This window comes from Rhinolophus sinicus, chromosome 18 (assembly GCF_057876585.1).
Source record: "Rhinolophus sinicus isolate RSI-liver-muscle chromosome 18, RSI-T2T, whole genome shotgun sequence".
Lineage (NCBI taxonomy): Eukaryota > Metazoa > Chordata > Mammalia > Chiroptera > Rhinolophidae > Rhinolophus > Rhinolophus sinicus.
In genome coordinates this window covers 95978378-96266735 of record NC_142518.1, presented here as the reverse complement: position 1 = coordinate 96266735, position 288358 = coordinate 95978378, and the positions used below count along the sequence as shown (strand labels likewise).

At 38.8% G+C, this 288358-nt stretch overlaps 5 protein-coding genes, 1 long non-coding RNA gene and 1 pseudogene across 13 annotated transcripts; 3 read left to right on the top strand and 4 right to left on the bottom strand.

The window, feature by feature from the left end:
• The first annotated feature begins 1019 nt into the window (after positions 1 to 1019).
• PLAC1 (placenta associated 1) lies at positions 1020 to 2788 on the top strand. Its single transcript, XM_019717441.3, is given in 3 exon segments — positions 1020 to 1055; positions 2118 to 2679; positions 2682 to 2788. Coding segments are annotated over 3 exon segments (705 nt in total).
• Positions 2789 to 19440: 16652 nt separating this feature from the next.
• Positions 19441 to 22491, top strand: LOC109437928 (uncharacterized). 2 transcript variants are annotated; one of them, XR_002136316.3, is made up of 4 exons: positions 19441 to 20041; positions 21034 to 21141; positions 21224 to 21483; positions 21898 to 22491. It is a non-coding gene; the product is annotated as an uncharacterized LOC109437928 (long non-coding RNA). The 2 variants fall into 2 exon arrangements; XR_012493531.2 differs by having other exon boundaries at positions 19444 to 20041; positions 21224 to 22491.
• Positions 22492 to 51473: 28982 nt separating this feature from the next.
• On the bottom strand, positions 51474 to 93748 carry HPRT1 (hypoxanthine phosphoribosyltransferase 1). The gene is made up of 9 exons (XM_074324209.2): positions 93544 to 93748; positions 70793 to 70899; positions 68756 to 68939; positions 60522 to 60587; positions 57341 to 57358; positions 54549 to 54631; positions 52970 to 53016; positions 52722 to 52798; positions 51474 to 52194 (listed from the first exon to the last, which is right to left on the bottom strand). The coding sequence occupies exons 1-9, from the start codon at positions 93568 to 93570 to the stop codon at positions 52147 to 52149; spliced, it is 657 nt and encodes a 218-aa protein (XP_074180310.1). The 5' UTR covers positions 93571 to 93748; the 3' UTR covers positions 51474 to 52146.
• A 20235-nt stretch (positions 93749 to 113983) lies between these two features.
• Positions 113984 to 159712, bottom strand: PHF6 (PHD finger protein 6). Of its 5 annotated transcripts, none has more exons than XM_074324320.2 (11): positions 158714 to 159712; positions 155929 to 156021; positions 154587 to 154770; positions 154273 to 154374; positions 140554 to 140687; positions 140234 to 140277; positions 130362 to 130531; positions 129867 to 130010; positions 128770 to 128874; positions 126129 to 126262; positions 113984 to 117552 (listed from the first exon to the last, which is right to left on the bottom strand). In XM_074324320.2, exons 3-11 carry the CDS (start codon positions 154722 to 154724, stop codon positions 117423 to 117425), a joined length of 1101 nt encoding a protein of 366 aa, XP_074180421.1. In that variant the 5' UTR covers positions 154725 to 154770; positions 155929 to 156021; positions 158714 to 159712; the 3' UTR covers positions 113984 to 117422. The 5 variants fall into 5 exon arrangements, with proteins under 5 accessions (XP_074180421.1, XP_074180418.1, XP_074180419.1 ...); XM_074324317.2 differs by lacking the exon at positions 155929 to 156021 and having other exon boundaries at positions 113984 to 117100; positions 117423 to 117552; positions 158714 to 159708; XM_074324318.2 differs by lacking the exon at positions 155929 to 156021 and having other exon boundaries at positions 113984 to 116417; positions 117423 to 117552; positions 158714 to 159708.
• Positions 159713 to 178552: 18840 nt separating this feature from the next.
• Positions 178553 to 275015, bottom strand: CCDC160 (coiled-coil domain containing 160). Of its 3 annotated transcripts, XR_016020019.1 has the most exons (4): positions 274756 to 275015; positions 273608 to 273662; positions 257344 to 257429; positions 218502 to 218677 (listed from the first exon to the last, which is right to left on the bottom strand). XR_016020019.1 is itself a non-coding variant. In XM_088795204.1 (3 exons), the coding sequence occupies exons 1-2, from the start codon at positions 274996 to 274998 to the stop codon at positions 273630 to 273632; spliced, it is 276 nt and encodes a 91-aa protein (XP_088651330.1). In that variant the 5' UTR covers positions 274999 to 275015; the 3' UTR covers positions 178553 to 178992; positions 273608 to 273629. The 3 variants fall into 3 exon arrangements, 2 of the variants coding, with proteins under 2 accessions (XP_088651330.1, XP_019573011.2); XM_088795204.1 differs by lacking the exons at positions 218502 to 218677; positions 257344 to 257429 and adding an exon at positions 178553 to 178992; XM_019717452.3 differs by lacking the exons at positions 218502 to 218677; positions 257344 to 257429 and adding an exon at positions 266787 to 268244 and having other exon boundaries at positions 274756 to 275012.
• On the bottom strand, positions 189401 to 190662 carry LOC148754677 (non-histone chromosomal protein HMG-14). The gene has a single exon (XM_088794948.1). The coding sequence runs from the start codon at positions 190529 to 190531 to the stop codon at positions 190226 to 190228; it is 306 nt and encodes a 101-aa protein (XP_088651074.1). The 5' UTR covers positions 190532 to 190662; the 3' UTR covers positions 189401 to 190225.
• Positions 247698 to 255236, top strand: LOC109437917 (E3 ubiquitin-protein ligase KCMF1 pseudogene; annotated as a pseudogene).
• Positions 275016 to 288358: the final 13343 nt, after the last annotated feature.

The window sequence follows — 288358 nt, the reverse complement described above, 5'->3', positions numbered from 1 at the left end:
CAATAGTGCAGTAGTGATGGAGGCATTATCTCAGCTTCCAAAAGGAACCTCAGCAAATGTCTTGTTTCATTCCCTAGCAAGTGCTTTGTTTATTTAACTGTTCAGTCATCATCCAGGACCAGCTGGCATCAGAATTTACTTGGTTTGTTGTTGTTGTTTTATCTTATTTGTGTTGTTTTTTGGAGGGGTAAGAGGGTCGGGGGGGGATTGTGTGTTGCTTCTGTTTTTGCTTTGTGTAAAGCAAAGGAGCAGTCCCAGGAAAGACATTTCAGAATGAAATAAAGGGAAAGTAAGGAACCTGGGTGGAACCCTTAGCTTCTCTTTACACCCCAACACCCCGGAGAGAATGAGGGGTCATTAATGAGAGAATGAGAGATAGCGTGAGACTGATCTGTACCAAACAGATCAAGTGGCTGACTTAGAAACAAAGCATTTCATGCAGGCCAGTGCACTTTTCTAGTGGGCTCGTATGCCATGGTTTCCATTAAAGAATGCAGCAGATTCATCAATATCAAAGAAAGAGAAAGAGCTGCATTTTTGCAACTGGGGAAAGGAAGAGGAAAGGAAAGTCTTGGAATGCTTTTCAGCACAGTTTTGTGCACATAGTAGGCACTCAATATTAGTCGAAAATGAATTCATTTATGCAAGGCTTACTTAACTCAGAAGGGAACAAAAGTAAAACCCTTACACATATATATCCAATTCCTTTGAAATGCTAGGCACTTTTCTATTTGATTTATGTCATTTTCACTTTTAAAATGAAAGCTGAGTTGGACAATATTTGACGATACTGCTCTTCCTTCTTCATTTGTCACCTCCTTCTGATGTTGTGTTTTAGACACTTGTTCTTAGCATTACTCTCTTTTCTCCCCACTGCTCTGCCTGTCATTCTTTAGGAGGTAAGAAGGCAATAGGACTAGGAGGTGGCCACAGAGCTTCCTACTGAAAAAGAAATGAAAAGCTAGTGAAAATAAAAGAAGAATGTAAAACAAAGTATGTGATTCAATGAGGTGCCAACCATGGCCACAAAGGATTTTTTAGAAAACCACTATGCTGTACACCTGAAACTAATATAAAATAATATTGAATGTCAACTGTAATTTTTAAAAAAAATAGTCACAGGGATATAAAGTACAGCAAAAAAGAAAATACCATGTCAATCAATGTGTAAAATGCAAAGCCAAGTCCCGCTCTCTCTAAGATGTTTGAGTAGTTTCATGTATAATATGTATCAAAAATATAAAGTTAAAAACCTATATGCTTTTGTTTCTGTAATTTCACTATTTTACAAGGTGTCCCACTTGATATATCAGGGAATCTATTGATGATAATGGCTTATGATGCTACTGCTAGAGTTTTTGAAGGCTTCATTTGATCATTTTAAGGGAACCACTCAGCAAAGTTTCAATATTTGGTTGTCAGGAATAAACCACAGTTTCTTCTTAGGTATTTATTTAATTAAATTTGTTGCTCAATTAAAAAAAATGCCATAAGGAGGTGTTCATTAGTATGGCATATGGGAAGACACTGGGGCCCTTAAGGAGGGAAGTACTGCCAGCTTGAATTAAACTGTATCTCCTGTCTCCTTATTTAACATTTGGCATGAAAACTGTTTTTGTTTCCTTTTTTGTTGGGGTTACACACAAAAGGATGCCACTCTTGACCAGTATAGACTCTCATTCTACATATGAGGGATGTGTTTTATACCAAAACAGCACAGGAAAGTCACTTAAAGAAGCCATTGTCATCCATAAACATGTGAGTTCCAACAATGAAATTAAAATTCAGTTCTCTCTCACAAGAATGTTTTCCTTTCCCTTTTCTCAGCTTTACTGAGATATAATTGACAAATAAAAGTGCAAGATATTTAAAGTGCACAGCATGATGATTTGACCTATACATACATTGTGAAAGGATTTCCCTCATGAAGTTAATTAACACATCACATATTTACCTTTTTTGGTGAGAACATGTAAGTTCTATTCTCTTAATCTTTTTTTTTTTTTTTTTTTTTTTGATGCTTTAGGAATGGCCTCTTGTTTTTTCAAAAAATTATCATGTTTGAACTTTTGATAGAAAATAAGATGATTTGCCTTTTGTGTTTTTGTGTACTCCAGAAATCCACACCAGACAGCTTCCTGTTTCCTGAGAGTTATTACCTGATCAGCTACAGGAATGAAAGATTCGGGCTGATAAGAAGGGTGGTCATCTTCACCTCTGTGTTTTCAGCCTGTTCTGGGCAAAATCCAATGACTGTACTATGCTCCATGGACTGATTCATGGTCAAGGTACAGCCCTCCATGTTGAACAATGATGTATATGTTCACTTTCATGAGTTACACTTGGGCCTGGGTTGCCATGCCAACCATGTTCAGCCACATATGTACCAGTTCACCCACCACATTACCGAATGTGGCATCATGGCCAAGGCTGTCCTTCAGGACATGGTCATTTACAGCACCGAGATACACTATGCTTCAAAGGGTACCTCATCTAAGCACATGATCCCAGTGTCATGCAGTGCCCCCCAGCACTCCCTGTGGCTCACTACTCCCTACTCCATGAAAGTAGCCAGCGAGATAAGGACCACAACCCAGGATGGTGAGACATGCTACAATGTGTCTACCTTGTCACAGTCCAGTCAAAGTCCCAAATGTGATTGTCCACCTTGTGTCTTCCACATCACCAAGCAGAGCCTCAGGAGGGCCCTTTTTCTCAGCCATCTTTCTTTGTGGATACTTTTGAGGATTGCTCTCTTCACTCAGATGATCTGATTGAGTCCATGTGAACCCCACTTTGGGGTCTCCTGTAGAGGCTCCAGAAATACAATTAGTACATAGTATTTACTAACTTCAGGCAAATAAGTGCTCTTGTGGCCCTATTATGAGTGCTTTTAGGAAAGGGCAGCCCATGGTAACTTCATGAAAAAGTCTTTAATATTTTTGCATCTTTTAAAAAGCAAAAATAAAATTCTGATGGCATAAAAATATCAGTTTGGCATTTTTTTATTTAATAAACATATATATATATGTTTATTTGGCATGGCAACCCAGGCCCAAGTGTAACTCATGAAAGTGAACATATACATCATTGTTCAACATGGAGGGCTGTACCTTGACCATGAATCAGTCCATGGAGCATAGTACAGTCATTGGATTTTGCCCAGAACAGGCTGAAAACACAGAGGTGAAGATGACCACCCTTCTTATCAGCCCGAATCTTTCATTCCTGTAGCTGATCAGGTAATAACTCTCAGGAAACAGGAAGCTGTCTGGTGTGGATTTCTGGAGTACACAAAAACACAAAAGGCAAATCATCTTATTTTCTATCAAAAGTTCAAACATGATAATTTTTTGAAAAAACAAGAGGCCATTCCTAAAGCATCAAAAAAAAAAAAAAAAGATTAAGATATATATATATATCTTTTACTATGGGCCAGCCAATCTTCTAAGTGCTTTTGAAACATTAGTGCCTAGTCTTTCTTCTCTAGGATAACTTATCTCTCCTTTAAGGTTCCCACACTGAATCCCTATGTCTGTATCTTCATTTCACTTATACTTTGCAGCATTCAAATGAGTTCTTAGCTACACATCTTCTTAGTTTGATCTATGGCTGTAGCACTTTTCATCCATGGAAGGCATAGGTTGCACTAGTGATTGATAAGCCACCAACGGTTCTAAGAATCACTCAAGTCACATCCTACTAACTAGTTGGTAAGCTCCTAAGACCAAGGGCTGGAGCTTATACTTTAGTCACAGACTGAGAGTTCTTTGAACGGAGTTTTGTTCCCCAACTGATGTAATCAGAAAATTTTCACCCAAGTTTGGCTATCTATTGTTTTCTCAAAGACTTGGAAGGGAAAGGTTAAGTAAATTTATTCAACAAATAGGCATTGAATGCTACTACATTCTAGGTGTTGTTCTAGGCACTAAGGATATGGCACTGAATAGAAACTAAGGGTCAAAGAACCTGAGGTCACATAGCTAGTAAACAAATAAATAAGTAAATAAAGATAAATTTAGATAGCAACAAATACAATGAAAAACTTAAAACAAGGAGATATGAGAGAATTTGGAGAAGGAGTTGGAGCAGTCAGAGAAGGCCTTTGAGGACTTGTCATTTGAATTGAGTCTTGAATGTGAAGAAAGACCCAGCTGTGGGATGATCTAAGAGAGAACATTCCAGATAGTAGAAACATCTCATTTAATCCTCACTACAACCCTGAGAAAAGTCCTCTAATTAAATCCATTTTACAAATGAGGAACTGAGGCACAGAATGATTAAGAAACTTGCCCAAGGCCACGCCTCTATTAAGAAGCAGACAATATTAGCACAATATACATGATCATGTATACACGAAGTGTTTCAGTAGATTAGTAGACATTAGAAATTCAGTAATTGTCTTAATGCATTTGGACAGCTATAACAGGGTACGATAGACTGGGTGGCCTATAAACAACCGAAATTTATTTCTCATAGTTCTGGGGGCTGGAAATTCTAGATCAGGGTGCCACTATCATCAGGTTCTGGTGAGGGCCATCCTCTGGGTTTCAGACTGCTACCTTCTGGTTGTGGAAAGAGAGCTAGAGAGCTCTCTGGGGTCCCTTTTACAAGGGTACTAATCCCATTCTTGAGGGCTCTGCCCTCATGGCCTAGTCATCTTCCAAAGGCCCCCACCTCCTAATACCATCACATTGGGGGTGAGGATTTCAACACATGAATTTGGGGGGGAGGACACCTAACATTTAGTCCATTGGCATGGTGGTTAAAGAAACACAACTGTTCATTTAAAAATCTGCTCATTATTGAGGAAAACCAGATAATAATCCTTGAAAACAGTGTATTCATTTAGCAAACACTTACTGAGGTTGTCCTATGTACCAGGCATTATGTTAATGCTGAATATGCAATGATGAACAAGACTAACAGAGTCTAATCAGGAGACAAGTAAAGAAGCCTACGGACCAAGAGGCTATTCCAGTCCAGGGAATGCGTCTGCCCCCCCCCAAAAAAAAAACCCAAAAAACAACATGAGGATCTGGGCTGTGACCATTAGAGAAACCACAAGTAGTTTAGTCCAATACAATGGGTCGGGGCGGGGCAGGGGAAGGGCTGCAGTTACGGGTGGTAAGAGATAGGGCTAGAGAAGTAGCACTACACAAGACTATATGCAATAAAACTAGCACTTCCTCCCATCCTCTCTTCAGAAGCTTACAGATTATTAAACAGTAAAACACATGTAACTTAGCAAACAATCAATACTAGACACATTAGACCTGACACTCAATATTCAAGGCACAGTTAGGAAAAGAAGAAGACACACCAAAGGAGACAGAAGAGAAGTGATCAAGAATGAAAGGAGAAGTATGGCTCATGGCATCTATGGAGGAGATTTGGGTGGGCTATATTTTTCAGTGCAACAGATAAGTCAAGATGCAGTAAGCCTAGTCACCATGGAATTGGGAGTTTTTGAACTAGACCTTAAATGAGAGATAGAATTTCATCAGGTGAAGATGTAGGGGAAGGGCGGGCAGTGGAAGCAGCAAGAACAAAAATGCAAAGCAACATTGTGGTCAAGAATCATATTTTGCCTGGGTAAACATCTCAGTATGATTGGGCATAATTTTTCAGAATTCAGGAATAATCTGCATTTATTGACTTGGACAAGTCATCACTTCATAAAAGTGTATTTCAACCATTTCAGTTGCATGTTTGATCTTCTCCACTTGATTGTATGCTTCTTAAACATGGGAGACACTCTCCTATGTGTTTGCGTGTTTGTTTTGCCTTTCTCTTACATAGTACTTAATAAAGGTACTCAGTCCTGACTGACTGACTGGTACTGAGAAAGGGCCTGGGAGTTCATAAGCATAGGAACCATTCAAAAGATGGGAAGACAGAAATGCCTTAAGAAAAAACTGCATTTTGAATTGACTAACTTATTTACCTTTGAAATGGCGTTCTAAAAGTGTATTTTCCTCCCCTATTGCAGTAATGTTCATTCCATTTTTAAGGTGACATGATTTATAAAAGTCTACTACATAATGTGAATCATGTTTGTGATAAGAATAAGAATTGCCATCAAAAGAAATGAGAATTTTCACCTTTCTTTCAATATCTGGGAAAGCGAAAAGTGTCTGAAACCATTTGTTATGATAATTGCTTGTCAGATATTTAAAAATTAGACCCATAATGAAAATTTTCACCCATAAAAGGAGACTCAAAGGAACATTTAAATTTTATTCCTATAACCTGAAAACAACAAACAAGATAAAAAATAAAAATTGTGTAAAGTTCAGGACAAAAGTTTTTTTTATCCCTAATTTTAACCAATAGACCATTTTGGAGATGTACGTACCCCCATCTCTCCATTGCTCCACCAATAATGAAAGCCTGGTTAGGCATTAAAGTAAACAGAATGCTGTTCACACACACACACACACACACACACGCATACGGGCACACACACCATGTTTATAAGAAACACATTATCAAGGGACAAGTGTTTATTATAAAGAGAAAGCTAACTTTCACAGAAACATCCTTTAATTTTTTTTCTCTTTTCTTTAGTGTTAATCTCTACGATTGATCTTAATGATATCCTGTTTAGATTGTAATTATAGCTGTTTATTCCCAAAAAAGAGAGAAAGGGGGGGGGGTGTTGTGATTTTTCTGCAACTTTTTCAGAGGAAAACAAATGATTTGGTCAGACTTCACCTTATAATCTTAGGTTGGTTATATAGTTACAAAACCTTCTGTATTAGTTATCTATTGCTGAAAACAAATTACCCTAAAACAACAACCATTTATTATCTCACAGTTTCTGTGAGTCAGAAATCTGGACGCGGCTTAGCTGAGTGCCTCTGGCTCAGGGTCTCTCAGGAGCTGCAGTCAAGCTGTGGGTGTGGCTGCAGTCATCTCAAGGCTCAACTGGAAGAATCCGCTTCCACACTCACTCAAGGGGTTGTTGGCAGGAGGCCTCAGAGCCTCTCTGTGGGCGTCTCCGTAGGCTGGCTGAGTTTCCTCATGATATGGAAGATAGTGGTGATGATTATGATGATGATAATTATAGAAAGAGAGGAAGGGAAGGGAAGGAAGGGAAAGGAAGGGGAGGGGAGGGGAGGGGAGGGGAGGGGAGGGGAGGGGAGGGGAGGGGAGGGGAGGGGAGGGGAGGGGAGGGGAGGGGAGGGGAGGGAAGAGACAGAGCCCAAGTTAGAAGTCACTGGCTTTTTGTAACCCCATCTTAGTGATGTCTCATCATTTCTGCCATATTCTATTTGTTAAAGTGAGTCTCTAGGTCCAGCTCACACATAATGGGAGGGGATTGCACAAGGGTGGGAATACTTAGGAGACTATTGTAGTGGGGACCTTCAATCTGATCCTACTGGCAAACTCCACAAACACAACATTCTTCAATTTATTTGTGTAAATACAATTAATGGCAAGGCACAGACTGAGTGGAAAAATACATGATACAAGATACTGTCACTGCCATACCCTTGCCTCAGTCAGTTCTATTTTCCTTTTCCAGGGAAAATAAGTCCTACAGGCTCCAAGTTACAGGACTGACTGATTGGTGAAAGGCATTCCAGAGGAAGCTCCCATTTATTTTTATAAGAAGACATTACTCTGCCATAAAAGAAAGAATGAAGTCTTACTGTTTGCGACAACATGGATGGACCTAGAGGGTAATATGCTGAGTGAAATAAGTCAGACTGAGAAAGACAAATACCATATGATCTCACTTATATGTGGAATCTGAAGAACAGAATAAACGACCAAACAAAACAGAAATAGACTCAGAGATACAGAGAACAAACTGATGGTTGCTAGATGGGAGGGGGTTGGGGGATGGAGGAGAAGGTGGAGGGATTAAGTACAAATTGATAATTACAGGAGAGTCATAGGGATGTAAAGTACAGTATGGGGAATATAGTCAATAATATTGTAAAAACTATGTATAGTGACAGATGGGTACTAGACTAGTTTGGGAGGGTCACTTCGTAAATTATATAAATGTCTAACCATTATGCTCTACACCTGAAACTAATATAAAATAATATTGAATGTCAACTTTAATTTTTAAAAATAGTCACAGAGATATAAAATATAGCATAGGGAATATAGTCAATAATATTGTAATAGCTATAAATAGTGTCAGAACAGTAATAGATTTATTGGAGTTATAACTTTGTGAGGCATGTAAATGTCTAATCACTATATTGTTTTCTACACCTGAAACTAATAAAATAAAAAGAGGACATTGATGCAAACATTTAAAGCCAAAGGTAAAAAGTGTAAAACTTAAATTAAATAATATAAATGATGATATTGGGTAGAGGCTCTAATGTTGTTCCTAATGTTACCCATATTAGTGATAATATAAACTCTTTCAACAGTCCTCTCATGTAGTTAATTCAGATCAGGCCAACAATCTTCTAATTCAGAGTGGGGGTGGGAAGGTGGGGAAATCTATATCATATATACATGTATGTGCATGTCTATATATGCACATACGTTTATGTATATATGTATAATATATGCCATTATTATCCAGTTTCTAAGAACAACTGGAGGAGAGTCTTGCTCATTGATTTATATATGAATATTAATACAATGCTTCTATCACTTGCTACTTCCGTTTTTTGCTTCTTGTCCAATTCACAACCACCTGGCTTGGCCATTGATGAAGTTCCTGTGACTTACCTGAAGGGTAATGCATGAAATCAAAGTAGCTCACAGAATTATTAAACAGCAGTAGCTGAGAGGGGCTAACTGGGTCTGAGCAGGTGGTGGGATTGTAGGAAGTTTCATAAACAGGTTTCCAGAAGTGAAGTGACAGGCTTGTTCTTCCCAATGAGGCTTTGTTGGCATTCATTTGTAGATATTCTCTGACAGGCGGGAGGGGTGGGGGGAAATTGCTCTGAGTCAGAGAAGTAAATGCTAATACCAGTTTTCAAACGTAAAGGAACACAAAAATAATAATAATCCCTGCCAGCTGTCTAGAAATGTACCACTCGAAGGCACTTATATTCTACAGTTACTAGGAGGAATATTTAAATTGCCCAAGTTATTTTCAATGTTATTTTAACTTTGTCACACACACCCTATTATATAAACACCATGCTAATGTAAATTATTCACCTTTTAAAGTTACTTCAAAATTTTTGACTTTTAGCCAAATACCTATTTCTATCAAGAATTCTCTTGAGTTGTAAGTCTACAACTTAAACACCCACACATATTTAAAAGTTTATTTTCCAAGTAATGCCCATAGAATATTTATTCTGTTTTCCAAGTTGCATTTACATGACAAATTACTAAAAAACAGCCAGTGTGGGGAGAGAAGGGACAAATCCTAAAGCAGTAGCAAGACTGGTTTTTTTGAGGTTAGAAAAATCCCAGCCCTCCCCACTCCCAAGGGTGGGTCAAGTTAGGAACAAATTGACCCAAAAGTAAGCCTCAATGTCATTCCTACACCAACTCCTTGTAATAATTTACAGTCTGCAATCAAAATGAAATAACCTTTGCAAAAATCTGGCTTTTGATGATCCAAGCTACAAATTAACTCTCATTTTCATTTCATATTTCATCTGCTTAATTTGTGCTCCACTAATGTAGAGAAATCACACACTTCTGATTATATTCAGATGCACTTAAGCTCTAAAGATGTTGTGATATTTGGGTTACTGCAACTATGGGGAATATTTAAATTGCCCAAGTTGCTTTCAATGTTGTTTTAACTTCATGAAAATATTTAATGACAATTTTTTAAGCTGTCCATGAAAAATAACATTCTCCAGTTTGAAGCCCTGCCACCACCCAAAAACAGTTAGCCTCAGTAAAGGTGTGTATTCTCATTCCTCTGTTCCATCAAATCAACACATGATGTTAAGTTTCTGGATTCTTTTGATGAATTTTTTTGCCTGATATTTACTGGTATTTTAAAACATTTTTATGAGTAATTTAACGGGAAGTTGATTAGCTTTAAAGTCCAGTCAAGTCCTAGTGTGCTGTGTGCATGTGTAGGTGTGTGAGAGAGGAAGGAGGGCGGAAAGGAGGAAGGAGAGACGGGAGAGCAGGGGAGAGAGAGAGAGAGAGAGAGAGAGAGAGAGAGAGAGAGAGAGAGAGAGAGAGAGAGAGAGAGAGAGAGAGAGAGAGAGAAATAGAGAAATAGCTGCTAACAAAAAGAAGTCCAGCACATCACCTGATACACAATAGGCATACAGTAAGTAGTATTTTTCCATCCTCTCTCTTCCCTAGTAAGAAAACTCACTGCTGTGTGGCATGGAGGATAGGATATTCTGGTTGTTCAGATCTTCATAGGTTTACCACAGTTCATAGTTCAGAATTACTATGTAAGCCAAGTGAATCTGTTGCAAACATTGTTTCCATTACATCAGCCCCTATTCAAGGCCCTTTAAAGTCTCCACACCATCTTGTAACTAACATCAAAACTCCTCTGTCTACTTCCATGCCCCCACATAATCTATTTGTCCTAGATTGGATAGAACCTATCTGTTCAGCTCAGTCTCCAACTAACTCCTGAACAGATAGCAACTGTCCAGCTAGCTGTATCTCTTTTCAGCTCGCCTCTATCTCAGGGCCTCTGAAACACAGTTTCTCCCATTCTAGTCAAATTCCACCTCCCCTTCAAGGACTGGCTTGAAACTTAAAAGTATGAAATGATGGTGATAGTTTTTCAGGAGAAATTTATAGCACTGAATAGCTAATTTAAAAATAAATTAATCCCATATTATTACAAAAGATGTTTCAAATGTCATCTCGGACCGACTTGCTAAGCCACCATGTCAGCGCTGGGTTAAACAATCCTTGGCACCAAGAGCACCAAAGAGCACCTAAAGCAACTATTGAGGATGTTGGCCATAATTTTTACCACCAGCGCAACATCTTCTTACTCCCACAATTTCCTCTTTTCTCTTCTCAGGTGTGCATTTATTTGACAAAAATGTATTAAACACCAGCTGCTGCAAGTTATTGTGCAAAATGCTAAGAAGATACCCATAAATAGACATGCCCCTACCCTCTGGGAGCTTACTGTCTGCTAGGAAGAAACTCGGAATAACTAGCTGTATGAAAGGGCTGTGATGGGACAAGACAGGGGCAGTTCATTCCAACTCTGAGGTTATCTGAGAAGGCTTCAAGGAGGAGGTGGCATTTGGGCTGGGGAGGAGGAAATGGAAGGAACAAACATCCCCTTCGTGGAAGCATGAAGAAGGTGTGGCTGGAGGGTGGAAGTGCAACTGGAGGGGCAGATTGGAGCCAGGTTGGAGAGGGTCTGGAAGGCCACATTCAGGAGTCCAGTTGTTTGGTTTTAGTTGTTTTTCGTTGTGTGTTTTTTCTGACAAGGATTAATATGATCGGAATTGGGTTTTCAGAGCAGAACTCAGGGACCAGTAGAAAAGGGGTAAAACTCCACTTGGAAATGAGTGGGAAGCCTGAGAAGTTTACGTTATGACCTAGTGGCGGCAAGTTGAGGGTTTGAACTAGGATACACATAGTAGAAATGGAGGGGAAGGCTTGGTTTTCTTTTTCTATTTTCATATTTTTTCTCTCTCTTGTTTTCACTAGTCCCTGCCTGTGGCCTAGCCATTCCCTAGGGACTCTGAGCTAAAGAAGCTGCTGAGCCCTGGGGTTTAGGGCAAATGCAAACATTGAAAACTGGGTCTGGATCTCCATTTCCTGCCAATGGATGTGGCCACTCTGGTCATTAGCTACTGCAAAATCCCACCTGATTTTAAAACAAAGAACTATTTTAAGAGAAAGGATGTAAAAGAAATAGCATTTTCCACCAGTCCTAGAAACTCTACCTATGAAGTTTTATTTTTAAAAATGCAAACAGTTATGTTTAGAGGTAAGAAGAACTGCGAGTGAGTTCTAGACAGTTCAGTGTTTACAGCTTTCATGTAACTGCTTCAGTTATACATATTGACTTTTCCTCCTTCCCTATTTCAACTAAGTATTTCATGGTTTGGAAAACACATCTTGGTTTTAAACAAAGATAGCACCCTTATCACCCTTCAATTTCCTGTTCCTTCCTCCTCTCTCTACCCAGCAAGATACTATTTGCCCCCAGGAGCGTTTTGACTTTATGTGGCAAGATCCTAAAAGTGATGTCATTCAGACTTGGCAGGGCTCTGTGCTTTTTATATATGGAGCAACCAACTATCCACTATCCACATGCACTTCAGCCTCCTGAACTCGATTCTGTTTGATGTTGACATTGATTTATACTGGGTTTTCTTCTTTCTTTTTCGTCAATAGGTAAGGCTCAAGAAAAGTGCTAGGAGCATTAAAGTTAGAAACTGATATCAGAATGTTTCTGGTAAAAACAAGTGACCAAATCTAGCCTAGGATTACTCTTGAACTCTCCTGTTCTTGCACACAGGAGATGGGGTTTCCGTCTCCATGCCCGTCATTACACTGCTCTGTCAGTTCACACTCTGTGCAAAGTACAGCAAGTCATGCTTGCTTAAGGGATGGTGACACTGTAGGGCCAACACAGTGTAGAGACTGAGGCCACTATGCCCCTGCATTGTGGCTTTCCTTCTCACAAAGGTCTGATCATTTCTGTCCTCTGACACAGTCTGTGATTTAATGGGCAAGAAGCCAGAAATAATTAAGACAATAATAGTATACACCCAACAAGAAAAACATGCTGTGTTTAAAGAAATCCTAGCAGTATTGAAGGCAGTGATTCTTCATCTTTAAGGAGAGAAAAGAGACCTCGAAATCAAAAGCAACAGCCATCAAGGACTTACTAAGTTCCTCATTGGCAGAAAGGAAAAATTTACTAATTCATTCTACTTTTTCCTGGTGAGATCATGGGGGTGGGAAAGTTAAGATTTGAAATTTTTTTCCCAAAGTTCCAAGTTTTGCAAAGAATTCTTTTTATCATAACTAATTTCATAACGTAAAATAAAAACTACCAAAGGGCACTATCTCTTTTTGTTTAATCTGACAGTAGGGCAAGCATTATTCTATTACTGCTCACTGCTAGCCTTTTCTTGAACTCTGAAAAAAATATTTTACAAATAACACAGTAGAAGCTTCATAACACGATTCCAGTTGTTTTCTTTCTGTTAAATCTGTAACTCTATCCTGATTTTATCTCTGTGAAGACTTCTGGATATTTACAACCTAAGGAGAGTCTTGTTTCCTTAATTCAAGGCCTTCATGAAAAACATAATCATAAAAGGCATTTCTGACTAATTATTTCTTATGAAGGTAATTTCTGAATATTTCATGGGGGGGAAAAACGAAGAAAAAATGTGTGCTATTTTCCTGAAAATACCCGTTTTGAGACTACTTCAGAAATGACAGAAAACAATGAATGGTGTCCATTTCCTTTCGGGTTCCCTGCTGCCCAGTGAGAAGTTGCCTGACTACCAGTGGGAGGGCCTCCCTGACACCCGCTGGTGAGCTGTGGCCGGTTGTAGAATGACTTTCTAAGCACTTCTTGGGGCAATTTAAGTCTTGCGAGAGTTTTGTCAAGTTGGGAAGGGCCTTACTAAACTGAGAAGCCGTTTGCAGAATCAGGGTTCACTTCAGAGGTCCTAAAAAAAAAAAAAAAAAAAAAAGCCTAAGAAAATCCTTGAGACATCGTAGTTGAAAAATATTTGAAGATTGTTCACTTGAGTAAATACTTAAGCCTTCCCTCCCTTACTTTCTTCGGCCTGTAGCCATATTACTCACCCTCAAAGAATTCATCAATATTCAACTGGCTCTCTAATTTGCTGATGTAGCAAAAAGAGTTTAATAAAGAAAGCTGTTGCAATTTTTCTTCAGAGGACATGCCACAAACTCGACTTTTATCTTATAGTGCTGGAATTTTCTGCCCTTCTGCTAATCTAGATAGGGAAATGAATGCTTACAAGCAGTTAAACCAACCCAAGGAAATTTACCCACGAAACCGAGACTTAAATGCCCGGGAAAGTCTTGCACCCCAAGGACACTGGAGCTTATAAGTGATCTATCTGAGGATTTAGAATCTTGTTCAGTCACGTCTGACAGCAGGGCAAAATTTTAGCCCTGTCCACGAAGAGTAGTGAAGAAGACTTTAATAGGGAAATTGTAGTTTAGGAATAGGTTTTGTAGCGTCCACCGAAGCCGTACGTTTTAAAACCTTTCCTGCAGTTTTAAAACCTTTCCTGAAAATCAAATTCTTGGTCTGTAAACTCTTTTTGGTTAATTTTTAAAAACAGCTTTGCAGACCCTTAAGACCTTACTGTCCCTCCCCCACCCACCTCTAAAAAAAACAAAAACAAATAAACAAACAAACAAACAAAACTCAGGCACCAGCGAAAGGCCACGCAACATTTGCAACGCCTTGGGTCTGCGAGATCGCCCTTGCAAAAAAATTAAGATTTTATATCAGATCTACAGAAACATCACAGTAAAATGTATGCGAGAGTTAAGTAGCTCAAGAAACTGGAGCGCGGAGCAGCACCGCGGAATTCATGGCTTTATTTTTGTATACTGATTTCTGGTGTGTGTGTGTGTGTGTGTGTGTGTGTGTGTGTGTGTGTGTGTGTGTGTGTTGCTACTTGCTTTTGGCACCTGATTTTTTTCCCCAGCGCCCGCGACGGTTCTCCATTACCCGGGCCCAGGGAGCAGGCCGCGACAACCTCGACCTCCCTCGGGGAGAGCGGGGGACACGGGCTGCGGTGGCGGCTTCAGGCGCGCGGCTCAGTTCCGCGCGGCCAACCGTTGTCCCCACTCGTCTGCGGAGCAAGCGGCCAGCACTGTTGAGCTGGCTGAGTCGGAGTCGGACCCCGGGTGACTGGAAGCTTCCAGGACAGCCCCCTCCCAGGGCTAGCGCGCTAGGCAGCTCCTCCTGAGCGCTGTGCGCCTGGCTGCCCACCTGCCCCGAGGCCACCACCGCCCACACCCTCGGGCCCCTCCTGGCCAGAGTCCAGTGCCCAGGGCTGTGGCCGCTGCAGGCTAGTACTGCCTATTGCTATTCCCGTCCAGCACCCACTTGCTTTGAGCCCTGCTTGCTCGCAGATTTGTCCCACCCGGGACAGGGAGAGAGAAAGCAGCCGCGCTTGTTTTCTTAAACAGCGTTCAGGCGCTATTTTTATTATGATATTTTGCAAATATACAGGAAAGTTGAAAGAATAGTACAAGGAATGTCCGTTCCCACCCCCACCTGGATGGAACAACTGTAACATATTGCAACACTTGCTTCCCCCTTCTCTCTCAGAATGTGTGTTAACTTTATCATTTGAAAACTGAGGACATCATGACATTTCACTTCTACACGCATCTTCTAAGTAGAAGGACGTCCTCCTACTTACCGTCAATACCATTCACACACTTAAGAAAATGAACTCTCCGTCCCTAACAGCCTCTAGCATCCAGACTAAGGGCTCAGTTTCCTCCTGTTTCCTCACGTCAATCTTAAAATCAATTTCCCTTCTTGGACTGGTACATGTGTAGACAATTGTTCCCTCCCTCCGTGCTGTTCCCCAAAGCGGACGGACAGCAAGTAAGGGGCTCGTCTTGTCCCAGGGGCCTCTGTCCCTGTGAGCCTGGCAGGATGGCGTGGGCAGGGGAATCCCGACAAGTCTGGACTCAAAACACTTAGGGAGAGCGTTGCACTCACGCGGTCCGGGGGCCTCGGGATCCTCCCCCAAACCCTTTCAGGCACCCCCGGGAAGCACAGCGCAAGGGGCTTTGCTCAGCCACCTTGCGCCCTTCTGGCAGCTCAGAGGGCACCGCGAGGGGAACCGGTGGGCGCGGGGTAACGTGGGTCCTGTTGGTCTCTGGGTGCGTGCTGCGCTAGCTACCTCGTGTCTTATAAGGGCTTTGCCATTTTCCATTCTCTCTTTTTTTCCTCCCTGAGCCCCTGCTGTTCATCTTTGGATCGGCTATTTGGGGCGCCCTGTGCCCTTCTCAGTCCTTCCCGGCTTTGGGCCAAGGCCGTGGCGTCGAGCGCCTGCACAACCCCCCTTCCTTACTGCTCCCTCTCTTCCCCTCCCCCCTTCCGCCCCCGGGCCCCGGAGAAGCTCCGGGAACGGGAGGCGGGGGGAGTACGAGCACCGCGTAGCCACGCCCCCGGAGCCGGCTTTTTCTAGGGCCGGTCTCGGAGCCTCTCCACTGGCTGCCCCGCTTGCTTCCCTGGGTGCGCACAGCTCCAGCCCCGCGCTCCGCTCCGCCTTCGCCACACCGCTCTCCGAGCTTCGGCTGCAGCCAGCCGGAGAGCTCGCCTTTCTCGCCGCCACCCCGGATCCGGGTTCCCGACTCCCGGCTCCCTGAGCCCGGCTCTTGTTCCTTGCTCCTGGTGCCGGGCTCATTGCGCCCCGCGATCTCGCCGTCTCGCAAATCCCGGCCCTGCTCCCCGCCCAGGCCCGCTCTCTTGCTATCTGTGCCCCCCCCCCCACCACCACACACACACCCTTCCTTCCTCCCTCTCTCGCTTGCTTGCTTGCACGTTCGCTAGCTCTCAGACGCGGCGAAGCAGCTTCGCAGGAAAATCCCAGAAACCTTTGCAAAAAGCTGACAATGAAATTTAAGAAGTTCTTCGATTTCGGCGCCATTTTCGAGTGGATCGAGAGGTGACATACGATTTTTTTAAAAAAAAGGGACTTGTTGTTTGGCGTTTTTCTCCTCTAGTAACTTGGGTTAGGGCACACTGAAAAAAATCTGGTGACAAGGCTGAAAAAGTTTTGTGTTGCTTTGGGGTTGTAAAGCACGTTTGGGGGCCGGGGTGCGGGCGAAACAGACCTTGAAAGTGTTTCGCACATGAGTGCGGCTGGGAAAATTCTTAGGAAACGGGCTGGAAAAAAGCTAACATGGAGGGGCGGGGAGGGAAAACTGAGTAAGGGGCAGCGACCGACTGTCAGCCTCACCAGAGTCGGTTGCGACTGGTTTTGACAGACTGTAAATGGACTTTTTGTGGTTCTTCTTTCCAAGCCATAAAATGTGTCTTGGAAATAAATGTTTGATTGATTTTGCATTGTCTTTTCCCAATTAAAACTTTCAAGGTTGTTTAGTTTTCCCCGTAGGAAACTTGACATTGGGAAAGTTTGGCACGAGTGCGCCCAGAGAAGGTACATCATTCGTTTCCGAGGTGGGAAAGGAGGCATCTGTAAAATTAAGACGAAACGTTGTAAAATCTGAACGGAGGAAGAGCCGTATTCTTTGGCTCTTAAATGATTTGGCCAAACATTTCAGCTCAGAAGGGGGGGGGGCTGTGGGCAATTCGAAAGTATTGATTCTTTGTCTATTGTATCAGCGACTGACCCTCTCCTAAAGTGACAAGATGCCTCTTTGTAATCTTTTTTCGTAAGTAAATTTCAGTCAAAGGGGAAATCTGTAGACTAGGGGAACGAGGTGGCTTCTTACGAATGTAAGTCGTTGTGCTGTCATGGGAAAGAAGAAAGGGATTAAGTGAAGTGTACAAATGAATTCGATTCCAGTGAGCAGAGTTTGCAGGAAGGGACCTTCGCCTTTTACAACCATTGCTTTTTCAAATGAACTTTTGTTTTCTAAGTAGTCAATTAAGGAAAAGTTAAATTTGGGATGACTTAAACATCTGATGTGATGATTCAGATTAGTGTGGAACTTAAATTTTTAAATGGGAGAATGTTTGGGGATTTTAAAGTATAAGTGTGCATTTGCTAAACATCTTTTTTTTTTTTTTCTTTTTAAGGGCAACCAAGGACGTTTTTCTCCATTAATCCCAAAAGTCAATGTAAAAGTTGTAAATAGCATAGCCAAACAAGATGGAATTTAGGGAAAATTTTATGTCTCAATTTAGGGAGTGGGGTTGTTATTATTATTAATAACTTTGTTTACCATGACATAAATAGGGTATTTGGTAACACTGGATTGCCGTCTGGTGTGATGAATTTTGTGCTTAGTCTCATTAAATACTCTACACATTTCATTAGGTAATAAATAGGATACAACATCACTGTACAGGATTTGAAATATCGACATAATTTTTAAGCAGACTTCGATGCTTTAAGTGTCTATTACTTATATTGAAATGCATTTTAACTTTCAAAACCATTAGAGTTTTGTGCTGGTTTTGTTGTTTTAACTTTCAGGTTTGTGATTGAGGGTTACAGAGTAGTTTCTTCTGTGCTTAATTGACTATTTCGTTTAAACAGTGGGGGAGGATGCATGTAACTTATTGCTAATGTGTGTACATTTTAAAAAGGAAAAAGTGGTATCTAATTAGTTAATCATTAAGGAATATGCACAGTGCCAGCCATTTCAGGACATGAAAGAGTTTTTGTGGAGCTGCTTGAGACAGGAAGGACTGATTTGACATGAAGTATTTAAAGGTTTTGATTGATGTTTTGGTAGGTGACATTGAAAAGTATGAATTATAAATAAGTTTGAGTGACCAGTTTCATATGTAAACAGCCAGGTATTTCATCTAAGGCCAGTTATCTCTCATTCTTTTAAAACCTTTAAAAATAACTCAAAGGAGGGTGTTTGCTGTAAGAATGAAGCACTGGTGGGTTAAAGAGGACATCTGATGCTTGGATGGATGGATCTGTATTTCCCAGCTGTGGTGTATGTTAGAATCAGCCGAAGCTGCCAGAGAGGTTTTGGTGATCTTCAAGTCAATAAATGAAAAGTTGTTATCATGTTGTTAATGGAGACATTGAATGACACTTAGGATTTCTAATATACAGCAGGAAGAAGTTTCACTAAGACTTTGAAGCTTGCAAGAGTGACCCAGGTGTTGCCAAAATGCCTCAATTTATTTTATCTTATTATTACTTTCAGAGATAAGATTCTTTCCCACTCTCATTCCTACATACCACCTCTGCTTTTCACCTCTACACTTTTCCAAGATTCATCCTCTGGGAAAAGAAATTGAGAGTCACACCCTTCACTCCAACTGTGAATCCTGGAAATCAAACGCTGAAGTTCTAAAAAAGTATGTCTATTTGGAACGAAGGGTCTTCGTCATAGGTTTTGCTGTTTTCCTTGCCAGTGGGCGGGGCGGGACGAGGCTGCTTTTTAGTCACCCTGTCTTTCTGAACCTGCAGGCACCCCAGAGCGATCCACCTTCGTTGACTCCGAGGGGATACAGCAGCAATTCATGTTTTGAAGTGCTTTAAAAGGTTCAAAACGTGAGGCGCTGCTATACCCCCTCGCGGGGAAGTTGGAAGGTGGGGTTCTGCTGGACGCGTGTTCCTGCGAGGTGCCAGCCCAAGGCCAGCTCAGCAGCAGGTACGTGGGCGGGGGCGTCGGTCTCTCTTCTTTGATGGGTGCCCTTCCCCGCCCACGAGGTACCGCCAGAGTGGGGCGAGGCCGCCACTGCTCTGCGGGGCCTTGGGGTGGTGCGGGGACCGAGCGCCGGCGGTGCGCGCCCAGGAGGGACGCGGTGCCTGCACTCAGCCGTGCCCTAGCAGCGGGAACACTACTGCAGTGAGTGATCGGTGCTCTGGAGTATTGTTTCTGCTGCCCGGGCAAGGCTGGGACTCTCGCACAGGCTCATCCACCAGGTAAGTCCTAGTACAGCGTCCGCAGTGTCCGCCCTGGGAGCTGCTAGAGCCAGGTTAGCGCTTTGTCCTCCATCAAACGTTTGCTCGTCTTTGAATATGTATATTGTGTAAATGATAGATGCTTCCTTTTAGCACCCCTTTCCCTGCCCTAGAAAAATTTAGGCGATTGAAAAAAAAAATCCCTGCCTGATCACTTAGAATGCCACCCACACGACAAAAAACGAAGAAAGACTACATTCAGGCCCCAACAATTAAATGGGGGCGGGGGGATTGGGAAAAGAGTAAGGGGGGAAAGGTAGAGGTGACCCGCTGCAAGCAGTCCCCAGGCCGTTCTACGGCTCCTGGTAAATGGCCTCACGTCCTGAGCGTGTAAAGGACTTTGGAGTACAGGAAAGATGAAAGTTTCTGGCCCCGCCCCTTCCCGTCCCCCTAGCTGTGTTGCGGGGAGCTGCAGTCGAGTTCCGACGACGGGAGGATCCGGCGAAGTCGGTGACTACCAGGCGGCGTAGGAAGGCGCTGATCTGCGGGATCTGAGTCCTGCAGGGAGGGTGAGGGACCCCACAGGGTGGCTCCAGAAAGAGGCTCTGCGTTTCTTGCTGCTTCTTGCCCTCTCCCGCAAAACCTGGTCCTGAAATTCCACTCTGGAGGCGCTGTCCCAAGGCCACCTTGGTCTCCCCGGGGGCCTCACGGAAGGGATTGCCCTACTGACAAGGCACTGGCTTGACAGTTCTGGAGAAAATGGCAGCCCCTCGGCTATCGACTCAGGGGTTCTTCGTGCCTCCAAAAGTCTGGACATTGTTGCTAATTAGTGCTGCACATCTGTCGACCTCTAAAGCCACCTCCGCCCCTCCCTGAGGGTCCCAGTCGGCTAGGAGCTTGACAGCCGGCCTAGAAAAGAAAGAGCTCATTCTATGGTTGAGTGTTCCCTTTGCCTGTGAAAATCACTTAGATATTTGTTTTTGACCTGGGGAATCGGGAGGTAGAGGGCTTTTAGAAAAGACAAAGGGCAGTGTGGAACATTTACACGCTTTATGTCCTCTTAAGAGAAAGAAACCTCTCTCGGGTCTGGATGGGCTGCTTGGAACTGATCCTCCCGGGGGCTGGGAGTGGGGCCCCCAGAAGGACTCCCGTCCGGGGAGGACGGAGGGTACAGGGGCCCGAGCTGGGAGTAGGGTTCAGCCGCCTGCTTTCCCAGACTTCGTTGCGCCCTGGACAGGCGCCGGGCGGTTTGGGGCCTTTCCGTCCGGCCGCGGACCCTCAGGCTCCCTGGGGCCCCGCGACTCGGAGACCTTGACCCGGCCGGGCTTCCAGCGGCCGCTGTCCGCTCGCCGCAGCCACGATCCCCAGGCCGAGAAGCCCTGAAATGGGCTCCCGCCACTACCCCCGCCCCCGCCCCCCGACGGCCCAGGGCCCCTCGGGCCCTCAATCCTCAGGCCTGGCGGGCGAACAGGTTCCCGCCCCCGCTTGTCTCTGCACTTGGGGAGGCACCTCGAGGCTGTCCTCCTGCCTCTCATCAGCTTCCCTTCTCTTTTTCTCCCAGCTCTGTACCGATCCCCCTCGAGCCAGAAAGAGGCCCGGTGACACAGCCCTCCGGTAGGACCAGGCCCGCGCCATCCGGCTCCCTCCTTTGGGAGCCTGCAGAACCCAGGTGAGAGACCCGGAGGGTTGGGGACCACAAGGGGTGGAGGGCGAGTAACAAGTGACCCTGACTAAGGCACTTTGCCTTCCAGAAGCGCAGTGGCCCTTTGCCCAGGGCCCCCAAGAGGCATCAAGATTGAGGGCGACCACACAGGCCTCTGACTGCGTGGTGCCCTTTCTGACTTAAAATAGTCATCTTACACCATTCACACGGTCGAAGTTGCAGTGTGCCTAGATTTTCCTTCAAGGACAAAAATGTGAATAAAGCAATATTTCAGCCAAACATTTCTGTGTCAATTAAGAAGACGGCAATTCGTTCCAGACTATAAATTCTCTTTAACAACTCTCTAAGGTATTCTTTAAAATTGTTTTTCAACATTGCTAAATGTGCATCATAATGTGTGGGAGACTTTTGTAAAGTGAATCAATTTACAGTCAGCTGATTAATTGATCCAATGTTACCACCTTAAAGTAGGCACCTTCCCATTGTTTTCTCATTTTTTTTCCCAACACATGTTATTTGTTAGTGAGGAAGCTGTGTGCATACGGCATTGTAATAAGTTTATTAGACAGGCGTGGCCCTTAAACTAGGAAAAGCTTAGTCTAGCTCTGAATTTAAAACTCAACATTTCTATAAGTTGTGGGACAACATATACAGGTTGCTTTTATAAGCTAGAATCGAACATTAAAAAAACAAACACAGGAATATTTTTTTAAGGCATCCAACATCTCTGGTTAGCAGTACTGACTTTTTTTTCCAACAAAGGAACTCTACTTCAATACTCTTGACCCGGATCTGGACACAGAAGACTCCTGTTTCAAGAAAATACAATCATCTCTCAAAGTCTGTAATTTATATGCATTTTTAACTCGCTAGGTATTGAAAACCACCCAAGTGTCCCACAACATGGGGTAAAATATAATCAATCACTCAGTGTAATATTATACATCCTTTTAAAATTTTATTGGAAAATGTTTTATGATCTGTAACTCGAAATAACCCTCTCCCACCATTTCTTTCTCCCTGCTGCTCCCCCATACCCATGCTTCTTTGTTCCAATTGGCATGTAAACTTATTTTTCCCACCAAATGAGTCAGTCACGATGGGAACAGCAATTGATTTGAACAGATGTGTGTCAATGTTACTTGGGAAACTGGATGCCAATAACCAGGGCCACAAAAAAGGCAGTGGTTGCAACTCCGTAAAAATTTATGTGTGTATACAGACAAGGGCTAATGTGGAACCCAAAACAGGAAAATAGTTGGATATACTCCAGTGCTGGGAGATTGAATGATTGTATTCTGCTTTTGATTTCCGTTAATACAGGCAACTGTCCAATTAAAAAGACCTAATAAGGATTTTGCAGTGCAAATTATTTTGCGAATTGTTTTAAAACACCATACCTATCAAGGCAGATGGGGTAGCAGGGGGCCCAGTTTGTTCCCTCCACCCCACCACCCCACCCCCGTCCTGGACTACAGAGCTCAGGGAAACATTTGGAGAAAACCTGATCCTACACAGGTGGGAGTTAACATCCAGGCAACTCTCCTGAGAGAGTGTGCAAGATGAAAATAAAAATAGGTTCCAAAAGCATTTTTTGGAAGATCAACGAAAAATGATTGACAGACATTAAAGACTTGACTTAGGGGCTACATCCAAGTTGGCACACATTTTTAGAGCTCTGTTTTCCCACTGGCCTGCAGTGTAACATCCTCATAACCCTAAAACTTTATATATGCATTTGTATTTAGAATGATTACATTATTCTTAACTGAAAAACAGTACATATACACCATTATAGCAAATGTGCATCTCACCGCTACCCTACACCCCACGCATCCTGCCCTTTAGTTACTTACTGCTCAGTAAATGAACAAAGATCTGCTAGCTCTTTCCCAATATTTCACCTATCTGCCACCTTTGCCTTCCTCCCCCGCTCCATAATTGATCTCTTTGGCAAGTTCAAAAAGGCTTAGACCCCTGTGGGGGTAGTAAATTGAGCCATTAGGGAGGAGCCCTGAGAAGACTTCCATTTCCGGTGCTTGCTTAAGCTCTGGTTCACTCCCCTTACACTAGAGAGCTCTAAACCTGAGCAGTGCTGGGAGTTTGGAAGGTAGCCCTAGGAGCCCAGAACCAAGGTACTGAGAGTCTTGATTGTTTTGAAGTGTGGTTCTCCCAAGGCAGCTCCGTCACCTGTCCCCCATCCCCACCCCCACTTGCTCCCCAGACCAGACTGTTATCCCAAGAGCAGACCTTTCAAAGTCCTGGCCACAAAAACCACAATAATCAGAATCATAGTAATTCCAACATCTTTCTTTTGTATCATTCTTTTACATGCTTTCCCAAATACGTTCACATTTTCCACTTGCAACAACCTCGAGAGATCAATAGGATAAGGCAGTCAAAAAAAAAATTACAGACAAGAAAACGGGGGCTTCTGGAGGTTAAGGATTTATTTGTCTGAGGCTAGTTTGGGGCCTCTTCCTCCAGACCTCATGCTGGAGGAACTGACTGCACAGTAGTGACTAGAGCAGGAAATGGAGGTGAATTAGTTTGGTTATAAAAATTCGAGGTGAAACTGATTAGTTTTATGATGAGCTTTTGCCAACACACTGGACACTTCCTGGGTGAGGCCCAAGACTGGCCCCAGAATGACTAAATAGTGACTGTAAATTATCCAGCTGTGTTCAAGTAGACATGCACAAGCCAAAACAAAACAAAAAAAAACCCCAACATGATTTAACTGATTTAACTTCATTTAAAATCTGGCCCATATTCGATACTTTCTATAATTTCACCTAAATGGAATGTCTAACCATAGGAGTTAATTTAATTTAGTCACTCACTCAATGGAACCTTTTTCAGCCATTACGAATAATAATTATAAAGACTATATAAAAACCTGGAAAATTTAAAAAATCAGGGACAAAAAAATCACACGGACACCGTGATTGAAAAGTGGGTCTGTATAGGAGCAGAAACTGGGAAGAACATGCAACAAACATACTTATTGCTTAAAGTGGTGGGGTTCTAGATGAAGTTCTTTCTCTACTTTTCCATGTAATTTTGTTATGCCATGTTTTTTGTTACATTGTCAAACATAATTCTCTAAAAAGTCTTTAGGGGTCATGGGCAAAACAGAAATTTTGGGTCAAGGATGCATAGACCTCAGACATCTCGGGGATCATCGTGTCACGAGAGACCACTGTGCACTTGTGACAGATTGATAACTGAAAGGTCTGGGAGCCACTTATCTTCATAGCAGTACAACTGGTAAGTATTACAAGACAAATGGATGACACGATCAGGAGAAAAGTGGGCCCTGAGCAAGGAAGAAAGTGGTTGCCACGGTGGAAGGAGGGGGACCAGTTGTGTTTTAATAGTTTAATGGGAGGTGGGAGTCAGACTTTGTGTCTTTCACTGTTATTTTAAGTTTCCTTTTAATGAGTTTAATGCATTAGATTTTATATTCACACTAGAATGCTAAATAATTTATGCTCAAACAAACAACAACTGGAAAATCATTAGCTATAAGTATTGCAGACAGGGTTATCTTTAATATATTGAGTTCATTTAAGTGGTCAAGAAAAAACAAAAACTACATGACCAAAACATCACAGAAAAAGCATACATAAAAATGCTCATTTCGGTAGTTTAAGGATGGAAATTAGGAACATCTTGAATGGCCAACAACAAAGGATTGGGTAAATAAAATATGGTGCCTGTAATAAGTGATATGAGAATGTGCTCCTGATGAAATAATTTGGTGACAAAAGAAATGTGCAAATGTTTTGCACTGTTTCCATCGATGCAATCTAAGTATATAGGACGCAGCTTTGTTTCAATATACAGGTAAAAGGCTGGGAGGATATATATATATATATATATATATATATATATATATATATATATATAATCTTAATAATGGTTGGTTACCTCTGAGTTGTGGAATATTAAGTGATCAAAGAAAGATGCTAAACTGTTTTTGCGATGTGTTCCTAATATGTAATATAAATGTATTGGGAACATTTTGCATTCATAGTTTTGTATCAATGATATGGAAAGACGACTTAGAGGAAGTACACCAAAAGTCTACCACAGAAAGATGCTAAACTGTTTTTGCGATGTGTTCCTAATATGTAGTATAAATATATTGGGAGCATTTTGCATGCATGGTTTTGTATCAATGTACAGATAATAGGTTGGAGGAAGTAAACCAAAAATCTTATAATGGTTATTTGTGGGTCATGATAAGATAAAGTGATAAAAGTAAGGTGCAAAATTCTTTTTGCAGTGCATTCCTAAATGTGTAATGTAAGTGTGTTGGGAACATTTTTCATCCATAGTTTTGTATCAATATTTAGAGAAAAGGCTAGGAGGAAATATACCAACATTTAATAGTAGTTATTTCTGGGTTCTAATATTATAGATACCTGGTTTTCTCTTTATACTTTTATGTATTTTCCAAGTAATGCTTGTATAAACAACAAAATGTATTACTTTTATAGCAATAATAAAATGCTTTATTTTTTTAAAAGTTTTTTCTTTTTGTTTATTAAAGTCATGGCTTCCTGATCTGGAGATGGGGATATGGAGAAAGACTTACTATTTGGGCAGCAGTGGGCCTAGAATACATTTTCAAACCTGTCTGGGCAAACCCTACACAGCTTCGGTTGGCTCTGTAGTGCAAATGTGTGTTATCATTTACTCTTGGCAAAGGAAAGAGGAAGTGTAATTGAAAAATATAACCATGACAGGGGTGGCCAGTTAGCTAAGTTGGTTAGAGTGTGGTGTTGGTAGCACCAAGTTTGCTGGTTCAATCCCCGCATGGGCCACTGTGAGCTGTGCCCTCCTTAAAAAAAAAAAAAGCGCATGATTAATAAAAGATTTTAAGAATCATATATATATATATATATATATATATATATATATATATATAAAACCATGACAGAGTAATAATAGTAATATTGCTAAACAGACTGCTTGCTATCTCCTGTCCAATCAAAGTAACACTTTAAGAAGTACAGAAAGTTGAAGAAGGCTTCTTTTCCTCTAGAAGCAATTCAGGACGGTGGGGCTTGGATGCTTGCCCAGGGCCTTAAGACCTGTTGGCCAGTTTGGGACATGCCTGAGTCAGGAAAACATCTTACAGAAAGTCTAATTCCACTTAGCTAACTTTCTGCAGATGCAGATAAAGCCCCCTGCATGTCCCCACCAATTCTGCTGAGCTCCATGACAACCCTGGTGTTGGAGAACACATGTGACACCCGAATTTAGGCTTCATGTTCTGGAAACATACCAGGCCCATGGCCTAAGAGTGACACTGACCAAGGCTTTGAACGTTCCTCAGTTGCACTGATTTGATTGGAGACACCACATTAGAAGAGGACCTAGGGTACTTCCCATTCTTTTAGAAGCACTCTGGGGAAACTTACCCCCGCCCCCAAGAATTTTTTGCACTCTGTAGCAAGTCCATATTACTGAACGTTACTTCAAAATATGTCCATCCTATTCTTGAAAGCAGAAGCTGTAAGCTGTGAGGCAAAAATATACTTTGAGGACATTCTTCTAATGTCTTGATGATGCCCTTCCTTGTTCGGCTTAAGAATGAAAAATCATACAACCAAACTTGTCCTTTTCCAAAATGTGTGCTCCTCTTTAAGTCTTTCATAAGCATTTTTGTCCGCCGCATTCTATCAATCAGAACCCATTCTCTGGGTGCTTAGCTCTGTGCTACTCACTTGTGGGGAGACGAGAGGACTGGAGAGAAGTGGGGGTTAAAGTGATATTAAGCCAGAGAAGCCTTGAACACAAGAAACCTTTCCTCTGTCTGCTACTGGGTACAGAGCTGGGATCAGCTGAAGCTTTGACCTTCTTCTGAGCCAGGTTGGACCACACAGAGAAAATGTGCTTTGCTCAGCCGAATTAGGTAATGTCCTCCTTTTCCCTAAGCTTCACTCTGGTGCCTGCTAGGCAGAGTAGGGAAAAGGGAAGAGTGTGGGAGGGTTTCTGTTCCAGAGAGAGAGAGAGAGAGAGAGAGAGAGAGAGAGAGAGAGAGAGAGAGAGAGGGAGGGAGGGAGGGAGGGAGGGAGGGAGGGAGAGAGAGAGAGAGAGAGATTGATTTAATATAAGCACTGACTTAAACTCTTCATTTACCAGTGAAAAAAGCCCCGGGCCCTGAATTTCTTAACCAATAGAGTGTCCTAGAATTTGGCTAGTACAGAGAGCACGCCTCCTAGTTGAGAAAATGCCAAGAGGGGATGGGGGATGGGAGTGGGGGCGGGCGCAGAAGGAGCTGGAAGCTGACCTTTGCTAACTAACAGGGTCAATGCAATCCCTCATTTTACAGAAGAGGAAACTAAGTGGCAGGGAGAGGAAATAACTTGCAGAGAGGTCGTGCAGAGAATTGGTGACGTTGGAAATTGAATCTTGATCTTCAGGGCTCTTTCCACTGTAACACACTGTGTCTAAAGGAGAGAGGGAGTGACCCAGATGCTCTAAAGGATGTGGGACTTGATGAGCCCTTTGATGGTGGGTGGGGCCAGAAGAGGCAGAGAGGACAGGGGAGGACATTCCAGGCAGAGGAGAATGGATGTGGCATAACACCAGGGCAGTCAGGAGACAGGTCTGGAGGAAATCATTAAGGTCAAGTGTGGCTTCTCAATGTGGGCTATGCAGACCCTTCAGGGTATAAGACAGTGTCCCAAGAGGTGCAAAAAAACACAGAATACTGATGGCACAACTTCCTAGAGCACAGATTTGATTCAATAGCGAGTCTTTTAAAGCATTATTTTTCTGTTAAAACAAGTATAGGTTCAAAAAGATAAAACTGAGACCTCAAAACCATTTCAAGTTTGTTGCAGTTCCCTGCAGGATGTCCCAACTCCCACCCCACTCTTGTTCCGAGGGAGTATTTATGCATTGTTTCTAGACATTTGGCTTTTTGTGTGTTTGTTTCTCCTGCCAGTACCAGGGACCTTGACTTCTGATAACAGCTCTTTCCTTTGGTGAACTGCTCCTACTTCACCCGTCACAGTAAACTAGAGCCTGCCACCAGGCGCATGACCCAGGTCAGGCCAATTGTTTCCCATGCCCCTTTCCACATTGATTGTAGTAGAGAAAGCTTGTGTGACCCTAGCCTAACCAATGAGAGTAATTCCCTGGGACTTATTTTTAAATCATTAATGGAGACAGTCTCTCTTTCTTCTGCAGTTTCTAAGCCTGGAGCTGTATGTGGCTTTGCCCTCACTCACTTGCTCTACCATGTCCATCACCTGGAGGAAGGCCAGCTTCAGCAGTAGAGCATGAGAACAGCATGCACACAGAAACACATGGGAGGTAGGAAGGGAAGTGGAAATAGATGAGAGAGAGAGAGAGAGAGAGAGAGAGAGAGAGAGAGAGAGAGAGAAATGAAAATGCTTGAGTCCCTGGACCTAGGTGGTTCTGAGGCCAGCTCCACTCTTGTCCCTCTCAGTTACCAGAACACATATTGTCCCTTATTTGTTTAAGCTGGTTTCATTTATTCATTTAACAAAAACTTATCGAGTGCTTTCAGGTGTCTGGCACCATTTTAGGGTCTGAAAATGGAGCTGTAGACAAAGAGGCAATGACCCTGCCCTCCTGGAGTTTACACTCTAGACTGAGTTGTGCTTCTGTCACTTGCAACTGAAACAGTGCTGCCTACGAGGTCATGGAAGACTTTACATGCTAGGCTAAGGACCAGAGAGAGTCTATACTATAAACAACGGGGAATCTTTGAAAATTTTTGAGCAGAGGAATCACATGATCTTTCACAGAAGTCTAGGTTTGAAGGAGGCCAGGTTGGAAAAAGTCACTATGGAAAGGTAGGAGTGGCTAGGACTTTGATTTGCTCCATTTTGAAATACCCTCATAAAGAGGATGTTATACCTAAATCAAGGCTCCTGGAATGAAACTCAACTTTGAAGGAAAACAAAGTGCTTCCAGGAAGTGCTGCAGGGCCAGCTTTTCTGGCGTTCCCCCACTCTCCTTGATTGGTTGGTTCAGCTTTCCCTGGCCTGTTCCATTTCCCTGCCCTTTGCCCATGTGCTGCCCAGATGTCTACCTGCATGCGGAGAGCATATGTCACTGACTAGAACATGTTAGCTGAAGAGAAGGCCCATAGGCTCTCCCACCTAGGGTGCCCTCTCCCTGCCCCAAACTGCTGCACCTTTAAGACCCCATTCCAAGTGCTTCCTTCTCTGGAGGACTTCCTCCACCGCCCCCAAACATGCTGAACCTCCTTTGAACTCCTGCCACACCCATGTCCAAGCACTTGCTATAGTAGATTTTGATTTTTTTCAGGTGTGACTCCTGCAATTCAGTACGAAACTAAATGAAGGCAAGAACCAGGCTCCCTTTCACCACCTCCTACATGGAGGTTAGCCCCGAGCTTGACATAGCAGAGGGGATGCTCAACCCGGTTTGGTTGATGAGACTGATTGTGGAAATGGCTTAGGGATAAGGAAATCCAAAGTTCTTTTTCTGGGGACAGTCCTGGTTTAGGCCTATTGTCTTATTAGTAGCATCCTCTTTCACTCTCAAAAGTGCCCCATGATAAAACATATTGTCATCTACTCATCTGGAGGGTACCAAAGGGGCTGTTGCCACAGCCAAGTTGAAGTGGCTCCTGACACAGGACAAAATATGTATGAAATCAGAACAGCACTGTATTGCAATTCCATGCTCTGTCACTTGGAACTGAACATGCTCCTTCTAGAGCTCCGGAAAGTCTTGCCTGCTTCACTGCATCTGGCTCCCACACGCTCTCTAGCACATGAGACATTAAAGCCACAGTCCAGCCTGTCACAAGATTGAGATATTGCCTCCATTTATTTCACGCCATGGGTGTGTAAAATAGCACTGTTACGCCCCACAAAGACTGGAAAGGCACACAGGCCCAGTGCAGGACCAGAAAGAATTCAAAGGCAATCATAAACAAACCGCAAGCCCAGCAGATAGGGCAAACTGCTGCTTGATGATTCTTTTCAGCCCTTAGCTTGTGAAAGTCGGCCTCACAGGGGCAACCATAAGGAGAAAACACCCTCAGCCCATCACCCTCCCATTTTCTTCTCTACCTCTGTCTGGCCAGTCACGGCTTTATCCTGCCACTGCTCCTAGCATTCAAATTGGGTCATGCTCTTTGTCTAGGATACTCATATTCTTCAGAGTGGAGCGCCTGCAAGATAAGCAAGTCTCTCTTCGATGGATTAAAGATGGCCAAAAATTCTTTGACATTTCCCCCACTGGGCTATGGGGTCTATGTCCTCGCCCCTCTAACCTGGGCTGGCCTCAGTGACGTGCTGCACCATGTGGTAGAAGTGGTCTTGCAGCTTCCACTCGGGCCCCTTGTCGCCTTGAGCTTCCAAGTAGGAGTTCAGCTACTCTGAGAAAGTCGTACTAGAAAAACCATGGAGAAGTGCCACAGAGAGGCCCTGAGACTCCAGTAAGAAGAGAAAGAGATGCCAGGCAGCCCCTAACTGTTCCAGCTTCCAGCCATCAGATCATCCCAGCTGAGTCCCTGGATATCACAAGTCATCTCTGCCAAATCAGATTCTTGAGCAAAATAAATGATCGTTGTTGTTTCAAGAGACTAAGTTTTGGGGTGGTTGTTATGTAGCAATCAATAAGCGGGACACTCCCTCTTGCTGATACTGATTTATCACTTCTTGTAGCATAAGTCTGATGTGCTGTTAAGCTCTAGAACCAAAAGTGAGGATGGGAAAGGACACAGCAGGTGAAGGGAATGGAGAACCCGGTACTGCTGTACTCTTAGTGCAGTAACATATGAGCACTACTGATCATCGGTGAGGGGATGGTTACATGGTAAAGGGGAAAACTTAAAAAAAAATTACTACTGTGTGTTTATTTCTAGTTTCCTTTCATTTATGGAAAGTGAAAATGGTTTTGTGTTTAACATAGTGAAATCAAATTATACTTAAAAATAAATTTATGTCACACCCATTAGGATGTCTTCTCTTAAAAAGAAAACAGAAAATAAGTGTTGGCAAGGAAATGGAGAAATTGGAACCCTTCAGTTTCTTGTAAAATGGTACAGCTGCTGTGGAAAACCACATGTCACTTCCTCAAAAAATTAAACATAGAATTACCATCTGATCCAGCAATGCCACTTCTCGTTATATACACAAAGGAATTAAAAGCAGAGATTCAAATAGATACTTGTACACCAGTATTCATTGCAGCATTCTTCATAATAGCCAAAAGGTGAAAACAACCCAAATGTCCACTGACAGATGAATGAATAAAGAAAAGGAGGGCTATCCATACAATGGAATATTATTCAGCCTTACAAGGAAGGAAACTGACACACGCTACCACATGGATGAACCTTGAGAACATACTAAGTGAAAGAAGCCAGTCACAGCAGGACAAATATTGTGTGATTCCACTAATAAGAGTTATATCACATAGGTCAGACTCACAGAGACATTAATTCTGGGAGCTATTTGTGATGTTTAATCACCCACAAGCATTATGATCCACCAGTGAGAGTCCTGAGTTTTATTGGGGGTTGGTTCCTGCACAGGGGAAGCATCCCTGGCACAGCACAGCCAGTAAGAGACGAGGTGACTCCAAGAGATGGGGAGGTCAGACGGTTTCGGAAGGTTTAACAACCAGGCATCTGCACTGTCCCTGGGGGAGAGCTGGGACAGCCCGGAGGGGCCCAAGGGTTCTCGCCTCCCCCAAAAGGAGAAGACAGCATGCGCAGGCCCAGAGGACGCCCGGGTAAGTCCCTCCACGTGGCCTCAGGGATGGCAGAGCGGCGTGTTACAGGCCTGAGCCAGGTTGGGCAGAGTCTGGGGTAGAAGGGCCAATAGCCCTGACCCAAGACTGACAGGCATGCGATCTCCCAAGGGTCTTTAAACCTCCACGCCCTGATGCACTAGGTACCTGGACTATGAGCGTGGGAGGCCGGGGTGCGGGGGTGGGGAGGGGGCGGGGAACGAGAGAAGGCGGGCGCCAGAAGGGCGCCACCTGGATGCCCACCTGCCTGCAGCCAGCCCCCTGGACACAAACCTCAGCGGTGGGGGAGGCGTACATGTGGAGGGGCTGCCTGGCATGGGGTGTCTGGGCCCAAAAGGGTTAAGGCAGGCATCAATATGAGGTGGGGATGAATTATAGATCTATTCTTAGTAACACAACACAGCTGAAGATGGGCGTTATTTGCCAAACCCAAATCAGAACGATTAAGTGAAAGTCTAAATGAATAACTCTACCACCCTCATCCCAAAACTCCTCTCCCCACTGAGCTCCCCTAGTGCTGGCAACCTGGTTTATATCTCCCGGAAAGGAGACTGGATTTTACTCTATGTACTAGACACCTCTGGTACCTCTTTTCCCTTCCCTTTGGACCAACTCTGATTTCAGCTGCATACCTGCACCTTTTGTAAAAGATCAGGCTGACCTCATGCTAGTAGCCTTTGACCTTCAGGAAACATAAGGTCTCTTTCTGCTTTCAGTTTCAAGGCTGTATCTGATGCTGAATGCTATGGTCTGAACATTTGTGTGTCCCCACCCCACCCCTCCATTCATGTGTTGAAACTTAACCCCTAAGGTGATGATATTTGGAGATGGGACCTTAGGGAGGTGGTTAGGTAATGAGGGTGGAGCCATCATAAATAGGGCCAGTGCCCTTATGAAAGAGGCTCCAGAAAGATCCTTTGCCCCTTCTGCCATATGAGGATACAGCAAAATGATGACAGCCTATGAACCAGGAAGCGAGTTGTCACCAGACACCAAATCTGACAGTGCCATGACCCTGGACTTCTAGCATCCAGAACTGTGAGAAATAAATTTCTGTTGTTGAAAAGCCACTCAGTGTGTGGTATTTTGTTATAGCAGCCTGAATGGAATAAGACACGGTAAGAGCCAACCTGGCTCATTTTTAAGAGCAGCCTGTAAATGTGGTCAATTAACACCCCAGGGTTAACCCTCAACTGATGGGGAGATGGGAGCTGGTGTTTAAATGCTCTAGCTTCCTGTTCTTCAGTGGTCAATTCTGGGCGGCCTCTGAATGTTTTTAAGGAGGCCCCCAGTGGAATAAAACCCAGGTTTCCCACAGGGATGACCTTAATAATGCACTTTTATATTGGCTTTTCCTCTTTCCCTGTGTCACTCTCTTAGCTTTCTAGCTCCAAATTTCCAGGATCAACTCCGGAATAAAATACCTGCTCTCAAAACCTTTTCTCAGTTTCTCTTTTTAAAAAGATTTTTATTAAAAAGTATATAGCTATCATACATTATATTAGTTTCAGGTGGACACCATAGTTATTCAACATTTATATACCTAAAGAAGTGATTACCATGGTTAAGTCCAGCAACCATCTGACACTGTCCCATGCTATCACAATATTATTGACTATATTCCCTATGCTGTATGTTACATCCCCGTGACTTATTTGTTTTATAACTGGAAATTTGGACCTCTTATTGCCCGTCACATTCCCCCTTTTTTATTTTTCAATTATAGTTTACATTCAATATTATTTTATATTAATTTCAGGTGTACAGCATAGTAGTTAGACATTTATATAACTTAAGAAGTGATCCCGATGAATTTAATACTTACCTGGCACTATATACATAGTTAGCATATTATTGACCATATTCCCTATGCTTTACTTTACATCCCCATAATTTTGTGACCACCAATTTGTACTTCTTAATCCCTTCATGTTTTTCATGCTGACCCCCAACACTCCTCCCATTTATCACCCTGATAATTCTAGTACCCATCTAACACCATGTTCTGATTTTATTACAATATCATTGACTCTATTCCTTATGCTATACCTTACATCTCCATGGCTACTTTGTAACAACCAATATGTACTTCTTAATCCCTTCCCCTTCCCTAACCACCCTGACATCTGGCAACCATCAAAATGTTATCTGTATCTATGAGTTTGTTTCTGTTTTGTTTGTTCCTTTTGTTCTTTAGATTCCACATATAAGTGAAATCACATTGCATCTGTCTTTCTCTGTCTGACATACTCCACTCAGCACAATACCCTCGAGGTCCATCCATGCCGCTGCAGATGGCAAGAACCCATTCTCTTCCCTGGCCAAGCAATATTCCATCAAATATACGTACCATTCATCCATTTACCCATTCATCCATTGAGGAACACCCAGGCTGCCTCCACATCTTGGCCATTGTAACAATGCTGCAATGAATATACAGATACACATGTCCCCTCGAAATAGCATTTTGGATAAATACCTAGGAGTGGGATTACTGGGTCCTTTGTCTCGTTATAGCCTTTGTTTTAACATCTACTTTTTCTGGTATAAGTATTGCTACTTCAGCTTTTGTTTGTTTCCCTTCTCATGAAATACCTTTCTCTATCCCTTTATTTTCCGTCTATGTGTGTCTTTCAATCAGAAGTGAGTCTCTTGCAGGCAGGATAGTAAGAGTCTTGTTTTCTTATCCATTCAGCCACCCTATCTTTTTATTGGAGCATTTGGTCCATTTACATTGAAAGAAATTGTTGATATGTAGTTACTGCCATTTTATTACTCATATTTTCTTATCTTTTTTTTTTTGGTCTTAAAGAAGTCCCTCTAATATTCCTTGTAATACCGGTTGGTGGTGATGAACTCCTTTAGCTTTTTCTTGTCTGAGAAGCTCTTTATCTCTCCTTCAATTTTAAATGATAGCATTGCTGGGTAGGGTAATAGGTCCTGGCTTTTCATCACTTTGAATATTTCCTGCCAATCCCTTCTGGCCTGCAAAGTTTCTGTTGAGAAATCAGCTGACAGTCTTATGGGGGCCCCCTTGTAGATAACTAACTGCTTTTCTCTTGCTGCTTTTAAGATTCTGTCTTTAACCTTTGCCATTTTAATTAGGATGTGTCTTGGTGTGGGCCTCTTTGGGTTCATCTTGTTTGGTACTCTCTGCACTTGCTGGGTTTGTAGGTCTATTTCCTTCACCACTTTGGTGAAGTTTTCCATCATTATTTCTTCAAATAGGTTTTCAATTCCCTGTTCCCTCTCCTCTCCTTCTGGTACCCCTATGATGTGAATGTTGTTACAGTTATTGTTGTTCCAGAGGTCCATTAAACTATCCTCATTAAAAATTTTATTTTTTTTCTTTTTGCTGTTCCAATTGGGTGTTTTCTACTTTGCCTTCCAAATGGCTTATTCAGTCCTCTGCTTAATCTAGTCTGCTGGTGATTCCTTCTAGTGCATTCTTCATTTCAGTTATTCGATTCATTTCTGACTGGTTTCTTTTTATGGTTTCTATGTCCATTTTAATGCTTGCTATCTCTTTGTTGAAGTTCTCACTAAGTTCCTAGAGCATCCTTATAACCATTGCTTTGTACTCTGTATCTGATAGGCTGCTTGCCTCCATTTTATTTGGTTCTTTTTTTGGAGTTTTCTCCTGTTTTTTAATTTGCGATGTATTTCTTTGTCTCATTTTGCCTGCCTCTCTGTGTTTGTTTCTATGTATTAGGTAGATCTGCTACATCTCCTAATCTTGCTGGGTGGCCTTATATAGTAGGTGCCCTGTGAGGCCGTGGCACAGTCTTCCTGGTCATCTGTGCTGTGTACTCAGGAGTGTCCCTTGTGTGGGTTGTGTGTGCCCCCCTGTTATAGTTGAGCCTTGATTTTTATTGGCACATCAGTGGGTGGGATTGACCCTCAGGATGACTGGCTGCAGTGTCTGGCCAAACCCACAGGTTACCGACTGCTATACAGAGGGCTTACCCCGCTTCCCCTCTGTGGGCTCTGTTGCATGTTGAGACCCCCCTTCGTGTGTGCCACTTACGGGGCTAATTGAGTGGTGCTCTGTTATGGTCTGAAGCCAACATCCAAATATGTTTGTTCTGGGGCCTCTCGGGAGGGACTCTGGTGCAGGCCCAGGTCAGCCACTGCCTATGACCAGCTGGGGACTACCTAGTAGAGCTATAAAACAATCCACCATTGGTCACTGCGTGTGCTGGACCTGGAGGCACATCGGAGAGGCCATGTTGCAAATCTCAGTGTATATTTTTGAGGGAACCCAAGTTAAGATACTCTCCACGTGGAGAGGCCATAATGAAATGTCTGTGTCCTGGTGCAATCATTCTAGAGTGAAGCCAGGGGACAGGCCCCACCCATGCTACAGAGCTTCCAGTGAGCATTTGAGTGTCTCAGCCCTAAATATAGATCAAGGCCCAGGGCTGGGACTAGAGTGAGGCAAGTGAGGTGCCCAGGGTGCAAAATTTAAGGAGGCACTTATTCTCAAGTGCTGACCCTGAACTTGCATGAGGCTGAGAACTGAGCCCCTCCCTGGGTTTCTTGTTTGCCTCACCCTAGTTCTGGCTTTGGCCAAGATATTAGTAAAAGTCCTCTAAGATTAAAACAAACAAATACTAAAAGAAACGCAAATGAAAATAACGCACAGCAGAAAACCACTTTAAGAAACCAACAGTATCCTCAGAGACATAAGTTAATGTATGTACTCATCAAGAAGAAAAAAAGGAACATTTAAAGTACAAGAAAAAGTTCATGGAAATTAAAACGCTAGGACATGACTCAGAGAATAGAACAAAAAGGCAAAGAGCAGGAAAATAGGACAGAAAAGAGAAAGGATATTAGGAAAATAGGTAGAAAAGTACATTAGAGGATTGTCCCAGGAGAAAAATAGTAGGTGCTCTAGAAAGAGAAAAAAAATTGAGCTAATATTATCAAATAAATAATACTTGAAAATGTAGAGTTAAAGGACATGAATTTCCAGTTTGGAAGAATACACCACATGCCCAGCACAGTGAATGAAAAAAGCCCACATAAAGTTACTTCATCATGAAAATTTCAAATACAAGAATAAAGAGAAGATTCTCAGTGCTTTCAGGAGAAAAATATCGATTAGGTGCAATGGATCAAAGATCAGAATGGCTTTGGATTTTTCAAGAGAAATACTGGCAACTAGAATAAGGAAGCAATGCCTTCAATGTTCTGAAAGAAAATTAACATCTAATCTCAAATCTATATCCAGTCAAACCAACAATTAAGTGTGAGGATAGAATTTAAACATTTTCAGACATGCAAGATCTCAAAAAATTACTGCTTATGCATCCTTTCTCAGGAAGCTACTGGAGGATGTATGCCATGAAAATGAGGAAGAGAGACTTCAGCTTCTGTAAAAGGCATACTAGGTAATTTGGACCAACATCCTTGCTGAAGACATCAAAGAAGGTGGATAAAATAATTTTAGAATAACCTTAAAAGCATAAAATACTTAACAAGATAATAAGAAAGTAGTAAGCCAAGATCCAGAAGCGGACAATAACCCAGAGAGATGAGACTAGCTATTTGGGTCACTTTGGCTCAGGGAGATTTTTCCAATCAGGAAGAGGAAGCGGAGAGACTGAGTACTTCTAGTGGTCTCCCAGGGACAGGGAACAAAAGTCAGAGTCCAGGGTCAGTTCAAAACAAAAACTCTGGTAAACCATTGCCTGCCTTGGACTGTCACCCTGAAAAGCTGTGCCCTAGGAGTAAGGATGACTTGGAAGTAAATCAGCTGTCATATGCATTGCAGCCTGTCTTACATCCATCTGAGTAACCCAGAAAATGTCATACCTAAAATTGTATTAAGTTTCTTTCAGATAGCTAGTAGCCCCAGGCACCTGAGGAATATAAACCAAAATCTTCTTTGGAAGAATATAGCAATATCCTAGGCTTCGAATTATTGCTTTAAAATCTACTGTCCAACATATAATCAAAGTTGATCAAATACAAAAAGGATTTAAGACACTATGAGCAAGAACCAGTAGAAATAACAGCCAATAGAAATAAGTGCAGAACTCCAAATACCAGGATTTTCAATCACGGTTGTGAAACAATAATGCTTGTTTATTTCAACAAGAAAATGCCAAGCTTTACAATTGTGGCAGGGAGCTGAAAACTATAAAATGAGACATAAAAGATTTGAAAGAAAAAAAAAAGAAATTGAAACATGAGAGTAAACCTAATAAAAGGAAGATACGGGATCCATCAAATAGGGTATACAACACAGGGAAAATAGAAAGAAAATTCCCAAGACGACAGTGAAAGGAGGATGTCAGGATGAAACCTGCGCACTAGACTTCGAGAGCTATCAGTTCAGATTGGAGCAGGGTATGGAAGGCCTCAAGAAGGTTATTTTCCTGGGGGTAAAAGTGGAACTGATAGATTAGCTAATGTGTTTCACATATGAAAAACGGGTTTAAAAGTTGTTTTACAAAGTTATTGGATGTTATGAAAAATATTAACCAAGGATTTGAAGAAACTCAAGAAGGGGGGCCAAGAGAAACAAAATATTGTACAAGAAAGGATGTGTAATCATAGTAGACTACCTCACTAAGCAGTGAACAATATTTGCATAGTCATAATAATGAAAACAACAAAGAATTAAATAAAATTCGTCAAAATTTCATTGGCAGGACAGAGGGAGCATAACTCTGTGTGTGTGTGTGTGTGTGTGTGTGTGTGTGTGTGTGTTAAGAATGTAATCCTCATCTTTATAGTAGATGGTCAATGGAAAATATTTAAAATTGTAAAAGCAGGAATTAGCAGCCTAAGCACAGCATTTCTATTCATTTGCAAATCTAATTTCTCACATAACTTCTCCTTTGATACATGGATTATTTAGAAATGTGCTGATTTACTAATATTTGGTAATTTCCTGCCTTCTTTAAGGTTAATACAATATTTTTTAGTAATACATGTTGCTTCCTCTATTGTCTTCTTAGCTATACCTCTTTATGTTATTTTTTTGGCAGTTGCTCTAGGGTTAACAATATGCATCCTGAACTTATAGAGTCTATTTAGAGTCAATATTATATCTCACACTTTATGCCTCAAACATCAAACTTCCATTTATTGACTACCTACCCCATGTTATTGGAAATGGATCCCCAGTGGAAACTGAGGTTAAGAGCCTTCCTCAAACTCCATGGGCAGGGAGGAAGCGAAGGTGAACACGGGAATCCAATTCTGTCAGTAGACACGTTGGCTTCTCAGGTAATAGCCTGGAAATGTGTGTGACACACGAAACTAAGCAAAAAAGAAAAGAATACATTTGTGGTCATATATAAAGTATGATTATAGTTAAGGTAAGAAACACTCTGTACTTATGATTGTGTTTGGATGACTTACTTCCTAGCTTTCTCTATTTTCTCCATTTTTAAAAATCAGAGACATTAAAAACCATGGGAGTACAAATTGAGATTTTCTTCTTGATGTAATCAGATTGAGAAATAATTGAAAAGAGAAAAAAATCAGAGCATTAGCTTCATTTAAAAAATTCCATTCTTCTTTCTGTTTTAGCTACAATAAAAACAGTTCTATTTTTTCTGATTATGTACATTTAGATATATACATAAATGTTCAAGAACCAAACAACCTAATTAAAAAATGAAGTTAGGACTTGAATAGACATTTCTCCAAAGAAGATATACAAATAGCCATGAAGCACATGAAAAGATGCTCAACATCACTAGTCATTAGGGAAATGCAAACTAAAGCCACAATGAGATAGCACTTCATACCCATCAGGATGGCCATTATCAAGGAAACAGACAATAACAAGTGTTGGTGAAGATGTGGAAATATTGGAACCTTTGTGCACTGCTGGTGGGAATGTAAAATGGTAAAATATGGAAAACTCTATGGCGGTATCGCAAAAAAATAAACTTATAATTATCATATGACCCACCATTTCCACTTCTGAATATATACCCCAAAGAGTGGAAAGCAGGGATGCAAACAGATACGTGTACACCCATGTTCATAGCAGCATTATTCACAATAGCCAAAAGGTGGAAGCAATCATGTATCAATTTGCTTGAGATGCCATAACAAACTACTACAGACTGAGTGACTTCAACAACAGAAATTAATTTTCTCACAGCTCTGGAGGCTGGACGTTCAAGATCAAGATGCCAACAGGGTTGGTTTCTCCTGAGATCTCTTTCCTTGGCTTGTAGATGGCCACCATCTTGCTGTGTCCTCATTAGGCCTTTTTGTGTATCCTCAGTGTCTCTTCCTCTTCTTAAAAGTACACCAGTCCTATAGAACTAGGGCCCCATCCTTATGACTTCATTTAAACTTCATTACCTCTTCACAGGTCCTATCTCCAAATATACTCAGATTTGGGGGTTAGGGTTTCAACATATGAATTTGGGGAAGGACACAATTCAGTCCATAGCACCAAATGTACATCAATGGATAAATGGCTAAACAAAATGTGGTATATACATACAATAGAATATTATACAGCCTTAAAAAGGAAATTCTGACAAATGTTACATAAGGATGAACCTTGCAGACATTATGCTAAGTGAAATAAGCCAGTCGCAGGAGGACAAATTTTGGATGATTCAACTTATATGAGACACGTAGGGTAGTGAAATTCATAGACAGAAAATAGAATGGTGGTTGCCAGGAGTTGGAGGGAAGGGTTACTGGGAAACTATTTTTAAATGAAGTTTCAGTTTTGGAAGATGAAGAAGTTCTGGAGATGGATGATGGTGATGGTTGCACAACAGTGTGAATGTACTTAATGCAAGTGAATCATACACTTAAAAATGGTTAAAATAGTAAGTTTTGTTATGTATGTTACCACAATAAAAAGTATAAGAACCTCCCTGAGATAATAATTAAAATTTTAGAGAATAATTTTTTCATGCATTTTTCTACATTTAGGTATACAGTTTTTTTGTCTTTTTGTCCTTGTAGAAGTCCTATTCATTAATTCAAAATATTTTTAGTAGAAGATATTTCAAACATAAAGTACAGAGAATAATAACACAGATGCCCATGTAACCACCATACAGCTTTAACAAATTTTAACATTTTCTCATGCTTGCTTGAGACCTTTTGTATGTCTTACTATAATATTAAGTACCTATATTATATATTTAATGTGGATATAAAATTAAAATGCACTGGAGAACCCACCACAACACCCAAACTCAGAACAAGGCCCTTACTGATGGATACGTTTGACTCTTCTTGTCTTCTTCCTCATCTCATTCCCCTGCCTCTTCCTACCTGCACCTCCCTATCCCCCAAAACACTGTCCTGGCTTTTGTTTATTCCCTTGCTTAAAAAACAAACAAACAATAACTTGTCACATATGTATATACCTTTGTTATGGCCTTTATTACTGCCTGAAAAACTACCTCAAAACTTAGTGAGTTAGCAAACATGGCTCTGCGAGCAGAGCAGCTTGGGAGCATGCGGGCTGCAGCCCTGGGGCCTGGGGGAGAGAGCCATCTGGATACTGTGCAGCGGCCCCAATCTGCTCGTGGTGGGTAAAGTCACAGAGAAACATGAATGGATGACAACAGAAAATGGTATTGGAACAGTGTGAGTCAGCAATTTTGCACAGGATGCTTTGGGAGATGTTGGTTTACTGCAGTTTGCCTGAAGTTGGGACAAAATTGAAGATGAGTTTGGTGCTTTGGAAAGTGTGAAAGCTGCTAGTGAACTCTATTCTTCTCTATCAGAAGTAACTGAAATTAATGCAGCTCTTGCAGAAAATCCAGGACTTGTCAACAAATCTTGTTTTGAAGATGGTTAGCTGATGAAAATGACACTGAGTAACCCCTCAGAACCAGATGAACTAATGAGGGACGAAGTGTATGAGAAATACAGAAATTCCACTGACGAGTGAAAATGGATCTCCCCTCTAAATAGACTAGTATGAAGCAAACAAACAAACAGAAAAACTTAGTGACTTAAAACATCAACCATGAATTGTATCTCATAATTCTGAGGATCAGGAATTCAGGCAGGGTTCAGCTGGGTCACTCACAGAATTCTGTTTTGCGTAGCAGGTGGGCTGGTCTGCAAGGTCCACGTGGGCTCCACTCAAGTCTGGAGCCTTTGTGGGAATTGGTAGAAGACTGAGAAAGTTGGGACTGTTACTGGGGCCTAGCCTCAAGAATGACCAACTCAGAGTAGTCAAACCTCTCCTAAGACCTGTAAGGCTTCTTATGACTTAGTCTCGGAAGTCCTGAAATGTCACTTCTGCTGCAATCTATTGGTCAAGTAAGACTCTAAGGCCAGACTAGATCCAAGGGTAGTGGAATTTGCTCTCCCTCTTAACGGGAGGATTAGAAAAGAATTGCTGGCCATCTTTAATCTCTCATGACCCCTAGACAATGTTTTTGAATATTCTTTTTAATGCCCAGTGGTGGCAGGGGCCCTTCTTGCACATGCTGAGCATTCCACAGCAAATGCCACCTTCTCATTTAGGTTTATGCTGATATCTTGTTTTTCATCCTTTCTTTAGAAAAAGTTTTTATTATGGAAAATTTCAAACATATAAAAAGGTAGAATAGTATCATGAACTCGATACCCACCACCCAGTTTCAATAATTATCAACTCATGGCCAATCTTGCAGCCATATCCCCGCTATTTCTCCCCATTCTTGTATTCTTTTGAAACAAATCCCAGACATCAGCCATTTTCATCTGTAAATAATTTAGTATGTATTTCCAAAACATAGGACTTAAAAAAAACACACAACCACAATATATTATTCCACGTCTTAAAAACCACAGTAATTCCTTGATATCAATGTATATTTAAGCCAGTGTTCAAATTCCAGTTGTCTCTAAGTGTCATAAATGTGTATTTTAGTTTGTTTATTTGGACTGGGATCCAAATGAGGTCCATACATCAGTACTAGTTGATATTTAAGTCTCTTTTAAATCTATAGGTTCCTCTATGTCTTTATTACTTGTAATTTATTTGTTGAGCAAACCAGGTTGTTTGTCCTATAGACAGTTGATAGCATCTTCGATTCAGTGAAACACAGAAATAATTTTGGTTTATTAAACCTAAAAATGTTTCCACGTCTCCCATTTTTCACTTAACAAGCACAATACTCCACTTTCTTGAGACCACAGAGGTTATTGTTTATTGCCCCCCACCCCCCAGCACCAATTCCCTGCTTCTTCCTTCTTCACTGAATCTGGATTTTGTTCAATGTGTCCCAAGGGAAATGGACTCTAACCTTAGCTCCTGAAGTGGACCTGACTGGTCGAAGGGCAATCGCATCCCCAACTGCCAGTGACTAGTTAAGAAATGGCCATTTGAGAGCATTCTGGCTAGGGAGATGAGATTTTTCACGACACTGAAGAGAGAGGTTACACAGAAAGCCTTTCTCAAGGAAGCCTGTACTCAGGTAACTACTGGCAGCCCTCACCTGATGCAAGGAGGACCGGCCTTAGGATGAAACTGGCACTATGGACAGCCTAGTACAGCACAGCACAGCAATGGGATGGAAACCATGTGGGGCCTTGGTAGCAATAATGCAGCACAGGATCAAACTGACCAGGCCTGAGCTACCTGTAGACTTCCCAATTATCTCTAGTCAATAAACGTCCTTGTTTAAGCCAGTTTGAGCTGGGCAATCTGAATGGGAGCCTAAAATAACTGATACAAAGGTCCTTAAGATGGCCCCAATATACCTGTCTGGCTTTTCTCCAATCACTCTCCTCCACGTCTCTCTGCCACACCCAAATTAGACTCACCATTTCCCACACTGGCGTGTGATTTTTTTTTCTTTACTTATACCTTTGCCGAAGCAGACATTTTGCCTGAAATACTCCCCCGCAGCCTTCCTTCCTCTATGCTACCTGTCCAAACCTTTCTCATCCTCCAAAGTCCCATTTTAAATGCTGTTTCTCTTTGAAGCTTCTCCCAGAATGTCTCCTGCCTCCTCCCCACCCTTCTGAGTTCCCTCCTGGAATTCCCATTACATTAGGTGTGCCCTCCTCTCCTAGCACTGAAGGAAGTCTAGCCTTGCATTAGCATCACGTGTATACTTGACCCCCTCTCCCCTACTAGACCTTAAGACCCTCGAGGGCAGGGACAATTGGCATTCATCTTATCCCCGAAGCACCTAGCACAGAGCCTGAGACACAGGAAGGCCCCATAATTACCTACTGAATGGAACAGCACCAATGATGAATGTTAATCTATGGGACCCCAGACAATTGTTTTCTATGAAAGCTCTGTGACCTTTTAAAGAAGCTGTTGTGTCTTCAAATTTACAAGTAGCACATGTAAATGTATTTGATAAAGGGGAGGGTGGAATTAACTGACGGTGATGTCTTCCCCCAGGTTCCAACCAAAGGCCAGGTGGCCCTCTGTGGGCTTTGTTTAACAATACCTGGGTGACTGCAACAAGGATCCCAACAGCTAACAGAATGTATTCAGGTGACTTTAGAAGTGCCCAGTTTTAGGAAGACCCAGACTGAGGAGGAACCAGACAATTTTAATAAAGGGGTGGTTTGAACACTGGCTCTGGCGTCAGACAGAGCCCGGTTTGAATACTGGTTATGTTCCAGATATGTCACCCTGAACAAGCTCGTTATGCATTCGGGGGCTCAACTCCCTCATGTAAGAAAACAGGGGTAGTAATAGTACCTACCTCAAGGGGTTGCTGTGAACTTGGAATGAAGCAAAGTGCCCATTTGTAGAACGCGCTCAGTAAAGATGTAACTGCTGTTAAAAACAAAGAAGATGACACTCATAGGGCGGTTGGGAAGAGGAGTGGAAAATAGGGGTAGTGGGAACGGGACAGTGGGAATGAGGAGGGAACAAAATATCTCAGAGTAGACCTTTTTATATAGCTCTAACTCTTGGGATGTTTCACCATAGTAACTAACTAATTACAACTAGGACATGGGAGCCAGGGGCCTAAATAGAATACAAAAACTAACAAAAGAATCAAAATGCATTACAGATGAATAACACTGCCACACTGAAAGGGATAGAGAAAAAAATAAGTAATAAGGCTTATGACAAAAAGATCTATCTGCAAATACTAGATAGACTCTATTTAATAAACGTGTTATAGGTATATGTGAGTACTTGATACTAGGGTTGAACAAATAAGTGAATAGAACCACATTCTTGATGTCAAAGACAAAACTTAAGAAATAAAGAAATGGGGAAGGCTAGTGAGAATCCTGTGGTGTGGATTAGAGTGGAAAATCAGTATGTATATTTGTGTATGTATACAGATAAGATACAGAAATAGATATAGATGTGTGCGTGTATGAATTAGAATGCTAGATTATATTGCCTATTTCTGCCCATTGGGAGGACCTACAAGCAAGGACACCCCCATAAGCACAACTAATGCCCAGATCCTGGTTTCTAATACCATTCTTTTTTTTTTCCCTAAACTTTTATTTACTTTTTTAAATAAACTTTTATTTATTTTAAATGTGATTTTCCAGGACCCATTAGCTCCAACTCAAGTAGTTGTTTCAATCTAGATGTGGAGGGCACAGCTCACAGTGGCCCATGTGGGGATCAAACCGGCGACCTTGTTGTTAAGAGCACTGCGCTCTAACCAACTGAACTAACCGGCCACCCCTCTAATACCATTCTTCAGTACAGGAATCAGGGCGCCTTGGAGTAATAGCTGTTTACAGATCAGGGCAGGGCAAATACAACGTGAATCTGTAATGTCCTGTGGTGCCAGGAAATCCGGAAGTGCTTGGAAAAGCATGGGAGCATGACAAGAGGACACCAGAGCTGTGGGAAGATGCCGGGCAAGTGTTTCAGAGGAAGCCATGTGCCATATAATGGAAACTTTGTATGTTCAGAGCTCTCAAACACTGTCATAATGAAAGGAATGGAAAAAAAGGCTAGGAAAGGAAGTTCCATTGAAAAGCTACCAAGTTTGAAAGTCACTTCAGTCATGAATAATAATGAGGGGGCTCGTTACGAAGTGCACCCATATTGTGTAAAGAGAAAACTTGAAACTTAATTTGGCAGTTTTTATCAGTTAATGCTTGAAGTTACAAATAATAATGAAAAACCATTAAAAAATCATTACCCTTTCAAGTGGTTTGAAGTATCTATAAAATTCACATTTAAAAATGGCAAAGAGTACACATAATCCTTCATGCCAGGAAGTTATTTTGTCTGAAGCTGCCCATGGGATCGTAAAATAAGCCAGCAGAAAAATGTGAAGATCACATTGGAGGAACTTGGTAATTATCTTTGAAAATGCTTCCTAATGCCAGAGGAAGACAGTTTACATTCTTAAAGATCAGCTGTAACCTCAAAGAGCTGTTTAATGTACAAGTCATTCAGAATTATTACCTTCAATGAACTTAATATTTTCCTCTATGCTCTCAGTGTATTAGTTTCCACACAAGAGCTGGGCACTAAAGGTTAAGTTGCAATGAACTAAGAGGGCAGGTTCTGGAATAAGATTTCCTGGGTTCAAATTCTTCACTTGCCACTTGTAGCTGTGTGATTCTGGGCAAATTATGCAACCTCTCTTGGCCTACATTTCCTCATGCGTTAAAATTTGGATGATTTAAAAACAGAAAAAGAAAACTCACCTCACTGGGGTTATCATAAGGATTCAAAAGTGCTTAGTACAGTTCCACTACATATGGTAACAATTCAATAAATGTTAGCTATTATTAATAAAGAGTGGTTTCTTTGTTCAACCTCAAAAATGTAAGATTTGCTTCTAATTGTAGGTAATTCAGATGTAATTTTAAAATATTTTGCTTTTTAACTTTCTATCATTTATCCAATAAATATTTATTGAGCACTATAATTTGCCAAGCGCTCTTGTAGGTGCTGGGGATCTAGCAGTGAACAAGACTGGCAAGGTCCTGCTTTCATGGAGCTGACGGCCTACTGGGGGAGACAGATGGTAAGTAGAGGAGTCAAGGAAAAGATCCGTTTGGCAGGTGCTTATAAGGGAACAGCTCTGCCACGGACATCTCCACATAGGCCACACAGACAAGGTCAAGTGCAGCCTGACCCAAGTTTCAGAGGAATGCCCTGTGACCCTCCCAGGAACATGGTAAGGTAAGCAGCCTTGTGAGGAGCTGCCCCAAAACTGTTTGTCACCCACCTCCGGATCTTGTGGGGGCCGCTATGAGGCAGTTTCTCAACCACCCCCTGCTTCCGGTAAGGCCTCGGACTTTCTACCTTGCCTCCGCACTTAGTAGAGCTGCAGGCTATAAAATCCTTTAGCTGGAGTACGGAGCCAGCTCTTCCCCCACAGGGCAACCCACTGCTTGTGTCATCTGTCCTCTCTGGTTTGGTGTCATTCTGTGGGACTGACATCATGATCCTGCTTATGCTAAGTAATAAACTATGTGTATTCACTTGGGCTTTCTGGTTTCCTTCCCAGCCGAATCGATGGCAGAGTGACAAATCCAACCTAGTAGCTGCCATAGCTGCCATTTAGGGACTGCTTGACCACTTGATAGTGCTAAGGACCACGAGAAAACTAACACAGAGGTAATATAATGGAGAATGACTTTGAGGCAGCTAGATAGGGAGATTGGGAAGGGTTCACCACGGTGATACGTGAGCCAGCCAGGTTTACCTGGGGATTTGAGTGATAGGCAGAAGGGACAGCAGTTACAGGGGCCCTAAAGCCAAGGGGGGATTGGCGGGCTCTAGGAACTGAAAGAACAGCAGTGTGGGTGAAGTGAGCAAGGCAGAAGCGTAAATGAAGTAGACAAGTGGGCAGTGACTAGTTTATACATGGGCCAAAAGAGAGCTTGAGTTTTCCAATGTTAAGCAAGCATGTGATATAATCTGAAATACACTTTACAAAGATCATTTAAAAAAGAGTCAAAAAAGATGAGTCTAACTGCAGTGTGGGGGCTGAACAGGAATGGGGCAAGAGCAGAGGCAGGGAGAGCAGCTGGGAGGCTTGGGCAGCTCTAGCGAAGCTGGTGGCAGACAGAGAAGGGGAGTGATTCTGGGGCTCGTGGTGCAGCGGCAGCCAGGGTGCTGGGAACTGAGAGGCAGGGAAGAGTCAATTACCCGCCATTGTAAGGACTTGGGCTTTCACTCCCAAATGGGGAGCCACGGGAAGGATCTGAGCCAAAGAGTGACTCAATCTGACTAATGTTTTAGTTAGCACCACTTTGAGAGATCCTAAAGTGATCTGTGTCAGTCAGGGGATGGAGGACAAGGACGGAGATCAGGTGGGAGGCGACTGCAATCCAGAAAAGAAATGCTGGCCAATTTGTCCATGGCAACCTGCCCTCCACTAATGTGGCAATGGAACCTCTGGGATGGTCTCTTCCGTGAAATGTGCTGTGAATAAATAAAAATAATGTACATAAAGCACTTAGCACAGAATCTGACACATTAAATGTATTAAATAGTGGTTATTAGTGGCATTGCCAATTTTATTCCTGAAGCCCCTGTACCTACTTATAGAACAGCTCTTAGAGGTTCTTGTGCCTTTAAAAATGCAAATAAAATCTTTTCACTCCCTACTTAAAATCCCTCAGTGCCTTCCCACTGGAATGCAGAAATTCCATACCCCTTGCCACAGTCTAACAAATTGTCCACAGTCTGGCCCTGGCCTTCCTCTCCAGTCTTAGGTCCTACCATTCTCCTGCATCGTAGACACACTATCCTTCCTTCTCTCCCTCCTACACCTGAGGTGTTTTGTCAGAACAAAAAATAACAGGGCTGCTGTCCCAGAGGAACTGCTTTGCACATCTTATGCCTCAAATCTTTGGAATGTTAAAACAGGGCAAAATAACCTTTGGACTGAGCCTAAAGCAAACTTGTGCCCCAAAGAACTGTTTGCAAAGATAACAAGAAAGCAGATATGACTACAGAACTGATGACTACCAGACTGAAAATTAAAAACACTGTTTAGAATTAACATCACTATGTTTATGTTGTCTGTACCTATAGAAATGCCTTCCTTTGATTGATGTAATCGTTTGATGTATTCATTTCCCTTCCCTTTCTCATAAATACCCCTTGTCTTTGTCTCCTAATCGGAACATTACTTGCTTGGGCTTCTGCCTGAATCACTGCTTCCCAAATAGATACTCTTTGATCTCAAATAAATGTTCTTTGCCCCTCTCACTTTAAAATGCCTTTTATTTTTAGGTTAACCATCACCATCTCAGCACCTTTTACATTTGCTATTCCTACTGCAAGGAATTCTCTACTCCCAGCTCTTCATGGGGCTGATTTCCTTTCCATTCAAAGAGCAACCAAGACCTTCCCTAAATACCTATGGTGCTTACTTATCCCCCAGTCCCCAGCACGCTGCTGTTTTAGATCCACCAGTCTGCCTGCCACTATTTGAAATTATCTTGTTTACTGTCCATTTGCCCAGAATGAATGAAATCTTGCCTAGAATGAAATCTTCATGAACCCAAGAACCTTGCCTGTCTTCCCCAGTACCTGGCACACACAGGGTGCTCAGCGCTTTTCTAGAATCTCAAATGCGGGGAAGGACATCAACTGATTAACTTTCTAAACTAATGAATTAGAGCAATAGCCCGGATTATCTATAAGTCTTTTTATACATGGAATTAAAACAGGGACCTACCTACATTTACAGGTATGATATACATATAATATTTTGACCATTCACAGTACAGGAACACACGATAGGTTCAACACATATGAATTTTTCAGGTCACTAAAACTTACCTCTTCTTTAAGCACCAACATTTCCTTGGATGGTAATATTCCTAAAAGAGATTCTATGCTTTCCTATCTCCTAAAACCACACCACTTATTATACAGGGCTGTAATGAAAGTGCAACCCTTAGGGATTACTGAGGTGTGACATTCATGGCCATTTGCTCCTAAATGTCTAAATGGCCCCAGGAGGCTACAGCTTTTTTCTTGTTAATATTTTTTCTCTACCTTGACTGGCTGTTACTTTGAAAATTACAGCTGTTCCTGTCAGTATCTCCCTTCCCCCATCTTATAAATGGACTATGTCTGTTGAAAATTGGTTAAACAAATAAAATTATTAGAATTGTATGCCCCCAAAGCAGGGTAGGTAAGGTCTGCGGAGAATTCTGAGAAAAGTGAATGAGCTTTAGGAGATTCCTTCCTGGCTGTTATCTGGGTTTCTTTTAGGGTTTGCCAAAAAGCAAAAACATTACTTAACCACAAACTAAAGAGTTTTGGTGAATCAGAAGGAGAAACAGTTCAGCTTCCTCGTGATATTGTAGCAAGAATCAGACAGATTTTGAGTTAAATCTCTGCCACTTACTACCCATGCACCTAACTTCTCAAAACATTTTTTTAGCAGCAATTAATGTTTATGGAGCATTTGGTATGTCCCGGGCCACTGTCCTATTTTACCTGTGCTATCTCATCTAAGCCTGTGAAGGAGACATCATTATCCCCATTAGTCAGTTGAGTAAACTAGTTCCAAAGTTAAGTAACTTGATGTCACATAGCTAATAAGCAAAGGTCAGGACAGTCTAACCCAGAGGTCTAGCTCTTCATTCAGTCAACAACAATCTGGGCTCCTACTATCTTTGAGGTACTAGGTAAACACACATCAGTGAACAAGACAGATGAAAATTCTTGTCCTCCTTATGGAGCTTACATTCTAAGATGTGGAGGGGGGACAGTGAACGATAAATGTAAATGATACAGCATGTTATTAGGTTACACCACTCAAAATTGCCAATAGCCAACTATTTTTACCTACAAAAATGGGCATTTCATATTGTTTAACCTAATAGAAGGTGGTAAGTGCAACTGCAAAGAGGAGGGTAAGGAGGCTGAGCCACCGGAGGCAGGCTGCAGTAAACAGGGAGGTTGCCGGGGAGACCTGAGGGAGGTGACAGGTGGGGGGAGAGGAATGAGGAGTCCTCTAGGATTCTACACTCACACTGGTAACTGACACGCACCTCAACCTCACAGCGCATTATGAAGATCAAATGAGACAACAAAAGTGAAAGAGTTTCGTAAACCAGGAAGTTCTAGGACTATAACAAATTATTATTTAAAGTTCCCTACTTTGCTGCTGGGGATTACAGCAAACTTTTTAAGGCATAAATAGAGCTAGAGGCTCACAAGAATTGCCAGTCCATTCCCTACCTGGGGCAGAGAATCAGTTAAGAGTTTTTCTCTGGTTTGAAACTTTTCCTCCTGCCCCCAGAAAACAAAAGGTTTTGTTGTGATAGTTTTTTAGTCAACCAAGTATTATCTACACAAAGAAAGCAACAGTGCATGTTGCTGAAAACAAATTGTTGCAATGCAGATGAGACAGCAATCTCGACAATTTCCAACAGAGTCCCAAGAGAAAGCCATGTTATTTTAGCATGGTAAAATGTAATAAAGTCTATCATGTGTCCGAAATTTAATGTCTCTGAAGTAGGTAAAAATTTCCCTAGCTCCACTAACCCATTCTACCAAATAATCATTATTTGCTGTGCTTGGTAAGGATTACAATTAAACTAGCTACTAAAACTTAATAGACAAGGAAAAGGTAACCAAAAGAAAACTACACTAGGTTAATTTGTAGAGAAATGATAAGTATGCATAGTTTCTTTTAAAGAGACAGTCTTTATTCTAAGGATTTTTACATTGAAGAATTCAAAAAGTGGTAAAATTTTTTGGAATTTATTGAATGGCATTTAAAAGGAACTGTTAACAAAGGTTCACCAGAAATAAACTGAACAAGCAGGAAAATATAGTTAATAATACTGAAATACTACTAAAAAGAATTCCAGAACATATGTTTTATCTGACATAACAATATCTCTTAGAAGCTGTTATTGATATGAAAACTGACTGCTTCTTACTTTTCTAAACACACAGTGGTATAATTAACAATATTCAATCACTTCTGTTCTTTCCTGAATATATAAAAATTAAAATACCAATTAAAAAACTAATATATCTTCTCTTTAAATGTTTCTTACAGATAATTTCAATATTTTCATTTAATAGTGGTGTAGTTTAAGACATTTTTCATCCACAAGTCAAACAACAATCCACCCTAAAGGGAACTGATAGTCTATAGGTTCATAGTGCAAATAAAGAGTTCAGGAATGCAGCAACTGACATTTCTAAAATACAAAACAGATAAAATTCTTAGAAGATACATGCAATAAGCTCTTATTAAGCAGCTGGCCACAGAACTAGAATGTTTGGTAACTTTACTGGTGATTTCAATGGAACTCCAAATGTTTCCAAACTCAACTTGAACTCTCATCTCAGGCTTTGTATTTTGCTTTTCCAGTTTCACTAATAACACACACATGCTAAAAAATAAAAATCCAGAAAATCACATTAGAAACGTGTATTCTGAGAAAAGTAAGAACAGCACTTTGCATATCTTATATAAATAGTATTATGCTGCAGGATTTTTTACTAAACAAACAGAGGTTTGTGCAATCTTCCTAATCTTCCTCACTCATGTTCATAAATGCATTCTCAGGACTCCCGACTCCAGAGTAGGAGGCAGGTATTTGAAGAAGAGTGAACTATAAGACTTAAACTAGTTCTTTTATTTCTTACTTAGGACCACATCTATCGTCTAAAGTAATAACAGGACAGTTAGTGTATATTAAAGCTGCTCAACTGTTTCAGCCAGCAAGACGTGTCACCCTAGCCTGGCCAAGTGCCAACTCTAAGGACGTCTGTACTTGACTACAGCTTTATGTGACTAATGGGAACGATCAGTCTGTTCAAATTATGAGGTGCTGGAAAAAGAAAACAATTCTTCTCTTTTGTGAATTTTTTATATGTGTTCTGAAAAATGAGAGTGAGAAAAAGAAGCTTTACTTACATTCAAATCCCTGAAGTATTCATTATAGTCAAGGGCATATCCTACAACAAACTTGTCTGGAATTTCAAATCCAACAACTAAAAAGAATCATAATTCATCATTTAGATACAGAAAACACCACTTTCAAATCAAATACTTGCAAATGTGCCTTCTCTACAAATAGTCTCTCAAATAACTCTAAGCCATTTCACATAAAAGCTGTTTGGATTAAGGATGGTTAAATAATTGACAGAAAGTAGTTTACTTACAGTCTGGTCTATATCCAACACTTCGAGGGGTCCTTTTTACCAGCAAACTGTTAATTACAAAATGTGACATGTGACATATAGAGACACTGCAGGGCATTACAAAAGAGAACATCAATGTTCCGAAACAGGGTTTCATCTGCATTTAGCATACTATGGTCAGTTTTAACATACCCCAAGACAATGAAGTGGAGAGCTACATAAATCAATCACAGAGCTCACTGGGCAGGGGCAGCAAGGAGTTCACACTACAGACAAGGCCCTTGATTGATCTCTACCTGGAACACGATGGACTGTTCTGAGAGCTGCATCCTGACTACCCACGCACCCACTGAAGGACAGTTAATCAGGAAGATGAATGGAGGGGAGTGCCAATGAGCAAAGAAAAGATAAAGGCTCTCAGTGCAGAATCCCTGGAAACACAATCCTAAGCCACAGAGGGTGTGGGAGAGGTGAACATCACCTTTCAAGACTTCCAACACTTGATTTACAAAGAGGAACTTTAGGCTAAAAAGTAACTAGCTGCTAAAGGAGCTAGTATTTATTTTTGAGAGCAAAAACTACAGGTAGGCTGAATCAACTTTAATAAAAGCTAATTTCGTAACTCAGATGCTGTCTACTGAAATATTTATAGCCATTAAAAAAGCTATAGATGGTGCCTTGAAAGTTTTTATATATGTTAAAGGCATTCCCAATAAAACTTATGATTTCATACCTTCCTAGATAAATATTTTTAAAGAGCTGAAAAGGACCTAAAGTAATTCTCAAGTTCAGCTGCACATTAGAATCAACTTGAGAACTTTGAAAAAACAAAACAAAACTCAAGATACCCAGGCCACACCCCTAACCAATGATATCAGAATCGCTGGGGGTGGGACACAGACATAGGTTGTTTTTTTGTTTGTTTGTTGTTGTTTTTTTAAAACTCCCAGGTAATTCCAACATACAGCCGAAGTTGAGAACCACTGGCCTAAGCCTTAGCCTCCAAGGGGTCATCTAATCAAGTCCCCCGTGATTCTCTTCCAGTAATTAGATAGAGGAGAGGATATGGTTGGACTCAATTTCCATTTAGAAAGAGAAAAAAAACCAAACCACTCAAGTAAAACCTGTTTCTTTACCTACACTCACGCAGGAACACTCCAGAAAAGGTATCATCAAACTTAGTGGAAGTTATACTAAGAGGTCAGGGGAACTTGTCACCTCATATGCCTATAGATCGGAATGTTTAATAAAGCTCCATCTGTAAGACATGATTGTAACTCGTGTTTTAAGCAATTTCAATACTTTAAATGGGTAACCACTCCAGAGAAGATACACAAGTATTCAGTAAGCAGATGAAAAGAATCTCAAGATTATCAGTCATGAGAGAAATGCAAGATTATTTACAAAGGATACTAGTGAGTCTTATTTGAGATTACATGACTTTTTGAAGATAAAACGACCACTGAGAACCTTTACCCTTACAAAGAAGCAATTACTCAATCCTCTTTCAAATGAAGAAAATACCCTATGACAAAATGTTTTACACACACACACACACACACACACACACACACACACACACACAGAGGCACACACATACCTTGCAACCTTGACCATCTTTGGATTATGCTGCTTGACCAGGGAAAGCAAAGTTTGCATTGTTTTACCAGTGTCAATTATATCCTTTAGAAAAAGACATTTAAATGGTAAATAAAACCATCACAGCTTTAAATTCAGTCATTACACAAACAAAATATTCACACTACACGAATAACTGGAATAATGCCACTTTTTTTTCAGTGCAGTAATTCTCACCACAATTCATACACTAGATATTCTAGAATCTGTGAATCTAGCTCTCAGCAGAATCCAATCCTTAGGACTGGATTTCACAGGCACCAAGAGGTCAGTGACAACTAATTTAAATATAAATATAAATATAAATAAAATATGCAAGTGTGTACATGCATGTTTATTAGAGACTTCTGATATTGCCCTTCATTATAAAAAGTATTTTACATTTTTTCATAAATTGAAGATTGGGATACTCTCCCACCGCAACTCTCAGATGCAGGTAGTTGATAGACCACACCTTGAGAAACCCTGCTTTATACCATCTTAAAAGTATCCAAATTAATAAGGTTTGACTATATAAAATGTCTTTACATGAAAGTTAATCTTAGTTATTTAATCAAAAATAGGACACTATTCAAAACAAACCCATCTCTAATTGGGAAAATATATCTTAAACCATAATCCTAATGCTCTTTAATGAAAATACTCTCTACAGATGGTATAAAGCAGTACTTCACAAAGTGGGGTCTGTGAGTCATCAGAAACATCGGGGCTGGCTATGGAAGGCAGTGTGGAGATTCCTCAAAAACTTACGAATAGAGTTACCCTATGACCCAGCAATCCCTCTCTTGGGTATCTACCCAAAAAATTTGAAAACATTTATCCATAAAGATACATGTGCTCCAATGTTCATTGCAGCTTTGTTTACGGTGGCCAAGACATGGAAACAACCAAAATGTCCTTCGATAGATGATTGGATAAAGAAGTTGTGGTATATATACACAATGGAATACTATTCGGCGGTAAGAAAAGATGATATAGGAACATTTGTGACAACATGGATGGATCTTGATATTATAATGCTAAGCGACATGAGTCAGACAGAAAAAGTAGAGAACCATATGAATTTACTGATATGTGGTATATAAAACTGAAAATAACAAAAGAACAACAAAAACAAATGAAGAAACAAAAACTCATAGACATAGACAATAGTTTAGTGGTTACCAGAGGGTAAGGGGGGTGGGGGGCTGGGAGATGAGGGTAAGGGGGATCAAATATATGGTGATGGAAGGAGAACTGACTCTGGGTGGTGAACACACAATGGGATTTATAGATGATGTAATACAGAATTGTACACCTCAAATCTATGTAACTTTGCTAACACTTATCACACCAATAAACTTTAATCAAAAAAAAGAAAAAAACATCGGGGTTGGAGATCTGTGAAAAATGCAGATTTCTGGGTTATGGTGGACAGAATTCTGATGGCCTCCCAAACACTCCTGCCCCCTGGTGTACACACCAGGAATAATTCCCTCCAGCTGAGTGTGAAGAGGAAACTGCGAAAATGATGGGATGGTCACTCCTCTGATTAGGTTATATTGTACAAGGTAACGGCAACCCCTGGCCAGGAGCCAGCAAGAAAACAGGGCCTCAGTCCTGCAACCACAGGAACTAAATTCTAACAACAACCTGAATGAACCTGGAAGAGGACGACCATAAGCCACAGATGAGATAGGAGCCCCAGCCTTGATTCAGCATGGTGAGACCTGGAGTAGAGGCCCCAGCTAACCTGTACTTGGGCTCCCACCCCAAGGAAACTGACATAATAAATGTGTACTGTCTTATGCTGTTAAGTTTGTGGGAATTTGTTAGGTAGCATTATCCTGGACAAAACAAATCAATCTGAAGTGGAATGACTGAATCTACATTTTAAGAAAGCAATAGCCTATTCCCAGGGATCTTCATGTACACAAATCCTTTGAAAAGAGTGTTATTAATTTTTTAATCTATCAGCTGAAGTTTCCAAAAACCTTAAAAACAACAACAAAAATGAATTGGGGGTTACTGTTGTTCTTAAACCTTAAGCCATTTTACATAAAAGAATGCGATCTCATTCCATTGGTGGGAGTATAAAGCATACAACCACTTTGGTAAGTAATTTGGTAGTAATAGTAGAATTGAAAACGTACAAATTCTACAACCCAGTTATTCTACCTCTGAGTGCCTGTATCTAGAAGAAACTCACACACTTGCACATAGGGACACGAAAGGGATGCTCTTAGCAGCCCTGTTGTAGTAGGAAAAATTGGAAGCAAACTCCCTATTTGCAGGGCAATAAATTGGTTGATTGTTATACTGCAACGCTATGGTGGCATTTTAACTAACTCCGTATGTGTTAACACGAATAACCTCAAAATCAATTTTGAGTGAAAATAACAAGTTGCAACAGAGAATATGCATAGTGTGGCACTATACACATTTTTAAATCACAAAACATATTTTGTATATGGATATATAAATGCAATAGAAGTATAAAAACCACACATGGGAATAATATACATCAACTTTAAAGGAAAGAAAAAATTTTCAAGACAGAAAAGAGAGGGGTAAGAAATATACAACAATTTTTCCATTAGCCAGTAAAAATAAATTACAAAGTATTTTTAACAAAAAAACCGATCTCACTCCCTTATAACACAAGCCCACCATTAAAATTGATGAAGAGGAATTTCTTTTCCTAGCTTACCTTTAGGACTCTGCATACTAAGTTAGAAAATCATAAACACTATATTAAAACTATGTAGAACTTACTTCAACAATCAAGACATTCTAGAAGAAAAAGAGAAATGGAAATCAGTACAATGAATCAGACAGTGTTTCTAATTAGAACTCAAATCACATCATAACAAACTCTAAGGAATTTTTGTTTTAATATACTTGAATTTACTACATCAAACCTTGTTTTAAACAAGTGGGCCATCTGTTGGGATTTGGAACTCTTTAATACAAAATTTTCAAAGCAATGGAATCTTTAAAAATAAAATTTGACCTACATATTCATTTTTTAAAAGTTTTATTCCTTTAAAGGAAGTCTAATCTTGGGCAAGTCATGAAATTTCTCTGAGCCTCAGTTTCCCATGTGTAAAATGAGGGACTTTAGTCTAATGTGTCTTTCAACTCTAAAATTCAAGAACTATAATTTGGACAATAACTCTAAAATCATGCATTTAACTTACCATATGGAATCCAGTTCAAAACCCAATTTCTCATTAGGCTGAAACTGATATGCATTTTCTGGATGTGTTCATATTCTTGGACTAAAGAAAGATACCAATCTTTGATTCCTTCCACCATAAACCCTTACCCCAATTTCTACCTCTCAGAATTTTATAGCTGGAAGAATCCATAGAGCAAATACCATCTAACAATTACCTCCATGGTAGAGAAATGTCCTATCTATTCTTGTGCTAGTTATAGGAATAAGGTAGGATTCACATACTGGTTTCAATCATTGTGAAAAGAACATTCATGCTATATTATTTATTTGTAGTTCTCATTTCTCTGTCACATACCTATAGCATCAGAATTTTAATGTTCTATGTATTCTTCTAAGTCAGTGGTTAGGAAAGTAAGGCACACAAGATCCACTGGGTTGCAAGCAAGAAATATCAGAACTATTTTAAAAATCTCACTTTATATAATCTACAATTTTACATGTATTTTACAATATACATATTACTACCATGGTTCATACATATATAATTTATTCCTGTCTTCACATCACAACTAATTTCTCTCTTTCTAAAGATACTACAGTCTAAATCTTTAGTAAAATTGAATGTAATCAATTGATACAAATAACTGTTTCACTGCCTACTATGTGGTTCTTTCTCAACATTTTCTCTACCCTAGCTAGCACATCTGAAGAATAACATTTTTCCATCAGTAACTGTGGCTCCCTGTTGCAGCGATTTGCACCATGGGGTGGAGGTATAGTTTGAAAACAGCACTGACTTATGAGAGCGAGAAACTGGATTCTAGTCTTTGCTCTAATACTAAGTAGCTGCATATCTTGATTAAGTCACAATCATAGACTTTTGGTGGTGTAAATATTTAATGTGTCTAGACTTTTAGTTTATACAAATCAAAGTCTAGAGACATTAAACATTTGTCCAATACAAAATTATAGTATCTAGAGTATGATCTCAATACAGTTTAAAAAATAAAATGAGAACTGCTACCATTATTGAGAGCGTATTTGATGTGAAATAGCTACATCCTTAATAAATGAAAAAAATTGAGGCTCAGAGGTTAATCAATGGACATGCCTAAAGTCACAAAAATAGCCAAGTGGTAAAGATTTTACGAGGTGCTTTCAGGGTCCAAAGCCCATATTCTCATCCACTAACTGCAAAAGGGTGGGGATACTTATATACGTATGTACGAGGTGTGCTCAAAAAACAACTTCATCTAATTTGTGTCTTGATTTTTTTACACAATTGTGATTTACTGTGACTATCATAAAAAGAAAGTTATTTTAGAAACAAAGACCTTTTAAGATCACAGAGCTACACTGTGGGACAGAGCTGTTAGGTGGAAAAGGCAAGGTCATATAAAATCATGGAAGGTAAAGGCTAGGCCCCCTCACAGCACTAAAAGCTGACTGTAGGAGTAAGGCTTTCAACTGACTTCTAAATATGGGCAAAGCATGCCGAAAGGGAAGAACAGGTCTGGCAGTGGTATGCAGGATGGACAAGGAGAGGAAAGAATCAGCGGATTATCATTTCTCCTTTGAAGTTTTCCAAAGATGTTGAGAAAGACATTAGTTTGGCATGACCCTGACATGAGACCACAGAAATTGACACGAGTGCTGTATACTGAAGTTTTCTTATAGATACTCAAGTAAGCTATAAACATTAAACGTAAAAGCCAGAGGAAGCAAAGAGCTTTGGAGTCTGAGAAATCTATCTACGTTCAAACTCAAGCTCTACCACTTACTGGCAGTGTGACTTTGGACAAGTCCTTTAATCTTGCTGAGTCTTACTCTCCTGATCTGTAAAATGGGGATAATAATATCTACCTCACAGAATTGTTGTGAAACTTTCATGAAATTATGCCTTTATATTTGGCACAGAGTCTCTAAGTAAAAAGGTAACTGGCAGCTTAAAAAGTGTAGCATCCCATCATTTGTCACTAGTTATTCAAAAATCATTTCATTGTACCAGAAGAATAATATTCAAATAGCTTCATATCTTTATCAGTTCAGCCAGTTGTCTATACTGGAAGAATTTTGATGTGTTTAAAAAACTCTTTTTGAGCTTTCTTAAAATAATAGTATGTTTTTACTTTGTGTTCTAACTACCAGAAACTGCTGTAAGAACTCTATGTGTATTATTTCACTTAATCCTCTTAACTCCATGAGGTGGCTGCCATTATCATCCCCACTTTACATATGGGGGACAGAGAGGTTAAATAACCTGCCCAAGGTCACATAGTTAGGAAGTACTGAGCCAGGCTTTGAATCAAAGCTGTCCAGCTCCAGCACCCACACTTCCTGCCACTACATTATACTGCTCCTCTATCTTTTAAGAAACTATGTGTAAGTCTACTTTTAAAAAGAAGACTATCTTTTCATATATATATATATATATGTATATATATACATATATATGTATACACACACACACACACACACACACACACACACATATATAGTTTCAATATATGTATATATTGAAGGATCCCAAATTAGATCCCCACAGAGGCAGACAGCAGTACTTGGACTTTTAAACTTAATGTTGGATTCTGCTGACTCTTGGCTATACGACCTACAGAAAGATACCTAACCTACATTGCTTCCAAGAGTTAAATAACCCTTGTTTATGTGCTTAAATAACTATGTAAACTGCCTCTTAGTGACTGATTGACAGCACAGTGTTACTAATTGACTCTTGGTACGAAGGGCTCTTTTCTTCCCCTTCAAAGTACATACCTTTCCAGTTAAAGTTGAGAGATCATCTCCACCGATTACTTTTATGTCCCCTGTTGACTGGTCATTCTGGTAAAAAAAAAAAAAAAAAAAAAAAAAAAAAAAAAAAATATATATATATATATATATATATATATATATATATATAAACATTTAGGTACATCCTTGTGTGTACATGTACACATTTCATATTATCAAATAGGAACTAGAAGATTTAAGAAGTTAGCTATCTAATGTCACAGCATTATGATATTCTAAATGATATAAATTGTAAGAATTATGTTTCTAGATATGAATGACTAGATAGTTTTCAACTACAGATTAGTAAAAATTAAAAAGTCCTAATTAGCCATTATTGATTTGATGCTTTTAAGCGTCCTAAAAATAGGGTGTATCCATTTTTAAGCTGGCAGTATTATAGCAGTCACCCATCTTCAGTCACAGTAATTTCTGAACCATGAGGGAAGTTATTAGCATGACAGGTATCTGGTTCTGGCCCTGGACCATTCCTATGAGTCAAGCAAGTGGTAGGGCAAGTTGTCTATATCATACTCAACCCCAAAGATATTTCCCTGAAAAGTGTAGGCCAAGCCCTGGTCATCTTCAGCAGGGTCTGGAAAACCAGATCTGATAAGCAGTCCTTTAAGGCATACCTCTGAGGCTCCCAGTTTTCTGATACCAGAGAATCCACTAGAAACCTTTACAGAAGTTTCAAAGGGGAATGCTCCACACACACTGTAGTTGGTGGTGATAATGATCATAATTTGGCTGTACTGGATTCAAGACAGAAAACTGGGGTGAAAGAGCAGGAGAACAAAAGAGCTTAGACTTGCCCTACACGAGAGCAAACCATATCAAAGCTACAGCAATTACAACAGTGCTGTACCAGTACAGTAAAAGACAAAGAGATCAAGGAACAAAATAGAGCACAGAAACAGACCCAGAAATATATGAGGATTTAGTATATGATAAAGATGGTATTTCAAGTCAGTAAGAAGATTATTCAATAAATATGTTTGATCAACTAGTTATGTTCTTGGGGAAAATATAAAGTATGATCCCTACCTCACAGCATACACAAAAATAAATTCCAGATGGATAAAAATCTAAATGTGAAAAATAAAGCCATAAGCAGCAGAATGGATGAAACAGAATATTTTCACATTCTTAGAAAGGGTAAAAACTGAGGCATGACATGAACCCAAACTGAAACAAAAGATCTGTAACAAACATTCCCATTATACATTGGGCTCCAACAATAAGAAGCCAATAGGAAAATGGAGAACAAAGACAAATAGACAATTCACAGAAGAGAAGACCATAACATATAAAATATCTAGTTGAGAAACAAATATTAAAACAATGTGATTCTATCGTTCACTCATTCATACTGGCAAAACTTAAGCCTGACGCTATATGTTGGCAAAAGTGAGAGAAAACAAGCACTCTTGTTGGTGAGAGTACCAATTTATATTGGTATAACCTCTTTTGAAAATGATATAGCAATACTTATTAAAATTGTAAACATTCATGCAATTTGCCCCAGCACTCCCACTTCCAGGAATCGATGCTACAAAAATACTCACAAGCATGCAAAGGTACATACAAGGATATTCACTGTATCAACTGTTTATGAAAAAGAAATACTGGAGACAACCAACATTTCTATTAACAGGGAACTATATATAAGTTAAGTCCATCCACACAAAGTAATATCATGCAGCTGCAGAAAAGAACCTTACAATCTATCCACACTGATATGGAACAATGGTAATTAAAAACACCAAGTAGTAGAGCAATGTATTGCCTATGAAACCACTTTTGTTCAGCATTTTTAAAAAGTTTGTAATACCAATTACCTCTGAATAGTGAAAATGGGGATAACAAAACTTTTTACTGCTATATACTTCTATTTTTGTCATATGCTTCTATATACCTGTCCATCTTTTATGGAGTGTTATAATTTTTGAAAAATACAAATGGGCCAATACTGTTTAGTGTTGCAACTAAACATAACATGTAAATATGACTTTTGATATTAAAAACATCTTGCATGTTACTTCTCATCTTAAGGAAATTATGCACACCCTTTATTTGAACTAACTTAAAATCCAGAGTTTCAAATACAGAGAACTGATTAATAGCAAAAAAATTGTACAAAACCTGAAGTTTTCAATGAGAGTGACTCATACTAAAAGATTTACACTGTAAATCAAGTCAAATAGTGACATCTTCTGTAGAAATTTGGTATTACAATCCAACTCCAATTGACCCACTTTTACAGAGGAAAGGAGTCAAGATCTGAGAACTGAGACATGGAAAAACCTGTGATAGAAAGGCTAGAGTGATAGGGTAAGAGATAAGAGAACTCCAAGCATTCAAGAAACTACTGCTCCACTAGCATCCAAATCTTCATATTCCTGTTTGCCCTAAGGTTTTCAGCTTAAATCAAACCTCTTCTGGAGCTTTTTTCATGGAAACGTTTAAACGGAGGCTAACAAAGAAGATTCATTTAAGAAAAGGTTATAGTCCACTGTGCTAGAATACAGGTAATAATTGTCCAAATTACATACAAATGGCATCCATGGATCTATTACCCCACCAGAAGAATTTCCCTCCCTCCCTCGCTCTCCTCCTGTCTAGAACAAGCTTCCCATTGTATCCCTGCTTCGTTACATTACTGAGTGACTCTTACATGCCTCATTTTGAGATGATGCGACTGGCACGGGAGAGGGGAGTCCCCCTCCCCAGCCCGGAATTGCTCTTCCTTCTTCTCTACCAACCATCCCATGTCCTCAATCCTCCCAGCCAGAGAACACAAGCTATCCTTAACTCAGTGTCGCTGTCAACTAACACAAAATTCCCAGAGAAGCCATTCAGGTCTACAAATACATAACCTTTAGCACCTGTGTTTCTGTTTTGTCTGCCTTTCTTGAGTCCAGGTGAAAAAAATGAAAAGGGAAATAGAAAGGAACTGTGTTTATTCCTAGCTGTGTATCACTAGGAATTTTGAAAATCTCTAGGTTGCAACAAGAACTGTAGCTTGGTACAACAAAAGAGGAGAGAAAGCTGTGTGAAAACACATAATGAAGGAGTTGGCAAAAGAACTGCTGGAACAAACAGGATGACACCATAAGGAGAAGATGCAGAGAGGCCAATCACCAAGGCTGGGGACCCAAGAGGGTAAGAGTAGGAGTATTAGTGAGGCAGCAATCTGGGCTTAGCATTTAGTGGCTTAGCATTATGCAGCTTGCTTTGTGCAGTGAACTTCAGAGCATTTTTTCAGGACCCTAGAATCGAGTTATTGGGAAAAAGTCATTCCCTCTACATCTAGCTAGGCCACAAGTCCACCACACTCAATCACGTTTTCTCTTCACATCATAATCTCAACCATCCTTTGTCCTTTAACTGTTTTCCTGTATCCTGATCAAATATCAACAAAAGTGAGCAGTAGAATCATATACTTTTAGAGGCAGACAGCACCTCATATGGAAAATGGCAGATATCTGATTTTCTAAAATGACATGGAAAAAAAGTCTGGAAGGATATGTGCCCAGATAGTAAATGAATTTATTTAACTGCATTTTATGAGTTCTTTTAAAAGAACACATTGATTTAAAAAAAAAGCTATTATAAGTTTAAAAAATATGCCGATGAAGCAGAGCCTTTATCGATCAGCTAATCCTGTACTATCCAATACACTAGCCACTAGGCACATGTGGCAATTACCTAAAATTAAATAAAATTAAAAATTCAGTTCCTCTGCTGCACAAGACATATTTCAAGTACTCAACAGCCATATGTGGCTAGTGGCTCTGTAGTAGACAGCACAGATATAGAATATTTCTAATCACCACAGAAAGTTCTATAGCACTGCTCTAATCAAACCAAAGATACCACTTAGCACAATATAATTCTAGAAAAGATTGACAAGTTAGTACTGATACCTAATATCTGGTATTTTCAAGTATAACGTCTTCAAACCTCCCGAAGTTATTGTATCCTATTCTTATGCTTTTCATTCCATGTCTGGTTTGGGACCAGGATCTGATAAAACAAACATGTTCAATAGAACCACTTTTTGTGACCTAAGATAGAACCTTCCATACAACAGGTGATCAATATGTGTTTGCTGAGTGAATTGATCACAATTTTCTTAATTTGTTACAAAATTTGTGGTTTCACAGGGCCAAACTACACCACCACCTTTTTATGTTCTAAAAATCACCTTCCTGGCAAGGACTACATCAAAGTGAAAATGCACAGGAAAGGGCTAGAAAGTGTACTTCTGACCCTAGTTCTGTTAGTTTTCTTATACCAGATAGTATACATCCCCCTTCCTGCCAATTTAAACTAAACAAATTATTTCCGCCACCCATGTCTATGGTCTTAATTCAATAAGTAGGAGAAAGTTATAAATCACTTCACTAGATTTATATACCATAAGTAGACACACAGATTTACAGAAGATAAGCTTTAGATTATCTAGTGTCAACATCAAAGTGGTACACTTACATTTAACTTCAACTGTTCTGGAGGAAAAAGCATACCTCAAAACAATTGACTAAACACAGAGAAAAAGGTCAGACTGAAAGCTACTGACCTCTTCTTATAAGAGACGCTTTAAGAAACTACTGCAATATTTTCTATTTTTCTTCAACAAGCTCACTCAAATAGCCACCTTCTTACAAATTACAAATTACTATAAAGTAATTTGCATCTTTAATATATTAAACAGATAACCTAATCAAGCTACCAATCAAGCAACTTTTAAGATCAACACGGTAAGTTATAGCTTTATGAACCTTAACTGCGACTGAGGGGAAAATTCCTTAATTGGCAAAATAAATTGTTTGCATGCAAAATTTCTGACCAGTAGAGAATGAAAAAACAACAGGAAGCCCGTATTAGAGAATCCAAGTCAGTTAAAGGTTCTTCCAAATAAGACTCCTGACTTCTGCACAGAGTTAAAGTCTGGGTTCAAATGAAAGACCTATACAATCTTAGGCAAGTCATTCATCCCTGTGCACCTCATTCGCAAATGTACATGAAGATAATAATTCATAACTCAAAAATCAGGCTAATTTTCCCTTTGCTTAAGGCCCACACAAAAATACTCCTACAAGACCCCCCCCCCCCAGCTTGTTGGAGTACCGCGCTCCTAATGTCCGTTCGGCCAGTGAGCTGCGCCCTCTACAGCTAAGATTGTGAACAACAGCTATTCCTGGAGCTGGGCTGCCGTGAACAGCCCAGTGTGAGCCCATGTGCGACTGGTGGCCAGCAGCCAGCGAGAGCTGCCGTGAGCGGCCCACCAACGACCGGTGACCGACCGCCTCAACCGGGGGGAGCACAAGGCTCACAACACCAGCATGGTCCAGGGAGCTGTGTCCTAAACAACTAGACTGAGAAACAACGGCTTGAACCGGAGTGGCGGGGGGAGGAGGCAGAAGAATGGGGGGAAAAATACTCCCACAAAAAATTTACTTGTCTGACTTTTCCTCCTGAGGCTTCATTATTTTTTAAAAACTATTTTAGTAAAACATTACTACAAAATTGAACTCACAATAGAGAAATACATTTGAATACCTATCAATTGCTTCATTTTTCAGTTTTAGGGACAGAAAAGGTCATTGAATATATTGTACTACATTTCCTTGTTCTAAGATGCACATTCACATTTTAATACCTCTGATATTGACATATTACAACTGATCACAACTTACAACTATAATTGACAGTGTCTTCTTTATTAGCAGTACAAAACATAGTGGTCTTAAAATCAGTGGTACCTTAGATTTAATGAAATATGGTATTTGGAATCCCTAGGCAATTTCCTATGTAGGCACTAAGCAAATAAAATCCTGCCTAGCTACTATGATTAAGAGTAGGTAAACTACAATACGTATGTGTATGTATTCATGGACAGAAAATCTTTAAAATATTGTAAATAAAAGTGGTAGTGGAATTTAGGATGACTTAATTCCTTTAATAATTTTCTTTGGTTGTATGTTTTTTATAATTAATGTGTATTTTTAAATCAGAAAAACACCATTTTTATGATGAAGAAAAACTAGACAGGGTGTGTTGTCACTGCTATGGCTCTTTATACATTCCAATAACATTTAATAGTTCATGGAGCATTTCTTTATGATTAGTACAGATCAGTCAACGTTTAAATCACTATTTCAAACCGGTCAAGATCAGCATGTAAAACTATATTAACATCAATGCTACTGATACTGCAAGCAATTTTAAATTTCCATTTTATGACTTTATCAAAGTAAGTTGCCTGGTTTTTTATATGCATGTGTGACTATGTTTCATGACAAGCTGAACCATTAAAGTTTATGGATGGTTTTTAAAATTTCTATTGTTTAGCAATAAATCTATGCAGAATTTCACATAAAAGTTATTATTTTTCTCTACATGAAAATTAACCTAAAAATTTGGTTTGCTTATGTTTAAGATTGCACACTTTTTATCAGTTGAGTTCAGCTTAACCAATCTCTAAGATCTAAAACTAGTAAGAAAAAAATACTAAAAGTAGAAAATGGAATTAAAATGTCAAAGTGCTCCTTTGCTTCAAATTGCTCTTACAACTATAAAATACCTTTTTAAAAGAAAATATTAAAGTTCCTTCATTTGTTTTTATTAGTTTTCTTTTCAAAGAAAGAACATTCTGCCCAAATTCCCAGAGGAATGAAGTATCAATCATAAAGCAACAAGATTTATTTTTATGTGTGTGGGAGGAGTGCTTAAGAGGATCAAAAAGAGAAATCAGGGAGCGGCCAGTTAGCTCAGTTGGTTAGAGCGCAGTGTTCTTAACAAGGTGTTCTTAATAAGGTTGCCAGTTTGATCTCCACATGGGCCACTGTGAGAAGCGCCTTCCACAACAAGATTGAAACAACAACTTGACTTGGAGCTGATGGGTCCTGAAAAAACACACTTTAATAAATAAAAGTTTTTTAAAAAAGAGAGAAACCATACCATGGATTGTAAATACATGTTTTGACTCTAAGCAACAATATATTAAAAACTGGGCAGCTATACTATTAGTAGCTATACTGACTAAAATTAAAACTTAGTATAAACCAGTGAAGGAAGGAAGGAAGGAAGGGTTGATTGGAGGAAGGGAGGATCGGAGGAAGGGAGGATGGGAAGAAAGGAGGAAAGAAGGAAGGGAGGAAAGAAATGAACTTCTGTTGAGTAAAAATTCAAATTTTGTATTTAAACAAGTCTTTACTTCAAACAAGTCTTTGACAAGTTAAAAGGAGCTTATGACTATGAAATAATGTCATGATGTATGAACATAAATAGTTTTAACTGGATGGGGAAAATGTCAATAATACTAAAATGGTTGTCCAATCACCCTCTAGACTGATGAAAATGTGAAAGAAATCAAAGACTTGGGTCAAATAGATGATTAACGAGAGAATGAAGGTTGAAAGTTAAATGTAGATAAGTGGTCTTATTCTCAATGAAAATGTAAACATAAGGAAAGTTTCTACAAAGATGCACTACAATACTGATTCATGAAATGGCAAAAATTGGGCATTTATTCTAACCTTTGAAGAAGCAAGGAGAAATCCTATTTTTAAGGAAAACAGTAACTCACAGAAACTACACCACCAACTTGCAACCACAAACAAAGCACGAGTATGAAGTAACAAAAATCAAACATTCACATGATCAAAGAAATTCTGGATGATGAAATTCATGTGTAAAGAGCACACTGATTTTGGTTCATCCCAGTGTCAATATTCTGAAGCATTTGAGATCGTGGTGATACAGACAGAGTGACTGTGAATCAAAAGTGGTTTCTTCAACGTGCCAATGCTCTCGCTCCACATGTGCTTTTTAAGAAATAATTATTGACCCACTTTATTAATCAGACCTAGCTCCAAATGCCTTTACTACACCCCTGCAAACCAATCTAGCTCCAGAGAAGATATCTGCCAGTAAGTATAATAAAAAAAGTATCGCTCAAGTCCAGACAGCAATTCTTAAAAGGGGTTTAAAAAGAACAAAAACCAACCTTTAAAATAAGTATATAACCTCCAAGGTGACTAGTTTAAAAGAGACAATATTCACTTGGATATAAAGTACTGGTGAATATATTTAAAAACATCACCGTAACCAAGTGAAATGTACATGTAGTATAGCTTGCAGAACTTCAAAAACATACAGGAAAACCTATAGCCACCATATTTTTAAAAACATATATTAAATATACTTACACAGTAGCTCTTCAGTCTGATAAAATCTACAGTCATAGGAATGGATCGATCACTATTTCTGTTCAGTACTTTGATGTAATCCAGCAGGTCAGCAAAGAATTTGTAGCCCCCCTTGAGCACGCAGAGGGCTACGATGTGATGGCCTCCCATTTCCTTCATCACATCTCGAGCAAGCCGTTCGGTCCTACAGAAATAAAATCAGGAATTTAATAGACATTAATTTGTATTATAATAGAAATACATTTAAACTTTGTAACAAACATCACTTACATATTAAAACTTCCACGAAACACGTCCTTTGCCCCCATGAATTATATCTTTGCTTCAGAAAGCACAGATAAAAATTTCAAAAACCTTCAAAAGCTAGGTACACTGTAACAGCCATCATAAATTTTTTAAATGAAATTTAAAGTAAGATACCATGTTATATGTAAGATTGCAAAATTCTGATTTAATGAAATTTCCCTGATAACATGAGATATGATAAAAAAAAAATATGGTGAATGCTGCTGCCAAGTGCCATCCAAAGGAAAGGCAGGGGATCTTCAACACGGGAAGCAGTGCGTGGAATCTTAGTGACAGTGTGTGACAAGTTTCAACTTGTTTGATGCACTCAGTTGGGTGTGAGCTAAGGTTGGGAGAAGGTATGTTTTAAAGTGTGCCGTAAGTCATCCTCCATCGTGACAATGCTCCGTGTCACACATGGCTTCTGGTATATGGCAATTCCTGTCAAATGAAAACATTACAGTGTGTCCTCATCCCCTTATTCACCAGATCTGGTATCGTGCGACTTCTGGCTCTTCCCCAAAGTCAAAATGACGAAAGGTAAACATTTTGAATAGGTTCAGGACATCAAAGCAGCCACAACAGTGCAACTAGACACCCACGAAAGAGGACTTCCAGAACTGCTTCAGAAAATTGCAAGAATGATGGGATAAGTGTGTTCAAAGCAAGGGGGAGTATTTTGAGGGGGATTAATGGCAATGTGCCTTTTACTGTAATACATTTTAAATTTGAGCATTCACCGTATTTTTTGATCAAACCTCATACAATATTACAAGAGATTATGAGGAAAACAATACTTTAACATATACCACTGGGAGTATAAATTATTACAACTTAATGGAGGATAATTTGGCAGTATCAAAATATTCAATAAACACTTTTCCCTTGACCCAGGATTTCCACATGGATAAAGCTGAGCAAGTGCCCAAACGTGTATAAAAGGATGTGCCGTTCTAGTATGGTCTGTAAAAGCAAAATAACGGAGCAATCTTGTATGTCTATCAATAGGCAACTGGTTAAATCAATTATGTTACAGGCAGAAAATGGAATGCTATGCAACCTTTAAAATATATGGGATACCTCTGGATATACTAATATGAAAAAATGTCCGATAAATTTTAGATCTATCTGATAGTACATACCCAAGTGTTAAAAGACATATGTATATTTGCATACAGCATATGTGTATAGCCAGTGGGTAGGCAGGAAATGTGCACAGCAGGCTGAGAAAAGAGAACTCTACTCTTATTTACAGAGCCTCTACAATTAGAATATTTCACAATATGCATGTATTGATATTGTAATTTTAAAATCTAAATCAAAATAACCTCACACACAAGACAAGCACTTAAGTATCAAGAAAAGTTTTCCACTGTGATTCATTTAAGGGGAAAATTTTAAGCTATATGTGCATAATAATAAAAATCTGACCTTGCCTTCATATGATTCAGCCCCAGCCCACTACCCTGTTCAGGGTTGAGAAATCAAAGACTGATGAGAGTTCATTCTTCCAATTTCCCTTCAGTGTTTATTCTAGTCCTTACAGACTCCCAGTATACCATTCCTTATACGGGGTAATTAGTAAGCCCTCCGCTCTTTTTCTGTCAAGAGGACTTTTTGAAAACAGAAAGCATCTATTATTTGACAAGCTGGCCTAGTTTATGATCAAATATCAACTACTTAAAACAGTTGCTGACACCTGAAATCAATACAAGAAAAACACCAAAAACTTCAATTTAAGATCTTACTAACCTGTCCATAATTAGTCCATGAGGAATAAACACCTTTTCCAAATCCTCAGCGTAATGACTAGGTATACAAAATAAATCTAGGTCATAACCTGGTTCATCATCACTAATCTGAAAAAGAAATATGGCTGTTTCAATGAGAGTATTACAGGATACAAACGCTTGATTGAATTTAGATGTTACAAATCTTAGTCTAGCATAGAAATTTAGGTATGAGATATCAAGAACTTTCAGTAACTTTGTAGTATGATAATGAATTACAGTTATACAAGAAATCAGTCATATGTTTTACAGATGAATAGTTAAGACTGCAGAAGTAAAATGACATGAAATTTCATTTAGTTCAGCAAAGAGAAAAATAAAAACTTTAAAGCGCAAAGACAAATGCGGCAAAATTTTGATATTTAAACATGGGTGCTCAGCATATGGGGATTCATTGTAATATTCTCTCTACTTTTGAGTATATTTGAATATTTAGCTTAAAAAATCTTAATACACTATAGTCTATCAAATTAAAACATGCTGAACAAGAAAAACTGCTGTTCCCCACCCCAAATCCAGATACACCCTTTCATCTCATAGTAGAAACAAAATTTTAAAAAACTTATGTGATTTCTTAAAAACCCAAACTCCTAGAAGTCTGAGATTGTTATAATCCACTCATGAGGCGCCCTCATAGTAGAAACTCCAAGATTGTTTTGAGTAGGACCACATATGGGATGTCGGTGGTATGCCCAATCCCTGGCATACAAAATATTTAATAGCATTGGTGATGTAGCACATGCAGTGGTAAAACGTACAACGATTACAGTTTTATAAATATTGTATATGCACCTATAGACACAGAAAAAATGTAACAAAATCATGAAAACTATGGTCTTGGGGAGGGGAGTTACAGCAATTTTACTTATTTCCTTACATCACATTTTCCTAATTTTCTTCAGTGAGTATATACTGCTTTTAAAAAAATTCAATAGTCTTTCTTACAAATCATTTTTGGTAGTACATATTTTTGTACACACATATAAAAAGTATGGGAAAAATTAAAGATATATTACAACAAGACCTACAAAAAATTGTAATACAAAATATAAAAGGAAGAGGAAGGAGGGAGGGAATGAGAGAGGGAATTGAGGAATATACCAAACAATGGTCAACTATAGGAAGTGAGGACTTGCCACTTTCCACACTTTAATATTGACTTGGGTTTTTTTCACTGTCAATTTTACTTCTTTATTATAGTCAATTTATAATTCCCACTCACCATTATATTTAAAGCTTATTCAAAAAAATAAACCACAATTATAATACTCTATCTCACATGATATTCAAGACTAAATATATTCAAGAAGCTGATAATAGGAGCTTTGGAACTTTTCAAGAAATACTGGTCAAACCATAATTAAATTTCAGTGTATCTGTTAATATCTATTGAGCACCTCCTCTTTCAGTCAGCATTGTATTAGTTACTTAAGGACAAGTAGCTTGGCTTTCAATAAATTTTTAAAAATACATATTTAAGATTTATAATATTATTCACAGAATTCATAATTATATTCTCAGGAAATTTGAGGTTCACATTGTCTCTCTTTCAGTCTCAAAAGCTGCTTTGAGTTCTCCAGGCTTTGGCGGGATTTTAGGTACTGGCTTGGCAGGCTGGTAGTACCCGAGCAGCTCTTCAGTCTGTGCAAATGGTCAGAAGGCTGGTGACGATTCAGGTAGGCAGACCAGGACACGCCCACAGGCATGCTCCCGCGGCTGCATGTAGTGCACAGGCGCTCTTGGCGGCTCTTCTACGGGCTGTCAAAAGTCACTACTGATTTGTTTTTAAACAAACATGTATTACTTTCATAAGCAGAAAAAAAATCTATTTTGGGTGAAAAAAAGGGTTATGTATGCCAGATCCTCTAAGACGAAGTGCTAATGTATCTGCTAAACATTCACACGATGCTTATTTCATAACATTTACTACAAAAATAATAGAAATGGGATGTTTCTGTCACCTACAGGAGCATTTCAAGAATACTTTAGGGCCAGCCTGGTGGCTCAGGCGGTTAGAGCTCTGTGCTCCTACTCCGAAGGCTGCCGGTTCGATTCCCCCATGGGCCAGTGGGCTCTCAACCACAAGGTTGCTGGGTTTGACTCCTTGAGTCTCGCAAGGGATGGTGGGCTCCACCCCTGCAACTAAGATTGAACACTGGCACCTTGAGCTGAGCTGCTGCTGAGCTCCCGGATGGCTTAGTTGGTTGGAATGCGCCCTCTCAACCACAAGGTTGCCAGTTGGACTCCCGCAAGGGGTGATGGGCTGTGCCCCCTGCAACTAGAAAACGGCAACTGAACCTGGAGCTGAGCTGCGTGCGCCCTCCACAACTAAGATTGAAAGGACAACAACTTGACTTGGAAAAAAGGCCTGGAAGTACACACTGTTCCCCAATAAAGTCCTGTTCCCCTTCCCCAATAAAATCTTTTTTTTAAAAAAAAGAATACTTTATAACAAGCAAGTACTAAATTTTACAAAGTGAAATTTAGCTCAAATTTTGGGAAAAGAAAGACCTTGCTAGATCCTACAAGAGGATAAACACTCATGTCAGGCTCATCAGAATACATCTGCTACTGCTTGACATGAATGAAAACGCAGCACTTCATAGTACTTTACAACCAAGAAAAGCTAGAGTGCTAAAATGGCTTCCCTGAAGCTTACTCACCCCTTCATCCCAGTTACTCACTGCTTCTGGCACAAGTACAAACTAGGACCCACCCTGTACTCTTTGAAATATGCAACACTTGTAAAGACTATTACTTGTGTGAAAATGGCTCAGTGCCTGGCTACAGGTTTTGCAGACAGCCTAAGAACTTCCAGAGTCTTGTTTGTCTCAATCAAAGCCAATGTGAATTCAGCCAAGTCCATCCCAGACATGAGTCTTACACAGACAGACCAGCAGGGATGTACCCCAAAATAGAAATTCTACCTCTGTCAACACACCAAATTAATTTACAATTCAAAAATTCTTATTTTCAACCAATACTATTAGATTTATGTGCCACATTTAATGTCAAAGGGTTGATTTGTTATATCAAACATTAAAAAAAAACGTTACTATAACTCTTCCCAAATAGAAAAACAATAATTCATGAAACGTGCATCACTTGAAGTACTTTATTTATTTATTTTTAAAGATTTTATTGGGGAAGGGGAACAGGACTTTATTGGGGGAACAGTGTGTACTTCCAGGACTTTTTCCCAAGTCAAGTTGTTGTCTTTTCAATCTTAGTTGTGGAGGGCGCAGCTCAGCTCCAGGTCCAGGTCCAGTTGTCATTGTTAGTTGCAGGGGGGCGCAGCCCACCATACCTTGCAGGACTCGAGGAATCGAACTGGCAACCTTGTGGTTGAGAGGACGCATTCCAACCAACCGAGCCATCTGGGAGCTCAGCGGCAGCTCAGCTCAAGGTGCCATGTTCAATCTTAGTTGCAGGGGGCACTTCCCACCATCCCTTGTGGGACTCGAGGGGTTGAACTGGCAACCATGTGGTTGAGAGCCCACTGGCCCATGGGGGAATTGAACCGGCAGCCTTCGGAGTTAGGAACACAGAGCTCCAACTGCCTGAGCCACTGGGCCGGCCCCACTTGAAGTATTTAGACACGAATTTACAACTTTGTTATAATTCACTATAAATAAATGGGGTATATTTATGGGGGTCCTAATTTAAGAAACATGATTAGCCATGGATAGCTGTCTGAACTGGGCAATGGGTACATGAGGGTTCATCATACTATCATGATTACTTGTGGATGTTTCAAATATAAAGATAAATAAGGAGCAATTTATTTAAATGATGACAAGCAACATCAACTTTTCCCAATTTTACATTTAATGAAAACTTCATAGTTCATGATCAAATATTAGAATACTAATTTTAAAATGGTAATGACCTTATTCAGAACCTGTATTCTGGTTACTAATACTCAATTATTTGAGCACCCCACTATATTGTACATACTAGAGAGGATTAGATAAATAGTGACACAGCTACCCTCAAAGAACTTACAGTATAGTAAAAGACATGACAGATACATGAATAACCATAAAACAGAGTGCTAAACTGTTAAGACACAGGTGAAATATTATGGGAGTTTAAGAGGGCACTCAAAATCACTTAAGAGCTAGACAGAAATATATTTGGTGGCCTTAAATATTATTAGCCGTTATTTGTCCCATATGATATTGGGTAATATCTCATGTTAATGAACTCCATCTGATATGGATTAGTTAACAATCCAGTGGCTGCTTTGATAAAAAGGGATTTCAATATATTCAATCACAACAGAATGCATTCAGATGAAAAACAAGGGCCTATAACCAACACTGCCCTACCTAGGAAGGCTATCATTTAAAACTGAAGGAGAGATAAAGAGCTTCCCAGATAAGAAAAAGCTAAAAGAATTCATTACCACCAAGCCAGTATTACAGGAAATGTTAAAAGGACTTCTTTAAGCAGAAGAAAGTAACAAAGACCAAAAACACGAATAATAAAATGGCAATAACTCTGTACCTATCCAAAATCACTTTAACTGTAAATGGATTAAATGCTCAATCAAAAGACATAGGGAGCTGAGAGGATAAAAAAACAAGACCCATGCATATGCTGTCTACAAGAGACCTACCTCAGATCAAGACACACAGACTGAAAGTAAAGAGATGAAAAAAAGACATTTCATGCAAATGGAAAGGAGAAAAAACTGCAGTAGCAATACTTATATCGGACAAAAACAGACTTTAAAATGAAGACTATAGAGCCAGCCCGGTGGCTCAAGCGGTTGGAGTTCTGTGCTCCTAACTCTGAAGGCTGCCAGTTCAATTCACACATGGGCCAGTGGGCTCTCAACTACAAGGTTGCCAGTTCGACTCCCACAAGGGATGGTGGGCTGCGCCCCCTGCAACTAGCAATGGCAACTGGACCTGGAGCTGAGCTGTGCCCTCCACAACTAAGACTGAAAGGACAACAACTTGAAGCTGAACAGCACCCTCCACAAATAAGATTGAAAGGACAACAACTTGACTTGGAAAAAAGTCCTCGAAGTACACACTGTTCCCCAATAAAGTCCTGTTCCCCTTCCCCAATAAAATCTTTTTTTTAAAAATGAAGACTATAAAAAAGACAAAGAAGGAAATCACATAATCATAAAGAGATCAATCCAACAAGAGGACATAACCCTAGTAAACATCAATGCACCCAACATAGGAGCACCTAAATATATAAAACAAATACTGGCATATAAAGGGATATATCAACAGTAACACAATCATTGTAGGGGACTTTAGCACCCCACTAACACCAATGGACAGATCCTCCAGACAGACAACACGGAAACAGCAGCCTTAAATGACACATTAGACCAGATGGATTTAATTGATATTTTTAGACCATTTCACCCCAAAACAGCAGAATATACATTCTTTTTAAGTGTATATGGAACATTTTCCAAAATAGACCACCACATGATAGGCCACAAAACAAGTCTCAATAAATTTAAGAAGACTGAAATCACATCAAATGTCTTCTCTAACCACAGTGCTATAAAACTAGAAATCAATTACAAGAAAAAAATACTTGAAAAACACACAAACACATGGAGACTGAATAACATGCTACTAAATAATGAATGAGTCAACAATGAAATAAAGGTAGAAATCAAAATACACCTTGAGACAAACAAAAATTAAAACACAATGACTCAAAAATCTATGGGACACAGCAAAAGCACTCCTAAGAGGGAAATTCATAGCAATGCAGGTCTACCTAAACAAACAAGAAAAATCTCACATCAACAGTCTATCTTTATACCTAAGGGAACTGGAAAAATAATAGCAAAATAAGCCAAAATGAGTACAAGGAAAAAAATAATAAAGATCACAGTGGAAATAAACAAAACAGAGACCCAAAAAACAATACAAAAGATCAATGAAACCACGAGTTTTTTTTGAAAAGATAAACAAAATTGATAAACCTTTAACCAGACTCATTAATTAAAAAAAGAGAGTCCAAATAAATAAAACCAGAAATGAAAGACGAGAAGTGACCACAGACACCACAGATATACAAAAAATTTTAAGAAAATACTGTGAGCATCTATCTGCCAACAAATCTGACAATCTGGAAGAAACGGATAAAATCCTAGAAGCTTAAAATCATCCAAGGCTGAATCCAGAAGAAACAGAAAATCTGAACAGATCGATTACTACCAACAAAATTGAATCAACAAAATTGAATCAGTAATCAACACGCTCCCAACAAACAAAAGTCCTGGACTAGATGGCTTCACAGGTGAATTTCACCAAACATTCAAAAAAGAATTAACACTTATTCTCCTCAAGCTATTTCAAAAAATCCAGGAGGAAGAAAGGCTCCCAAGCTCATTTTACGAGGACACCGTTACCCTGATCCCAAAACCAGAAAAAGACATTACAAAAAAAAGAAAATTATAGGCTGATATCCCTAATGAACACAGAAGCAAAAATCCTCAACAAACATATTAGCAAACCAAATTCAACAATACATTAAAAATACCACAGATGCTATTAATAATAATAAAAGTATATATATATATATATATATATATATATATATATATAAAAGACCATACACCATGATCAAGTGGGATTCATTCCTGATATGCAATATTGGTTCAGTATCTGTAAATCAATGAATGTGATACATCACATAAAGAAAATGAAAAATAAAAATCATATGATCATATCAATAGACGCAGTAAAAGCATCTGACAAAATGCAGCATCCATTTACAATAAAAACTCTCAACAAACTGGGAATAGAGGGAACATATCTCAACATAATAAAGGCCATATATGACAAACACACAGCTAACATCATACTCAATGGGGAAAAGCTAAAAGCATTCCCCTTAAGATCAGGAAGAAGACAACGATGCCAACTTTCACCACTCTTATTGAACACAGTAATGGAAATTCTAGCTGCAGCAATCAGACAACAAGAAGAAATAAAAGGCAAACAAATTGGAAAGGAGAAAGTAAAATTGTCATTATTTGCAGATGACATGATATTATATAGAGAGAACCCCAAAGATTCCACCAAACAAACTATTAGAACTGATAAATGAATTTAGTAAAGTAGCAGGGTACAACATCAATATTCAGAAATTGGTTGCATATTTACACACCAATAAGAAACTATCAGAAAGAGAAATTAAGAAAACAATCCCATTTACAATTGCATCAAAAAAATACTTAGGAATAAATTTAACCAAGGAAGTAAAAGACCTTTAATCAGAAAATTATAAGACAATGAAGAGAGAAATTAAAGACGATACAATTAAATGGAAACATATACCATGCACATGGACAGGAAGACTTAATATAGTTAAAATGCCCATACTACCCAAAGCAATATATAGATTCAATGCAATCCCTATCAAAATACCAATGATATTTTTCACAGAACTAAAATAAATAATCCTAAAATTTATATGGAACAATAAAAGACACCAAATAGTCATGGCAATCCTGAGATATAAGAACAAAGTGAGAGTTATCACACTACCTGATGTCAAATTATACTACAAGGCTATCATAATCAAAACAGCATGGTATTGGCATAAAAACACACACGTAGATCAATGGAACAGAACAGAGAGCCCAGAAATAAATCCATGCCTACCTATATGGTCATTTAATCTATGACAAAGGAAGTAAGAATTTACATTGGGGTAAATACAGTCTATTTAATAAACGGCGTTGGGGAAATTAGATACATGAAAAAAAAATGAAAGTGGACCATCTTGCCATATACAAGAATAAATTCAAAAATGGATTAAACACTTAAGTGTGAGACCGGAAACCATAAAACTCCTAGAAGAAAATATAGGAAATAAACTCGCAAACATTACCCTTAGTAATACTTTTACTGATATATCCCCTCAGGCAAGGGAAGCAACAGAAAAAATAAATAAATTGGACTACATAAAACTAAAAAGTTTTTCACAGTAAAGGAAACCATCAATAAAACAAAAAGACATCCTACTTACTGAATGGGAGAAGACATTTTCCAATGATATATCTGATAAGGGGTTAACATCCAAAATTTATTTAAAAAACTCACAGAACTCAACAGCAAAAAAACAAACAACCCAATTAAAAAATGGACAGAGGACACGAAGAAACATTTCTCTAAAAAGGACATACAGATGACCAATAGACACATAAAAAGATATTCAAGGTCACTGATCATCAGAGAAATGCAAATAAAAACCACAATGAGATACCACTCCAGTCAGAATGGCTATCATCAATAAATCAACAAACAACAAGGGTTGGTGAGGATGTGGAGAAAAGGGAACCCTGGTGCACTGTTGGTGGGATGGCAAACTGGTGTAGTCTCTATGGAAAACAGTATGGAGGTTCCTGAAAAAAATAAAAATAGAACTACCTTATGACCCAGCAATTCCACTCCTGTGTACTTACCAAAAAAATCGAAAAAACTAATTCAAAAAAACATATGCACCGCTATGTTTGTTGCAGCGCTATTCACAATTGCCAGGATATGGAAACAACCGAAATGCCCATCAATAGATGATTGGATAAAGAAATTGTGGGAGACAACCAAGATGGCGCAGTAGGTAAACACTGTGTATACCTTCTCTCACAACTACATCAAAATTACAACTAACCTCAAAACATCCATTATTGAAAATCATCTATAATCAAACTGAACTGAAGCCTTTCAACTAAGGACTTGCAGAAGAATCCACCATCAGACTGGTAGGAAGGTCAGAGATGCAGCATGGATTGGTCCTACACCCACATGTGACCATTAAAGATCAGGAGCATATTTTGGCTGCAGGGGTCCCCCCATCCCTTAAAGGATCTGAGATACCAGCCCCAACCCCAGCCCAGGGTTCCAGTGCCAGGGAGAGAAGTCCCCATAATGTTTAGTTGTGAAAAGCAGCGGAGATTGTGACTGAGTGAGACAGAGGGCAGCTGCACTCCCAGACACTCCTCTTAAAGGGATTGCGTACCGACTTACCCACCAATGGAATCACTTGCTCAGAGCTCCAGCGCTGGGGCAGCAGCTGAAAACGTGGCAAGGACATATGGTGGGGAATTGAGTTGTCTGACTTGGGACGGAGGCTGGAGAGGCAGCTTTCGCCTGCATGGGGGAGTTGGCGGAGGCCATTGTTTCCTTGTTGAGCCCTCCTCCTTCCCAGCGTGCGAACACAGGTGGCCACCATTTCTTCTGAGTCGCTGCTGTTCCATCACCACACCCTGGCAATTCAAGACCTGGCCCCACCCAGCTTTTGGACACACCCAGGCTGCTTTCAGTGGCTTTTTCTTACAAACCGCCTGCCTTGGCTCAAGCTGCAGACTTTCCTAGATTATCAAAGATTCACAGAACCCAGAGAAGCTGCATCTGGCTTGAGTGTGTCCTGTGCCTCTGGCTGAGCAGCTCTAAGTTGGTACTAGCGGCACCCGTCCTTGGTTTGTGGTTTGGCCTCTCAAGGTGCTTCCAATCACAGCACAGACGGCAGCCATCTGTGGATTTCTTTCTGGCTCCTGCTAGGTGGCTCTGGGTGGGGCACAGGCTGTGGCTGAAGTAGACCTGTAGCAGATCCCCTCCAAGGAGGTCCTGGGCTGGTGCCCCCAGTGGCTGGCTTCTAAACGAGCTGGAGCATCACCCAGCCACATCCAAGTATGACACACCGAAGGGGTGGATTGGGCAGGCACCGGAGTCCTGCTGAGGCAGATCCTGCTCCGCAGGATCAGCCCCTGCACAACAACTCTTCCACTGTAGTCAAGGCCAGTCCTCACACAGAGTGACCCCAAAGGTCAGTCCCTTCCATTGATATGCAATTATCAACCAAGGCTCAAGTACAAGAGGAGGGCACACACAACCTATACAAGGGACACACCTGGAGCGTGTGGCTCAGGTGGCCAGAAAAAGTGCACCACTGATCCCGACAGCATACCTAATACATAAGGCCATTCTACTAAGACCGGGAGACAGCACATCTGCTTAATACATAGAAAAAAACCCTTTGGGAAGCAGCCAAAATGAGGAGACAAAGAAACATGTCACATATGAAAGAACAGAAAAAAGTCCAGAAAAAGAACTAAGCGAAATGGAGATAAGAAATCTATCAGACGCAGAGTTCCAAACACTGGTTATAACAATGCTCAATGATCTCATAAAAATGGAGATGGAAAACATAAAAAAGAACTGGTCAGAAATAAAGGATATGAGACGTCATCAAAATGGAGGCGTGAGGTGAGCCTCTGTAACGCTCCCCTGGAACTTACAACTAATCGAACAACAACAACTCCACAAAGGACTCCCTGCACAGCAGACAGGCAAGACGAAGAAGCCCACTACTGAATTCACCTAAAGGTGGGCGAATCACGCGAGCCGGGGGAAGAGGGAAGGAAGAAGTGCGCAGACAGAGCCGCCCGGGCTCAGTACGCAGACTTAGCTCAGTGCTCCGAGTTCGATGCATCCCGGAAATACTGCAGCTGCGGGAGAGGGAAGAACTCAGACTGCTAGTGCTCCACTTATGGCCCACAGGGCTGAGGGGGCAGCATATAACACGGCTGAACCCAACGCTCACGGCAGACACCTCAGAGCAAAGACTGAGGGAAGAAGGCTGAAAACGGTGGTTTAACCCCGCACTGCCGAGCAGAGAACGGAAGCCTTAGGCACTGAGACTAGCCGCCCCCTCCCTACCCTCCCAGAGCTTGCCTGGACCCCACCTGCCCGATGCTAGAAGCAGTACAGTAGCAGTGTCAGATCAAAAGAACAGAATATTTGCTGTTTTGAGAACTGTGGACGGCAGACACAGATTCGCAGACCAACTAGTTCGGGCAAAGGGGAGGGAGCTGTGGAAGCAGCATCTGCTGTGGTGGTGGTCGCCGCCATTGCTCTGGGCCACCTCTCACAACTCACCCGGCCCCTGGCCCCACCAATCTGGGCAGATCCCTGCAGGAGTAAACAGAACTGCTGAAACAAACGGGCTCTGAATCTGGTGCAGGAAGAGCTATGAAACTTCAAAAGCTCTCCGCATACCCACACGGACACTGCACCCTATAACCCAGGCAAACTGCTAACAGAGGAGAAGCCCGTCTCCCAGGGAATACCCTCATTGTGTGAGAAGCTGGAATAGTGCAGAGAAAACATAGCACTAAAGTGTGACAGAGAAAAAAAAGGCTGCAGTCGTAGAGAAAATAAAGCATTCTACTAACAAGTACTAGAAAACAAAAGAAAGACCTCTTCCTATAAACCTGTTGCAGAAGCCACTCCTGTAGATGTCTAGAAAGACAAATAATAAATCAGTAATTGCTATGAATAACCAAGGCAACAAGACAGCTCAGAAAGGAAGTGAAAAGTCTCCAGAAAAGGAACTTAAAGATACGGAAATAGGTGACTTAAATGACAGAGAATTCAAGATTGCAGTTCTGAAAAAACTCAACGAGATAAAAGAAAACACAGAAAGGCAGTTTAATGAACTCAGAAACACAATCAAAGAACAACATGAGCATTTTACGAAAAGAGACTGAAATTTTAAAAAAGAACCAAATAGAATTTCTGGAGATTAAGAACTCAATAGAAGAAATGAAGAATGAAATAACCAGCTTTGGTAGTAGAGTTTACCAGATAGAGGAAAGAATCAGTGACATCGAAGATAGAAACCTGGAAACTATACAGATGGCAGAAGAAAGAGACTTGAGACTTAAAAGAAATGAAAGAACTCTACAAGAACTTTCTGACTCCATCAGAAAGAGCAATATAAGAATAATGGGCATACCAGGAGGAGAAGAAAGAGAGACGGGAACAGAGAATATATTCAAACAAATTGTTGATGAGAACTTCCCAAACTTGTGGAAAGACTGGATCCTCAAATCCAAGAAGCACATAGAACACCTAATTACCTCAATCCCAACAGGCCTTCTCCAAGGCACATTTGTATTGAAGCTGTCTAAAATCACCGATAAAGAAAGAATCCTCAAGGCAGCCAGGGAAAAATAGACGATAACCTACAAAGGAAAGCCCATTAGATTATCATCAGATTTTCAGCAGAAACTCTACAAGCCAGGTGGGAGTGGAACCAAATATTCAAACTATTGAAAAAGAGAAATTATGAGCCAAGAATAATATATCCAGCAAAGATATCCTTTAGATATGAAGGAGGAATAAAGACCTTTCCAGACATACAGAAACTGAGGGAATTTTCTAATAGATGACCTGCACTACAAGAAATACTAAAGGAGGCTATTTGACCACCATCAACAGGACAATTTGTGGCAACCGAAACATAAAAAGGGGGTAAGAGTAAAGGCCTGAACTGGAATATGGGAATGGAGAAAGTAAGCGTGCTGAAGAAAATGGAATACTCTAAATATCAAACTTTCTTTTACAAAAACTTAAGGGTAACCACTCAAAAACAATCCAGAACTGAAATACATACTGTAATAAAAGAACAAACAGAGGGAAACATCATAGAATATCACCACACAGAAATAATAACAACAAACAGGGAAAGAAACAATGGAGACACAGCCTTACCAGAAAACTAAAGAAAGAATGACAGGAAATCCTCACATATCAATAAACACCCTAAATATAAATGGACTGAACTCACCAATAAAAAGGCACAGAGTAGCAGATTGGATCAGAAAACTAAACCCAATCATATGCTGTCTCCAAGAGACACATCTCAGCTATAAGGACAAGCATAGACTCAAAGTGAAAGGGTGGAAATTGACACTCCAAGCAAATGGTACCCAGAGAAAATCAGGTGTAGCCATAGTGATATCAGATGAAACAGACTTCAGGGTGAAAAAGATAACAAGAGACAAAGATGGACATTTCATAATGGTGAAGGGGACTGTAAAACAAGAAGACATAACAGTCATCAATATTTATGGCCCCAATCAGGGAGCACCGAAATATACCAAGCAACTACTAACAGAACTAAAGGGAGAAATTGACCAAAACACAATTATACTAGGGGACTTAAATACATCATTGACAGCTATGGATAGATCATCCAAACAGAAAATAAATAACGAAATAGCAGCCCTAAATGACACATTAGATGAAATGGACATAACTGACATGCATAGAGCACTTCATCCTAAAACATCAGACTATACATTCTTTTCTAGTGTACACGGAACATTCTCAACGATAGACCATATATTGGGACATAAAATCAGCCTCAGCAAATTTAAGAAGATTGAAATCATACCGAGCATATTCTCTGATCCCTAGGCTTTGACATTGGATATCAACTGCAAAAAGAAAGCAGGAAAAAACACAACTACATGGAGATTAAACAACATACGTTTAAAGAACGACTGGGTCAAAGAAGAATTTAGAGGAGTGATCAAAAGATACATAGAAACAAATGACAATGAAAATACTTCCTACCAAAATTTTTGGGATGCAGCGAAAGCAGTTTTAAGAGGGAACTTTATATCATTACAGGCCTATCTCAAGAAACAAGAAAACTCCCAAATAAATAACCTCATCTTACACCTTAAAGAACTAGAAAAAGAAGAACAAGTGAAACCCAAGGTCAGCAGAGGAAAGGAAATAACAAAAATCAGAGCAGAACTAAATGAAATAGAGAAAAAAAAGACAATAGAAAAAGTTAATGTGACAAAGAGCTGGTTCTTTGAAAAGATTAACAAAATTGACAAACCCTTGGCTAGACTCACTAAGATAAAAAGAGAGAAGATACTAATTAACAAAATCAGAAATGGAAAAGGGGAAGTTATCACAGACACCACAGAAATACAAAGGATCATCCAAGAATACTATAAAGGACTATATGCCACCAAATTCAATAACCTAGAAGAAATGGACAAGTTCTTAGAAACATATAGCCTTCCAAGGCTGAACCATGAAGAACTGGAAAATCTGAACAGACTGATCACCAGTAATGAAACTGAATCACTCATCCTAAACCTTCCCAAAAGCAAAAGTTTGGGACCAGATGGCTTCACTAGTGAATTCTACCAAACCTTCAAAGAGGATCTAATACCAATCCTGCTCAAACTCTTCCAAAAAATTGAAGAAGAGACAGTACTCTCTAACTCATTTTATGAGACCAACATTACTCTGATACCAAAACCTGGTAAGGACAACACAAAAAAAGAAAACTACAGACCAATATCTCTGATCAATACAGAGGCAAAAATCCTAAACAAAATTCTAGCAAGTCGAATACAACAATGCATTAAAAAGATTATTCATCACGACCAAGTGGGGTTCATCCCAGGGGCACAAGGATGGTTCAACATCCGCAAATCCATCAATGTGATACATCACATAAACAAAACAAAGGACAAAAATCATATGATTATATCAATTGATGCAGAAAAAGCATTTGACAAGATACAACATCCATTTATGATTAAAACACTTAATAAAACAGGTATAGAAGGAAAATACCTTAACATAATAAAGGGCATATATGAGAAACCCTCAGCTAATGTCATAATTAACGGTGAAAAACTGAAGCCCTTTGCTCCATGTTCAGGAACATGACAGGGCTGTCCCCTATCACCTCTGCTTTTCAACACCGTGTTGGAAGTCCTTGCCAGAGCAATCAGGCAAGAGAAAGAAATAAAAGGCATCCAAATTGGGAATGATGAAGCTACATTATCACTCTTTGCAGATGACATGATGCTATATATACAAAACCCTAAAGACTCCACCAAAAAGCTATTAGAAACAATCAACGAACACAGGAAAGTTGCTGGCTACAAAATCAACGTACAAAAGTCCATTGCATTCCTATATACTAACAATGAAATCTCAGAAAAAGAAATACAAAAAACAATTCCTTTTGCAATTGCAGCAAAAAGAATAAAATACCTAGGAATAAACTTAACCAAGGAAGTGAAGGACCTATATGCTGAAAACTATAAGACATTTTGGAAAGAAATTGAAAAAGACACAAAGAAATGGAAAGACACTCTGTGCTCATGGATTGGAAGAATCAACATAGTTAAAATGGCCATATTACCCAAAACAATATACAGATTTCATGCAATCCCCATCAAAATCCCAATGGCATTTTTAAAAGAAATAGAACAAAAAAATTATCAGAATTGTTTGGACCCACAAAAGACCCCGAATAGCCGAAGCATTCTTAAGAAAAAAGAACAATACTGGAGGTATCACACTTCCTGACTTTGGCTTGTACTACAGGGCTACAATAATCAAAACAGAATGGTATTGGCAGAAAAACAGACACATAGACCAATGGAATAGAATTGAGAACCCAGAAATAAAACCGCATAAATATGGACAGATAATTTTTGACAAAGAAGCTAAAAACATACAATGGAGCAAAGACAGCCTCTTCAATAAATGGTGCTGGGAGAACTGGATAGCCACGTGCAAAAGAATGAAACTGGACTGCTATCTGTCACCATGTACCAACATTAATTCAAAATGGATCAAAGACTTAAGCATAAGACCTGACACAATAAACTGCATAGAAGAAAACCTAGGTACTAAACTTATGGACCTTGGGTTCAAAGAGCATTTTATGAATTTGACTCCAAAGGCAATGGAAGTAAAAGCTAAAATAAATGAATGGGACTATATGAAACTTAAGAGCTTCTGTACAGCAAAAGAAACCATCGACAAAATAAAGAGGCAACCAACTGAATGGGAGAAGGTTTTTGCAAATAGTGCCTCCGATAAGGGGCTAATATCCAAAATATACAAGGAACTCATGCAATGCAACAAGAAAAAAACAAACAACCCAATTGAAAAATGGGCAGAGGACCTGAAGAGACATTTCTCCCAAGAGGACATACGAATGGCAAATAGACATGAAAAAATGCTCAACATCACTAATCATCAGAGAAACGCAAATAAAAACCACAATGAGTTATCACCTCACCCCAGTCAGAATGGCTATCATCAACAAGACAAAGAGTAACAAGTGTTGGAGAGGCTGTGGAGAAAAAGGAACCCTCATACACTGTTGGTGGGAATGCAGACTGGTGCAGCCATTATGGAAGGCAGTGTGGAGGTTCCTCAAAAAATTATGAATAGAATTGCCATATGACCCAGCAATCCCTCTACTGGGTATCTACCCAAAAAATCTGAAAACATTTAGAGATAAAGACACGTGTGCTCCAATGTTCATTGCAGCTTTGTTTACGGTGGCCAAGACATGAAAACAACCAAAATGTCCTTCGATAGATGAATGGATAAAGAAGTTGTGGTATACATACACAACGGAATACTATTTGGCGTTAATAAAAAATGATACAGGAACATTTGTGACAACATGGATGGATCTTGAGAGTATGATGCTAAGCGAAATAAGTCAGACAGAAAAAGCAGAGAACCATATGATTGCACTGATATGTGGTATATAAACCAAAAGCAACAAGAGAACAAGACAGAAATAAGAAACAAAAACTCATAGACACAGACAATAGTTTAGTGGTTACCAGAGGGTAAGTGGACGGGTGGTGGGAGATGAGGGTAAGGGGGATCAAATATATGGTGATGGAAGGAGAACTGACTCTGGGTGATGAACACACAATGGGATTTATAGATGATGTAATACAGAATTGTACACCTGAAAGCGATGTAATTTTACTAACAATTGTCACCCCAATAAATTTAAAAAATAAAGATAAAAAAAATAAGAGAAATAAGTTATAGTACAAAAAAGAAAGAAAGCAGAAAATGGTAGTCACAAAATAGTCACGGGGATATGAAATACAGTGTGGGGAATATAATCAACAATGTTGTATAGATTATGTAGGGTGTCAGATGGGTACTGGACTTTTCAGGAAATCACTTCATAGATTGTGTAGCTGCCTCACCACTCTGCTGTACACGTGAAGCTGATGTAGAATAATGATGAATGTCAACTATAGTTAAATATATATATATGTGGTCACAGAATGTAAAGCACAGCACAGGAAATATAGTCAATGGTATTGTAATAGCTATGTACAGTGTCAGAGGGGTAGCAGACTGGGAGGGGGTTTATCACTTTGTGAAGGTCATAAATGTCTAATCATTATATTGTTTTTTACACCTAAAACTAATTTAAAAAATGCACTCAATATCCACCTTGATTAAGGCACTGTGCAATATTTTGTAGGGTTATATAAGGATGATGATAAATTTACAGTCCTCAGCTTGCAGTATAGTGGAAAAGACATACATACATACATACAAACATACATACTTACGTACATAGAACTAACTACGCAGTACACTAAAGCTTATAATTTGTACCTAAATCTAATTTGATAAGTCCACAAACTTTTGATTATCAAAAGCAGTTATGTATACACTACAGATAAACCTGGAACTCAAGGTCACGCAGCACCTGACTCCCTCCTAAAGCAATACCAAGCTTAAAGTAGTCAGTACACTGTTGCTTAGGTTTTAAATTGAGTAAAGTAGACTGACACGTCTCTGACACTGAAGTAGCACAGTCTTCTAAGTCACCTAGGAAACAGCAGTTCCAACTTTCTATATGAATGTAAGTCACATCTGTTTTAGTATTTGTGACTTAGTGTTACATGTCTCAGTATGTGGTTGTTACTGACACCTTCTGAAAGAACCGCATTAGTCTGCTTGGGCTACCATAACAAAATATCCTAGACTGGGTGGCTTACACAACAGTAATTTATTTCTCACAGTTCTGCAACATCAAGGTGCCAGCAAAGTAGGGTTCATTCTGAAGCCTCTTTTCTTGCCTTGTAAGTGGATACCTTCTACCTCGGGGCTACCTTCTCCTAGTGGAGTGGAGGATGGGGGCGGGGGAGAGCTCTCTCTTCTTAAAAGACAAGGGTCCCAACCTCAGGACCTTATCTAATCCTAATTACTTCCCAAAGGCCCCATCTCCAAATACCATCACCCTGGGGGATGGGGGGGATGGGGCTTCAAGATTCTGGGGGGGGGGTGGATACAAACATTCGGTCCATAACAAGAACTTAACATAAAATAGCTAGAGAAGATCACAAAGAAGGTCCTAGATGGCTCTGGCGGCGGGACCAACCCTAAAATATTTGGGGAGAGAGCTCTAGAGGTGCCAGTGGTAAGAAATGAAAATATGGTTTTTCTCCAGATCCACCCTTCCCATTATGGCCATTTCTGGCTGAACTGGAAATCAAAGGATAGGTTATTAATAACTCTGAGTTACTTACGATTTACCCAGACAGTTCAGAAATCTGACTGCATCTCCTCAAAGCTTTAGAACACTGCTCTCAAATTCTAACCTATCTGTAATATACTTGTTAATGGTAAAATCCATACAGGTACCTTTACTAATATGAAAGATCATTGAAAAATATAACATTAATGTCTACCTTTTGTCTAGAATCAAAGTCAGTATTTTTTCTATCACAAATTACTGAAATAATTTTACTTTGCAGTAAAACTGGCATCACACATTCTTAACAATTATGTGTATCACATCTATGATGATTTTCATGTGAAAATGTTGGTAGTTTATACATAAAACCTCTAATTACAAAGATATATTATCTAAAACTACTGTATGTAAGGAATTTAACTCAAGCTAAGACAACACTTGCAACATAAATTCATCAGTCTGTGCCTAGGATTGCTTAAGTTTCTTTGTGGTCAAAACCTGACAATGTTCGTGGGTCAAAACAAAACAAAATGGAAGTGAGGAAGTGAGTCTTCAAATGAGTTATGTGAATTAAAAGATGTACAATAGATGAAACACATTTTATTTTATTCATAGTAACCAACAATTTCAAGCTGCAAAAATGGGCAGAAATTGTTCAGTGGCATATTTTTACCTCTTATATTCAGATACTTTAAAATTCTCAAAAAACTCCAAAGCAGATTATATGCCATCCCCTTGGGATAATCTGTGATAATTCAGTCTCATAAAACCAAAATTACGAATTACTGATAAACATTTTAAATGTGAAAATAATTTAAGCTAGTAGTATGCTCATCTTCCAATTTTATTTCAGTCTTACAAATAAATCACATATATAAATTGCTTGCCCTCCCCTCTAAGGATAAAAGAAAAGGTTTACAACAGTGTAAGAATTATAATAATTAAAATCAGCATTCTTGACTATTCAACCCAGGGGTAAGTTATTAGCTGCTCCTGGGTAAATGAGCCCATAACTACTATATGTGCAAGGACATGGACTTTTTTTTTCCATTTTTATTGGGAAATATTTGGGAACACTGTGTTTCTCCAGGGCACAAGGGACATGAATTTATCCAACACTATGATCTTTTATTAGTGTGCACAGTGGAATAGGCATGTTCATTCTGGACAAAAATATACCTGTATGTGTATATATATACACTGATCAATTATCACAAGCACAGTGTTGAAGAAAGTTCCATAGCAATTTGAAGTGTCCATTTGAATTCTTATTACTAGCAACTTATTCTCAAGGTTAGGAATTTGGTCTCCACTGGCAGGAAAATATTGATATCAACGATGGTAGTCAATACTTTCAGAGCATACAAATCTTACTGAATCCACAGAATATAAAATTACAGAAAGGAAGAAAAGTACCCTAGTTCATCTTTAGCCTCTCTTCACACAGGGGAGGAAATGACATGGCCCAGTTACTGCCTAATATACTAAAGAAAACTAAAGAAAACTCTAAGACCCCTCTTCTCTGTTGATGTGGTTGGTCCTTTTGTCTTTTTCCCACCTCCTGCCTATGGATTTTCTGTAATAGCCAGACACAAACAATGGAAAACAATTCAGATGGCTCTATATTGTGTGTCACAATACTCAATTTGCAGAATGAAACCCCCAAAGTGATTGGCTCCACTTCTTAGTGGTTACAAAGAATAATTTTAATTTTGGTCTACAATGATTAACGTCAGTCTAAAACCTGTTGATAAAAATGATAGGGTTGTGGACCAAAAAACTGCACTATTTTATCAATGTTGTGAAAATTATTGGCAGGGTAAGATTTAAGTCCAGTTAGTACAGGATTACATTTTTTAGCACTATCACTGTGAAATTTAGAAGGTATTATCCACGTAATGCATATGTGATGTTTCACATTAATTTGCAAAAATCTAGAAGCTTGTTTTTAGTTGAAGTATCCAATTTGTCCTCGTAGTTCAATGACAATCACAAGTAGCACGGGTTATATCAGGCATATCTGGGGGCCAATTTCATCTAAATGATGTTGGGCAAGTTTCTTCACCAATCTGTGCCTCTGAGGTCATACTAATGTTTCTCTACCTCATAGAGTACCTGTTATGTGATTTGGGGGCAATTGCATTCCGTGATGTCTACAAAATACTTACCTCAATGCCTAAATAATTATCCACTGCTGTCACCATGAACTTAAAAGTGGAGATGTTAAGAGAAAACTCTGGGGCCAAATAACTTAGATTCAAATCCTAACATTGCTGGATGATCTTCGGCAAGTTACTTAACCCCTCTGAGCCCCACAAATTTTTTTAATAAATATCAAACCAGTTAACATATGTAAAGGGCTTGGAACAGTAACCAGTACGTAGTACGCAACTATTTAAGTGTTTGTTATTTCTAACGTGCAGACAATTTCTGGAAAGGAAATAAAGGGACAGGAATTTGCAAACTAAAACCAAAACAAAACAAACACCAGCCAGTTCTGAAAATAATAATTCACCCTATGCTGGGGCAGGCATCATACCCCAAAGCTAAACACATCTAACTTCCTCAGCAACTGAATACAAACAACAGCCCCCACCATTCTTTGAGCACCTACTACTAGCATAACATTTAAATACATGGGTTCTTAAGAGAGACCTAAGTTTGAGTCTGAGCTCCTCTTAATTAACTGTGTGTTGTGGGTATGCTATGTTGAGGTTAAATTACTTAACCTCTTTAAGGCTTCAAAGATTCCTCCTCTGTAAAATGGTAATAACTATACTATTTTTACAGGGTTGTTTGGAGAACTAAATAGGACTACGTAGTAAACACAATGGTCGATATTATTACTATTCCTAGTCAGGGACTGCCCAAAGGTTGTTACTCACACAAACTTCTTACAATCCTTTCAAGAACGCCATGAGTAGCTAGCACTTCAGTTACCCCTAAAACAAATAAACAAAAACCGAGGGGAAGTAGTTTGTTTGCACCCCAAAATATGCCTTTTGGGATATTTTAAGCTGGTTAGTTTCAAGAAACAAGACTCAGAAAAACCTCTGACCTTCCCTCAACTGCCTAAAAGAATTTAGATAGAGGGCCTGCTCCAGAAAGGCAGCTATCATCATATAGTTTACTATGAACTAAGTGTCACAGACGGGGAGGAACTTACCAAGGCCCCTTTGACCAGTGTTCTCTGTGTCCAATTGTTAAAGACGGACCAGCAAACATTTATTTACCAAACATTTGCTTTTCCATCTCCTTGTGAATTGCCTTCCTACTCTTGGAAATCCCAAACCACAACTTCCCCCTTCTCCTTAGCTCTAGATGGCATATCAGCCTCAACTGCCTGTCCTCATATTCTTATGGAACCTCCATATGTACACAGGTAATAAATTTGGTCATTTTCTCCTGTTACTCTGTCTCATGTTAATTTGATTACTAATCCAGCCAGAAGAACTTAGAAGGGCAGAAGAAAAATTATTTATCCTCCCCCAGAAAAGTGAAGTAAGCTGCCCAAGGCCACACACCAGGATTCCGGGCCATTAAGAACATTGTTCTTTAAGTCACAATGCCTAATAAGAAATAGAATCCTTTTTTCAGGGCTCAAGTGAAATGGTTAAATTCATTTCTTCATTCAAGAAACCATTATTGAGAACTTCTTACATGCCAGCTGGGGTTACAGTGGTGATTCCTGCACTTGTAAAGTTTATGTTCTAGTAGGAGACAATCAACAGGTAACCTGGTAACTCCTAAAATAATGATAATGATGATGATGATGATGCAGGTTAAGGCATTTAGTGGTTGGGAGGGGGTTGGCTATGTCAGCAAGCATGATCAGATAGATAGGTGAGGGGGGAGGCAGAGTGCCTGGCTAGTTCCGGAAACAAGAAAAAGAACCAATGAGGTTGGAGACAGGACATGAGACGCTGGTTATGATATGAATGTCCTTGAAGGTAAGGACCAGATTCGCATTTGTTATCCTCTGCAGCATCAAACAGCATGGGATCCGGATTCAAGAATATCTGAATTCGAGGCCTGCTAGCTCTGGGCCGGCAAAATCGTATCATTTCACTATTTCCTCCTTGTGTAAAACGATAGGCGTGGTTATCGCTACCAAGGCTGCGGTGCGGAGTCAATGAGGCACAAACATTATCATATGTCGCAGAACTAGATGAAAATACCAGTCCCCACGTACCCTCCTATGTGGTCGTTTCCGTGCCCGGAGGCCCTCACCACCATCCCCAAAAGGTACAGAGAAGGGCCTCTCCCCTGCCCCGCCAGATCATTCCCGAATTAGCCCACCGCCACAGTGCTCTTGCAGGCGGCGCAAGTCGACCCACACGCCATCTCCCCCGGGCTCTTCCCACAGTTTCCCCAAGGCTGTCCAGAGAAGGCACCCACCCCCGCCTCGCCATTCCGTCTACCCCCCGCCACCCCGCTGTGACGTAAAGCCGAACCCCGGGAGCTGCGGGTGCGTCCAGCTCCCCGGCTTCCCCGAGCCACCCCCTGCAGGAGCCCGCACTGCGGGCGCCCGCGCCTCACAGGCTGGCCGCCGTCGCCCCGGGCCTGGCGGGCCAAACTGCTCACCACGACGCTGGGGCTGCAGGTCGCCATAACGGAACAGACAGGCGCGAGGGCTGAAGGCAGTCTGAAGAGGAAGAACCCGGCGTGGGGCCGAGGAGAGGGCGGAGGCACAGCAGGAGGCGGCGCTGCGCGGAGAAGCCTAAAGGTTTGCGGAGTTCTCTTTGCTGCAGCTGTCGCCACCGCTAGGAGCTGAGGGGCAGGCTCCGCCCCCCGCCCCGCCCCGCCCCGCCGCTCCGCTCGCGCGCCCGCCCCGCGTGCTCCACGCGCCCCGCGCACCTCCAACTGCCAGTTTCCACGTTCACGACGCAGTCCTGCGAATTTTCTTGCGGAAGAAGCCGAGACGACCCCCGTGCAGCCTCTATGCCTCTTTGCCTCAGTCTCCCATCCGGATGGCTCCCAGATTTCCAAACCTACCGCTGCCCGCGTTTCTTCCTAGTGTCCATAAACTGGGCGCCGGCTCTTCAGTGGCCAGTCACCACGTAGTTACACTCGCCCAGCGTCGCCTTCCCAAGACCATGGACTGCATCTCGGCTTCCATTTTCCTGACCTGTGGTCCAATTCTAACAAAAATATTTAACTGGTTGTCAGAGATGAGACCTAGAGCCCTCGAGTCAACCAGATCAGGGTACAAATCGAAGGGAAACACTTAACCGTCCTGTGACCTTGTGCAAATCAGGCTTTCTAAAGCCTCTATTTTCATCTCAGTAAAATGAAGATATTAACAGGATCCTTCTGAGGATTAAAGGATGTGATATAGGTATATGTGTGTGCATATGTATATATTTATATATATATATTTTTTTTTTCCTCAGATAATATTGATTCTTTTTTTTTTTTTAATTTATTGGGGTGACAATTGTTAGTAAAATTACATAGATTTCAGGTGTACAATTCTGTATTACATCATCTATAAATCCCATTGTGTGTTCATCACCCAGAGTCAGTTCTCCTTCCATCACCATATATTCGATCCCCCTTACCCTCATCTCCACCCCCCACCCCCCACCCCCCACCCCCCTTACCCTCTGGCAACCACTAAACTATTATCTGTGTCTATGAGTTTCTGTTTCTCATTTGTTTGTCTTGTTCTTTTGTTGTTTTTGGTTTATATACCACATATCATGGTTCTCTGCTTTTTCTGTCTGACATATTATTAAAGAACATATATATTATTAAACAACAAAATTCAACTGAGCGAATTTGAAGGTCTAATTGGCTTTATTAAGCAATCCATGAAGCCGGCCAGCAGCCTCCCACCAGCAACTAGAATGGCTCTCTAATTAGTTGTATAAAATGAAAGGTTTTTATAGGCGGAAACAGGGTGGGACTAAGAAGTTAGGAGAGGATTATTTCAGGCAAGGTCACCTTCACTTCGGAGGAGGCAGGGAGGGTCTAATCAGGCAGTTTACCTCCCTAGCGATCAGGAATTTCCAGACTGATTGGTTTAAAATTTCACTCCTGGGAGAGGCTGTAACTGCACTTAGGTTAGTTATTAAGTTTGGTTTGGTGATGTGGTTTACCAAAACTAACTCCAAACTGTGCAGCACCTTTTTAAAACAATTTATATGGTACAGCATTAGCACAGTTGTCGTGCAGGGTGGCCTGGGGTGGGAGGGGGGTCTCAACTCCCGCTCCCCAGCTCCCCACATAAGAACGTAGGATATGGTGAGGCCAAAAAGGAACACCCATGGAGCCATAGGTAGGGGAGTCATACCACTATGGTCTCATTGGAGGCTGGATTCACACGACGTGTGACCTGCTGTCCGCTTTTCTGCCAACCGACCGACTTGCTAGCTGCAATCTGCCGCTAACTGCAATCCACACTCTGCCACACTCCGCCACTTGCTAGCGCAGCCACCATCTTCTTGCTACCCCCCATTTTCTGTTAGCGTAGCCACAGCAGTTATATTAGTGGCCAATGGCTCACTGGTTACAGCTAATGGCCAACTAGCCACAGCTGATGGCCATCCAATCACAGTGATGGCCATTTACTACCTGAGCCAGCACCTTTCTATGTGAGGCCGACAGCCTGGAAACTGCTCTCTGGGGCTCTGTCCCCATGTCATGCGGGGAGACCTGCGGGGTCTCTGCTCCCGCTCCCCATACAAGAACGCAGGATATGGTGAGGCCAAAAAGGAACACCCACGGAGCCATAGGTAGGGGAGTCATACCACTACGGTCTCACTGGAGGCTGGGTTCACTGGACGTGCGACCTGCTGTTCGTTTTGTCTGCAACCCACCGACGACTCTCTTTCACTCTCCTCCACTCTCCTCCTCTTCTCTGCTAGCATAGCCGCAGCAGTTATATTAGTGGCCAATGGCTCACTGGTTACAGCTGATGGCCAACTAGCCACAGCTGATGGCCATGCAATCACAGTTGGCCATTTACTACCTGAGCCAGCACCTGTCTATGTGAGGCTGAGAGCCTGGAAACTACTTTTTGGGGTTCTGTCCCCACACCCCACAACAGTGCACCATCAGTAAATGGGAACTATTGCTATTACTGATCTTTATTTTTCCCTCCACAATTCCCTATATGGAACTGGGGGGAAAATCTTTCCATAGTCTCAAATAGGTCACATAAGCAAATAACAGTTGTTCCATTCCTAATGTACTCATCTGTGTAGCTCCAGCACCCACCACAGAGCCTAACACATAGTCCATAGCCTCCATTAAGGCTACTGAGGGATATGGGATGGTAGATTTCTGAAACTCAGCAAGTCATTGAACTTCTCTGAGACTCAATCTTTTCACCTAAAAAGAGAATAGGACGGCCGGATGGCTCAGTTGGTTGGAGTGTGAGCTTTTAACAAGGTTGCCGGTTCAATTACCGCATGGGCCAGTGAGCTGTGCCCTACACAACTAGACTGAAGACAACGAGCTTCCGCTGAGCTGCCGGTGGGCAGATGGATGTTGGTTACAGCGGAGCTCTTAACCACAAGGTTGCGGGTTCGATTCCTGCATGGGATGCTGGACTTGGAGCTGAGCTGCGCCCTCCACAACTAGATTGAAGAACGATGACTTGAAGCTGATGGACCCTGGAAAAAACAGTTACCCAATAAAAATGTTTTGTAAAGTTTAAAAAATGAGAATAATAACTCTTGCTGTCTATAAATAACTATAACTAATAACTATAAAGCACCTAGCATAGTACTTGCCACATAGTAGGTGCACAAGAAATAGTAGCGGTTATTAAATTTAGCATGTATGAATGTGTGAACTCCACATTTCCTTAGATTCTCTGCCTTCCCTATCTATCATGGAGAGGCAACAGACTATAATGGAAAAGGTACATGTGGGCTTTGGACTGACACTTGAGTTCAAATTCTGAGTTCACCACTAACTAGTGTTATGACCTTGGGCAGGATCCTTGACCTCTGTGTACCTATGTTTCCTCATAAGTCAAATGAGGATAACATCTCCATCACAGGTGAGGATTAAGCAAAATAATGCAAAGGAGCCTAGCATAGTGCTTGTTTCAGTAAGTGATAATATCAATGTTATGTGTTCCATATTTTTGCCTTAAACAATTCTTTATTTATCCTCCTAGACTCTAAGAGTTCTTACCCATTCTCCTGTTGATGGATGTATGGGTAGTTTCCAGATTTGGGTTATTACAAATAGTGCTGCTATGAACATGTTTTACATATCTTTTGGTGAACATATGAATGCATTTCTACTGGGTATAGACTTTGAAGTTTATATTAGCACATTTTTATTACTTATCCTTTTAACAGACATATGTTCCACTGGGAAGTTAATTCAGAGTACTTCAGTTATACATTTGGCCTGTGACCCATGCAGACTCAGCTACCCACATTTGTTTCTAAATTAGTACCCAATACTTCAGAACCCTTCCAGCTTGCTTCTGGCTTGCAGTTTCTTTCTTCAACCCCTGTGGTACCACATACTCCTGTATTTTAACAGAGATTCAAAATAAACAGTGACAGACTGGTGATTGTAAAGACAAAGAAACAGTACTATTATTTCAATCCTGTCTTTCTATGTGACAACTTGGAGCTTTTATTTGTGTTTAAAATTTAAAACAGCAAAGAAAGTGCGAACTGCAAGACATAATACTTTTGTTTGTGAAAATCTGGTTCATATATGAAATATGAAATATTTTACTACCGTGTTTCCCCGAAAATAAGACCTCGCTGGACAATCAGCTCTAATGCATCTTTTGGAGCAAAAATTAATATAAGACCCAGTCTTATTTTACTATGAGACCAGGTATATATAATATAATACCAGGACTTATGTTAATTTTTGCTCCAAAAGACGCATTAGAGCTGATTGTCTGGCGAGGTCTTATTTTCAGGGAAACACAATAAATAGATTCAAAATTGAAATGTACTCTTTTAAAATTTTAATTGTTTTAAAATTAAAGATGAAATCAAGAAAATAATGGTTATTATTATTACAGAAAAAAATTTGTCATAGACAAAATAATTTTGTCATTTGTCATTTTTTTGGTTGAAAAATGATCTACTTTGGGTGTCAAATATGATAGATATGCCATTGTTCTTTATTGGAACATCTGCATTTAGGAAGAAATAAGGAAAGCATGAGTATAACCCAAAATTCCCCTTCCTCACTTCTGCCTTTCCAAAAACAATCTCGTAGTTTGTTTAGACACAAGAGGAACTATTTGTGCACCGCAACCAATTCTGAGTATATTTCTCCTCCACATGTTTCTTCATTTAGTAAGAACCTTGTTTTCACCCTGGTGCTGTGCTCCACCAAAATTTGTATTTCTATAGAAAAAAAATGATCACTGCAAAAATACTTATCCTAAATGTTGAATTTTTAAACTGAATTTACAGTTTTCTCAATAATGTTCAATGTTTCACTTTCATCAGAATAAATTTCCATAAACTTTACAGTGATTCCATGAATTGGATAAAAAACTGAACCATCATTGGAATTCACTAATGTGATGGTTAATTTTATGTCAACGTGGCTGGGCCATGGTGCCCAGATATTTGGTCAAACATTATTCTGGATATTTCTGGTGTTTTTTGGATGAGATTAACATTTAAATCAGTGGACTTTGAGTAAAGCAGATAACCTGCCATAATGTGGGTGGCCTCATCCAATCATTTGAAGGCCTGAGTAAAACAAAGGCCAATCTCTCCTGAGCAAGAAGGAATTCTGCCAGCAGACAGCCTCAGAATGGAACTGCAACTCTCCCATAGTCTCCAGCCTGCCGGCCTACGCCATCAGATTTTGGAGTCACCAATCACCCACAACTGCGTGAGCCAATTTCTTCAAATTAATCTCTCTCTCTCGCTCTCGCTCTCTCTCTCTCTCTCTCTCTCTGGCTCTCGCTCTCGCTCTACACACACACACACACACACACACACACACACACGTTATTTGTTTCTCTGGAGAATCCTGACTAATGCAACTGATTTTCTATTTTAAGCATCTAATGATATCAATGTAAAACTGGCATCATTGAACTGTCTTTGTGAAGTTCTGCTAGTAGAGCTACTTATTAAAAGCTATCACTTCACTTTCTGTTGTGTACAAGGAAACTTGAAACCAAAAATTATCAATGAATTTTGTAGAAAAGTCAGTTGATCTAAACAAAAGTAACTCACAATGTGTAAATAAATATCCTCTCTACAGATGCACCTCCTTAAACCATCATCTTGGGGTGCAGACTTCTTAAAACAAATGCAAACCTTTGAGGTAGATGATGGTGCTGTCTCCACAGATTTATGTCTTCTGGTTTTCTGGTGGTCAGTGATATCAATGTCCCTGCGTGTGCGGATAAATGTCGACACATGCTTTGTTCATGTTACCCATTCATGATCAATTTTATTGAGTGACAAATTCGATGTTTAATTTTTCATTAATGATACATTTTAGTTTTTGAACTCACATGCTGAAAAGTTGGACTGCAAATTGAAAATAAAGGGTTGTAGATTTGCACCATATAATGAATGACACAACCACTGTACCAAGAGCATTCAGACTACTTGTGGTATGTTCTATTGCAGGACTCCTCAGACTCTATTTCCTGAATATATTGATGTACATGTAAATTTACATAATTTCCTACATCCACTGGCCTAGCAACTGATGGCCTGGCATCTTCATGTATCTTGCAGGCTTTTGCATGGGCACATCCGGCTGCCCTACCCAGTGTCCAGTAAGGGACACAATGGTGAATACTCCTCCCCTCCTCCCGACCTGGGACAAGAATGAGTCTGTTGTCTCTAATTCCTAGCCTCTGAGTACACTTGCTTTATCAGAGAACACCCAGTATGCTGTCCTTGAGAGGGAGCTGTTAGTTATATTGTAATGGAAAAGATTAGGAAAAAGGAGAAGGCTTATCACTGGTTGATGGTTAGGTTTAACTCTGTGCTGAAGTGAGAACTTGGTTCACTGTATATGCATCTCACAAGTTAGCAGAGGAGACCAATGCAGAATCAGGAATTAGAAAGTGGTGGTTCAACAGACCCATCCTGGCTTATTCCAATTCAACTATTAATACTTACACTTCATGGGAAAATGAAAAATCTGAGACAAATGTTAAATTGGACAAGCCAGGATAAGAGACATAATCGGGACTGTCCAGGGCCAACTGGAATGTATAGTCCCCCTACAACGGTATAGAGCTGGGGTGAGGGATGCTTTCCAATGCTGCTGATGGCAGCTCTTAAACTGCAGTATTCCAATCATGACGGCCATTTTCTTCCTCTCCAGTTCTCCTTGGCCACCCTGCCTAGCATAACTGTGCTTCAGACTCATGTGAGACCTCCAATTCTCCAGTCTACCACTCTGTTCCTGGCTTCCCTTACTTTCCAGTTCGGTTTGGATTCCACCTGAACCACTCTCTTACCAAATCCTGGAAGTCCTTTGTACCCTTCTAATTCTGCTCTGCCAAGATGGCAAAGCCACACCCTGGCTCACTCCCACAGCCTGTTTTGTCTATCCCTACTAGGTGGCAGAGTGCTGCTGGAGAAAAGTCCCACAGCCCTGGAGATTGGTTCCTCTGTAGACTCATAGTCTCAAACCTCAACTGGGCCCTAAACACCTCTACAATTCTTTACAAGTCCTTGGTCAGTTTCCCCTCGGTAATGCTCTGAACAATTTTCCCCATTCAAACTCATCATCCTCACTCTAGAAAGGTAGACTCAACTCATTAACTAATGAAAAAGTGGAAGGAATCAGGCATGAACCACTTCATTTTCCTTCTGTCCACATCTACACTGCTTCTTCCCCTCTTTCCTCCAGGCCCAGTCCCTCCATACTTCTTCTATCCATTTTATCACTCCCAATTCCTCCTCAACAAACTCACTGCAGTTTGTTGTCTGTCTTCTGTACCCACTATTGTACTGTCTTCTGTACCCACTATTGTACTGAAACAGCTCTGACAAAGAACACCGTTGACTGCTCTTGCCAAATCCAATGGACACTAGTTTTGGCCTTATAAATAACTGTCCTTTCTGTTGCATTTGATACTAATTTATCACTTTCTTCTTGAATCTCTTTGGCTTCTGGGACATCACACTCCTGATTCTCCTCCTTCCCTATTTCTTCTTGCTTTCTCTCTCAAATTTTTCAGTATACCCTCCCCCAGTGTTAAAATTTAATATAACCATACCCAGTACAGTGATCAAAATCAAGAAATTAACACTGATGTAACAGTATTAAGCAATCTGGAAATCTTTTTTAAATTTCACCAAATGTCTCGTTAATGTTGCTTTCCTGAACCAGGATCCAATCCAGGAGTATGTGTTGCATTTCCTTAAATCTCCTTCACTCTGGAACAGTTCCTCAGTCTTTGTCTGTCATGATCTTGACATTTTTGAAGGGCACTGGCCAGTTATTCTGTAGAATTACCCTGAATTTGGTGTTGTCTGAGGTTATGACGTCATTGAATTTCAGTCATTCCATTTTGGGCCAGGAATACAACAGTATTGATGATGTATCCTTCACAGTATTTCATACTGGGAGGCACATGCTATCGAGTTGTCCCATTATTGATGTTAATTTGGATTACTTAGTTAAGGCAGTGTCTGTCAGGTTTCTTCACTATGAAGATATGATTTTTTCCCTTTGTAATCAATAAGGATTATGAGGAATGATACTTCAATATTCTGTAAATATTCTGTTCCTCATCAAACGTTCACTCACTAATTTTAGCATCCATTGATCATTCTTGCCTGAAATAACTTTTGCTGGGATGTTTGTCTGATGTTGATTTTCCATTAACATCATTCCTTCTTATTAGTTGGAATGCAACTGTATTGAAGAGCTTTCTTTTCTCCCCATTCATTATTTATTAAATTACTTACATCATCATGGACTCAGGGACTCCAATTTTATCCTATTCATAATGAACCATTAGTAGCATTGACTTTGTTGCTCAAATTGCTCACTATTTGGCTATTGGGAGTCCCTCTATGTTGGCTCCCATGTCTTTTTTATCTTTCCCCATCATTCCTTGAGCACTTCCTTAATTTCTGGAATCACACGATTCTCGGCTCATCTGTACTTTCCCTACCCTAGCCGTGGAATCTGCCATTTTTCCAAAGAGCCCTGCTTCCTTTCACTGGAAACTGGTATTAGAAACCAAGCTCCAGGCACTAGGCTATAACAATTAAATCATAATGGCAAAAATCAAGTGTCTTATAATAAGTTTTTAAAGAGTAATTATATTTTTAAAACTGAGGTTTAAAATTTAAATAACGTTATCTATTATTTAGTTTGTCCATGTATAAATTTAGTAACCAATTAACCAATTTAGTACATATATATATAAACTATGTTAAATTCTTTTCTGAAAGGAGAACCTTATGTGTGATAGAATTAGTAGCTCGTAAAAACTATGCATTGAGTATACAGTTTGTTCTCACTGTGAGGCAATAAAGAACTCTCTGCATAGAAAGTATAGGTGTTGCCTTACCCAACATACATGTGTACTCTCAAAAAGGTCTGCTAACTTTCCTGCCTATGTGCTGCATTTGAGTGTTTCTGCTACAGACAACTGTAGAAAAATCAGCAAATAAAACAGAAGGAGTAAGAGTTCCTCACTTCTAGAGAAGCTAAATCCCTAAGGGTATGTTACCTTTTGTTGTGTTTTTCAGAAAGCATTGGTACTCTGGTTATTAATCCTTCATTACAGTAGCATTCTAACTTATAAGAAGTAATGACGTTAATAGAAAATCAACATCAGACAAGCATCTCAGTGAAAGTTATTTCAGGCAAGAATGATCCATGGATGCTAAGGCTATGGCTACTTGGGATTCTCAGGTACCTGTATGCTGACATGACATCTTTTTCTAATAATGTTGCTCTTTTCTAGGATCAGGTCCCAAATTCAGAATAAAACTATAAGGTATCTTACACCCAAACCATCTTTCACACTCTCCTAGATGGTCGCTAACACCAAAGGCTTGCTCCCTCATCCCCTGACCCACAATGTGACATGCATGACATCACAAGCAAAAGGGGTAGGGGAGGGGTGTGTTAGAAATAATTAGGCATGATAGGTATGCTTCATACATTTTTAATGAGCTCAACAGTAAACTGTCTTATAGTTCAGGCTCACAATATTGGGAAAGTCGTAAGTCAAAGACAAGGTCAGGTTCCTTTAGTTTAATCTTGCATAGGTCAAGTGTGACTATAGGATATTGTATGTTTTTTCAAGCAGGATAGTGACACTCATGTTCATGTACAAGGGCTAACAAGGTGACTGTTAACAAATTGACTTCTCAAGATTTTATTGCTGAGTTTAAAATAATAGTTCCTTTGCTTGATAGTGATTATAGCACACATTGTTGTACAGGACAGATTTTTAACACTCCGAAGATTTACCAAGGCCTTCTCTGTTCATAATATGTTCTTGCCGCACGATTATCATATGCCAAGTTGATAATTACAGGTAGGCCCATTCATTTGTGTACTATTTCTAATAAGGTATTCCGCTTTCCTTCGTTCTCATATGTTTGGTTACTATATTAAATGAAACTACTATTCGGTCTTTCAACCAGTGGTCTCTGCTCTCCCTTCACACCTGCCTAAAGGTCCCTGCTATAAATTAGATAGAGCTGTGCTGCCCAATATAATAGCCACTAACCACACGTGGTTATTTAAATCTAAGTATAAATGAATTAAAATGATATAAAATAAAAATTTTGGTTCTTCAGTCCTACTAGCCACATTTCAATTGCTCAATGGCCACTTGTAGCTAGTGGCTACTGTATTAGACAGCACACACACACAACATTTCCATCACTGCAGAAAGTTCTGTAGGACATTTCTGGGCTAGAGTGGGTCTTCTGGAAGGAATGACAAAGAACAGTTTCAGAGCCTCAGTAGAAAGGACTCTACTAGAAGTAGGCTTCTTGGTGTAAACATACTGCTACAAGGTGCGTAAAACTGACAGGCTGTTCCAGTGTACCTAAGACTCAGGATTTCTACTAGGACAATTTTAGCCCAGAGGGAGATGACTTCACGACTGCTACTCTAAGTAGGAAATGAAGTAGGACTGAGTAAAACTGATGAGAAATTTTAGGATCTTACAGGGTTTTTGATGTTCTCTTTTCCGACAGGCATAGACAAAGCCCCCTTTCTTTTTCGCTCCACTTCAACCCTCAGTTTAGCAGGTTGTATGTATCAATGCCACTGGGATAAACACATTTGCTCCAACATTCATTACCAGGGGACTTACAACCTAAACCTAAATTTCTAAACCAAAAGCAAAATTCTTTCCTTGGCTGGTATGCTATTTCAATGATCTGATTTGTGGAGGGGGGTGCTCTTAAGAAACACTTGTAAGGGAGGAATCGAAGCAGGACAGGGAAAGAGAGCTGAGCAAGGGTAGAGCCTCAGGTCAAGTCTAGCCTTGGCCTGACTCTGGGGGTGGGGGGTGACTGCAGTAGTCCTGCCTTGAGACAGGGAACAAGGATTTTGTATCCTAGTGTCATTGGCTATCTGGGAAGAGGGGGAGTGCAGTCACCCAGGCTCCCGTTAGCCAAGGGCAAGAAACCAGAGGTCACAGGTATAAGTTGTGCTGGAAGCAAATGTGGGATGGGGCAGAGCTGGTACAGGGGCCTGGGCAGGGCACCAACAGCGTCTACCACACCCAGCTCAACAGGCCACATGAAATCGCTACCAGTGAAAATGAGGTATCATGGGGTTTTCTCCGGGAACACTTTCCTAATATAGGAAACTAGTTTAGAGGATTATCAGCATGAATATAAATAATGTTAATAATGACTGTTACTATATAATTAAGACTATGCCTAATTTTCACCATTTATTAGAAATTTAAAAAGCTATTGATTAGGAAACAAATTAATTTGTTGCCTACTCAATAATTCATTTTCACTGGCAGCGATTTCATAATAATTTGTTTAGCTGAATTCAAGTAAAATGCTGAAATTCATATGAATATACACATATGTTTCTATTCAACTTAGTGTGTGGATTTTTAAAAGTGAACTCTGGCAAATCTTTCATAATTATTTATTTTCACTATATTATTTTCACTGTATTTCCTAATATTCCTAAGTGCCTTTGGGGAGTTTATATTAGTATAAAAGTAGATTAATAAGTATCTGATTTTGTACAGTCTACTAGAATTGCCTGTATCACATATAATATAGGGATAGTAATTATATATAAATAAGATTTGACCTTGATTTCAAACAAAACCTCAAGAACTTATGTTTGCCTTTCCCTCCTGCTCCCCAAATCTGTAGAAATTTAGGTAATAATAGCAAACACTTAAATAGCACTTACCATTGGAGAAATTTAAACACTGGATGTTTGAAGACAATCGGAGATTACTATTAAAAATTGAGGGGGGTTCAATAATAGCGCAGGCATTCCTCATTTGATTGCACCTTTTTAGATATTGCCTTTTTTTTAATGAATTGAAGGTTTGTGGCAACCCTATGTGGAACAAGTATATTGGCACCATTTTCCAACAGCATTTGCTTACTTTGTGCGTGTGTCATGTTTCGGTAATTCTTGCAATATTTCAAACGTTTCCAATACTATTTTTATTATGGTGATATGTAATCAGTCAGCAGCCTTCAACTTCAAGGCAAGACCAGCAAAAGGATTAATTACAACTTGCTGACGGCTCAGAGGATGGTTATTTTTTTATTATTTTTTTTTTAGCAATCATGTATTTTTAAATTAAGGTACGTACATTGTCTTTTTAGACATAATGCTATTGCAAACTTAATAGACTAAAGTATAGTAGAAACATAAGTTTTATATGCACTGGGAATCAAAATAATTCACCTGACTTGCTTTATTGTGTTATTTGCTTTATTGTGGTGGATTGGAACCAAAGCCTCAATTATCTCTGAGGTATGTCTGTATTGAGATTGTATTTTTTTTTAAATAGCTTTGTGTTTTAGAGATATATAATTTTATGTAGTTATGAAATGATATGATGTCTGGGATTTGCTTCAAAATAAACCATGGTGTGTGGGAGAGGAATAGGTAGGGGTATATATGAAATAAGATTGGAAATTAGTTGATTATTCTTGAAGCTTGGTTATGTGTTCAAGAACTTTCTGTAGGGCATTTAGTAATATGAATTAAGGACTTTTAAAAAATGTACACAAAATTCTGACTTGGGAATTTCTGTTTAGAAATTTATCTACAATAATCAAGGGCAGATAGCTATATGTATAAGAATGTTCATCTCAGCATTTTCTTTTTAGACATTTGTTACCCGTAGCTCCTATAAGAAAAAAAAAATGTTACTTCAACAAAATGAAAAAGGAATCTAAGATAGATGAGGACATGAGATACAAACAAAACAAAACAGTGGCAGCTGAAGGGTGAACACAGCTCAAAAAGTCAATTTCCTATTTGGGATGTACTTCAGTGGAAAATGTTGGGAATCACCTGATTCCCAGTCTCCTGATTCCTGAATGGGGAAGGACAGAGTTCTCCCTAGGCCACCTGATCCAAATACAGTTTATACTTTTTTTGTCCAGATGTAGAGCCTTAGTGAAATATCTTGATGACTCCCCAAGGCTTATTCCTGTTTCCTGAGTTTGGACCTTCTTCAGCCTCCCTGAGGAAGAGCTGCTGTTTCTGCTGATACATTTTCAAAAATAGCAATAACTTCAAAATTATACAAAAGTTGCAAGAATAGTACAAAGAACTCCTGTATTCCTTCACCAAAATTCACCAACTTGTAACATTCTGCCTTGTTTTATCTCTTTTTATGTGCACACAAACTGTTTTTTTCTGAACCAGTTAAAATGCAGATGTAGCACTCTTTACTCCTAAACACTTCAGTATATATTTTCTAAGAACAAGGTTAGACTCTTATATAACTACAATTACCAAAATCAGCAAGTTAACATTGACACAATATCATCTAATATTAATATTCAATTCAAATTTATATTTAGTTAATAGTCCCCCAAATGTACTTCATAGCAAGAATTCTTTTTTTTTTTCCAAACCAGGATCCAATTCAGGATTGTACATTACTTTTAGTTGTCGTGTCCCTTTAGTCTCCTTTAATATAGAACAGTTCTTCAGCCTTTGTTTTTTTAAGACACTGACTTTTTTGAAGTGTATAGGCCAGTTGTTTTGTAGAATAGTCTCCAATCTGGGGTTCGCTGCTGTTACTTCATGATTAGATCAGAATTGTGTGCAGTAGCAAAATAATAGCAACAACAAACCCTGGAAACAGCTTAAATATCTAATGATAGGGAAATGGTTAAAGAAACTATAGCACAGCCACAAAATGGACCATTATGCAACCAATAAGAATGATAGAGTATATTTACTGACTTGAAGATATTTCCAATTTTTAAATGAAAAAAGCAGAATACAGCTTAGTAGGTACCATTTGAGCCATTTTACATAATTTATACATATATGTATGCATAGAAACCTTTGAATAATTTACAAAAAATATAATAGTGACCTATGGTTTGTAGGATTTGGGGAGATTTAAACGTTTTATATTTACTTATCTGTATTTTCTAATTTTGGTATAATGAGCATCAATTCTGTAAATAATGAAAATATTAAAAAAAAACTTTTTCAAAGTGAGAGGATAGTTTTGCTTTCATATCTGAAGGATCACTGTGTGGGAAAAGGAATAGTTACTACTTTTCTGTTAAAAAAAAAAGAATAAAAGGCAGTTATCTACCATGGACCAGCTAATCTCACGTGAAATCACTTTCTCATTTGCTCTTTAAGAAAACCTAGTGGTTTAAGGGATAGTATCCTCAGTTTGACAGATGGGGTGGGGGCTGAAGCTGAGAGGGGGAGGGTATCTTGCTCAGAGGTATACCGCTTACTAGTGGCAAAACTAGGATTCAAATGGAGGACTTTCAGACCATAAAGCCCTACTCTCTCCACCTCACATTGCTCTCTTGTGACCCTTTTTCAGCTGTCTGCTGCCTGACTCCATCTGGATATGGGCTTGAAATTTTGACTACAATTTCCCAGCGTTTGGTCTTATCATCATACCTCTGGTGATTTCCATAGATTTTATAAGTAGGCATATGCCATAAGTTTTATTTTTCTACTAAACAAGAATTATATGTGTATATGTACATAAATGCATTTTGCTTCCTGATGTGCTTCAAGTTTTGAGTTGCCTTCAACACGTGGCATTTTTCACAAGCAAGTTGGTTCATCACCTCCATTACCTCTTGACACCATTGGCCTCAACTTCTACTCTCTTCTTTCCCTTCCACCCTTTCACCTCTCTTGTGCCTACAGTTCACATCACCCTTATATCTGGGGGTCTCTCCTTTGCCCAGGGAAGACCAGATTTTGCACAGATCCTCAATAAATTTCTGCTAGTGGGGAGGGGGTAGGTAGGTAGATAGTGCATGTAGAGTCCCAGCTGATGGAAGGACTTTTCAATCTTGTTTCAGTCATCTGATGTGTTACTCTTATTCCTGGGTCATTTGCAAAAGCAAATTAGGAGAGGACCAGGTGATGGTGCTTGAACTGTCAGGGACATTTGAGTCGAGAAGTCAGGTAAGAACTGAAATGCACCTTTTGGCTTTAGCAATAGTTACTGATAAATTTTGCTGGAGAGGTGTTAGTGTGGTTAAATGCAGTGGAGAGGTGTAGACAGAAGTGACTGCAGTGAGCTGAGAAATGGTTAATAAAAATATAGTGATGGAAGGAGAACTGACTCTGGGTGGTGAACACACAATGGGATTTATAGATGATGTAATACAGAATTGTACACCTGAAATCTATGTAATTTTACTAACAATTGTCACCCCAATAAATTTTAAAAATAAATTAAAAAAAATATAGACGTGGAGACATCAAGTGGGGACTTTTTAAAGAAAATTATATGAGGAGAGAAAAAGGGTAAGACCAGAACTAACCATAAGAACAAGGGACAGTGTACCAGGAAATGGGAGAGTCTGAAGTCTGTGTTCCCACCTTTAATCCTGGCAAGTCTATGCATGGAGTATTATTTTAACCTGCATTTTAAAAATAATGGACATGGACAGAGATTCAGTAACTTAATCAAGGTCACATGGAATCCAAACCAAGGTCACCAAAACCTAGAGTTTTATGTTTGTAATAGTTTCTAAGTATAATAGGAAGGACAAGTAAGGAAAAAGGATTCTGAAAACTGGTGTGGAGAACTTGGGACTAAACACCAATATTGGTGGTGGCCTCAGTCTGCATTGCTGTTTTCCTCTAGCAAATAATCTTCCCCAGATATAAGGGTGGAGTGAACTCTAGGCACAGTGGAGGTAAAAGGGTGGAAGAAAATTGAGAAGTGGGAAGTTGAGGCCAGTTGTGTCAAGAGGTAACGGAGATGATTAACCATCTTCTCCAAACTGAGCAGCAAGACCAAGAGCTGCCCAATAAAGAAAATGAAGGAACTAAGAGTCTGATGAATACAGGCACAGAATGGAAGGAGAAGTTAGAAATCTGGGCAAACAGTTAAAAAGAAAAACAAACAAACAGTAGAATCCAAACTAGTTTATCAGTAGTAAGAACAGAGAGGATGGATCCAAACGACGTAAGGATAGATTCTGTAAGTAGACGTGGAGATCCAAGCAGAACAATTGTAGCCCTACTGACTGATGGTGTCATTAAAAAATAGACAAAATTCAGGTCGGGACAGTTTAGTGTGAGACTCATACTTGAGTAGCAGTGACAAGTGAGAACAACACAAGATGGCAAAGACTGAAACACCTTGAGGTGTTGATCTCCTTACATCAGGGTAAGGAGAAGAGTAGGAAAGGAGTGGTCTTGAAGGGATGGTACAGATAATAGAAATTAAGGTAAGAGAGTTTCTATGGCAGGGGAGGGGGGCATCAAAAGACATCAAAGAATAAAGATGTGAATGTTTCGAGTTTTCTGTCAGTCTTTCTAGGAAGTGGCCTACAAACAGTTGGCTACGTTTCCAAGTTTCATGGAATGGAGTGAGGCCAGTTATTAAATGCTATAAAAGCTGCCTAAGTGTTCTCTCTCCTACCCTGCCTCTTCCCAAGGAAGAAAGAAAATCTGTCGAGCCTTTTCCCATAAGCAACGTTTTCTTTAACTCCCCTGCCTGTGACCCTGCCCCCAATCCCAGCACACTTAGATAGCTGCCCTAAGCTGTTTGAGCACATGGGATAGGTTGAAATGCTGAAGAACAACTCTTCTAAGGGAAGTCGGGAAAGACTGTTATATTTGAGGATAATGCCAAAATTCCAGCTCTCTGATCTGGAAACTTTCAAGAAATTGCTTATCTTTTGTGCTTGCTCTCTAACTGAGAACATATGAGAACCAGGGTCCAAAGAATTACTGTTTCCTGGTAATACTAAATCAATACTAAATATAGAACATAAGCCGATTGGGCTTAAGGATCAGGAATGTTTGAAAATCAGCCTTTGTGTTAAATTGTCTGGCTAGCCTCTTAAATGAAAATATCAGTACTCTCCATGACAGCTACAGTTCAAAGTTACAAAAAGAACCCTCTAATGTAGTCATCCTGTTTTGTTGCGGCACCCCTTAAAGACTTAATTATTTCATAAACATGAAAGAAGAGTAAAAGGAAACATGATTAAAGGTTGAGTTATTGGTAAAAAATTAAAAATTATTTTTGTACTGTTGTTATACATCTGACAAATCTTTTTAAATGAAATAGTTGTTGGGCTAATGTTATAAATACCTAATTAGCACAAAATATGATTTTGAGAATTAGAAAAAATTAATTTTCATGTGGCATCAATTCATCCTTGACTACATTCAATTTATCCTTTATTTAGAAACTTTCATGTTGACTGCCCAGCATTACTGAGTATTTGTGTTAAGTTTTACCAACAATTTATTTTCAGACATGCAGGTAATTGTTGCTTGAAATTCTTAAATAAAAACAATCCTTTTCTAGCAAATGAGCTAAAAGCATGAAATGTACATCAAGTCAAATTTTCTGGTTAGTGTTAGATTTTATTCATATAAGGACAAAACAAGTAGTTGAAAAGTGAAAAGTTCAAATGGTTTGATCTTGTTTTCACATAACTGATAAATTGTTAGACACAGTCATGATTTGGGAAGTAAGAACCATGAGGACAGATAAAGGTCACAGGAATTCTTCAACAAAACAGTACACGGCCCCTTGAAGTGCACTGAACTGAGCCACATGTAATCCTGGACACACAGAGAAGCAGATCCATCTGGCAACCATGAATAGCTCTAAGCAATCTGTTACCTTTCAGAAAGCAGAAGTAAGGGAAATGATTCACCAATTAGTACTGTTAATAATACACACTCACACAAAAAAACCCTTTTGACTTAACCTTTTCACACATGGAATATAGCATCCAGTTTCTCAAAGATAATTCATATTCCACTTTGAGATATAGTCTATATGGTTTTTAACAAAATCAAAGCCCCACAGAATTTTCTATCAGTATGTATGATTTTTTTTAAGGTACCATACCTCTTTTCATTAAAAATCATTCCTTTGGAGAGGGGCAGCAGGAAAGCTCGATCTTTATAGATGAACTTCTAAATTGGTTCAAATATTTTGGATGGTGATTTTAATCAATACTTTAAATGCAGATATCCTTTACAGCTCCACTTCTGGAAATTTAGCCTAGAAAATTACTTACATAAGAACATGAAGGTGGATGGGAGACTAGATAGAACCATTCCAGTGCATCCATAGGCTGCAATACCACGGAAATCTAGTTGTACGGACACCTTGTAGTGCTGTTTAAGTTAGAAAGACAAGGAGCAGGACTGTGGGTACAGCCTGATCCTATTCATGCTAAGAAAAAAGCGGGGTGGCTTAAGGTATAATACACAAGCATTAAATACTGGGAGTAGGCTTTTGGAGAAGGTGGAGACTGCCACAGTTTGCTTTACATATCTTTGTGTTTTAATTTTGTACAGTGAACACATTACTTTTTAAAAATTGAGGTAAAATTCACATAAAATTCACCCTTTTCAAGTGTATAATTTGTGGATTTTAGTATATTCAAAGTTGCATAACTATCATCACTAATTCCAGACATTTCCATCACCCCCAAGAGAAACCCCATACCTATTAATAGTCATGTCTCATTACCCACTCTGCAGCCCGTGGCAACCACTAATTTGCATTCTGTCACTGTGGACTTGCCTCTTCTGGACATTTCATGCAAATGGAATCATATAATTATGTGACCCCTTGTGCCTACCTTCTTAGCATGATGTTTCCAAGGTTCATCCATGTTGTAGCATGTATCAGTACATCATTTCTTTTTATGTCTATATGAGTTTTATAAATAAAAACAACCTGGAAATAGCTCTGATTTTAAAAATACTCATAAACAGAAAAACCTTACACTTTTGTACAAATCACTTTATAAACACTCAACAATTCTAAATCCAGTGTCAACATTGAAGTACAATTTATTTCTATCTCCCTGCTGCCAATACGCCTTCGAATATCTACTCTCTCAGGTCCCATATTTTTTTCTTTGTAAGGAGGGCACAGTGGCCCATGTGGGGATCGAACCGCCAACCTTGGTGCTACCAGCACACTCTAACCAACTGAGCTAACCGGCCACCCCACTCTCAGGTCCCATTTTAAAGGTTGCCCCTTCAAACAGTATTTTTGTTTTCACATGTCTTTTTATTAGATTATTATCGTTCACACAGGAGACCTAATTAGCTCTTTGCCCAGATGCATCTTCCCTATCTCCCTGCTACTGCCCCCACCTCCAACATAAAAAACACATTTTTAGCCACAGAGAGGTACAGACAATGATTTGGGTGTTTATGGATCTCCTATCTTTTGACAAGGACCCAGGTCTGACTTACAGACTTCAGTACACTGACCATAATGCAGAACACGTCTGCTACAGCGTAACACTTTAAAATGCTATTACTGACTTTCTTAGTAACTGGTATTTTACAGTTTTCATCTTCTGAATAAAGACTGAGAATAAATTTTTGCCTTACATCCTTAATGTAGCTATCTCATTATCTGAACAAGGCAAAATTATGGAACACTGGTTGATATATCAAGCAGTACTGTGTTCACATAAGTGAAGACTCTAATATATACATTTAAGAGGGATTGGAGTTTTTCTTTAAAAAGATGGACTGGCCATTTGCTGGCCATAGAATTTTCCTAGGAAATTCTACCAGGTTTATGCTTTGACATGACCTCAACAATTGCTGATGACTGCAGCTAGAAAAACAAAACAAAAAACAAATACCAGCTATCAATAGTTCAATTAGCTAAAGAAAATCACATAACACCCTTCTCCGTATTTTTATGGTGGTAATTAAAATAAAACTAAGTGATGGATCTTACACACACGCACGCACGCACGCACGCACGCACTACTAGGTAACATTTTCAGTAAAGCACACCATCCTATAGTTCCAGCATTATCAGAAGCTGTTGCTTGATTTTCTTTTTCCCTCCTGAGTAGGAAGGCAGGATAGAAATTGTGTGTATGGAATGAGCGCATTCCACTAACTAAAACTTCAGTTTCCGCCTTGGATATGACCACCTCAGTGTATGAGCACTGTACTAGAATCAAGCTGTCCATGGTAAAGGGAGTAAATTTAAATCTATAAGGTGGAATCCCTTTCTGACAAAGGTATTATGACCAATCAGATAAACTGTACTAGTAGTTTTGGGTTACTTTCAAAATCACCTTTTAACTAAGTTCCAGAGGATGCAATTGAGGCCATTGGTATCTGAATCTTGTAATAATAAGAGAACCAAGATGTAATGCAGTTCTATTATACTCAAAAGACTGCTGTTTCTCTTCATGATAAAACCTTTTATATTGTGAAACTTTGAACTAAACTCAAATTCATGTTCTCTCTCTCACACTTGTTTAACAAGTTATTAAACAAACTAGGCATTTCACCTTGGAAAAAGCAAGAGCAAAAGGAACACAATACTATTGCTGTTATAAATAAGCTTCATTATACCCTTTCACAAAAGACATACATACAAACATGAAAGTCATAACTCATTTATTGAATGAATAGTATATGCAAGAATACCAATAAAAGGAAACTAATACTACAAACTACAATTTTGAAAATAAAGCCAATATAACAGGAACAAAATATACATAACATGAGGAATGTTTGATTTTGACTCATAATGCATTCCTTATCTTTACAATTAACCTAAATGTCTGTTAGAACAAAACTGTATACCTTGGTCAAACTTTAGCGCTTTTTAAAAAAGCAACAACATTCTAGAACACTTTGCTTTTGCTTTGAGATATTTAAGATTCACACATTTGTTCAAGTACATAGATTCTGATTCAACAGTAGATCTACATATCTTGTTAGTCTCTTAATATCTTGAGTAGCATGTACTCCTGAGTAAGTACTATCTGAAATTCTAAAATTGCTGATTTTTGAAATAAAATGTCTTTCAGTTGTGGGTTTTTAATAAATTGAGATGAAAGTAAAATTCACCTCCCACTCCCCTTCCCCCAGGAACAAAGAGCTCTTATTAAAGTATAGAAACTCAAGTCTATCTTTCTACTCTAAAGAACATTTCTTACTAACATTTCTGGTAAGGCAATAAATGCTCCAGAATAATCTTCAATATACGCTTGCAATGATTACACTGTTTAATATCAATAACAAAAACAAAACAAAAAAGGAAAAAAAGGAAAAAAGAAAAGATGCTTCAAAATTTCAAGCTAAAATATGCGTAAAAGACAGTCATGGCAGTATTCTTTTGAAATGATGTAAATATTATATACTTATCAAATAATGTCATGCTTATTAAAACTACAGTTAAGGACTTAAGAGATGAACAGTAAATACACTGCTGAGGTCCATTTTTCTAAATATTCATACCACAATGTAATTACTACCCAGAAGATGGTGACGCTACTTGGGAACATAAGTACTGTACAATTTTTACATTGTAAGGCACTTTTACTCAGCATATGACGAAAACATGATTAGAAAATCAAAATACCGGAGGTTTACAACCAATGGTGATTTTTCATGTGACTTTAATTTACATTTCAATTTTTAATGAAAGACTATTTGGCCAATCACACCACAGTGAGAAAAATAGGTAGCCAGCCACTTATCTAGCCAACCAAAAGGTAAAGTGCTATTCTGGTTGCTAGTGGCAGAGAAAGGGTTGAAGAAACCCATAGAAAATCATACACTTTATTACATGACAAATCCATCAACTGACAGCTAAAGTATTTGAAGTCCATTATGTGATTATTGACTGGCCATTGTTACCCTTGGCACCTTCCATTTTTCCTAAAAACATCATTACAGTAGTTGTCCAAAAATGAGGGTGCTCTATAGTTCCATGGGTAAATTGATGGCACATAATGTAAAAATGATCTAGACACAGTGATTCAAAGATTTGAAATAACGGGTTTCAGGCTGTTGTACGGAAATAAAGTACAGATCCTTTGGGAAAAGTCACATAGCTTGGTAAACACACATCTAGATCTGTCGTTGCACTTCAAGTCACGGTGAATTTTGAAAATTCATCACATACACACAAAGAAACCCAATGGCATATTTAGAGCAAGAAGAGAAAAACATATAGGGAAGGCAACCCACTAGTAATGCTAGTTTCCTTCTAAAAATAATAAAAGATGGTTAAAATAAAACAATCATCGAGTCCCTTGATTTAAGTACATGTGTGAATACACACTTGACAAATATGACTTTAAGCGACTAGCAGTTAAAAAAACCAGTCATTAAGCACAGTGTAATTTTCCACCTGTTACATTTTAAAAATGCTTTTCCATAAGCTGAATATCTTGATGCACAGTCAAGTTAATATGATTAGTTCTTGTTTGCTGATTTGCTTTAATTGAATCAACTAATAATTCAGAAACCAGAACCCCTACCCTTGATAAATGAGGTGCTATGGTAATATCAGGCAGACCACAACTAAAGTTTTTTGGTTTTGCCATAAAGAAATACATAAATGTGCTTCAGCAGGTAAGTGGAAGAAAATATCACTAGCCAGAAATGCCAGTGTAAAAATCCTTTCTAAAAAGCTGGGTTCTTAGGCTTTGAGAAACAATTCTGATGATCAATAAGACAGCGAGCCCTACCAGAGGAAAAGTAGGGCACAAAAGCCTATTTACTAGATAAGCAAAGCACTGAATGAAAACATTAAAAATATTAAATAAACTTTCTAAAATAGTGGTCACAAAATTAAAAATAAATACTGTTTTATGCGAAGACTCTTTTTTTTTTCTCCTAGAGCACATGAGACCTCCTTACATACTTTGGGCCAATATATGAAGTGTCCCACACAACACGGCGCTTCAGAGGAACGGGTTTCAGAATGGTGGCTAAAGTCCTTAGAGAGTGGTAACCCTTTACATCTATTTGCTGTTGCCAAATGTTAAACTTGAAAGGATCCAATGATTTTGCTAGAAGCTCTTTGTACGACATGAAAAGAGAAGAGGTTTACTGTCAAGAGAATTTTGGCATAAGCACTGGAGCTCATAGCTTATAATCCACCACTTGCCCGAGTCCATGCTTGTCAGTGAGAACAACTTTAACAGGAACCAAGTAAAAAGCTTTAGCACACTTCTTGGAAGAGATTTTTAGCATTTGCTGTCAAAGCCAAGGGAAAAATAAAGTTTTCTTCATTTCTAGCCTCCATTACTTGAGTGTGGGAAAAAAAATTCACAAATTCCCATGTGTTGCCACCAGAGGCGTGTTTGCACTGTTAAGTGAAATTTGCTTACACTTTCCCTTGAGTATGAATCCACTGAACAAACTTTTAGATACTTTAAACAGTAGAACTTTGTTCAGTCCAGAAATATAGCTTACTTCATTTCAATGTCTGCTTTAACTGTTGACACTACACACAGGCTTAATAGTGTTTCAATTGCTTCCCAGAAACTGCGAACTACAGCTACATAATAGCAACATGTCAAACTCTGCCATCTAGTGAAGAAGGCTCTTAAAACAAGACGTTTTAGGCAGTTCAATGAAGGATCTAAGAGTTGGGCAGTAAAAAGTTACAAACCCTTTTTGATTTTAGAAAACAGTGAAAAAAGAATAGTAGTTATGGATGTCTTATTCATTCCCAGTTTTCTAACTCTGTCCCATGAACCTGTTTAAAAGATGATAAAAAAATGTAAAATACGATGCTTGAGAGGAATATAATAAATATAATGTTATGGAGGAGCGAGAATATCTTACTGATTTGACATTACAACTACATTTAATGATAAAATGGATAGCTTGTTTTTACTGTTACAAAATCAGCTAGTTTAAAAAACTATGCAAGCCTACACAATCCTCAGCATTCTAGTAACATGCTTAACTAAACATAATAGCATTAAAAAAGTCATACTGCACACCATTACTTTAACATGTTTTTATCAGTGTGTATTGTATTCTGACAACAGATCCAACATAATTAACTTTCATACCTAGTTTCCATTAAGTTGCTGCTGAGTTAGTTGTTGCTGATCAATTTCTAATTTTCCCCGGCTTTTACTCTCTCGTTCCTCATCTTCTTCATCTCTCTCATCATTTCCACTATGATTTTTACAATATAGTCTACAATGATGAAAGATAAAAATCTCAAAATGTTTTGTCACTGTTGATGAGAATATAGTTGTCATTAGTGGATGATGCTGGTGCTCATTTAAAATATGGGTTTCCTCATCCACCCTTAAAAAAACACTCCACAATTAATTACAGGTCCATTTCTATGTAAAAGATAGGAAAGCACTCTATTAATGAGATAGTAAAAAGTTCATCTGAAATCAAACCTCTAGTTTAGGATGAAAGTTACCACATATGCCCAAATATAAACAATTCCTCATTTTGCCCAATAAAATTTTTTAACACAGTTTTTAGCCAACTTGAAAATATCAATTGTCAGGTATATAGATGAAATAATCAACTTCTGTAATGTTTCATATACATAATTTAAAAGTACATTTCTGCAAATTATATTCTATATATTACTGCTTTCTGCTCTGATTTCATGAGACAATTTTAGTCAAACTCTTCAAGTACCTTTTCGTCATTAGTGTCCTAGTCTTCATTAGAATACCTTCGTTAGTCACCTGACAGGTTTCCAGGAAATGCATTTGGCTATGTCTCGCTTAATCTAGACTGGTTCCTCTGACTTTTTTTCCCCACAACACTGACTTTTAGGGAAAGGTTTGATCAGATACCTTGTCAACTATACCACATTCTAGATTTGTCTAATTGTGGTACTGTTTTATTTGGTTCTCCCTCACCCCATATTTCTTATAAACTGGAAATAAGGTCTAAGGGCTTGGTTAGCTTTCAGTTTAACTTTTTCTTTTTGTTAGTCTAGGATACTTTGTAGGTGATCCTGCATACTTCAGGAGGCATGTAATTTCAGAATGCCCCACTTTAGTGATGCTGGTTGATCATGTGGTTAAGGTGGTGGTGATAGCCAGATTTCTCCATTAAAAAGGAAGGTCTTCCCCTTTAAAATCAGCAAATAATCTCTGGAGTGATATTTTGACATCATGTAGTTCTAACAACCTTTTATTTGGGTATATACACTGTATACTTGAAATCCACTGTTTGCAATTCAGGTGATTTTAGACAAGGGTTTAGGCCACTTGAATGTATACACACCAATATATTTTTTATAGTTAACAACCCCCACCATAATCAAAGGGTGGGCTGATCTGAGCTGAGTTTTAGGTCAATTATAGTAATGGTGCCAAATAATGACATTTCGGTTAATGATGGACTGCATATACGATAGTGTTCCAATAAGATTATAACAGAGCTGAAAAATTCCTATCACCTAGTGATGTCACAGACATCATAACATCGTCACGCAACGCGTTACTCATGTGTTTGTGGTGATGCTGTGTAAGCAAACCTGTGCTACCAGTCATGTAAAAGTATAGCACACACAACTATGTGCACTACATAATACTTGATAATAATGAAAGACTATGTTATTGGTTTCTGTATTTACTATACTTTTTATCATTATTTTAGAGTGTATTCTTTCTTATAAAAAAAGTTTGCTATAAAACAGTATGCCATGTTATACTGGCAGCAGTCTCATACATCTCATGTTTACTGTGTCTCTTGATTGCATTGTATTCTCTCGTGCTCGATTTGATGTTGTTTTGAGAGTAACATGCTATCCAGTCTTGTAGCCTAGGAGCAACAGGCCACACCATATGGCCTAGATATGTAGTAGGCTGTACCACCTAGGTTTGTGTAAGCACACTCTATGATGTTCTCACAATCACGAAATCGCCTAAGGATGCATTTTCAGGACACATTCCCATCGTTAGGGCGCGCATGAATGTATACACAAGATGACAAGATAAAACAATTCTTAAAAAATGTTCAGTGGATGCCCTCTTGTGGTCAGCAATGGATAAAAGATGATCATGTAGGAATTCATCCGCCACAAATGATCTAAAATGAGGTTTAATGAGACGTTTCTAACATGTGAGAAGAATAAAAGGCAGGAGTAAGGTTAGGGGGCGACAACAAACTTCCAACCTAGTTTTGCTCATTACTCTTTTATTCTCAAAATATTTTCAATAATTTTCAAAGAACTATGGAGAATTTGTACTCTTCAAATGCTGCACATTGGGAATCATGTTTTCTTTTTAATCATGAGTTCATATATCAAGAGTGAGACTCCTATATAGTGCAGCTATGAAGTATCTTCCCAAAAATACAATCTGAATCTGACTAAGCCTTTGAACCAACTTATAGTTTATGGGACATATGGAGGGGTAGAGAAATGAGTTAAATGGCCTCATTAAAAAGCAAACAGATAACTCTAGAATGTGGAACTTTCACACGACCACTTATTGTGGTTCTTTAAGATGTAGGGGGGAAAGGTGGGGTGGCGTCAGGATTGCTCTATATTGAGAGACTTAAGAGATACATCCATCAAACGCAATGTAGGGGCCGTGTATGTATCGAGATTTGAACAAATCAAGTCTAAAAAGACTTTTTCTAGACAACTGGGGAAATGTAAAAGTGTATTGAATATGAGATGATATGAAGAACTTATTGTTAATTTTAAAAAGTATGATAATGGCATAGTGATTAGGTAACGAACAACCACATTTTTAAGAGATGCATATTGAAGTATGTGGCAATAAAGAAAACAGATGAAACTGTGGCAATAACCTGGTACCTGCTGAGAAGGGGAACTGTTACCCTATTCTATTTTTGTATACTTTTGAAAAGTTTTATAATAGAGTTTTAACTATAAGGATAAACCCTTTGTTATTAGAACAAATTGTAATCTTTTTATGAAATTATTTTTCACTCAAGGACTATTTCCCATAGGCCCATTATGTATGTATCCTTCACCAGTTTAGACACCAAGGCCACAGGGGTTGACTGGTAAAGCAGTAAGATCACTGCTATCACAGAACTTACTTTTTATGGTGGGAGACTGACATTACAAAAAATACATATTTAAATAGTTTGAAAATATTATAAAGACAAGAAAACAATTCAAAAATCACTATATAATCTTCCCTCGCCCTTTTAATATGAATATATTCATGGCCTGGAATGGGCTGGTAAAGAAGGAAAGCCACATGTAGGAAGAAGGCACTTCATTCAGAAATATTCCTCCTTACATTTCTTCCTATTGGTCCATTCTTCTTTCCCAAATCTACTCGCATATGGACTATCATTTGAATTCAATGGTCTCTATGATAAAATAATCTGGAATCCACATTATAAGTTTTAGAAACAAATTTCAATGTGAAAAAATAAAAAGAGCAATTCAAATTATCATGGATGCCAGTGTAAATACTTTTTTTTTTAGAGATGGTCACTGAAACACGGTTTTCTAATAGTTAAAAAGTAAAAACCATCTAAATGTCTAAAAAAAAGAAACCAATTAAACTGATATACCCATACAATGGAATACTATGCAACCATTAAAACGGTGATGTGAAACTGTTCAATGTCACAGAAAAAAAAATGCCTCGGGTATAGTAAGTGGAAAAGATTATAAAACAGTATATATAAAAAAATATTTTTATAAATATATATATATGTGTGTCTGTGTATACACACACACACACACACACACATACATATATACATATATATATATATATATATATATATATATATATATATACACACACACACACACACACACACACACAATCACACAAATGTCTGAAGAAAGTATTCCAAAATTTAAAATTACTTCTGGTGGTAGAATTAAAGTTGACATCAAGTTTTTCTCCCCTTACCTATACATTCCATTTTTTCCCCAAAATAAAAATGGATAACTATTATAATAAAAATATCTAAATAAAATTTAAATTTAAATACACTAACTCTCCATATATCTGATTTTAGAGAGTTAAATGGGCCTGTTATTTTAAAACATTAATGGCTACTTTAATAATGTATTGCTCATAAAAATATCCAAACACCACAGTATAAAGAATACAAAATTGCCTCTTCACCTCCATCTTTATGCAACGAATGAGAGGTAACAACTGTTAAGTTTACTGAATAAGCTCCTGGATATTTTTCTATGGATACAAACATACACATGTTGTACATGTGTACTTTTTATATGCTAAAATAGGATTATACAACTTGGTGTTTCCCCTTTGCTTTATCACAGAAATACCTTTCCATGACTCCACACATGGGTCTACTTCATTCTCTAGGTATTACACAGTATTCCACTAAATTCATGAACGAAAAAATTTACTTACTAAGTCTCCTGATGAACATTCTGGTTATTTTTATTTTTGCTATTATGGGAGAAAGGTTAACAAAAATCTTCTTCTATTCTGCATGACAATTTCACCTTTGGTTCACTCTCTGGCCCTGTTCCGCCGACAACTTAAAATGGGTGTGTCAACAATTTTACTAAGCTATGTTACCCCCAAATTGGTAAGCTGTACTTTGATTGGGAGAATGATAAATATTATGACAAGAAGCCATATCTTTGGGCCTCTTTCAGTGTGGCATAACCTGAAAATTATCTATGTCTATGTAACTATGTCACAAGAGGTACTGTCTCCAGTGGGGTATGAGGCTTTTAAGCCAGGGCAAAAATCATGCCCACTCCATGTGAATCATGTCTTACTGGACCTGAGCTGTACTATACTGACTGCTGCAAGGACTCCCACAGAAGAGGAATATTTGATGCTGCCCTGCTGGCAAGCTGCAGTTCCTGTCAATATCCTCTGTTAGTAGACTGATGCCATCTGTGGTAATCCTGTCAGTTCTTAGGAGAGTCAATTCTAAGATGTTCTAGTGGATACTGCAGCAATCATTAACAATAATGAAATGAAACTTCTTGTACATACATCTTTGTACTGTTGTCTGCTCACTGCCCTGAGATAAATCCCTACAGGCAGACTAGTAGCAAATGCATTATTTTAAGGTTTGGTCTCCAATGATAAATCACTCTCCTAAAAAGCTGTATGAATTTACTTTCTATCTGAACATCCAATGAGGATGCCTGTGTCTCCAGAACCTAGCTAACATTAGATCGTATGAATCCTACTAATCTTTGCCCACCTGATAGGCACAAATTGCTAAGATCTTGTTTTAATTTACATTTCCTTCATTACTAATAAGGTTGAACAGTTTTTCACATGTTTATAACCAATCCATGGCTATTTCTTCTATAAATTGCCTGTTCATGTCCTTTTGGCTTTTTAATCGGGTGGCATTTTTCTTAATGATTTGGAGTTCTCTTTTGCAGTCTAATTTTAATGTAGTCAAATAAAAATTCTGAGTTTCCTATCATGCTTAGAAAGGCCTTCTATACTGGATTATAGAAAAATTCTGTATTTCCTACTCAGTTTTTTTATGATTAGGTTTTTAATCCATCTAGAATCTATTTTGGGGTACAGTCTGAACTAAAGATCGAAATTATGTTTTCTAAATAGAGAGCCAATTGTATAGGCATCAGGTACTGAATAACCCATCCCATCTCCACAGATACAAAATGCTACTGTAATGATTTATAAGATTCTAATAAAGACATGGATCTATTTCTTGTGATGTTTGTCACTATGCCAGTACCATACTGTTTTAATTGCTGCATGATAGCTTTTGGTATCTATGGGGGATTTCTCCTCTTGATGGCATTAAAAAATTTGCCTGCATGTGATGAAGCCTAGTTGACTACCCCAATATCTTTTTTCTCCTCCTCCCCCTAAACCAGATTTTATTTGCGTAGTAATGTGCCCACTAAGAATACATTTCCCAGCCTCCCTTGGATGTGTGATAAATTCTGACAAATGAGACACTGAACAGAAGTGTGTGAGGAACTTCCAAGAAGGCTGATTAAAGATCAGTTCAGCTGGAAGAATAGCCACTTTGTCCTTCCATTTTCCTTTGCTCCTGCTTCCTCCTACTTCCTATGGAAGGAAGCTCCAAGGAAGGGAGAGCAGAAGGACGGTAAGCTGGGTCCCCAATGACACTGCAAAGCTGCCTAGCACATCTGGACTGCTTTCCTCTGGATGTCTTTTAGGGGAGAAACATACTTCTATCTTGTCTAAGCTTCTGATTTTTTCCATTATATAAGGTAACTTAGTCATTACTAATAGAAAATAATACCACATTTACTCTTCTGGATAAAACTCTCAAAATTTGGATTTCATCAAAATTGTGTTAAATGTATAATTTGGGGAGAATAGGTATCTTTCAATGTTGAGTGTTTCTATTAAGGAGCATAATGTATTTTGACATTCATTTGGATCCTGTGTAAAACGCAATTTTTTTTTTAAAGAAAAGGTTCACCTTTAGTATGTGTATGTGTGTGGGATGGGAGGTGAACATTTTTCTTTTACATTTCCAACTTGAACTGTTTTTAAAAATTCAGTTCATATGTAGCAACCTTACAGAGCTCTTATTCATTTTAAAATTCAGAGTTGATTCCTTTGGATTTTCTTGGTAGACAATGATATCAATAACATGGACCTTTACCTTTCCTCTACAATATTTATTATACATTTTTCTTCCTTTTCTTGTGGCATGGGTTAAACCCTCCGGAAGAATGTTCAAAGTAATATAGTTGGCACCCTTGTCTTATACCTAATCTGAATGAAAGTGTATTGGTATAGTGGTTCACAATTAGAGATGAACATGAGAATCACCTGGGGAGTCATCAAAATACAGTGGTACCTCGATTTTCTAACATAATCCGTTCCGGAAGACCGTTCGAGTTCTGAAACGTTTAAAAACCGAGGCACACTTTCCCCATACAAAGTAATGCAAAATGGATTAATTCGTTCCAGACCTTTAAAATCAACCCCTAAAACTGCAAATTTAGCGTGAAGTTTACTATCTAATGATACCATAGGTCCATAAAATTCGCAGCATTTGTAAACCGAAATGTTCGTCAATGGACACGCACGAAAACCGAGGTGCTACTGTACATGGTTTGGGCCTCAATCCATTGAATTTATATCTCTAAGGGTGGGGTCCAGGCAAAGAACATTTCTAAAGAGGGCCCTATCCACCCCCATGTGATTCTGAGGCTCAGCCCTGGTTAAGAACCATTGTGCCTTTACTCTAACATCAAATAAGCTTTTTGCTGTTGTTTTCTCCTAAATTCTCTACTAAGACTCCTAGCTTACCAAGAGCACTCTTATTAACTTACTTTAAAATTCAGAAATGGATGTTGAATGTTATCAAATGTCCTTTCACTGTCCACCAGGAAAGAAAGTGACAGGAGTTTTTAAAATTTACACTATTAATTATAATGGATCCCATTAATACATTTCCTAATTCTGAATAGTCTTTAAATTGTTAGACTACAGCCCTGGATTTGATTTTCTAGTATTTTATTTAGCATTTGGATGTATATATTAGGTTGACGCAAAAGTAATTGCGGTTTTTGCAATTAACCTTTTAAACCGAAATTACTTTTGCACCAACCTAATATATTTATAAAAGTAAGATTGGTCTACAGTTTTTTTGTTTGTTTTTGTTATAAATGCTATGTTTGTTAGGTTTGGTGTCACAGTTATGCAAGTTTTACAAATGAACCAAGAAGTTTCCCATCTTTTGTTATGTGCTGGACCTCTTTAAATAACATTATCTGTTCCTTAAAGGCTTTATAGAACTCACTTGAAAATCATCTGTGCCTTTATTATTAAAGAAAGTTTGGCCAATTTGATAATATAGCTGGAGTACCTCATGCAGTCACCCAAATAACTTGGTGGCTGCTTATGTAAACTGCTTTGTACAAGGAAGAATAGACCCTGAGTCACTGGTTTACTGCATACTGAGGATGTGACAGTGAGGAAGTGCTTTACAACATTCAAGGGCAGATCAAAAATTCAGGGATCTCTACCAACTCGTTCACCATTAAACTAAATAAATGGAACTGTTATAGATGCACATTGATATCACTAGCCCAAAGCAGCAGAGATAAGTGGAAGACCCATAAAAATTAGGGTAACATGTAATCTCAAATCTCCAAACCTTTCTCTTTCATCATTCTTCCAAGAGTATCTTTCGACTTCTGTCATCACAACCCTATCCTATCCTAAGCTCCCAACAATTCTCACCTGGACCCTCAGCAGCAGCCTCCTAACTCACCTCCCCATTTGCACTCTTGTCTCTGTCCCACTCTAGGCCTAGAGCACTTTCCCAATACCCACATTCATTTTTGACCTTTATATCACAGCTTAAGCACTATTTCCTTAAGGAAATTCCTAAGCACACTCCCCACACCCACTACAGACTAGCTTACGTCTTCCTTGTTATATGTTCTTATTGTGTTTTGTAATGTATCCTTTATGACAGTTATGTACTTTGTAATTGTATAATTAGTTATGTGGCCATTTAATTAATGTCTCTCCCACTAGACTGTGAGGTTCATGAGGGCACAGTCTGTGTCTGTTTTGATCACTATTGTAAGCCCAATTCCTAGCACAACGACTGGCATATAGTAAGCATCCTAAATACTTGTTGAATGAATGCTAATCCAGGGATGTGTAGTCAAAGGAAAATGCTACTTGCAGTACTCATTTCTTATACAGAGTCCTCAGTATTCTATACTTGGCTAGATACCATATAAAAACTGTAATCAAGTAAACTGATGTTGTCTATTTAAGGGCAGTTACTTACTGACAAGTTTAGGAAAATTGTTTTCTTACTTGTAAATTCCTCGTGACATATTTTCAATGTATTTAGCTTTGTCTTGTACTCCACAGTGGTAATGGTAAGTCTTAACACAGGCTTTTATTTCACATCCAATAGTAGCACCGGGCTGACTGCAAAGTGTACATTTCTGTTTAAGGGAAGAGAAAGAATAGTCATAAGAAGTATTTCAAAGTTTATGCAAACTTATTTTTTTCTATTTTAGCCAAACATTCCAGCTTACAAAGCCAATTTTCTATTGAAAAAAATGCACTGAATTTATTGTATAGCAGATAAATAATGCTGAAATTTAAACCATACTCTGATAGACTTTCTAATATTAAGGCATCCCACAATGTTTCCATTATTTAACTGTACTAACCACCAGAGACCTGACATCTAAACATAAATATTTCTTAATACTGCCAAACACAAAAAGAATGACAATCTATATTTCAGTGGTCACTTCTTTTCCTCCCTGGGATCAGTTCCTTTCTTATTATGACTGGGAGAAAAAATGAGAAAGAGGACAGAAAAGCAATTCCTCCCAGAGAGAGACTGCTACCAAGTAGGCAAAAGGGCAGAGGGACACTGAAGGGACTGAAATCATTTCAAGACTTCTCAATTTGGCCTAGATCATCCTTGCCTCAAGCATGTTCTGAGATTAAAAGGTGACTGCTGACAAAAGGGTCTCATAATCAAAGACGTTTGAGAACTGCTAATTTTAAACACATTGCTTGATGGCAGAACTTCTCACATCCTTTTCTCCAGGAAGGAGGGTAAACAGTTCCCAAGTTTATTGAACTCCAGATGCCCTTTACTTTTGGAGGGCTGGGGGAGCAACTTGATGGACTAATTTCCTTTGGAGCACACTTGGGGAAATGCTAGGTTAGTGCTTGTACTAACAGTGCAGAGGTAAATAAGTTGATCAAGAGAACTGAATTGCTATCCCAGTCACCTAGTTGGACTTTAGCTACATAACACAACAACATTGCTCGGTATGATATGATGAAGTGATTTTCCCTTATTTTTTTTTAACTATACGTTCTGTTTTAAAGGAGTTTCAAAAAGAGTAATCAAAGTATCCATAAACTGAACTGGATGTAAATGGAACAGAAAATGTCAACAATCTTCACACCTTCAAGAATGCAGTTCTACAAAGAAAGGGTCATTTCTAATAGATTCAGACAAAGGTCATCAAGGTCTGAAAGTACTAGATGAAAGACTGAAGGGGAATTTCACAACAGGGGGATCAGACTCACCACCTGAATCCAAGGATCAGGCATTATGAGTTGTCTGATGTGATAAAACGTGGATGACAGAGTCTCACCTGTGAAGCATTCTTACCACCCCCCCCCAAAAAATGTTGAAAATGAATCTAATCAAGCTTTTTCATCTAACTTCCACTTTAAAAGAAAATCTGGCGGGTAGAGGGACAAGTTAAATAGCATCATGAAAAAGCAAACAGACAAATAAAACATGTGCGATAGTCTATAGGACAATCAATTCATTTTCTTCAACAAAGCCAATGGTATACAACAAAGCAAAACCAGAAACAACAAAGTCAGGGGGGAGGGCGTGCCCTGGATCACCGGAAGGATATAGAACAGCCACATGTAATGTATGAACCTCCTCCAGGTTCTGATTCACACAAATCAACTTAAAAAAGATAGTTCTGAGACAACTGGGGAAATACGAATACAAACTGGGTATTACATGACACTGAAGACTCATTGTTAATTTATAAAGTGTAATGACATTGTGGTTAGGTAAGAAAATGTCCAACTTTTAAGAAATACATACTGAAATGTGTAGAGGTGAAATGATATGAAGTCTCAGCTCTGCTTTAAAATACTTCAAGCAACAAGATTAATGGGCATAGATGACACGAGTGCCGCAAATTCTTGATAACTGATGAGTCGAGGTGATGGATAGACGTGTGTTACTAGTCTTTCTAGTTTTGATATGTTTGCAAATTTTCACAATAAAAAATTCAAAAATTAAAGTCATTTCTAGAGACAATCGCTGTCTTAAAGAAAAGATTTCTGCATTCCGTTGACATTTTATAATATTCATAAACTACAAGGAGTATAATCAAGATGCCAATGTTTCTTAAAGCTATTTATTAGTAATTTGTATGTTTAAAAACATGAGGCTTAGGCACATTTTAAAGAAAACTTTAAAGCTATGATAAATATTTTAAGAGGCATGACTGTGTGAACTTTAACAGAAAGCTCTGAAAGAAATCTTTTCCTTTTATTAGAAAAAGAATGAATAACAACATGGGGAGGTTCTCAATGCTCTATTAGGGTTATGGATTTTTTTTCTTTAGGCAAGCTTAAACAATATTAACATTTTAAACTGAATAAGGTATGTCACATTCACATCTTCATCTATTTTATTAAAAGACTCTCAAATACCCTGAAATATAAATCTTAGTAGAATATATAAGTAATGAAGTTACAAAGAGGAATAAGTTTCAGAAACATCAGCATCGTTTATTATGTTACAAGTAAGTCAAATATATAGTGTGCTTTTAACATATGAACTACTTTATATTAAGTTTTTTGATGACTGGATAAATTTGAGATGTGTTCTAAATTTAAAGCAGAAAGTCAGAAGAGAAACGTTGCATAGCATAAATATAAAACCACAGACCATTCTCTTTCCTCGCTTAATCTCCTGAAGTACAGTTTTAATATCAAAATCTCCAAATTCTGCTCTTGATGTTGTTGTGAGCTGGACTGTGCCAGAAGAAAATAACTAGAGAAGAAAAATGCAAGAATATTTAATATTCAGAATTCTTTTGAGAAAAAGATTAAACAGAACAACAAATGTGTTGTATTACTTTAATATCCCGAGAAAGATGACTGTTCTTTAATAATCAAGTACTGACTAAAATATTTTAAATATATTCCCATGTCTGATAAAAATACAACCCAAAATAAGGACAAAGAAATAAAACTAAGGTTGCCAGTGTGAAGCCAAGATTCAATACTTCATTAAACAATGAAGATTTCAAGTGTCACGCTGTCATCTCAACTGTCTTACATTCCCAGAGTTTTAAAGAATAGTTTAAAATTGATAAATTTAAATTACAGATGCAGATCAGAATCACCTGGGGATTTCTTTCCCCCAAACCAGCTATGTCTGTGATCTACTTCAGGGGTTTGGATTTTGGAAAAAGCTCCCCAGGTAAATCTAATATTTATCTCTGGATAAGAACCTCTGATATGAATAATATGTATTTTAAAACCTACTCATAAATGAGATGAGTAATTCAATACAATCTAATTAAAAAACATTTATATGTCAGACATGGATCTAAGGATGCAAAGATAGGACAGTTCTTATCCTTAAGGAAGTTAAAAGTCTATTAGGGGAGAGATGATCATAAAATGAATAACTGCAATACACTGTGTGAAGTACAGTAAGAGACATTTACTAGGTTATAGTGGAGAGTAAACATATCTTTCATGACAAATTTATAGAACTGAGATTTTTACAGCTATGAAAGAGTTAATTGTGGATTACCTGTAATATGGGAATTATAACTAGGATTAATTCAAATCCTACTAAATCACAAAGGCTCTATTTTTAAAAATCTAAAGTTTATGAAGATTTGGGATTATAGAATATATACTATTTATAATTGTAAAACAGTAATGTTGGGGGGAAGTGCCATATTTGGTTCCTAGTTAAATGCTTTTCAAAAAACTTGGGTTTAAAAGCAAATAAAAAATGCACCAGCTTACCATGCACTTATAATGTGCAGCTGCCTTTTTGGCATTAAATATATGCAGTTTTCCTCTTGCTTCATTTTCCTCCTCCCCTACATGACAAAATCCACATTTAGGCCTGGTGTCACTAGGGCTGCTTCTGTGTGGAGACCTATCTCTCTGCAAATGTAAAAGAGAAAAAAAAAAACCTTTAATATGCTATCAGTACCTCAAGCTTAGTCACCATTTCAAATGACGAGTTTTACCTACCATGTTTCCCCGAAAATAAGACCTAGCTGGATAATCAGCTCTAACGCGTCTTTTGAAGCATAAATCATATTAAAATAAGACCGGGTCTTATATAATATAATGTAATATAAGACTGGGTCTTACATTAATTTTTGCTCCAAAAGATGCATTAGAGCTGATTGTCCGGCTAGGTCTTATTTTCGGGGAAAAGGGTATAACCATGTGTTAAATGAAATATTTATGGTGCAATGGAAAGTAAGCATCCAATGTTTTTCTACTTACATAGGAACTACTTTCCATTTCATCTGTTCCATGGGAGGATGTGGACCTGGTATCTTCTGATAGCCCTTTAAAATTAGTTTTTCGTGGCCTTCCTTTGCGGCTTTTCTTTTTACTTTTAGGTGATGAGGGCTCCAGTTCATGCTCATTAAAACTTTCTTCTAAATCAGCTGCTTAAAAATGAACAAAAGCTTAAAATGAGCATTAGTTCATGAACCATAGGTTTCTCCTTAGAATGAAATGGTCTGTGGTATACTCAATACAGTAACCTAACGTTTCACATAAAGGCAAAAAAAAAAAAAAAAAAAAGTAAAAATAGTTTCTTTATAATCATTGGAAAATTAATGATTTCCACCAAATTTACAATTCTATAAAAATGAGTTTTGTAATATTGACTACACACATGATTCAGCAAATATTTCTAAAGTCAAATAAGTTAATTTTTAGAATTAGCTCGTGTTATTTTATTTTTTTTCACCATAGGTTTCAGAGTTTTACCTCATACTGTTGGTGAAATCAGAACACTTACCTGGGAAACAAACTTACTATAACTTGGAAAACTATATGAAAATAAAGTAGGTAAATCTGCTCTTTCCAATATAATAGCCACTAGCAACATGATGTTTTTAAAAACTTAAATCATTTATAATTAAACAAAATTAAACCTTCAGTTTCTTCATCACACTGACCACATTTCAAGTACTTATTAGTCACACTGGCAAGATGCGCCCCTACTGGACATCATAGACATAGAATGTTTCTATCATCGCAGAAAAGTCAATTGAACAGCACTGCCCTAAATAGATAGCTCTTTAAACTATCATGAAAATCAAATGATCAAATTCAACAAGAAAGTCACCTGCAAATGAACTAACCAACTGATCAAGTAACTAAGCAAGTAGTAAGTATAAGAGGAGTTTCTAACATAAGAGGTAGAAAAGCTATGTTGCAGATTAGCTGTACATACTTTAATGGATTAAACAAAATTTATGTAAAAATTTAGAACTGTATTTCCCAGCAGTTTAAAAAGAATTCCTACCATTAATGGAAGGTGTTTCATTCAGTTATTCACTACAAATATTTTATTTGAGGGCCTCCTGTATATAAGACAATGTATTTAGTGCTCAAGAAGGGATAAAAAATCAAACTGAGTTCACCTGACTTAGGGTCAAACTATAGAAAGTGTTACGCACAGCTCTAATACCTTTCTCGTTCCTTTTTGTGCCATAAGTTGTTGATTAGAATTCCAGGGACTAATTTCTCAGTGAGAAAGCATATCAACTCCTATGCTGATCTTTCCTAATAAATACTTTAAAGTATTTTTGTTTTGTTTTGTTTTTGTTTTTTTAGAAATTGAAGCACATTATGACAAAATAAGGGTAATGCAATCAGCAAACGGTACTTAAATGTATAAACTCAGTAACTGAGAACGTTAGATTGTTTGCAAAACAATACAAATTTGTATCAATACAACTTCGCATAACTATGGTAGGATTTGAGGGAGAAAAAAAGGGGAAAAGGTAAAAAGTTAGTGGATAGTTTTACAGGCAACAAGATAAACTCATGTGAATAAATCTCCCTGTGAAGCCAGACAAGACAATTAAAGATACCTTCCGATCTTAACCCTATAGCAAATTTCATATCGAAACACACCACCTATTTAAACATTCAAACTGACAATTTTTAACATTAAAGCTGCTAGAATTACTTACATTTGCCCAAAATTGAAAACCTTGAAATGAAAAAATCATTACCAAATGTTTCAATCATTCTAATAAATATTGTAATCATATATATGTGATATACGTAAGTCTGCTACTTACAATGAAGACAATCACTAACACTATAATAACATTATTATTATTAAACACCTATAACGAAATTACTTAACTGATTCAATTATCAGGCCAACATGGTTAGTTTTCCATATGGCATATTTGTCTGTCCTAAATATGGAATCATTCAGTATAAAATTTTAGAGGACTTTAAGAGCAATAGTAAAAAAAGCAATCAAAAGAGAGTGATAGATTTAATTATATTAGACTTTAAAACTTCTGAAAGTAAAAAAAAATGACACAAAAGGCAACTAGAAAAATATCTGCTGCACCTACGTCATAAACTCATAAAAGATAAGACTGCAACAGAAAAATGTGATCATTTATTCACAGAATATAAGTAAACATACTTTATAGAAAATGTGACTTCTCTAGAATCAAAGAAGTGTAAACTAAGTGATACATCAATTTTACCTATCAAAATAGCACTTAAAATAGTTATAAAAAGCTACAATAAACCCAACAAAAATGTGTTAGAAATAAAAATATAAAAGCTGCACAAAAATGTTGAGATAGGGCAGCCAGGTGGCTTGGGTGGCTGTGCTCCTAACGCTGAGGTCGCCAGTTCGATTCCCACATGGGCCACTGAGCTGCGCCCTCTATAGCTAAGATTGTGAATAATGGCTCGACCTGGAGCTGGGCTGCCAGGAGTAGACCGCCTGGGCTGCCGTGGGCTGCCTGGGCTGCCATGAACGGTGGGCTGCCGTGAGCAGCCGGCAGCCGCTGAGAGCTGCTGTGAGCAGCCAACTAATGGCTGGCAACCAACTACCTCAGCCGAGTAGAGCACAATGCTCATAATACCAACATGGGCCAGGGAGCTGCGTCTTCCACAACTAGACTGAGAACAATGGCTTGAATCAAAGGGAGCGGGGGAAGGGGAAAAAATGTTGAGATAGACCATACTTCTGGATGAAAGGGATCAACATTAGAATGGTATCAGTTCTTGCTAACCTAATTTAACAAAACTCCAGTAAAATGAAACTTAAAAGTTGCTTCCATGGTTTCTGGAAGAATAAATGTACAATACACAAACATGCTTATGTATGCATAGAATTACTCTGCAAGGATACATAAGAAACTAGTAGTGGATACCTTTAGCAGAGGAATTTGGAAACTGAGACACAAGGGCAAGGAGGGGAGGAAAGCTTACTTACCGTGGATGCCTTGTACTGCTGAGTTTTGCATTAGGTTGGTGCAAAAGTAACTGCGGTTTTTGCAGTTATTAACCTTTTAAACCATAATTACTTTTGCACCAACCTAATACAATGCTCAAATACCTATTCAAACAAATAAATACAATAAAAAAATAAAACCTTACCCTTGTATTCACAGCTGCAAATTCTAAAAATCCAGGCTGATAAGGGAGGAGACAAAGTAAGACTGTCCTCTGTGGCACCAAGTCTTCCCAACCTTTATGAGCACAGCCCCCAAATGTCTATGACACTTTAGAATGGCCAGACCCCTTTCTGTTACCTTTCTGATTGTCCCTAGGAGGCATGCGAGTGGAGTGACCAATTTACCAGGAAACCAACTCTCCTCTTCCTCCTAGTATTGCAAAGCCTTCCCGTTCCCTTTACCAATTCTCTTCTTCCTATTCAGTGGTTTCCTTATCTTACACCTTCCTGGTTTAAGCTCCATTTCCCTCCCCTCTCCTACATTCTCACATCAGTGAACAGTATGAAGTAGAAAGAACCCATGGACAGAAAGTCTGAAGGCTGCCACTTACTAGGCCTTAACTTGGTAAAGGTACTTTGCTGCAAGGCAAAACCTCCTGGTGCATCAGAAGGCAATAATAACACCTTCCTGGATAGGCTGCTTTAAGAAAATGTTGGTGAAAAATGCTTTGTAAACTATAAAATTCAATTAGAATGTTAGTTATTTCTCTTGTAATACCTTGTGCAGACTGTAAGCTCTATGTCCACAGGGGCTTCTTTTCTAAACTCCCCAATGTGCCCACACCCAGCAGGCACTCAAGAAATGTCTGCTGGAATTTTCTTTAAAAGTAAAAAGGCCAAGCATCACCACCTCTGCTCTGAATCTTTAGGGCTGCTACAAAAGGAAGACTGGCAGCCACTTGTCCCACATTCTCCCGTGGAAATACAATGCTCCCGTGTCAGTAGTAAACTCTGCGTTCTGCTTTTTTAGTAAAGGTATCAGATAAATGATTTCTTTTATGCATATGCATATATAAATATCTAGCATACATCAAAATATATTATTCTTAATTAAGTATGCTAAAATGAAATATGATGTCTGGGATTTAATTCAAAATAATCCAGATGGAGGAATTAGGTGGGGGAGGGGGTAATAGATGAAACAAAATTGGCCCGGAGCTGATGACTACTAAAGTCGGGTGACGGGCTTTTTTAAAACACACTTTTGCATACGTTTGAAATTTCTTATAGTGAAAGTTGGTAAAGTGTGCTAAATTCAAGATGAGCATAAATAATGCCCAGCACACAACTTTACACATGGGTAGTCGATAAATCTGGTGAATGAATGAAAGAATATGGAGTTAGATCTAGCAAAGAGCACAATACCAATATGTCACTAAAATTTTCCAAGTTAAATCACAAATACAATTTAAATTCTATTATCATCCAAGGAGGAACACATGACAAGATGAGTGGTAATAAAGGTAGGAAAAGTTTTCAAAGAATAATAGTAATGACAATGATAATATAGAATGTGGTATTTACTGAGCACTCACTATGTGCCAGGAACATTGCTCAGAGCTTTACCAGCATGGTTTCATTTAATCCTTACAAGAATCCTATGAGGGGGTGGCAGGTTAGCTCAGTTGGTAAGAGCATGGTGCTAGTAACACCAAGGTTGCCGGTTCGATCCCCACATGGGCCACTGTGAGCTGTGCCCGCCTTAAAAAAAATAAAATAAAATAATAAAATCCATTGCTTATTAAAAAGAAAAAAGAAAAGAATCCTATGAGGTGGGGTTTTTAAATCCCCATTTTACAGATACAGTATCTATGGCTCTAAGATACTAACTAACTTGCCCAAGATCATGTAACTAGTAAGTGGCAGAGCTAAGATTCAAACATAGATCTGATTTCAAAGGACATTTCAACCAGTGTACAAAACTGCCCTTCCAGTACTTCATAAATTTATTCAATGTTACCTAATTTAAAAGGTTTTTAAAGACTTCGATACCATATTAAAATTTTGCCTAAACTTCCATTTAATAAAAGTAATGAAGATTGGAAGTTGCAGCATATTCTAGAGAAAATGAACAAGGGAAAGAAAATACTAAAGAACTATTGAAGCAGGCAAAGGCTTTAAATCTACACAAATAGTGTACTTTCAATACACTTCTAATAGTAATATAACTATGGTGACCCCTTTTCCTGAAACATATGTTGAGTTATATGACTTGACAAGCAATTTGTAATACAAAGTTACTGAAATGTCTGTTAGGGGATCCATCAGGTCCCTGAAAAATCAAGACCAAAGTCTCCAACGTTGGACAGAAAAGATTCCTTTACACTCTCTCAGAACACCCGGGATTTTATGGTCACTGCAATTGCAGCATCTATCACTACAATACCTTTTTAGGTAATTTCAGACTTACATAAATCTGTAAAAAAAAGAATTCCTATATACCCTTTACCCAAATGTTCATATGTTACCACATTTGCTTTATCATTCATTCTCTCTAAATATTCATGTACTATTTTTCTGAAAGGTTTAAGAGTATGAGGCAAACCTGATGCCTTTTTATCTCTAAGTACTCCCATGTGTCACCACAGTATTTTAATCAATTGGTCGCATACCGGTCACTAAATTGTGTCTTCCCCCACCCCCAAAACTGAAACCCCATTTTATTAATTCATCTTACTCTACTAACACCCAGTACAAAAGAAGCTACAGGACAAGGAAGTACCACCCAAAATAAGAGACACATTAAATACCGTGCATAGTTTTAAGCCAAAGAAAATGCAGAGATTACAAACATTTCTTGAGCACTCGTTCCATGCAAAACATTCTATCTTGGGTAATTTAAGAAAAACAATTAAACCACACATTTGGCTCCTTACAATTTCAAGAACCTAAACTGAGCTGAGGTTATGTTTGTGACCCTGACTTAAATTCTACACATTACTGCTGTAAATAGTCAACACTCAGCATCTACTCTAGATACCCTTTTCTATCTCATCACAGATTACTTTGCTCCACATAAACTATTAAATACAAAGGCCTTAACCCCTTTAACGAAAATGACTTTAAAAGAACCACCATTTGTATGTCATCACAGTTCCTTGTAGGTACTCAAACGCTTAGTGATGACAAGCTAGTATCATAGGAAAATAATTCTACAAAAGACTGGCATCAGTTACAAGCTAGAGCTATTTGCTATTACCAATGTTTGACATTTTTGAAATATTACTTTAAGAAAAGGTAAAGCATATACCTATTATCTAAACACACAGGCCAACAAGAAAAACACACACATAAGATGTGGGATTTAATTCTGGCTATTCCTGTCCATTTTTAATGTATAAGTTCCTATTAAGAACAGGGCACTACACCATTTTATAGTGCTCAATGACCACCTGTGGCTAGCGGCTACCATATCAGAAGGTGCAAATATAGAACATTTCCATCATCACAGCAGGAAGTTCTATTAGACAGGGTTGTCGAGCCATTAGTTCTCTATCCCCTTGTGAAAAGCCCTGCACTGCTGGGATCCATGTCATTCAGCTAAACCACGGCTTCTCAAACTTTAATGTGCATAAAAACCACTTTTGTTAAAATGGCAATTCCTATTTAGTAGGTAAGAGGTAGGGCTTGAGATTAGGCATTTCTAACAAACTCCCGAACCTGATGCCATTTCTGCTGGTCTATAGACTATGCTATCTCCTTCCCCTCCTTGTTGCTAAGTTACCAACTCCCAATCATTCTACCTCACCCATCATACTTTCTTTAGTACACAGCTCACAGCCCTTTTCTCCACCCCAATCCCTGCCACCATCCTGGTGAATTCAACTGTCGACAAGGACAATCCAAGCAACACCTAACACTCGCTCTTCGATGATGTCTATCCACTACCCAACCCCTATAATCACGAACCTTATAATCACCTAAAATAGCTCTACCTCTGAAGTCATTATATCACACTTAGGACCACAAATGATTGCCTTTCCAAGGACTTTCATTCTCATCGTTCTTCAACCTTATCAGGACCTCCAGTCTAATTCCTTCCTGTTTCTTCTTTCCCTGCTTTCACTTCCCCATTTTAGATTCCTCTCTTGCAAACATCCTAAACTCCTTTATCCCTTCACTTCTTTGTTGAACACATTTTGGCAAAAATCCCAATTCTGAATTAACCAACTAGCCACTTTCTCTATCCACACCCAGGATCCTGAATTGCTAGAGGAAAGTCATACAACCTGACCGATGGTATCACTATATGAATTTATGGTTACCAACCTCAACTGGGCCCTCAATCTACTCTGGAAACCTCACATTCATCTAGGCAAACTTCCTCTCCCAGTATTCACAACTATTCTTTCAAAACTTCTCCTCTCTCTTTCAACTTCCAATCCTTACACCTCTCCCCACATTCTCCCTCACAGAGAAAACAGACCAGACAGGAACTACCTATCCTCTCCTAATTACAGTGGAAATGTCCTCCTATCACAGGGCAATTGTTCTGCTTCTGCAATGATTCCTCCTTCCTGTACCTTCAATCTCGTCTTGCCTATTGGATCCTTTCTCATAAGTATTTATATACCAATTAACACCCACCTCCAAAAAAATGTCAACTAAGTGAAAGAAGCCAATCTGAAAAGGCTACATAGTTTTGCCTCGAAAAAGCAAAACTATGGAGACAGTAAAGAGATTCTCAAATTTAATAATATAGTATTTCTCATTTTAATATTAGGAAAGTAGGTATTGAGACACAGATGGCAAATGATTAAGAAATTGCCACAGGTATCAATTCCTCTTTTCTGTACAGACTAGCGCAGTACAATTGTCAAACACAGACTATCCCTAGAATACAATCCTATAAACCTCATCCTCAGTTACAATCATAAAGTAGAACATGCTTCCCAATAGAAAATGAAATAATTGGAAGTTCTGCTTCTGACAAAACACTCAATATCAAATAAATTCAAGCTAGATGAATGTGATAAAAGTCAAAATTCAATAAATACAAACTCTGTAATACTTTTAAATTATGCTTCTGGTTCTACAATATGAGTATAAATGCACTACATATATTATCAATAACACAAGGGGCCCCAGTGTGCTACAAAAGTATACACGGAACTCAAAATTCAAATCAACTACATCACAAACTTGAATTGTAAGGGGGGAGGAGGTGGTAGATGAGGGTAAACAGGATCAAATATATGGTGATGGAAGGAGAACTGACTCTGGGTGGTGAACACACAATGTGATATATAGATGCTGTAATATACAATTGTACACTTGAAACCTAGGTAACTTTACTAACCATTGTCACCCCAATAAACTTTAATTTAAAAAAGTGCAACTTAAAAAAATTGAATTGTAGTAATCTTGCCAGTTACATTAAAAGAAAGGTCATCTTGAAAAGTATGAATTTAGACCTTTCTCAATAAGTTTCTCAAAGCAAAAAGGTGGTCAAAATGATTCCACTTTATGTAGCCTGCAGTGACGTTTCTCTACCACTAGATGGTACTATCAGCTTCAGAAATATAGGGAATGTCTAAATTAATCATTGTTGCCATCTTCAAATATCCTGCCTCGGATTTGCTCATATACTTGTGTTCATCAGGTCATAAATCTCAATCCTTGGCTTACCATATATGGTCACTATAATCTTAAAGAGAATCAAATAAATACACTTAAAATCTGAAGTAATGAAAGGTGGGAAAGCTTACTCTTAACCTTTCACAAAAGGTTTTTCAATTCAATTCTAGAATTGAGGGAAAAAAACTGAAGAAAAACACTACAAAGATTTATTAGTTGCACTTTACCTATGACTTCAAAAACATTCTGTTCTTGTTATTTATCCAATCCGTTTACCTAAAAGACAAGTTTTTGCTAAAGACTGTATTTTTAACCAGCAATTTTGAAGTATTTGGACTAATCTGGAGTCCGGAAGTGGAAACAATACTATTTTGTACTATAAAGCCAAGATCGAAGAGATCAAAAAAGGGCCATAAATTTTAATGTGTTAACACTGATAATTTATAAAGGTAAGTCTTTATAAAAGAAACAACCACTCTAATTCTAAGGAACAAGTTCTCAGAAGCTAACAAACACTTAAAAGATCTTTATTCTAAATGGATGGATAGAACAATGTCAGATTAAATTTAATCCTTTTTATATTGCTATTAGATTGGTGCAAAAGTAACTGCGGTTTAAAAGGTTAAAACCAAATGCAAAAACTGCAATTACGTTTGCACCAACCTAATAGTAAAAGTATCAAAACACCTGTTTGAAAAAGGTTTGAAATAAGTCACAATTCAATTTGAGAACTTTCCCATACCTTTTAAAGATCAAGTACAACTTGGCTAAGTATATGTAAACATGACTAATCTGGTTTTGTATAAACTTAGGTGGAAACAAACTATAAACTAATTTTAGGTTTACATTTGAAAATTGATTACTTCTTATGAACATGTCTGTATTTTTAAAAGAAGTACTACAATGTGAATAAATATTGAACAGTAAGCCTGGTGATCACAAAATGTATTAGTATCCCCAGTTAACATTTCTATATCTGACAGTAGCCCAATTATTAACTTTATAATCTACTAACACACTTACATCAACACAGAAATCCATAACCACTAGCATTTGTTCCTAAAGATTTGTCCTTGATGAACTCTTTACAAGAACTCTGGGATAAAAGTTTTCTTAAAAATTCAGATCTTTTTCACTACTGCACATTAGTTTATCCTAACACTTTTCTTAATTCTTCAAAATGTATTCAATATTGAGATACATCTTATGGTAAAAATTAAGACGGTATAATTCACTCATATTTTACTCAAATTTCTTCTTGAAATTGAAAAGCAGCTAAAAGACATACCTTCAGAGTTATGTGCAGTTTTCTTGTGTTTCCGGCAATAAACCCTATAAAAAATGAAGAAATTAAAAATTATCAAGTAAATAAACTAAACCCATTTTTCAAATTGGAAAAAAAAAATGAGCAGTACACTTCACCCCATTCACAGGCAAGATTCCAAAAATCTTATTAAACTTCCTATGCCATTTCTCTAAGCATTAAATTCTTTACCCAAAACACCTTTTACAATGATGATGAAATGTTTTGAAATGGGAAGTTTTAAAAGCCTAAAGAAAGTATGACCGTTAAAAAAAAAAAAACTTAAAGAGAAGTTGAATAATTACATGTAAATTCCTTGTGAAGGTTTCTCTCGTATTTGAGCTTTGTCATGCAATGCACAGTGGTAGTGGTATGTTCTGTGACATGTTTTCACATCACAACCAATTGTTGCTCCAGGACAGTGGCACAAAGAACACATCTACAGCAAAACAATAAAACAATATTATTAGTGTGTGATTTTGCTAAGGCAGTGATATCAGGTTAGAGGCATATCAATCTCTGTCAAGGAAAGCAAATTGGTTATTGAAAAGTTTTGTAACTAATAATGCTGTTTTTCTTGTGTTCTTTCCAAGTAATAATTCGAGTAAAATTCTACTGGGGGTATTTTTTCCCATGTTAAATAATGACAAAATTAATGGAATATTATTAATGTCTACTGTTTCACTGTGGTCAAGAGAACACTTGAAATGCTGCATATCAGGGATGTAAGCTGTATATAACTTAGACCTTTTCACAATTCAGATTGTTACTGGAAATGAGTCAACTGGGAAAAATGCCTCATACCACACAAAATTTTTCCACACATTTCCACTTAATGACAATCTTTGGGGGAAAAACCCTCACATATTATTTGGGAACCTGGTAAAATCAATTTTAAGTGAGGGAAGGAGAGAGGATAAAAGAATTAGGTAGATTTCTAAATACCTCAACCACCAAAAACATTTTATGAAGTAAAGTTGATTGCGAAAATAGGCTCATCTGTTAATTTAATCTATGTTACTTACCTCTTGCATTATGAATTCAGACAAATAGAACAGATATTTTTGACATATATATTTTAATATACCGTACCATATGACTTCATTGAATAATTCATATTGTTTAACTAGCTCATGATCTAAATTTAGGGGAAAAATCTTTTAAAAAAGTACATAACAATGACATAACAATGATTGTTAATGGTTTTGATTAACATTATCAGAGTATACCATGCTGAGTGGACTTCTAATGAGGCTATCTCTTAAGCTATAAATGCCATCCCAAAATAAACTCACAGTTAAGGTAAATCTTAAAAACTGCTCACTTGTTTTTAGGATGCAAGATACCTCATTCTGCACTGTTTTCATTCCTTCTTATTAACTTTAACATAAAGAACATTTACCATCCTAATTTTGGATTACTTGGTCCCTGAGGAATTTTGTTGTACCAAGAGGCTAATATAAATTCCAATAAAATTTCTTACATTTCTCTGAGCAAGGAAACAAACAATCAATGTCTTATTCAAGCTATCATTCAAAAAATACTCATATTAACTTAGAAACAAACATTCTCAATACAGGTACTTCCAAGAAAACATGAGGGCCAGTGACCATTATTAATACTGATGAAATACTCCACTTCCTTAAATAAATATAGAAACTTGAGAGTGTCACTGTAAAAAGAAATACTTTGCCAAATTATCAAGTGGGAAAAGCTGGTAAATACTTTGGAGTGGCTTATAAATTCTTGAGAAGGTGGAACATTTGTACTACAGCTTAATTATAAGGCTCTATTACTTTAGTAAATTATATTTCTATTCAAAACACTAAGGCTTATTATAGAAATTTTGGAAAACACAAAAGAGCACAAAGAAAATTTTAAAAATCACTCACACTCACCAAGCAGAGACACCCTTACAGTGTTACAATGCTTACATGAAAGTATTTTCCATGTAGCTCATACCATTTTGCAACCTCTTTTTTTTAACTTAATAAATCAAACATTACCCTGCTTCATTAAAAACTCTACTGCAAGCAGTTCATCTTGAAATTACATCTAATATGGGTCTGCATAAGTACATTTTGAAAAAAATTGAGTTCAATTAGCAAGCAAAAAAGCACGGAGACGTACTGTTAAAAATACTGTACTGGGCAAAATCCTCAACATTGGCAAAGATACAGTGAGATGGGCACTCTCATCGGCTGCTGGAAATTGGTACACACTCTCTACACAGCAACTTGCCTTATTTCTCAAAGAGCTTCTAAAAAGTTTATATTCTCTGATCCAGTAATTCTACTGCTATAAATCTGGTCTAAAAAATCAGACTCAAATGATTTATACACAATCATGTTCACTGCAGAACCACTTAGAATAGCCTGAAATGTAGAACCACCTATGGAAAACCACCATTGAGAAATGTCTACATCAATTATAGTACACCCATATGTAGGAATATTCTGTAGCCACTCTTTTCAAATAAATTTTAATGGCATGAGAAAAGGTTTATATATAATGTTAAGTGAAAAATTAAGCAGGATACAAAAGTATGTGAATTATGATCCCAATTATAACATATATTCTTTGACAATAGGTGGAAGTAAATATAGCAAAATGCATCTCTGGGTGGTTAGATTTCTTCATAATTTCCTGTGTTTCCTGATTTTTCTACATTGGTCAAAAATACTTGTATATACAAAAAATTGTTTGAAACATTGGGAATACTCTAGCAAATGCTTTCAATAACCATGTCTAAGCTTACTGAGAATGAGAAGGAGACCAAATGTCCAAAACATATCAAAATGTGTTTTGGCTGGTTATTAATTCAAATTTGCCCAAAGCATAACCAGTTAACTACAGCAACTTAGGAGAGAGAATTTTTTTTAAGTGAGAAAATGCTTATTCTCACTTTTGTCAGTTTCGCTCAAGGAATAAAAGAAAGATCAAGAATACCAACAAAAATGTTTTCAGTGAGTGGAAAGTTCTTTTAAAGGTTAACAGTAGGAATTTTTCTCAGTTAGAACTTAAGAATCTATTTTATGTAGCATTTATATACCAGCAGAAACACCTGCTTGTATATGAAATTCTGGCAAGGTACTAACAAAATAGCAAAAATTATCCATAATAAAACTAAATATAAAATTTTAATCTGCTTGTGTACATATGAATACAAAATAGGAACATAACTGTTATATTTGAGTCTACTATGCTATATTCCAACTCCTGAAATAATTCTTTTTCCCTGAACTCCTATCGGACTTATGATATAATATTCATTTTGACTGTTACCATTTTATTCCCTGGTACGGTTAATTATCTTTATAAATGTGTAGATTTTATCCATCGACTGCTTCTAGGCTGAGTTTTTTGGAAGACTAACACTGTGTCTTACAAAGTAGTTGATTTTAAGCTTACTCTGTTATTGAAGATATTAATACCTTATGGCATATTTTTTCTCACTCATGTTTCTAATACCTATAGATTTAACGTAAATATCTTCTGGTATATCTAAAAATATTTAAACAGTCTGATTTAGGATTTGGAAAGGTGAAACTGAGAACAACTCAGTTGAAGGGGCACAGAATGAGCAGAGGCAAGAATATCTGGAGGAAAAGATTAGCCTTGTTAAGAAACATAATCAAGAATAAGAGATAAATAGAAAAATTAAAGAAGTTGGGAAACCAGCTAAGTGGCTACTAGTTTCTTTAAAAAAAAAGTTACAGAAAATAAAACAAAGGACTTCTCTTAAAAAAAAAATGGAATAACAGGAAAATGGGAACCCCAATGGTACAGAAAGGCAGCAGGCCGTAAGACCCGAGTAATGTTATCCCGTATTCCTCTTTACACAAAATATTTGCCCTGCAATTTGTTACACTCCTTACTGGGCCCTCAGCAGAATGATTGTCATCTGCCATTTAACATCATGTTTGCACTTTACCCATGGCTATCTCAAATGTGGGAAAATGAAAGTTAAGCTGACAGGAACATGTTTTCTAAGAACAATGGTGGAACCCTTCCCCCTGAGAAAAGGTCTGTTCCACGTATCAAATATTCTGTTGAGAGCTAATTTCCTGCCTTCAATATAAGTATAAACGTCAATTCTCTGCTTACCCTGCTTATATCCTGATTTCAAGTACTTGATTTAAATAAAGGTAAAAATTTCTTTGTTGATAATGATTTTTCTTTTACTTTTACTCCTCTATTCAGTTTGCTACCTAGTAGACCTAGTAAACCTCAGTAATCAATTACCTCTTCCAAAATGGGGAGATTGGGGGAAAAAAGGCCCCATCCTATTACAGATGTTTGCGTATCATCTTTATAGCATAGTTAGAAGCTATACTACCTTAATTTTTAAATAAAATTACATGTATATATTTAAGGTGTACAACATGTTTTAATACAGATACAACATGTTTTAATATAGATACATAGTGAAACTAATCAACATACCGTTTCTTTACATAGTTACCATTTTTTTGGTGTGTGGTTGAGAACACCAGAAATCTACTCTCAGCAAATTTCCAGTATTCTGTATAGTATTATTAACTATAGTCATCAAGCTATACATCAGAATTCTAGACTTATTCACCCTCCACAACTGCAACTTTGTACCTTTTGACCAACCTCCCCTCCCTGGTAACCACTCCACTGTTCTGTCGTCTGTGAAGCTATACTATGCTAAGGTTAAGTTGTGCCACATAAGCAGAGTCTCAAGGAGCTGACCCATGGATGAAAGAGGAACTAAGTCACACATGAGAGGAGACAACAGGAACTGAAAGGAACATGACTTAGCTAAAGTCCTGCAGGAGCCAGAGGCTTGGGCATACCTGCTCCTCAGTCAACTGAACTAGGCCAGGATTGAAATTCAGTTTGCAAAATGAAAAGGTCTTAAGGAATAAAAGGAAAAATACTGCTTTCTCAGTAGCTATGAGAGAAGCTCAGGGAAAACTCAACTAAGACCACGGATACAAACTTAGCTTTGGCCACCTTAACTTCCGTGTTATTTACTATGCATGTCTGTAACTGACCACCAGTGTACAGATATAAATTCTCTCTCCAAGTAGTTACCCCTCTCAAGACACCTGCTCTAAGAAAATGGCTACAAATGTACTGAATGCAAAAGAAGGTACAAAAAGAGGCCATGTTCCTGAGTCAGTGCAAAGAAAAAATGCCAAAAGTACTTGCAGTTGGGAACAGGTAATATGTTTTTACAGGAGACTTGCAACAAAAAGTGAGAGCGGTTAACCCTACACTGGTGTTTGTTTGTGTGTGCTGTTTTTAATAAAAAGAGGACAATTCGTTGGTGCAAGTTTTCAGAGCGGCCTAAAAAATGCTCCTAACTCCAGGTTTATTGTTCTATTTATAGTAATACGTCACATATCCAACATAGTTAGAAAGCAAAGTGAGCTCTGAATTATCTGGTTAACTGACAGTTGTCCAAGTTATTTGTTAAAAATTCCTAAAAGTAATACCATTTAAAAGGAAAGTGGAACATGAACTTATAACCTTCCGGTTTATCATTATAGCTAATATGTACTCATATACATATATATATATAGAGAGAGAGAGAGGGTGCCAAAAAAATGTATACACATTTTAAGAAAGGACAAAACTGTATTAAAATTATAATACTCAATATATACCAGACAGGTGGCTCAGTAGGTTAGAGCGTGAGCTCTGGGCAACAGGGTTGCGTTTGATTCCCACGTGGGCCAGCGAGCTGTGTCCTCCGCAACTAGAATGAAGTCAATGAGCTGCTGCTGAGCTCCCAAATGGCTCAGTTGGTTGGAGCGCGGGCTCTCAACCACAAGGCTACCGGTTTGACTCCCGCAAGGGACGGTGGGCTGTGCCCCCTGCAACTAACAATGGCGACTGGACCTGGAGCTGAGCTGCGCCCTCCACAACTAAGACTGAAAGGACAACAACTTGACTTGGATGGAGCTGATGAGTCCTGGGAAAAACACACTACTGTTCCCCAATAAAAAGTCCTGGAAATACACACTGTTCCCCAATAAAGTCCTGTTCCCCTTCCCCAATAAAATCTTTAAAACTAAATAAATGTGTGTGTGTGTGTGTATATATATATATATATATATATATATATATATATACACACACACATATACATACACACATATATATATATATCAATACAAAAGATGAATACAAGTTGTGTATACATTTTTTGGCACATCCAGTATGTACGTGTGTGTGTGTGTGTGTGTATAACATTTTGAAGCAGATCTCATAAAAACACAAACCTAACAATATAATATTGTTAATAATAACAAAATCTATAGAATATAATAATTAGGTCTAAATGGAAAGCTAGAAAGCAAAAATGAATTCTGAAAGCTGACAGTCATTGGAAAGTAACCAACCTGATTAGGACCTTAAATTCTAAGTGCTTCTGAAAAGCAGGGCCACTGAAAAATCCTTGCTTTTACTAGAGTAACAGACTAAATCTAAGCAATTACTGAATAAACCATTTCAGAAGTTTTGAATTGGAGGGCAATGAACTAAGCCTATTAAGTTCTTAACCTAGTCTCCTGCCTTTGCTCTAAATATCACATAGCCCAACTCCATCCAACTTTATGAATCATCATTCATCACGAGTAGAAATTCTCTTATTGGAGCTTTTCAAGATTCTCTTTTCATCTTAAAATATTCAGATAGACTTCCTGAGCTCAGATTGTTAGGTTTAGGCTCTTTTCAAGTGTAGGTCTTTTGGGCTGAAAGTACTCTAAACTGTTATGCTGCTCGCTGTATCTAATCTGTGAAGAACACCAAATACACATCCATGCTCGAGTAAGTACTGAGACACCCCCTAACACCAGACATAGATTATTTTTTATTATTGGTTTGGGTTTGCCTCCATTAGCACAAATAAATGAGAATTATATAAGGAAATAAATCGACAGTATCCCCAATTACAAAGAAGTATTAAATGAAGGCAAAGAAAAAAAAATACTTGAATTTTTAAAATTTTAACTGATTCGGCAATAGTCAGAGACCGGATTTTCTCCATCATTAGATGTGGAAGTTTCTCTTTGGCCTTACATTCATTCTCCCTAATCACCTCCAAAGTAAAGCAAAGTTCACTTTAATATAAATGACAAATAAAATATCTGCACCCCATAATCTGAGTTTTAAAAAAATTCACATTCGTATGAATACATTCATGATTCACGTACACGTAGTTACACAGATGACAATGAGGCCATCTTCGGAAACAAAATTTACCTGTTTTCCCTCCAAAAGACCCTAAGGCGGGTCCTGCAAGCCCATCCAGCCCACCACCCCCTTTTGTAAACCAAGTTTTATTGGAACACAGACAAGCCCATTTTTGTATGTAGTCTGTGACTGCAACCATATGGCTGGTAAAGCCTTAAATATTTATTATCTGGTCCTTTAAACAAAGTTTGCTGACCCCGTCCTAAGACAATGGTCCATGACCAAGACTGTTCATCAAAAATCACTTGGGAACCTTTTTCAAAATATAACTGTCTCTAATTCCCTGTCCCCCATTTCCGAGTTCATGATTGGTTAGGTACCACTGCTTGGTCAGTGGCACTACTAGTCACCAAGCATCTTCTACTTCTTGGTATGCAGTAAACAATGACAGCATTCTACACAATGTGGATGCTCCATTTTGTCCTTACTGAATGCTAAATGAGCCACACACTGCTTTAAATAGCACTGGCATTAAATAGTTACTTAATACTTTTGACCACTTCCTCCTCCTTGAAACTCTTCCCCCTGTGACTTCTACAGCATCACTTGCCCAGTGGAACACATTTCAAATGTTCATTTCCTACGAAGCCTTCTGACATCCCAGGCAAAATTAATTATGGTCCTCTTTTCCAGCTCTCCTGTGGCTTTTTTTTAGATACTTCTAAGGCTAAATTATATCTATTTATGGTTTCATTCAAAGTGTCCAGCATCATGCTTGGTATGGAGTAGGCACTTAATTAAGTATCTGATAAATGGTCAGACAGATGACTTCTAGGCTCTAGATGGAGGCCTTGACAAATATAATGCCTAAAGAAACAACAAAAACACCACCATAGTGGGTGAGAGTGAAGGCTGTTTGAGGTATGCACAGCTAGCTCTCCACCATCCTGAACAAACAACCAATCTGATTTTTCCCTCTAGATTTCTCCTTCCTTTTCAAACCACTAGAGCTGCAAACAACACTGAAACACTGATTAGCCAAAACAGGAATGTTATACTGCACCATTACTTTCCTGGTCAATTTACACCTAGCCCATTATTAATGCTTCACATTATTATCCCACTTAAGTAAGTTCTCCTCTCCTTCAAATTCAACCAACAATTAATGAGTGCCCACTTATTTATTAGAACACTGTTGAGCACAAATGAGACATCAAGAACTGTGCTATTTTCCATGCATTACCCCCACTTACTCCTATGCTAGGCAAAGAGAAGATAGTCTCTACTCCCCCAGAGTTCACAATACAGTGGGGGAAGAAAGACTTGCACACATATGACAAATTCAATGCCTAGTGTGTTCAATGCTGTGACAGAGGTGTAGGCTGAGTAGAACTCAAAAACAGACAAAAGTGAGAGGCAGCTAGGAGATGAAGAACATGAGCACATACACTGCAGTGGGGACAAGTGGAGGATGATTGGGAAGTTGAGGAGAGGGAATGGGATAAGGAATGGAAAGGGTGAGTTAAGATATGATTTCTGATGGACAGGCTGAGGCCTGGATATTATTTTGTATGCAGTAAGGCATCAGTAAAGGTTCTGAGTCAGGGAGTGACAGTAGGTTTTAAAAGTAGAGATCAAATAATTACCAGCAATACACTGAAGGAAGAGGAAGGCTGGACATAGGGTACCATTAAGAAAAGAAGGCAGAGACATCCCAGAAATAGAATCAAGTGACTGATGTGGAAGAAGGAAGAGTTGAAGGTAAAGAATTCAGACAGAGAATCAGTTTTCAGGGTGGGGAGATAATGAACATTGGCTTAGACAGGTCAAGTTTAAGATGCCTGCAGAATATTTATGTATACCAAATATGCTGCTATTATTATATTTCATTCTCCAATGACTACTGTGTATCATTTATCTCCTGAAAAATCATGTACAGGTTGCCCTTCCCCACCCCCTCCTATCCAAGTTGAAATACCTGTTTGATGTTTCAAGACCCTGCAATCATCCCACCTCACTCAATTCTAATCCATGACTGCCAGCTCAATGACCCATTTTAGGATAGCTAACCTGTTTCCTGGACTCACCCCTTTTTTTTTAAACCCTACCACCTCTAGGAACTACCTAAATAGGCAAGACTCCTCTCGCACAGAACAAAAAGGTGTATACTATAAATGGTCATATATGCAGACTCATGGCATGCCCAATACTTAGTCCATAAACTCGCAAAATCAGACACCCTTTTTCTCTGGGGTGCCAAGCACTCCTTTGGTACTAAATAACAAAGTAAAGACCACATAGAATTGGTCTTTTTATTTTCAGAGGCTACAAAAATATCTTGAGGACAACAGAGAATCAGAACACACACACACACACACACGATTTTTGTCCTAAATACCAGCAAGATGCTATTAACAGAATATATTAATAGGAGTCTGATTGTGTCCTAAATTCAGTACTATGTCCATCGTTATTAGAAAACTACTAAGCTCTAATCATTATATATATTTTTTAAATGTGATTTTTGGTTGGGTAGCTTAAAAGGCAGTCTAGTATAACCTAGTGATTAAGAGTTCTGACTTTAGCATTAACTGGCTCTGCACTGAAATTCCAGCTCTGCCACTTACTAGCTATATGACCACGGTCAGGTTACTTCTCTGATCCTCCGTTTCCTCATCTGTAAAGTGAAAATGAATACCTTCCTAACTCACAGTATGATTGTGAGGATTAAATAGATCATGTATTTAAAGTACATGACCCAGTCTCTAGCACATACAGAGGGTGCCAAAAAAATGTATACACATTTTAAGAAAGGAAAAAACTGTATTAATTGTAATACTCAATATATACGGATAACAGAAGATGAATACAAGTCACATTTGACTTCTGCAATGACAAGAGGTGCTCAAAGTGGTTCCCATCAGCGTCCAGACACTTCTGACTACGGCGAACTACTGCTTGAGCATAGCTAACATCTCAAAATGTGTGTACATTTTTTGGCACCCCCGATATTAACTGTTCAATAAATGTTAGCTATCTCTACTACTGAAAAAAGCAAGGAAAATGTTCAGCAGATTTCTTAAGACACGTGAGTAAAATTTAGTTTGAAAAAGGGAAAGTTTAGGAGTGACCTGAGGACAGTCATAAAGTATATAAAGAATTTTTCATTTTTAATAAGAAAAAAACGAATATTTACTTGAATGGAAAGAGACAGACCTAGAATACATGGCTTGAAATTAAACCAAGATACTTGAGTTATACAGAAGGATGAATTTCTCTACTCTGAAAAGTGTTATATAAAACTGGTCCTGTTTTCAGGTTTCTTGGGTAGAATCACAATTTCCTGATATATTTAAGAACAGGGCAGGCAAAAATCTTATGTTGGATGGCTTGTAGGTAGTCTTGCCTAGGGGTAAGGAAGGTGAACTAAATGGTTTTCTGAACTCCTTCTGTTCTTAAGAGTGTGATGTATCTGACACAGGTACCAATGAGAACAGTAACCATCCAATGCAGATATTCTTAGTGATCTCACCAACTTCATCCAGAAAGAATATGTTCTTCAAATATACTTCTCTCAAGTGCCTCCTTAAACAAAATGAAAACAATGATAACTCATAATTTTACTTGGAAATTTGCATTTCTTGACTAGATGGCTGGAGAACAAAAGTAGGTGGTACAGATGTGGTGTCTCCATATGGCTTCAACAGGAACTGGAAACCATTCTGGGAAAATATATATTTTTGCAGTCTTAACTGCAAAAACAGAGCCTCAAATTATAAAAACCTTAGTACTCAGGCAAATTTTTTCTTGGTCCACCTTTGTGCTATATACTTAAAGGTGATGTAAAAGAGACGAATATATTCATGAGGAATGGCTTTCCTCCCCTGATCCTTACGACTGACATGAAAACCCTAGAAAATTGCCTTTGTCAGCAAGAGCACAGAAACCACACACCTGTACCTCTTGCTCTACTGCAACCTCCCATCATCTCAAGACTGACCCATCTGGCCACCTACACTCTTCTTTCAAGCCCAGTCTCTTCTCTCTATATTTCCCTTTGGGGCGAATGAGCACCTCTGGAGCCAACACCAGGTACAGACTGGAACCTGTCTAGAAAGCACCCCGGGATCAGCATTCCTGTTTTCAATTATTTTAAAAGGGTATTCATGACCTACTTTTCACCTAAGAATTTCGATAAACAGGAGCCAGGGCAAACAGGCTCACAGGATAAAATGCTTTAAAAAGTCAATTAGAGAAGGTGATTACCTAGTTTATATGTAGTTTACTTACATAAAGCTCTTCACTTTTTTTCTCCCTTCCTATTTGATTTATGGCCCTTTTATTACTTAGACAAATATACATAGGGAAAAGGAAAGAAGAAAATGAAAATCTGGAATTTTGGTTACTTGACAGTGCTTCATGTAAAAATGATATAACAGAAGGAACAAAACTAACAGCTAAAAGGAGACTTAAAATTTATTTCAAAGTTAAACACATAAATGTGACTCTAGTCCTATCCCCTATGTAGGTTATTTAAATTCTGGCATTTTGGGAAAAGAAGCAAAATTATATATCCATGCTCAAAAGTTCTCTCCTTCTGTCACTATTCTTCACTGCCAGATGCCCACAGCTTCAAAATGGCTTCAAAACACCTTTCCTAAGGTAACTTTAAATCTTTTATAGCACTTTTTAGTCATGCAACGTCACTGTTTAGTAAGCAATGATACAGCATTACCTGTTTACCACTGGCAAAAGGCAACTAAGTTAATGACTTGTCTAAAGTTACACAATGTGCCAGTTGCAGAGTCATTAAAAAAACAGGCCTCATAACATCCCAGTCCAGCATGCTTTTCATCAGCCTAAAAATATTAGCAGGATTTTATTATTACTTACAAATAATAACTACAATGGTGGCTACCATTTATCAAGTCTTAACCACATGCCAGACACCATGCTCTGTCCTGCACAGTCTCTCTTAATTCTCACAATATCCCCATGAAGCCAGTACTGTCATTATCTCTTTTTGGCAGGTGAAGAAAACACGGCATAGAGAAGTAAATAACTTGTCCAGGGTCACTCGGCTAGGAAGTGACAAAGCTGGTATTCAAATCCAAGTCTGTTACTAGAGTTTGTGGTCTTCACCTCCAATACTGTTCCACTCCCTAGATCAAGGAACAAGTTGTTTTGTGTAACTCACTACACTTGAGGGGGGAAATCAACTCTCTACACTATATACCATTAAAAATTAATTAAAACATTTTATAATAGTGAAACCTGCACAAAGTTCTTAAGTTTTCTTCACAAACAGTCCAAATAAATTAAATCTCCATTGAATTTAACCTACTGCCAGATGTATGCTGCTGCTTCATGTAAAACTAGGCATTGCATTTGTTAATAATATTGTAACATTAGGGACCGAAACTGTTCCTGTTCTGACTAGAGCAGCCATGCCAAGTGATAAAAATGCTAACAAGTCAGGATGTAGAAGCATTTTCCAGGCATAGTCATAGTGCCAAGGAATAAATAATGGGGTAATAAGGCTTACAGTACAACCACTTTCAAGTATTCTTTCTTTGTATCTGAATTTGTTTTTAAGGATGAGGAAATAAAAACATGCTGTTCTAGTTCTCAAAAATCAGCAAGCCACAGTAACATGAAAAAATCTAAAGCCACATTTAAATAAATAAAAATCACTTTTAAAAAAATAGAGCATTCTATTGCTATCTACAGTTTTTAGGGTGGGGAAGATAAACACTTTCACAGTTAAAGTCTCATTACAATAAAAACGGTCTGACCTCTGAATTCCCATATGTGCCAATACTGATTCTAAGGTTTGAGACTATTTATCTTAAGGCAAATCTCAAATGTCATCTTGAACTTCTTCATATTGGTTTTTGTTTTTCTAGAAGACTCACTATTTTTAAAACAGATTATTCCTGGCCATCAAATTGATAGCCCCCTCTTCCCATCAGATTCTTTGTGAAACATGAGATTACTCAGTGCCTAAGCACATAGATATATGTTCTGCCAAACCCGTCTTTAAAATAATGAAACACTTCATAGTGAAGCTACTAGAGGAACATTTACAGATGTAATTTCAATAAGGAGCTCAAAGGAGAAAAATAACCAAATGAAAAGGAACTGTTTTAATATAAACCATAATGTATCATAAATAGCAACTGAGATGACGTTACTTTTCCAAAAGAGCAATAAATCTTGCCAATTGGTTACTGGTACTAAAGACAGCTATAGGAACATTACTCTAGCACAGCTTCAGAAAAACTGTAAAACTCACCAAAAGTCATCTAAAGTCAAAAATGCTATGTTGTATAGCTGAACTACAGTAAAAATACTTTCTTCAGGAACTGCTAACGTTTTCCTTTTGAAAGGGCACTGTCAATTTGTAATTACAATTACTTCATGATGGAACATGGAAACACATCAGAATTTAATTATGAAAATATACTTAAATGAAGACTTTAACACACGATACATTCAAAATGCTTGTTTTCTAAATCAACACAGACACCAAGATTTTAATTCCTTTTGACAAGAAAAAAATTTGAATATATTGATTCACTCCTTTTTTGCATTTGCTACTTTTTTATTTTTATTAAATTTAGTGGGGTGACACTGGTTAATAACATTATATAGTTTCAAGTGATTCACTCCTTTTTTTTGTTGATTGTTAAGTAAACCCGGCCTTGGAATTTGCTGGTTTTGGGGGGAAAACGACTGCAATTTAAAATTATACTCAGTTAATAATGTAATACACTCTAAAAAAAAAAAAGCAATTTCTTCCTTAATGAGCTTAAAATAAGTTTTATTCTCAAGAGGCAGAAATACCAACTTACCAGCTTCGTGCCTCTTTTAATTTCCTTTTGGACATCTTCAATAGAAAATCCACCAAGACTTTCGTTATCAGAGTGGGATGATACCAAAGCAGATGAAAAGAGCTATAAATTACATTTAAAAAATTAGTTTCATATACAATGAAATTACAGTGAAACAGTGAATAAAATGTTCTACTTAAAAGGAAAAAAATGGCATTGCATTAGTGAAAAACCATTTCTTAAAATTTTAACTGAGTCAAGTTTTAGTATTCAGGACTACTCATTGTTAAGATTTCCAAGGTTTCAGGTCTCTCGGTGGCTGTCGGTATACTTACCATGCACTTATGGTGTGCTGCCACCTTCTGGTTTTCAGATATTAGTAACTGTCCACATTCCTTGTCTCTATTTGACTTACAAAAGCCACATTTGCGCTGTCTTGTAGGCCCTTTTTTCTGCTCAACTGAGCTCGACATGATTTTTAAATTGCCTTTAGAATGCCACTTTAAGCCTCAAGAAATGCTAGAAAGAATAAGAAGGGTAACAAAATGGTTAATTTCATTTAAAATCAGTTTACACATAGTCATGTAAGTTGTTTAATATCTGACTTAATGACATGCATTTAAAATGGCTTTTTAGTATAGACAAATTAATATTAAAACCTAAGGTGCCTCCATAATTAAAAAATATGTATTTATGCATAATATAACTTAACGAAAAAAGATAACTGAAATAATTGAGAAAAATCAAACTGCTGCCAATTTAGGGAATATGTGAAATAATTAGAATTCTTCCTGCATGGATAAGTAAAAACGTATAATGTGTGATATTAAAATTATCATCTGCTAACATAACTATTGCAAAATATTTTTCATGTATAGCTAGGTGCCCCTCCAAGAAGACAAAGATTTATCTACCTAAGAGAAGTGCAAAAACTACTAAGAGAACTACACAATATTTAAAAAGAACAGAATTCTATAATTGCACAATTCCTTAAAGTTCACATATTAATAAACAAAACAAGAGATATGAATTTACTTAACCATGACTTTGGAACACATTTTTAAACTTGAATTATTTTCAAGTTAAAAAAAATCACGTATATATCTGTAAAAAATTAATTTTTGCTATTGTATTCCATTTTCAAGTAAAGAAAAAATTAAGCTTACAACAATCTATTAAAAAACGCAGACTTTAGAAACCAATTATTTATAAAAACAACTGTATTATCTGACTCTGAGATTTACACCAAAAGTCTGCTTATTAAACTTACAAACTGACAGTGGTGTTCTAAATACAGTAACTTTCATACTCAAATTAGTAAGACTGTCTAAAGGAAGGAAAATTGTTCTGAATGAGACTTAAATTCAGTCAAACTATAATTATAGGTAGGATAGTTAAACAAAAAAGGGAAGAAAAGCTCTAACATGGGAGGTTTCAGATTTAGATCATCAATCTAAACATGGATTCTTCAGAAGTATCTAAACATGTGTAAAATCGGTTATTTGATTTGTGTAGTTTTTCCAAATCAACTAAGAAGTTCAGGACCCAGGTTGCCACAACACACATCACAATGAATAAAATCTCAAATTTCTGTCTTAAAATTTATATAAATTCTTCCAATTTTTCTATATATTTTAACGTTTTCATAATACTATGTTGAAAATTGGACTCACTAACCCTACTACTGTAGCTTTCCAAGACACACTTGTTCACCAACAAGAACGGTAGCAACTGGATGCCAGCAAGGTGGTAGCCACAAACAATTCAGTACTTTAGAACATAAAAATAAAGATACTTAATCAAAATTTAACGCGAAGCTACAAAGAAACAGGTCTTATCAATTCATATTTAGGTTTTTCTTTTGAACAAAACTTCAAAGGCCCTGACAGTCTCTGCGTTGATGGGTTTAACAAACTCTTAATGCTATCTACAATTTTAAATAACCCAGTCTTCCAAACAGCATCGAATACTTTACAATAGTACTGTATTCATAGCCATAAACTGGCTCTAAACCGTAAAACTGATTGAAAACAGGCAGCAAATACTTTCAGGATTAAAGGGAAAATAGGACTAACAGAGAAACAAAAGAAACAAAAGGGGAAGTGTGTTTGCATTTGCTCAGGCAAATATGTGTTCAGTTGCTTTATCAAGAATATAGCTGCCAAAATCTTTAGAATTAATTATGCAAAACACCAAAATTCATAAATAGCACCAAAATTTGCTATTGGAGTTCTAAATTAGCTTTCTTTATTACTATGCAATAGCAGGCACTATGAAACCACTGTAATGTATTCAGCATTTCTCTCCGTCATCCTTGGCCAGTTGAAAGGATGACACATTATGAATCTAAGCTGTACAGACATTTTTAATGTGTAATTTCCATACAATTCTAGCTAGCATAGGGTATAAAACAGATTTAAGATTTAAAAAAAAATTCCTAGAGTAGAAAATCACTTTTTATTCTTGAAATTAATTCTGAAAATGGTGCCCCCCAAATTTTATCCATATTGAATTCTGCCTCTTTCAATTTATAAACAGGTAAATTTCTCATCCTAATTTTGTGAATCTGCTTTTCTAGTTATTAAAGACCCCACAATCCAAAAGAGAAAAAAGGTACACTTTATTTTGCATTCAAAAATATTTTAGTGTTTTTTTTCTGTAATCAGGTTAAATATAATTTGTAAAGTGAACAGAAACACACAAAGTGCACCAAACCAATTAAAAACTTTCCCCAATGTGCAATGACTAAATGGATTTTTCCACTAAAATTCAAATAATACATGTGTGCATATCTTGCTAATTTTTTTACAGCCTCCTTGTAAAACATCAAGTGGAGAACATCACGGAAACAATGAGTCCTAGCAAAAATGTCTTTATCATAAAAATACAGATTTTTATCTCATGCTGTCACATTTGTGGTCTCTAGTTAAGGAGAATATGGGCATTTTAAGGACCAACATTAAGGGATTCTTAATGGTCCACGCAGCTATATGGCGTTTTAATTTTAGTCTAAAAGGTTTTTCAGGGCATGCAGAGATCAAAGTTTGATGCTGTCACCCAACAATGAAACCTTTTCCTTAAAAGAAACATAACATTATACATAATGTTATAAAGCAGAAATAAAGAGGCAAAGATAACAGCGTGAAAAACATAACTTAAATGTCTGAAAAAATATAAAAGCCCAATTAGTTAAGCTGAAGCAATCAATGCGTTTCTGATTTTCCAAGATGCTGTGAAGCACCAAAGAAGAAATAACCTGAAACATCAAGGAGAGCGAGTTAAAGAGCCAAGTCGAGAGCTCATTCAATGTCTGGTATCTGAAAGACCATTTTCACAGAAAAATAAAACCAAACAAAAACTGCAGTTCTGGAAGATCAAACAATTCCACACGCAAGCAAGTTGAAATATACAGATCAAAATATATAAACGTGATCCCCAAAGAAGCAGTATTTATGTCAAGAAAGTTACAGTGGAGACAAATAAACGAATAAGAGATGAACCGGAAGGGCACCTGAATTTGGTTGCACGATATTACATGCTTCGCACTGCTTTTTGCGGTTATTCAAACGGAAACTGAAGGAATTTTCCAGTTGTCTCAAACCCAAGGGTAGAGAAAGAATTTGATCGGTATGAATAAGACCTGATATTAAGTCGTAAGGCGATGAAAAGAAAAGGCTTTTGAATTACCAAAGGATTTTTCAACTTCCACGCAGAATACTGAAACGAACAAATTTTAAAAGAACGCCGTGCTGTTCGCCCATATAATAAAGGATGGTACACATAACGTACCGGATCCTCTCCGTTATTTATTCAATACACACTAGACTCCAAGATCTCCCTCCAATCTAGCGCTAGATAAACTCGCAAAACTATCCTCCTCTAAAACACTTTAGCAGGTTTCTTTTGGTCGTAAAGTCAGGATCCTCTAATTGTCCTTTTCCAATCCTCCCGAATCCAGTTAAATATCATCCTACCACTTTCTTTAACCCTCCTCCCCTAGGAGTTTACCCTCCAAGTCTTCGTTTCATATCTCAGTTTCACCCCTAATTTCCCCCACCCCGGAGTTTTTCCTCTTTCCGTAAGGTTAACCCTCTTGCCATCCTAACAATTCTTCCTCTTACTCTTCCCAAACTGGGAGTCTCCCTCCTTCCCAAATATGTCCTAAGCAATGGCAAAGACTAAAATTTCCCAGAATTTTTTCCTCCCTAAATGTTGCGCCCCCTCCCCCGAAGTCTAGGCTTCAGCCTAACCTCTCCCTTCGCTCCTGCAAAGCACTTTTCTCAGCTGCCTCTTCGCGAAGCGCCTTCAATGAGTGGCGCTTCTGGGGTCCCTGACAATAAAGCGAGACCACCAAGAGTCCCCCTTAACAACGGGTAGGGGCGGCGGCCTGGCCACCGCCATCCTCCTTGTTTTCTCCCGCTGGGCAGAGAATGGGGGGCCCCAGGGTACCGTGGGGACTCACCGGCGAAGCCCAGAGGCGAACGGCAGGGGAGAAGCGCCAATGAGGGGAAAGAGAAAGAAGTCGGTCTCGGTTCTCCCGCAGCGCCTGAGAGCGGGGCTGTGTCGCCGGAGGTTGTTTCCTTTCATTCGAGGAGACGGGCTCGCGGAGCGCCCTTACGTCGCCCCCCTCGCACGCAACGACTCACAGAGCGTTAATACGTCCCGAGCACTCCGCGGGCGCTGATTGGCTGCAGAGACCGGGCAGCTGAAGCCGCAGAGCCACAGCGCATGTGCAAAGGCCACCCCCAGTACGGATCGGGGCAACAGGCCCCGCCTCCTGCTCGCGCGCGTACCTTCTATTCTCCGGTCCGCCGCTCAGCCAAGTGTTTGGGGGCAGGATCCGACGAGATAGAGAAAGAGATTCAAAGATATTGCTGTGGGTTGGGCGGAGAAGAAGCAGGGTTGGGACTAGAAACCGTTGGATAGGGGCCCTGAGTTACCAGTTTTCAACAGTGATTCATGTGGGTAGGCCTTATTCCTTGCACTTGTTCAACCAGGCCTTTTCACATCCATTATTTCATTGTACTCTCGTGGCATCCCTTTGAGGTCCTCCGTTCTCTCATTTTGCTGCCAGGAAGGACCGAGAAGCTCGTAGTGGAGTCAGTCTGCCCGGATTTCAATTCTTGGGTGAATCATTTCAATCTCCGTACTTTAATTTTTTTTGTCTTAAAATGGGAATAAAAATAGTATCTAACGGGTTTGTTGTGAGGAAGAAATGAGATAATGCTTACAAGTAAAGCGTCCCTGGCGTATAACAGGCCGTCTATAAATGCTGAGATCATAATTGTAAAAGTGATTTTCTTTATAACTCACACAGGCAAACCAAGACACCTAAACGGGCACTTTCCTCTTTTGATGTACAGAGCCAGAATGCTTGGGTTTGAATCCAAGCTTCCCCACTTCTAGCTCTATGACCTTGAGCACGGTGCAGTACCTCTCTGTCCCTCAGTCTCAACGCGTCCAAAATGGAGATCACAGTGGTATCCATCTCCTAGGGTTGTTAAAAGAAATGAGTTAATATGTGTAAATTACATAGAATAATACTTGGGCATATAATATGTCCAAGGGTGCAAGCCAGTGGTTTAAGAAGAAAAAAAAAGCCCTAGCAAACCAACGAAACTTTAAAGATGCCCTTCAAGTAGCTATTTTTCCAGTAAAGGGGTGAGGGAGAGGGCGGTGGATTTCCATTGTTTTGATCCAATGCTGTTTCATTCTTTATATTTTTCCCTGCAATGTCAACCTTAAATTGTTGTCCTCAAGAAAACAGTAAACTATGTTGATGTAACATTGTACCCTATACAAACAGGTACCTACCTAATAAAGGTGAACAAAGGAGTCATTTAGCTGCAGGGGACCTTTAGCCCTTTCACCCAGGCCCTGCAACATGAAAGGAGATGGCTGGAGATTTACATAAGATCCAGAATGTGTATTCCAAACATTTACAGTGTATTTGAAAACAGGTCCCCCGGCATCAGCACCAGCTTCACACGCTTACTGATGTCAGGATGAAACTGATGATTGTGTAAGCGACAAAATGCAGTGCCTATGCACAATGTCATCTTTTTAGATTTCCCCCACATCCCCACATTTTGCTGTCTTTTATTCATTCTCTCATCCATGCACTCAACAAAATTTGGTTCAATAAACATCTGTGAAACTACTAAGTTCCAAACACAAGAGATACACAGATCAACTCAATTCCTGACCTTATACTCATGGTCTAAAAAGGGAGACAGATAAGCAAACAAATACAGTATGATGTGATAAATATTAGAGGCTATATTAGAGGTGTGTGCCTGGTACAGACATCCTCTGCCTGTTACATACAAAGCGCTATGCTAAGGTACAACACGGCAGTGAATAAGAGACAGCCTTTGCCCTCACCTCTTTACGTTCTAACAAGGAAAAGACAAGTAGCTACGATAGGAGATGGGCTGCGCAAGTTCCTTAAAAGGTGGTAAAGAAGTGCCGGGAGTCCGGGAGAGACAGACAACAGTGACTCCAGACAGTTTCCGGCCCCAATGTGGTAGCCAGTTCCAATTAGCACGACTGATAGATAGATGTAGCCTGTTATTTCAAGGGCCACAGAAAGGAGTCAGATTGTGATAACACGCACTTAGTGCCTGAGGATACAGGACAGCATCTCTTAATCTCTTATTGATCCACCAGTACACTCCCACCAACACTGTTCCAGTCTTTCTTCAACCTCTAGATCCAGCTTTTTGTGCTTCATTCTCATTTTGATTAACTTCCTGCCTTATTTAGAGTAGGGACATCTGAACTCAGCTATATTTTGTACACCCATCCTCTCTTGCTTCCTTTGAGGCTTGGAGAAAGAATTGTCCTCCCTGCTTTTTAAAGCTGAATCTGTGGTTTTAGTCACATCTCCTCTGTGCTCTGGAACAACCGATTTTCTACTTATTCCCTGCTCCAGCAGCATCAATTGCCTGGCTCTCATTTGCCTTGAAACACATAGGATTCTTCTATCTCCTGTCCAGACTGTGTTCTTTGCGTCCAGTTGCTCTCCAATCACTCATTGAGCAGGCATTTGCAGATATTTTCTGCATGCCAGGTATTACGCTAGACATTGGTGATTTAAAAAGGAATAAGACACAGCTCCTGTCTTCAAGGAATTTTCAGTCTGAGGAAGAAAAACAGGTATTTCTAATGAGGAAGAAAAACAGAATTTCAGTACAATAGGTAAAATGCTATAATAGAATTACATACCACAAAGACTGATGAACTCTGTCCAGTGGAAAAGGAACTACATTCCTAGGGAGGAAATGTTTTGAGTTGGGTCTTGCAGGACAGGTCCAGGCCCAGAAAAATCTGGATTCCATCTTCACGACTTTCTTCAATCTTCATTCTTGACACCTCTGTTACACTGAACACTTTTTGGCCATTTATTTGTTCTTAAACTCTCACCTTCCTCAGTTCATAACAAAGACTCTGACTCTGACTCTGTGGTTGTTATTGCAATCTCTTTTGTAGGTTTTCCTTCTCACTTTATAATGCAGACTTTGCTTAGACAGAGTCTTAAACTCTCTGCTGGTCTATTGTTATTCCACCTCAGCAGTTCTTCAACTATTGAAGTGAAAATCACCTGGGGAGCTTGTTAAACATGCAGATTTTTTTTTTTTTTTTTGGCACTACCCCCTGAGGCTTCTGAAGGTCTGGGTGCAGGAATCTGCCTTTTTAAACTGCCAAGCTTATTCTGAGGCAGACTGTTGAGGACCACACGTTAAGAAACTGACCTCCGTTCTGTTTTTTGTTTTTTTTTGTAGAATTGATACAATCTTTTGACTTCATTGTAACCTGTAAACAATTGCTTAGCAACTGGATCTGCCTGTCCTTGAGCTCAAATCACTAAGACCAGTCAGTAAGCAAATTCATCCTCTCCAGCAACTAAAAAGTAATTGCTTTTCCCATCCCATCTTTATGTTTCGTGTAAGATGCTGCTAGCATTTCTGCTCCTACCTAAACCAAAGGCTAAATCCACTGACATGCCTATGACCTCCCTTCTGGTGGTAATCAACACCAGTGGATCAGTCATTCTTTCAACAAGTACATGTTGATCATCAACTGTGTGTTAGATGAAAATGGTCCATTTTGGTGTAGCAGCGGAGACAGACCTTAATCAAGTAATCATATAAATGAATGTAAAATTACAACTGTGACTAGTGCAAAAAAAACAAGTACTGTAAATGACACTTACATGGAACCGAACTATTTGCATTTTGTATATTAGGTACATTTTATATTTCTTATTCTTTATTTTTAAAGTATATGGATTAAGCATTTTAAATATCTCTGTGAGAAGCATTTATCTCAGTCTGTTGAGTTCTTGCTTCCAGTTATATCCTCTTTTTGACTCAAATAAATTTTTACCCAAAAAAATGTTTCTGTGAAAAAAATACAATGCTATTTATTTGTGTGAGATGCTGCATAGGAGTCAGAAGGCTTGGGCTTGACTCGCTGGCTTGCCACTAACTAGCAGAGTAACCATTTAACTTCTCTGAGCCTTAGTTTGCACGAGTCAAATGAGATTAATATTACTTGCAAATTTGTTGTGGAGAACAAGGACAGATAACGACGTATGTAAATGTTCTTGCCCCAACAAATATGAAGGACAATTATTATATTTTGTATGTGTCCCTTAACAGCCATATCATCTGATTGATCTACCTGCTAATGTTGGCTCCCAGCATTTGGCCCCTATGCGCTTCTACTTAGTTTTTATGGTTGTTGTTTATTTTTTAACTTCCACTTAGTGTATTGGTGAAGTTTGACAACATCCTTAACTCTGTTCAGCCTGTGGAGCTACTCACATACCTAACTGAGGAGCTGGGAGCTTTTGGTGGACTTTGTTGTCGATGTCTCTCCCTTGTTTAGCAATTTGACACTGGGTATTATACAGAAACTGCCCAGGAAACTTGCAACTGTGGCGGCGGGAAATGCTTTAGAGACACATGGACATCTCTAAAATGTTGCTTGTTGAATGTTGAATAAGCATCGAAACTGAACTCAATATCGATGGCAACATTTGAGAAGTTATTAAACTTTATAGTGCCGATGCTAGCAAAATAATAAGAGTTAACTGACTTTGGACAATCAATGTACCAGGCACCATGCTAAGTACGTTCTGTGCATTATCTTATTCAACCCTTACAACAGCCCTGAGAAGCAGGGGATATTATTAGTCCCATTTTTACAGAGGAAGAGACTGTTGAGCAATTAAGTAACTTGCCCAAGGTCACACAGCTAGGAAGAGGAAGAACCATATGTCAAGCCTGTATTTGTTTTGACTCCATTAGCCAAGCTCTTTATCACATTTATTTGTTTATGTGTTTATTATCTGTCTCTATCAGAGCAGGGGCTTTGCTTTGTCATGTTCACTGCCCTATACCCAGCCCAGAGAACTCTGTGCCTGGCACTCAATAAATATTTAAAGACCATAGAGAATGAGGAATGGAAATGAGAGTAGAAAATTGAGAACAGGGAAGAGAATGTAATGAAGAGTAGGGAGAAGTGGAATTGTACTGGAATTAAATCATTTCAGGAATTTGTTAATAATACAGCAGCCGAACAGTGATTCTGGCATACACGTGAAATGGGGCCCAGCAACTCTATTTTTAATAAGCTCCCCAGGTAAGACTGTGATATGTACAAGAAGTTGGGAACAACTGACCTGCAGCCATCAATCTGAAAACAAGAAAAAAAAAAAAAAAAAACCTTATCACTTGGGTTATTTCATCAGTTACATATGAGTGCTCGAGAAACTTCATTGTGATCAATATCATTCTTAGACATATATTTTAGTGAGTATACTTGCTTATAACTGGTTTTGCCATTGGGTCCTGAGTGACCTTGAGCATCTTTGTTCCTTTTGGCTGTTGGTTAAATAATATGATCAGACAGATCTGCACTAATTTCAAATATAATAAGTCTAAAAACTAGAGGAATTATATATGGTTAAGATTTGTGGGGCACTAATATTCACAATGAGATATAATCTATATTGGAAGGCAAAAACCAAATAGCCTAGACACAAATTCTTGTTTCAGGTTAACTTCTCAGTGCCTGAATTTCCTTATCTGTAAACTGAGGATGATGGAAGTAACTTTCTCAAGGATTTGTTGTTGTTGTTGTTCTTTTTCCCCCCTTCTTGCTGCCCCAGATTTTAAGTTTCTCAAGAGCAGAAGAAATTGTATTTTTTCTTTTTTATTATTTATTAAAGTGTAGTTAACATACAATATTGTATTAGTTTTAGGTGTACGTGTGATTTGACATTTATATCTCAATGATTTTTTTTTTTTTAGGATTACATGACATAATCCATATAAAGCACTTAGCACTATTCCTGGCCCACGGAGTTCGATAAATATTATCTACAAGAGCAGTAATATGTAGCAGTTTTAGCTAATTGCACTAAAAAGTAGGTATTAATTGCCTCCAGTTTTTCTGATAAGTGGAATAGACAGACAAAAGGCCTTTGTTTCTTTACTCATGGTGTACTTGCTTCCTAAAACTATTTTTCCAACTCTTGTTTTGGACTAGCTAGGACCTAGTGGCCTTCAAGATTCAGTTCAGGTGTCAGCCCTTAGCTTCCTAGCTTTACTTATCCTCTGATTGGGGGAAGCTCCCCTCTACTTTCATACACCCTGGCCAGACCTCTATCTCATCATTTACCACCATTATGTTGAAATTATATGTACTTCTGTTTCTCTCACTAGACAGTGAGCTTTTGGGGAGAAGACACCATGTCTTATTTTTTGTACACCCTCAGCACGTAGCACAGTGCCTGCCCAATGAATATTTGCTGGACTTACTCAAAGGAACATGTCAAAGAGCTAATGGTTACTACTGTTTGAAGACGTTTTCCGCTCTAAGATTGCTCTCGTATACTCTGGGCCTTGGCTCCTGTACCTCTATTGCACTTAGGGTCACACATGCAGTTTAGCACTTAATTATATACTGTATACTATATATTATTCTCTAATTGCTTCATATGTTAATCTATCACTTATTTCCTCTTCCCTTGGGCACTAAGGGAAGAAATGATTATAAATTGAAAGTGGATGATCCAGCTGTAAGCCACACCCAGTTGTCAGTCAACTCTGCTTATTGAATTCTGAGGGCACTGTGAGGGTTACTATTAATATCCAGCGGGAAATGTGGATGAAAAAGTAGCATGATTTACCACAAGTGCCTAGAACAGTACCTTCACAGACTAGGCACTCAGTTAATATTTGCTGAATAAATGATTTAGTAAAAAAGAGTAGTGTACTTGGAAGATTGGGGAATTTCCAGTCAAGATGGTGGAGTAGGTGAACACTGTGCTTGCATCCTCTCATGACCACATAAAAATTACAACTAAACTACAGAACAACCGTCATTGAGAATTGCCTTATATCTGGCTGACCAGAAGTCCTATAACTAAGGACATATAAAAGAAACCACCTTGAGACTGTTAGAAGGGGTGGAGACGCAGAACAGTCTGTCCCATACCCATGGGAGGCAGGTAAAAATCAGGAGAGGTATTTTGGCTGCAAAGGCCCCCTGTAGGAGTGAGGGGTCCCAACCGCACACCATGCGCCCCAGCCCAGGGTTCCAGTGCCTGGGAGAGAAGTCCTCACAACTTCTGGGTGTAAAAAAAAAAACAGCAGACATTGTGACTGAGTGAGAAGAAGGACAGCTGCACTCCCAGACACTCCTGTTAAAGGGCCTGCACATGGACTTACTCATTGACAAACTCACATGCTCTGAGCTCTAGCACTGGGGCAGCAGCTTGAAAGGTGCCATTCACATACTGGGAGGAACTGAATTGTCTGGCTGTGGGGCAAGGGCTGGAGGAGCAGCTTTCTCCTAGACAGAAATGCTGGCAGCATCCATTGTTTCTTTGTTGAGCCCTCCCTGCTCCCAGCATGCATACACAGGCAGGCTGCCATACATTAGTCTCCATCAACTTGGCCAACACCTTTGGCCCTGACCTGGTGATTCCCCGAGACCCTGCCCCACCCAACATGTCAGCTCACCCAAGCCACTTCCAGTGGCTTTTCCATGCAAACAGTCTGTCTTGGCTCATGTTTCAAACTTTGCTAAAATCTCTCAAAGTTTCACAACCTCCAAACAAGCAGCATGTGGCCTCAGCATGCCCCATACCTCTTGCTAAGCAGTCCCAAGCCTGGCACTACTGGCAGTCAGCCTCAGTTCACAGCTTAGTCTCTCCTCGGCACCTCTAAGGCCTGTGTGGGTGGTGGCCATCTTTGTCTGCTTTGACGCTCATTCCAGGTGGTCTGTGGGAGGGCATAGGCTGCAGGTGAACTTGGACAGTGGCAGGGCCCCTCCCAGGAGGCCATGGGGCAGCACATCCGGTGGCCAGCTTCAGACAGAGCTTCTTCTGACTGAACTGGAGCACCACCCAGCTGCCTCCACAGACAACATAAGCAAAGGGCAGACTGGGCAGGCACCAGGGCCCTTCTGAAGCAAATCCTGCTCCATAGGGTCAGCCCATGCATAACAGCTCCTTCACTGTAGTCACGGCCAGTCCTCACAATCAATCCCTCCCATTGATATACAAACAGCAACCAAGGCTCAATTGCAACAGAAGGACACACACAACTCACACAAGGCACACACCTGGAGAACCCAGCTCAGGCAACCGGGAGACTGCTCCACTGGGTCCCACAGGACAACTACTACATAAGGCAACTCTACTAAGACCAGCAGACATAGCACCTCTACCTAATACATGGAAACAAATACAGAAAGACACTCAAAATGGGTGAGACAAAGAAACATGTCCCAAAAGAAAGAACAGACTAAAGCTAGAGAAAAGGAACTAAACAAAATGGGACATGCAATCTACCATATGCAGAGTTTAAAACACTGGTTACTAGGATGCACAATGATCTCAGTGAGAACTTCAACAAAGAGATAAGAAGCATAAATAAGTAGATAGAAAACACAAGAAAGAATCAGTCAGAAATGAAGAATACAATAATTGAAATAAAGAGGGAATCAACAGTAGATTAGACAAAGCAGAGATTCGAATCAGCAATTTGGAAGGTAAGGTATCAGAAAATACACTGTCAGAACAGCAAAAAGAAAAAAAAAATCTTTAAAAAAATGAGGATAGTTTAAGGGGCCTCCGGAACAACATCACGCATACCAACATGTGCATCATAGGGGTACCAGAAGGAGAAGAGCGAGAGCAAGGGATTGAAAACCTATTTGAAGGAATAATGACGGCAAACTTCCCTAATCTGGCAAAAGAAATAGACATATAAAACCAGAAAGCACAAAAAATCCCCCAAAAGATGAACCCAAAGAGGCCCACACCAAGACACACCATAATTAAAATGCCAAACCTGAAAAACAGAGAGAATCTTAAAAGCAGCAAGAGAAAAGCAGTTAATTACCTATAAGAGAGCTCCCATAATACTGTCAGCTGATTTCTCAACAGAAACTTTGCAGGCCAAAAGGGATTGGCAGGAAATAGTCAAACTGATGAAAAGAAAGGACCTGCAACCAAGATTACTCTACCCAGCAAAGCTATCATTTAGACTCAAAGGACAGACAAAGGGCTTCCCAGACAAAAAAAAAAAGCTAAAGGATTTCATCGCCACCAAACCACTATAACAACAAATGTTGAAGGGACTTTTTAAAGAAGAACAAGAAAAAAAAAGATTAAAAATATGAATAATAAAATGGCAATAACTATATATCTATCAACAGTTACTTTCAATGTAAATGGATTAAATGCTCCAATCAAAAGGCATAGCATCGGGGGGCCGGTCCGGTGGCTCAGGAGGTTACAGCTCCATGCTCCTAACTCCGAAGGCTGCCGGTTCGATTCCCACATGGGCCAGTCGGCTCTCAAAGACAAGGTTGCCAGTTCAACTCCTCGAATCCCGCAAGGGATGGTGGGCTCCACCCCCTGCAACTAAGATTGAACACGGCACCTTGAGCTCAGCTGCCTCCCGAATGGCTCAGTTGGTTGGAGCGCGTCCTCTCAACCACAAGGTTGCCGGTTCGACTCCCGCAAGGGATGGTGGGCTGTGCCCCCTGCAACTAGAAAATGGCAACTGGACCTGGAGCTGAGCTGCGCCCTCCACAACTAAGACTGAAAGGACAACTTGAAGCTGAATGGCACCCTCCACAACTAAGATTGAAAGGACAACAACTTGACTTGGAAAAAAAAAAAAAGGCCTGGAAGTACACACTGTTCCCCAATAAAGTCCTGTTTCCCTTCCCCAATAAAATCTTAAAAAAAAAAAAAAAGACAGCGTGGCTGAATGGATAAGAAAACAAGATCCTTACATATGCTGCCTAGAAGAGACACACTTCAGATCAAAAGACACATACAGACTGACAGTAAAACAATGGAAAAAGATATTTCATAAAAATGGAAACACACAAACAAAAAGCTGTCCAGCAATACTTATACCAGACAAAATAGACTTTAAAATACAGGCTATCACAAGAGACAAAGAAGAACCCAGTAATTCCATGTCTGGGTATATATCCAAAGAAACCCAAAATAATACTTTGAAACAATACAGTGAACATCCATATGTTCACTGCAGCATTATTTAAAATTGCCAAGATATAGAGGCAACCTGGGTGTCCACCAACGGATGAATGGACAAAGAAGAGGTGGTACACGTATACAATGTGGACATGTTTACATTGTATAATGTCTTTTATGCAGTCTGACAGTCTCTGCCTTTGAATGACTTAATCCATTCACTTTTAATTTTTATTACTGATATAGTAGGATGTACATTGTTATTTCCCTTTTTGTTTTCTATATAATCTCATGTCTGTTATAGTCCTCTATACCTCCTTTACTACTTGCTTTTGCATTAAGTGAATATTTTGTAGTGTAGCAATTCAATATTTTCAATGATTTTTTTATGCAATTTTAAAGTTGTTGTCTTAGTGGTTGCCCTAGGGCTTCTCATATAAGAAGTCTGACAATTACGTTTGCAAACTCATCATAGAAAAAGTGGTACATACTTCACTGCTGAATATCACTACAGCTACCTTTGAAGTACCCCCCTTGGGAAGCTATGCACTGACACCATGACCTAGTCCACCCTTCAAAGCAATTTTTGAACTCTTTTTCTTGAATGGCCATCAGAGCTGTTGTTATATTACATTTTATGTCTTGATTGTTATCAAAATGTCTTCCTTTCAATGTTTCTTTTCTCTCTGGGTAAAGAAAGAAGTCATTGGAGGCCAGATCAGGTGAGTAGGGAGGGTGTTCCAATACAGTTATTTGTTGACTGGCTAAAAACTCCCTCACAGACAGTACCATGTGAGCTGGTGCATTGTCATGATGCAAGAGCCATGAATTGGATCAAAATGGCGGTGTGAGGTGAGCCTCTGTAAAGCTCCCCTGAAATTTACAACTAATCGAACAACAATAACTCCACAAAGTACTCCCTGAACAGCACACACGCAAGAAGAAGAGGCCCACTACTGAATTCACCTAAAGGTGGGCGAATCGTGCAAGCGGGGGAGGAGGGAAGGGAGAAGTGCGGAGACGGAGCCGCGCTGGCGCAGGACTCAGACCTAGCTCAGTGTTCCGAGCTCGCTGCATTCTGGAACTACCGCAGCTGCGGGACAGGGAAGAACTCAGACTGCTAGGGCTCTGCTTATGGCCCACAGGGCTGAGACGGCAGCATATAACACGGCTGAACCCAACGATCATGGAAGAGACCTCGGAGAAAAGACTGAGGGAAGAAGGCTGAAAACGGTGGTTTAAGCCCTCAGTGCCGAGCAGAGAATGGAAGCCTTAGGCATAGAGACTAGCTGCCCCCTCCCTTTCCTCCCAGAGCTCGCCCCACCCCCACCTGCCCGGTGCTAGAAGCAGAACAGTAGCAGTGTCAGATCAAAAGAACAGAATATTTGCTGTTCTGAGAACTGTGGACTGCAGACACAGATTCACAGCACAACTTGTTCCGGCAAAGGGGAGGGAGCTGTGGAAGCAGGACCGGCTGTGGTGGTGGTTGCCGCCATTGCTCTGGGCCACCTCACACAACTCACCCCGCCCCTGGCCCCACCTATCTGGGCGGATCCCTGCAGGGGTAAACAAAACTGTTGAAACATATGGACTCTGAATCTGGTGCAGGAAGAGCTTTGGAACTTCAAGAGCTCTCCGCATACCCACACGGACACTGCACCCTGTGACCCAGGCGAACTACTAACAGAGGAGAAGCCCTTCTCCTAGGGAATCCCCCCATTGTGTGAGAAGCTGGAATAGCGCAAAGAAAACAAAGCACTACCGTGTGAGAGAGAAAAAAAAGGCTGCAGTCGTAAAGAAAATAAAACATTCTACCAACAAGTACTGGAAAACAAAAGAAAGACCTCTTCGAATCAACCTGTTCCAGAAGCCACTCCTATGGATGTCTAGGAAGAGAAATAATAAATCAGTAACTGCCATGAATACCCAAGGCAACAAGACAGCTCAGAAAGAAAGTGAAGAGTCTCCAGAAAAGGAACTTAAAGATATGGAAATAGGTGACATAAATGACAGAGAATTCAAGATTGCAGTTCTGAAAAAACTCAACGAGATGCAAGAAAACACAGAAAGGCAGTTTAATGAACTCAAAAACACAATCAAAGAACAACATGAGCATTTTATGAAAGAGATTAAAATTTTAAAAAAGAACCAAATAGAATTTCTGGAGATTAAGAACTCAATAGAAGAAATGAAGAACGAAATAACCAGCTTAGGTAGGAGAGTTGACCGGATGGAGGAAAGAATCAGTGACTTCGAAGCTAGAAACCTGGATATTACACAGATGGAAGGAGAAAGAGACTTGAGACTTAAAAGAAATGAAATAACTCTATAAGAACTGTCTCACTACATCAGAAAGAACAATATAAGAATAATGGGCATACCAGAAGGAGAAGAAAGAGAGAAGGGAACAGAGAATATAGTCAAACAAATTGTCAATGAGAGCTTCCCAAACTTGTGGACAGAACTGGATCCTCGAATCCAAGAAGCAAATAGAACACCTAATTACCTCAATACCAACAGGCCTTCTCCAAGGCACATTTGTATTGAAGCTGTCTAAAATCAACGACAAAGAAAGAATCCTCAAGGCAGCCAGGGAAAAGAAGACAGTAAACCACAAAGGAAAGACCATTAGATTATCATCAGAATTTTCAGCAGAAACTCTACAAGCCAGGAGGGAGTGGAACCAAATATTCAAACTATTGAAACAGAGAAATTATGAGACAAGAATAATATATCCAGTGAAGATATCCTCTAGATATGAAGGAGGAATAAAGACCTTTCCAGACATACAGAAGCTGACGGAATTTTCTAATACACGACGTGCACTACAAGAAATACTAAAGGAGGCTATTCGACCACCATCAACAGGGACAATTTGTGGCAACCGAAACATAAAAAGGGGGAGAGTAAAGGCCTGAACCGGAATATGGGAATGGAGAAAGTAAGCGTGCTGAAGAAAATGGAGTACTCTAAATATCAAACTTTCTTTTACATAAAATTAAGGGTAACTACTCAAAAAAACCAAGAGCTGAAATTCATACTGTAATAAAAGAAGAAACAGAGGGAAACATCATAGAATACCACCACACAGAAATAATAGACAACAAAAAGGCAAAGAAACAATGGAGACACAGCCTTACCAGAAAACTAAAGATAGAATGACAGGAAATCCTCACGTATCAATAATCACCCTAAATGTAAATGGACTGAACTCACCAATATAAAGGCACAGAGTAGCAGATTGGATCCAAAAACTAAACCTAACCATACGCTGTCTCCAAGAGACACATCTCAGCTACAAGGACAAGTATAGACTCAAAGTGAAAGGGTGGAAATTGACACTCCAAGCAAATGGTATCCAGAGAAAATCAGGTGTGGCTATAATGATATCAGATGAAACAGACTTCAAGGTGAAAAAGATAACAAGAGACAGAGATGGACATTTCATAATGGTAAAGGGGACTATACAACAAGAAGATATGACAGTCATCAATATTTATGCCCCCAATCAGGGAGCACTGAAATATACCAAGCAACTACTAACAGAACTAAAGGGAGAAATTGACCAAAACACAATTATGCTAGGGGAGTTAAATACATCATTGACAGCTATGGATCGATCATCCAAACAGAAAATAAATAATGAAATAGCAGCCCTAAAAGACACATTAGATGAAATGGACATCCTTGACATATATAGAGCACTTCATCTTAAAACATCAGACTATACATTCTTTTCTAGTGCACATGGAACATTCTCAAGGATAGACCATATATTGGAACATAAAATCAGCCTCAGCAAATTTAAGAAGATTGAAATCATACCATGCATATTCTCTGATCACAAGGCTTTGAAATTGGATATCAACTGTAAAAAGAAAGCAGGAAAAACACAAATACATGGAGATGAAACAACATACTTTTAGAGAACGACTGGGTCAAAGAAGGAATTAGAGGAGAGATCAAAAGATACATAGAAACAAATGACAATGAAAATATATCCTACCAAATTTTTGGGATGCAGCGAAAGCAGTTTTAAAAGGGAATTTATATCATTACAGGCCTATCTCAAGAAACAAGAAAAATCCCAAATAAATAACTTCATGTTACACCTGAAAGAACTAGAAAAAGAAGAACAAGTAAAACCCAAGATCAGCAGAAGAAAGGAAATAAGAAAAATCAGAGCAGAACTAAATGAAATAGAGAACAAAAAGACAATAGAAAAAATTAATGTGACAAAGAGCTGGTTCTTTGAAAATAGTAACAAAATTGACAGATCCTCGGCTAGACTCACTAAGATAAAAAGAGAGAAGACACTAATGAACAAAATCAGAAATGAAAAAGGGGAAGTTACCACAGACACCACGGAAATACAAAGGATCATTCAAGAATACTATGAAGGATTGTATGCCACAAAATTCAATAACCTAGAAGAAATGGACAAGTTCTTAGAAACATATAGCCTTCCAAGGCTGAACCATGAAGAACTAGAAAATCTAAACAGACCGATCACCAGTAACGAAATTGAATCAGTCATCCAAAACCTTCCCCAAAGCAAAAGTCCGGGACCAGATGGCTTCACTAGTGAATTCTACCAAACCTTCAAAGAGGATCTAATACCAATTCTGCACAAACTCTTCCAAAAAATTGAAGAAGAGACAGTACTCCCTAACTCATTTTATGAGGTCAACATTAGCCTGATACCAAAACCTGGTAAGGACAACACAAAAAAAGAAAACTACAGACCAATATCTCTGATGAATACAGATGCAAAAATCCGAAACAAAATTCTAGCAAATCGAATACAACAATGCATTAAAAAGATTATTCATCACGACCAAGTGGGGTTCATCCCTGGGGCACAAGGATGGTTCAACATCCGCAAGTCCATCAATGTGGTACATCACATAAACAAAGGACAAAAATCATATGATTATATCATTGATGCAGAAAAAGCATTTGACAAGATACAACATCCATTTATGATTAAAACACTTAATAAAATAGGTATAGAAGGAAAATACCTTAACATAATAAAGGTCATATACGACAAGCCCTCAGCTAATCTCATAATTAATGGTGAGAAACTGAAGCCCTTTGCTCTATGTTCAGGAACACGACAGGGCTGTCCCCTATCACCTCTACTTTTCAACATAGTGTTGGAAGTCCTTGCCAGAACAATCAGGCAAGAAAAAGAAATAAAAGGCATCCAAATTGGGAATGAAGAAGTTAAATTATCACTCTTTGCAGATGACATGATGCTATATATAGAAAACCCTAAAGACTCCACCAAAAAGCTATTAGAAACAATCAATGAATACAGTAAAGTTGCTGGCTACAAAATCAACATACAAAAGTCCATTGCATTCCTATATACTAACAATGAAATCTCAGAAAAAGAAATACAAAAAACAATTCCTTTTGCAATTGCAGCAAAAAGAATAAAATACCTAGGAATAAACTTAACCAAGGATGTGAAGGACCTATATGCTGAAAACTATAAGACATTTTTGAAAGAATTTCAAGAAGACACAAAGAAATGGAAAGGCATTCCATGCTCATGGATTGCAAGAATCAACATAGCTAAAATGGCCATATTACCCAAAGCAATATACAGATTCAATGCAATCACCATCAAAATCCCAATGGCATTTTTTAAAGAAATAGAACAAAAAGTCATCAGATTTGTTTGGAACCACAAAAGACCCCGAATAGCCAAAGCAATCTTAAGAAAAAGAACAATACTGGAGGTATCACACTCCCTGACTTTAGCTTGTACTACAGGGCTACAATAATCAAAATAGCATGGTATTGGCAGAAAAACAGACACATAGACCAATGGAATAGAATTGAGAACCCAGAAATAAAACCACATAAATATGGACAGATAATTTTTGACAAAGAAGCTAAAAACATACAACGGAGAAAAGACAGCCTCTTCAATAAATGGGGCAGGGAGAATTGGATAGACACGTGCAAAAGAATGAAGCTGGACTGCTATCTGCCACTAAGTACCAAAATTAATTCAAAATGAATCAAAGACTTAAGCATAGGACCTTACACAATAAACTGCATAGAAGAAAACAGGTACTAAACTCATGGACCTTGGGTTCAAAGAGCATTTTATGAATTTGACTCCAAAGGCAATGGAAGTAAAAGCTAAAATAAACAAATGGCACTATATGAAACTTAAAAGCTTCTGCACAGCAAAAGGAACCATCAACAGAATAAAGAGGCAACCAACTGAATGGGAGTAGATCTGTTTAAACAGTGCCTCCGCTAAGGGGCTAATATCCAAAATATACAAGGAACTCATGCAACTCAACAACAAAAAAACAAACAACCCAATTGAAAAATGGGCAGAGGACCTGAAGAGACATTTCTCCAAAGAGGACATACAAATGGCAAATAGACATATGAAAAAATGCTCAACATCACTAATCATCAGAGAAATGCAAATAAAAACCATGATGAGATATCACCTCACCCAAGTCAGAATGGCTATCATCAACAAGACAAATAGTAACAAGTATTGGAGAGGCTGTGGAGAAAAAGGAACCCTCATACACTGTTGGTGGGAATGCAGACTGGTGCAGCCGTTGTGGAAGGCAGTGTGCAGGTTGGTTCCTCAAAAAATTAGGAATAGAATTACCGTATGACCCAGCAATCCCTCTCCTGGGTATCTACCAAAAAAATCTGAAAACATTTAGAGATAAAGACACGTGTGCTCCAATGTTCATTGCAGCTTTGTTTACGGTGGCCAAGACATGGAAACAACCAAAATGTCCTTCGATAGCTGAATGTATAAAGAAGTTGTGGTATATATACACAATGGAATACTATTCGGCGGTAAGAAAAGATGATGCAGGAACATTTGTGACAACTTGGATGGATCTTGAGAGTATGATGCTAAGCGAAATAAGTCAGACAGAAAAAGCAGAGAGCCGTATGATTTCACTGATATGTGGTATATAAACCAAAAACAACAAGAGAACAAAACAAATGAGAAACAAAAACTCATAGACACAGACAATAGATTAGTGGCTACCAGAGGGTAAGGGGGGTGGGGCGTGGGAGATGAGGGTAAGGGGGATCAAATATATGGTGATGGAAGAACTGACTCTGGGTGGTGAACACACAATGGGATTTATAGATGATGTAATACAGAATTGTACACCTGAAATCTATGTAATTTTACTAACAATTGTCACCCCAATAAATTTTAAAAAAAAGAAGAGCCATGAATTGTTGGTGAAAATTTCAGGTTGTCTAACTTTTTCACTCAGCCTTTTCAGCACTTCCACATATTAAACTTGGTTAACTGTTTGTCCAGTTGGTACAAATTCATAATGAATAATCCCTCTGATATAAAAAAAGGTTAGCAATATCATTTTGACTCTTGATTTGGACTTATGGAAGATTTCTGGTCCTGGAGAATTGGCTGACTTCCATTGTTGACTTTGACACTTTGTTTCAGGGTCATATTGGTACACCCGTATATCATCACCAGTGATAACACAGCCCAAAACTTCATCTTGCCTCTCCAAAAGGTCTTGCAAACTTCCACTCTCCTTCACTTTCGGTGAGTTCCTTCAGGACCATTTTTGCACACACATTTCTCATGACAAGATTTTCAGTTAAGATTTTCTAACTGTTGGTCTATCGATGTTTACTTGGTCTGCAATGCTTCTCACAGTCAGCCAATGATTTTGACACACAATTCGAGGAATTTTTGCAATGTTTTCATCAGTTTTGTTCGTTACTGGCCACCCTGACTTCTCTTCATCGATGACGCATTCTCTCCCCTCAGAAAAACGTTTAATCCATTTGTACACTGCCGTTTTCTTCATGGTATTATCCCCATAAACTTGGACTAACATGTCCCTCATTTGACTTCCACTCTTGTCCAGTTTAAGAAGAAATTTAGTGTTTGTTCATTGCTCTAATTCAAGGTCAGGCATTCTCGCATTGCCACACAAAAACACGCAACAACATTAACAAACACCCCTTGGCAAGACACTGCCACACGTCAACACGAACACAGCTGTGAGACACTGATGTACCAACGTTATGAAACCTTACCGAGCTGTTTGTACAGTGCTGCCAATGTAAGCACATGGTGGAAAGTTTGCGAACATAATTGTCAGTCCCTGTATATCTGAACTTATCAGAATCTACTCTACATTTATAGTAACTTATGTCTACTGACATATAGAAGTTCTATTCCCTCTTCCCCGTTTTATGCTATTATTGTTATATATATTACATCTTTATATGTTATAAACCCAAACATACAATGTTATAATTATTACTGTATATAATTTTATGTCTAGTGAAGCTGGGGGAAAAATGACCCGTATATATTCATAGTGTTTGTTACATTTACCATCTTAGTTACCATTTGTAGTTCTCTACATTTGTTCCCATGGATTCAGGTAACCATGTGGTATCTTTTCCTTACTGAAATACAACTTGCTCCCACCCACCTCCTTTGTGTTCTTATCGTCAAACATATTGCATTTTTATATGTTGTAGGCACAACAGTACAATTTTGCACATATTTTTAATAAAACTGTCTTTTAAATTAATTAAGAGGAGAAAGGAAATGCAATGTAGGTTTGTACTGTCTTTTATAATTACCAAATTACCTTTACTGGTGCTCTTTGTTTTTTTCATGTAGATTTGAATTACCATCTGGGTCACTTGTTTTCATCCTGAAGAACTCTCTTTGGTATTTCTTGTAAGGTGGGGCTACTAGATCACATCCTGGGTCATAAAACAAAACTTAAGAAATTTGATAAAATTGAAATTTTCTCAGACCATAGCCGAATTAATTCAGAAATCAATTACAGAGAGATAACAACAAAACTCTCCAAGCTCTTAGAAATTCAGCAACAGGTTTCTGTATAATCCATGGATCAAAACAGAAACCTGAAAGTAAATTAGAAAATATTTTTAATGTTAAAAAATGCAATATATCAAAATCTGTCAGATGTAGCTAAAACTTTAGCTACAAGTCTTTTACCCAGTTTTCTAGAGTTGTCTGCCTTTTCCTTAATTATTTGTAGGAATTCTATATATTTTTTGGATAAAAGCAAGCCCTTTGTCAGTTATATAATATACAAATATCATTTCCCACTGTGCCTTGCTTCTTACTCTCTTAAAGGTGTCTCCTAATAAATGGAATTTCTTAATCGTAATGTAGCCCAGTTTATCAATTTTATCTTTTATGGTTAGTGCCCTTTGTTCTTTTCAAAGAAACCATTGCTTTTGATAAGATTATAAAGATAGTCTCCTTTGCTTTCTTGTGGAAGTTTTTTTGATCTACCAATCTCATTTAGATCCACAATATATATCGGCTATTCTTGAGCCTTTGCATTTCCATATAAATATTAAAATTAATGCATCAATTTTCTAATAGAAATTAAAACAAATTATTGGGATTTTGATTGCTAATGCATCAAGTTTATGGATCAATTTGGGGAGAATAGACATCTTTACCATATCAAGTCTAATAATCTATAACCACGGTATATCCTTCTATTTTTATGTCTTTTTTTAATTTTCTCAATACTTTGTAGTTTTCAGTATAAAGCTCTTGGGCATTTTTTTTGTTAGATTTATTCCTAACTATTTGATGTTATTTGAAACTATTATAAATGGTATCTTTAAAAATTTCATTTCATATTTATTTGATGCTGGTATATGTATGTACACTTGATTTTATATACACAAAGGGTGCCAAAAATGTATACAAATTTTTTTTTTTAAATATTTTTTTTATTGGGGAAGGGGAACAGGACTTTATTTGGGGAACAGTGTGTACTTCCAGGCCTTTTTTTTCCAAGTCAAGTTGTTTTCCTTTCAATCTTAGTTGTGGAGGGCGCAGCTCAGCTCCAGGTGCAGTTGCCGTTGCTAGTTGCAGGGGACACAGCCCACCATCCCTTGCAGGAGTCGAACCGGCAACCTTGTGGATGAGAGGACACATTCCAACCAACTGAGCCATCTGGGAGCTCAGCAGCAGCTCAGCTCAAGGTGCCGTGTTCAATCTTAGTTGCAGGGGGCAGAGCCCGCCACCATCCCTTGTGGGACTCAAGGAATCAAACTGGCAACCTTGTGGTTGAGAGCCCACTGGGCCACATGGGAATCGAACCGGCAGCCTTCGGAGTTAGGAGCATGGAACTCTAACCGCCTGAGCCACCAGGCCGGCCCTATACAAATTTTAAGAAAGGAAAAATGTATTAAAATTGTAATACTCAATATATACCAATAACAAAAGATGAATACAAGTCACATTTGACTTCTGCAATTACAAGAGGTGCTCAAAGTGGTTACCATCGGCATCCAGACACTTCTAATATGACGAATTACTGCTTGAGCAACGTTGACCAAAGTGTCCAGTTGTATACATTTTTTGGTGCCCCGTGTGTGTGTGTGTGTGTGTGTGTGTGTGTGTGTGTTTTATCCAGTAGCTGTGCAAAATTTGCTTATTAATTCTAATAGATTTTCTGTAGATTCTTTCGGATTCTTTTTGTGCAAAATCATGAGTTGTAAATAACAACAGTTTTATTTCTTTCTTTCCTATCATACAGTCTTTGTCTTTTTTCTGATTCCAAGTCAAGTTTGCTTTTGTCTTCTTCTTTTTTTTAATTATTAGTTTCAGGTGTATAAAACAACATAATGATTAGACATTTGCATACTTCATGAAGCAATAACTCCAACAAGTCTATGACCCATCTGACACCATACATAGCCATTACAATACCAATGACTATATTCCCAATGCTGTACTTTACATCCCGTGACTATATAAATGAACAAATAAAACAGAAATGGGGCGGCCAGTTGTCTCAGTGGTTAGAGCTCTGTGTTCATAACACCAACGTTGCTGGTTCGATTCCCACATGGGCGAGCTGCACTCTCCACAACTAGATTGAAAACAACAACTTGACATGGAGCCTATGGGTCCTGGAAAAACACACTGTTCCACAATATTCCCCAATTAGAAAATAATAATAAGAAACAGAAATAGACTCATAGATACAGAGAACAAACTGATGGTTCCCAGATGGGAGGGGGTGGGGAGACTGGGTGAAAAAGGTGAAGGGATTAAGAAGTATAAATTGATTTCAGGTGTACAATTCTGTATTACATAAATAAATAAAAGTGATTTGTATATCTAAAAAAAAAAAAAGTATGAATTGGTAGTTACAAAATAGTCAAGGGGATATAAAGTACAGCTGAGGGAATATAGTCAATAATATTGTAATAACTATGTATGGTGCCAAATGGGTACTAGATTTATTAAAGTGATCACTTAGTAAGTTCTATAAATATGTAATCACTATGTTGTATACCTGAAATTAATATACAATCTATTGAATGTCCTACCATATATTCTTTATTGCTTTTTCCTGTGTTATTGTACTGGACTCGAAGTTTGATGTTGAATAGAAGTGGTGATAACAGACTTCATCTCATTCCTGATGTCAGGGGGAAATTTTTCAATAATTCATTAAACATGATTGATGTAGGTTTTCTGGGAATTTTTTTTTGCTTTGCAAAAAATTTTATTTTATATATTTTTTTCAGTGAGGCAGAATTGACACATAGTAAAGTGCGTATGCCTGAAGTATACAATTTGGTAACTTTTGACATATGATGAACCGCAATCAAGATAATGAACATATCCATCACCCCAAAAGTTTCTTTGTGTCCTTTTGTACTACTCCCAACACTGTTCCCATGGCCTCCCCCTTCCCAAGGTAACCACTGATCTTTTTGTCACTCTAGGTTAGTCTGCACTTTCTAAGTTTTATATAAATAAGGCAGTATGTACTCTTTTTTAAAAAAGATTTTATTGGGGGAGGGGAACAGGAGTTTATTGGGGAACAGTGTGTACTTCCAGGATTTTTTCCAAGTCAAGTTGTTGTCCTTTCAATCTTAGTTGTGGAGGGTGCCGCTCAGTTCCAGGTCCAGTTGCCGTTGTTAGTTGCAGGGGGCGCAGCCCACCATCCCCTGCGGGAGTCGAGGAGTCCAACTGCCAACCTTGTGGTTGAGAGCCCGTGCTCCAGCCAACTGAGCCATCTGGCCACCCGGGAGCTGAGCAGCAGCTCATTTAGTTGCGGAGGGTGCAGCTCGCTGGCCCATGTGGGAATGGAACCGACATCCCCTTTGCCCAGAGCTCGCGCTCTAACCAACTGAGCCACCCTTCTGCCCCTGTATGTACTCTTTTTTGATCTGGCTTCTTTCTCTCATCATAATCATTTTGAGGTACTTCCAAGTTATTGTGTGCATTAATAGTTTATTCCTTTTTCTGAATAATATTCCATTGTATGGATATACTACAACTTAAAAAAATATTCAAATGTTGAGGGGCATTTGAGTTGTTTTCAGTTTTCATCAAACTCTCTAAATATTCCATGTACAAGTGTCAGTATGTATATCTGCTTGTATTTCTCCTGGACAAATACCCAGGAATAGAATGGCTGGATCATATAGCAGGTTGTATATTTCACGTTTTAAGAAACTGACAATGTGTGGGTTTTAACTTTTTCGAGATACACTTTATAAGATTAAGATAGTTTCTTTTTATTGGCAATTTGCTGTAAGTATTTTTTTCTAGTCATGAATGAATGTTATATTTTTAAAGCTATTTTCCTGCATCCATCAAGGTGATAATCATTAGATTTTTTGTCTTTTTTTCTATTTATGGTGACTGCATTTAATAATTTTAGAATGTTAACTTTTATACTCCTAGAAAAAAAGTCACTTGTTTCTGAGGTGTTATCCTTTGTATATAGCTCTTGATTCATTTTCTATAGTATATTTAAGAATTTTGCATCTGTACTTATGAGAGATTTTCCTGTACTTTTCCTTTGTTATAATCCTTGTCAAGTTTTGACAACAAGATTATTTTGACCTCATAAAAAGAATTTTGATGTATTGACTTTTTTCTATTCTCTGAAAGTGTTTGTGAAGGTTAGTCTTTTTTCTTTCTTCCTTACATCTAGAAGCATTCATTGGTACAGCCATCTGGATCCTAGGGTTTTCTTTGGGAAGGTGCTTAATAAGGTGCTTCAATTTCTATAATAGATAATAGACTATATTGATAAACTATTTAGATTGTGTGCTATTGATCTTGTGTTACTTTTGGTAAGTTTTGTGTCTTGAGCAATTTATCATTTCAAATAAGTTGTCAAATTTGTTGGCCTAAAATTTTATTCATTATATTCTGATATTTTTTCACACTTGTAGGATATATAGTGATGTGGACTTTTTCATTCCCATGTTGATGATTGGTATTTTCTCTCTTTTTTCTTTGATTAATCTTGCTGGAGCTAAATGCATTTTATTATTCTTGTTAAAAAACCAACTCTTTACTGATCTTTTATCTAATGTACCTTAGATTTTTATTCCATTAGTTCTTATTCTTATCTTTATTATTTCATCTTTCTAGTTTCTTTGATATTGATTTGCAGTTCTTTTTCTAACTTCTTGAGATGGAAGCCTAGATTGTTGGGTTTTGGCTTTTATTCTTTTTTTTTTTTTACATCACTTAATTTAACATTTAACACTTTCCATATTTTTATTTTTCAGAATTATTTTAAAATAAATATAGATGTTAAACATTTTATCCCTAAATAAACCAGTATGCATACCTAAAATAAGACATTTTTCTACTAAAGCACAATGCCATTATCATACCTAATTTTTCTTTTTTTAAATCTTTTTCCCCCCTTCTTCTGCCTCCCCACCTCCACTCTGGTTCAAGCCGCTGTTTCTCAGTCTAGTTGTGTAGGACACAGCTCCCTGGCCCATGCTGGTATTACGAGCCTTGCTGTCCCCAAAACATCTTTTATATCTGATTTATTAAACCAGAACTGAGGATAAGCTGGTGCATTTGGTTATAATGTTTCTCAGGTTCCTTTTAATCTAGAACAGCCTGCCTTCACTCCTGCTATTTTTTTTTTTTTAATATGACACTAACTTAATGTAAGAGACTGACCTATTTGTTCTGCAGGATGTCCCATCATTTGTTTTGGATTTTTCTGATTGGTTCTTCTAGGTGTTATTTTTTTCTTCTATCTTTATAGTTCCTGCTTAATCAGTTCCTGCTGAAGCTAAAGATTTTTGGAAACAATACTCACAAATGATGCTGGTGCTTCATATTGTATCACATCAGGAGACACATAATGTCAGGTTGGTCCATTTTAATGATGATAAGATTAATCTAGGTTAAGGTGGGAGGGTCTAGATTTCTCCATTGTCATTATATTTTTCCCCTGATGACCAGCAAGTAATCCCTGGGGAATAATTTTACACCACATCCTGTTTCTTCTTGCCCTTTCATTAAATGGTTTCATTAATGTTCCTGGCATGAATCAGTTATTTCATTAGGGTCTGCAAAATGGTGATTTTCTGTCATTCATTTTACATTATTTAGCTGGCATACTTTTGTAAAGAGAACTGTTTCCTCATCAGCTGGGGCTATTGGGTTACCCTGAAATGCAGCTGCAACTAGAAAAGCAGGATAAATGTTTATTTTCTTAAATTACCACTTTTCAGAGTAAAGAGTTGTTGTAATAGTCACCACCAGTAGCATGGCAAATGAGGTTTTTAGAAATTGTTGTTTTTCAGATTTGGCTTGCTTTTTGGGGAGAATGGCTTTTATATGTTTGACATTTTCAATCGCAGTCATTATTTTTGATGCTCAAATTGTACTAACTTTGGCCAGTGGGTATACCTTCAAGCTGGCTCCCACGTCTTTTTGAAAGGACCTTGTTTTTCTTGGATACTTCCCTACTTTCTATCACAAGATGTTCCAAGCACTTCTATTCATTCAGAGCTCTTGACCTGGCCTCAGCCATTTCTCCAAGGAGCCCTCATGCCTTCTAGTGGAGAGTGGTATTTAGAGATCAAACTCTGGGTGCCAAAGATAGTCATTGTTTCTAGGCCCCAAGTTCATATTAATATTTTCATTTCAAAGTTAACAAAATAGGGTTTTATTTCATTGTTTTTATACATCTGTATCTTATTTACACTGGAATTTTTACACTTAACGACATTAACAAATTACTCTTTTAATACACCAACATTGTTAGATAGGGGATCATAACATAATAGGGCATCGTCTCCTATTTTAAAAGGAGAAAACAGACAAGAGGTGCCCAAGGTTACATGGCCAGTAAACGGCAGCGTCAGGATTTGAACCCAGCCAGGAAGGGAGGCCCAGACATTCAGAGGGGCTTCTCCACGAAGCAAAGGGTCCTTAGGAAAGGTATCAGGGAGACCATCAGGGCTGGGGATGCAGGAACCAGCGAGTGGGGTTGAACAGACCTGTCCTGACTGACTCCCCCAAACCTGAAGGGCAGGACAGGGGCGAGCTGCTGGGTGAGGAAACCGTCGTGGGGAGTAGCCAGGGCCACTGTTTCTCCTGGGATCTACCCAGAGTTCTGTAACACGCACACATGGCCAGGAACGCTCACACTCACCACCCGAAGATGAAAAAAACCTGACCGTGATCTGCGCGCACCCTGACCCCCCCAAACAGAACCCACGTGACCTGACCTGCCTCCGCATAGCATGGCTTTTATCCTCTTTAATGTATGCACTTAAGGCTATAAATATATTTTAAAGCATTGATTGCATGAAATGTTGCACGTTCATGATCATTTAGTTAAAATATTGTCAATTTTTATTGTGATTTACTTTTTGACACATTAGTTATTTCAAAATATGTTGCTTATTTTCCAAGCAGTTGAGAATTTTAGTCATCTTTGTGTTACAGACTTTCTAGCTTACTTTTACTGTACTGATAGAACATACTCTGAATGATCTGAATCCTTTGAAATTTGCTTAGGCTTTCTTTATGGCAATATATGGTCAATTTTGATAAATGCTACATTTGCATTTTAAAAGGATACATATTCTGTTATTGTTGGGTAGAATGTTTTATATATACAGTATATATAGTATTTCTATTTTATTGTATTGTACATCACATATTTATATGTATACAGAGAAAGTTGTTTGTCAATTTGGTTATTTAGATCTACATTTTTATAACATTTTGTTTCCTTGTTCTACAGAAGCTATTGAAAGAGGTGTGTTCAAACTTCTTACTGTGGTTGTGGATTTGTCTATTTCCCCTTTTAGTTTCATCAATTTTTGCTTTATATCTGTTATGGGTGCATATAATGTTACAATTTGTTATAATTTCCTAGTCGATTGATTCTCTTATTAGAAAACATTATCTCTAGTCATAAGGTGTATCCTTTGTAAGCTATATGTAATTGCGTTTTATTCTTATCAGTCTGACAGTTTTGACCTCTCTCTATCTCTTTTTTTGTTTTGTTTTGTTAAGGAGGGCACAGCTCACAGTGGCCCATGCAGGGATCGAACTGGAAACCTTGGTGTTGTTAACACCACACTTTAACCAACTGAGCTAACCGGGCACCCCAGTTTTTATCTTTTGATTGGAATATTTAGTCCATTCACTTTTTAAAGACAGCTTTATTGAGATATAATTCATATACTACACAATTCACCCATTTAAAGTGTACAATTCAATGGCTTTTAGTATGTTCAGAGTTGTCTAACTATTACCACAATAAATTTTAATATTTTCATCACCAGTCCATTGACTTTTAATGAAATTAGACGTACATTTGGGGTTTTAATGACCATGTTTTAAAAAATTTGATTCACATGTTTTATATTCCCTTCTTTTTCCTTTTTTGCTTTCTTTTTTTTTTTTTTTTTTAAGATTTTATTGGGGAAGGGGAACAGGACTTTATTGGGGAACAGTGTGTACTTCCAGGACTTTTTTCCAAGTCAAGTTGTTGTCCTTTCAATCTTAGTTGTGGAGGGCGCAGCTCAGCTCCAGGTCCAGTTGCCGTTGCTAGTTGCAGGGGGCGCAGCCATCCCTTGCGGGAGTCGAACCGGCAACCTTGTGGTTGAGAGGACATGCTCCAACCAACTGAGCCATCTGGGAGCTCAGCAGCAGCTCAGCTCAAGGTACCCTGTTCAATCTTAGTTGCAGGGGGCGCTGCCCACCATCCCTTGCGGGACTGGAGGAATTGAACTGGCAACCTTGTGGTTGAGAGCCCACTGGGCCATGTGGGAATCGAAGCGGCAGCCTTGGGAGTTAGGAGCATGGAGCTCTAACCGCCTGAGACACCGGGCGGGCCCTCTTTTTTGCTTTCTTTTAATCTTTTTTGCTTTTGTTATTATTCAGATTTTCTCTTCTACTAGCTTGTTTGGTTGTACATTCCTTTGTTATTCTTTTCGTGGTTACCCAAGAGACTACATATGCATCCTTGATTTATTGTAGCCTAATACAAATGATTTACTTTCCACTTTCCAAATAATGTTATAATTCTAAAGGTTTATAACTCCATTTACTCTCTCATTTTGCATTATTGTATGTATGCTTTAAAAAGGGGGAGAGGGAATGACGTTAATTAATAAACATAATTTCAAATTCCAGAGATAGGTCTAGCTTTAGGTATGGCTGAAACCAGGAGCTTAAATCCAAAATCAACCTCTCTCCATCTATCATCTCTGCTTCCTTGTCTTCTGGATTCATTACAGATAGGCCATCCCACTGTCATTTTAAGCCTTGGAATCTTAAGGCTTACAATCTGCTGCTTAACAACCTCAATGAAAAAAAGAATACATGTATCAATAATTTCAGCTAAAGTTCCAGGGCTGGTGCTTGCTGACTCTTATGGGTCCATCTTTAGTCACATACTCCTCACTTAACCAATCATCATGGTATTTTATTGGCCAGGTCTATATCAAATGCCCAACCCTGAAGTTAGGGATCGGTATCAATCCCATACAACTCTACGATGTTCTCATGCATTTTAATTTTGCATGTATATGTTAAACCCTACTAAGCATTACTATTATTGTTTTGTACAAGCAAATTGATCTGTTTTTACCCATGTATTTACGTGTTCATTGCTCTTCATTCTTTTCTGCATTTTTTAGTATATATCTGGGATTATTTCTCTTTTGCCTGTCTGAAGAATTCTCTTTAGTGCAGGCTTGCTGACTATAAATTCACTCAAATGTTTGTCTGACAGATCTCTATAGCACATTTATATATTTATTTTTTATTTTTAATTTACAGGGGTGACAATTGTTAGTAAAATTACACAGATTTCAGGTGTACAATTCTGTATTACATCATCTATAAATCCCATTGTGTGTTCATCACCCAGAGTCAGTTCTCCTTCCATCACCATATATTGGATCCCCTTACCCTCGTCTCCCACCCCCCACCCCCTTACCCTCTGGTAACCACTAATCTATTGTCTGTGTCTATGAGTTTTTGTTTCTCATTTGTTTGTCTTGTTCTCTTGTTGTTTTTGGTTTATATACCACATATCAGTGAAATCATACGGTTCTCTGCTTTTTCTATCTGACTTATTTCGCTTAGCATCATACTCTCAAGATCCAACCATGTTGTCACAATGTTCCTATATCATCTTTTCTTACCGCCGAATAGTATTCCGTTGTGTATATATACAACTTCTTTATCCATTCATCTATCGAAGGACATTTTGGTTGTTTCCATGTCTTGGCCACCATAAACAAAGCTGCAATCAACATTGGAGCACACGTGTCTTTATGTATGAATGTTTTCAGATTTTTTTGGTAGATACCCAGGAGAGGTATTGCTGGGTCATGCGGTCATTCTATTTGTAATTTTTTGAGGAACCTCCACACTGCCTTCTATAGCGGCTGCACCAGTCTGCATTCCCACCAACAGTGTATGAGGGTTCCTTTTTTTCCACAGCCTCTCCATGCTTATTACTATTTGTCTTGTTGATGATAGCCATTCTGACTGGGGTGAGGTGATATCTCATTGTGGTTTTGATTTGCATTTCTCTGATGATTAGTGATGTTGAGCATTTTTTCATATGTCTATTTGCCATTTGTATGTCCTCTTTGGAGAAATGTCTCTTCAGGTCCTCTGCCCATTTTTCTATTGGGTTGTTAGTTTTTTTGTTGTTGAGTTGCATGAGTTCCTTGTATATTTTGGATATTAGCCCCTTAGCGGAGGCACTGTTTAAACAGATCTACTCCCACTCAGTTGGTGGCCTCTTTATTTTGTCAATGGTTTCTTTTGCTGTGCAGAAGCTTTTAAGTTTCATATAGTGCCATTCGTTTATTTTAGCTTTCACTTCCATTGCCTTTGGAGTCAAATTCATAAAATGCTCTTTGAACCCAAGGTCCATAAGTTTAGTACCTAGGTTTTCTTCTATGCAGTTTATTGTGTCAGGTCTTATGCTTAAGTCTTTGATCCATTTTGAATTAATTTTGGTACTTAGTGGCAGATAGCAGTCCAGCTTCATTCTTTTGCACGTGTCTATCCAATTCTCCCTGCCCCATTTATTGAAGAGGCTGTCTTTTCTCCATTGTATGTTTTTAGCTTCTTTGTCAAAAATTATCTGTCCATATTTATGTGGTTTTATTTCTGGGTTCTCAATTCTATTCCTTTGGTCTATGTGTCTGTTTTTCTGCCAATACCATGCAGTTTTGATTATTGTAGCCCTGTAGTACAAGCTAAAGTCAGGGAGTGTGATACCTCCAGTATTGTTCTTTTTCTTAAGGTTGCTTTGGCTGCTCGGGGTCTTTTGTGGTTCCAAACAAATCTGATGACTTTTTGTTCTATTTCTTTAAAAAATGCCATTGGGATTTTGATGGCGATTGCATTAAATCTGTATATTGCTTTGGGTAATGTGGCCATTTTAACTATGTTGATTCTTGTAAACCATGAGCACGGAATGTCTTTCCATTTCTTTTTGTCTTCTTGAACTTCTTTCAAAAATGTCTTATAGTTTTCAGCATATAGGTCCTTCACATCCTTGGTTAAGTTTATTCCTAGGTATTTTATTCTTTTTGCTGCAATTGCAAAAGGAATTGTTTTTTGTATTTCTTTTTCTGAGATTTCATTGTTAGTATATAGGAATGCAATGGACTTTTGTATGTTAATTGTTTAGCCAGCAACTTTACTGTATTCGTTGATTGTTTCTAATAGCTTTTTGGTGGAGTCTTTAGGGTTTTCTATATATAGCATCATGTCATCTGCAAAAAGTGATAATTTAACTTCTTCATTCCCAATTTGGATGCCTTTTATTTCTTTTTCTTGCCTGATTGCTCTGGCACGGACTTGCAACACTATGTTGAAAAGCAGAGGTGATAGGGGACAGCCCTGTCGTGTTCCTGAACGTAGAGCAAAGGGCTTCAGTTTTTTACCATTAATTATGAGATTAGCTGAGGGCTTGTCATATATGATGTTTATTATGTTAAGGTATTTTCCTTCTATACCTAATTTATTAAGTGTTTTAATCATAAATGGATGTTGTATCTTGTCAAATGCTTTTTCTGCATCAATTGATATAATCATATGATTTTTGTCCTTTATTTTTTTTATGTGATGTATCACATTGATGGATTTGCGGATGTTGAACGATGCTTGTGCCCCGGGGATGAACCCCACTTGGTCGTGATGAATAATCTTTTTAATGCATTGTTGCATTCGATTTGCTAGAATTTTGTTTAGGATTTTTGCATCTGTATTCATCAGAGATATTGGTCTGTAGATTTCTTTTTTTTTTTTTTTTTTTTTTTTTTTCTTTCATAACCGTGATTTTATTGGTTGTTTTGAGAATAAGTACACAGACATTTCAAATTTGTACACAATTCTTAACGTACGTACCAAAAACCTAAAAAGTCATGTAGTTGTGATTCTTTTCTAAAGTTATTCGTGAATTTCCAGCTTACAATTTGGAGGCTAATTTTCCTTAATAGAATATCAAGTACCAATATCTTCAAATGTTGATACGCTGTTACATCAAAAGTCCCACTGATTCACAATTTAATATCATATATACTACATACTCAAATTTTCAATCTTTCACAGCACATTAACAAAATGACTAGGAAAACTGGACTACCACGACCAAAGATGGTACAGAGTGCACAAAATCCTGACAGGGAGAGTCAGGATCAAGGAGTGGTTTTGTTTAGGAAACAAGTCTACCAAAAACGGGAATAGAATTCAAAATGTTCAAGACCTATTAAATGCACAACTGACTCTAAATGGCCATTTAATATGCTCTGTGTATTATAGGATATAAAAACTACCCCCATCTATGGAATGTTAAGCTGACACCCAAGACAATCAAAGCTTCCCATATTCAATATCCCACTATTTTCTGGTTGTACCAAAAAATAAACAACCAGCAAATGATTTCACCTCTTAAAAAAAAGCATTTACACTTAAAAAATGGGATGAGGTGGAATTCCCTCCTTAAAAATGTTTCTAGAGCTACTAAAAAACTTGCATTTACAAAATAGTTGATAAAAATATTCCTCTGGATTGTACAAGAAGGGAGACAGGGACCACTGATAAGACATGGTATGATACTAATCAGACTTGGCTTCTTTCTCTCCTGCTTCATCAGAGGCTGGACTCTCCTCATTTTTAGTTTCTCCGTTTTCTGCAGGTAAATCTTCTTTAGTTTCTTGGTTAGCCACTTCGGCCTGCTTTCCCTTTGCTCCCCTTTTCCCTTTTGTTTGCACTTTTTTGTCTGCAGATTTATCCTTTCCTGACGCCTTTTTGGGCTTCGTTTCCACTTTTGCAGGAGGAGGTTTAGCTGACAACCTCGCCGACCTCCTCTTGGGCTCCTCCTTCGCTGCCCCCTCGGCGGAGCTGACCTTCCTCTTGGGCATCGTGGCAGCGGGGCGGGCACGTGCCGGAAGCCTGCGGACCGCAGCGCGCCGAGAGCCTTCACGAAGCTGGGCTGCTTGGCAGCTGCCGCTCCTCCCGCGCCCGAGCTGCTGGGACCTGTAGATTTCTTTTTTGTGTTGTCCTTACCAGGTTTTGGTATCAGGGTAATGTTGGCCTCATAAAATGAGTTGGGGAGTACTGTCTCTTCTTCATTTTTTTGGAAGAGTTTGAGCAGGATTGGTATTAGATCCTCTTTGAAGGTTTGGTAGAATTCACTAGTGAAGCCATCTGGTCCCGGACTTTTGCTTTTGGGAAGGTTTTGGATGACTGACTCAATTTCGTTACTGGTGATCGGTCTGTTTAGATTTTCCAGTTCTTCCTGGTTCAGCCTAGGAAGGCTATATGTTTCTAAGAACTTGTCCATTTCTTCTAGGTTATTGAATTTGGTGGCATATAGTCCTTCATAGTATTCTTGGATGATCCTTTGTATTTCTATGGTGTCCGTGATAACTTCCACTTTTACGTTTCTGATTTTGTTAATCAGTGTCTTCTCTCTTTTTATCTTAGTAAGTCTAGCCAAGGGTTTGTCAATTTTGTTAATCTTCTCAAAGCACCAGCTCTTTGTCACATTAATTTTTTCTATTGTCTTTTTGTTCTCTATTTCATTTAGTTCTGCTCTAATTTTTGTTATTTCCTTTCTTCTGCTGACCTTGGGTTTTACTTGTTCTTCTTTTTTCTAGTTCTTTAAGGTGTAATGTGAAGTTATCTATTTGGGATTTTTCTTGTTTCTTGAGATAGGCCTGTAATGATATAAATTTCCCTCTTAAAACTGCTTTCACTGCATCCCAAAAATTTTGGTAGTATGTATTTTCATTGTCATTTGTTTCTATGTATCTTTTGATCTCTCCTCTAATTTCTTCTTTGACCCGTTCGTTCTTTAAAAGTATGTTGTTTAATCTCCATGTATTTGTGTTTCTTCCTGCTTTCTTTTTGCAGTTGATATCCAATTCAAAGCCTTGTGTTCAGAGAATATGCTTGGTATGATTTCAATCTTCTTAAATTTGCTGAGGCTAATTTTATGTCCCAATATAGGTCTATCCTTGAGAATGTTCCATGTACACTAGAAAAGAATGTATAGTCTGATATTTTAGGATGAAGTGTTCTATATATGTCAATTATGTCCATTTCATCTAATGTGTCATTCAGGGCTGTTATTTCGTTATTTATATTCTGTTTGGACGATCTATCCATGGTTGTCAATGATGCATTTAAGTGCCCTAGTATAATTGTGTTTTGGTCAATTTCTCCCTTTAGTTCTGTTAGTAGTTGCTTGGTGTATTTCGGTGCTCCCTGATTGGGGGCATAAATATTGATGACTGTTATGTCTTCTTCTTGTACAGTCCTCTTCACCATTATGAAATGTCCATCTTTGTCTCTTGTTATCTTTTTCACGTTGAAGTCTGTTTCATCTGATATCATTATGGCCACACCTAATTTTCTCTGGCTACCATTTGCATGGAGTGTCAATTTCCACACTTTCACTTTGAGTCTATGCTTGTCCTTGTAGCTGAGATGTGTCTCTTGGAGACAGCACATGGTTGGGTTTAGTTTATTGATCCAATCTGCTACTCTGTGCCTTTTTATTGGTGAGTTCAGTCCATTTACATTTAGGGTGATTATTGATACGTGAGGATTTCCTGTCATTCTATCTTTAGTTTTCTGGTAAGGCTGTAGCTCCATTGTTTCTTTGCCTTTTTGTTGTTGTCTATTATTTCTATGTAGTGGTATTCTATGATGTTTCCCTCTGTTTCTTTTTTATTACAGTATATATTTCAGTTCTGGGTTTTTTTTTGAGTGGTTACCCTTAAGTTTATGTAAAAGAAAGTTTGATATTTAGAGTATTCCATTTTCTTCAGCACGCTTACTTTCTCCATTCCCATATCCTGGTTCAGGCCTTTACTCTCCCCCTTTTTATGTTTCGGTTGCCACAAATTGTCCCTGTTGATGGTGGTCGAATAGCCTCCTTTAGTATTTCTTGTAGTGCACGTCGTGTATTAGAAAATTCCGTCAGCTTCTGTATGTCTGGAAAGGTCTTTATTCCTCCTTCATATCTAAAGGATATCTTTGCTGGATATATTATTCTTAGCTCATAATTTCTCTCTTTCAATAGTTTGAATATTTGGTTCCACTCCCTCTTGGCTTGTAGAGTTTCTGCTGAAAATTCTGATGATAATCTAGTGGGATTTCCTTTGTAGGTTACCATCTTCTTTTCCCTGGCTGGCTTGAGGATTCTTTCTTTGTCATTGATTTTAGACAGCTTCAATACAATGTTCCTTGGAGAAGGCCTGTTGGGATTGAGGTAATTAGGTGTTCTATTTGCTTCTTGGATTCGAGGATCCAGTTCTGTCCACAAGTTTGGGACGTTGTCATCGACAATTTGTTTGAATACATTCTCTGTTCCCTTCTCTCTTTCTTCTCCTTCTGGTATGCCCATTATTCTTATATTGTTCTTTCTGATGGAGTCAGAAAGTTCTTGTAGAGTTCTTTCATTTCTTTTAAGTCTCAAGTCTCTTTCTCCTTCCATCTGTGTAATATCCAGGTTTCTAGCTTCGAAGTCACTGATTCTTTCCTCCATCCGGTCAACTCTCCTACCTAAGCTGGTCATTTCATTCTTCATTTCTTCTATTTAGTTCTTAATCTCCACAAATTCTATTTGGTTCTTTTTTAAAATTTCAATCTCTTTCATAAAATGCTCATGTTGTACTTTGATTGTGTTTCTGAGTTCATTAAAGTGCCCTCTGTGTTTTCTTACATCTCGTTGAGCTTCTTCATAACTGCAATCTTGAATTCTCTGTCATTTAAGTCACATATTTCCAGATCTTTCAGTTCCTTTTTTGGAGACTTTTCACTTTCTTTCTGAGCTGTCTTGTTGCCTTGGTTATTCAGGGCAATTACTGATTTATTATTTCTCTTCCTAGACATCTACAGGAGTGGCTTCTGCAACAAGTTGATAGGAAGCGGGCTTTCTTTTGTTTTCCAGTACTTGTTGGTAGAATGTTTTATTTTCTCTCCAACTGCAGCCTCTTTTTTTCTCTCTCACACGGTAGTGCTATGTTTTCTCTGCACTATTCCATCTTCTCACACAATGGGGGGATTCCCTGGGAGACGGGCTTCTCCTCTGTTAATAGTTCGTCTAGGACACAGGGCGTAGTGTCCAGGTGGGTATGCGGAGAGCTTTTGATGTTCCAAAGCTCTTCCAGCTCCAGATTCAGAGCCTGTATGTTTCAGCAGTTCTGTTTGCTCCTGCAGGTATCCGCCCAGATAGGTGGGGCCAGGGGTGGGGTGAGTTGTGAGAGTTGGCCCAGAGCAATCTTGGTGACTACCACCACAGCCAGTCCTGCCTCCACAGCTCCCTCTTCCCTGCCGCAACCAGCTGGGCCGATAATCTGCTTCCGTGGTCCACAGTTCTGAGAACAGCAAACACTCTGCTCCCTTGATCCGACACCAACACTGCTCCGCCTCCAGCACTGGGCAGGCGGGGGGTGGGGTGGGGCGAGCCCTGGGAGGGTAGGGAGGGGCGGCCAGTCTCAGTGCCCAAGGCCCCCGCTCTCTGCTCGGCAGTGAGGGCCCAAACCACCGTTTTCAGCCCTCTTCCCCCAGTCCTCTGCCCGAGGTCTCCGCCGTGAGCGCTGGGCTCAGCCATGCCACATGCTGCCCCCCTAGCCCTGCGGGCCACCAGCAGAGCCCCAGCAGTTTGAGCTCCTCCCTCCCCCACAACGGTGGCAGCTCCGGGATGCAGCGAGCTTGGAGCACCGAACCACTAGGCGAACCCAGCAGTGGGCCTCCTCTTCCTGCCTGTCCTTTGTGCAGGATATCCTTTGTGGAGTTATTGTTGTTTGATTAATTGTAAATTCCAGGGGAGCTTTACAGAGGCTCACCTCACGCCGCCATTTTGATGACCCAGCACCTTTATTTTTAAAGGATGTTTTCACTGATTATTGACTTCTAATTTTCCAGTAATTTTATTTCACTTTCCAATAATGCCATTGTGTTCTGGCTTCTACTGTTTCTGTTGAGAAGTCAGTCTTTTTTAATGTAATGCTTTATTTGCAAAATGTATAATTAAAACAGCATGGTGTTTACACTTTTTCAGGCACCACTACTTTGGAACTGACACTTTTCCTTCAAAGCGTGTTATTTTATTTATAAATGCACTCAACATTTAATACCCGTATATATATATTTTTAAAATGTAATATAGTACATTGCTTTGTCATACTGTGGCAATATATTTCCATTTATAGAAATTTGAACTTACAAATCCATTTTTTCAAGTTCTTCAAAATGAAACTCTTTAAGTATATATCTCTAAATGCACTGTTTTGTGTATATGTTTGTATTATTGAGTTTTTTTTCTTAGATGTCTACGTCTGATCTCAGACTTCACTGTTCGAAAGCAACATTATCCACAATTTTAGTCTCAAGTTTCCACATCACAACTCATCCAGTCTCCCAGGATTGAAAGTTTGGAATTATCTTGTAATCCTTCCTTTCCTCCATCTATTTATATTTATCAAAGAATAAAGGAAGCAAGCGACAGAATTGGATCAGGAGAGATGCTTATGATTTAATTTAAAATGTTTCAACTATTTAAAATGGGACTGTGTGACTATTTTGTAACTACCAATTTGTATTTCTTAATTCCTTCACCTTTTTAACCCAGCTCCCCAACCCCTTCCCTCCGACAACCATCAGTTTGTTTTCTCTATCTATGAATCTATTTCTGTTTTGTTCATTTGTTCTTGTTCTTTAGATTCTGCATATAAGTGAGATCATATGGTATTTGTATTTCTCAGTCTGACTTATTTCATTTAGCATAATACCCGCTAGGTACATCCATGTTGTCACAAATGGTAAGATTTCATTCTTTTTTATGGCCAAGTAATATTCCATTGTATATATGCACCACCTCTTCTTTATCCATTCATCTGTTGACAGGCACTGAGGTTGTTGCAACAACTATGTGTAGTACCAGGTGGATACTAGACTAATCAGGGGAATCACTGCATAAATTATATACATGTCTAACCACTATGTTGTACTCCTGAAATTAATAAAATAATATTGCATGTTAACTGTAACTGAATAAAAATTTAAAAATAAAAAAATAATAAATACAAAAATGCCACTACAAAATGGTCAAAATGGTAAATCCACTCAATAAAAATATAAAATGGGACTAAGTAATAAAGCAAACTTGATGTAAGATGTGAATGTAAATCCATATTTCTAATAGTCTTCTAGATAATTAGAAAAACTTTTGCTTGGCTTTTTGTCATATCTGATTAGAATTTCTCGCTCTTCACCTTGAAATAGAGATAAAGAAGTGCTTATACTGGAAGAATGAGAAACATCTGCTGAGCCATTTTCTTTGTGTTTGTATTATTAGCATTCACTTCAACCCATGAATTCTTTGCAAAGATCTTCTGAAACCATTTGTCCATTATATTCAAATTTCTTTAGCTAAAATTAGATAACATTATACATAAATACATAATACATTTAACACTCCACAGGTAAATTGCAAAACTGAAAATTCAGGGAATATGGGAGAGCACTACTGGCAAGCCATTTGCATTGTGAGAAGCCCCCTCTCACCGAAGAATCCTTCAGGCCTTGTGTGTTATCATCTGGAAGGTACAGATGTCAATTTGCATATTAAACATTAGTGAAGTTGACTTTTAAATTTTTCTTTAGGTTAAAAACACTATAGATAGAAGTTTTTGTATTTTCTTACAGTACTCAATGGAGTATCTTGTACCTCCCCTGGGTAGATATACCCCATTTGGGGGATCATTATGATTCACTGTGATGTAATGATGACCCTTAAATAGGAGAGAGGAACCTCACCAAAGACAGACAAAATGACAGTCTGCATTCCTCTTCTTCCTTCCTTTCCCAACAATAAAGATCTCACTGCAGAGAAGAGGGAGGAGAGAGCAAGAGAGAGGGAGTCCACCTACTCTGCTCTAGACCCAAGTTGGGAACTCTTTCCTGCCCTAAGAAAAGAGAGCTTTGAATGAAATCAAAAGCTGAAGCTGAGAAATCAGCATAACTGAATCTTAATTACCAAAATGAAACTGTGTTACTGATTGAAGGGGACTGGAAACTTGTGGGATTGGACCAAGACGTCATTGAGACTGGTGAAAAGTGGGAAAGGGAAGTTCAACACAGTAGAAAGGTGACCACATTCAAAAACCAAACTCATAGGGAAATATATTTCGAGATTTCAGAGGCATCCAGTTGTGTGCAAGTACAAAGAGCAGGGAATGAAGAAACCACAGAGGAAATTGGGCCAGGCAAATAGAGGGAGGCATGGAAGCAGTATCACTGTGAGGTGTAACGGAGAACTTCCACATGGATCGTGTGAACAGGCTTGCCAAGAGCCACGGCTGACCTCACATAGACAAGTGATGGGGGTCACCTAACATCCTGAGCACAACTTCAAAGTCAGGGACATATTATTTTGGATCTGGGATCTGCCATTTCCACTTCAAGTATGTTGCTTAACCTCCTTAAACCTTAGCTTTCCCAACTGCAAACTGTGAACAATCATAGTACTGGTTTCATAGGTTTTCTATTAGGGGTAAATAAAGGTAAACTTGCACATAGTAAGCGCTCCAATAAATGGTAGTGATTCTTCATCGTTATGACCATCACACTCTTTATCATCAGATGGTTGCAGTTGCTTCCCCTTCTGCTAAAAGTGAAACATTTGGTAAACTCTTTACTTCCTCTGCTGAAACTTCCATGTTAAAAGAAGATACTGGCTGAGTTTCATAGAACTCTTATATCATAATGGGTACTGTGCTAAAAGCGTTTCTCATGTAATTGCCACACTAACCCCACAAGATGGATACTGTCTACATTTTACTGATGAGAAACATCACTGAGGTTTAAAGAGGTTAATCAACTTGCCCAAGGTCACACAGCTTGTTAGAGTCAGAATCCTGCTATTTCCACCATACAATACTGCCTTCCACTGAATATGAACCTCATTCTGGAGAACCTGCTGATAATACAGAAGTGTCAATAATACTGAGAGAAAATGATTGGGTTGATAGTAAATTGAAATTGTAACAAAAAGAACCAATGGTATACTCAAATGTATCCTTGATTTTAGGAGAGTAGATTTCAAAATGTTTGGGTTTGGGGTGAGGAGGTATTTTTTAAGACTTACTTTGCTTTTTTGAAGGTAATTTGTCTATTTCCTCTGGTAGTTTTTAAAACTTTGGTCTTTGATCTTCAGTAATTTTATTATGACATGCCTGTGTGTGTGTGTGTGTGTGTGTGTGTGTGTGTGTGTGTGTGTGTGTAGTTAGTCTGTTCATAGAATTTCTTGGAGCTGTGTGTTAACATCTTTACTCGGTTTTGGAAAATGCTCATTCATATTCTCTTCAAATATTATTTCTGCCCCATCTATTCTCTCTCCTCTCCTTCTGGGACTTAAATTACATATACGCATATATTAGACATTTTCAATATATCCCACATGTCTGCTTGTTCTTTTCTCTATTTTTAAAATTCTTTCTCTCTGTACAACTACTAGGTTTAGGTGCTATGTATTTAACTGTCTATTAATTCACTGATCTTGTCTTCTGTCAAGTCCATTTTATTGTTAAATTCTTTTAATTTCAGATACTAGTTTTCAGTTCAAGAATTTCCATTTGATTTTTTTCCTGACTTTATTGAGATATAATTGCCATATAATATCATGTAGGTTTAAGGTATACAATGTGATGATTTGATACATATATATGATTTGATACATATAAACATATGCAAAATGTTTATCATAATAAGGTTAACTCATTCATCATCTTACATAATTATCATTTGTTATTGTGGTAGTTATGGTAATAACATTTAAGATATACTGTCCTAGCAACTTCCAAGTACACAATACAGTATTGTTAACTATAGTTACCATATGGTACATTAGATCCTTTGAACTTATTCATCTTGTAACTGAAAGTTCGCATGCTTTCACCACATCTCCCATTTCTCCCCCCAACCATCACCTGGTAACCATCAATCTGCTCTGTTTCTATAACTTTGATGTTTTTAGATTCCACATACAAGTGAAATCCACAGTATTTGTCTTTCTCTGTCTAACTTATTTTACTTAGCATAATGCCCGCAAGGTCCATCCATGTTGTTGCAAATGGCAGGATTTCCTTCATTTTTTATGACTGAATAATAAATATTCCTGAATAATAAATATTGTGTATGTATATTACAGTTTCTTTATCCAGTCATCCATCAATGGACACTTAAGTGAATAATGCTGCAATGAACATGGGAGTGCAAATATTTTTAGAGGTACTTATTTCATTACTTGCCGATACCCAGAAGTGGGACTGCTGGATCATATGGTAGTTCTATATTTAATTTTTTGAGGAACCTCCATACTGTTTTCCATAGTGGCTGCACCAGCGTTGCAGGATCTCACCACAGGTGGCTGCATGGCCATGAAGGGCAGTGTTGGAAGTAAGGCAAGTGGCGTGCAGGTGCACAACTAGAGGGGCTAAGCTTGAGTACCATGGTAAAGATAAGCTTCAGGGGTCTAGGTTGGAGTCTCCTGCATTCACATGCAGCAGAGATCGGGGTGCCTGCTGGGATCTGGGGCTCTGGTGGTAGTGGAGTACAGAGGGACTTAGGTAGCTGGCATCTGCAAACACAAAATCCTGTGGGCAAAACCCATGAAATCTGCAGGGGGCCATTGGTGGCTGTATTGGCCATTAGTTTTCAGTGACGAAAGCTACTGGGGTTCTCTGCAGAACAGGTCACAGGGAACCTCTATTGTTCCTGCTGTGTGGTTGATACTGATAGCCCCTGCCTGGCTTTCTTGTTTCCAGCCATCTGTATACATCTCAGCTTTGCTGGTCTCTGGGTGGGGTGAAACCAAAGTGGGTCCTTCATGTAGTGCCCCGAAAGGCTAGGGAAGCTGGTCATTTAATCTGCTGTCCCTTTCTTGGTGAGGGAAACTCTTTCTAGATAGTGAGTTCCCTCTTGGCACTGAGCAGTGTCAGCCTGGAGGACGGGATAATGAGGGCACAATGAAACTTCTCTTCCCTTTTTGTGTGATTATTCTTAGGGTTTTTTTGTTCCACTCTGTTGCTGAAGTTTCTAAGTGGACTCCTGAGCTCTGCCAGAACTGTTTTTGATTGTAGATAGCTGTCCCATTTTTTATCTTTGTGGAAGGATGGAGCCTGGGGTCTCCTACTTCACCATCTTGGTGACATCATTGCCCCACTCTTTATTATAGATTCCAAGTCTCTGGTGAAATTCTCCATCTTATCTATTTTATCCAACACGTTAATCTATATTATTTTAAGGTCCTTGTCTGTTAACTCAAATTTATGCATCTTATTTGGGTCTGTTGCTACAGTCTTTTTTTTTTTCATGGCACACCTAGTAATTTTTAGTTAAATGCTGGACATTGTACATAAAAAAACTGTAGGGACACTGATTCTGGCTGATGTTCTTTTCCTTTAGAATGTGTTCTTCCTTTTCTCTGCTAGGCAGATAGAATGGGTGACCAATCATTTTAACCAACCAGAGGCTGAGCTGATTAAGTTGGTTTGCAGTTTGGTAATGCTTAGGCTGCTTTGTTTCTTCCTTGTTGCTAGAACATAGCCCTCTGGGGCCTGCGACGTTTATCCAGGCCCTCCCCCTGGAGCGTCCTTAATGCTGATCTTTGCCTCTTGAGAACCAGGAGACTCTACAAAACTCTGCTTTGGTTTTGAGAGGTTTTTCTCTTAAGTTCTTAACCTCCCACCTCAAGTAGTATCCTCTTCACTGGTCTTCACACTTCCATTCTTCATCCTCCAACCCAATTTATCCTCCACCCTGCTTCTAGATTGATTATAAAATAAATATTTATGTCATCATGCTATTCCCCTTTTTAAAATCAATCAAGTACTCATTTCCTTTAGCCTTCAGGATAAAGTCCAGTCACGTTAACATGGTTTACAAAGTCCCTCATAACTGTGATACAGATTACATTTTTCACCTCCAAAATAGATAGTCCTCTGATTTCATACTGGTCCTGCTGGTCCAGCCATACCACATTATTCATATTTCCTGAAATAATCCAACACTCTTTTCCTTTTTTGCCTTTGAACATGCTGGTCCCTCTGCAGTGAATCCGTTTCCTTGCCATTTTCTCCAGACCTACCACTCATCCTTTAAATTTTAATTTGTATGTCATTTCTAGAAGATTTCCGTGGCCCTGCCTTCTCTCCCTTTGCTTGCCCCACTGTGCATCCTTAATAGGGTTAAGGTTAGGTTTCTCTCCTCTGAGATTTCACAGACCTCAGTTCTTTATCTGTATAATAGCCCTTTTCACATTGCAATATAAATGCCTTCTCAACTGTCTTTCTCATTAGACTATAAACTCCATGAAGACAAGAACTGTGTCCATAATGTTTACCACCATCTTCTCAGTGTTGAACCCATATGGTACTCAGTTAATGTTTATTGATTGAATGAATGAATGAAAACAGGAATGCAAGGACACATGCAAGGAAAAACACACAAGAGGTGTCATAGCTAATTATGAATTGTGACAAGAAGGAGCTCCAAATGATGTGAGATTTTCAATAAATGCTGAAAACCCAAAAATTCTTCAGAAATTTCTATTCAGAAAAGAAGGAGGAGAAAGACTAAATTATATACCTGGCACTTAGGGCCGATGAAGCAATTAGATGGATGATGGATGATACACTTAAGGAATAACTCTATAGCTCTTATTGTGCTTCTTTCTTCTCTGACTGAGGAATTACAGAAAAGAGATTTTCTACAGGAGTGGAAGTAGGCAAAAGAGTGTGGAGAAATAAAGGTGGACATTAGAACTAGACAATATTGTGATGAATTCTGGCTCTGACATTTACTACTGTGTGGCCTTGGTTAAGTCACATAAATAATTCTCAGAGCCTCAGTTTTCCCCAGGTGCAAAATAAAGATATACCTAATGTAAAGGTAAGGATTTGAATAAGAAATGTTATGCATATCACACTTAATATACTATCAAGTTTCCCCTCAAAGAGAAGGTAGATTCCTTAAAAATAACTTGTGATTGATACAATGCTTAATTCTTGCAAGGATTATTAAAGGAAAATATTTTTGAGTATTTGGATAAAGAAGGGACCAACTGGAATGTATGTTTATCTATATATCTATATAGATAATTCATTTTCAAACGGCTGCTCAGGGAGAGGTTAAACAAAGGACACATACCACAGTAGGTGGCAAGAGCACTCTACAGTTCATGAACCAAATTGATAGTTCCTATAATCTACTTTAAAATATCTACTGAGAATACTATTGGCAGTCAGTGGGTAATAAAATCATAGCTTATGAAACCAAGTCAAAGTACACTAGAATCATTTTCCCCTGTTTTCTTTGAGGTTTGTGCCACAAAATATGTAATACCATCTGATATACTTGTGTAGCACCTCACTGTTTACAACAGTGTGCTCACATCCCTTCTCATTTGATCCTCATAACAGTCCTATGAATAGACAATATTATCCATTTCTTACAGATGAAGAAAGTGATATTTAAGTGATTTTCCCAAGGTATTACAATGAGAAAAGGCAGTTAGTTCCAGGACTCAAACACAAGATGGCTGACACTGGGCCATTTACTGCCCCAGAACTGTCATCCTTTAATCTCCTTAAGGAGACGTTCAGCTTGGCAGTGACAAACTATCACTCCATTGGTAACTAAACCATTCTGATTAAAAGTCCAACACACACACACACACACACAAACACACACACACACACACACACACACACACACACACACAAATGTCTTATGTTGAATTCCTCTCCAATGGAAAGAGTTATAGCAAATGTTACAATTTTAAAATATTTTTACGGGGCCGGCCCAGTGGCTCAGGCAGTTGGAGCCCCGTGCTCCTAACTCTGAAGGCTGACAGTTCGATTCCCACATGGGCCAGTGGGCTCTCAGCCACAAGGTTGCCGGTTCAACTTCTCGACTCCCGCAAGGGATGGTGGGCTGCTCCCCCTGCAACTAGCAATGGCAACTGGACCTGGAGCTGAGCTGCACCCTCCACAACTAAGACTGAAAGGACAACAACTTGACTTGGAAAAAAGTCCTGGAAGTACACACTGTTCCCCAATAAAAGTCCTATTCCCCTTCCCCAATAAAATCTTTATAAAAAAGTCAATTAAAATATTTTCACATTTTATTTATGACTTCCCCAAATGTGTATGAATATGTAACACGAAAACAGAAAAGTTATGTGATTGTGTGATCCAGGGACGTGAATCAGACACTAAGTCAAATTTATTTTCTTACTTGTGGAGGAAGCAATACAGCATGAATATGTGACCATGTCACTCAATAATAATTGTATGAAACAACCATATCAACTAGATATTGAGCATCTGCAGTATGCTGCACATTCTATATACATTTCCTCATGGAATCCTCTGTGAGGTCTGTAAATATGTATCCCTCTGACTAACTATTATTATAATTTTATAGACCAGGTATCCAAGGTTCAGAGAGGTTAAATAATTAGATTGAGACCACACAGCTAATAAGTGGAAAAGCTAATGGTGGTGTAGGAAAACACTGTGCTTGCCTCCTTCCATGACCACATAAAAATTACAACTAAACTACAGAACAACCATTATTGAGAATCAACCTGAAGTCTGGCTGAACAGAAGTCCTACAACTAAGGATATACAGAGGAGAACGTGTTGAGACCTATAGGAGGGGCAGAGACACTAAATGGGCTGGTCCCATACCCACATGTGGCAGTTAAAAATCAGGAGAAATATCTTGGCTGCAGAGGTACCCCCTGAGGAGCAAGGGTTCCCAGCCTCACACCAGGCTCCCCAGCCCTGGATTAAAGTGCTAAGGAGAGAAGTACCCACAACTTCTGGCTGTGAAAACCAGCAGAGATTGTGACTGAGTGAGACAAAGGTCTACCAAAGACCAAAGCATTCTTCTTAAAGGGCCCGTGCACTGACTTGCTCTGAGCTCTAGCACTGGGGCAGCAGCTTGAAAGGTGCCAGGGACATACGAGAAGAAACTAAATTGTCGGGCTGGACGGGCAGCTTTCTCCCAGAAAGAGTTGCTGGCAGAGGCCATTGTTCCTTTGTTAAGACCTCCTGTCACCCAGCCTGCAGGCACCATATCTGAGTCTCTATCAATTTATCCAACACCGTTTGCTCCACCTGGTGGTTCTCTGAGACCCCATCCAAATTGTGGACCCACCAAAGCCACTTCGAGTGGCTTTTCCATGCAAATGACCTGTCTTGGTTCATGCTTCAGACTTTTCTAAAATCTCTCAAAGGTTTACAACCCCCAAACAAGGAGCATCTTGTCTCAGCACGCCCCATACCTCTTGCTACGCAGCCCCAAGTCTGGCACTAGCAGCAGCCAGTGTCAGTTATCAGCTCTGTCCCTCCCCGGCCCCTCCAAACCCAGCATGGGTGGAAGATATCTGTGGATCACTTTGTGGCTCGTGTCACATTGCCCCAGACAGGGCACAGGCTGCAGCCGAACTTGGCCTATGGCAAAGGCGCTCCCAGGGGGCCCCAAGGACAGCACACCCAGCGACCAGGTTTGGCTTGAGTTGGAGCACCACCGGATTGCTGCCATAGACAACACACCCAAAGGACAGATTGGGCAGGCCCCAGAGCCCTGCTAAAGTGAATCCTGCTCTGTAGGTCAGCCTCTGCACAATAGCTCCTCCACTGTACTCATCACTAGTCCTCACAACCAATCAGCTTGAGGGTCAATACCTCCATTGATATGCAAACAGAAAACAAGGCTCAACTACAACAGGAGGGTACACAAAAACCATAAAAGAGACACACCTAGAGCACCTGGGTCAAATGACCAGCGAGACTGCTCCACTTGACCCCACAGGACCCCTACTACATAAAGCCACTCTACTAAGACAGGGAGACAAAGCAGCTCTACCTAATACACAAACAAACACAGGGAGGCATTCAAAATGGGGAGACAAAGAAACATGTCCTAAATGGAAGAACAAAACAAAGATCCAAAAAAAGAGAACTAAACAAAATGGAGACAAGCAATCTAGCAGAGGCAGAGTTTAAAACACTGGTTATAAGGATGCTTAGTGATCTCAGTGAGAACTTCAACAAAGAGATATGAAGCATAAATATGGAGATAGAAACATGAAAAAGAATTAGTCAGAAATGAAGAATACATTACAGGAAACCAATAGTAGATTAGATGAAGCAGAGGTTTAAACCAGAAATTTGGAAGATAAGGTATCAGAAAACACCCAATCAGAACAGCAGTAAGAAAGAAGAATCCAAAAAAATGAGGATAGTGTAGGGGCTTCTGGGACACCATGAAGAATACCAACATTTGCATTATAGGGGAACAAAAGGAGAAGAGAAAGAGCAAGAAATTGAAAACCTATTTGAAGAAATAATGACAGAAAACTTCCCTAACCTGGCAAAGGAAATAGACATATAAAACCAGGTACCACAGAAAGTCCCCAAAAAGATGAACCCAATGAGGCCCACACCAAGACACATCATAATTAAAATGCCAAAGCTGAAATACAAAGAGAGAACCTCAAAAGCAGCAAGAGAAAAGCAGCTAGTTACCTATAAGGGAGCTCCCATAAGACTGTCAGCTGATTTCTCAACAGAAACTTTGCAGGCCAGAAGGGATTCACATGAAATATTCAAAGTGATGAAAAGTAAGGACCAACAGCCAAGATTACTCTATCCAGCAAAAATATCGTTTAGAATTGGAAGACAGATAAAGAATTTCCAAGACAAGAAAAAGCTAAAGGAGTTCATCACCACCAAACCAGTAATACAAGAAATGTTGAAGGGAATTTTTAAGAAGAAGGAAAAAAAATGATAAAAAATAATAAAATGGCAATAACTACATACCTATCAATAATTACTTTCAACATGAATGGATTAAATGCTCCAATCAAAAGACATAGGGTGGCTGGCTGAATGGATAAGAAAACAAGACCCTTATACAGAGACTCACTTCAAATTGAAAGACACACACAGACTGTAAGTAAAGTGATGGAAAAACATATTTCATAAAAATGGAAATGAAACAAAGAAGCTGGAGTAGCAATTCTTATACCAGACAAGATGGACTTTAAAACCAGGGGTGGGGGGGTGGGGATAAGGGGAAGGTGAGAGGTTTTGGGAACGTACAGAGGGATAGTGGATGGGGGGAGGGGGGTTCACACAGTGTGAGGGATATAAATGATAAACGTCTAAGTTTTGCTTTGTCTTGTGCACCTGAAACTAATAAAAAATAAATAAATAAATAAAAAAAAAACAAAAAAACAAACAAAAAAACAACAACCAGGCTATAACAAGAGACAAAGAAGCCTGAAACACTACTTCGAAGGGACATGTGCATCCATATGTTCTTTGCAGCATTATTTACAATAGGCAAAATATGGAGGCAGCCTTGGTATCCCTGAATGGATGAATAGATAAAGAGGAGGTTGAACACATATACAATGGAATATTACTCAGCCATAAAAAAGAATGAAATCTTGCCATCTGCAAAAATATGGATGGACCTAGAGGGTATTATGCTGAGTGAAGTAAGTCAGACAGCAAAAGACAAATTCCATATGATCTCACTCATATGTGGAATCTGAAAGACAAAAACAAAAACAGACTCATAGATACAGAGAACAATTTGAGGGTTGCCAGGTGGGAGGGTTTTTTTATGGGGTGGTGGTAAAAAAGATGAGGGATTAAGAAGTACAAAATGGTAGTTACAAAATGGTCACGAGGATGTAAAGTACAGTATAGGGATTACAGTCAATAATATTATAATATGTGGTGTCAGATGGGTACTATATTTATTGGGAAGATCACTTTGTGAGATATGTAAGTGTCTAATCAGTATGTTGTACATCTGAAACTATAATATTGTATGTCAACTGTAATTGAAAATTTAAAAATTATTAAAATTAAAAATAAACCTATTCTTTAACCAATATGCTACACTTCTTCTAAAATAAAAGTTATGGAACCATACAAGATTTCAAAAATAAAATGAGATCTTCAAAAGGTTAAAGAAAGAAAAGAATAAAAGCAGGGGCAGTTAGTTAAATAGCTAGTTATTGTGAAAACAACTTATTAGAGATCATTTTCTAATCAGTAGTGTTCTCTCTCTCCCCATATAAAGAATAATTCTAGTTAAATAGAATCTATCCATGTATGTATATAATGCATGTATAGAGTATATATCTCTATACATATGTATTTAATACTTTCTAGTCCAGATGCCAGTTTTTTACTTAATTTTGGAAAAATTGTGAGTGCATACTGATACTCCAGTTCTAATCCAACTCTACAAGGTACTTCTTGCTTTCACCCATTTTATAATGTTATCTCCCTTCTTCCAGTTAAGAAGCCTGGTTCCAACATTAACTCATTTACTTTAGTACACATAAAATAGTTTCAGAATTGCTGCACTTATACTTCTTTATAAAATAAACCTATTCAAAAGGGTTGAAAATCTGTATGCATCTCTTTTTATCCCTAATCTGAGGATATATAGACCAAGTGCTGTGTTCAAAAGTGACTCGGATTAGTTATCTTCAATGTGTTTATGTTACTCATTTGAAATGCAGTTGTGTTCATCTGATTCTATTTGCATTCAGTTATAGGTTTCTCTCCCCATCCCATGGATTCAATTTTATATTTGAAAATGTAGAGAACATTGGCAGGATTTCAGAATTCAAAACTCTACAAAAATGTGTCCTCAGAGAAGTATGACTTCCTCTCCTATCCCTTCCAACTTGTTCCCTCCTCCCTGAGTAAGTATCTTAAGTATTACAATGATGTGGCCTTCCAAAATTCAACCCTACCTGATAAAGTTTTATTCCTTAGTATTTAATTCTTGGGGGGTAACTAAACAAAATGTTTAAAATGTCTTCTTAGGGGATCCAATAATGGGGAAAAAAAAAAGGTTTGGAAACACTGCACTAATCTGTTCTCTGTCTTTATATTTTTGTCATTTTGAAAATGTTAAATACATTGAATCATACAGTATACAAACTTTTAAAATGGGATTTTTTTTCACGCAACATAATGTCTTTGATATTCATCCAAGTTGTGTATATGAAAAGCTCTTTTCCTTTACGTTTCTGGGTAGTATTCCATGCTGTGAATCTACTACAGTTAGTTTAACCACTCACCCATTGAAAGTCTTCTGGGTTCTTTCCAGTTTTTAGAAATTGTGAATAAAGCCTCTATACACATTGCCACACAGGTTTTTGTACGAATATAAATTCTCATTTCTCTGGGATAAATGCCAGGAGTACAATTGCTAGGTTGTATGGTAAATGTTGTTTAATTTGATATGAAATTGACAAACTATTTTCTAGAATGTCTGTACCATTTTAAATTCACACTAGCAATATATGAGAGATCCAATTTCTCCAGCATTTTCTATCATCAGTATTTATCATTTTAGTCATTCTGATGGGTGTATTATAATATCTCATTGTGGTTTCAATTTGCATTTCTCTAATGGCAAATAATGTTAATCATTTTTGCATATGCTTATTTGCAGTTTTCAGACACAGATCTTATATATGTTTTGTTAGAATCATACCTGATTATTCAATTTTATTTGATGATTGTAAATGGTATTGTGCCATTAATTTTGGTTTCCATTTGTTCATTGCTAGTACATAAAAATACAATTAATATTTGTTATTTTATAGTGTGCCTAGTGACCTTTGACTTTGTTGAATTCTCTTATTATTTCTCAGTGATTTCTGGTAGATTCCATGGTACTTCATACTTAGAAAATATGACATCTGAAAATAGGAACAGTTTTATTTCCTCCTTTCTAACCTGTATGTCTTTTCTTTTTCTTGTCTTTCTTTACTGTCTAGGACTTCCAGTACTACGATTAAGAGTGGTGAGAGTAGACATCCTTGCCTTGCTCTTGGGGAAAACCTGTACTTCACCATTAAGTATGATGTTAGCCATAAGATTTTTCAAGATAAGCTTTATCGAGTTGAGAAAGTTTCCCTGTATTCTTAGTTGGGTGAGAGTTTTTACCATGAATGTTATGGACTGAATGTTTGTGTCCCTCCAAAATTCATATGTTGAGGCCCTAATCCCTAATGTGATGGTATTTGGAAGTGGGTCCTTGGGAGGTAATTACAGTTAGATTAAGTGATGAGAGTGGGGACCTCATGATGGGATTAATGCCTTTATGAAAGAGGAAGAGACACGAGATCTCTCTCTCTCCACCATGTGAGGATACAGAGAAAAGGCAGCCATCTGCAAGCCAGGAAAAAGTTCCTCGCCAGGAACCTAATCAGTGAACACCTTGATCTTGGACTTCGTAGCCTGAACTATGAGAAATAAATTTCTGTTGTTAAAGTTTATGGTATTTTGATGTAGCAGCCTGAGCTAAGACAATGAATGAATTTAGAATTTTTTCAAATGCTTTTCCTGAATCAGTTGATATGATAATGTATTTTTTTTTCTTTTGCCTGTTGTTGAAATAACTTTCTAAGCCCAAGATGAAGCCACTCCTGCCTGGGGTGCCACATCAGCAAATGAAAACTCATAACTTTCATGTCCCTGTAAATGCTCTGCTTGACCAGAAACACAGTATATCCAGTCAGCCAACTCCCAGGTGAGTTGTGTACTATTTCTAGGAATTAGCTAACCTGAGACTGGCTGTCACTCTAGTGTCAGCAAGGCCCCAGACGTGAAAGCATCAAAATATAGAAAATAAAAAACATGGTTAATGCAGGTATTTACATAAGGATAGCCAAATAGACTGATGGAAGAACTAGAGAATTCAGAAACAGACCTATAAATATTCAGCCACCTGATTTTTTACAAATGTGCTATTTTAACTGAGTAGGGGAAATAATGATCTTTTCAATAAATAGTACCTTATTGGGAATCCATATGGAAAAATATAAATTTGGACCCTTACTTCACACAAACATGCATCCCAGATCAATTGCAGAACTAACTGTAACAGGTAAAATGATAAAACTTCTAGAAGGTAAAATAGAAAACTATCTTCATTAACTTGGCATAGGCAAATATTTTTTAAAACAGGAAACAAAAAGCAATGACCAAAAGATAAAGATTAATAAATTGGTCTGCATTAAAATTTTTAAAAATTTCTGTATGCCAAAAGACACCATTGAAAAAATGGAAAGACAAGCCATAGAGAGACAACATTTGAAATACATTTATCTCACAAAAGACTCGTAGTGTGACTATACAAAGAATTCCTACATATCAACGAGATAAAGAAAAACAGTTCATTTTTTAATGAATAAAAGACTTGAACAGATAGTTCAAAAATATGATCCACAGATAGTCAATTACAACACTCAAAGGTGCTTAAGATATTCATTCTCAAACTGAAAACACAATGTGACAATATAGCAAATTTATCAGAAAATCTAAAATTTAAAAGCCTGATAATAGCAAGTGTTGGCAAGTATGAGGAGTAACTCTTATACTCTGCTCATTGTCGTAAAAATTGGTATAACCACTTTGGAAAACTGTTTGGCAGTATCCACCAAGCTGAACACATGATCTAGCAATACCAGTCCTAAATATATACCCAAGAGAAGTAAAGACATAAGTCCACCAAACGACAACTACAGGAATATTCACAGCAGCATTATTCAGAACAGCTCCAAACTGGAAATCACCCAAATGTCCATCAACTGTAGCATGAATTATTGTGGCATATTTATACAAAATAATTATATATATACATATATGTATATATTTTAAGTTACGCTACAAGCAACAATGTGGATTTGTTTCACAGATATAATGCTGAAACAAAGAAGGCCCATAAAAAGGAGTATACTTTATGACTCCATTAATAATAAAAACAGGCAAAACTAATCAATAATAATAGAATTCAGAATCATGATTATTGAAAGTCAGTTAGTAACTGGAAGGAGGCATGAGGCAGGCTTCTGGGATGTTGGTCATGTTCTTTATTTTGATTTCAGTGGTGATTACATGGGTATGTTCACTTTGTGGAAATTTCACTGAGCTGTGCATATAAGATTTGTGCACGTTATATAATACTTAGGTTTTACTTCAAAAGAAAATTTGCAAAAAAGTTGTCTTTGAAAATTCTAATAAAGATAGGTGGAATTAAAGACAAATTAGGGAGGGCGGATGGGTGGCTCAGTTGGTTGGAGCGCGGGCTCTCAACCACAAGGTTGCTGGTTCGACTCCCACAAGGGATGGTGGGCTGCGCCCCCTGCAACTAACAATGGCAACTGGACCTGGAGCTGAGATGCGCCCTCCACAACTAAGATTGAAAGGACAACAACTTGACTTGGAAAAAGTCTCCAAAGTACACACTGTTCCCTAATAAAGTCCTGTTTAAAAAAAAAAAAAAAAAGACAGAATAGGGAGAGAAGGAAAACCATGCTTTGGTATTTTCTGCAATTTAGATTAGTATAAAAATACATTTCCCCAGATATACAACACAGATATAGTTTTTAGGCAGGACATATTTCCTGTCTTTATAGTTGGAGTGGAGAGTTGATCATAGTCACAAAAGGGATAATAAAAGTAAATACAATGTTTATTCTAAAGATCAAATTACATCCTTTACCCCTACCTAGTTCACCTCTTTCTGATTATAGCACCAAAAGCCCATGATTCTCTAACACAAATGAGGCAGTGTGCTATGGTTAAAGGAACACAGGCCCTGGAAACAGACAGACTTAAATTTGAATCCACACTCTACTACAAGCTAACTGTGTGATCTTGCACAAGTATTGTATCCTCTTGAGCGTCATATCCTTCAACATTAAAATGGTACTAATAATACTTACCTCATAGGGCTGTATGCCATGTGCCTAGCCCCTAGTGCTCATTCAATAAATGGTAGCCATTATTATTTTTATTATTACTGTTAGGTGCAGTGGTTTCACTAGTTGGAAGTATGGGGATAGCTGTCCTATAGAGGCAGGGGAGGAAAGGTGTGGGGAATGTGTCTACAATCCCTTAATCCCTTCTTTTCTTGAATAATTCCTATGTTGATAGTTGTATGGCAGCCAGCATGGAAATGATGTGACCCCAATGCTTAGAAACCACTTTTGGCAGAAACAAGACACACACAAAAAGGCTTGAAGGGAAGTGGGCCTAGAAGTGGGCTAGACCTGAAAGATAAGGATAAGTTACACCCAAGCTTGGTAGTGGTGGGGGTCTGGGGCCAAATCATACTGTGGAGTAAGCAATAAAAATCCATGTAAGGTTCTAAATTCAGGAGAGAAATTTAAATAGCAGGAAGACTGCAGCAAGAAAGGAATCTGAACTTGCCACAAAGACTGTTTTGTTAGTCCAATAGTTCCCTGAGTAATTACCAGGAGCAGGCACTGTTGCCCAAGTGTGGGTGATATTCAGGTTGGAGTTTACAGACCGTTCAATACATTCACAAAGAAGGAAAGAAAAATAGGGCGGACAAATGGTCTAGGAAACAGGGCAAGACAAAATAGTTAGGGTGAGGACCACAGTGGGCTGAGTACTATCATCTGCAAGCAAGCAATCAAAGCGACTTCCAAAAGCTTAACACAGATCCTGCCTTGATTTATTGACTGCTACAGTTGCTAAGACTCTTCAACTTCTGATCATTTCATCCCCTATGAAGAAGCTGTTCCTTCTAATTATCAGTCTATCAGATGTATGCTATATTCTTTCTTTGTATTCACAAGGGGCAACAGAGTGTGATAAGTGTGAGCTTAGCCTCAACAAACCCAATCTTTGAGGGTTCTTTAAGAAACTACACTCCATGCCAGTATGAAGACTTCATTCAGCAATTAGAGTTAAGGGAGGTCAATCACTTGGAGGAAGAAGAGAGTGAGCCCAGGAAGACCCCTTCTCTTATGGCCTAACCCTCAGTCTTGCCTGTCTTTTTTCTGGACTCCTAAGTACCATGCTCTTGGTTGAGAAAAAAGATAATCCATGTTCATAAAAGATCCCATCATGCAAATGTCTATCTGCTTCCTGGCATTCGACTTCTCATTTAAATGATGGTGGACCTAATTTCTTAGTAGTTGAATCACAATTTACGAGGTCTGACAATTAAGTTTAAGAACTTGCCACCATGTGCTTACGTTGGCAGCACTGTACACACAGCTCGGTAAGGTTTCATAACCTTGGTATATCAGTGTCTCACAACTGTGTTCGTGTCGACGTGTGGCGGTGTCTTGCTAAGTGGTATTCATTATTGTTGTCGTGTGTTTCTGTGTGCTGTTGCAAGAATGTCTGAGCTTGAATTAGAGCAACAAATGAACATTGAATTTCTTGTTAAACTTGGCAAGAGTGGAAGTGAAATCAGGGACATGTTAGTCCGAGTACATGGGGATAATGCCATGAAGAAAACGGCAGTGTACAAATGGATTAAATGTTTTTCTGAGGGGAGAGAATGTGTCACTAAAGAAGAGAAGTCAGGTGGCCAGTAATGAGCAGAACTGATGAAAACATTGCAAAAGTTCATCAAATTGTGCATCAAAATCGTCGGCTGACTGTGAGAAGCACAGCAGACCAAGTAAACATCGATAGAGAAACAGGAAAATCTTAACTGAAAATCTTGGCATGAGAAAGGTGTGTGCAAAAATGGTCCCAAAGGAGCTCACCAATGAATGAAAGCAAAGAAGAGTGGAAGTTTGTCAAGACCTTTTGGAGAGGCAAGATGAAGTTTTGGGCCGTGTTATCACTGGTGATGAAACATGGGTGTACCAATACGACCCTGAATCAAAGTGTCAAAGTGCATAATGGAAGTCAGCCAATTCTCCACAATGAGAAAAGTTCCATCAATCCAAAACAAGAGTCAAAATGACATTACTAACCTTTTTTGATAACATAGGGATTATTCATTATGAATTTGTACCAACTGGACAAACAGTTAACCAAGTTTACTATTTGGAAATGCTGAAAAGGCTGAGTGAAAAAGTTAGACAACCTGAACTTTTAACTTACAATTCATGGCTCTTGCATCACAACAATGCATCAGCTCACAGGGCACTGTCTGTGAGGGAGTTTTTAGCCAGTCAACCAATCTCTGTATTGGAACACCCACCTTATGCACCTGATCTGGCCCCCAATGACTTCTTTCTTTAACAGAAGATAAAGGAAATATTGAAAGGAAGACATTTTGATGACATTCAGGACATGAAGGGTAATACGACAACAGCTCTGATGGCTATTCCAGAAAAAATGTTCCAAAATTTCCTTGAATGGTGGACTGGACGCTGGCATGGGTGCATAGCTTCCCAAGTAGAGTACTTTGAAGGTGACCATAGTGATATTCAACAATGAGGTATGTAGCACTTTTTCTAGGATGAGTTCATGAACTTAATTGTCAGATCTTATAAAGTATTTATAATTCTGTACCCCTCATGAAAAATAAACAAGAAAAGCACATCATTTGTTTATTCAGTACACATTTGTTCAGAATCTACTATTGCAGAACGCTTTTAAATGACAAGATGGCAATGTGGGGTAATTGTTACTGAATTGGCAGGAAGCCTGGCAGCATTAACAACAAACAAGTGAAGGAAGAACTTTTCACTGGAAAACCTGTTGGCAAAATCCTTATACATAAACTTAAGTATTTATATTGTCCCATTTGAGTGTAAAAACAAATGCCATAATCACAAACCTAAGGGATTTAAATTACAAACCAGAGTATGTCACTTCACTGACACAGCATCAATCCTCTTTCATAGGCCAGCAACGTGTGAGATTCAGCTTCTCATCAAAGACATGATCGGCTCCTTGCCATGTCTATAGCTCAGCTGAAGAGGAAAACTTTCTAGAACAACCTATACATCTAACTTTTGGATAAAACATGGAACAGAAAGCATCATTGTTCTTTTAACAGACATTGTTGGGGAAAGCAAAGCATGCTGCACACGTTTCTGGAGAAATTATTAGAGTGAACTATTTGAGGAATGTTATCAAAACTTGTTCCATAGGATCCTGGAGTATAGCTATTTCCAACTCGATGTTGCTTTATCAGGAGCCTACTTCTTCCCTTTATAGAGAAAATAATTGGCACTTTAGGAGAATCTCAGAAAACACCAGCAATTCCATTTGCTTGGTAGTGGTACTTTTTTCCACTCCCCCTTTTCTTCCTCTTTTTTCTTCCCCCAAGACATAATTCACATGTCACATGCCATTTAAAAGTGTACAATTTAGTGTTTTTTATATCATTTACCACCTTTTATCTTTCAACCTATTTGTGTCTTTGAACCTAATGTATCTCTTGTTGTCAGCATATAGTTGGATCATTGTTTCTTAACTATTCTGTCAATCTGTCTTTGGTTGGCATGTTTAATCCATTTAGAGTTAATGTAATTACCAATAAGGTGGAATTTACATCTGCAAATTTTCTATGGATTTTCTGTATGTCTCATGCCTTTCTTGTTCTTCTATCCTTTCATTACTACCTTTTGGGGGGCGTTAAATAGATATTTTCTATTTAACTACCTTGTCACTTCTTTTATTATAGATATGATTGAATGATTTTCTTATGGGTTCCTTCAGGGATTACAATTACTATCTTAATTTATAACACTCTAGTTTGGGCTAATAATAACTTAATTTCAGTGCTACAGAAAAATATTATTTCTATATAACTTGTTCCCTCCCCCCTATTTTGTGCTTATTGTCATACGAATTACATAATTACACATTATAAGCATATTAACAGGGTTTCGTAATTATTACTTTATGCAGTTACCTTTAAATCAGATAGGATGAGAAAATTGTTACAAACAAAACATATATTTTACTGTCTTTACATTTACCTATGTAGTTACCTTTACTGGTGCTTTTTATTCATGTTGATTAGAGTTACTGTCTAGTGTCCTTTCTTTTCAATTTGAAGGAACTTCTTTAGTATGTCTTGTAGGGCAGTTTTCCACAACAAATTTTCTCAGTTGCTATTTATGTGGAAATGCCTTAATTTCTCCTTCCATTTTGAAGGATAATTTTGGTGGATATGGAATTATTAGTTGACAGTATTTTTCTTTCAGCTTTTTGGGATTTTTTGTTTTTGCATTCTTTTTATTTATTTATTCATCAATTTTTATTTTTCAATTACAGTTGACATTCAGTATTATTTTATATTAATTTCAGGTGTACAGCATAATTGTTAGACATTTATATAATTTATGAAGTGATCACCTTGGTAAGTCTAGTACCCATCTGACACTACACATAGTTATTACAATATTATTGACTATATTCTCTATGTTGTACTTTACATCCCTGTCAGTTCTTTGAATATATCAACCCAGGGTCTTCTAGTGCTCATGATTTCTGACAAGACACATCCAATAAAGGATTGTTAACCAAAACATAAAAGAACCCTTAAAACTCAACGATAAGAAAGATAAAAAACCCCAATTAACAAATGGGCCAAGGACCTTAACAGACACCTTACCAAAGAGGATATAAAGATGGCCAATAAGCATATAAAAAGATACTCTACATCATATGTCACCAGGGAAATGGAATATTACTCAATACTAAAAAGAAATGAGTGAGACAAAGGCAGGGATCGGCCTGGGGGAAGAGGCAGGGGAAGGAATCAAGGAAGAGGAAGAGGGGAAGATGCGAAATAAGAAAGGATCTGGGCCTTGGAGAAGCTGCTGCCGCTGCAGGAGCCTGGTGCTGGAACAGCCATGTATCCTGAAGTTGCTACATGAGATTAGCTGTCTGTGCTGCAGGAGCTAGGCACTGGGCAGGCTGCACGCATCCCAGGAGCCTGGCCCTGGAGAAGCTATCCCAGCTGTGGGAGCCTACTGAGGGAGGGAATGGGAATTCCTCCTGCAATGTCTCTCCATTGCCCTCTTCTGTCAGAACGAAACATTGTGCCAACTGACAAAGGCACAAAATTTAAAGGGCCCACATCCATTTTCACAGAGCAGGCAATGAAGAGTGGGTTTGGATCTGAAGGAAGGGCTGGAGTTGGAAAGTCATCATTATTCAACTATAATAGCTGCTATGGATTGAATGTTTGCGTCCCTCACCCCCAGCCCAGATTTGTATGTTGAAAACCTCATGTATCTGGAGCCCTAACGTATTTAGAGGTGGAGCTGTTAGTATTCACTTCTTATAAGTCATTAATCACATCAGTGAGAATGGAGGCCCCATGATGGGGTTAGTGTCCTTATAAGAAGAGGAAGAGAGGTAGCCTATTCTCTCTCTCTCTGTCAGGTGAGGCTACAAAGAGAAAAGGGCTCTCACCAGAAACCCACCCTGCTGGCACCCTGATCGCAGACTCCCAGCCTCCCAAAGTGTGAGAAATAAATGTTTGTTGTTTAAAAAAAAAAGAAAAAAAAGAAACGAGCTATCAAACTATGAAAAGACATGGAGGAAGCTTAAAAGAATATTACTAAGTGAAAAAAAGCCAATCTGAAAAGGCTACATACTGTATGGATCCAACTATATGACACTCTGGAGCAGGGGTGTCAAAACTGCAGCGGAATCTAAAGAAAAGAATAAGTGAATGAACTAATCAGAGACAGTTTTGGAAACATGGAGGAAAAACAGAGGGTTGCTAGAGGGGCGGGGGGGTGGGGATAAGGGGAAGGTGAGAGGTTTTGAAAAATAGTCGGTAACCACAAAATGGTCATGGGGGTTTGAAAATTAATTTGGGGAACATACAGAGGGATAGTGGATGGGGGGAGGGGGGTTCACACAGTGTGAGGGATATAAATGATAAACGTCTAAGTTTTGCTTTGTCTTGTGCACCTGAAACTAATAAAAACAAACAAACAAACAAACAACAAAAAAAAAACTGCAGCCCACGGGCCAACTGCGGCCCACAATCCATTGTTAATTGGCCCGCAGCAAATTCCAAAAATATGTTTAGTTTACTTAAATAAACCAGGTGAGGCAATACGTACTTCACCTCGAGTCAGTGGCCCGGCTGTTTGTGTATTTTACCACATATGGCCCTTGGTAAAAAATGTTGAAAAAAGTTTGGATACCCCTGCTCTAGAGAAATCAAATCTATGGAGACAGTAAAACAGTTCAGTGGTTGTCAGGGGCTAAAGGGGGAGTGGTAAGTCGGCAGAACACAGAGTATTTTTAGGGCAGTGAAACTACTTTACAGGATGTTATAATGGTGGATACATGCCATTATACATTTATCCAAACTCATTGAATGTACAAAACCAAGAATGGACCATAACGTGAAATATGGACTTTGGATGATTATAAAGTGTCAATGTAGGTTCATCAATTGTAAAAAATATACCACTCTGGTGGAGGAGATGCATGGGAGGGGATATGCATCTGTGAGTGTAGAGAGTATATGGGAAATTTCTGTACCTACTGCTTAGTATTTCTGTGAACATAAAGCTGCTCTAAAATAAAAAGTCAATTAAAGAAAGAAATCAGGCAATGCAAGAAGCATTTAAGGAATAGTGCTAAAGAACACATCTATGCTTTACATTAAAATACAATTAATCATATTTTTAATGTATTAACTTTTGTGTTTTTGATTCAGCTCCTAAAGGATAAAAACCTTGAAACTTTAAAAGCCTTGATAAACCAAGATTTATGTTTTATGTTACATTTAAGTTCTAACACAAAGAATGCAATAAGCTTCCAGTATATACTTTTACCAAGAAAAATAAAAGTAAATAGACAATGTGTAAAATGGACAAATCAGGAAATAATAATATGTATATAATATTATTTGGAAATACCATGGTAAAAACAATCAAGATTAGTTTAAATATTTTGAATGTGGTTGTCTTTTGAATAAGAAGGCAGCCCCCAAAATCATATATTAAATTAAAAAACGCAACAAACAAAAGAAACATTACCTTGAATGAAGTTTATAAATTCACTACTATACTCCCCTTGGTTCCTCTTGTTTTCAAAAATCTTTTTGAGTCTTTTGTTAAAAGTATATTTTGTCTGGTTTCTATTTCTCCTCCTGTTTTCAAAACGTATGCAACTTTTCAAATGTATATTATCAGCCTTCTGAAATGTGTTTTCTTGTAAATCCCATGGATCTCAAAGCTACTCCTGGAAAGAAAGCATTTTGTTTGTTTGTTTGTTTTAGTAAAATTAAATGGCCTACGTCATATCCCCCAAAATTTCAGGTCTATGGTCTTATTTTCATTATGTATCAATTAAAAGACTGAAAACCATCCAAGAATCCATCAGTAAGGGCCTTAAATAAATAATGATGTATCTACTCACTGGAATATTACAAGCTGTTAAAAAAGAAGGAGGCTCTCTATGTATTGATATGAAAAGATGTTCAATATTAAGAAACAACGTGCAGAACAGTTTAGAGTGTGGTACCTTTGTATAAGAAAGAAAAAAATACATGTCATAAACGCTGGAAAACACAGATAAAAATGAGGTGGAAGGAGTGAGACTTGTCACAATGTAGATCTCTTTTGTACTTCTGATTTTTCTTTCTTTTTTTTTAAATTAAATTTATTGGGGTGACAATTGTTAGTAAAATTACATAGATTTCAGGTGCACAATTCTGTATTACATCATCTATAAATCCCATTGTGTGTTCATCACCCAGAGTCAGTTCTCCTTCCATCACCATATATTCGATCCCCCTTACGTTCATCTCCCACCCCCCACTCCCCACCCCCCTTACCCTCTGGCAACCACTAAACTATTGTCTGTGTCTATGAGTTTCTGTTTCTCATTTGTTTGTCTTGTTCTTTTGTTGTTTTTGGTTTATATACCACATATCAGTGAAATCACATGGTTCTCTGCTTTTTCTGTCTGACTTATTTCGCTCAGCATTACTCTCTCAAGATCCATCCATGTTGTCACAAATGTTCCTGCATCATCTTTTCTTACCGCCGAATAGTATTCCATTGTGTATATATACCACAACTTCTTTATCCATTCATCTATCGAAGGACATTTTGGTTGTTTCCATGTCTTGGCCACTGTAAACAAAGCTGCAATGAACATTGGAGCACACGTGTCTTTATCTCTAAATGTTTTCAGATTTTTTGGGTAGATACCCAGGAGAGGGATTGCTGGGTCATATGGCAATTCTATTCGTAATTTTTTGAGGAACCTCCACACTGCCTTCCATAACGGCTGCACCAGTCTGCATTCCCACCAACAGTGTATAAGGGTTCCTTTTCCTCCACAGCCTCTCCAACATTTGTTACTATTTGTCTTGTTGATGATAGCCATTCTGACTGGGGTGAGGTGATATCTCATTGTGGTTTTGATTTGCATTTCTCTGATGATTAGTGATGTTGAGCATTTTTTCATATGTCTATTTGCCATTTGTATGTCCTCTTTGGAGAAATGTCTCTTCAAGTCCTCTGCCCATTTTTCAATGGGGTTGTTTGTTTTTTTGTTGTTGAGTTGCATGAGTTCCTTGTATATTCTGGATACTAGCCCCTTATCGGAGGCACTGTTTGCAAAAATCTTCTCCCATTCAGTTGGTGGCCTCTTTATTTTGTCAATGGTTTCTTTTGCTGTGCAGAAGCTTTTAAGTTTCATGTAGTCCCATTCGTTTACTTTAGCTTTTACTTCCATTGCCTTTGGAGTCAAATTCATAAAATGCTCTTTGAACCCAAGGTCCATAAGTTTAGTACCTATGTTTTCTTCTATGCAGTTTATTGTATCAGGTCTTATACTTAAGTCTTTGATCCATTTTGAATTAACTTTGGTACATGGTGACAAATAGCAGTCCAGTTTCATTCTTTTGCACGTGGCTATCCAATTCTCCCAGCACCATTTATTGAAGAGGCTGTCTTTGCTCCACTGTATGTTTTTAGCTTCTTTGTCAAAAATTATCTGTCCATGTTTATGTGGTTTTATTTCTGGGTTCTCAATTCTATTCCATTGGTCTATGTGTCTGTTTTTCTGCCAATACCATGCTGTTTTGATTATTGTAGCCCTGTAGTACAAGCCAAAGTCAGGAAGTGTGATACCTCCATTATTGTTCTTTTTTCTTAAGATTGCTTTGGCTATTCGGGGTCTTTTGTGGTTCCAAACAAATCTGATGATTTTTTGTTCCATTTCTTTAAAATATGCCATTGGGATTTTGATGGCGATTGCATTGAATCTGTATATTGCTTTGGGTAATATGGCCATTTTAACTATGTTGATTCTTCCAATCCATGAGCACGGAATGTCTTTCCATTTCTTTGTGTCTTCTTCAGTTTCTTTCAAAAATGTCTTATAGTTTTCAGCATATAGGTCTTTCACATCCTTGGTTAAGTTTATTCCTAGGTATTTTATTCTTTTTGCTGCAATTGCAAAAGCAATTGTTTTTTGTATTTCTTTTTCTGAGATTTCATTGTTGGTATATAGGAAGCCAATGGACTTTTGTGCGTTGATTTTGTAGCCGGCAACTTTACTGTATTCGTTGATTGTTTCTAATAGCTTTTTGGTGGAGTCTTTAGGGTTTTCTATATATAGCATCATGTCATCTGCAAAGAGTGATAATTTAACTTCTTCATTCCCAATTTGGATGCCTTTTATTTCTTTCTCTTGCCTGATTGCTCTGGCAAGGACTTCCAACACTATGTTGAAAAGCAGAGGTGATAGGGGACAGCCCTGTCGTGTTCCTGAACGTAGAGCAAAGGGCTTCAGTTTTCCTCCATTAATTATGAGATTAGCTGAGGGCTTGTCATATATGGCCTTTATTATGTTAAGGTATTTTCCTTCTATACCCATTTTATTAAGTGTTTTAATCATAAATGGATGTTGTATCTTGTCAAATGCTTTTTCTGCATCAATTGATATAATGATATGATTTTTGTCCTTTATTTTGTTTATGTGATGTATCACATTGATGGATTTGCGTATGTTGAACCATCCTTGTGCCCCGGGGATGAACCCCACTTGGTCGTGATGAATAATCTTTTTAATGCATTGTTGTATTCGATTTGCTAGAATTTTATTTAGGATTTTTGCATTGGTATTCATCAGAGATATTGGTCTGTAGTTTTCTTTTTTTGTGCTGTCCTTACCAGGTTTTGGTATCAGGGTAATGTTGGCCTCATAAAATGAGTTAGGGAGTACTGTCTCTTCTTCAATTTTTTGGAAGAGTTTGTGCAGGATTGGTATTAGATCCTCTTTGAAGGTTTGGTAGAATTCACTAGTGAAGCCATCTGGTCCTGGACTTTTGCTTTTGGGAAGGTTTTGGATGACTGATTCAATTTTGTTACTAGTGATCGGTCTGCTTAGATTCTCCAGTTCTTCATGGTTCAGCCTTGGAAGGCTATATGTTTCTAAGAACTTGTCCATTTCTTCTAGGTTGTTGAATTTGGTGGCATATATTCCTTCATAGTATTCTTGGATGATCCTTTGTATTTCTGTGGTGTCCGTGATAACTTCCCCTTTTACGTTTCTGATTTTGTTAATCAGTGTCTTCTCTCTTTTTATCTTAGTAAGTCTAGCCAATGGTTTGTCAATTTTGTTAATCTTCTCAAAGAACCAGCTTTTTGTCACATTAATTTTTTCTATTGTCTTTTTGTTCTCTATTTCATTTAGTTCTGCTCTAATTTTTATTATTTCCTTTCTTCTGCTGACCTTAGGTTTTACTTGTTCTTCTTTTTCTAGTTCTTTCAGGTGTAACATGAAGTTATTTATTTGGGAGTTTTCTTGTTTCTTGAGATAGGCCTGTAATGAGATAAATTTCCCTCTTAAAACTGCTTTCGCTGCATCCCAAAAATTTTGGTAGGATGTGTTTTCATTGTCATTTGTTTCTATGTATCTTTTGATCTCTCCTCTAATTTCTTCTTTGACCCAGTCCTTCTTTAAAAGTATGTTGTTTAATCTCCATGTATTTGTGTTTTTCCCAGCTTTCTTTTTACAGTTGATATCCAATTTCAAAGCCTTGTGATCAGAGAATATGCATGGTATGATTTCAATCTTCTTAAATTTGTTGAGACTGATTTTATGTCCCAATATATGGTCTATCCTTGAGAATGTTCCATGTACACTTGAAAAGAATGTGTAGTCTCATGTTTTCGGATGAAGTGCTCTATAAATGTCAATTATGTCCATTTCATCTAATGTGTCATTTAGGGGTATGATTTCGTTATTTATTTTCTGTTTGGATGATCTATCCATAGCTGTCAATGATGTATTTAAGTCCCCTAGTATAATTGTGTTTTGGTCAATTTCTCCCTTTAGTTCTGTTAGTAGTTGCTTGGTGTATTTTGGTGCTCCTTGATTGGGGGCATAAATATTGATGACTGTTATGTCTTCTTGTTGTACAGTCCCCTTCACCATTATGAAATGTCCATCTTTGTCTCTTGTTATCTTTTTCACCTTGAAGTCTGTTTCATCTGATATCATTATGGCTACACCTGATTTTCTCTGGGTACCATTTGCTTGGAGTGTCAATTTCCACCCTTTCACTTTGAGTCTATGCTTGTCCTTGTAGCTGAGATGTGTCTCTTGGAGACAGCATATGGTTGGGTTTAGTTTTTTGATCCAATCTGCTACTCTGTGCGTTTTTATTGGTAAGTTCAGTCCATTTATATTTAGGGTGATTATTGATATGTGAGGATTTCCTATCATTCTATCTTTAGCTTTCTGGTAAGGCTGTGTCTCCATTGTTTCTTTGCCTTTTTGTTGTTGTCTATTATTTCTGTGTGGTGGTATTCTATGATGTTTCCCTCTGTTTCTTCTTTTATTTCAGTTCTGGATTTATTTTAGTGGTTACCCTTAAGTTTATGTAAAAGAAAGTTTGATATTTAGAGTATTCCATTTTCTTCAGCATGCTTACTTTCTCCATTCCCATATTCTGGTTCAGGCCTTTACTCTTACCCCCTTTTTGAGTTTTGGTTGCCACAAATTGTCCCTGTTGATGGTGGTCGAATAGCCTCCTTAAGTATTTCTTGTAGTGCACGTCGTGTATTAGAAAATTCCCTCAGCTTCTGTATGTCTGGAAAGGTCTTTATTCCTCCTTCATATCTAAAGGATATCTTTGCTGCATATATTATTCTTAGCTCATAATTTCTCTCTTTCAATAGTTTGAATATTTGTTTCCACTCCCTCTTGGCTTGTAGAGTTTCTGCTGAAAATTCTGATGATAATCTAGTGGGATTTCCTTTGTAGGTTACCATCTTCTTTTCCCTGGCTGGCTTGAGGATTCTTTCTTTGTCGTTGATTTTAGACAGCTTCAATACAATGTGCCTTGGAGAAGGCCTGTTGGGATTGCGGTAACTAGGTGTTCTATTTGCTTCTTGGATTCGAGGGTCCAGTTCTGTCCACAAATTTGGGAAGTTCTCATCGACAATTTGTTTGAATATATTCTCTGTTCCCTTCTCTCTTTCTTCTCCTTCTGGTATGCCCATTATTCTTATATTGCTCTTTCTGATGGAGTCAGAAAGTTCTTGTAGAGTTCTTTCATTTCTTTTAAGTCTCAAGTCTCTTTCTTCTTCCATCTGTGTCATTTCCAGGTTTCTGTCTTCGATGTCACTGATTCTTTCCTCCATCTGGTCAACTCTACTACCTAAGCTGGTTATTTCATTCTTAATTTCTTCTATTGAGTTCTTAATCTCCACAAATTCTATTTGGTTCTTTTTTAAAATTTCAATCTCTTTTGTAAAATGCTCATGCTGTTCTTTGATTGAGTTTCTGAGTTCCTTTAACTGCCTCTCTGTGTTTTCTTGTATCTCATTGAGTTTTTTCAGAACTGCAATCTTGAATTCTCTGTCATTTAAGTCACATATTTCTGTATCTTTAAGTGCCTTCTCTGGAGATTTTTCACTTTCTTTCTGAGCTATCTTGTTGCCTTGGTTATTCATGGCGATTACTGGTTTACTATTTCTCTTCCTAGACATCTACAGGAGTGACTTCTGCAACAGGTTGATAGGAAGAGGTCTTTCTTTTGTTTTCCAGTACTTGTTGGTAGAATGTTTGATTATTTCTCCAACTGCAATTTATTTTTCTTCTCCCACACGGTAGTGCTATGTTTTCTCTGCACTATTCCTGCTTCTCACACAATGGGGGGATTCCCCAGGAGACGGGCTTCTCCTCTGTTAATAGTTCGTCTAGGTCACAGGGCCCAGTGTCCTGATGGGTATCCGTAGAGCTTTTGATGTTCCAAAGCTCTTCCAGATCCTGATTCAGAGCCCGTATGTTTCAGCAGTTCTTTTTACTCCTGCAGGGATCTGCCCAGATAGGTGGGGTCAGGGGCGGGGTGAGTTGTGAGAGGTGGCCCAGAGCAATGGCAGCGATCTCCACCACAGCCGGTCCTGCTTCCACGGCTCTCTCCCCTTTGCCAGAACTAGTTGGGCTGTGAATTTGTGTCTGTGGGCCACAGTTCTCAAATATAGCAAATTTTCTGTTGTTTTGATCTGACACTGCTACTGTTTCGCTTCTAGCACTGGGCAGGTGGGGGCGGGGCGAGCTCTGGGAGGGGAGGGAGGGGGCGGCTAGTCTCAGTGCCTAAGGCTCCGTTCTCTGCTCGGCAGTGCAGGCTTAAACCACCGTTTTCAGCCTTTTTCCCTCAGTCTTTTCTCCGAGGTCTCTGCCGTGAGCGTTGGGTTCAGCCGTGTTATATGCTGTCCCCTCAGCCCTGTGGAGCCCTGGCGGAGCCCTAGCAGTCCGAGTTCTTCCCTCTCCCGCAGCTGCGGTAGCTCCGGGAAGCAGCGAGCTTGGATGAGCTAGGTCTGCGTCCTGCGCCTGCGTGGCTCCGTCTCCGCGCACTTCTCCCTTTCCTCCTCCCTCCACTCGCGCGAATCTCCCACCTGTAGGTGATTTCAGTCGGTAGTGGGCCTCTTCATCTTGCCTGTCTGCTGTGCAGGGAGTCCTTTGTGGAGTTTTTGTTGTTCGATTCTTTGTAAATTCCAGGGGAGCTTTTCAGAGGCTCACCTCACGCCGCCATTTTTCCGGAAATCCTCTTTTTTTTTTTTCTTAAATTTATTGGGGTGACAATTGTTAGTAAAATCACATATATTTCTGATTTTTTGAACCATGCTGATGTATTACATTATTATAAAGTAGAAAAAATGACAAGAAATCGATTATTTCGGGAGGAGTAGAAACAGAGCAGATGTGTCAAAAGACTGATGTTTTGCATTAGAAGTATTTTTGGTACAATTTCAGTGTTTTTCATTGTATATTCAATCTTATTGTAAAGTACTTTCAGGTGTACAGCATAGCAATTAGACATTTATATAATTTATGAAGTGATTCCCCCAACTAGTCTAGTAATCCACCTGGCACTATGCGTAGTTGTTACAATATGATTGACTATATTCCCGATGCTATACTTTATGTCCCTGTGACTATTTCATAACTACCAACTTGTACTTCTACCTCCCTTCCCCTTTTTCACCCAGCCTCCCAGCCCCTCTCTGATCTGGCAACCATCAGTTTGTTCTCTGTGTCTGTGACTCTGTTTCTGTTTTATTTGTTCATTTATTTTGTTCTTTAGATTTGACATATAAGTGAGATCATATGGTATTTGTCTTTCTCTGTCTGACTTATTTCACTTAGCATAATACACTCTACGCCCATCCATGTTATCACAAATAGTCAGATTTCATTTTTTATGGCTCAGTAATATTCCATTGTCTTATGTACCACCTCTTCTTTATCCATTCATCTACTGATGGGCGCTTAGGTTACTTCCATATCTTGGCTACTGTAAATAACGGTGCGATTAACATATATCTTTTTGAATTAAGCTTTTGGATTTCTTCATATAAATACCTAGAAGTGGTGCTGGGTCATAAGGTAATTAATTATATTTTTAGTTTTTAGAGAAACCTCCAGACTGTTTTCCATAGTGACTGCACCAATTTGCAATCCCAGCAATAGTGCACGAGGGTGTCCTTTTCTCTGCATCCTCACCAGCACTTGTTGTTTGTTGATTTATTGATGATGGCCATTCTGATAAGTGTGAGGTGATATCTCATTGTGGTTTTTATATGCATTTCTCTGATGATTAATGACGTTGAACATCTTTTCATACGTCTATTGGCCATCTGTATGTCCCTGGAGAAATGTCTATTCAGGTCCCTTGCCTTTTTTTAATTGTTGTTTGGTTTTTTTGGTGTTGAGTTGTATGGGTTCTTTATGAATTTTGGATATTAACCCCTCATTCAATATATAATTGACAAATTTCTTCTCCCATTCAGTAGGTTATCTTTTCTTTTTGTTGGTGTATTCTTTGCTGTGCAAAACCTTTTTCTTTCTTTCTCTTTTTCTTTCTTTAGTAAAATTTATTGTGGTAAAAATGGTCAACAAAACTACATTGGTTTCAAGTGTACAATTCTATAACACATCATCTATATATCGCATTATGTGTTCACCACCCAGAGTCAGTTCTCCTTCCATCACTATATATTTGACCCCCTTTACCCTCTTCTACCATTCCTCTCCCCTTACCCTCTACTGACCACTAAACTGGTGTCTGTGTCTATGAGTTTTTGTTTCTTCTTGTTCCTTTGTTGTCTTATTCCTTTGTTGTCTTCAGTTTTCTATATCACATATGAGTGAAGTCATATGGTTCTTGACTTTTTCTGTCTGACTTATTTCACTTAGCATAATAATCTCAAGATCCATCCATGGTGTCACCCAAAAAATCTGAAAATATTTATCCATATTATCCATAAAGATATACGTACTCCAATGTTCACTGTAGCATTATTTACAGTGCCCAAGACATGGAAAAAACCTAAGTGTCCTCCGATAGATGATTGGATAAAGAAGATGCAGTATATATGCACAGTAGAATACCACTCTGCCATAAGAAACAATTTTTCGTTTGATGTAGTCACATTTGTTTATTTTTTCTTTTGTTTTCCTTACCCAAGGAGATATATCAGAAAACAATATTACTAAGAGAAATGTCAGAGAGTAGTTACTGCCTATGTTTTCTACTAGGAGTTTTATGGTTTCTGGTCTTATATTTAAGTCTTTAATCCATTTTGACTTTATTTTTGTATATGGTATGGGAAAGTAGTACAGTTTCTTTTCTTTTCTTTTTTGCATACATCTGTCCAGTTTTCCCAACATCATTTATTGAATAGTCTGTCTTTACCCCATTGTATATTCTTGCCTCCTTTGTCACAAACTAATTGACAATATAGGTGTGGGTTTGTTTCTGGGCTCTCTATTCTATTCCATTGATCTATGTGTCTGTTTATATGCCAGTACTATGCTGTTTTGACTACTGTAGCCTTGTGGTATAGTTTGATATCAGGTAGCGTGATACCTCCAATTTTGTTCTTCCTTTTCAAGATTGCCATGGCATTTTGGAGTCTTTTGTGGTTCCATATGAATTTTAGGATTATTTGTTCTAGTTCTGTGAAAAATGCCATTACTATTTTGATAAGGATTGCATTGAAACTATAGATTTCTTTAGGTTGTATGGACATTTAAATGATGTTAATTCTTTCTATCTATGAGCATGGTATATGCTTCAATTTATTTGTATCTTCTTCAATATCTTTCTTCAATGTATTATAATTTTCCTGTAGGTCTTTTACCACCTCAGTTAAATTTATTCCTAGGTATTTTATTTTAACTTTTGATGCAATTTATAAATGAGATTGTTTTCTTAATTTCTCTGATAGTTTGTTATTGGTGTATAAAAATGCAAATAATTTCTGAATATAAATTTGTATCCAGCTACTTTACTGAATCTGTTTATCAGTTCTAATAGATTTCTGGTGGAATCTTTAGTACCATGTCATCGGCAAATAATGACAATTTTATTTCTTCCTTTCTAATTTGGATGCCTTTCATTTCTTTTTCTTGTCTGATTGCTGTGGCTAGGACTTCTAATACTATGTTGAATAAAGTGCTGAGAGTGGACATCCTTGTCTTGTTCCTGATCTTAAGGAAAACTTCTAGCTTTTCACAATTGACTATGACGTTAGTTGTGGGTTTGTCATATAGGCCTTCATTATGTTAAGGTACGTTCCCTCTATTTCTATTTTGCTGAGGGTTTTTATCATAAATAGATACTGAATTTCGTCAAATACTTTTTCTGCATTTATTGATATGATCATATGATTTTTATCCTTCATTTTGTTTATGTGGTGTATCACATTAATTGATTTGTGGATATTGAAGCAACCTTGCATCCCAGGAATAAATCCCACTTGATCGTGGTGAATGACCTTTTTAATGTATTGCTGAATTCAGTTTGCTAACATTTTGCTGAGGATTTTTGCATCTATGTTTATCAGGGATATTGGCCTATAGTTTTCTTTTTTTGTGATGTCTGTGTGGTTTGGGGATCATGGTAATGGTGGCCTCATAAAATGATCATGGGAGACTTCCCTCCTCTTGAATTTTTTGGAATAGTTTGAGAAGGATACATTCTTTGAATGTTTGGTCAAATTCACCTGTGAAGCCATCCGAACTAGAACTTTTGTTTGTTGGAAGTTTTTGATTCCTAATGTGATTTTATTAGTAGTAACTGGTCAGTTCAGATTTTCTGTTTCTTCCTGATTCGGGCTTGGAAGATTGTATGTTTCTAGAAATTAACTCATTTCTTCCAGATGTCCAATTTTTTGCATATAATTGTTCATAGTATTTTCTTATAGTCCTTCCTTTGTATTTCTGTGGTGTCAGTTGTCACTTTTCTTTTATTTCTGATTTTATTTATTTGGGTCCTCTCCTTTTTTTCTTGATAAGTCTGGTTAAAGGTTTATCAATGTTGTTTATGTTTTCGAAGAACAAGCTCTTGGTTTCATTGATTGTTTGTATTTTGTTTTTAGACGTATTTCATTTCTTTCCACTCTGATCTTTATTATTTCCTTCCATTTACTTAATTTGGGCTTTGTTTGCTCTAGTTCCTTTAGGTGTAAGGTTATATTGTTTATTTGTGATTTTTCTTGTTTATTGAGGTAAGCCTGTATTGCTGTAATTTTCCTTCTTAGGACTGTGTCCCATAGATTTTGGGTAGTTGTGGGTATTTTTTCCTCGATTGTCTCAAGGTATCTTTTGATTTCTCCCTTGATCTAGTTGCTGATCCATTCATTATTTAGCAACATGTTGTTTAGCCTCCAAGAGTTTGTGCATTTTCAGTTTTCTTCTTGTAATTAATTGATTTCTAGTTTCATGCCATGTGGTCAGAGAAGGTGCTTAATATGATTTCAATCTTCTTAAATTTATTGAGACTTGTTTTGTGGCCTAACATGTGGTCTATCTTGGAAAATGTTCCATATACACTTGAGAGGAATCTATATTCTGGTGCTTTATCATGAAATGCTCTAAAAATATCAATTAAGTCCCTCTGATCTAATGTGTTATTTAAAGCCACTGTTTCCTTGTTGCTTTTCTATCTGGAAGATCTAGCCATTGATGTCAATAGGGTGTTAAAGTCCCTTATTATGACCATATTACTGTCAATCTCTCCCTTTATGACTGTCAATATTTCCTTTATATATTTAGGTGTTCCTGTGTTGGGTGCATAAATGTTTACAAGGGTTATATCCTCTTGTTGTATTGATTCCTTTATCATTATATAATACCCTTCATTGTCTCTTATTATAGCCTTTTTTATTTTGTCTGATATAAGTATTGTTATCCCAGCTTTTTTTTGTTTCCATTTGCATGAAATATATTTTTTCTATTCCTTTACTTCAGTCTGTGTGTGTCTTTCAATCTGAAGTGGGTCTCTTGTAGACAGCATGTGTATGGGTCTTGTTTTCTTATCCATTCAACTATCCTATGTCTTGTGATTAGAGCCTTTAATCCATTTACATTTAACGTTATTATCGATAGGTATGTAGTTATCACCATTTTATGATTCATATTTACATTCTTCACCCCCCCTTTCTTCTTAAAGAAGTCCTTTTTACATTTCTTATAATACTGATTTGGTGGTGATGAACAACTTCAGCTTTTCCTTGTCTGGGAAGCTCTTTATCTCTCCTTCAATTTTAAATGACAGGCTTCTTGGGTACACTAGTCTTGGTTGTATGTCCTTACTTTGCATCACCAATTTCAGTTTTTTAAATGGTGTTTGTGGTATTTAGCATTAAGTGGGTAATCACCAGAAAAATTAAAAGAAGAATGGTTAAAAATGGTTACTTGTAGGAAGTATGTCTAAAAATTGAGAAGAATGGGACAGGGGATGATTATTGCATTTCATTAAAAACCTATAGTATTTCATATGTTTAACCTTATGCTTGTGTTACATTGAATATAAATTAAAGTAGGACACCCCCTATTCCACCAAAAAGAAAGCAGAAAATGGAAGCTATATTGATAAAGAGAAAATATCTACCATCCACAAGAAGGGACTGTGTTAACTCTGTAAGCTTTCCTTATCCAAACTCTCTCTAGTTCTGCCTTAAGATGATGTATTTACTAAAGCAATCAAGACTCAGCCTCTTCAACAGGAAAAGCAATGTGCAATTGTGATAAAGATATAATTAATCTTAAATAAATACATGTCAAAAACCATTCCAGGGCTGGCCTGGTGGCTCAGGCGGTTAGAGCTCCATGTTCCTAACTCCGAAGGCTGCTAGTTCAATTCCCACATGGGCCAGTGGGCTCTCAACCACAAGGTTGCTGGTTCGACTCCCACAAGGGAGCTGAGCCCCCTGCAACTAGCAATGGCAACTGGACCTGGAGCTGAGCTGTGCCCTCCACAACTAAGACTGAAAGGACAACAACTTGAAGCTGAATGGCACCCTCCACAACTAAGACTGACACACTGTTCCCCAATAAAGTCCTGTTCCCCTTCCCCAATAAAATCTTTAAAAAGAAAACAAAACCTATTCCATGTCAGTTCATATAGATTAATGTGACTTTTAAGCTGCTGCCTAGATTCCACAGCATGGAGATACTATAATTAAATGAGTTCCCTTTTGATGGACATTTATGTTGTTTCCTGTATTTTATTGTTACAAACAATGCTACAGTAAACATCCATGCACATCATAAATCACTGAGCCCGTCCATGTGCAAGAACAGATTCCTAGAAATGGAATTAGTGGATCAAAGGGCACACTCTATTTTCTAGATTTTCCACAATGAATATGTATTACTTTTATAATCAGAAAAATATGAACTTAAAAAAAATGAAGGGTGAAGGTCTTGTTTTTCTAAGTATCTTGTAGTATGTACAAGTTTTTAACCTTTCAGATTCCATGTGAGTCAAAGGAAGAAGGCCTGGCCTAAAATAGATCATGGTGGTTTGTCATGACTGGTTCGTTGTAAACTGTAAAGAGTCACTGCTGCCTCAGACACACAGACATGTCTGGGAGGAAGCTGTTTTAGTAGAAAGCATTTCACTTTGTTTTAACAGAATTTAAAGCATTCTCCAAACCCATAGCGCTAAAATAAAGTAAATAAAAAGTAAAGCAATCATCTGCTGTGTTTGTGAAACTTGGCTTTTTTAAAAACATTGAGTGATATTGAGTAAAAGCCTTATTTTATGAGCTAGTTTCTAATTGCTAAAAGATCCAAAGGCCCAAATTACAATGCTCCAGTATGAGTCCTAAGGACCATGGTATCATTACAGTCACTTGCATTTAGGTAGTAAGGAAAATTTAACACACACAAAAAATCTAATTTTACCCAAGAGCCAAGTATTTTGCCTGAACTAAAAAGATAAGTAGCACCTTGTGGGACATTTGGTCCTGTCCAAAACATCCATGGAGACATTTGGTCCATGCCAAAATTTGATCCTGTCCAAAATGTCCATGGAGACATTTGGTCCATAGTTAATGTAAATCTCGCTCTTCTGCAAATTTTGAATCCTGACCTATCTACGTAACCCCATGTGCCATGACTAGCTAGGTTACCCAGGCAAGAATGATTATTATTGGCAATACAGCCACAATACAATTATCATAACAACAAAAAATGCTATTATTTTTATGTCTGAATCCTGTAAACCAAAAGTATAAATAAATGTTGTGGATTATTTGAACGCAGGAACATTTTCTGAGCATGGACATTTTGTACAGGACCAAATGCCTGCTAATCAGTCAGCATAGTTCTCAAATTCAGTTTGACTTTTGCTTATGTAGACACATCTAAAGAAAACATCGAAAATAACACTGGTGAGATTATAGATCCCCAAAGACAAATTCCTCACTGCAAGCAGAAAACAGGCACAACATAGACAGTCTTACCCAGAGATTGGAGCTCAGTGGTGGGGAGCTGAACCAGGAAGCTACTCAAGATTTTTCTATAACACTAACCTATCCTAGAATAGCTCTTTTATGCATTCCCTTCTGCTTCCCCTTGCCTTTTTTCCAAGAATGTTACTGTTGTGGTTGAACATAGGAGTTCAGAATTGGGGTGAGTACAAGGGTTAGTGCCCAAGTTAGGGTAAAGTTAGGAAGAGAATGGAAGAGGCCAGTTGTTGGCTAATTCAGCTGGTTCCTTTATATTTCTATTTAAAACACCATCATGAGCAAGGAACTCAAGCATGTCTTTGTGAGGCCAACTCAGGAAAGTGGGTCACTCAGGCAGCAGCACAGGAAGTTAAAGAGGCCGGTGGTCTAGACTGTTGCAAAAAGAAAGTTTTAAAAAATGTTAAATTCCAATGACTTCCTTTGACCATCTTATTAAAATAGCAGCAGAAGTAAAACAAGTGAGATGTAAGTATTGTACTCAAAAATTTTACTCAATTTTTCATCATTTTCCAAAATTGATTAGAGTAAGAATGTTTGACTAATTAAACACAAAGACGTCAGTGTATAAATTAAATAGCAAGGGCTAGTTTGTAATTATCCAAAACTTACATGTATGCCTTTAACTATTGTTTTTCAATTGTCTAATTCTAATTTTGATTAGGTTAATAATTAAATTTATTTTTGTTCCCTGAACAGCCACCAATGGTCATGGGATATATGAATAACAGGGATGCAAGCATGTGATTAAACTAGATGGTGAATAATGCATGAAATAAAAAAAACGTACATGCTGAGAATTAGAAATCAATTTTCTATTAAACAAACCTCAACAGGTTAAACATAGCGTTACAATATGCCTTAGCAATTCCACTGCTAGAAAAATGAAAACATGTCTTCGCAGAAACTTGTTCATAGCAGCATTATTCATAATAGTCAAATCAGTGGAAACTACCTAAATGTCCATCAACAGATGAATGGATGGTCAAAAAGTGGTATACAGGGATACAGTGAAAATATTATCCTACCATAAAAACAAATGAAGTACTGATATATGCTACAACGTGTATGAATCTTGAAAACATAATGCTAAGTGAAAGAAAACAGGCATAAAAGGCCACATGTTGTATGATTCCATTTATATGTAATATCCAGAATAGGCAAATCCATAGAGACAGAAACCAGATTGGTGGTTGCCAGGGGCTGAGGGAAGGTGGAATGGGAAGCAACTGCTTAATGGGTATAAGCTTTCCTTTTGGGGTGATGAATATGTTCTAAAATTAGATAGTGGTGATGGTTACACATGCCTGTGAATATCATAAAAGCCATTGAATTGTACACATTAAATAGGTGAATTGTATGTGAATTATATCTCAATAAAACTGTTACCAAAAAAGAAAGAAGCAATTAGGACAAATCAGGAAAGGATAGCTGGTTGTACATGATTGCATCTCCCTGGGAGACGTGACAGGACTTCCCTGGGTACAGGCAGATCTAATGGTGAGCCTGGGAACACAGCTAGATTTGAAGCCCCTCAGGCCTCTATTGTCAGACCCTTGGGTGTTTGAAGGATCCACTACTATGGTTTGCCAAGCACCTGAATGGCTCCAGCCACATAAGCCCATGTGTAGATGAAGTCAGCTGTCCAGCAAGAAACACTAACCACTGTGAGCTGGGAAAATGGAAGTTACTGGGTTAAGCAAGGGTAGTACCACCTGGAAGAATAGCAAAGCAGAAGGTAGGTGGGAAGCAAGCTGGGATGCTTTATCCCTGGGATGCCCATGGGATAAACAAGGAGACTGTCAATAGCCAGTTCTGATACAGGAGATCAATAAATACTGACTACAAAATTATTCAAAAAAAAGGAAAAAAGATGCATGAACACTTTCTTCTACCATAGATCTGCACACTTGTTCACCAATCTATTGATTTAAAGTCAAGGTTCTTTTTCATTTCCAAGTGCGAATATGCTGATAGGATTTTTCTCCTTGTTCTTGTTTAAACAGCACATTTATGCTTCAGCTGATTTCCAGTTTCTGTTTATTTAAAACAATTAAAGGACTTAGAGACATGGGCAAAGAAATCTGGGAACAGAAAATTTCTAGATTTTCATATTTCCCTCCATTTTTACAGATATCTCAACCACACCTAATTTGATAATGAGGTTTGAGCAACTTGAGTCTTTTAATAATATTTTCTATAAGCATTAAACGTAATTATAAAAGCACATTTTTTTCATAGTCATATCTATTCAATTTATGTAATATTCAGTTATATAATAATGTAATTACAATATCTGGTGTTATCAGCTTTGGGGACTACTATAGTCTAAATGTGTCCCCACAAAATTCATATGTTGACATCCTAACCCCCAAGGTGATGGTATTAGGTGAGGCCTTTGGGAGGTGATTAGGCCATGAAGGCAGAGCCCTCAGGAATGGGATCAGTGCCCATATGAAAAGGGCTCCAGAGAGCTCCTTCACCCCTTTCACCATGTGTGGACACAGTGAGAAGTTTGTGATCTCCAATCTAGAAGAAGGCCTTCATCAGAATACGACCATGCTGGCACTTCCATCTTGGACTTCTAGCCTCCTCCAGAAGTGTGAGAAATAAATTTATTGTTTATAAACCACATAGTCTGTGTTATTTTGTTTTAGCAGCCCAAATGGATGAAAACGGGGACAAACCCAACACACAAGAATGGGTTCAGGCGTACCACTCAAATGGAGGAGAAAAGAGTACTTACTCAGGGCTGGCCTGAGAGAAGCCTGCCACCCTCCCACGTGCAGTCACCTTGGACATTAGTAAGCACAGGCACAAAGAGACTGGAAAGCATCTGTCAGTTCTGCTGATCAGATTAGTGGAGGGTGACCAAGAGACCTTTTGTTGTACCCAATTCATCTCTTGAACACACTCAATCTTAGTACAGTCCTGCTCTCGAGTGATTGGACATAGCACCAAAAACTGTTTTGAACCTTGATTTTATCAACTATCCTCAAGCATCTCAAGTGTGACACATTTGCTTTTAGATGCTCCCAATGATACCCGTCTCCTGGCACTCATACCTTGTAAAATCATCTCCCCTCAAGTGTGGGAGATCTGTGACTTGTTTCTAACCAGTAGAATGTGGCAGGAGTTATAGGATGTCACTTACATGATTATATTACAATGGATTGTAACTTCTGTATTTTTAGCAGACTCTCTATTGCCTCCTCAGCTTGCATGCTTTGATGAAGCAGTCAGTCATGTTATGGAGGCCTATGTGATAAGGAAATGAGGTGATCTTTTGGACAACAGCTAGCAAGAAACTGAGGCCCTCACTCCAACAGATCACAAGGAACTGAATCCTGACAGCAACTGTGAGATCTCTGAAGTGGATCCTTCCCCAATTGAGTCTCAGATGAGACCCCAGCACCAGCCAACACTTTGACTACAGCCTTGTGAGAGGCCTTGAAGCAAAGGACCCAGCTAAACCACTGGACTCCTGAAACTGTGAGATAATAAATATGCGTGTTATTTTAAGCTGCTTTAAAAAATGCAGGACTAAATACCAACACTGCTTTGTTGAGAACTTTTGATATTATACCTCCCACAAAACAACTAATATTGTTATATACACCAGCAGAGTAAACAAACAAGACAAAGCAAATACTTCTGTCAAAACAGTTCCTATAAACTGAAGTATTTATAGGTGAAATAATACGCTGTCTGGGATTTGCTTTAAAAGTGTCTAGAAGTTGGGTGAAGACGAATGGAGGGGATATAGATGAAACAAGTTGGGCCATGTGTTGGTAATTATTGAAGCTGGGTGATGTATATGTGGGGGTTCATTATATTATTCTGTCTACTTTCATGTATGTTTGAAAATTTCCATAATGAAAGCAAAATAATTTATAATGTGACACTGTTCTACAAAGGTAACAATAATTAAACCAAACAACTAGGATTTTAGAAGCTATTAAATTCTGTATAAACACTGCAGAGTAATGGAAATATTGCAATTCAAACAAGGCAATATGGATATCTTTGTACTTGATTTGAGATGTGATTTTTTTCAAATATTTATTATACATGCAAGGTATGACATTTTTAATATATTCAGCTTGGGCTATGGAGGGGTCCAAAACTGCAGCTTTTTAAATGTATTTTGGTTATTTAAACTCAATAACATCAATGATCATATTAATTGGCAATGCCGTTGCATAGAAAATTTAAGTAGAAAAATATTATACATAACCTCAAAAGACCCCGAATAGCCAAAGCAATCTTAAGAAAAAAGAACAATGCTAGAGGTATCACACTCCCTGACTTTAGCTTGTACTACAGGGCTACAATAATCAAAACAGCATGGTATTGGCAGAAAAACAGACACACAGACCAATGGAATAGAATTGAGAACTCAGAAATAAAACCACATGAATATGGACAGATAATTTTTGACAAAGAAGCTAAAAACATACAATGGAGGAAGGATAGCCTCTTCAACAAATGGTGCTGGGAGAATTGGATAGCCACGTGCAAAAGAATGAAACTGGACTGCTATCTGTCACCATGTACCAAAATTAATTAAAAATGGATCAAAGACTTAAGCATAAGACCTGACACAATAAACTGCATAGAAGAAAACATAGGTACTAAACTTATGGATCTTGGGTTCAAAGAGCATTTTATGAATTTGACTCCAAAGGCAAGGTAAGTAAAAGCTAAAATAAATGAATGGCACGATATCAAACTTAAAAGCTTCTGCACAGCAAAAGAAACCATCGACAAAATAAAGAGGCAACCAACTAAATGGGAGAAGACTTTTGTAAACAGTGCCTCTGATAAGGGTCTAATATCCAAAATATACAAGGAACTCATACAACTCAACAACAAAAAAACAAACAACCCAATTGAAAAATGGGCAGAGGACCTGAAGAGACATTTCTCCAAAGAAGACATACAAATGGCAAGCAGACATATGAAAAATCAGTAATCATCAGAGAAATGCAAATCAAAACCACAATGAGATATCACCTCACCCCAGTCAGAATGGCTATCATCAACAAGACAAATAGTAACAAGTGTTGGAGAGGCTGTGGAGAAAAAGGAATCCTCATACACTGTTGGTGGGAATGCAGACTGGTGCAGCCGCAATGGAAGGCAGTGTGGAGGTTCCTCAAAAAATTAAGAATAGAGCGGCTGGCCCGGTGGCTCAGGCGGTTACAGCTCCATGCTCCTAACTCCGAAGGCTGCCGGTTCAATTCCCACATGGGCCAGTGGGCTCTCAACCACAAGGTTGCCGGTTCAATTCCTCGAGTCCCACAAGGGATGGTGGGCAGCACCCCCTGTAACTAAGATTGAACACGGCACCTTGAGCTGAGCTGCCTCCCAGATGGCTCAGTTGGTTGGAGCGCGGGCTCTCAACCACAAGGTTGCCAGTTCAATTCCTCGAGTCCTGCAAGGGATGGTGGGCTATGCCCCCTGCAACTAGCAACGGCAACTGGACCCGGAGCTGAGCTGCGCCCTCCACAACTAAGACTGAAAGGACAACAACTTGACTTGGAAAAAAGTCCTGGAAGTACACACTGTTCCCCAATAAAGTCCTGTGCCCCTTCCCCAATAAAATCTTTAAAAAAAAAATTTAAGAATAGAATTACCATATGACCCAGCAATCCCTCTCCTGGGTATCTACCAAAAAAACCTGAAAACATTTATACATAAAGACATGTGTGCTCCAATGTTCATTGCAGCTTTATTTACAGTGACCAAGACATGGAAACAAGCAAAATGTCCTTTGATAGATGAATGGATAAAGAAGTTTGGTACATATATACACAATGGAATACTATTCGGTGGTAAGAAAAGATGAAATAGGACCATTTGTGACAACATGGATGGCTCTTGAGATTATAATGCTAAGCGAAATAAGTCAGACAGAAAAAGCAGAGAACCATATGATTTCACTGATAAGTGGTGTATAAACCAAAAACAAGAAAAGAACAAGACAAACAATTGAGAAACAAAAACTCAAAGACACAGACAATAGTTTAGTGGTTACCAGAGGGTAAGGAGGGGGGTGGTAGATGAGGGTAAAGGGGATGAAATATATGGTGATGGAAGGGGAACTGACTCTGGGTGGTGAGCACACAATGGGATTTATAGATGATGTAATACAGAATTGTACACCTGAAATCTATGTAACTTTGCTAACAATTGTCACCTCAATAAACTTTAATTTAAAAAAAAAGAAAAAAAAGGAAAAATGTTATATAGAGAGATAGAGAGACAGAGACAAAGAGAGATAAAAAAGAGACATACGTAAAACTGAAACGCATACTGTAAAAAAGAAAAAGTTTTGATAGAAAGTTCTACCAAACTTAGGGAAAGCCTAGAGTGAAAATAAAATAGTTTGGTTCTTCTTTCAATTCCAGCACATTTAACAGATACAAGTAAGTAATTCCATTCAGCAAGAAACACTTGAAAGACAGTTAGCCTTTTAAAAATATTTCATTCAAGAGACATTTCTCCAAAGAGGACATACAAATGGCAAATAGACATATGAAAAAATGCTCAACATCACTAATCATCAGAGAAATGCAAATCAAAACCACAATGAGATATCACCTCACCCCAGTCAGAATGGCGATCATAAACAAGACAAATAGTAACAAGTGTTGGAGAGGCTGTGGAGAAAAAGGAACCCTCATACACTGTTGGTGGGAATGCAGAGTGGTGCAGCCGTTATGGAAGGCAGTGTGGAGGTTCCTCAAAGAATTACGAATAGAATTGCCATATGACCCCGCAATCCCTCTCCTGGGTATCTACCCAAAAAATCTGAAAACATTTAGAGATAAAGACACGTGTTCTCCAATGTTCATTGCAGCTTTGTTTACGGTGGCCAAGACATGGAAACAACCAAAATGTCCTTCGATAGATGAATGGATAAAGAAGTTGTGGTATATATACACAATGGAATACTATTTGGCAGTAAGAAAAGATGATATAGGAACATTTGTGACAACATGGATGGATCTTGAGAGAGTAATGCTGAGCGAAACAAGTCAGACAGAAAAAGCAGAGAACCATGTGATTTCACTGATATGTGGTATATAAACCAAAAACAACAAAAGAACAAGACAAACAAATGAGAAACAGAAACTCATAGACACAGACAATAGTTTAGTGGTTGCCAGAGGGTAAGGGAGGCGGGGGGTGGGGGGTGGGAGATGAGGGTAAGGGGGATCGAATATATGGTGATGGAAGGAGAACTGACTCTGGGTGATGAACACACAATGGGATTTATAGATGATGTAATACAGAATTGTGCACCTGAAATCTATGTAATTTTACTAACAATTGTCACCGCAATAAATTTAATAAAATTAAATTTAAAAAAAAAATTACGAACAGAATTGCCATATGACCCAGCAATCCCTCTCCTGGGTATCTACCCAAAAAATCTGAAAACATTTATAGATAAAGACACGTGTGCTCCAATGTTCATTGCAGCTTTGTTTACGGTGGCCAAGACATGGAAACAACCAAAATGTCCTTCGATAGATGAATGGACAAAGAAGTTGTGGTATATATACACAACGGAATACTATTCGGCGGTAAGAAAAGATGATATAGGAACATTTGTGACAACATGGATGGATCTTGAGAGTGTAATGCTGAGTGAAATAAGTCAGACAGGAAAAGCAGAGAACCATGTGATTTCACTGATATGTGGTATATAAACCAAAAACAACAAAAGAACAAGACAAACAAATGAGAAACAAAAACTCATAGACACAGACAATAGTTTAGTGGTTACCAGAGGGTAAGGGGGGTGGGGGGTGGGAGATGAAGGTAAGGGGGAGCAAATATATGGTGATGGAAGGAGAACTGACTCTGGGTGGTGAACACACAATGGGATTTATAGATGATGTTATACAGAATTGTACACCTGAAATCTATGTAATTTTACTAACAATTGTCACCCCAATAAATTAAAAATAAATAAATAAACAAATATTTCATTCAGTCACTCAATCATTCAACAAATATTATTGAATATTCGTACTGTGATAATCAAGGAACTTATTGTTTGGTAGGAAAGAAAGGGGAAATTACTTAAAATCCAGCCTCTAGAGAGAAAGTGACACTTACAAGCATGGCCTTAAGGATAGGACTTCTTTACAGTGGCTTGAAATTATCTTTCAAGCAAGGAATGATTGGGCAGAAAAAAAATATTAAGGAAATGAAGACATGAAAAGCTTCTTATGTATATGGCTACCTTTGATCCTCATAGGAGAACAAGAAGCATTGTCTACCTAAAGGAGAGCTTACTTGAAGGAAACATAGTAGAGCCACCAGGTAAATCTTGCTAACAAGCTGTGCCTGTTACAAGGAAGCAAACGATGTTGTCTTGGACTATGGAGGCCTCATCTGATGGGAAATTCTCAGCCCACTGGAAAGAGCATATTCTATTTCCTAAAGGATTTCCTAACCAGCTGGTGTACTAATGTAACTATGTTATGGAAATCAAATAATCTGGTGTCATGCAGGGCGGCCTGCGGGGTCTCTGCTCCCGCTCCCCACACAAGAACACAGGATGTGTGTAGGCCAAAAAGGAACACCCACAGAGCCATAGATAGGGGAGTCATACCACTATAGTCTCACTGGAGGCTGGATTCACATGATGTGCGACCTGCTGTCTGCTTTTCTGCCAACCGACCGACTCTCCTCCACCCCACTCCCCAGCGCAGCCGAGGCAGTGGCCAATGGCTCAAGGGCTACAGCTGACGGCCAACCAGCCACAGCTGACGGCCATCTACTACGCGAGCCAGCACCTTTCCACGTGAGGCCGAGAGCCTGGAAACTGCTCTCTAGGGCTCTGTCCCCACATCTGGATTTATTACTTAATATAATTTTCCAGATAACTATTCATTTCTGATAACATTTTATTTTCTCCTCTAAAAGTGGAAACAATTTTTCCTGTTTCTCCTTTCAGTGAAGAAATATTTATTTATTGAATGTTAAGCCCTGTATTAGACACTATTGGATATCCAAATATGTCAAACATGGGTCTTCACATGAATGGATATTAAATACCCCAATATAGAACAAAACACATAGAGTTTATCCAGTGTATTACTTGTTTTAATTTAGGTGGCTGAAAGACCTGGAAGTAGGTCAGTGAAAAGAAAACAACTCTGAATCCCAATTAATGTAAACTTTTCCTACAATAAAAGCTAACGTTTATAACATACCTTAAAGTTTACAAAATGCTATCTATCATATGTGCATTGCTTCATTTAAACTTCTCCTAACTACCCTATGAGGGAAGTATTTCCATAGAGATTCAGCAGTGTAGAGCACTTTGTCCAGTGTCACATAGCAAGTAAGTGAGTCAGGACTCAGACCCTGATCTTCTAACTCTGTGGTAGATACAGAGAAATCCACCCTAATCCCTCTTCAAGGAAGGACATTCTGCCCAGCTGTGGGGAATTCAGTCAGCAACAGCCTCCAGCTGTCAGCTTCTTCCATAGCTGTAGAGAGTCACTTTGCTGCTAGGTCACACCTTTCCTGGGACAGCCTGAACCTGGTCACTGAAAGAGGCAGAGCTGTAAAAGCATAGCCATTTTGGCCTGATACAGGGCTCTTTGATAAGTATTATTTGCTTCTGAGTTTCTTACTGGGTTGGCGAAGGCTTTGTTAGATCTGCTTAGCATTTCAATTTCTCCCTCTGCCCAATATTGCTTCTCTCCCCCCTTCCTTTCACAAATATTTATCCCTCATAAATATCTTCCACTCCAACTCGAACACCATGTCTGCTTCCAGAGAACCCAATCTGTGATAGTTGGGATTGGAAATAGTCTGAGAAAACAGCTAATAACACAAGCTTTGGGGGCTGGATTACTCACCTCTCAGTGTGTATGAGAACCCCCTCGTTAGTGGTAGGTGGAGCACAGCCAGCCTCTGGTACCAGGTGGAAGCCCAATTACTAAAACTGTCACCAGAGAGGTATAGGAAATGTACTAGTTGGTGTGACATATAAAGCATTTGAAATATAGGAAGGAGAAAATTACAGACCAATATCCCCAATGAATATAGATGCAAAAATCCTCAATAAAATGCTAGTAAACCAAATTCAACAACACATTAAGAAGATCATACATCATGATCAAGTGGGATTTATCCCTGGGATGCAAGGATAATTCAACATATGAAAATAAATAAATGTGATAATACCACATTAATAGAATGAAGGATAAAAGTCATATAATCAATCTCAATAGGTGCAGAAAATGAATTTGACAAAATTCAACATCCTTTCATGATAAAACTCTTAACAAATGAGATATAGAAGGGAGGTTCCTTAACATAATAAAGTCCCTATGACAAGTCCACAGCTAACATCATACTCAATGGTGAAAAGCTTAAAGCTTTTCCTTTAAGACTAGAGTATCCACTCTTATCACGTCTATTCAACATAGTACTGGAAGTCCTAGCCAGAGTAATTAGGCAAGAAATAGAAATAAAAGGCATCCAAATCAGAAAGGAAAAGTTAAATTGTCTCTGTTTGCAGGTGACATGATCTTATACATGGAAAACCCTAAAGACTCCACCAAGGAGTGGCCGGATGGCCCAGTTGGTCAGAGCGCGAGCTCTTAACAACAGGGTTGCTGATTCGATTCCCACATGGGCCAGTGAGCTGCACTCTCCACAACTAGATTGAAGACAACGAGCTGCTGCTGAGCTTCCAGAGGGGCTGCCAGGTGGCTCAGTCGGTTAGAGCGTCAGCTCTCAACAACAAGGTTGCCTGTTCAATTCCTGCATGGGATGGTGGGCTGTGCCCCCTGCAACTGAAGATTGAAAATGGTGCCTGGACTTGGAGCTGAGCTGCACCCTCCACAACTAGATTGAAGGACAACTTGGAGCCGATGGGCCCTGGAGAAACGCACTGTCCCCCAATATTCCCCAATAAAAAATAAAAACTTTTCAAAAGGCTGACTTAAAAAAAAAAAAGACTCCACCAAAAAAAACCTGTTAGAATTAATAAGTGAATTCAGGGGTGGGGACAAGGGGGAAGGTGTGGGGATTAGAAAGCACAGTCAGTAACCACAAGATTGCCATGGGGTTACGAAAGTCAATTTGGGGAATGTAATCAATCATGTTGTAAAGATTTTGTAGGGTATCCGATGGATACTTGTCTTATTAGGGAGACCACCTCAGGGATGACGTAGATGCCTGATCACTGCACTGTACACCTGAAGCTGAAGCTGAACAATAATGAATGTTAACTATAATTTTATATACATATATAGTACAAGAAGTGGAGTACAGCATTAGGAATAGAGACGGTGGAAATGTCATGGCTCTGTGCGATGTCAGAGGGGTAGTAGATGGGGGAGGGGGTTGTCACTGTCTGAGGGATATAAATGATAAATGTCTAACTATTACATTGTTTTGTGCACCTGAAACTAATAAAAAAAATGAATTTAGTAAAGTTACAGCATACAAAATCAACATATAAAAATCAGTTGCATTTTATAGATAACAACGAACTATCTAAAAATTAAGAAAACAACTTGATTTACCATAGCATCAAAAAAGAATGAAATACTTAGGAATAAATTTAATCAAGGAGGTGAAATATCTATATACTGAAAACCATAAGATCTTGATGACAGAAATTGAAAAAGACACAAATAAATGGAAAAATAATGCGTGTTCATGGATTCGAAGAATTAATATTATTAACATGTCCATATTACTGAAAGCAATCTACAGATTCAATGCAATCTCTATTAAAATCCCAATGGCATTTTTAAAAATAGAAGTAACAACCATAAAATCTGTGTGGAATCATACAAGACTAAATAGCTAAAGCAATCTTGAGAAAGAAGAGCAAGGCTGGAGGCATCACACTGTCTGATTTCAAACTATATTACAAAGCAATCAAAACAGTGTGGTACTGGCATAAAAACAGACACATAGATCAATGGAACAGAAGAGGGAGCCGAGAAATAACCTACGCATATATGGTCAACTAATCTTTGACATGAGCACCAAGAAGACAAAATGGTGTTGGAAAAACTGGAAATCCACATGCAAATGAATGAAATGGGACCCATACCTTACACCATACACAAAAAATTAACTTGAAATAGATTAAACAATTAAAGGTAAGACCTGAAGCCACAAAACTCCTAGAAGAAAAAAACATAGGAGAAAGCTCCTTGATACTGGTCTTGGAAATAATTTTTTGGTTTTTACCTAAAGCACAGGCAAAAAAAAAAAAAAAAAAAAAATAATCAAGTGTGACTACTTCAAACTCAAAAGATTCGGCTTTTTTAACAGCAAAGGAAACAATCAGCAAAATGAAAAAGCAACCTACAGAATGGGAGAAAATATTTGCAAACCATATATCTGGTAAGAAGTTAATATCCAAAATATAAAAGGAACTCATACAACCCAATAGCAAAAAAACAAATAACTCAATTAAAAAAATGGGCAGAGAACCTGAATAGACATTTTTCCAAAGAAGACATACAAATGGATAACAGGTATATGAAAAAATGTTCAACATCCCTAATCATCAGGGAAATGCAAATCAAAACCACAATGAGATTTCATCTCACATCTGTTAGGATGTGGAGAAAAGGGAACCCTCATACACTGTTGGTGGGAATGTAAATTGGTACAGTCACTATGGAAAACAGCATGGAGGTTCCTCACAAAATTAAAAGTAGAACTACCATATGAAATTAAATCAGTCTCGAAGAGATATCTACACTCCCATGTTCAATGCAGCATTATTCACAATGGCCAAGATATGGAAACAACCTAAATGTCCATCAACAGATGAATAGATAAAGAAAATGTGAATATATATATGATATTATTTAGCTGTAATAAAGAAAGAAATCCTATCATTTGCAACCACATGGATGAACCTCTGAGACATTATGCTAAGTGAAATAAGCCAGGCTCAGAAAGACAAATACTGTATGATCATACTTATATATGGAATCTAAAAACATCAAACTCATAGAAACAGAATGGTAGTTGCTAGGGGCTATGGGGTGGGGGATATTGGGAAAATAGGGAGATGTTGGTTAAAGGGTACAAACTTTCAGTTATAAGATTAATAAGTTCTGGCAATCTAATATACAGCATGGTGACTATAGTTAATAATACTGTATTGTATACTTGAACTTTGCTAAGAGGGTAGATCTTAAGTGTTGTCACCACACACACACACAAACACACACACACATACACACAAAAGGCGATGTGAGGTGATGGATGTGTTAATTGATTAAGGTAATTAATTCACAATGTATACGAGGTCTGACAATTAAGTTCACGAACTTGTTGCACTGATGTTGCTAACTTTTTCTGCTATCAGAAGGATTATTGATTATGAATTTGTACCGACTGGACAGTTAACCAAATTTACCATTTAGAAGGGCTGAAAAGGCTGAGTGAAAAAGTTAGATAAAAACTACCTGAACTTTTCGGCAACAATTCATGGCTCTTGCATCATGACAATGCACCAGCTCACATGGCACTGTCTGTGAGGGAGTTTTTAGCCAGTATACAAATAACTGTATTGGAACACCCTCCCTACTCACTTGATCTGGCCCCCAATGACTTCTCTCTTTACCCAAAACTAAAGGAAATATTGAAAGGAAGATATTTTGATGACATTCAAGACATCAAGGGTAATACGACGACGGCTCTGATGGCCATTTCAGAAAGAGTTCCTAAATTGCTTTGAAGGGTGGACTAGGCGCTGGCGTCGGTGCATAGCTTCCCAAGGGGAGTACTTCGAAGGTGACTGTAGTGATATTCAGCAATGAGGTATGTAGCACTTTTTCTAGGATGAGTTCAGGAACTTAATTGTCCAACCTCATACATATATTAAATAATGTTGTATACCCTAAAAAATAACAAATTAAAAAATAAAATAATTAATAAATTAAAAAATAAAATAATGCCCATATTCTATTCAAATAATAAAAAAGAAATACAGGTACAGAATGTTAACTAAATGGCTACCAAGCTCAGATGACTAGAGATTTAATGAACTGCTGAGGGTAACAGGCAATTGAAAGCCAAGTATGAAAGACAAGGCGTCTTTGGTTAAATATAGAAGAACTCGCATCTCCTATATGGGGAGGGCTTAGAACTCTGAGAACCAAGCCCAGGACTTAACAGAGTGGCTGAATTTCAACCAAGGCTAAACACCCAACAAAGACAAGGCCCTTGGTTGGGAAAATCTGGCATTCTGACGGATGGAGTCTTCTACGTGAGTACCGACAACGATTTTGACTCCCCAGACTTCCCTGCACCTTCTGTTAGACAGGGGCTGCCCCATCCCTAACACCCTCCAATCCTCATGCTGGAAGACCATGGAGAGGCCTATTACAGGGAAACATATGGTACCTCTGAGAACCCATTCTCACCTCCTTTTCAGGATATTAGCCTTATACCGGTAGTTAGGGTAAGTCTAAGCATTACCCAGCTGGGGATGTGTTGAGCCTGATAAGGAAGCTTCAAAAAAGCTGCAAGAAGTAGCTGGCTTACAGCAGGAGAAAGGGAAACATAGGTGAGACTGGATTGGGCGCTTGATCAAGGTAGGGACAGATACACTCAATAAGAGATGGTTGAGAAGGGCAGGGGTGGACCAGGGGAGAGGAGAAGCGGGATTTGCCGAGCATGACGCTACAGTTGGGAGCCGGCGGGCAGGAGAGTGACCGAGTCACGGCGGACACCCACAGAGGCACGACGTCGGACCCGCCTCCTGGACGAGCTCGGCGCTGCCAGGCCTGGCCCCATTCCTGTCCTGCGCCGCCTCGCTGTCGCCACCTTTAGGAGCGCTCCCCTGCCCACCCAGCCCCCGCGGCAGGCTGGTGGGGGCAGCGCGGGGATCCCGCGCGGGACACTGCAAGCCGAGCCCAGGAGGGGCCGCGCCACCACGGGGTAAACTAGGATGTCCTTGACATGAAGTTGTCAGCTGTGAGGGATGTTTAAAAGGAAACTTTTGAGGTTGCAGATATAAGTGTTTAATTTGCTACAATTACGATCTTTGTGCATCTTGTTATGAAAGTTGTGCAAAAACGAGGCATACAACTGACCACCCCAGGCAGTGCATATTGACAGGTGTAGATTTTTATTTGTACCATTGTGGGGAACTTTCTCTGTAGAGCAGCCACAGTCTTTTACTTGTCCCTGTTGTGGAAAAAATGGGCTATACGGACACATCTCTTCAAGAACATGTTACTTCTGAACACACAGAAACATCACCAGAAGTGATTTGTCCAAAATGTGCAGCATTACCTAGAGGTAATCCTGATCATATCACGGATGACTTTGCAGCTCATCTTAACACTTGAACACAGAGCACCTAGACATTAAGATTAATCGAGTGGTGTTCGACATGTATGTGGAATGTTTCACCCTGGCCGGGGATTAGGTCATCGTGCTTGTAGATCAAACACACACTTTACTAGCAGTTCTACTGGTGGATTTTCTTCTCAGAGTTCACATTCTCCAAGCAATAGGGAAGCCATGGATCCTATAACTAAACTTTTGTCTCAGTTATCAGGAGTGAGAAGTTCTGCAAGAGGACAGCTTAACTTTCTGGCCCTTCGGCTTCTCACTTACAACTGGAACGGTAGCAACTGGAGACTGACGGCACGCAACGCAAGCCAGCGTACTAACACGAGAGGAGTCACCACTCCAATCACGCAATCCACAGCACCAACCAACACAGCTAACACAGAAAGCAGTCAGCAAACTATCCAGAATTTTCAGTTTCTTTTAACAAGGTTGGATGATCCTAAAATGTCTGAAATAGAGTGCCAGTCCATGGAAAGTGAGCGCGCAGACCGCAGCCTGTTTGTCCAAGAGCTCCTTCTGTCGACTTAAGTGGGCGAAGAGAGCTCCTCCTCAGACGAGGATGAACGGGGGCAGATGGCAGATTTTGGTGCTATGGGCTCTGTAGATATTATGCCTTTAGATGTTGCTTTAGAAAACCTAAATTTAGGACTTCCGGAAAAATGGCGGAGTGAGGTGAGCCTCTGTAAAGCTCCCCTGAAATTTACAAAGAATCGAACAACATAAAATTCACAAAGGACTCCCTGCACAGCGGACAGGCAAGACGAAGAGGCCCACTACCGACTGAAATCACCTACAGGTGGGAGATTCGCGCGAGTGGGGGGAGGAGGAAATGGAGAAGTGCACGGAGACGGAGCTGCGCAGGCGAAGGACGCAGACCTAGCTCAGTGCGCCGAGCTTGCTTCTTCCCGGAACTACCGCAGCTGCGGGAGAGGGAAGAACTCGGACTGCTAGGGCTCCGCCAGGGCTCCACAGGGCTGAGGGGACAGCATGTAGCACGGTTGAACCCAACGCTCACGGCAGAGACCTCGGAGAAAAGACTGAGGGAAAAAGGCTGAAAACGGTGATTTAAACCCACACTGCCGAGCAGAGAACGGAGCCTTAGGCACTGAGACTAGCCGCCCCCTCCCTCCCCTCCCAGAGCTCACCCCGCCCCCACCTGCCCAGTGCTAGAAGCGAAACAGTAGCAGTGTCAGATCAAAACAACAGAAAATTTGCTATTTTGAGAACTGTGGACCGCAGACACAAATTCACAGCCCAACTACTTCCGGCAAAGGGGAGAGAGCTGTGGAAGCAGGAACGGCTGTGGTGGTGGTCGCCGCCATTGCTCTGGGCCACCTCTCACAACTCACCCCGCCCCTGACCCCACCTATCTGGGCGGATCCCTGCAGGAGTAAACAGAACTGCTGAAACATACGGGCTCTGAATCAGGAGCTGGAAGAGCTTTGGAACATCAAAAGCTCTCCGCATACCCACCGGGACACTGCGCCCTGTGACCTAGATGAACTATTAACAGAGGAGAAGCCCGTCTCCCAGGGAATCCCCCCATTGTGTGAGAAGTTGGAATAGTGCAGAGAAACATAGCACTACCGTGTGGGAGAAGAAAAATAAGTTGCAGTTGGAGAAATAATCAAACATTCTACCAACAAGTACTGGAAAACAAAAGAAAGACCGCTTCCTATCAACCTGTTGCAGAAGTCACTCCTGTAGATGTCTAGGAAGAGAAATAGTAAGCCAGTAATCGCCATGAATAACCAAGGCAACAAGATAGCTCAGAAAGAAAGTGAAAAATCTCCAGAGAAGGCACTTAAAGATACAGAAATATGTGACTTAAATGACAGAGAATTCAAGATTGCAGTTCTGAAAAAACTCAATGAGATACAAGAAAGCACAGATAGGCAGTTAAATGAGCTCAGAAACTCAATCAAAGAACAGCATGAGCATTTTACAAAAGAGATTGAAATTTTAAAAAAAGAACCAAATAGAATTTGTGGAGATTAAGAACTCAATAGAAGAAATTAAGAATGAAATAACCAGCTTAGGTAGTAGAGTTGACCAGATGGAGGAAAGAATCAGTGACATCGAGGATAGAAACCTAGAAATGACACGGATAGAAGAAGAAAGAGACTTGAGACTTAAAAGAAATGAAAGAACTCTACAAGAACTTTCTGACTCCATCAGAAAGAGCAATATAAGAATAATGGGCATACCAGAAGGAGAAGAAAGAGAGAAGGGAACAGAGAATATATTCAAACAAATTGTCGATGAGAACTTCCCAAATTTGTGGACAGAACTGGACCCTCGAATCCAAGAAGCAAATAGAACACCTAGTTACCTCAATCCCAACAGGCCTTCTCCAAGGCACATTGTATTGAAGCTGTCTAAAATCAACGACAAAGAAAGAATCCTCAAGCCAGCCAGGGAAAAGAAGATGGTAACTTACAAAGGAAAGCCCATTAGATTATCATCAGATTTTTCAGCAGAAACTCTACAAGCCAGGAGGGAGTGGAACCAAATATTCAAACTATTGAAAGAGAGAAATCATGAGCCAAGAATAATATATCCAGCAAAGATATCCTTTAGATATGAAGGAGGAATAAAGACCTTTCCAGACATACAGAAGCTGAGGGAATTTTCAAATACACGACCTGCACTACAAGAAATATTAAAGGAGGCTATTCGACCACCATCAACAGGGACAATTTGTGGCAACCAAAACTCAAAAAGGGGGAGAGTAAAGGCCTGAACCGGAATATGGGAATGGAGAAAGTAAGTGTACTGAAGAAAATGGAATACTCTAATTATCAAACTTTCTTTTACATAAACTTAAGGGTAACCACTAAAAAAAATCCAGAACTGAAATATATACTGAAATAAAAGAAGAAACAGAGGGAAACATCATAGAATACCACCACACAGAAATAATAGACAACAACAAAAAGGCAAAGAAACAATGGAGACACAGCCTTACCAGAAAACTAAAGATAGAATGACAGGAAATCCTCACATATCAATAATCACCCTAAATGTAAATGGACTGAACTCACCAATAAAAAGGAACAGAGTAGCAGATTGGATCAAAAAACTAAACCTGTCTCCAAGAGACACATCTCAGCTACAAGGACAAGCATAGACTCAAAGTGAAAGGGTGGAAATTGACACTCCAAGCAAATGGTACCCAGAGAAAATCACGTGTATCCATCCTGACATTAGATGAAACAGACTTCAGGGTGAAAAAGATAACAAGAGACAAAGATGGACATTTCATATTGGTGCAGGGGACTGTACAACAAGAAGACATAACAGTCATCAATATTTATGCCCCCATCAATATTTATGCCCCGAAATACACCAAGCAACTACTAACAGAACTAAAGGGAGAAATTGACCAAAACACAATTATACTAGGGGACTTAAATACATCATTGACAGCTATGGATAGATCATCCAAACAGAAAATAAATAACGAAATAGTAGCCCTAAATGACACATTAGATGAAATGGACATAATTGACATTTATAGAGCACTTCATCCTAAAACATCAGACTACACATTCTTTTCTAGTGTACATGGAACATTCTCAAGGATAGACCATATATTGGGACATAAAATCAGTCTCAACAAATTTAAGAAGATTGAAATCATACCATGCATATTCTCTGATCACAAGGCTTTGAAATTGGATATCAACTGTAAAAAGAAAGTGGGGAAAAACACAAATACATGGAGATTAAACAACATACTTTTAAAGAAGGACTGGGTCAAAGAAGAAATTAGAGGAGAGATCAAAAGATACATAGAAACAAATGACAATGAAAACACATCCTACCAAAATTTTTGGGGTGCAGCGAAAGCAGTTTTAAGAGGGAAATTTATCTCATTACAGGCCTATCTCAAGAAACAAGAAAACTCCCAAATAAATAACCTCATGTTACAACTTAAAGAACTAGAAAAAGAAGAACAAGTAAAACCCAAGGTCAGCAGAAGAAAGGAAATAACAAAAATTAGAGCAGAACTAAATGAAATAGACAACAAAAAGACAATAGAAAAAATTAATGTGACAAAGAGCTGGTTCTTTGAAAAGATTAACAAAATTGACAAACCCTTGGCTAGACTTACTAAGATAAGAAGAGAGAAGACACTGATTAACAAAATCAGAAACGTAAAAGGGGAAGTTATCACGGACACCACAGAAATACAAAGGATCATCCAAGAATACTATGAAGGAATATATGCCACCAAATTCAACAACCTAGAAGAAATGGACAAGTTCTTAGAAACATATAGCCTTCCAAGGCTGAACCATGAAGAACTGGAGAATCTAAGCAGACCGATCACTAGTAACAAAATTGAATCAGTCATCCAAAACCTTCCCAAAAGCAAAAGTCCAGGACCAGATGGCTTCACTAGTGAATTCTACCAAACCTTCAAAGAGGATCTAATACCAATCCTGCACAAACTCTTCCAAAAAATTGAAGAAGAGACAGTACTCCCTAACTCATTTTATGAGGCCAACATTACCCTGATACCAAAACCTGGTAAGGACAGCACAAAAAAAGAAAACTACAGACCAATATCTCTGATGAATACCGATGCAAAAATCCTAAATAAAACTCTAGCAAATCAAATACAACAATGCATTAAAAAGACTATTCATCACGACCAAGTGGGGTTCATCCCCGGGGCACAAGGATGGTTCAACATACGCAAATCCATCAATGTGATACATCACATAAACAAAATAAAGGACAAAAATCATATCATTATATCAATTGATGCAGAAAAAGCATTTGACAAGATACAACATCCATTTATGATTAAAACACTTAATAAAATGGGTATAGAAGGAAAATACCTTAACATAATAAAGGCCATATATGACAAGCCCTCTGCTAATCTCATAATTAATGGAGAAAAACTGAAGCCCTTTGCTCTACGTTCAGGAACACGACAGGGCTGTCCCCTATCACCTCTGCTTTTCAACATAGTGTTGGAAGTCCTTGCCAGAGCAATCAGGCAAGAGAAAGAAATAAAAGACATCCAAATTGGGAATGAAGAAGTTAAATTATCACTCTTTGCAGATGACATGATGCTATATATAGAAAACCCTAAAGACTCCACCAAAAAGCTATTAGAAACAATCAACGAATACAGTAAAGTTGCCGGCTACAAAATCAACGCACAAAAGTCCATTGCCTTCCTATATACCAACAATGAAATCTCAGAAAAAGAAATACAAAAAACAATTCCTTTTGCAATTGCAGCAAAAAGAATAAAATACCTAGGAATAAACTTAACCAAGGATGTGAAAGACCTATATGCTGAAAACTATAAGACATTTTTGAAAGAAACTGAAGAAGACACAAAGAAATGGAAAGACATTCCGTGCTCATGGATTGGAAGAATCAACATAGTTAAAATGGCCATATTACCCAAAGCAATATACAGATTCAATGCAATCGCCATCAAAATCCCAATGGCATATTTTAAAGAAATGGAACAAAAAATCACCAGATTTGTTTGGAACCACAAAAGACCCCGAATAGCCAAAGCAATCTTAAGAAAAAAGAACAATAATGGAGGTATCACACTTCCTGACTTTGGCTTGTACTACAGGGCCACAATAATCAAAACAGCACGGTATTGGCAGAAAAACAGACACATAGACCAATGGAACAGAATTGAGAACCCAGAAATAAAACCATATAAACATGGACAGATAATTTTTGACAAAGAAGCTAAAAACATACAATGGAGCAAAGACAGCCTGTTCAATAAATGGTGCTGGGAGAATTGGATAGCCACGTGCAAAAGAATGAAACTGAACTGCTATTTGTCACCATGTACCAAAGTTAATTCAAAATGGATCAAAGACTTAAGCATAAGATCTGACACAATAAACTGCATAGAAGAAAACCTAGGTACTAAACTTATGGACCTTGGGTTCAAAGAGCATTTTATGAACTTGACTCCAAAGGCAATGGAAGTAAAAGCTAAAATAAACGTATGGGACTATATGAAACTTAAAAGCTTCTGCACAGCAAAAGAAACCATTGACAAAATAAAGAGGCCACCAACTGAATGGGAGAAGATTTTTGCAAACAGTGCCTCCGATAAGGGGCTAGTATCCAGAATATACAATGAACTCATGCAACTCAACAACAACAAAACAAACAACCCAATTGAAAAATGGGCAGAGGACTTGAAGAGACATTTCTCCAAAGAAGACATACAAATGGCAAATAGACATATGAAAAAATGCTCAACATCACTAATCATCAGAGAAATGCAAATCAAAACCACAATGAGATATCACCTCACCCCAGTCAGAATGGCTATCATAAACAAGACAAATAGTAACAAATTTTGGAGAGGCTGTGGAGAAAAAGGAACCCTCATACACTGTTGGTGGGAATGCAGAGTGGTGCAGCCATTATGGAAGGCAGTGTGGAGGTTCCTCAAAGAATTACGAATAGAATTGCCATATGAATCAGCAATCCCTCTCCTGGGTATCTCCCCAAAAATCTGAAAACATTTATAGATAAAGACACGTGTTCTCCAATGTTCATTGCAGCTTTGTTTACGGTGGCCAAGACATGGAAACAACCAAAATGTCCTTCAATAGATGAATGGATAAAGAAGTTGTGGTATATATACACAATGGAATACTATTCGGCAGTAAGAAAAGATGATATAGGAACATTTGTGACAACATGGATGGATCTTGAGAGAGTAATGCTGAGCGAAACAAGTCAGACAGAAAAAGCAGAGAACCATGTGATTTCACTGATATGTGGTATATCAAACAAAAACAACAAAAGAACAAGACAAACAAATGAGAAACAGAAACTCATAGACACAGACAATAGTTTAGTGGTTGCAAGAGGGTAAGGGGGGCGGGGGGTGGGGGGTGGGAGATGAGGGTAAGGGGGATCGAATATATGGTGATGGAAGGAGAACTGACTCTGGGTGATGAACACACAATGGGATTTATAGATGATGTAATACAGAATTGTACACCTGAAATCTATGTAATTTTACTAACAATTGTCACCCCAATAAATTTAATTAAAAATAAAAAGAAAACCTAAATTTAAAAGAGAGTAATAAAGGAAATGAGGCTCCACCACCTCCTCTTTGATGACATCCCAATTTACAGACAATGTCTTCTGTGCTGTATTTGCCAATGAAAGTGGACAACGACTATCTTGGTTTTGTTTGGTGATTGTAATTTCAGGTCTGTCACTCTGGTTACATTGTATACATTCAAAAGGAAGAGAGAAAAAATATATATGATAATCATTTCCCTTAACTGATTTTTACTTCTAGCAGGTAAATGTAGATAGCAGTGCAGGGATGATCTCTGCTTCCTGTACCTTCTCGACATGCAAAAGGCTCTCCTAACATTCAAACTGAAGAGGAAAATTAAAATCTCTAATGAAGCTGCTATATTTATGAATATTAATGAATCAAAACTGCTTGGATGGTTTACCTTACAAAAAAAAAAGAGGTTAATGAGTTTATTGAGTGCTTTCCTGAGATACAGGATTTAACACTCTGTTAAGATCACCAGGAAATGGTACAAATTTTCTAAAGGATGGCTCCTAGAAAGAAAATGTGATTGCCTATGCTGAGTGGTGTTGAAACATCAGAACTGCTGTGGCAAATAGTTGAGGATGGGATTATAAGGCTCAAGGAAGTGGGTGGGCATGCTGGAGTGGATATCACCATGTACAGCCACAAGACACACCAGAAGATTGTACTCCATGGGAAGATGCAGGGGGCACACTATTTAACAAGGCCATCAGGAATGCACTGGTGGGAGGGACACCGGCATCACTCAAAAGTTCAGTGTTGGCCTCCCCTGTAGTCCAGGACTGACAGTAGAAAAAGCTGTTTTAAACTTAGCTCACTGATAACATTGTAGAGGATAATACCCAAAACAACAGAAGCGAGGTGGTGGTGCTTAACTGCCAGAAGCCGGGAACTTGAAATTATTATAAAATAAAATTCACATGGCAGCCAAGGGGCCCGACCCACAGAGTTATGGAGATGGTTAGTAGAACATGGGACCCCCTAGGAGCAAAGTTTATGGGCCGCTGAAAAGGGTACTACTCAGCTTGTAATTGCAGAAAAAATCTGGGAGGCTGAGGGCAGTCATTTCAATAAAAATTCATGATCCCCTGTCAAGTTTCTAGACCTGAGCCAGTTTTCAAACCCAGAACTCATTGGTAGAAAATGTGGGTGGGTCCCTAGGAGAAAGGACTCTGCAATACCACAAGTATAAACTGTAGTGATTCCCTTCTTTCCTTCTGCAAAGGAAACTCTGGCCATTTGTTTGGCTAACTATGCACTGGAGAAAGGGTACGCATAGATATTTTGAGGACTATTAGAGCCTGAGTTGACATAGATACCTGGAGACCCAAAACACCATCATGGCCACCTGTGAGAGTGGAAACACGAATGAACACCAGGTAATAAATGGAGTCCTGGCCAAGATCCAGTTCATAGGAGATCCACTGAGTGCAAGAACTCCAATGTACAATTGAGTGATTGGCACAACCATGGCTTTGTGACTTTGGCCAGTGAGATAAGCGCTACCCCAGGGGGGAAGGCCAAATGGAAGTCTGTTACTAAACCATCACCACCACGACCACCAACCCTGGCCAACATAGTATATCATCACATGGGGGCAGGGGTACAGATTAGTGCCACCTTAGGCATCTAAAGGAGGCAGCGTGGTGATTTTCATCATATCTCCACTTAATTTACCAGTCTTGTGCCTGCAGAAGTCAGGTGGGAGATGACTATGGACTACCACAAACTCAACCAAGTAGTAGCTCCAATCACAGCTGCTGTGCTAGATATGGTATCTTTGTGGGAGCAGATTCATATAACTTCAACTACATATTTATGGCCGTTGATTTGGCAAATACTGTATTTTCTGTTCCAATCAGAAAAGAGAAGCAGAAAGAGTTGGAATTCAAATGGAAAAGGAAATATTAATAGTATAAATTTGCAGTTTTGTCCCAGGGCTGTATTAGCTCCCCTACCCTCTGTCACTATTTTGTCCAAAGAGATCACAGCCATCTGGATATCATGCAGAACATCATATCAGCTTATTACATTGATGATGTTTTGTGGATCAGACCAGAAGAGCAAGAGGTAGGTAGTGTGCCATGTCTTGGTGAGACACATGCACTCCTGAGGGTGGGAGATAAAAACCCTACAAAAATTCACACGCTTACCAGATCCATGTTTTTAGAGGTCCAGTGGTCAGGGGTATGTGGCGGCACTCCCTTTAAAGACAACTTCTTGCACATTGCACCCCTTGCTACAAAGAAAGAATCACAATATCTAGTGAGCCTCTTTGGATTCTAGAGGCAGCACATCCCACACCTAGGAATTCTACTCCATCCCTTATACCAGGTAACAGGAAGGCTGTCGGCTGTGACTGCAGCCCAGAGCAGTAAGGTGCTCTGCAGCAAGTCCAAGCTTCCATGCAAGCTGCCCTGCCACCTGGACCATACAATCTGGCAGATCATATGGTATTGCAGGTACCAGTGGTGGGAAAAGATGCAGTGTAGAACCTGTAGCAAACCTCTGTGGAAGAATCACAATGCAAGCCTATGGGGCTCTGGAGCAAGACCATGCCATCAGCAGAAGAGAATCATAAGAGTAGTTGAAAAACAACTTCTGGTACGCTACTGGGCCCTGGTGACCGTGGGACACCAAGTAACCATGCAACCAGAACTGCCTATCATGAACTGGGTCTTATTGGACCCACTAAATCATAAGGTAAGGCAGACCCAGCAACAATCTATCAAAAGATGAAATGCGGAGTACCCAGAAGTGACTATGAACAGGACTAAAGGGCACAAGAAAACTTCAAGATCAGGTAGCTCAGATGCCCATGACATACACCACTGTTGTACCAGTGCACCTCCCTCAGTTCATGCCTACAGCTCTATGGGTACCCCATCAGATCACCTGAAGCAGGAGGAAGAAGCTTGGTTTATGGAAGGGTTGGGTCAATATGAGAGTGCAAGCTAAAACTGGAAGTGGCTGAAATATAGCCTCACTTGGGGGATGAGGGACTTGATGCACTTGATTACCCACCTTGGGTGGAAAGAGAAGTGGCCCAAGGTTAAAATATTTATGAATTTATGATCAGTGGTGAATGGCCTGGCTAGCTGGTAGGGTTTGGAAGGAAAAAGACTGGATGATCGAAAACAAGGAGATCTGAGGCAGAGGCATGTGGTTGGACATGTGAGATTGGTCTCTAAGCATGAAGATCTTTGCATCACATGTTAACACCCACCAGAGAGCATATAGCTCAGAGGAGGCATTGAACAACCAAATAGACAAAATGACCCGGGCAGTTGACATCAGCCAGTCTTTGTCATTGGCCATCCCAGTGATGGCATGATGGGCACAGTGGCACAAATGGAGACGATGCATGGACCCAACAGCGTGGACTGCCAGTTACCAAGGCTGATCTAGCCTTTGCTACTGCAGAATGTTCAACCTGCCAAGTACAGAGACCACGACAGAGCCCCCAGTATGGCACCATTCCTTGGGGAGACCATATGGCAACTTGAAGGCAAGTTCATAACATTATGCTCCTTCTATCCTGAAAGGGCCAATGGTTCATTTTCATAGGAATAGACACATATTTCAAGTATGGGTTTAGCTTTCCTGCCTACAGGGCCTCAGCCAGTATCTCTTTCTCAGGACTTAGGGAGTATTTGATCCACCAGCATTGGATCCCACAGAACATTGTGTCAGACCAGGACGACCAACTTTACAGTGAGGGGTTGCAAGAGAGGGCCCAGGACCACTGGCCACATTACATACCACATCATTCAGAATTTGCTGGTCTGATAGACCAGCCAGCTGAAAGCTCAGCTTCAGAGAGAATGATGAGGGAGAGAAAAATATTTAAAGATATAACATAGATCCACAGATCTAAGCTCAGTGAACCTCAAGTACAAGAAACACAAAAAAAGCAACACCAAGGCACATGATAATCAAATTACTTAAAACCAGTAATAGCAGCTAGAAAAAAATTATGTGTAAAGGAACAAAGGAACAAAGCATATGAGAAAACAGTGAAGCCACATATTTAAAATACTCAAAGGAAACAAAATCCAGCAAAAATTCTTTACCCAGCAAAAATATCATTCAAAAATTGGGGCAAAGTACGTAATACTCTATATGAATGGAGTGCCATCTTCCAGGATGAAGTATATGCACCAAATCAAAGAATTTTATACAGCACCGTGTTCTCAGTTGGAAGAATACGTAGTCTGGGAATCAAAGGGTGGAAGGAGGATTGGTTCCAATGACCATCACTCCTAATGACCCACTGAGGGAATGCAGTAGGTTTGTAATGTGACAACGTGCCTAGACTGAACTACATTTCCAAGAATTCCTTTACCTGTTGGATGTCTTGCAGATTTGGTGGGGCTTTATGAAGCAGGAATCCAACATATGAGTATAGTTTCTACATTGGAAATTCAATGCAGGGACATCAGGTGTAGTTGCAGCTCACATATATTGTCACTTATCTACTGGCCAACCTCACTGGTGTGGGGCAACAACCAGGCCTGCAGCTGCTATTAGACCCTCCCCTCAACATGACGTGCAGGATAGCCACATCATCAAAGTTGGAGATGAGAGACTGATACAGACTCCAGTTCATCCCCCTGGGTTCCAGCTCATGCTTATGTGTTCTAGTTTGTCCTTGTTCTCCCCAACTTTACATTTATTGCCCCCTCCCAACTGCCCTGCAGACTTCAAACTCCTGCAATAGAAGTAAATATTACAGAGATCGTTTAACTAGCTCACACAATTAAGGTGAAATCTCTGATGTCTATGTCGATAGATGAGAGATAGATAGATGTAGATGATATAGATATAAAAATAAAAATCTCTTAATGGTTCTCCTTCTCTGATTGAATACTGACTAATACAGGAACTTTGTGCTTACCATCCTTATAACTCTACAGAACTAAAGGACCTGGTTTTCAAAGAGAGCACACCTTCTTGGGGGGCACAGCAAGAAACCCACTGAATTCTAAGCTACAGCTGCTGCCTGGGCATTTTAGGCTCCTTATGTTCAGGGACCAGGAGGCCAGAAGAGGGGTCAGTGGCTTGGCAAGGGTAAATGACTCTGATTATCAGGAGGAGGGCTCCTGTTACACAATGTGGGTGTGGAGAAATATGTGTGGAAATATATGCCACTTGGGCATGTGTTAATATTCCTTTGCCCAATGGTGACTGTACTTGGACAGGTACAGCAGCCCCAGCCTGAGAAGAGCATAATGACCAGGGGCTCAGTTGCTTCGGAGATGAGGGTCTGGGTCAGGTCAGCCAGTAAGCCACTGAGGCCACCAGAGGGCAGTAGCTAAGGGTGAGAGTGACTTAGAATGGTTAGTGAAGGAAGGAGGTTCTGTCAATTGCAACCCAAGACCAGCTGCAGAGATGGGGGCTGTAGTTAGTCTCACTAACAGCACTCTTCTAAGTTTCTCCTCTAGAAGACAGGTCCAAAAGAATCCAGAAGGGGAGGTGTAAGGAATGGACAGTAATAGAAACAAAGATGCACCACCCAGGTCTCCCTCCAGGAAGGACTTACTGCCCAACAAAGGGGAGTGAGGTCAGCAGACAGTCTCCAGCTGTCAGTTCCTTCAGGTTCTACCTTATCTGCGGAGAGCCACTGTGTCCCAGGTTATACCCTTTCAGAGACAACCCTTGTCTGGTGACTGAGTGAGGCTGGGGTATAAAGTCCCAGCCACATTTCAACCCAACTTGGGTCACCGATGGACAGTACTCCAGAGCTCCCTGCCTGGTTGATAAGTGTTTGTCAGCTTTGCGTGGCAATTTGAGTTCTCTCTCGGCTCAATCCTGCTTCCTCTCCTTTTCCTTCACTGTTGTTGATCCCTAATAAACTTTTGGCACCCCAAACTCCACCTCAGTATCTTCTACCAGTGCACGAAATAGGGCAAACTCCACATCTCTTGCTTTTTCTAGTCTATCACTCTGCCCTGGCACAAACATAGGAACTGGAGCCCTTTGCTCTTAGCGGTTTATTTATAAATGTGCTTTAATATATCCCCAAAGGAAAAGATTTCAGATAATTCACATTTTATGAGGGAAAAGTCTTTATACTACATGCAAATATATTTTTTGTACTCATTAAAACCACATAAAAGTATATTATGCATTTTAAAAGGTTGATTACCTCAAAACCAGAAATGCCCTCCAGGCTCTCCACTGACATAACCCACATTTATGAATGCCCAAACAGCTCTCCAGATTTTCTTTTATTTTTTCCCCCTCAGGCCTCCTCTCTTCTACTTTACTATATAAAGGGGGGTTGGTGTTTTGTAAAATCTTGAATAAATTTGTAAATTTAAAGAAAACATTTTGTCTTGTTATTGAAGATATTTTAATAAAGAGATCCTGACTTAGTATTCTTCAAGAATCATTTCAGTAATGAGTGAACAGCATATTATTCGTTTATTGTAACTTTGAGAAACTTACCAGGAAAGAACAAGGGGGAAATACATACAGATATAATCACCAAGCATATTTAACACTTTCTAAGCATCAAGGACTTTCTGGCCTCATCACAGCATTTTTTTTCTTAAAAAGTAGTCAGCTTTCAATGAAAACACTTTAGGAGGCAAAGATTCCAAGGGCAAAATATTGTTTTAAATAGGATAATTTTGAATTATAAAAAAAATTAAAAACAGACCCCAAATGCACAATGAATGTTGATCAGAGTCCTGGTTGTTTATTAATTTGGGTGCATCAGGGCTGGAGCTGTCAATTGGGCTTCATATTTCAATTGTTGTTTTTTTTAGGTTACTATTACAGTCAATTTCATAGCTATATGAAGAAGATGCTGTGTCCTTCATGTAGACCTAACAACTCACCATGAGAAGACATGAAAACTTTATCGTTCTTCCAATAATGAGATGCATCTTTACTGTTCATCTCAGCAATTTAAGAGATGGCTGAGTCAAGCTGAGTTCAGATTGCTGTAATATACCAGTTTGTCTTTGAAAAAGTTAAATAACCTTCATGGTGATTGAACATTTGGCTCATTAATTTTAGCACAAAAGGTGGCCAGATATAATGGAACAAGCATCATATGTGGAATTGGACAGGATGGGTTTGAATCCGAGATTCACCACTTACTAGCTGTGCGATATTGCACAAGTCATTTAATATCTCTGAGCCTCCGTTTCCTCATCTAATGATCAAGTATTTTTGTGCAGATTACATAAGATGGTGTACATGGAAGTGTGTGACACATAATAAAGTTTTGTGGTTAGGCTTTAACCAACAGTCCAAATGCAGGCTAGCGTACTAGTGACATGAGGAGAATCTCTCAGGTATGTCTCCTATCATGGTCTGGAATATACATGACAACACCTATTGTGGAGTGAACAGGCACGGGCTGAAAGACAAAAGAAATGTTTCAAGGCTACTCCAGAACACATCCTTAGAAAACCAGGTATAATCCAGTCTCCTGGGAAATGGCAACTTGAGCCCACTGAAATGTAGCAAACATCAAAAGGCTGAGTGTGATCAATGGTGTGTGAGAGAGAGGGAGTGGAAGAGATGAGAGAGAGAGAGAGAGAGAGAGAGAGAGAGAGAGAGAGAGAGAGAGAGAGAACTGAAAATTAGCTCTGGCCAGTAAACAGGGGAGACATCACTTTGATGGAAAGGAGGGCACACCTACACTACATGGCAAACTATAGCTTTAGTGTCTTATGAGTACAAAGAACAAGACAATGACTTATTATTATCTGAGCAGCTGTAGTAGTGTGTCCCCAGCTGCATGGCTCCGTGTGCCAAGGGGAAATGGAAAATACTATAATAGCCTCTCTTGTCTCCATTCTCTTTTCCTAGATGAGCTTTTTCCCACTGGAGCACTAGAGCAGGGCTTTTTATCTCCTTCTGCCTGCCAGGGCCAGGGCCAGGGCCAGCCTTAAACCAACCTGATTGGAGGGAGGCTGGGTAGGCTCTGACCCAAGAAAATTCCCTTTACAGGATCTGCCTTGAGGCCAGAAAGTCCATCATGACAGATTCATTACTTTGCCTTAAGATTTCATATACTAATAAAATCAAAATGTCTTCCCTGCAACTTATTCTACCTTTCAAAACATGTCACATTATCACTAATACATATATTATGAACGAGTTTATCATGTCCTCTCCAGAGAACACAATTTGAGGGACAATATGTGTAAAGCTTGGTGAGAGTAATAGGTGGGAGGAAACAGATAGACTGGGTCAATTTCCCCTTATCAGTTATATGATGATGATGATGATGATGATGATGATGATGATGATGATGTTGAGAACAATGGTGACATTTATTGACTATATGTGATCTCATCATATTCTCTCAACAATACTATTAACCCCATCCTACAAAATGAGGGAACTGAGCTACTGGGAATTATGCAACTTGCTCAAGATCACACGGCTAGTAAGCGGATAATCAAAGTTTGTGCACTCAATCTCTGTTATACGAGTACTGTGTTTCCTTGGAGAGAGGAGCAACTGTGGTGTTTCTTTTATACATCTCTTTGAAACCAGACCACTTACAGTGGACTTAGCTGGATATAATGACCAAAATCTCTTAGGTCATTTGTTTCCAAAACAGAAATGATGGCAGCCAAAGGTACAGTGGCACCAGCAAAATTTTTTTCCTGCTGTTTGTTATCTGGTATCTGGTCTTTGTCGTGAGAACCTCATTCTCCAGTATACATGCAAATATACATGCAAATGAGCAAAAAGTTGGAATCTGCAGTGTGCAAAGTTGAACCTCAAATGCGACTTTAAAAGTCAGCAAAATGTAATATCCCAGTGTTCTAATTCATTGCTGTTAGGAGTCCTCTTTGAAGCCAAATAGACCTTCCACATTCACATTCCAGAAATGCCCCCACCCCTGCCCCCATGCTTGGCCTGGAAAAATCCTTCTTATCCTTCAAGGCTCAGCTCAAATGTCACCTACTTTATGAAGTCCTTCCCAGCCCCACAGGCAGAATTAATTGAGCCTCCTCCGCTCCCACAGCACTTTGTATTAGCACTGCTACTATAGCACTTACCACATTGTTTTAGTTAGGCGCATAATTAAGGTCACTGAGGTCAGAGACCTGTCTTATTCATAAATCCTTTTATCCCCACATCCCCAGCCTAGCACATACCACATTTCACCAAATCTAAAACCCTACTGATTGTAAGATACACCATTATTTTATGAACCGTTAAGAAACATAAAAAAAAAAAAAAAACCAACCACTGAGAACTATACTATGACAAGGCATCGCTATCAAGATGTGTCCTACATTCAGGGATGTCAAAACATTTTTTAAAGTGTGTCTTAGAATTGATTAACTATGGTAATAAGTACTCAGCAAATGTTTCTAGAACTGGATTGTAAACCCAAGGTGGAGCAGATATTTTAGAGCACTGTGACAGCCCATGCTTCTTAATAAGTAAGGAACTGAGAGTTGGTGGGGAATGGTGTGCAACTGCATTGCGGATTTCAAGTATTTTACCCAACACATTAAAGGGATGAGTAACCTGATGTGCCATTCCTGTAAGAAAACAAAACCAACCAAACAAAACAAACCCCACACCTCCACATTTCCAATTCAATATACTAAAAAGTACAGTGATAATATATTCTGATCAAAATTGGGGGACACTTATTGCAATGAGTGTGATTACAGAGAGAGTGGGAAAAACTATTTGCATCTGCCTTGATTCTGGTTCTTTAAGCCAGGTCAACCCACTGCTGTTCCGATCTGCCCAGCAAGAACTGCACGGCTTTCTCCCAGCTTGTTGTAGCCCTGCTTTTAAAAATAAAACCATCAAAAGACCTGATCCCTTCCCAGATCCAAACTATTGGCTCTGTTGCCTTGGCTTCTGCTTCTCCTTGGCCCTCTGGACTTGGTGATTGTCTACTGTCTCCCTGGTTAGTGTCTGGACCTAGGCTTTCCATAGGGCCTTGCCATACGGTAGACCTCACTGGTGCTCAGCGTCTCAGGCTGTTTCCAGGTCCTTGCTAGAAATGCAAACCCTCCATCATCCCAGAGCTGGGCCAAGCCATAGCTCTTATCTTTTCTGGATCTCCCTCTACCTCACTCTTTCCCTGCCCTTCAAGCACACATAAGCACACATCCACACTCATTCAAAATAAACCAAGTTGTCACTGAAGACTTTAGATGGGTGGTTGGTTGATAGAAATTCTCCCAGTGTAAAAGCTCCTCTTTAGAATTTGAAATATATACTAAGAGGATTGAGCCCAGTAGGTTAATTAATATAATTTGTGAAATATTTTAGCATGTAAGTAGCTCTGCACACTAGCGGTCAGGGACTAAGAATCTTTCTGGGGCAAGGACAAAGGGATAATTTTTAAGGGGATGATGAGGAAAACAGGCAATTGGGGCAAAGAGTTCCTAATTTGCTTTTGTACCTAGACCCTTGGTGAGAAGCCAGTGACCGCCGAAATCCTGAAACTCATCTTCCCCTTTGAGCAGGCTGCCAGTGCCTGGGTTATCAGGACTGTCAGAAAGTGCCAAAGATTATTATCTTCCAATTTAGTCCAATCTTCCCAGGCCAGGAGAGCCTGCTCAATCCCCAGGTCAGCTTAGTTTTTCTCCATTTAGTGCCACCCCGACCTTAAGAAGTAAAAAGGAAACAAAAGAAAGGAGAAGAACCTCATTATTCCCTCTCCTGATTAATATTAGCACACTATTTAGAGATGTTCAAACTATTAAAGAAAAAAAAAGCCTTTGTATATTTCTTTTGAAAGGATGGGGTCTTCAAAGTAGGTCCCCCCAAAGTACCAGAACCGAGTGCACCCAATGTGATTGGAGTTTTACTTCCTCACAGGTACAATTACACTTGCAAATAAAATCACTGCAGTGAAATCACAGAACATTAGAAGTGAACAGATCTGGATGACAGATCTATTCCCTAATTTTATAGATGAGGACTTAATTAGCTAGTTAATGGCAAAGCAGGTCTTAAAACCCAAGTGTCCAGACTCCCAGTCTGGAGATTTTCTATCATGGAGGATACTTAAATCCTTACAATTGTATACCACCCTCAGTTTGTAATTACATTTGGTTTATTGGACTTAAAAATACCATGCAAATAGAGCTCCAATTATAAGAAATCTTGATGATTGATACAAACAAATGCAAAGAATCCACTAGCCCATCGTTTCCACCAAAGGAATGAGGCAGTATATTTTTGTTCTCTATAAAATTAATTGTCATTGCCCAGGCCCCTTACAGGGCTGGATTCCTGTATAAATCAAGCCAGCTCACTAACAGCTTACCTAGCTGACACCCAACACCATTCACCCCAGTCCCAGCCAGCTGGTGATGTAAGCTGGGCAGAAAGGTTATAAATTCCCCCGGTAGAATTTTGGAAGAACTGTGTAAACAACGCCCCTTGGTGGTCAACATAAGAAAATGCAAAAGCCAATGCTGACAAAATCAGGGCTCTAGTCTCAGCCATCTCTCTAAATCGTCTTCCAATCTATGGGAACCGTGGCTAGGTCGAAGGAGAAAGCATGGGGAAAACAGCTGGGAGGAGAAAAATCTGCATTTTCTCTGGAGATGTTTATATGTGCCTAATTAAGGTTAGATCTCAAAGAAAGCAAACACATTTTTAGTATCCCATTGAGTCTGAACAGGCAGCTATAAGACCCACAGACACATGTTATGCTTATACACATAAACAAGGTTTTTATTGTTAACATCAGTGAACACGGAAGAATATTCACATGCCAAGGACATAATGCTCACAAGGTAACAAAATGGATGTTGATATTTATTCATAAATGATTTGGTGAATCACTACAGGCTTGAGTGAAATATACAGTAAAAAAAGAGATTTCTGAAGCTTCATTTCCATTTGGACTCTCGCAAAAACTTCATTAGAAAGAGAAAGCAGAAGCTTTGAAGTTAACATGTATACATTTTACAGATATCCTGATTCACCAAAAATGAAAATTATATCCCATTACACACATTTTCAGTAGTACACAAAGAAAGCACAAGAAACACTGATTTGGCTCAATGATTTGCCTAATGAAAGGCTTTTAGAAAATTTTTTTATGTTTAAAAAAAAAATCCCCTGTGAAGCTGTCAAGGGTACTTGACGTTAGAGAAGAAAAGTGTTTTCTAAGCAACTCCAAGGCCCTGTTATTTGTTGCTTGCAGGGTCTTCTCAACTCTCAGTTCATTCTTGATGGCATTGAGCTCTCTGTGGATCTTTTCCATTTCTAATTCATAATATAATTTCACGTCTTCTTCTAGGAGTGCATTTCCAACCTCAGTGTGACGCTTTAACTTCCTCACAGCTTCTTTTAAATCTCTGTTCTCTAGGCTCAACTTGTGGATGACTTCTTTGGCTTGCTGGAGCTCTTCTGTTAAGTTTTTGACATTTATTGCTTTTGCAGATAGGTCATTTCTTAAAGCTCGAAGTTCCCAGTCTTTCTTCAAAGTTTCTGTCCCTGTTTCTTGAAAATTTCGGGGTTTTGCGGAGACTTCTTTTTTGGTGTTCAAAAGTTCTTTTTCAGCATTTTCAAATTCCTCTTCTATTTTTCTGCACTTCATATTCAGTTCTTCCAGTTCTTCATTCAAAAGATTCAGGCGCAGTTTTGGAGACATTCCTTCAGTAAATTTCTTCTTGTCTTGTCGCGGTAGAGTTGGTAATTCCTTTGTATTCCAGATAGAATGGTCTTCGGTACTATTGAAGCTTTCTTCGGTAGCAACATCCAAATTAGATGATTCACAGAAGGCAGAGTTCATGTCTGTTTCATTCTTTGAAATGTTCATCTTTCTCTCTCTTATATTTGGTTCTTGTTCTTTGTCATTTAGTTGGAAAATAAATTCTTTCCTCTTAAATTTATTCTTTTCTTGAAGCTTTCTACTAGACAAATTACAAATTCCTTCCATTCTCTTGACCTTATCTAAAGTCATTTGTTCAGTAAAAGATTCAGGGTGAGAAGCCTCATTTAAAACATCCTGTGCACTAAAAAAAGGAGCAAACATATTCTCCTTCCAGTGTTTCCTCCTAGCATCCATTTCTTCAGGTACCTTTTCCAATTCCTTAAAAACAAAATTTAAAATCAAGGCACATTATTTACACTGGCAGCTAGTGTAGTGGAAAGAACTAATAATGCTGGCTCATGGGCGAAGGAACTTAAATATTTGAAGGCTGGCTCTCCCTCTAACTGACAAAGTGACTGGGGCCTCAATTCCCTCATTTGTAAATTGAAAGGATTAGACTAGCTAAGTTCCAGCTTTAAAATTCTCTGATCCTAGGAAATATACCAATAAATTGACACATTTGGCTATTTATTGTAGAGAAAATAATTCTATGGGAAAGCAATCATACACATGAAAACAGATTGCTTCAAAGACTGTGATTTAAAATTGATAGGTTAATATTAATAATAGGCTAATACCTGTGCTTCCAATGTGCCTGATTTTTTTCTAGTTCTTTTGGGTTGGACTACTCTTTACTCATTCTTTAAAGTGACTAAAACATTAGGTCTTAATGCAATGTGAGCTGCTTTTGGTAAAGTATACCACACAGACTTCCTCATGACTAACTGCCAAATGCCCTTCTGTCTTGACCTATAAATTCCTGCTATTCCATTCTTGGGCTTTGCTTTTAGACAAGGCTGCCAAGTGTATAGAATTCTATCCGTTTTGACAGCAATTTCATGATGAGAACCAAATGTCAACAATTGAAAATATTAATGCCACCAAATGTGTTTTTCTCGAGATATTGACTCCAAGTGTAATTTTTAGATGAAAACTTAGCATACTAAATCACAAACGACTTTCAAAATACATAAAAATTAAAGGATATTTATTTTGTTTCGAAAGGAATCTTCCCTATTCAAAAGGAATTTTTAACATACAGCTTTCCTAAAGCACAGGAATATTTGATCAGTTACTGCTTCTGAGAGACGGGAGAAAGAATGACCCAGGCAACACACTGAAGGGTCACTGGCATCTGAAGTCAGCAAACTGATAACTGCAGTGACCGCTAAAGAGTGGGAAGGAGGAGGAAGGGATCACTTCATTCATTTTATACATCAATTTCCTGTGATATATTTGTAGTATAACCACTGAGAAAGATCAAAGTATGCCTGCGTCTGTTTTTCCTATGCACACAAACGTAGTTTTACCGTGGTAATGAAAAATGGCAACTCTTGTTGTTTATTTTTTAATTAATATTTTCTTTAATATTATTAAAGATTATAAATGTTGTATTATATTATTTAATATACAACATATTTTATACAATATTTCATATTATGCAAAGATTATAATAGTAGTGCATGTTATTTGTAGAATTTGGGAAAATACAGAAAAGCAGAGAAAACAAAAGGAATCTCCTTTGTAGTCCCATGGCCCTGAGACAACCACTGTTTGATATATTATCTCTCCAGTATTTTCTTTTTAGCAACAGTAGTTTAAATTTTAACAGATTTTCCTTGCTACAGAAAATGAAAGAATAAACTTGATACCTATGTGTCCTGGACATGTCTGACCCTCACACCTCAAAACAGAGGGAAAGGACTCACTATCATTCCCAAGGGTACATTCCCCACTTCAACTACTTGGCTTTGAGGAAAGGGACAGGTACACATATTCAGTGAAGGTGTTAAAATGATGGGTTTGAAAGTCATAAACAAAGCTTTATTGAAGTTTAGTTAATCAGACCAGAGTAATAAGCTAAGACTTGAAATTCATGGTATGGGTTTGCCATTGAAGCATCATCTCCTTTCTCTTGAAATAGTCCTTTTTGACTTTTATTATTCTACTAGTCACCGCCCAGAAGCCATGTATGATCTATCTGTTCTTAAGGGGGAAAGATAATCATAATCCAGTTTTCTCTCCTCTCTGGTATATGAATGCAAATGAGTGGAGACTATTACAGCATTCGTAAAGGAAAGGAACAGAAGAAAGAGAAAAGATGGTGATGCTAATAGCCAGTCATATTTTTTAGCAGTCAAAATTTTATGTATATATCAATTTCACTACCTTTCTTCCTGAGCTTCTGTACAATCTCCCAATATAGCCAATGCTTTTCACAGAACTGGGAAGAGTCCTCTTATTTTATAACTGAGACTCAGAGAAGTTAAGTGACTTGACCAAGGCCACAAAGCATGTAATGGTAAAACTGAGACCCTGTCTCCCAGGTCGGTGCTAGTTCTAAAATTCCTCTTTATTCTCCTGCTAGGTTTCATTCCACAGGTTGAAAAAAAAACCACAAAAAACAAAAAACGAAAAACCCGCCATTTTCAGAGCTTAGGTATTTTTTAAGGGGCCACAAAAGGACAGAGGAAAAATGAAGGGGGGAAGGGGGAGGGTAAGGAGAATTGCATGTCACATATCAATAGACAGAAAGAGAAAGGTTTGAAAAGCCTTTTGGAATTCCCCTCCCATGGCTGATACAGGGCAAGGTCAAAGGGTCTCTGAGCTCCTTTCTCTCACTCTCTCTCACTCTTCTAGTCTCTTCTCTTTCATTGGCAAGATATGGTTTAAGGGCTTGTTCCCAAATCTACTCACAGAGTATGGCAAAGCCCAGGCCAGGGTTAAAAGCTGACACTCTCATTTGCTCTTTGCAAATTGTACTGTTTGTTTTTTATGGAGAACAAGTATGGCATTAGTATTCTCTGGCAAGGACAAGGAATATGCTTTGAAACAATGACACTCCTCTACCCTGGAGTGGCAGCCATTGTGCTCTCAATAAACTTGATTAGGTAATTTGTTGCAGCATAAGGCAAATCAAACCAGAAGTCATTATTGCAAGTACAAGATTGCCTTTTTAGAAATCTAGACTTATAGTTTTTGATTTACAGTTAGGAATATGATTTGAGTTAGTTTTTCTACATAGTACGAGCTATAGATTAAAGTTCTTCCTTTGTAAAACAAAATTGCCTTTTTAGTGGGTCAATTGTGAACATTTATTATTATAAGTGTCTACCCAACACTATATTGGATATTTAAAGACTAAAGGGGAGGGAAAGGAGGTCCAAGAGAAACGAAAAATTTAAAGAAACAAGTAAGTCAGAACACAGAAAAATAATACAAAGTCATATGACAAAAATACTATTAGTGGTCCTCTAAGAGCGTGATCCCCCAGAACTCCTTGGGACTGCATATTAAGGCCTAGATGTCCATAATATGGCTACATCTATTTATTCGTGTCCGACATGAATTAATAATGGACTCCTGATTGTTCTAGTTAGTGTCTCCCTGAAAACATCACCATTCATCCTCTGGTGATTTTCTTCTTTTTGCAGTGGCGTATCTATCTTGCAGGTAAATGCGTATCTATCTTTAAATAGTTACAGAAAAGAATACACTACTGTTTATTGTAAAAGGAGAAAGCCACAAAACCATCGCATTTTCATTTTCAAGGTATGGGGCCCTGAGGAATAAACTCATATTACAGTGGACAAGCGATCAAATATGTAAACTCTATTTTTTTCTAAAATATTCTTATTTTAAATTACATGCTTTAGGGAAATTTGATGACATAAAATTCAAAGATCTTTTTCCTGTTGCCTTACCTCATTTACATTAGAATTTGATTTCAAAATTTTAGGACCACCTCTTTCGCATAAATCTAGCTCTGTCTGCAAAAACAGGTTATTCTTCCAGGCAGGGGTAGGCAGGGACTGGGAAACAGTTCTGGGAAACCTCCAGAAGCTTTTTCCCACCTTGCAAGAGCGCTTCATCCCTAATTTTGTAAATTGGAAATGATGGTTGGAAAAGGTCATCTCCAACCTGTGATGAGCAACTTTCTGTCACTACCCTCTGCTCCTCAGCCCCTCTCAACTAAAGATGTGGCTTTTTAATCATTGCCCGAGGGCAGTAAGTGGGAGACAAAGGGCCCTTCTTAGCCCAGGGAACTTTTCCCATTATTCTTTGATGGTTTCAGTTCTTCGGACCCTCAGAAAAACTGCTTGGCCAAAATAGGGGCGGGGTAGGGGGGTGCGGGGGAAGTCTGCTATGAAGAAAGGCACTGGCCTTGCTTCTTTGCTCAGTTGTCCAATCTTTCTCATTAAAAGCAGTAGTTCCTAACCTATTTTTCTGCTTCCACTGTTCCCAGGCACAAAACACTGCCATCATTACCCTGTCTCCTTATTTAAGGAGAGTCTAACCTACCCCATCTAGGGGAGCTTTGCTGTTCCCCACCCTCTTGGGAATTACTGCCTTGCAGAAAACTATTAAATACCATAATGAGGACTCAAAGGAACTGTCTGAAGTTGAAGTCAAGATGGGTGAATATGTTTTAAAATTGTGGAGAAGAAGGAAAAGGAAGTTCTTGAGAAAGGAACTGAGTGTAAACTATGGGCATGAGGGAGACTGAAGAAGTCAGTTATGTTGACATCCACACTTTAGAACTATGTCAAAACTTACCTTTTGTGAGCCTCAGTTTCTTTAGATGTAAAATAGGGACAATATACCTATTTCACAGGTAGTTAAGAGAAATGAATGAAAATGAAAATGGAAGCAATTTTAAAGTATGCTGTAAACAATGGGTCTCGGGTCTTTTTTAGGTTTTCCTTTCCCTCCCTTGGAACATAAGCCAGCTAGTTAAAGAATCCAACCCGTTTCCAAAGATATGTGTTCCAAAGTTGCCAGCCTGAAGTCATCAGACCTCAGAAAAAGTCAGTTTGGGAAAAAAAATGTAGGTAGTATTATGGTAAGCAGAGGGGAACCTAAACTCAAATCTTACATAAATTTAACCTGCGTTCTCAAGGAAGAACTAGCCCTAAATCCTGTAAGTTACTGATGCTCACAAATTCGTGAAGTTAAATTGATTCTTTCTGAGCAGAAAAGTGGTAGTCTTTTCTACAACCGAAGATATTTGCATTTTTATCACCGATTACTTTACCAAGAACTTTGCAAATGATCCAGTGTATTTCAGAGCCACCAATAACTTCTTAGAAATATTACAATTGGAGTATCAGTTTCAATATCAGCAAGGATGACACTGCACTCAGTTTTTCCTGTGCCTCTACAGCATTTCATACATACTTTTATTTTACCGATACATTGGATCTCCTGGCACCTTATTCATCTTTGTATCCCTGTTACCTGATACAACAAATATTTGTTGAATAAGTGATCTTCAATATTCTTCCTGAACATTCTATGATGCTTTGATTCTAATTGAGTTTTTATAAATACTTATAATTTCTCCTCTGGCTTATGAAGTGTTTGGGGTGACATTTTAGGGAAAGGACTTTTATTTTCCCCTCAAAGTTTATTTGGCTCAGATAAAGTCTTCAGGCCACGTTTGTATTTTTATGAGGCATTTTTGATAGCGTACTGACAATGCAGATTAATGATACAGTTACAAGGTTGAAGATGTACATTGGGCGAGGCTCTGTGCTTCTAAACACCCATAATAAGATATCAGCAAGCACAACTGTACTTACGCTTCCTGATGTCCAAGGTCTTCTATTCGATACTGTTGTTCTTCTCCAATTTGAACTAAAAAAAATAAATAAAATCCCCCTAGCATAATTAGAATATATAACCAGAATGCCCATATCCCTGTTTCTGAGATGCAGCTTAAAATGACAAGTGATATACTTAGAATGTCCTTTGGCCCATCTGAAATGTGATGCCAGACACTTTGAAGCAAGTTTTCTTTTTAAGTTGTCAACCCACTTTCCCAACTATTATGCCACTAAGTCTTGCTTCCCCAAGCAATGCAAATATCAAATGGGACAAGAATTGAGGTGGCATTGTAGTCAAACACAGTATCTCATGGCCTTTAGCACCTATTGAACACATGAGACACCAATGGGTGGCCGCAGGAGCAGGATGCTTGTTATTAATGAGCATGCGGAGAGCCACCTTAGCAAAGGGCTGGAGCCTAGGCCTTGCCTCCCTCCCTCAGAGCACATTTAATTTGAAAGAATCATTAAAAAGGACAGTGATCCCGATTTGTGCCTTAATCTCTCAGGGTCCTAACATATGAGCCAAGTGTCCACTTCACAGGACTAATTGTCATCTCTATTGTTTGGCAGATACTGAAGCAAAGCAAAGTGCCATTGAAAACTGGGCCCTGAGAACAACTGTTACCCCAATTCTTTGTTATTAGTGGGAAATGATTCCTTCTAGAAGAAAAGAGAGTCCCCTTAATTCTGAAGGCTGACTACTTTATTAGCATGGAAGTCACATTCTTGCTATAAACTGTATCTATGCATGCGTAGTGTGGAGATTTTTTTCTGTAAATCGTTAACTAAAACTCCTGCCATCGCTGTTTCCAGTGGAGAGAAGAAGGTGGCTCGGATCAGGGCGCTGCCTGGCCCTCACAGCAGGTGACACCATCCATCTCCCCAGTCCCTACCCTCTGGCTGGCGCACACGGGGAGAGGGCAGCGGGCGAGGTCTGACCCTACTCCTTCCACATCCCGACTCCCACGCCCTGTTCCCTTCCCTTCCAAACGCTCCCGACTTCCCGGCCTGGGGCCCTTAAAGTGAGAGGAAGCCCACAGTGGGGTCGAGGTGGGCGAGGGGCGCCCAGGAAGAAGAGGGGCGAGTCCGGGGAAGCCCAGCTTTCCCGCGCGCAGATGTACCTGGAGGCATGGGTGGGGTCCAGTGGGCCCTGTGACCTCCTCCATGAAGCCGGCCACCACGGGCGGGGCGCAGTCCTCAGTTCGGCGCTGGCCACCGCGCTGGGGCCAGGCGGGCCCGGGGTAGAGCCTCTGCAGTGCAGCTCCTGCGCGGGCCGCGCAGTTGCCTAGCAACCGGCCGGCCTGATTTAAAGAGACGGGGGGGGCTGCGGGCTGGCGCTCACAGCCCTGCGGAGCACTGCGCATGGTCGGTGAGGCGGGCTCGCGGCGGCTTCTGCCTGCGAGAAGCAGGAGCTCAAATCACAGGAGAGCCGAGATGGGGTGGGAAGGGACAAGAAAATTCGAGGCAGCGCCACCCACAGTGGACTTATTACGGAGGCTCTGGGGGACTCACAAAGTCACCTGGACACTGCTATTGTCAGGGAAGGAGGGAGTGGTACAGGGTTACTCCCTAGGCCTGCAGGTCAGTAACGTTATGTTAAGGAAGGTTAGCTCTGGAAGGTCGCCTGGATTTGGTTCAGGGTCCCTAACAATGTGGCAGTTGCACCCTGCTCCCCACCCGCACCTGCACCTCTGCCCCTCAGCACAATGGCCAGAATTTCTGCCTCTGGCCAAGGCTCCAAAGACCTGTGTCAAGAGAGCATTGACCCCGGTTATGCCCCTTTGGGAGACTGAGTTTGTATCTCAGGGGACCTATCGTTTCCTCATTATGACTCAAGAATTTCTCTAAACTGCTCTTGCACCTATTTGAATTTAAAACCTATTGCAGGCAACTAGTTCTACCCTACTGGCAGTGTAAAATGATTTCCTTTCATCAGTCCCCAAAGTACTTTTATGGAACTTCAAAGATTGCTCACAACTTCCAGGATTTGGTTGGGGAACAAACCCATGTTCTTCATTACATCATAGATTTCGGTCATGGTGTTTTGTTGTATAAATCAACAGTCTTCTTAGAGCTTTTATTAGACTGGTTGTCCAATGCTGATCTCCCATCACCAAACTGGTCACACACACTGACAACATACTCTGACTGTAGACTGATTTGGACCCACCCACAGGGCCTCACCAAAAGATGGAACTGGAAAAGGTTGTGGGGCCTGAAACAGAGTGGAACTTGGGTGTCCAAAAAAGTAATAATAGTGAGTTTTAGGAAAGCTAGTATTTTCTAGGAAGCATGAGGGTCAAAGGAAACATTAGTTCTAGAACCTCAAGTGAAAGGAGGTTTAAGCACGTTTAAAAAGTGGCAGTCTAATTTGTTAAGACCAAGCAAGGGAGTGACTTAGAAACAATGCTAGGATACATTTCAAAACTTCAGAACTTCTTGGGACCCGGATCTAACAGGTGTTTGGGATCCGGCAAAGTTGCATTCAGGCACCCCGAAGCCTAGTTCTCAGTCTCAATTATCCTCAGACAACCAATTTCAACAAGAATTGGAGGCAGGAAGAGGCCAGGTGTCAAAGTACAAATATGTTTTCTTATGGACCCGATTAGAATTAGTTTGCGGAATTCTGACAAAACTTCTTTCCTTGATACTAAATCTCCAAATAGCTTTGTATTTATCATTTCTGTTTTAATTATTTTAAATGGTCCCATTTGTTTTTGCTTGATATAAGATCCCTTATTAATGTAATAAAATAATCTTTCTTAATTGCTCTGTGCCTCAGTTTCCTCATTTATACAATGGGAATAATAATTGAACCCAACTCATAAGAATGTTGTGAGAATTGAGTGAATAAATATTTTTTAAAACTCTCAGAGCAAGGCCTGACACATAGCAAACCCTGTATAAATGTTTGCTATTATTATTATTACCTTGTCTTATAAATTCATTACCCTCCCAAAATATAAATATAAACACACTGATGGTGATAACTCAGGGTATGCTCTGGGAAATAGAGTCTGAAGTCTCCAGACCCAGAATTCCAAACCTTTGTTTCAGGCTCCCTTTAGGCAACCCCACCCCACTTCCACATCCCTGAAAAAATACACAGAGGGTTACCTTGGTTTTGCTGTAATTGCATTTTTTAATATGGTGGGTCTCTCCTTCAATGCACTCAAAGTATCAAATGACAGAGAATCAACAACAGTGAGGACAAAATTTTGTTACTCAAAGACACTGCAGACTTGGAGATAGGTTTACAAATATGGAAGTCAGAAAGTGGTTTACTATCCTGTGGAAATGTTATCAACATCAAAGCAATGAGGCACTTGATAATAGTAGAATCATAAAGTCATACAATGGAGGCCAACCTTCTTGTTTTACTAAGTAGGATATTGAGACCCAGTGAAGTAATGTGATTTATCTTTTGATCACACAGCAAATAAGCTTCTGTTGATTTCCCTGGCAAGTGATCTTTGTTTGTGTAGCCTCAAACATGGTGTATATGAGGCAATGAAAACACATACATTTATACGTATATATTACATGTTGATTAATATTTAAACTATTCACATAGACAACAATAGCTAACATTTCTCATACACCAAATCCTATACATCAGCAGATTCTGCTGACTGTACCTTCATAATGTATCCAGAATCTGATGGCTTCTGACCGTCTCTACCATTACCACCCTGATCCTGGCCCCCATCATCTCTTGACTGGACTGTTGCAATAGCCTCTTAACTGCTTCTACTCTTGCCCGCTGCATTAGTTTCCTAGGGCTGCCATGAAAAAGTATCATAATGGGTGGCTTAAAACAACAGACATTTATTCTCTCACAGTTGTGTAGGCTAGAAGTCTGAAATTAAGCTGTGGCAGGGTTGATTCTTTCTGAAGACTCTGAGGGACAGTCTCTCTCTCCTAACCTCTGGTGGTTGTCAGGCAATCTGTGGCTTTTCTTGGCTTGTAGACACATCTCTGCCTCTGTCTTCATATGGTGTTCTACTTATGTTTGTGTGTCTTCACATACCTGTCTCCCCTGTGTGTCTATGTGCCCAAATTCCCCTCCTGTTATAAGGACATCAGTGATTGAATTAGGGCGCAATTTTGTGATCTCATCTTAACTTGATTACATCTGCAAAGACCCTACTTCTTCTTTTTTTTTTTTAATTAAATTTATTGGGGTGACAATTGTTAGTAAAATTACATAGATTTCAGGTGTACAGTTCTGTATTACATCATCTATAAATTCCATTGTGTGTTCACCACCCAGAGTCAGTTCTCCTTCCATCACCATATATTTGATCCCCCTTACCCTCATCTCCCACCCCCCACCCCCCACCCCCCTTACCCTCTGGTAACCACTAAACTATTGTCTGTGTCTATGAGTTCCTGTTTCTCATTTGTTTGTCTTGTTCTTTTGTTGTTTTTGTTTGATATACCACATATCAGTGAAATCACATGGTTCTCTGCTTTTTCTGTCTGACTTATTTCGCTCAGCATTACACTCTCAAGATCCATCCATGTTGTCACAAATGTTCCTATATCATCTTTTCTTACCGCCGAATAGTATTCCATTGTGTATATATACCACAACTTCTTTATCCATTCATCTATTGAAGGACATTTTGGTTGTTTCCATGTCTTGGCCACCGTAAACAAAGCTGCAATGAACATTGGAGCACACGTGTCTTTATCTATAGATTTTTTCAGATTTTTTGGGTAGATACCCAGGAGAGGGATTACTGGGTCATATGGCAATTCTATTCGTAATTTTTTGAGGAACCTCCACTCTGCCTTCCATAGCGGCTACACCAGTCTGCATTCCCACCAACAGTGTATGAGGGTTCCTTTTTCTCCACAGCCTCTCCAACATTTGTTGCTATTTGTCTTGTTGATGATAGCCATTCTGACTGGGGTGAGGTGATATCTCATTGTGGTTTTGATTTGCATTTCTCTGATGATTAGTGATGTTGAGCATTTTTTCATATGTCTATTTGCCATTTGTATGTCTTCTTTGGAGAAATGTCTCTTCAAGTCCTCTGCCCATTTTTCAATTGGGTTGTTTGTTTTTTCGTTGTTGAGTTGCATGAGTTCCTTGTATATTCTGGATACTAGCCCCTTATCGGAGGCACTGTTTGCAAAAATCTACTCCCATTCAGTTGGTTGCCTCTTTATTTTGTTGATGGTTTCTTTTGCTGTGCAGAAGCTTTCAAGTTTCATATAGTCCCCTTTGTTTATTTTAGCTTTTACTTCCCTTGCCTTTGGAGTCAAATTCATAAAATGCTCTTTGAACCCAAGGTCCATAAGTTTAGTACCTATGTTTTCTTTTATGCAGTTTATTGTGTCAGGTCTTATGCTTAAGTCTTTGATCCATTTTGAATTAACTTTGGTACATGGTGACAGATAGCAGTTCAGTTTCATTCTTTTGCATGTGGCTATCCAATTCTCCCAGCACCATTTATTGAGGAGGCTGAAAGACCCTACTTCTAATAAGAGCACATTGATAGGCACAGGGGGCTGGGTAAAGATTTGAGCAATCTTTTGGGGGGACACAATTCAATCCACAACAACCATCAATTCTCAACACAGATCCAGAGAGACACTTATAAAATATTAAGTCAGATCATGTTACCACTCTGCTCAAAAGCCTACAAATCTCTAAATTTCACTTGAAGTAAAAACCAAAATCCTTAAAATATTTTACAAAGCCCTACACCCCACCCTCCACCCACACACAATACTTCTCTGACCTCCTCTCTTGCCACTTTGTGCCTTAAAAATCCTATTCCAACATCACTGGCTGTCTTGTTCCCAGAACCCCCAGGCACCCTCCTACCTGTAGGGACTTTGATCTACCTATTCCCTCTGCTTTGAATGCTCTTCAAAAGATATATGATATCCACATTATCTTACTTCCTTACCTTCTGCAATTCTTTGTTCAAATCTTAGCTTCTCTGTGAGGTCTACTCTGACCCTTCTGTTTAATACTGTCAGCTTTCAACCTCTGCAGCATTCCTACTATTCCTGATCCTACTCTACTTTTTTTTTTAACATAGCTCTTATCTTCTAACACATCATATTATATTGTTTTTCTTCTATTCTCTCTGCCCCTACACCTTCCAGGCTACTCCAAGAGGGCAGGGATCATTGATTCACGCATTGACATAGCCTAAGTACCAAGCAAAGTGCCGGGTACATAGGTAGACACTACACAAATATTTGTTGAATGGATGAATGAAAAAATGAATAAATTTAACTCATACCATGTTTGAGGAGTGTTTCCATTAAACTTCACAACAATCTTATGATGTAGGTAATATTATTACCTGTGTTTTACAGATGAGAAAACTGAGGCACACAAGGGTTAAGCAAGTTGCCTAAGGTCACACAGTTAGTAACTGATGGAGCTGGGGTATGAACTCAGGCAGAATAGGCTTTCAACAAACATGTAGCACTAACATATAAAGGGTACCTAACCCTAGTGCCTGGGAGACCCTAATTCAGCTATCCCTTGTTCTGGCATTCATGTTTTTCCAACAGCAGGCAATGAACAATAATGGTTTGTATTTTTTTAAAATAATTCTTCATTTTTCAATTACAGTTGACATCTAATATATTAGTTTCGGGTATACAAAAAGTAATCGCACATTTATATTCTTACAAGGTGATCACCCCAATAAAATTAGTATACACCTGACATAATTCATAGTTATTACAATATTATTGAATACATTCCCTATGCTATACTTTGTCCCCATGACTATTTTGTACCCACTAATTTGTACTTCTTAATCCTTTCCCCTTTTTCATCCATCCTCCAAGCCCCCTCTTACCTGGCAAACATCAAAATGTTCTCTTTATCTGTGAGTTTGTTTCTGATTTCTTTGTTTATTTACTTTGTTTCTCAGATTCCATATATAAGTGAGATCATATAGTATTTGACTGTCTCTGTCTGACTTATTGAGCATAATACCTTCTAATCCATCCATGTTGTTGCAAATGGCAAGATTCCATTCTTTTTATGGCTGAGTAATATTCCATTATATCTATTTATCTATCTATCTATGTATCCATCTATCTTCTATCTATATCACCTCTTCTTTATCTATTCATCCATTCAGGGACACCCAGGCTCCCTCTGTAGCTTGACTATTGTAAACAATGCTGTAATAAACATATGGATGCACACACCCTCTCAAAGCACCGTTTTGGGTTTCCTTGGATAAGTACCCAGAAGTGGGATTACTGGATCCTTCTTTATCTCTTGTTATAGCCTGTGTTTTAAAGTCTCTTTTGTCTGGCATAAGTATTGCCACCACAGCATTTTCATGAAGTATCTTTTTTCCATCCCTTTACTATCATTCTGTGTGTGTCTTTTGATCTGAAGTGAGTCTCTTGTGGGCAGAATATGTGAGGGTCTTGTTTTCTTATCCATTCAGCCACCTTATGTCTTTTTTTTATGGTTAAAACAACAGAAATTTATTTGTCACAGTTTAAGAGGCTAGAAGTCGGAGATAGGAAACCAGCATGGTCAGGTGAGGGCCCTCTTCCACATTAGACTTCTCATTGTATCCTCACATGATGGAACACCGATCTAGTGCTCTGGGATCTCTCTCTCTCTTTTTGTTTTCTTCCTTTAAAAAAAAAATAGTTTCATGTGTACAAAGCAATGTAATAGTAAGACAACCCTATTCCCAACTATCACCCTGATAGATCTAGTACCCATCTGGCACCATACGTAGTTATTACATTATTATTGACTATATTCCTTATGCTATACCCTACATCCCCATGACTACTGTATAACAACCAATTTGTACTTCTTAATCCTTCCCCTTTCACCATCCTTAACCCTATGTCTTTTGATTGGAGCATTTAATCCATTTACATTGAAAGTAATTGTTCATAGATGTGGAGTTATTGCCATTTTATTATTCATACTTTTGATCTTTTCTTCTTTTTTAAAATTAAAGTTTATTGGGGTGACAGTTGTTAGTAAAGTTACATAGGTTACAGGAGTAAAATTCTGGGATACATCATCTATACGTCACATTGTGTTTTCACCACCCAGAGTCAGTTCTTCCATCACCATATATTTGATCCCTTTTACCCTCATCTAACCCTCCCCCCACCCCCCTTACCCTCTGGTAACCACTAAACTATTGTCTGTGTCTATGAGTTTTCGTTTCTTCTTTTGTTTGTCTTGTTCCTTTGTTGTTTTCATTGTTACATACCACATATCAGTGAAATCATATGGTTCTCTACTTTTTCTGTCTGACTTATTTCGCTTAGTGTTATAATCTCAAGGTCCATCCATGTTGTTGCAAATGTCACTATTTCATCTTTTCTTATGGCAGAATAGTATTCCATTGTGTATATATACTGTGTTTCCCCCAAAATAAGAACCAGCCGGACCATCAGCTCTAATGGATCTTTTGGAGCAAATATTAACATAAGACCTGGTCTTATTTAAATATAATATAAGACCGGGTCTATATCATATCATATCATATCATATCATATCATATCATATCATATCATATCATACTGGGTCTTATATTAATTTTTGCTCCAAAAGTCGCATTAGAGCTGATGGGCCGGCTAGGTCTTATTTTTGGAGAAACACGGTACCACATCTTCTTTATCCAATCATCTATCGAAGGACACTTTTGTTGTTTTCATGTCTTGACCACCTAAAGTCAAGCAGCAATTAACATCAGAGCACATATATCTTTATGGATACATGTTTTTAGATTTCTTGAGGTAGCTACCCAAGAGAGGGATCGATGGGTCATACGGTAATTCTATTCTCTATTTTTTGAGGAAAATGCACACTGCCTTCCATAGCGGCTGTACCAATCTGCATTCCCACCAACAGTGTATGAGGATTCCTTTTTCTCCACAGCCTCTCCAACACTTGTTACAATTTGTCTTGTTGATGATAGCCATTCTGACTGGGGTGAGCTGATGTCTCATTGTGGTTTTTATTTGTATTTCTCTGATGATTAGTGATGTTGAGCATTTTTTCATACGTCTATTGGCCATCTGCATATCCTCTTTGGAGAAATGTCTATTCAGGTCCTCTGCCCATTTTTAAATTAGGCTGTTTGTTTTTTTGTTGTTGAGTTGTATGAGTTCCTTACATATTTTGGATATTAGCCCCTTATCGGAGGCGTTGTTTGCAAAAATCTTCTCCCATTTGGTTAGTTGCCTCTTTATTTTGTCGATGGTTTCTTTTGCTGTGTAGAAGCTTTTTAGTTGGATATAGCCCCATTCATTTATTTTAGCTTTTACTTCCCTTGCCTTTGGAGTCAAATTCATAAAATGTTCTTTGAACCCAAGGTCCATAAGTTGAGTACCTATGTTTTCTTCTACACAGTTTGTTTCCGGTCTTATGTTTAGGTCATTGATCCATTTTGAGTTAATTTTGGTACATGGTGACAATAGCAGTCTAGGTTCATTCTTTGCATGTGGCTTTCCAATTCTCCCAGCACCATTTATTGAAGAGGTTGGCTTTTCTCCACTTTTTGTTTTTGGCTTCTTTGTTGAAAATTAACTTTCCATGTTTATATGGGCTTATTTCTAGGTTCTTGATTCTATTGCATTAGTTTGTGTGTCTGTTTTTCTGCCAATACCATGCTGTTTTGATTATTGTTGCCCTGTAGTACAAGCTGAAGTCAGAGAATATGATACCTCCAGCATTGTTCTTTTTTCTTAGGATTTCTTTGGCTCTTCGGGGTCTTTTGTGGTTCCATACAAATCTGATGATTTTTTTGTTCTATTTCTTTAAAACATGTCATTGGGATTTTGATGGGGATTGCATTAAATCTGTATATTGCTTTGGGTAATATGGCCATTTTAACTATGTTGATTCTTCCAATCCATGAACAGGGAATGTCTTTCTATTTCTTTGTGCCTTCTTCAACTTCTTTTAAAAACGTCTTATAGCTTTCAGTGTATACGTCTTTCATATCCTTGGTTAAGTTTATTCCTGTGTATTTTATTGTTGTTGCAATTGCAAAAGGAAGTTTTTTTCTCTTTTTCTAAGGTTTCATCGCTAGTATATAGGAATGCAATGGACTTTTGTACATTGATTTTGTAGCCAGCAACTTTACTGTATTTGTTTATTGTTTCTAATAGCTTTGTGGTGGAGTCTATGGTTTTTTATATATAGCATCATGTCATCTGCAAAAAGTGCCAATTTAACTTCTTCATTCCCAATTTGGATGCCTTTTATTCCTTTCTCTTGCCTGATTGCTCTGGTGAGGACTTCTAACACTATGTTGATAGCAGAGGTGATAGGAGACAGCCCTGTCGTGTTCCTGAACATAGAGCAAAGGGCTTCAGTTTTTCACTGTTAATTATGATTTTAGCTGAGGGTTGGTCATATATGGCCCTTATTATGTTAAGGTATTTTCCTTCTACCCATTTTATTAAGTGTTTTAATCATAAATGGATGTTGTATCTTGTCAATTGCTTTTTCTGCATCTAGTGATATAATCGTATGATTTTTTTGTCCTTTATTTTGTTTATGTGGTGTATCACCTTGATTGATTTGCATATGTTGAACCATCCTTGTGCCCCTGGGATGAACCCCATTTGGTCGTGATGTATAATCTTTTTAATGCATTGTTGCATTCGATTTTCTAGAATTTTTTTTAGGATTTTTGCATCTGTATTCATCAGAGATATTGGTCTCTAGTTTTCTTTTTTTGTGTTATCCTTACCAGGTTTTGGTATCAGGGTAATATTGGCCTCATACAATGAGTTAGGGAGTATTGTCTCTTCTTCAATTTTTTGGAAGCGTTTGAGTAGGACAGGTTTTAGATCTTCTTTGAATGTTTGGTAGAATTTACTAGTGAAGCCATCTGGTCCTGGACTTTTGCTTTTGGGAAAGTTTTGGATAACTGATTTTTCTTCTTCTTCTTCTTCTTGTTAAAGAAGTCCCTCTAAGATTCCTTGTAATATAGGTTTGGTGGTGACAAATTCCTTTAGCTTTTTCTTTTCTGGGAAACTCTTTATCTGTCCTTTGATTTTAAATGATATCTTTGCTGGGTAGAGTAAGCTTAGTTGTAGATCCTTGCTTTTCATCACTTTGAATATTTCCTGCCAATCTCTTCTGGCCTATAAAGTTTCTCTTCTGGCCTATAAAGTTTTATGAAAAATCAGCTGACAGCCTTGTGGGAGCTCCCTTATAAGTTACTAGTGGCCTTTCTCTTGCTGCTTTTAAGATTCTCTCTTTGTCTTTAACATATGGCATTTTCATTATAATGTGTCTTGGTGTTTGCCTCTTTGGGTTTATCTTGACTGGACCTCTCTGTGCTTCCTGAGCTTGTATGTCTATTTCTTTCACCAGGTTAAGGAACTTTTCTGTCATTATTTCTTCAAATAGGGTTTCAATTGCTTGTGCTCTCTCTTCTCCTTCTGGTCTCCATATGATGTGAATGTTGTTATGCTTGTTGTCCCAGAGGCAACTTAAACTATCCTCATTTTGGTTTTCAGCTCTTTTTTCTTTTCTGATTAGGTGTTTTCTGATACCTTATCTACCAAATTGCTGATTCAATCCTCTGCTTCATCTAATCAACTGCTGATTCCCTCTAACGTATTCTTCAGTTCAGTTATTGTGTTCTTCATTTCTGACTTCTTCTTTTTTGTGTTTTCTCTCTCCATTTTGATGTTTCCTATGTGTTCGTAGAAGTTCTTACTGAGATCAATGAGCATCCTTATAACGAGTATTTTGAACTCTGCATCTGATAGATTGCTTGTCTCTATTTTGTTTAGTTCTTTTTCTACAGCTTCTATTTGGGACTTATTTCTATGTCTCATCATTTTGACTGCCTACCTGCATTTGTTTCTATGTATTGGGTAGGGTTGCTACATCTCCCAGTCTTTGTACGATGGCCTTGTGTAGTAGGTGTCCTGTAGGGCCCAGTGGTGCTATCTCCCTGATCATCTGAGCTGGATGCTCCAGGTGTATCCTTTGTTTGGGTTGTGTGTTCCCCCCTCTTGTAGTTGAGTCTTGATTGCTTTTGGCACATCAGTGGGAAGGATTGACCCTCACTCTGATTGGTTGTGAGGACTGGCTGTGACTACAGTGGAGGAGCTGTTGTGTAGGGGCTGACCCAATGGAGCAGGATTTGCTTTATCGGGGATCTGGTATCTACCAAGTCTACCCTTTGGATGTGTCATTTGTGGAGGTTGTTGGGTGGTGCTCCGGTGTGGCCTGAATCTGGCCACCAGGTGTGTTGGTTCTGGGACCTCTTGGGAGGAGGTCTGGTGCAGGCAAAGGTCAACCATTGCCTGTTCCCTGTGCGGGGCCACTTGGTATGTGCTACAAAGTGATCTGCAGATGGTTGCTACTTGTGCTGGGCTTGGAGGTTCCTGAGAGATGCTAAGCTGCAAAATAAGGCTGGCTGATGCTAGTGCCGGGCTTGGGGCTGCTTAGCAAGAGGTACGTGGCACACCTAGGCCAGATGCTGCTTCTTTCAAGTTTGTGAGCCTTTGAGATATTTTTGGAAAGTCCACAGCATGGGCAAATTCAGGCTATGTGTACAGAAAAGCCACTGTAAGCGGCTTGGGTAGGCCCACAAGTTGGGTGGGGTGGGGTCTCAGGAAATCAGCAGGGCAGGGCAAACAACACATATTTAACTAGGTTGATGAAGACTCAGATATGGTGCCTGCCTTTGGGTTCAGGGTGGATGGAGGGAGGGATCAACAAAAGAACAGTGGCTTCCATCAGCACTTCTGTCTAGGAGAAAGCTGCCCCTCCAGCCCTTGCTCTAAAACCAGACAATTCAGTTCCTCCCTGTTTGTCCCTGGCACCTTTCAAACTGCTGCCTCAGCACTGAAGCTCAGAGTCAGTGAGTCCATCAGTGAATAAGACTGTGCATGGACCCATTAAGAGGAATGCCTGGGACTCTAGCAGCCCTCTGTCTCAGTCAGACACAGTCTCTGCTGCTTATGGGGACAGAAGTTATGGGGACTTCTCTCCCTGACACTGGAGCCTTGGCCTCGAGAACCTGGTATGGAGCTAGGATGCCTCACTTTTCAAAGGGGATCTCCACAGCCAAGATATCCCTCTTGATTTTTTCCCCTCCCACCTCTTTTCCTTCCTCCTCCTGCATCTCCAATTAGAGCCATTGTTGTTCTCAGTCTAGTTGTGGAGGACGCAGCTCACTGGTCCATGATGGTGTTACCACTGGCTGCACACAGCAGCTCTTGCTGGCTGCGGGCCGCTCACGGTAGCTCACAGCAGCCCAGCTCCAGATCAAGCCGTTGTTCACAATCTACCTATAGAGGGCGCAGCTCACAGGCCCATGTGGGAATCAAATCAGCGACCTCAATGTTAGGAGCATAGTGTTCCAACCACCTGTGCCACCCGGCCACCCCTCCCTCTTGATATTTAACTGCCACACTTGGTTGTGGGACCAGCCTGTTCCACATCTAGTCTCTAGGTGGCTTCTTTTGTATGTCCTTAGTTAAAGGATTTCTGCTCAACTTGAATTATCTGAGCTGGGTCTTGAAAGATGAATAGTAGTTCTTCAGGCAGACAAAGGAGGTAAAAGTAAAGGGAATAGCATGTGGAAGGGCACAGAAGGATGAAACAGCATGACAGGTTGGAACACCTAAAATAATTCAGATTTACTAGAATATAAAGTGCAAGGCAGGAGGAGGGAAAACCTGGAGTAAGAGTAAGGCCCACAGAAAAAGATAGTACTGGTAATCAGACTTCATGTGATTCTCAATGATGGGTGTTCTATAGTTTAGTTGTAATTTTGAGGTGGTTGTGGCAGGAGGTGAGCACAGTGTTTACCTGCTCTGCCATTTTGAATGGAGGCCGAACATTCATACTTTATAAACTACTGACATGTCCTATTTTACTAAGATATAGTTTGATGATGTTTGTATATTGCATTGCACAAACTTTGGAGGCTTGCTATCTAGGTTCAAATACCAGCTCTACAACTCAGCCATTATGTGTCTTTGAGCAATTGCTTAACTTCTCTGTATCCCAGGTTCTTCACTGGAAATTTGGGAGTAATGATAGTATCTAATTCACAGGGTGGCTGTGAGGATAAATTAGTTAATGTATTTAAAGCAATTAGAACTTAATTGTACTTAATGTAAAGAAAGCACTCAATAAGTCTTTACTATTGGTAATAGCAGTCATGTGTAATAAAGGTATCAAATTTTGATCCAGTTTTGCCTAAAATATAGAAGTTGTTATACAGGTAAAACTTATCTCTGGTGTTAGAATTTAGAATAATGGTTACCTTAGGAGAGAGAGTGACTAAGAGAGGGCACCTGGCAGGACTCTGAGGTTTTGGTAATGTTCTGTTTCTTCATCGGGGCACTTGTTACATGAATGCATTTTCTTTATGAAGAATCATGGAGTTGTACACTTAAAATTTGCAAATTTTTTTTCTGTTTGTGTACCTCAACAAAAATTTGATTTGAGGTTGCGTTATCAAAATGGCAGCGTCAGGTGAGCCTCTTGGAATCTCCCCTGGAATTTACAACTAATCGAACAACTATAACTCCACAAAGGACTCCCTGCACAGCAGACAGGCAAGACGAAGAGGGCCACCACTGAATTAACCTAAAGGTGGGCGAATTGCAAGAGCGGGGGAGGAGGGAAGGGAGAAGTGTGGAGATGGAGTCGCGTGGGCCCAGGATGCAGACCTAGCTCAGTGCTCCGAGCTCGCTGCATCCCAGAACTAC

Coding starts and splice junctions, on each gene's coding strand:
- HPRT1 (XM_074324209.2), bottom strand. CDS start 93,570: ATGGCGACCTGCAGCCCCAGCGTCGTG. Junction 70,900..93,543: donor CCTGCAGCCCCAGCGTCGTG/GTGAGCAGTTTG, acceptor TTTCTTTTTCAG/ATTAGTGATGATGAACCAGG. Junction 53,017..54,548: donor AAGATGGTCAAGGTTGCAAG/GTATGTGTGTGC, acceptor TGTAATTAACAG/TTTGCTGGTAAAAAGGACCC.
- PHF6 (XM_074324320.2), bottom strand. CDS start 154,724: ATGTCGAGCTCAGTTGAGCAGAAAAAAGGGCCTACAAGACAGCGCAAA. Junction 154,375..154,586: donor CAGCACACCATAAGTGCATG/GTAAGTATACCG, acceptor TGTAATTTATAG/CTCTTTTCATCTGCTTTGGT. Junction 130,011..130,361: donor AAATGGAAAGTAGTTCCTAT/GTAAGTAGAAAA, acceptor TTACATTTGCAG/AGAGATAGGTCTCCACACAG.
- LOC148754677 (XM_088794948.1), bottom strand. CDS start 190,531: ATGCCCAAGAGGAAGGTCAGCTCCGCCGAGGGGGCAGCGAAGGAGGAG.
- CCDC160 (XM_019717452.3), bottom strand. CDS start 268,220: ATGGATGCTAGGAGGAAACACTGGAAGGAGAATATGTTTGCTCCTTTT.